This window comes from Platichthys flesus, chromosome 2, assembly GCF_949316205.1.
Source record: "Platichthys flesus chromosome 2, fPlaFle2.1, whole genome shotgun sequence".
Classification (NCBI taxonomy): Eukaryota; Metazoa; Chordata; class Actinopteri; order Pleuronectiformes; family Pleuronectidae; genus Platichthys; species Platichthys flesus.
Genome location: NC_084946.1, coordinates 16,071,168 through 16,351,589, shown reverse-complemented (window position 1 = coordinate 16,351,589; position 280,422 = coordinate 16,071,168). Strand labels below are relative to the sequence as shown.

Sequence of the window (280,422 nt, the reverse complement as noted above, 5' to 3'; positions counted from 1 at the left end):
GTCAATTTGGACGCTGACACCAAATGTAAAAACAAGCTCCCACTGTTACAGCAGGTACAACCAATTAAATTGACCCACTACAGATCAAACAGAGCCCCCCCCATTAGTAGTGTGTGAGGGGTCCGGAGGCTTGATCGTTGCCTGGGCAGCGACAGGTCCTCCGCTCATGTCTCAAACCTCCACTCCTCAGCTATTAAAGCAACGCACAGATGTGTTTTCATAAATTGCATTATACACAGAATTTGTTCTATCACACACCATTCACACCATGCAGGGTCAGCACAGCCTTCAGGGGAAGTTTGGGATTCAGTATCTTGCCCAACGATAGTTTGGAATGCAGACTTGAGGAGTCAGGGATTGAACCACAGACCTTCTACTTTGTGGACTACTCTCTCAAAAGCACAATGTATATCTGACAAACCTACACTATACACAATCAGCTATATATCTCTTTCAAAGATCCTCCAATTAAGATATTTGTGCTATATAAATAAAATTGACATTTGGCAGTTATGTGTTTTTAAAATGAGCTCAGCAAGGTTTCCCCATCCCTTTCAGCTAACAATTACCACTCAAACACAAACACACACACACACACACACACACACACATACAAAACACACACTTTAACAACACATGAACACATATTACATTTTTAAATTGCCAATCACTTTCAGTCTAATCCACAATATGTGATTAGGTCATTTTTGTGTTCATAGTTAATATCCCTGTCCACTGTTTAACTGAAATAATTGTGTTTCGAGAATGGGTTCAGGTCTAATTATATAAGAAAATATAATTGGGCTTCACCTGTAATTATCCTACATGTCTCACCTATGTCAAAAGACAAGTTGACAAATGACAAGTCATGAGGCTTCCATGTATGTTTACAGTCTACAGCCACTAGATGGCCCTATAAACTTCCAAATACTGAAACGAGGAACCCATTTTAAAACAGCTTTACATTTCCTTTTAATAACAAAAATCCATTGGAAACATCCCAGTGCAAATATATATTTAATAAAATCTTATTTTTGTCCATTTGATTTGGTTTGAGATTCATTTTTAAGATACAATCCTGATCAGAAATTCACAAGCACATAAAGATATCTACGAAGCAAAAAATATATGATTCACAAAACATATTCACTCTGTGTTCTGTGCTGCACAGAAACCTGATATGACTACAGAGATTAAGTCACTCTGATCTCAAGAGCTGATTGGATAAGAGACAAACAATCATTCCCAGCCTTTACAAACATCACCCCCTCCCTGCATTTGTATAATTGACTGTCAAATGGAAATTCATCTATCTCTGACTTATTTGCCTAATTTGCTGCTGAAAGTCACAGTAATGACGAATGGATCTTCTCCCCGTGTGTGTGTGGGATTTCTCCCAGGGATCCTCCCACAGTTCAAGAATATGAGTGTGAATGTTTTTTTGTCTCTGTATGTTGGTCCTTCGATACATTGGCAACCCATTTACCCCGCCTCTCTCCCAATGTCAGCTGGGCTTGGCTCCAGCTCCCCTACATGACTCTTACAAGATAGATAATGGATGGGTAAATAATCAATAATATCAAAAATCTAACTATGAATTCACTCAAAAGGCCACAGGCAGAAAATAACAAGCTGAAATATGGTCTTTATAGGATAATAAACACCAGCGTGACATTTCTCTGTTGGTCCATACACCATGGTTTGTTGTCTGCAGCCCATGGGCACAACTTTGTTACACCTACTCTTATTCTTTTCTCAAATCAACACTACATTCATCAGGATGAAGGATTATTTGTCTGAGCGAGTGTTGTGCTAACATGGTCCTAGTCCTGTGGCTTGGTATTCAAAGCTATAGGCTAATGTTAATCAATTGAATTTGCTTAACACTTCTAATGTAGAAATGTATTTGAGTTTGTTGACACAATGTTGTAAAAAGGACTTGAGGGTTAAGTTGACCTCTGAATTGATGCCTTTGGTTTTTTATTTTCCTTATTTTGACAATTTAAATGAATAAAGATGTGGATGTGATTATCAGGCCTCTGCAGCTTTGCAGGTTACGGTTCATTTCGGTCCTTTAAGTGCATTCGTTTTACTCTGCAACTGACAGGGACTTTTCATTCTGTTAATTTCTCATGTTGATCTTTATTTATAAACTCTATATAAACTATTGTCCCTCTTCAGATTCCACAGGGAAAACAGGAAGGTAAACAACAAGACAGCTACAATAATTTAACAGTTCATTTTAAGAGAAGGTTGGTATTATAATAGTAATGATAATAAATAATTACTGTGAGCAATAATAGTTCCTTATGTTGACGGTAATTACTGTCTATCTTCAGACTCTGCAGCTGTGGATGCTCCTGAATTAGTGAATAAATTAAATGTGTCTGGACGAAGTTGGAGATGTTTTTCTTTGCAGGACAAAGAAAGAATCAATTATGCTCTGTATTCACACAGACATTGTGAGGACACAGGGCCGGAGTGATGTGATGAAGTATTGGCTTAAAATACATGAATTCATCCATGTTTTTAGCTGCAATCTCTGGTTGTTAACCCCACTGGCTAGAAATCTATCAGAGAAACAGGAAATTAAACTACCTCCAGTGAACTAAAAAAAAGAAGCTAATGATAATACAGGGCTTCTATTTAACCTGTGTGCAATGCAGTGCAGCACAACCCGTCACCCAGGCCCGAGCTGTAGACCGGAGACACACACACTTGGCTGCCTGGGGAAAGGTGTGTGAGCCGCGTGGAATGAGAGCTGGGAGACAGGTAGATGGAGGAGACGGGGGACGCCTGGGAGTTTTTTCTCTCCCACTTGAGCCAGTAGCCCTTCAGGCCTTCCTGATGGGCCCTCCATGCTACCTGCACCTCCTGAGGCTGCACAGGGGTCAGCTGTAGGTCGGTCAGAGCGGGCGGAGCTGCTGCAGGAAAGAAAACAAGGAAACGTGTTCAGCCGTTAAGACAAGCGAAATAGATGTGCTTCGAAAGAAAGTAGGAATGAATTAGAAACGGAAATCTAAAACGGCACCTTTAAAAGGTCAACTTTCACAAAAGAGAGGTAGTCAGAACAAATGTGATGCTTTTAAGCAAAAAAGCCTGAAAGAAACAGACATATTTGTTGTTCACAGATAAAATCATTCTACAACTCAAAGCATACCCTCCTGAGTGCATGCCCTCACTGACATGGCTCTTTCTTTTCCATCCACATGCAGAGCGCTGACTGTGACCAGGTACTGGGTGTCCTGGTCGAGGCCTGTAAGCAAAGTAGAATTCTGCTGGCTATGAAACGTCACAGTCCGGACTTGACCACTCGGAATAGCTCCGTACTCCACCGTGTATCTCTGGACGCGGGCCGGCTGCAGAGGTCCCCAGCTCACGCGGATCTGATGAGGGCCGGAGTCTGACACGGAGACCACTGACGGGCTTACAACATCTGCAGCAGGCGCAGGGAGAAGGGACACAGGTGAGGTCACGGCAGCAAGCATCACATATAGATGAACTTTAATGAATTTAGATGAGACATCACAACAACATCCAGTGCTCAGCCAGTTGAATTATCCACAACGTAAATTCGAATATCTACAATTCAATGAGCAAAGTCCATATTCTGGGGAAAGCAGGGACAAAACATCAACAGCATTACAGAATTATAAAATAACCTTTCGACGGTAAAATTCCCTGTAAATCATCTTACCAGGAAGTGTGGTGAAGGTCACAGAGAGTGTGTCAAACAGCCTCTGATTGGACTCTGGGCGGAGATACGCTGTGTAGGTGGTATCAGGCTGGAGGTTTGTCAGCTCCACCCGGCTGGAGCCACCTGAGATGGTAAGTCTGGTCTCGAAGTCCGTTTTACCAGAGCTATACCAGAGCTCATAAATACCACTGTCTGCTGTCAGAATGGGACGCCACTGCAGCACAGCACTATGGGAGGTCAAGTGAACCACATAGAGTCGTTCTGCACGAATGATTTCTATAGATAAGACGAGAAGAGAGAGAGGGGGGTGGAAACATATAGAAAATTGGACCAACTGGAGCAAATAACTCTGTTGTTGAAATCCACTTTTTTCTGTTTTTAAATATATTTCCAACACCTTCCATGGAACTATTGTAAAGCTTCAACCGAGCACATGTTGTACTTCCTAAAGTGACGGATTGACATTATACATTCCAAAGCCCTTACCCTAACCCAGGGGTGTCCAAACTTTTTATCCCGAGGGCCACATAGTCCATTCCATTACATTACATTACATTACATTACATTACATTACATTACATTTCATTTAGCTGACGCTTTTATCCTAAGCGACTTACAATAACCGCATTCAACGCCGAGGGCACAAACCCAGAACAACAAGAATCAAGAAAGTACAATTTCGGCTAAAATAAAGAAAACTACAAAGTGCTAATAGTAAGTGCCGTTTAAGTGCAACTAAATTGTTAGTTTAATCATTTTTTTGTATTTTTATTTTTATTTATTTTTTTGATGCGGGCCAATTAAAAATGGATGGTGGGCCGCAGTTGGCCCGCGGGTCGTAGTTTGGACACCCCTGCCCTAACCCTAACAATTCAAACTATATTATCAGCCCTAACCCGAACCTAATTTCTAACCCTTACCCAAAAACCCAGTCGTATCCCTCAAACAGCCCATTGCAACGTCCTCAAAAATATATAAATACAGGAACACACACACACACACACACACACTTACTGATGATGGCCTTCCTCAGATCTTCTGTGATGATGGCGACGTTGTCGAATTCCACAAAGTACAGGTGGGACTCCAGCGGCGGTGTCACTGCACGCTGGAACACCTGGTAGTTGCCATGTACTGTGGACACGATCAGCACAGACACTCCCCTCTCCTTCAGCTCCATCAGAGGCTCGACCACGTCTCCAGGCTGCGCACCATCAGTCAGCCACAGCAGTATCTTTGGCAGGCTCTCCTCTGTCTCTGTCAGGAGCCGCTGGGCCACCTTAAGTGCTGCCACATTGTTGGTGTCTCCCTGCAGATGGCGGACATGTTGCAGGGCCGCCTGTAGACTTTCCTGACTGTCGTGGGCGTTCAGGTCGAACGCCAGTTTTGGGCTTGTGCCCACTTGCAGCAGCCCGACTTTCACATGTCCAGCGCCCAATGAGAAGGGCCGAAGCAGGTCGGCAGTGAAACGCAGCAGGCGTGAGAATTCGTAGTGTGCTACACTCCCTGAAGAATCCAGCAGGACGAGAATATCCCCTTCACAGCAGTTCAACACTGTCGACAACAGGAGGGAAACAGGTCAATTTAATATGTCAATGCTGTCAGAACATAAACAGGTGAACTAAAGATACATTTTTTAAATAATGCCTAACTTTTTAAATACCCTTTTTAATGAACTTATAAACTGCTGTTGTGAAGCCAAGTAGAAAGAACAGATGATTTACACATCCACCAGTTATGAAGCAAAACTCATTTAGAGTCGAGACCATAGACTGTTTACAAAGATGAACGACGTGTCTCCACTTCCTTCCATTGTACAAAAATGAAGCTGAGTCTGCACAGTATTGACTGTGGTGTGTGGCCAAGCTTATGAAATCCCACTCACTCAGTCCCTTGACCAAACGCATGTCCGTCTCAGCTGTCAATCATGATGCCATTCTTTTTATAGCATCAAATCAAACTTACTAGAACAGTTCTAACTTGAGCAAACATCAGTGTGATTAGAGCTACCTTGAATGACAGAGACAAACTATTTTTTTTTTTACTTTTTTGTTTGCCCATGTCTCATCCACCAACATGGAGGAGGTGGGGTATATGATCTATACTCCAGCCATCCTCCAGGGGGTGCTCAAGACTATAATACAGTCTATGATCTTGACACGGGATGAATGCAAGGCTAATATTCCCTCTCCTTTCTGCTCTTTTAGGGTCTCCACCACCTGGTCTGGTTCTGTGTGGGTTTCTGGTTCTGTTTTTGAGTGCTGAGCCTGTTGGTATTCTCCTGCCTGACTGGGCGTGCAATGATAAATCAAATCTCCGCATCCGGCAGTATATATGGACCGAATCAAGCACTCAAGACTCTGCCAAAACGTTGTTCAACCAATCATCTGCTACCTCCATCTGCTTGCAGCGCTCAGCCAGCACACCACTGCCTGTCTCAACCTTAGCAATCTCTGTCCCAACAGGTACACTGCCTCCATGTCCTTCGCTACCGGCACTAAACCGTCTGCTCTCATTAGCATCCCAGCCACGGCATCTCACAATCATTATCTTATCAGTATCTTCTTGATTTTGTAAATAAATTTCTATATTTGTACTTTGGAGGAAGGACCTATTTATCGAGTTTTGAACACATCACGTGTTTTGAAGTTGGAATGTGGAAAAACTCGGACACTGTAAATAAAATGTGTTGTATTATTGTGTTTAGGGAGTCAAACCGACACCTTGACACATCTTTACAATATTTACATATTAGTGAAGAAGGATCAGGTGTGACAGGCATACATAGGCTTTAAAATATATGCATACATGTTAATCATAAAAAGATCAGTAATGGTTAAACAGTAGTGTTAAGATGCTTTTGAGAGATGGACATACAGATTGCAACTAATCAAAATTAAACGTTTGTCAAGTTGATATTAGAAGCAAAGATGATTCTAAAGTTATATTAATTGGTCTATGAATTATGATATTTATACCAACTCTCATAGTTGTGGCTCCAACTTGAGATGGCATTCATGTGAATTTTCCCAGTCGGGAACACATCTTTCTGATTAAGAATGCATACTAATTGCAGAGACAAGTGAAAATTCTCTTGGGGTTTCTCACAAGGAGTGAAACCTTATACATTACACATTACCAACACAATTTAAAATATAACAATTTCAACGAGTTAATTTCCACCTCGTTAAACATTGGACCAAAGTACAGACTTTTATACAATTTCCACTACAGCAGCAGACAAGTGTTCGGGGAAAGGTTAAACGCTGGGGACTTATTAGTTTCCTCTGCTGCCTCCTCAGTTATACAAGATACAATGGACAGTGATGAATCATCCTGTCGTGACCACATTGTTATCTCAGGCACATAAAAAGGGCAGCACTGCTTTAGGATATCCAAGGTAAGACTGATCACATTAATGTTGCACAAGCAGTTAGTGCTCTTGGGAAAGCATTCATGTTCAGAATGAGAGGCAGTAGCAGGTGTAAGAACTCTCTTACTCCATGAAAAAAAAAACGTATTACACTGCAAAAACTTGGAACTGGGGGGGGGGGGATTGATGAGCGTGAGGAAGAAATTGGTCACGGGAGTCGATTTATCATATGAAACCAGAGGGAGATTTACTATGAGGATAAATCTGAATTTTTTTTTAAAAAAGATGCAGTGCAGGAAGAGAAAGCAAATCCCACATCTTGGTATCTCTCCACCTAAGTGAGCACATACTGGTTTCTCCATCTCACCCATTATCATTTATCAGAAGCAGTTTTGTGGACTTAAAATTCGTCTTAATAACCTTCAATGGAAAGAATCAATTCTACCTAGGAGCATCCCACACAATCAGATATGTGCATCTGGTCACTCACTCCTCTATTTCTGCTCGAGTGTTACTCAATTGGCCTGCTCTCTACACATGCATAAAAAACATGTGGCACCTGAGGTTCAGGAAAATATATGTCTAATAGCATAATCTATTATACATACATGATACAAACTGTGACAGTATAATAGTTTTTATAATAATTTGAATTGAGGACCAGATTCAATACTTTATAGGAATCAATTCACCCACTGTAGTCATGCTTAATTGTCCTCTATATAATGTGGACAACTGCTTTATCGCGTCTTCTTCCACTTGTTCACACTTCTCTTTCACATCTCCTATGCAGAACACACCAATTAGTTTTTTGCAGCAATGGTCAATGATCATTAAACTTTCATATGGAGGCAGCAAATTTTGCACTAGGAAAATAAAGAGGAAGGGAGGACATGAGCAAGATAGAGCGCAATCAGATGAGGAGGCGTCCGCAGTGAGAGGAAACCTCAATAAAATGAAAATCCTGTCGGAATCTACAAACACACACACACACAGCACAGACTGTAGGTGAAGATAGACACCCCATCTTCACCTCCTTCTATCCAGAAATGAAGCAAAAATAACCCATATATATATATATACACGTAAAAAGGTGCTGTGATAATGGCATAATTGGTGTGAATGAATTAATGATTGATTACATGTTATTGATTCATATATGATAATATCATATCAATTGATCAGAACCTCCTAAATCCTATCATATTTCTATTTTGAGTGTAATTCTCTAGCCAAAGAAGTGACAAAACAAATTCAATTGACTAGAGATGAATATGATAAGTATTTTCTACAAATATCATAGTAACATTTGTAGATTAGATTATCAAGATTATCATATTTTAGCCATGATAATCTTGTCTTGACAGGTTACCGTGGAAAAGAGGCAGAACACAGAATCGAGACAGAAAGCTGAGAACACATGGTTGGATTATAACCGTTGATGGAAATGAGAAGGAATTACTCCATGTTTGCATTCCTGTAAGACGTGCATGTGAATGTGCACTGCTTGTGTGTGTTTGTGTGCGTGTATGAGAGATAGAGGGAGAGAGAGAGAGGGAGAGAGAGAGAGAGTGGGATATTTGAGCATGTCATCTGTCATGTAATTGGTTTCAAGCTGTGCCAAGGCCACATGTTTTTTACATATAAACTGCATGTTACACATATCCGAATGAAAAATGAAACCACAAAGTAATAAAAAGAATTCCAGACATTCCTCATGTCATCCTTCTCCATTGCTCATGGCATCCCATTCCTTTTTTGGGATCTCTAACTTGGCTATTAGGTAAAACCATTTTCTTTTAATCAGCTGTGGCCCTCTCAATCCTCTCTAGGTCAAAGTTAGCTTCAAGGCCAAAGCTCCTCTTGAACTTAAAAATACAGTTATGCACTGGGCCTGGAGAAGAATAAAACATAAGCAATAAACAGTTTATCATTATTTCTAAGATTATGTCATACAAACAATGTATGAATCCCCATACATTGTTTTTTCTGTATGAAGACGCTTTATAGCACATGCACTTCGAGATCGAGTGATGGGGCTGGGGTAGTGAAGTCCTGTTGATATGTATCCTTGACCAGAGAGTCAGTCTCTGTTGTCCATTATGAAGTTTCATAAATCATTTAACTAACTCAGTCAAAGTTTTTGAAAAAATTAAAATTTTAACATCAGGTTGATAAGAACAAACTAAAATGACATGTCCATGTCCCGCCTATAGCATAAAGTAGGCATGGATTTGGACCTATACTGCAGCAAGCCACCAGGGGAGGATAGAGACACTTTTGCTTTGCTTTTAGCTGTCACATCACCCGTCTTTATAAACAGTCTATGATTTGTCATTCAATGTTCTCCTAACGTCTATCTCAGGTTAACAGCTTGACATTTTTGGGAAATATTCTTGATGTCTTTCTTACTGACATTTAGTGGGAGAAGATTGATTCTATTTTCACATCTGTATCGTAAATACGATGGTGGTATTTACGATACAGCTATGTGCTGGTCTACTTCTCGGCTGGAAGCTGTACCATCCTCTACTCTCTGCTGGTTGCCAGGCTGGTATGTGCATTGAAATATCGGTTTACCTGTTTGCTGTTAGAGAGCGCTGAGTTAAGCTAACCGGCTGTAGGCTCAAGCATGTGACAGACACGTGTCGGTTTAACTAGTTAACAGAGCCTCATTTGTTTATTTGATGGCTGCTTAACCAACAAGCATGTGTGGAGACAGTGTGCCAGTCAGGAACACATTGTCGTGATGTAACCATTCATTGGACAAATGGTAATACAGGGGTGCTTTGCGCGAAGTCTTCAGATTCTCGCTCCCTGGAGAGTTCAGATTGCAGGATCCTAAATCACATATGGACGCTTCCTCCGTATCCTTTTCATCCTTTTGGCCTGTAAAACAAAGACAAACGTGTCAAACTGCAGTGACCGTGTTGCATCTGTGAGTGTAACATTATATGAACATTAATGAGTTGTATGTGAGCATAGTACACGGTACGTACGTAATTGTCACCGGCTGACCAATCAGGGAAGGCCTGAGAGTGTCGGCGCTTCTCCCTCTCTGCATCTTCATAATACTTTGCCTGCTCATCTTTGGACAGCGACTTCCACTGTGGACACACAACAACACAAACAAGAGCATTAATCCACACAGATCCACGTGAAGTCAGGACATGGTTAGAGGAAAAATGTCACATTTTAGAAGTGTTGTCTTCAAAAGTGCTCGATGACAGAAAGCTTTTAGTTTCAAACATACAGCGCAAAAACACGTACTTTGTATCCAATATGTTTGTTGACAGCCGCACAGTCTGAGTTCTTGATCTCTACTACAACATTTGACCTCTGTTCCATGAGGAATAGCATGAAAGCGTTTGGGGGCTTCTTGACATAGGGCATCCTCTCGTCGTGTGGCTGTGTGGAACAAGTTCTCTTTCTATGGGAAAACAGTAAAACAGAGGGAGAGCATGAATTTCTGCCGTGTAAAACTCTGAGGAAAGAAATAAACCAAAACATTTGACGAGAATAATTATAAGGCATATGAGGTTACTGTGATTCAATTTTGAGTCTGGCTTTGTTGTGGTCAGCCACAGATGACGAAGCAGTCAGGTAGACTTACCTTGATCCAAGGGCGTTAGCTACAGGGACAGTAGACGCGACAGTAGAAGCGACAGGAGGAGCAATGGGAGGAGCGACAGGAGGAGCGAACGGAGGAGCTGAAAAGGGTGCAGCCCCATAAACGATCTGTCCATTTCTATAGAGACACGATCAGGCAGACACATTAGATGACAGAAGAAGTTTGAAGATACGCATAGAGGCTCTCAGTTGTGTGTTTGTTTGCATTTATGTGTGAGATACATACATGAATCCAACAGGAACCAGGTTTGTCCCAGGCAGGCCATGAGGACGACTCACAACTGGACTGTTGTTGACCTAGCGACACAAATACAAAGTTTCAGTAACTTCATGAATGAGCTGCTGTGGACTGAAAACACAGCCTGTACATACTTATACCTACCCAGATTTAATAATCCCTGTCCCGAAGCTAATATTGTAATCTCATCAAGGACAAACAAAAAATGAATACTCTGTCATATACGTGGCATATCCCAGAACTGAGTCAGGATCACTCCTGTCCATGAATTAATAGTTAATAAGTGATTAATGTTGGGACCTGGTATTTGTTAACTAAAGTTCGGCCTACATGTTTAGTAAAATACGGACCACATGTTTCTTTGTTCTGGAGAAAAAGGAGAGCCACTAGAACTCAGTCTCCTAGGGTGCTTCAACTTCACACTGAGGTGTTAAAACCGGCCCTGAACACAACTTTCAACCACTTTGGTAACTCTGGGCCCAATGACCCATGAGGTCACAAGGCCATTATAAGCCCAGTTCCCCCTGGCCTCCTGCCCTTTTCTATTCAACTCTCCGAGAGGAGAAGTGTGGCTCTCCAGCTCATCCCTCTTTCTGCTCAACTTCCATGGAGGAGAAGTGCAGTCCTCCCTTCCTTCAAAGGTGGTGCCCCGAGGTAACTTTAATGAATTAATTAAATTATCAATTAAAGTTATTATTTAATAATACCATTTTTTATATTAATATTCAATATTTTTTTCTGATAACCAAATTTATTGAATGCCCAAAGGCACTATGGTGGACCATACATGACTTAAGTATAAATAAATAAAAGTATAAATAAATACAGAAATAAATAAAAAAGGAAATTCATTAATACAGCAATAAATATGTTAATAACAACAGAAATGTCTAAATAAATGTCTTAAATGTATTTGCACATTTATTTATTCCCTGATTTATTTATTTTTCGATTTCAGTGTCCATATGCTAATGAGAAAGGCGGACCTAACCGCAGTCTCATCCAGGATTGGTCACAGGAGTCTAATGATCCATCCCTACTACTTCTGCCTCTCAATGCTGACTGGTGTCCAGTAGCTGTTTGCAGCGTTGAGCCAGTTCACACTTAAAATGAACTAGTTCAAGTTCAGAGGGTTAGTTAAGGTTCTTTTTTATTGGGATGATTTAGGTGTCAGTAGTCCTGACTGTGAGCGTCACATCTGGTGTTGTACTGAGCACAAGGAGACAGCCAAGAGGAGGAGGAGGAAACAGAAACTCCAGCTCGGTATAAACCACCTGCAGCTTCTGCTCTGATCATGAAGCAGCTGATCTCTGAGCAGATGTGACCAGAGAAACTCGTTTTTTTCACTGTTTCCACTGTTCTATAAAGTCACTGAGCGGCTGCTTCATGGTGACGAGCTCAAGTCTCAGTCACTGCCTGTGTCTCTCTTAAGTTACCATATGCACAACAATAAGAAGTATCAATATCTAACTTTACCTGGCTGTGGATGAAAGAAGCTGCCTGGAAGTAGTTTGGCTGAAAGGCACTTGGTGGCTGGTACCTGGGAAGAGCTGTTCCAGGTGCAGGCCTGACTGGCTGCTGCAGGCTGAGAGGTGACGCTCCCAGAGGCATGTGGCACTCTGTCCAAGGCTGCTGGGGGACACATTTTTCCTGAGCTGGAGCATCATACCAATCAAGGAGAGGAGGGTTGTTTTTTTCAGTAAGAAATCCAGACCCCAAAATGACTGGCTGCTTCAGTTTGAGCGGTGCTGCTCCCAGAAGCATGTGGCACTCTATCCAAGGCTGCTGGGGACCACGTTTTTCCTTAGCTGGGGCATCATACCAATCAAGAAGAGGAGGGTTGGTTTTTGCAGTAAGAAATCCAGGCGCAAAAATGACTGGCTGCTTCAGTTTGAGCGGTGCTGCTCCCAGAAGCATGTGGCACGCTGTCTGAGGTTTCTGGGGACACCTCTCGTCCTCAGTCGCAGGCATGACTGGTTGCTCTAGGCTTAGTGGTGCTGCTCCCTGAGGCATGCGGCTCTCTGTCTGAGGCTTCTGGGGGCCACACTCTTCCTCAGCAGGGGTATCATTAGGAAAAAGACAAGATTCTGTACTAAGTGATTCCAAAGCTTGCAATAACAAGTCAAAACCCGAGTTGCCGCAGCTGCAGGCCCTCAAGCACTCACTACACTGAACAATCTTTGCGTTTTGGTCCATCGCGTTACTTGCAAATGAAAATTAAGCCAGAATGTTGAGGCTCGCTCTGAACATGTTTCCCTGATTTGCATTGGTAAAGAAATAAGCCAAAATCAAAATTGTTTGCGATATATCCTTAGAACATGCCTATGATATAAAGCCTTTGAAGTCAATCACACAAGAACAAAGCGACTTCAATGCTCACTACTCCGTTACTCACTATTCAAAGGCACTGTCGGCATGGTGACACACATTAATATTTGTTCAATTGTGTTTACACTCAAATGAAAAATGCAATAATAAATTATATATAAAAAGATGATCTATTTATTTTGTATGTTTTCACACAGGTTGGTGTGCCTGAGTGGCACCATGGTTCAGCTTTGCTTTTCAGGGACGAATAGTGATCTCCCATCCGGATCATTCAAAATTCTCAGCTGCAAGGATTAGTGGTCCTGTTGAAAGCAGTTGCAATACTCTGTAATAATTTACATTTTTATTTGTTTTGCTAATATGAGAATGATTTACAGTGTTTGGATTCCACAAGAAAAAACAAAAAAACTACTTTACCCAGACATCTCCTGACTAATGTCTGCACGAATCCTGATGTGAATGGTGCAGGTGAGGAGGGCACCAATCCTCATCCTCTTGGGTCATCCTTGTTAAAATCCCAGTTTTCAACCATTCAATATCTTATGTACATATTAACAACTTTGAACAGTGACAGTCAATGCTCAAAGTATGTAAGTAATCAATTGCATCAAAGGAATCTTTGATATCTTAGACATTTGCAAGGTGAAATATTTCACCTTTTTACAGCTTTGCTTTTTAGGGAAGAATAGTGATCTCCCATCCGGATCATTAAAAATCCTCAGCTGCAAGGATAGTGGTCCTGTTGAAAGCAATTGCAATACTCTGTAATATTTTAAATTTTTATTTGATTTGCTAATATGAGTATGACATACAGGGTTTGGATTCCACAAGAAAGACAAGAAAAAAACTACTTTGCCCAGACATCTCCTGACTAATGTCTGCACGAATTCTGATGTGAATGGTGCAGGTGAGGAGGTCACCGATCCTCATCCTCTTGGGTCATCTGGATCAAGGTCTTCTGAAGCTAAAATCCAAGTTTTCAACCATTCAATATCTTACGTACATATTTGAACAGTGACTTTGTATGTAAGTAATCACTTGCAGATACAAGCTGTAGAAAACAAAGAAATAATATTATAATACTAAAGCATTTACAACTTTTTTTATAGATATGTTAAAATGGCAGTCAGAAATGGGCGAAAGTAATGAAGAATGGAAGAAAGAACAATTTGTGTTGATAATAAAACATTAGAGAAGCAACATGACAATTTTTCAATGCATTGACTTGCCTGTGTTCGAGTGCAAACTCCATTGCTAAACAAAGTTGGATATGAAAAGCTTTTCTTTCATTGGAGTTGATGTATCAGGGTCAGAAAGCTGTAAAAACAATGTAAGAAGATAAGTGATACATGACAATCTCCTGTAATAAATTATTTTATTATTATTTTTCCTGAGTTGGTGGGAAATTCACTAAACAACATAAATTCAGGACATCTCAACAATTACTACAATGATCTTAGGCACGAGTAATTAATAGTACAATCTATCTGTAACAATGTAAATGTTACTATAACAGCATCAGCCTGAATACACACATTATAATTCTGGTGCATATTAATAAAACTGATATACCAAAGAACAGATTGAATATATATATTGATGAGGTACATTACCTGTTCAACACTTAAGTGTCAGATACACTTTGTCTCGCAGTAGTTTTCCATCCTTTAAGCCTAAAAGTCGACAGGAAGTGGCTTACATAGCAGCCATAGCCTCACGATGATGCGTCCGAGGGGCCGTGAATAGGCCTTGTAGGAAGATGTCAGAGGACATTTAGGTTTTGAGCCCAATTTGAATGTCCCTTGGTTTTACTGTTGTTAATTGGTAAGTATTTTCCTCCATTCAACAACTTTTCTGTTCATAAACTTCATACAGACCTTTCCTAACAAACTCCCAGTCCCATTTCTTCTTCTAAATTTTTTACGGGTACAGTTATTATTGGTTTTAAGACCAGCTAGTGGCAGTAATGACCCAAATCATTCTCTGCCAACCGCCAATACAAGCCAGAAGAAGAAGTAAACACAGACGTTAGATATATGTCGATCCAAGGTGGGGATGGGGAAGATGTAAAAAATATATAAAAAAGACTTATTCTATTGAAATATAAAGAGAGAGATGATCCACTCCAGATTTGTGAAATATTTATTTTATATTCATGTTCTGCGCTTTGATGCCCCTCACCTAAATATTACCCACTGCAACATTAATGTGAGATGATGCTGAGATTTTACATGAAATATTGTCCCTATGAAATCTCTGCATCTTCCCTCTAAATCTCTGCATCATCACACATTAAGTCTTCAGGACAACACTGAGTAACAACTTGTTCAAACCTGATCCCAACATGTTGTGTTAGTCCGTGATGAGATTTTCACGCTTAACTGTGCTGTGATCTGACTCATCATTTAATATCTTAAAAGCAATGTTACTCACTCAGCAAAACCTGTGTATTTTGTAATACACAGGTTCCTTAAGACCAGATTCTATTTACAAAGCGTCTAATTTAAAAATTCTAACCCCAAAAGAGACAAAATAAAAAAATATTTCTACTTAATATGTATGTGTTAGGTCTGTCTGATGTTAATGTTTAATTCGGCTACAGATTAACGTCTCTTTTCCCTCATACCTGTGCTGTAGCTTGTGTGAACTCACCTGTGGCAGGTACAGCACTCTGCATGTCGCTCTGCGGTAACATTGCCCAGAGGAAAACGCAGCAAGGTAAAAAGATACGCATCCTCCCCGTTCAGCAGGAAAAACCAAGAGCGGGTAGAAAAAAAAGGCAGAACAAACAGGTGAAGTATTCTGATCTGGTTCTAACCAACACCGGCTCCCATCACCGACACCAATCAGCCAGTTGTACTATGCAGGTAAGTTTCTCTCCTGAAGATTCCTGAATCAGTCAGTCAGTCTTTTATCCACTCCAGTTTCTGCAGCTTCGTTTCCGCGATGCACTCACTTCATATAATGTGAAACTGCTTCTCTCCCAAACTATTTAATGACTGTGCCCTGTGCACGGTCCGGAACCCTCCTCCTCCTCCTCCTCCAGCTGCTGAGCCAGGAAGTAAAATCGCTCACCGTTTTTTGTAATGGGACTTTTAATCACAGATGATAACTGGAGGATCCTTGTATTATAACAATAACTGTATTATAACAATAATAATAACAATATACTTTTGTTCTATAGCACTTATCTAAACAAGGTTACAATGTGTTTTACAAAATACACAGGTTTAAAATAGCACCAGAACAAAAAGTGCTTAAACCAGCAACATCCAGTTAAAGATCAGAAATTAGGATTATTTCCAATAAAAAATATGTTTTAAGCAATGGTTTAAGATCAGGTAACATGCTGGCAAGTGTAGTCTCCTCTGATGATGCGTTCTGGAGTCTCTGGGCCATGGTGGCAAGAGCCTGTTCAACATCCTGGTTGGATATGAGAGACTTTTGACTGAGTTGGGTAATGTGTTTTTTATCTCTGGATGGCACTCGAGTGAGGGCTTTCTCTTCTCTTACCAGCCTTATTAGAAAGTGTTGGTTGGAAGATCATAGATTACAGTTTTGATCATAGGGAGTTAGTACCTCCTCAATATAACTGGGGGTCAGATTGTGCTGAGCTTTAATAGAAATTAAACAATCTTAAAATGAATCCTTAATTTAACTAGCAACCAATGAAGGGGGGAAGGCAACTACAGAGATATGAGCCCTTTATGCTTGGTGTTAGTTAACCTGTGTGCAGCACCGTTCTGCACAAGCTGAAGCCGAGACACTGGGGATTACATTACATTACATGTCATTTAGCTGACGCTTTTATCCAAAGCGACTTACATTTTAAGAACACTCAACATTTTTGAGGGGCCATTTAGGGGTTCAGTATCTTGCCAAGGACACTTAGGCATGCAGAAGGGACAGAGTGGGATTCGAACCGGCAACCTTCTTGTTGCAGAGCACCCGCTCTATCCCCTAGGCCACGCTCTCCCCGACTTGAACATGTAAATAGATGATTGCATCACACTTACATACATGCAAACATTGAGCCAAATGACCAAATGGACACTTGTTTCAAACTCTGTGTCCCAGAGGAGGGAAGAACACCTTGGTATGGCAGAAGTTAATGTCAAAATAACATCTGCAAGGACGGATTATGACTCAGTTGGTCTCTGAGCACAGACATGAACGAGGTCCTCCACCCTCCTCTCCTGTAGGAGCAGGACAGCTGCTCTGACACAGACACAGCATGATTACAATTGAAGCATCTGTGAATAGATGTTTTGCACCATTTTGTAGCCATTTTCTACCTTGAAATGTTTGTTTTGTGTCTCTTTAATGGACAATCTATGTTTCCTCATAGTTATTTGAAATCTATTGGTGGTTGTTTGATTTTTTTGTGTGGCCATTTTGTGCATTTTAGTGATTTTTTTGGTGGTTTAATGTCTTTTTGTGCTGATTGTGTTACCTTGCAGGGTCAGGTTATCTTTTGGTGTTAGTTTTGTAGCTCTCTAAGGTCATTCAGTACATTTTTTGTATGGTTTTATTTCATTTTGTTTCAGTGCTCAGTTTCTCTTTACGTGTTCCCTTTATGCCTCCTTCTGGTTCGTCTTGCATCTTTTGGAAGTTGTTTTGTGGCTCTTTGTGGTTATTTGGTATTTGTGCCTATTCTATGTCTCTCTGTTCCATCTTGGTCATCATTTGATGAATTTTGCCCATGCTGCAGGCCTGGCCATTTTGAAATCTCTGACCCAGGGCCTGCGCTCTGTGGACATGTTCAGTAATCAGTTGCATGGCGAGAGGATTTCACTGAAGACTCCCTGGAAGCCCCTCAAGCTGACCACAAACCTGAAGCCCGCTTTGGGAAACAGCAACAGGGCACGACATCCATTTGGATCAGGTGCAAAGACACACTTCAGCCAGTCCATTAGACATGATTACAGTTAATACAACAGCTGCCACTTATGAAAAAGACTAGTTAGATCAAGTGCAGTCTATTCACATGCATTCATTCCACAGATACTCCCTTCTCTTTCTTAACAGTACCCAAGATTAGGTTATTGATAAAGGGCCAGCCAGAAATGCATTGTAGCGTCTACACTGAGCGACTTTCATATCTAACCCCCGATCCGCCCAGACACAGAGGCACCAACTTCAACTCTAACGAACTTGAACTCTTTTTTTCCATATTTTATCAGTGGCAAGACGTGAGGGCACAATGTGATTAAGGAATGTAAACTGAGTCCACAAGACAAACCCTTCTGAGCTTCTCTAAAAAAAAAAGGGAACATTTGGAAATCCAGCCTGACTTTATGTCTCGTATGTCAAATTGAATCTGTGAAACACATTATTTCATAACTGGATATTGACTTGGTCGTTCTTTAGATATAATAAAAACTTGACAAAGGTTTAACATTTCTACAGACATCCATGTTTCCCAGATGATAAATGTTGCTTTTCTTTTCCCTTAACCATGCCAACAGGTTGAGACTTTCACTTTTCACATTATACTATATAGTCATGAAATGTGGTTCAGAGGTACTCTTGGATGGATCCTGAGATAATGGGCACAGACCAAAGATTGAATCTCTGATTTAAAGAGACAGTAATGTTTTGCATTCCTTTGTGGTTGTTTTGTCTGTTTTTTTATCATCATCTAGCATTTTGCAATCGGCTTCTCTTTTGGCAGACTCTGCAATAAGAAATGTCAGTTCACGCAGACACTGTGGCCCGGGGGCTCCCTGATCAGCCTGCCCTGATGCAGCGGGTCCTCAAGGCTGTGGATGAGGTACACACTTGTTAATATAGAGCCTTTATTGTTTTGGTGAATTATCTAATAATCCCAGAGATGTTTGTCTGACTATGGCTGGCATATCTCAAGAACCCCACAGCCCATTGGCTTCAAACTCGGCATGTTCAAAGTCAAATTTGGTTAGATTTGGACATGTGATACCTTCAATATTAATGCACTTTGAACATGCAGGTGAAATGCTAATTGTGCAGCAGCAGAATAAACAGTCCATTCCCAACCGGCGGGTTTAGAACAGCCACAATCTGCATAGGACAGACATATTTGTCTTACAGTTCATATATATCAGATACAGTCAGTCGGCCACACTCCGCCTCACACTGTTTCTACAGTGATCAGTCATCACAAGCTCATGGCTCTAACCCTCCCTCTGGTACATTGAATGAATTCTGATTGGTAATAAGCGAGACATTATCTCCTGCTGTAGCCACCCAGCTTGTATGTGTGTATCCATGTGTTCATGCTCCTAAAGCAATTAATCTGGAAATGAGCGCTGTGCAAGCAGAATAATAAATTCCCTCTGTGCATGTAGCACAACGTCGTGCTCGAATAAACTACCAGCAATTCTTCAATTCTTCAATGTGTAAAACAACAAAATCACTGTCTGATTGTGCACAAAGACGGAGGATGTGCTATTAAAAGGCCATTTTATTAACACCATGTAGATAAGCTCTGCCTCTGCTGCAGTCGTGCTGATTAACTTTCAGATGAATGTGCTGTCAGCTCTCTGCCTCTGCTACACAAATGATTAGGATTTGATGTCACAACAGCTCAGTGATACAATACGATTGACCACTAAGGACAGGAATTAAGCGGTGACCTATTTCCCTTGAAGTCTGAACAAGCTTTTTTAGGAGTTAAGTGAGGGTTTGTGCTGCGTCAGTGGTTTTCAGGCTGAACACTGGTGGCAGCAGATAAAGCCCTAAAGCCTTGTGAAAGCAGAGAAAACACATAGAGAGCTTACAGGTATTGATGAGAAGGAATTGATTTAAAGGAAAGATTAATAATGATTGAGGCTTTCTTCCTCCCATCTCTGTTTTCACCCGCATCTTGAATTTCCCATGAGGAAGAAAGACTCTTTCTCTTCATTTCATGGTCACAATATTCTATGGAAAGAACTTGTTCTTTGCCAACGCAGCCATGATGTTGTGCTGTTGCCGAAGTTAAAGCAGGTTCAACTTTTGTTTTGAGCACTTGTGTAAGAACCCTCAGATGCACCTGCTCCAGATAAATGATATGTGGGGCTGAACAAGAGTCCACAGCAGTGCAGGCAGCGGAGAGGCAGTATCAATGACAAATATCTATACGTTAAGATGGAAGACATGGCTGCCCCCACAAAAGTGAAACCGATTCAGCTCAATCGCCCTCTGGTTGCTGGCTGCTTCTGTCAGACGAGACTGTGCTGCCAGCATGGCTACATAGCTGATGACGCAATAATCTATCATGGAGGAGCTCAGGACAAACAGAAACATAAAAAACAGGGAATTTGAGAAAGAAGGACGTAATTTTACAACCTCAATCGAGAAGTGGTTATAAGTTATGATTGATGTGCAAAAATTGAAACAAATCCCCACCGCAAACAAACACAACACCATTATACTCAGGTTTAAATACCCAGCGTTTGAAATGACCCCACCCCCTAATGTTTATATATTTTTTGTATGTGTGTGTGAAAAAAAGGGTTGTCACAGAGCAACATCTAATCACCGGCTCCAGAGTGCCGTCAGGATATGAGACTGCTGGAATAAATAAAACTCTTCAGTGTTAGTCGAGAGAGCACTAACCTTCAGCTGCCTCATAAAACACAGGCGAGCACCTCATGAATGCAGGTTGGGCTCAAGCGAAGGCTGCAGGCATCTTGCCAGTGAGTTACTGTGACGATTAAACTCCAAGAGCATATACTCAAATCACATTCATCCATTCATCTGGAGGCTGACTTGTTTGAACAATGGCAGGTTTCTGATTCTAACACCATTTAGCTAATGGAGCATACTACATCCTGTAAGTTACTTTAAAGTGGCTTTCATAATCGGATAAAAGTATTAAAACAGTCATTATGAAGACAAATGCCGCACTTTTGGGGAAGGACACAGGGAAGAGAGCAAGGGAGGAGAGAGGGAGGAGAGAGGGAGGAGAGAGGGAGAACGAGCTCACATCAACAAAGAGAGAGAAAACAGAGACCGGAGCTGAAGCGAGCCCAACTCCAAGCAGATCTCCCCGAACGCAAGAACTGGAAAAAGAGCAGTGGGGGGTGAATGCTGCCAAATAGATATGTGTGAATGCAGTACAATAATGTGTTACTCTGCCTATTGTACTTTAAGACACAATAACAACACATCATAAATGTCTTCTAGAGATTTTCTGTTAAAACCTTCAGGCTGATGAAGGTTGGATAAAATGTTGAGGACCTCATTATTAATGACTGAGAGACTCAAGTGACGGTTCAGAAAATTGGGTCTGGAAATTTTTCTCAAGTGGAGAATGAGCAGGAGATTGTTTGCGTCAGACATGTTCACAACAAAAGGAAAATGTACAGAGCCTTCTGTACTGTACGAGTATGAAAATCAATTGACAGACTGTAAATATTCATAAGAATACTGTGAATTTGTAGTTTTTTTTATTTTGCACAAACTTGTGTGTTCTTTGACTGCTCTTACTGTGGAATCACTTTGAAAATGACAACAACACAGATGCTGATGTTCACTGTCGTGTACGAATCGTCTAATTCAATTAGTATTGAGTCCGTTTAATTGAAACTGTAGGTAAAACAAAAAAAAAATCTTCTGATCATTTTAAACATTAGTCGATAAAAATGCAAAATGTTGCAGCATTTTCTTTCCAGGTATCAAAAGGTTTTTATTCTCGTCAGACTCCCAGAGAAAAGAGACATTCATGTGCTTTCTGTTCCATTAACTGATTTAATGAGGGGCCGACTCTTTGCTGGATGTAAATGTCAGTGCTACTCCATTAAAGTCTCCAGCGGCCTGATCACAGAGTGGAAAGCGATCAGCAACCCCGCTGATGTAGCCGCGCATCACAGATATTTCTTATTGCAGTTTTAAGCATTTTAAAAAAAATACCAAATTGTTCCAGCATGTTTGAGCCATGCACACATACAGCACATTTCCCCATCGATACCTGGCAGGCTACAGTGAACCTCCATACGACCAATACTATGGTTACGCGTCACATTTCATGCACTGATTTGTCTTTGTTTGGAACATTGAGCACCAGATGAGTGTTTCCGACCATATGACCGATCAGTCAAACTCATTTCAGCTAATCACACAGTGTGTGTTTATCATCAGTCAACTCTTCTGTATTTCAGTATCCGGTTTTCATTTTAATAAATGTATTATATCTTCTTTGTCATTGTTTTAGCCAAACAATCATCCAAGTTTTAATCCCCTGTGGACCCATTTACCTTGAATACATTTTTTTTAAGTTTCCTCCGAAAATATCTACCATGTATCACTCATTTTGTAGTATTTACTGATACTAGCGATTGTGTGTGTGGTGAGTGGTTGTGTTGTGAGTGTGTTACGTGTGAATGGTACTTCTCACCTGTAGAGTCAGAGCAATCCTCATACATCTACCTGTCTTATCCATTTAAACACACACACACACTCACACACTTGTCTTAGTTGTGTGACATAAAGCATTCCCTGGCCCCTTACCCTAACCTTAACCATCACAACTAAATGCCTAACCCAAGCCTAAACCTTTGTGCTACAAACCCGAGTGTTTTCTTTAACCCTTGCTTGTTTTATATATACTGCACTTGATTTTAAGCACATGATATATTATATTATTTATTATAATTCAAGAGCCGATTTTTCTGAAGCCCTTCTATTTACCTTGATGTATACATGTCATGGGGCTATGTTTCTTACCGACTCGATTAAATCCCAAACACACAGACAGGTGTAGAGGGCGGGGGCGAGGATGAGAGGTGCACAGCAGTACATATGTACTTCTGTTGTTCTGTCTTATCTTTTGCCTGAGGCAGAGACACAGGAAGCAGTGAGCAGATCTACACTTCAGACGGATTACTCTCTGGAAATCTCTGCCTCCAGCTCCGGAATCTATCACCTCTTTTCACAGATGTTTTCATTTCTTTTCTTTTCATAACTCAGATAAGTGACTCTTAAATATTGCGGTTGTGTAAGTGTGGCAGTGGTGGGATACAACACATTACCAAATACAGCCAGACTGGATTTTCTTCACTGGCCCACACCACACCCTTCCAAAAAGTTTAAATATCCATCCAATAAACCATTTGTTCTCTAAGGGTCAAAGGGGGGGAGCTGGAGCTAATCACAGCGAACAATAGGGGCAAGGTGGTGTACATCCTGGGAAGATCAGCAACGCATCACAGGGTCAATATACAGAAACAAATACCAATCATCCTCATTGACACCCACGGCCGATTTAGAGTCTGCCATGAACCTAAACCCAATTTGCATGTTTGGACTGTGAGAGAAAACCTACTGACACATGGGGAGAGCATGCAAACTCCACTCCTCCCCTGACCAAACCAGGATTTGAACTGGGAACCTTTTCACTGAGAGGTAAGCCCACAGGTTGAGAACCTCTGCAGTGTGACGGCCCTCCCTCTGCACCTCCCCAGCGTCTAAGCAGCAGCCAGGTGTCTGCCTGTCACATTCTTTGTTATTCTGTTCCCCCATCAGCGGGTCCCAGGCTAATGCTACACCTGCTACACCAGCGTACTCTCATCAGCTGGGATTAACCAGGTGACCCCTGCGAGTGGGAGGATGGGCGCCATTACACGGGAAACCAGGCAAAATGTCCAGATCCTCACTTTGCAGATCATGTAAAACACATGTGTGACCATTGACAGTCTGAACTCTCTACATTACATTTCCTCCATAAATTATAGAGCCTGACCAATATTGTTGGGGGCTAATGGCAATACTGATGTCAGGGTGTAAAGTCAGAGAGATAGATAGACAGACAGACAGACAGACAGACAGACAGACAGACAGACAGACAGACAGAGCGATAGGCAGACAGAGAGACAGACAGAGAGATAGACAGAGAGACAGACAGAGAGATAGACAGAGAGATAGGCAGACAGAGATACACACACACACACACAGACAGACAGACAGACGGACAGACAGACAGACAGACGGACAGACGGACAAAGAGTCAGACAGAGAGACAGACACACACACACAGACAGACAGACAGACAGACAGACAGACAGACAGACAGACAGACAGACAGACAGAGAGATAGACAGAGAGACAGACAGAGAGATAGACAGAGAGATAGGCAGACAGAGAGACACACACACACACAGACAGACAGACAGACGGACAGACAGACAGACAGACGGACAGACGGACAAAGAGTCAGACAGAGAGACAGACACACACACAAACACACACACACAGACTAACAAACACACACACACACACACAGACAGACAGACAGACGGACAGACAGACAGACAGACGGACAGACGGACAAAGAGTCAGACAGAGAGACAGACACACACACACAGACAGACAGACAGACAGACAGACAGACAGACAGAGAGATAGACAGAGAGACAGACAGAGAGATAGACAGAGAGATAGGCAGACAGAGAGACACACACACACACACAGACAGACAGACAGACGGACAGACAGACAGACAGACGGACAGACGGACAAAGAGTCAGACAGAGAGACAGACACACACACACAGACAGACAGACAGACAGACAGACAGACAGACAGACAGACAGACAGACAGAGAGATAGACAGAGAGACAGACAGAGAGATAGACAGAGAGATAGGCAGACAGAGAGACACACACACACACACAGACAGACAGACAGACGGACAGACAGACAGACAGACGGACAGACGGACAAAGAGTCAGACAGAGAGACAGACACACACACAAACACACACACACAGACTAACAAACACACACACACACACACAGACAGACAGACAGACGGACAGACAGACAGACAGACGGACAGACGGACAAAGAGTCAGACAGAGAGACAGACACACACACACAGACAGACAGACAGACAGACAGACAGACAGACAGAGAGATAGACAGAGAGACAGACAGAGAGATAGACAGAGAGATAGGCAGACAGAGAGACACACACACACACACAGACAGACAGACAGACGGACAGACAGACAGACAGACGGACAGACGGACAAAGAGTCAGACAGAGAGACAGACACACACACAAACACACACACACAGACTAACAAACACACACACACAGACTAACAAACACACACACCCTCAGTCGGATTCCTGAAGGCGGGAAACACTGACGTGAGTGTAGACAACATCGTTTCTCTGGGAGCATACCTGAGGTTAATTGTAATCAAATCCGATTTTTCTTCAGATCGTGTTCCCGCACGTTAACATGTGTCTGGTCTTAGATTGTTTACACAGAGTCATGACTTAACTTGATTAGTTTTGCTTGTGGGCTGCACAACACACCAGAGCCACACAAACTTGAAAATGTTTGGTTTGATTTGATCAGTGTACCTTTTTACTAAACTGTGTCACCACCCAGCTGTCATGAGGATTTGAGCGGATACAAATGTTGATCATCTAGTTTGCCCTTAGTTGTCATCATGTGTTGACAGCAAGAAACTTTTAAAAATGTAATTATGTGTTTGTTGGCAGGTCGGCACTGCCAGTGGCCCCCATACTCTTATAAATTATAAATATTTTCACAAATGTTATTTATCTTTTGGATTGGAGAGGGTGTCAAGTTATTTCAAATTGCAAAGCCTAAATCGGAGATGACTCAGGAACAGTGTCGGCTATGTAAAGATTGACGAAATGAATGATAACCAAAAGTTAAACATCAACTGGAATAAAATGGCTTCATTTCTGGATAGTGAGAAGAAGTGGAGATTCATCGTTTGGGGTCGGGAATCAGTGTGGTCAAAGTCAAAGTCTAATTCATAGAATGATAAAGGGGTTCACATTTAGACAGCTGCATGTGAACTCTAAAAACATTTTTACAATGTGTTTTTCCAAATGTAAGAGAACTGCTGACCACACGACAGCAAGAGGAAAGAGATGTTTCCATCACAACCGCCGGCAAACTGAAGTCATTCCTTACTTTACAAATAACGTCAATCTTCCTGCAGTCGATTTAATGAGAAGAGATTCCACTTTTATTTATTTAAAAACAACAGTGACGAAAAGTAACCCCTTAAAAGCCGCATACAAAAATATATACAACATCCGAAAGAAAAATAGTAAACTGCTGTCTTTTGTCTTCATGTAAAAGTTTGTCCACTGTTTGATGACTCATCCACAGTCATCCTCATCGGACACTTTCTTGTATTTCTTCAGACTATAAATTTAGCTTTTTACCGACCGGCACGCTAGCTCTTGCCACCACTCTCGCCTATGCCTGCAGATTTAACCGATGAATCAGAGAGCCAGGTCCTCAACAGCAGAGAGCATCCTGTCGAGTTGAGCTGCAAGTTACTATCAACTCTGCCGTGGGAAAGTAACAAACATACATTCAGTGCTGTTGACTACAGTCAACAGCAATCAATATCAACTCTCTCCATAGATTTGTGTTTTAAACGGAACCACATACAGGCACAGAATCACATATCACTCTGACATCTGTTTCTCATGGACTTCAACCTCATATAATGTAAATCCCTAAATCTTGACGCATTCTTGTTCTTTAATCTGTAAGTAATGTGAATAACGATTTTCAATAACACAAGTAAACGTTGAAATTTGTTTTCTACCATTTAATGCTTTTTTCGATCCCTAAAATGTTTTCATGTAAATCAGAATGTACATTAACCTTTTCTTTTAACCTCAGATAAGTCTGTACTGTAATCCATTATTCACCGTTAGGCCAGGAACAGACAGGAGAGTGAGCGGATCCCTGAGGAACGTAATCGAACAGCAGCAGCTCTGTTCCTCTGCCGGTGCAGGAATGTGCCGGCATGTCTCAATGTGAAGCTGCACAAGAGACACCAGGGCCTGTCAGTCACAGCCTGTTCTGAACATTTCTATGGAAACAACGAGGAGCTGACTGTGTAACCAGCGATGACACATGATGCAGGAGCTCCAGCAAGTCTCTATATCAGTTTTAAATAAAATATCTGTGAATAGAATAAACTTCAGCTATAGTACTGAATGAAAACCCGTTAGGTTTTTGCTTGATTTGACAGATTCAAGGTGGAAATGTCCAGGACTCACATTATAGCTGCTTTCAGATATGCACTGAACTTTGGATACTCCACTGGCATTTTCCGGATTGGCTGTATATGTGAACACAATTGGCCATTTTATATATAGTAAAATGTCAGGAAAATGTCTGATTGAGCCCATGTGAGATTACAGGTTGTAAAATGTCTGGAGAATTCACAGGGACATTGAACGGTTATTTGAAGAACTGTAAATTGTAGGGGGATAATAGTTTCTTTATTATTATATATCTTTCTTAACTTTATATTTAAATCTCATCCATTATGTAACAATATCAGGTATGGTTTGATTCTCTCACCAAGACAGCAGCCTACCACACGTTCAGGAATATTTTACACCACTGTTCTGTTTCACCATATCCGACAGTGTGTGGTTTCCCTCTGGGTGGGTAACCCAAAAGAAACATCTTTCAGAAGAACACGTCTGACGTTTCCTTTGAGTCTACATGTCAATGACATGTCTGAACGAAATAAAACTATGACCTAGATTGAGTGGTGATGTCATGGTCTTCCATTGGTTCATGATTCTGTAGTTTAACTGGAGGTCTGCGACATGCGGCCCTGGGGGGACCAGCCTCTTGCCCACTGTCAGCTGAAACAAGCTCCAGCTCCCCACTTCATGACGGTTTAAAAGTCTTTCCTTTTGAATGGAGAAAATGAATGAACTTGTTTACGTTGTTATTTTAGTTGCCACTGTAATATCATTATGGTATTAAACCAGCAAAATGAAGGCATCAAACATTCATTCCTAGGAGGTGTAGGCTACAAGCAATCATATGTGTACCATGTTTCTTCAAGTCTACCAATTCTACTTTTTCTGGTTTAAAGACAGAAAAATTGGGTCATGCGACAGTTGCATGTTTCAATTGTTTAATCGTAGGTGTGGAGCTTACATTAAACACATCAGAATGCCATCTGCCATCCCATTCAAACACCAGGTGCACTGGAACACAAGGGAGGATTTGTGAAAGAGAGAACACTTCTCTGCAGAGGACCTGTTTCACTTTGTGTGTGATCATCAGACCATCAAGCACAGTCTATGTTCATCGGGCACCTGCTGAAGTAGATGCATATTACTATCTTGATAATGCGTCCCTATACTATGAAAGTGAACATTGCGGCTTCTTACGTCACACCAGGCTTTTGTTGGACAAATTCATAGATGTTATTCGTGCTTGAAGCGAGTATTCTATTCAGACACTGGAGGGGAAAAAGACCGTTGCATCCGTCTGAAACAGGCGGACACTCGCGTCACACTGGCACTGATGTACAATAAGCCTCTAAGGATTGGACTAAATTAGTTCTTTGAGACACAGTAGCACAGTGACGTCTACTTAAACTCCAGGTTTCCTTTACTTTGACAAACCAATCGTTTAATGAATCCTACGATCGGATCTCCTGTGGCAAACTGGCACTGCACAGCGGTTCTTGGGATGGGTGATGGGGTTAGGGTTATGTAATCACACCAGAATCTCCTCATCACTGCTGTCATCAGATTCATTATGTGGTTCTATAACTAAATCAAAGAACTCCAGGAAAAGTCCAGGGCAGCAGAAATTACATTTCACTTCTCCTCAACCCTTTCAGTCCGGAACAAATATATCCATCCATCCTTCCTTCCTAATACTGATGGTTAATTAAGGAGACATTTTCACCAGTGTCCGAACAGCATGAAGTAGGGGATAATCCAGTTGTACATTCAGTCCTGCAGAGATACATGCAGGTTTCACTATTTGCGACCAAACAGCACAGAGATTATTTTCCGTCTCTGTGTTATATGTGTTATGGCCTGAGTGACCCTGTGAGTTGAAATCCTGACTGATTCCGGTCTCCTGCAGAGGAGGGAATGAGTGTTTGTGAAAAGCCTTTGTCAACTCGTCTTTTCACCCTGCATCCACGGGAGATGGGGTGGACGCTGTGAAGAGACAAGAGCAAAAACGATGGAAAATGGATTTTTAATTTCCCCAAAATAGGAACAACGAGGGAGGACATGAGCAGCACTTGGGCAAAGACGTGAACTGAAAGGAGTGTAATGAGAGAAAAGCTGGAGGTGAGGAGGAGAGATAATGTGTAATAGTGGGAGCTATCTTCTGCTCCCAGGTGGGGGGGTAATTAGAGATGGATCGCGACTGACAAAGGGGCAGAACTACTGTGCACACGGATTAATTTGAAAAAATCTGGGGGAGAAGCATTAGTTGTGTTACTGACATGGTGGAACACTCTTAAATAAAAGAAAACAACAGCGAGAGACCTGCAGTCATTCAAACAAAACTTAAAGTCAGGATGTGCTGGAAAAGATCTAGTACATTCACGGTACCTCCTCCGAGGACAAGACTGTTTATAGATGTTCTGATGAACCACACTCGAAAGCAGTTGTGATAAGAGAGCCAACATTGATCTTTTAAAAATGGAAAATAACAGCAAACTAAATAACAAAATGAATCTCAACATATGGCTCTAGATGAAAATGTATACAGTATGCGCAAATTTCATCACAAGCCATCTAATAAATCTACAGATATTTCACTCTGAGCCACAAATGTTAAACTGGTGGTGTTGAAGAGGAAAATCCGTCCTCTTCTGTATTTTGGCAGTCGAGATGCTGACGCTGCACCTTTTCCAGTGTCCGGTGTTCAGTCACCGCTGAAATTGAAAGAGGGACTGAACTAAGATATATATAAATGTAACCACTGTAACATGGTCACTGGTCTCCATGGTGACTTCTTCTTTGTGTGTTGTGTTTCCCACTTCCAATTACGTTGGTTACTGCTAAATTGGTTTTGTGACACGTTTGATTGCAGTGGGTTGTTTTCGTGACGCCTAACATGAATCGCTGGATGAGTGAATGGCTTTTTCTTAAGGCGGATTCACCTGTGTTTAAAAAACCTGCATAAATCCACTAATTTAGGTGTAAAACCGGTACAGGCCACATGACAACCAACAATCATAATTTTGTGCTAATCCATTTGGCAGAGGTTACAGTTGAGATAATTCTCCGAATGTATTTAGTTCTAAATGGACATTTTTTGCAAGCTTCCCTGAAGGTAAATAAGGAAAAAATACATGCACCCAAAACACAGTATGAAATACATAAGTGACATCCAAGCTCTTTAAAAGAATAGAAAAATTAAAACCTAGTATTATTATTATTATTATTATTATTGAATAAATAAAACCCTAGAAAATACAAAGTATAGATAAACACTGCCGTCTATAGGGCGATATCCTGCAGTGATTATCTTATCTTAAATGTTAGAAACACTAGCGGTGTTTTTTAGCTGACATGTCTACGTTTAAAAAATAGAAAGTGATTGAAAAGATTTAGGAAAAACTGAGCTCAGTCAATAAAAGAAACAAATGTACACATGGACAAACAATAAAGACACAACATTTCTTCCCGAGGTAAGAGAAACAGAACGGCGCATGTGAAGGACAGGGAGGTACAGAAGGTGGAACAACAGAGTAAATGGTAGAAGGGATGGTGCGAGGGCGGTCGTTTTCTGAGAAAAAAACGAGAGCTTTCTTGCAACAATATCCTGAGTGCACCTGAGAGAGGCAGAGAGAGAGAGGCATGGGAAAGAGTACAAGAGTGCCAAATGGATTGAGGGAGTCTGATGTAAATGCCTCCCACGACAGATTCATTTTCACAAGAGAAAGAGAGATAGGAAACAGATGAGACAAATCTCTAAAAGGTGACAGGTCATCACGTTGATTCTATGTTTTCTTTGTCCCCTCTGATTGTGATATTCTGTGATACGGATTTAAAATGTTCGAGCTTCGTCCAAAACAATGTTCACATTTTCGGGCAGCCATTGTGAGGGTCACACATCAGACCGGCAGACAGACACAAAGCGGTGCTGTGAAAGCATTCTAATGATTGCCTCTGATTGTGGACACAATTTGTGAGACAGAATACACTGATCCTAAGCACTGAACATGATTACCATGATTACCTCTATAACCTAAAAAGAGATGGAGCTTTCATTCTAACCAGTCAGAGATTGTATTATACAACCTTTCAACTAGTAATCACACATGTTCAGCTCTCACACCCACTGTAGCTGTACGTAGACACATTCTCCATCTTAGTAAAGCGTAGCCTGTTATTCTGCATTTCCTAATTGGCAACCAGGGGCGTTTCTAGGATTGAAAGAAAGGGGGGGCTTAGCCCCTAAGGAAGCTGAATGTTTGGGGCTCATTGGGGCTGCGGATATCCATTGTTTCAGACAGTTCATAGATTGATTCAATCAGAAAGAGTGTGATTTTTCTCTGTATCTTTGCTTGCATTCATTCAGTATAAGATAACAGAAGAGACAGAATTTCAGGGTCATTGTGAAATTTGACTAGCCTTGATGCCAGACGAATTTAGCCCTGCCCACAACATTTTAGGTCAAGAAGTTCGGTCTGGAGTCGCTCCGTTGAGGAGAAATTATGCCTGACCGGGCCAATCAGATTGTCAGGGCGGGCTTTATACGATGATGGACAGATGATCAACGGTAACGTAATCAACCACGTCATCAAAGTGCCCTTGGGTTGAATTCGTTTTCAACAAACATGCCTGCGGCTGGAGAGCTGAGATGTGTAGATGCTGCCATTGAGTCTGTTTTAGAAGACATTGACAGTGCATTCATTTTGAAAGAGGAACAGAGAACGTGGAGGCGACGCCAAAGCACTGCACTGTTTGCTCCGTTAAATGTTGGGTGTCAGGGGTAAATTACGTATTCTCCACTCAAGCCTATATGGGGAACACGTAGCCCCCTCTCTCTCTCTTTTTATCGGTATCACTGCTTGTGTGGCTGTAGTGGATGGGCAGAGGGGGAAATTTAATAAACGTTTTTCAATGTGTTTCCTGGTTCGATACGCTCGCGTCAAGCGCAAAAAATAAACTCGACGCCGAAACGATCGCTGCACGGCGCGAGGCAGCCTTGGCACAGCGTGGTGCTTCAGCCTCCGGTGTGACCGGCACAAAGTTTTAACATGGGAGTGGATGGGAGCCAGCTGTTATTTAAGTCTTGGCGCTGCGCTGAAGTGTCTGGTGTGAACCCGGCGTTAGTGAATAAAATGCGTTGCTTAACATACGTCACATACTACGTTGCTCTGATTGGTTGTAGGTCTATCCAATTGAGCGAAGAGGAATATTATTTCCTGGTCAGTTGAAACACACGCCCCATAATCACAGCCCAATGGAGCGGTCTCAGACTCACATTCTGACTAGAATTGTTAGTCTGACATCAGGCTAAAATTTGACAACACAAATATGAACTTTTATATTAATATATTAATATATTATATTATTAACTGATTATAAACAACAGCATTCTATAGGCACTGATATTATTGTTTTAAAATACTAGAGATAGATATTAATGCAAAGAATAGAGAGCTGTCGATACTTATTTCTTACATTTCAAATTTGCTCATTCACACTCTTGCTCACTGGAGACATTTTCTAACAAAATAGCTAGCTAGCTAGCTTAGTGTTAACATAGCTCATTACAATATTCCCTTTCATTTGCCTCAAGTAAACCTAAATTTAATCAGGTAACAATCGTTAACAACTACCACATTCTGTAACTACCTGTGCTTACAATTTCACTCCGTGCATCATTTACTATGAGCTAAACTCCTTGGCTGTAATCCTGCTGTCTAGATGAGCGACGTGACTTGGCAGAGTGAGAAAGCCAGCGCAGCCGCGATGCAGACTCCCCAAGGTCCTAATGCCCGGTCTTTTATTGTGGTCTTTATTGTGGTCTTAAAGTATGATGAGAGGCCATTGGATTGTAATTTGAACGGGGAGAAAACATACAAACGAGAAACGCACTCACATATGTAGCATTTTATAGTTATAAATAACTTGTCCATGTGTTTAACAATAGTTTAATTTAAAAAAATAATTTAAAATAAAAAAAAAAAAAAAAAAAAAAATTCCTTGGGGGGGCTGAAGAACCTTTTAGGGGGCTTCAGCCCCCCTAAAACAGGCCTAACGGCGCCCCTGTTGGTAACGTAACATAAAGTGCAGCAAAGGGACACAGCAGAGAAAGAAGCAATGTGACTTGTTGAAGGTGTTTGACCTGTGATACGCTGGCGACCTGTCAAGGGTTTGTCATGTGTCGATGTCCGCTGGGATTTGATCCAGCCCTCCCAAGACCCTCAGAGGATACGGGTAAGGGAAAATAACAAATTTACAATTCCTTCCGAAGGGGAAAAGAACGTCCTTCTCCAATATCATCCAAGGTACTGTGACGGTCATACCCCGGTTTGATTAGATTTTTAAAAAGAAATTATGTATTTAAGATCATGCAGCATGCAGCAATATCACAAATCAATCCACAGCTGTAACAAAAAAAAGTGTTTTACCAACAAGGGCATTTGAGGGTCACATTCAGTTTGTTTGAATCAATAACTCATTTAACACACAAACCACAGCCACACAGGGAACCTGGGTCCTTTGGGACACATGTAAGTCTTGGGCTTTGTTATTATCACCTGTTGTCCCTAGTATGTGAAAGAGTACATGCTCTTAATTTGACCAGAAAGAGGATATGGAGGTGTTGGTTAACTTTAATTTGGTGGAAGGACATGGACTTAGTAATAATCCAGTACATTTTGGCATTAATCTGCGAAAAAGCGATGGATCTAGGATTTTTTTTTTTTCTTTAAAATTGTGAGGTGTTTTTCAAATTATTTGTAATTATTTTTTCACAGATTCTGTGGATTTAAATGTGAGATGGGATTTTTAAGCCACTATACAGTAAAACATTGGGTTACAAACCAGGGATCAAAACCAATTTGTGGTTAAGATCATGTGGATTCAGTGGGGAATCAACAGTTTGAATGTGTCTTCAATTGTTTTAGAGCTATGCCCAAATAACTTGACATTATTTATTTGGCCTTGACAGAGGTATGCGCTCTAGTACCATTCTAGTTCTTTGTGTACTACCTCAAACTTATAAACCATCGATACTATGACTATGACCTGAGATGTAGCCTTTTCCTGCCTCACTGAGCAGAGTTTAGAGAGTCTGTGTTGACTGAGCTGCCATCACCAGCTTGTGATTCCACCTAATATCCAGAGCCCCGGGGGATATCCACACCTTCTAACTTGGCAGCGGCTAATTCGATGTGTGCATACAGATCAACCCTATATGACAAAAAGTTCATTAAGCCAATTAAAAGCCTTCCCCTCTCTCCACACCCCCGCCTCGTCCTGGAAGTGGTGTGTGCTCGTCTAGGCAGCGCGCTTCACTGCCTGTTAGTAATTATCCCCCGGTACTCCCAAGCTTTATCACCTGCAGTTGCCCGCAACGGGATGTGCAGATAAAATGAGAAATCGGAAGTTGCTCGTTCATTCGTGCCGGTGAACATCTGTGAACTAACACGCTGGTTCTTTGCTCGGCCATTCGTGCCGATAAAGAAAAAAAAGCCAACACAGGGTGCAGTTCCAACACATATTCATATCATATTGGACACAGAGTGCAGGCACAAAAGCAAACAGCCACATACATCATAAGCAATGGGACGTCACTTACCATCACACATTAAACCCACTTGCCTGCTGCCATAGAGACAGATAAATGTTAAGTGCACAGTGTCCATTCTGCAGCAATAATATATTTCAACCTTCAGTGGCTTCACCTAGAAAACTGCATGCTTTTTATTTTGGCCTTAGATAGTGAAAATGACAGCTTAGTCTTGAAGTAGCATTCAGGTGGGAGGATATTGAGCAGAGAATTGCAGGATTTGAGGACACAGAGAAGCAGGGTCAAAACCTATTCAATGCTGCATCTATAAAAAAAACACTTAACTACAGCTGCAGCTCACACCACTGCTGGCAGCCAACACCATCATCAGCTAATCCTGCTGCGTGCTGCAAAAACCAGCTTGGTTTTCGTGTGTTGGTTGAAAAGATGGAGATCAGCATTTCTGGCTTCTGTAATCCTGCAGATTAATTTGTTGACTGTGTGTAATTGGCAATGTTCCTGTGTCAATTGACAAACCTACTTTTCTTGTTAACATTATCGGTAATGAAGTGGGTCTGATAAATGTTCCAACGATTTTTTTTAAAATGTGATTACATTTACCTGTGAATTAAAACATAACTCACTTAAACAGCAATTGTATCAATTAAGTTTTTGGTTTTTTTTCCGGCTGGGCCCTCTGTTTATAAATGGGTTTGTGTTAATGAGGGTCACCTAAAACTTTTCAAATCAGTCCAGCAGATATGATCCCCTGGAATCTGGACAAGGTGTCAGTGACTACAAAGAAATCCGATGGGGCAACCGTGACAGTCCACAAAATGTTCAGTAAAATATTTCACCAATAAAAGGGTCAAGTAGTTATTCTGCGTCACTGCTAAGTGTCTAGCGAAGTAGAGAATTTGTCTATTTAACAAAAGGTCAAAAAGCACTCTCAACTAACTGTGCAGCCACTGGTTGTCCTTCCTCTGCTTGTTGCCTCTCTCGCTCTCCTCATTCTTTTTTCAATTTGTAAGAGCTCTTTGTCAGTATACCCCAGGTAGTAGGGACAGCCATAAAAGACAAATACATCTACATCGGATTCAAACACAATAGTTTCTGGAAAATCCAAACTCCTCTCCCGGACTCTCACTCAAATTTCTGCCCCTGTCTTCCTGTAACAACCCAACTGTCATGAGACCAGAGGACGAGACTCTAATCAAAGACCAACACTAAACTTTTAGTCTTTTATTGGTTAAAAAGGAAACTTTTGGTGAAAAGTTTGTGGACTGTCAAAGTTGCCCTATATAATTACATTGTAGTCGTTGCGTTTAGAGGTGTTCTACTTGATCCATTCCAAAAGTTTCTGTTTGTTACATTCATATGCACACCCACATTTATTTTCACGGAGCCCAGGTGGAAAAGGATCGGATTTGCCCTTTATGACGCTGATGAGGTTTTCAATATTTTAGTGTGTGCTAAAATCTCAGCTAAATTAAGGGTGCTTACATGCACATTAAATATGGGAGCTCTGTCCATGGATTGGGTTACGTTTGCTATCCATAAATTCCTTATAAATTCAAACCAGTGCTTTACTTAATCAGGTTACACCATTTAAACGGAAAAGTGGTTTGCGTAAGTCAGCTCATATTTGAAATAGATATTACAGATAATAGTTCATGAATATGGATACCTTTGATAACCTCTCCAGTCAGCCCCTTACAGCATTTTCCTCGTTGATGCGACCAGTTGGACTGAGTGTCTAAATGACTTGTTTTAAGTGGCCCTCAGGCAGACAGAAGCATCCATTAAAGAGTCCACTTCAACAGCAGTGAAACCCACATTTCCATTGCTCTATTGAAAAGCGTGTGGACATGGTGAGGGCAGCTGGAAGAAGCTTCCCACTAATGGATTCAGGCTGTAAAGAGTCAGTGAGGTATTTCATCAAAAGGATATCATTATATTTCAAATTAGACTGGATTCGTATTTGTCACTCACTTCACTGCATTATTACACGAAAAAGGTTTTAAGACCTTAGCTTCACTAAAATGGTTCCACCGTTTTTGTCCAGAGTGCAATATCTCTAAAACCATTTAATGGATCACTATGACTTTTCATACCCACATTTGTGTTGATGTAACGATGAATTGAAATCACTTGGTTGGTCCTTGACATTTATATTTAATGCCATCATTTTCAGAATATATTAGATTGCAGAATGGTTTATGGCTAGTTTTTCAAAAGGCATTTCCATCCACTTCACACGCATCCTGTATCAATGCTAACTAACAGATATTAGCATGCTAACACGTCGAACTAGGATGGCACGTGATTAACATTAGCCTTTTGTATTGTCACTGTGACGATGCTAACATGCACAGTTACACCTAACAGAGCTGCTAGAATATCTCAGTCTCATTTACTAATATTTAACCATACACTGGTACGGATACATTGTAATGGTTAATGTACAACATTACTGAGTCGTAAAACATTGGTTGTTGTTTTTGTGGATTATGTGGAAACATTAAATGTTTAATTACTGAACATTAGACTAGACTAGACCATGCTCTCTAAACATGTTAATGACAGTGATGAACTGGCCACCTTAACAAACTGTGAATTTAAAGCATTTTCTACAATAATAGGAATCATCAATTATAGTCTCAGTATTTTCTATAATGTCTATGATTATGAATCTGGCTTCATGGTGGTGCCGTAAAGCACTCTGACCTCCGTGCTAGAAGGTTCTGGGTTTGCTCGGTGGAGACTAAATTGTCTGTTGGTGCGACGGCTTGCTCGTCTATATATGTCAGCCTTGTTATAGACTGACAACCTGTCCAGATTGTAGACATCTCGTCTAATATTACCTCCAGCCTTTGACCCTCACAGGAAGAGCAGTCAGGTAATAATTGTCATGTTGTTGTCAGGAGCATCAATAACTCTCACCCAGTTGTCACTCTGCCACTGGCTCAAGCTGTATATCTATATTTTGCATCTATTCTTATTGTCAACCACTCAACAACCGTGGTGCAAGGGATAGAAGGGATTCACATAAAAAGACAATGTTCCTTTTCAACAATAATAATAAATACATATCTGAGGTTAAGCTACATTTTACCTTCCTCACAATGCACAGTCGACAGACAGAGGAGGACATACCCAGAGTCACATGGTGAGGAGACAGGTAACAGCACAGCAGCATTGCATGTCTGAATGAAAGTAAATGATAGAGCCAGCCAGTACGATTTGTGCATCTGGCACTGAACTCTGGTTGTGAACATGTCTGAGCGGAGAGTCTCCTGCTGCATTGTGCCTGTGTGAAAGACAAACTCCGGAGATAATCTCTGACCCAGTTCTCTGGATATTATCATGTTTTAAAACAGTGTGAGCAGACACACCGACCCTTCAGGCTCTGTGGGCAGGACAGAGGTGATGTATCTGTAAGCATGAACACTTCTGAGCTGCTTTAATGGACTGCATTCATCACCAGCACAGACGGGACAAGTGCATAATCAGAGGTGGCATTTTCCTTTAAGAAGCTAATTGTACCAAACTAATGAAGGTTGAACAGTGGCTGAGGAAACTGGTTGAGTCTGGATCTTTCTCTGTAGAGTTTTATAAACCACTCAAAGCACTTAACACTAAATGTCACCTATTTATACAGAGCTTCTATATGCAGCATTGTATCAAACATCATTCACGCGTCATGGTGTCTTAAACGTCTTGACCAAGGCTGCTTCCAACTGCAGACCAATGCAGCTAGGGGATCAGAGCATCAACCGTCTGTTTAGTGGACAACCCACTTTACCCCCTGAGCAACTAACTCTGCTCTCATCATCAAACCCTCATTCACAGGTCACAACACTAAACAGACACTGACGGAAAAAGGTAATTTCTTTATTGATGGAGGTCTGAACACAGCAAAATGTTGCTGTTTTCATGACAACACTGAAAACAAAACAATCAATTGATATAAGCAGCTGTAATTTTTCCAAAACGCTATGTTATTTGTTGTATTTACGACCTGGCAAAAATAAAAATAAATAAATCAGTTTTTCCGTTACAATTCTCTTTCACAGTGGAAACAACAGCGATCCATTGCTTCAATTAAAACAACCAACTGAGGATCAACAACTTGACTTTCACAGATAACACAGATAAATAAATACATTTCATTTTGATAAGATTGTCACAGGACATTTAATGAGTGCTTCTCGTACAATATGATGCAAGGTTTTATTTTGGGTTAGATTTTTCTGTATTTACAAAGCGGGGGATACATTGATAAAAAGGATGAGCAGTTCTGGGCTGCTGATGAATTTAAATGACCTGAAAGCAAAGAGGCAGAGAACGAGCTCCTGGTCTGATAATTCAAATCCCTCTTCAACACCTGGTTCCCACTAGACAGCCATTACTGTTTCACACTGTCAGCCTCTGTCGTTTTTATGGTAAAGGTAAGGCTGGGTTTTTATGGCACAAAACGATCTAAAGAGAAAAACACACTTAAAATGTACATTCATATGCACCCGCCCCATTCCACAAGATGCTACATTCGATAAACGAGTTAGATTACAAACATCATGTCTATTTAATTTACCTCACAGACGATATTAAAGTCCTTGTATGCTGCTTTTTGTCAAACATCTTACATCATTGGTTTTGTTTTCAGAGTCTGGCGTAGCCCCACAGGAAATTATATTCTTTAAAAAACCTTCCATCTAACGTTCCTGGCAACCAAAAACTGATCACATGCTTCAGAAAGAATCTATTTTCTATAGACATTTTAAGACTTGACTGATTTGGGTCCGGACCTTCTCCAGAGGTTTTCTTCCACACGTGCACAACACAGCGGGAGATTCACTCAGACACAACAGCAACAAATCTCTGCAGGATTCAGGACAGGGGTGCAGACAGAGGCAGCCTATAACGTATTGATTCTGCTACAGAGATGTTTTTGTTTACAGCAAATCGATACCGGCGTCTGTCACCACAGACCCTCTTGTCTTTGTCAGTGTCCTCTACATCACACACTTTTCGTCATGTACACTTTTCATCATGTACACTTTTCTATACGCAGATGTTTTCTTTTGATGTTCTCTTGTGTGTTAGAAACATCATCACCCCCCCCCCCACACACACACACACACACACTCACAAACACACACACAAACACCGGCAGTGAATCCTGTGGAGGTTTTCCTGCTGTGTTCTCACTACTCCTGAGTTTCTGCGAACTTTATACAAGGGGAATGGCTGGATAAAGTCTGCAGAAACTCTGGTGGTTCTCACTCAGACATTCATCTACTGAATTCAGTCCCTCTCCGAAAGAAGCCTATGACTTATAACTGCAATTTATTCTAAGGTCTTTCTAGTTATGGTGCTCCCCCCCCCCAGTTTCTCTCTGGGTGACCGCACACTGCTCTTTTCTGACTGTTGGGTCCGAGCCTCAGACCCAGGCGTGGACGCTGCCTGCCCAGTCCACCAGGCGCCCTCTATACCGGGCACGTGTGATCGGCTGGATGAGGAGCAGGAGTCGAAACCTCCGGAGCAGACCGCAGAAGACCGCGGCTGCCACAACCACAAGAGGCGACATCATCACAAAGCCCAGGATGATGAGGGCGGAGCAGCTGTTGTCGTCAAGGTAACGGCAGATGGCGGAGGGGGCGTCAAGGATCTACAAAAACAAACAGAGGGGAACGTAAGAGAGATAGTTTCAGCAGGAGCTGTTCATCCTCTGTCAAAACGCAAATGGGTAGAATCTGTCACTGAGTGGATATAATTTGTAAGTGTGTGTGTGTGTGTGCCTGTATAGGTTTAACTCTGGGAAAGAAGTGGAACCGCGTGGTTAGTGGGGTGTGACAGAGTTTCTCCCATCCTCCCTCTGGTTCAGATAAAAAGTGGCTCAGAGCTGTCAGTATCCTGAGCTGTCAATCACCTGTGGCGGCGGGAAGAAGTGGGAACGGAAGAAGATGAGACAAAAAAGTCAAAAGAAGAGGCTGAAAGAGAAGAAGACGAGTTAGGGAAGATGGGAGAGTGTGAGGAGTGAGATCAGAGTGGTTAGCAAACATCCTTAAAAGTGCATGTTGCAAGGTTACACACACACACAGGCATAAGCACACAAACACACAGTCACATAAAGTAAAAGCAAATAATCCCTTTGTCAAACTCAATCACAATCACACTCAAAAGGATTTAGCTGCATTTGAAACTCTTTGGCTTCATGATGTTCCATTGTGCGCTTTTTCAAAAGGAACTTCACCGACTGAAAATGTACCCTAGCAACAGCAGTGTTTAACATACAAACACACACTTCCCTCAAGGCACTCACTGTGCTTCCATCAAGCCCATTACCCTCCTCATCGTGCTGTCAGTGTGTTTGTTCTCAGCTGGTGCAGGCAACAGATCCGACAGTCTCGTCTTCTCAGTGGGTCACCCGCTCCAGGCTCGGTCTGTCGCCGTCACAATAGGACAAACACAGACACCGTCTGCAAATGGTTGGCTCTGATGTGACACTTTGTCTGGCCTAATCACGCTGCTTTGTTTGTCTGCATATTTTCAATTTGTGATTTAATTTCACTGCTGCTCGCGTGACAGTAAAAAAACTGCTTCACCTCAATACTCACCCACACAGTCTGACACACAGCCTGACCGTATGCCTGACAAGCTTCAACATTTGAGGTTAGTCATCATCCTCTTGGACGGACTTGTTGTTCAGACTTTAAAATCACAAAAACAAGGAATAAGCCTGAACAGCTAAAAGGGGATGGTGCAATTATTGATGCAAGAATTTTGCTGCCAAGAACCCATTCCCCTGAAGGCTGTAATTGTCTTTTTTTCTTCATCGGAGGCTCAAGGTGCCAATATTAATAAGAGATTATCTCCCCATTCGCCACAAATGACATGGTATTACTTGCCTTAACCCTACAGTTAGGTTAAGGGAGGGACTGTGCAGATTCTTCCGTGTCAATGATTTGTTAATACTCTGTCGTGTTTGGGCAGAACACTGTCCTCCTAAACCTGCAGCAACTGATTTATGGGCCTTTTAGGGTCATTGATAAGAAATTGTAAACACAACATTATTATCCCCTTTTAACTGAAATGACAAACGTGTTAGAAAACAGCCGTCCGCTTACACATTTCAGCAGTTACATGGGAACTTTTAACATTTAGTCATGATGGTCTGATGGATGTGGGATCAAACTTCTCTCTCCTTGTAGCTCTGTGTTGGTCTCTACCAACTCCTGAAGGCCCTTAATAGCTCTTTAGCTGCTGAATGCTCTAGTTAGTGTCTAAGGGTACACATATGTTGATTGGTCCTGCCCTTTGGACTTATCAGTTTAGTCGCAGGATTTCCTTCAGTTTCGTCGCCTCTCTGATGAGATAATGTTTGAAAGATGAGGAGCTTCATTTGATTTGCATAAGTGCATTAGTATGTCAGAAATTGGTGATGCTGGTACCATAACGATATTACAGTGCGAACGTAACTGATGAAATTAAAAAGCTCATTCTTCTTCTCCAGTCAAACATTAAGACTACTACCTGCTTAATTGACAGCACGCTGACGTCAGATGTGCTCCCGTCCAGCAACCAATCGATGTCCAGTATACGTAGACACAGGCCACGTAGGTGATGACGACCTTTATGTTATACAAAATGACTCCCTCCGCTCCCTAAACTGCAACTTGAAACCAGAACTAATTGGACCAAATGTAAACAATGTAACAAAGACATGCACTGGAATGTGGTTCAGACTCTCAGGTGTAAGAACCATAAGTTTGTCTGCAGGTGATGAGCAGACAGAGAACAGTGAGGTTATCAGAGCAGTTTTGCTCTCTCCTGCAGGTGAAAATGAAACTATGAGAGAAACATTGAGGGTGTAAAATGACAACAATGAGCTGTAATACACTGACATGCTTTGTAGAATGAGGGGAGCCCATGGGTGACAATTCTCTGCGGGTTCATCAATGCAGGTTATTATAAAAAACATTTTATAAGCTGGAGCCTCCTCACGGCCCACACAATGTGCTGTTCAAAGAGGTGGAACTTTGGTCTGACATTATGAAATTAAAACAAGTAGAATGGGGAAGGAAACATGGGGAGAGGTAAAGATGGGGATTATATTCAACAATGGTGCCCTGCAGGACTCTGATTGGAGTCTGAGCAATTAGAATCTGTATGTTTTACAATTTCCCCTGCATAACAACAAGTTGATGTGTTCATTTTTTTTTACATTTTCTAATATGGTTTGTATTTTGCCTTGCCCTTGCCAGAAGAGACAGACTATAAAACATGGATAAGAGTCGAGCTGGAATTAAACCAAGGACGTTTCAGTAAAAGGGTTTATAGCTTTGACCTCTCATGTAAAGATGCCCCAATTAAAAAGCTCTAAGGGGAAATGTCCAGCATGGTGACTAGTGGTTTATGAATTAGAAATTGAATGTTGTTGTTTATTGGAAGTAATTAAAACAGGGAAGACATAGTTTGCTAATAATACAAAGAAGAACAGAGTAAAAGTATTTTACTCTCAATAATTAACTATTTTTTAGAAATTGTTCCAAATACCCACAGTCGTACAGTAGAGTAGAATAGTTTGTCACACACACACAATGATTTATGCTAACAAAATGGTTTGATTTGTCCACTCGGTCAACCTGACAATATCACAACACACATTTAGAAAAGTCGCAACACTAGTATTAACTTTTTTACCTCAAAACTGCAGCTTTAGAATTAGTTTGATCTGTTCACTGACTTGTGATATGGAGAATGTTGCTAGTTGATTAGTGAGCAGGTATAATCTCTGTTGACAAGTGTGGATCTGCCTGATAGTCCCAGCTTAAATTATCAGAATCAGGCCCAGCAAGTTCAAGAGTACTGAGGAACTGTAGATCAGGTAAAAAGACAGAGAAGTTATTAAAAACCAGCCTGGTTTACCTCTGTGATCTAGTGAAAAAACTTTTAAAATAAGAAGAATTCTTAGCAGAGTTTGGAGTGTTGTTTCAGTGGCAGCTCCTCTGATTCAGGAAGCCGGGGATCATGGGTAACATCAATTGTTCAGTTGTGTTTCAGTTCAGTGAGTGGGACTATGCAGTCATCGATTGATAGTCTTCTTTTTTTTCTACATGAAAACCCCCTAATTAATGCTCAACAGAATGATTCACCATGTATGGTTGCAGGGGGAGCTGTTACTCAGTAAAGGTTACATAGAGTTGATTTAAACTATCTTGTCCGATAAAATCAGTTCAAAATGTTCCCGAAAGCGAACTCAGCTATCCTGAGTCTCTATCCCTTTTTTGCTCTGAGAAAATACCGCACTCTGGGACTCGCTGTGCTACCTGCACTAGAAAACACTGCCCTGAGTGTAATATAATAATCTTGATCCTCTGCCAGTGAATCTGTCTCCCAGCATCCTCCAGTTCATCATCCAGGGACGACATCAGCTCAGATGCAACTTCACAAACAAGAATTTCAGAGCTCAAAGCACTGCAGCGAAGCAGCTGTCAACAACTTCAAGGACAGAAACAAAGCAAATCAAGAGAAATATCTGTAGAAATAGGATCACATTTGTGCTGACAACTCACCCTTGAGTGGCAGAGGAAGCCGGCGTAGAGCAGCAGGACAGCAGGCATCAGCACCACAGAGAAGACCACGGCGAGCAGCAGAGTGCTGGCTAAGACGACGCACAGGTTCCAGAGGACGAGGACGGCCCCGCAGGCCACGCAGCCAAACCTCCCCCTGCTGCTGCCCAGGGCACTGCCCCCGCTGTGGGCCACAGGAGGGGGCAGCATCTTCACCCCCTCCCCAACCCAGAACTCCTCCTCTTTCTCCTCCTCACCTGAAGCGCCATCGTCCACGTCAATGTCCATACCACACATCCTGAAAAACAGAGCTGTTTTTTTTTATAGCAGACTCTGGGTGAAGTGTGGTTATAAAACACATCTGTATCACAAGGGTGAGGTGCAAAGTGACAGACTTGTTCAGGTTACACCCTTCAGCCTGAAACATGCTTCTGCGTTTTCACGGAACCGTAAGCGCAAGAGCCCTTCCGGGTCCCTTACGTGCTTATGTATCCCTCCTTACGTGCTGACGGGCGTCGCCCCATTATTCTAAAATTTACGGCTAAGCTCTGCAAGCTCACTCAGCCCGCAAGGCTGTGATTGGTCTGCTCTACATCCCTTCTGGAGCTGCATTTCCGGTTTCATGCCCCATAATACAGGCAGAAACAACGGAAGATTTTAAAAAGAAGAATGGACAACCGCGAAGAACTCCTGTCGGAAGAGGTCTGAAAATATGAGAACCTTTATAACCCGTCGATGTCCGAGTACAAGGACACTGAGATGGCTTCCAATTCGTGGAAGGACCTCTCCAGTCGCTTTTCCTGATGACTAATTATAAGAAGTTGCTCTTCAATGTCCAGCAGCTCCATCTCAATCAATTGTTGGAATCGTGAATACACTCTCTGCCATGGTTCACCGTGTGTTTGTAATGGAGAACACGACTGGTAGAAGGTAAATAAACAGACAACAACGATTGCCACACCCACAAAGAAAGCATTACTTCGCCTAGTGTTCTGGTGCAGAATTGCTTTGTAAGACGTGCAAGGGTTGGGGAAGCATGAATAAAGGCCTCATTATACTCCTGCGACTGCAACTGCTGAAGGCCACGCAGCTGCATTGACGGACCCGTTTTGGTTTATACTCTTGCGCGTGTTGCAACGCAAGTCACCGCCAGAACGATAGGCGGAGTAACGTTTTTTTTCAAAGACAAAACACACAAAGAAGAGACGTCTTCTTCTTCGTCGACTGTTTATTTACATCGCCACTCCGGCTCCTCATAGCCTAATTCTGGTGGACAAATTGGCCAGTCAGGGACGGGTTATACAAGTGGTCATACTTTCGGATCTCTTCTGCCAAGTGCTCTTCTTTTTGGTCCATATTCGTTCTTCTAAATCTTCCGTGATTTCTGCGTATTGTTCGGCATGAAACCGGAAACTAAACTCCGGACGGGATGTAGTCAGCCGACCAATCACAAGCCTTGCGGGCTGCGTGAGGCTCACGTCGTTTTGTCGTATAGTTAGAAAAATCGACTGACGCACGCAAGACGCCAGAGGGCATGAAAGGGGCGTGTTGCGTGTCTTACGTGCATGCGTGCGTCCGTGCAACACAAGTATAATTCGGCCTTTAGGGGGTACCATAGACTGTAAATAAAGACAGAAGACACATCTCAACTTCCTCCCACAATCCAGAAATTAAGCAAAATATCTGGGATATGAGCGCCTACATCTTGTGGACGGGGAGCCAAAGTCTGAGCAGCAGCGGCTTGGATGGTACTGCAGTATTGAGGTCCTGCCGATACAAGCTATCGACCAATCGTAAGTCAGGCTCTGCTGTCAATCATGACATGTCACCATGTTCAAAAAAGCTTATTAAAGCCCAAATTCTGGAAAAGAATAGAGCTATCAGTGTGACAGAAACCATCTTTGAGGAAAAAAGATTTAAATTGTAAAATTACTTTTTAGTGACCTATACTGCAGCCAGCCACTAGGTGATGACCAAGATGAAGTCATGTCATCCATCCTGACATACCGTCTGTGATGCATACATTTAAGACATAACACTTACTTGTTCAGAATTGTGTATGAATCGAAAATATGTATTTAATTTAAATTTTATAAAAACCATTTCATCACCACTTTCATATTGACACACACCCTGTTTTGTGTATCTTCGTGTATCTTTTCTCTGCGGACCAGAGGACCTTTGCATCAGTTGCATCAGGCCAATTTTTAGAGAATATAGTGAGACACAGATAGAGCCCACCCCCCCACCCCCCCCACACACACACACACACTCCACACTCTGTCGTTTGCTGATTTCCATCCCTCATTACAATCTGTAAATGAGGAACATGCTTTGACTTTACATAAACACTACAGGCACACACGAACACACACACACACATACCGTACACACACACACACACACACACACACACACCCACACACACACTTGAGCTGTCGTCCCATCCCTCCTCCTATCAATCTCATCGATCAGGCCCTTGCCACTAGAGCCTGTGGGCCTGTACGGTATGTCAGTATGATCCGTTTTAAAGTGAATCTGTCCGGAACCTTTAACCTGATGGTGCGGAGCTGCAGACAAACACCACAGCTGCTCAACATCTGCATCATAATGGAACTGGACGCGGTTTCTATAATGAAGTGTGAGACGCCTTTCTTCTCTCGGCTCTGACACTGCCCGACATGATGCCTGTGTTATGCTTATGAATTCAGTTTATTTATTTTAGACTTCACAACTCGGATTTTGAAATCAAATCGCATCTGTTTACTCTCGCAACAGTTAAACAAAGAAAAGTCCTCGCACACAATGTGTTGACCTCACACCAGCTGTAACACAGTCTCAAAGCTCCCAGGGAGGTTCTCTTGTCTTACCTGCGGCTGCAGATCCCGTAACTCTCTCGCTGCTTGTTGGATTCTTCTCTCTCGCTCCGTTCGGATCGTTGAGTGTCAGCTCCGAGCACAATGAACAGTTTTCTGTGAGTAAACACAGAGAAGCTGCTGCTGAGTTCAACCTGCTGAGCTGCTGCTGCTGCGAGGAGCCGCGTGCGTGTGGCAGCCGCCGACTCCGGGCCGCGCGCACCGCCGGTCAGTGCGCGCTCTGGCGGCCGCACTGCATTTTAGTTTCCATTGTTAAAAAAAAAACAATAAACAATAAACCGAGTTTTTCATATTGCAAAACAATCATATGGTTTCAGATGTGTGAACACACGCGTCCACACAGCGCTCTATAGTAATCAAATCAACAATTAGCATGGGAAGAAATGTAGGTGTGGCTGCATTATACTTGACGGACATACATTTTTTGACCTTTCAATGGGTTTATCCATTCAGACAAATAGTTTAATTTACTAAAGATTTCCATTTCCATTGATAAAAGACTGTTTCCTGTCTGTTGGAAAACCTCGTCCACTCTGACACCTGCCTTTCTCTTTAAATGTTCTGTAGCTTACACACTATCTGACCTGGTCCAAAATCGAATTTCAAAAAGAAACAATTAAAAAATATATATTCAATGACATGCGGCTTTGCTCAAAGTTATAGAGTCCACATTAAACAAGGAATGACTTCAACCTTCACCTTATTGATTTAGGATTTGTGCATGGATATGTAATTGCCCCCTCTGTGTAGGTTGTGGCCCCATTTATGGCCCCTGATTTAGGAAAATCCAGGATCAGCAGTCAATACACAGTCTGACTAGATGTCAGGCTGTCAGGGGTCATCCTCGTTTAACCCTGTCCTAATGTACTGTGTAATGTAAAATGAGCTGCATGTGAGTCCTACTCTACCTGTCTGAGCAAATGGGTTTACTTCAGTAAATCATGTCAGTTTAGTCAGATAACCAGATAACATGACAGGAAGATTGGATCAGGATATGCTGCAATTCATGGAACTCACTCATTCTAAAATAAATAGACAATAATACACAAGGATTCCCTCTAAAACCAGCAGGCCATTATTAGGCTTATTAATCGTGCCTATTCTGTCCTATTAAACATCTGGTGAAATTGACAAAGGTGCCTATTGATCATCTCAGGGCCGGTCCAAGCCTTTAAGGGGCCCTAAGCAGAATTTGATTGGGGGGGCTCACTGCCTTCCCATTGCCAATTCTATATTGACAATCGTCGGTGCTTCCTTAATTAGACACCCTCTGTAAATGTAACACACATATAATTAGTTTTGAATTGATCAAACCAGTTATAATTGACATAATATTCCTGTGGGGAAAATGATTGCACTTACGCCTTTCGCTCGGCTCTGCATGTGTCTTATGGCACTTATTAAAAGCACGTATTCTCTCTTGCACAGAGCCATATATCAGTTACCGGCTTGACAGCAGTGTTAGATCGATGTTTATTGAATGCCTTGTGACGATTATCAAGACACTCATTAAACGTCTGGAGATTTATGATGCTGTTCTCTCGGAGTAAATTATCTCCTTATCAGATGAAATGTGAACCCGTATTATGATTATTATTATGGCTCTGCTTTGCTTTAAGAAGCATTGTTGCTGTAACTAAATATGAACAGCAGGGGGCAGCAGTATCAACTAAACGTCTAACATAATCTGTTTAATTGTATCTCCGATATTATTCCGTCCCCTTGCACACTCAGCTTCTAACTTTAAAAACAAACAAAGTTTTTCAGACATTCTGGTTAAACAGCCTCCAACCACAGATAGAACCCTCATAAGAGAAAAAACAAAAATACCTTTGATCCTGGTAAACATTGATGTGTGAGAAAATATAAAGTTTTAAGTAATATATAAATCAACTTGCTTGACAAACTACCAGATAATGACAATAGACTGTGATGCGTTGAGAAAAGTCCCTCTGAGTTTCTCCCCCTGCTGCCTGCCTCTCACGAACCTCAGAGCATCGTCGGCTGTGTGGCTGTGAGATAAGAGAATGATCGATTTGTTTTCCTGCGCAGACTGACAGTCAACCTTTGGCTGTTCAAATTAAATTACACAGAGCGAGAGAAAAAAGATGGGAGGATAAGGGAGGGCGATGACGAAGGAAACTGCCTGAATGTAGAGAAGCATTAATGGAATGACTGACGAAGAGGAGGAGGGTCGCTGCAGAGAGTCTGAGGGGAGAGATGTTTGGTTTTGAGAAATTGAGTTATAAATTACAAAGTAAACAGTTCATATAATATAACCTACTGCGCTGACATCTGCTGGACAATCTGTGAACTTGTTAAACTAAATCTATCTATCTATCAATCCATCAATCTATCTATCTATCTATCTATCTATCTATCTATCTATCTATCTATCTTTCTATCTATCTATCAATCCATCAATCTATCTATCTATCTATCTATCTATCTATCTATCTATCTATCTTTCTATCTATCTATCTATCTATCTATCTATCTATCTATCTATCTATCTATCTATCTATCTATCAATCAATCAATCTAATCTATCTATCATACAATTGCAATAATTTGTAATCGTAAATTATTGTCATCTTCCATGATAACATTAACACAATTGACATTATCCATACCGCAGGATATTTAATGTTATAAACATTATTTTATTAGAAATCTTTTAAACAAACCTGTTGTCTCCTCTGGTCTTACCTGCAATTAACATGCAATTTCACAACTTTAATGTAATGAGTTTGACAACTTTATTGTTTGTTATCAAACATGTATTATTATTATTGTTATTATCATTGTTGTTATTATTGTTGCTGTTATAATAATTATTTGCAGCCATTTAACAGTTTTCTGTCTTTAATAAAGAAACAAACTACACCTCTTCCACATAAACTAAACCATAAATGGAGACTAAATCAGATCTGCCTTTCTGTTTGCCAATAAGAAAACTGCAGTTTGGATTGTGTTTATTTTCTGATTACATATTTAAATGTATCTCTGATACAAGTCTAAATACAATTAATTGTCATACGAGTTTGATAACAACATTTTAGGAATCATTACCAATTTTTTAAGATGCCAATTTGCCACTATTGGAACGAGAACTAATTTACTCCACTATATCTGTATCAGCCCCCATATTACCGTTACCGTCACTCTGCAAGTAAACAATATCTGTAGATATTTTACACTAAAATGACCAGTGAACTGTTGAAATGCTTCCGTTCACATAGCGAGGACTGTGGATGTTGTCTCTGATCATCTAACTGTCAGTAGCAACTATTTTAACATACATATGGGAATGTGAGGATTGTTTCAGGATAGACTTGTAAACATTAAAGTAGACAAACAATGAACAAAATCCTTAACGAGTGAAAGTATCTGGGGAAGACTTTCTCTGTGGCGTCCCATCTCAGCATCTCATCAAACTCTTTGGCTCCATATCGTTCGATTCAGGCCAATGAAGCGGAGAGCAGCAGTTTCTCTTCCCATCATGCAGCTCTTCTGCGCTCCAGTAAGTGGAAACAACATCTATTAAAAGTCTGTTGTGACTCTGAGTTTTGTTGTTGGAAGAAAACAAAATCATGTGTCATGGCCTGAATTCACAAAGCATGGTCGTAAAGACGTCTTCACTTTGAGGAAATTAGAGAAAGGAATCTGTGTTTATTTTCCCTTTTTTTGTGTCCAACGACAATTCCTGTAGGAAACCAAGCTCAATAGTTGTGTAAATCCACAAAAGCACAAAAAGGCTGTTATCACAACAACAGAATTTATTGCATTCAAAGCAGATTAAAAGTAATAAGACTACAACTGATGAACATACTAAAGTCGTGTCTTGATGCACGAATGCACACGTGTTAATCAGCAAACAAAAAATTGCATAAGCTGGTGTGTTTGCATGAGTTTATATACAAGAGTGTGTAATCAGATAGTATGACTGTGTGAGCGTGTGCGTGTCATTTCCTTAACACAAAGTGAAGTCTTACTTTGAAAGTGCCTTTACAATACTACAAACTGGTACAAAGGATGCAGTGTGGAGGAAGGAAGGCGGAAGAGAGGAAGTGAGACGGACGACAGACCTACCCTCCATCTGAGGAGTGGGGTAGTGAGTGATGGTCTGTGTGTGGGTGAGCATGCTTATGAGAGTGTGTGTCTGAGTGGGGCAGAGGGTGAGGGTGAGGATGAGCCCCGCTGAGGGCGTCGGGTAAAGTTGGAGCGTCCAGGCCGTTGTCTGCTGGGTAGAGCTGCATCACTGCTCCCTCCTGGGCGCCCTCCTTACTGCAGGACTGGCAGCTGCAGTGGAAGATCCTCTCCACCAGCTTGTCCACATGAGGGGAGTCCTCACTGCCAGGGCACTCCAGAGTCACCTGTTCTCACACACACACACACACACACATACATACACACACACACACACACACACACACACAGAGAGAGCTGAATGCCTCTGTTCCCTGTCTTAAGGTTCCAAACCGTGGTCTACTGGGTTTTGTCAAACCAGTTTCCTCTCAGTGGCCTTGTTTATTCTGTATCTGCACTTTATCCGAGCACGAACTGAATTGAATTAATTGGCTCTTGGTCTTAATCTTCACTTTTTCCATACAGTTTTAATGATGTCCATTTGTTTTTGGTCCTCCTGCCATCACGTTTTTATTTCAGTTTGTGTTGTCTGATTGTGTTGATAGCACAACAGTCGATACACAATTAGGGTAAATTCAGGTGATCTGGGACATTGGGTGATGTGGGACACCTATATGCTCCAGTCTTTTTACTTCCTGTTCAAACAAAATCGCTGCAACAGGACTTTTACCACAGCTTTAGCATGGACATCATGTGACTGAAATCACATGACTTTAGCTTACTAGTGCTAACTCAGTTTGCTCTCTAGGACAGAGATGATCCAAACAGCACAGGAGAGTCTGTCCTGTGTTCTGCAGCCATTGTCTCACCAAACATGTGGAGGAGACAATGGGCCGATCAATGATGAGGATGATGGTCTCTCACCTGCAAGGACTGATTGTTCCCCAATGGAAATGATTGCATGAATAAAATGTTATTGTTTTTTTAGATTGTTGTTGAATTTTAAGGTTTAAAAAAAAAATGTGATTCACCTTTAATAGAATGTTTTGAAGGAATATTATAGTTCTTTTTATGTAAGATATGGTTCTTTATTAAATAAAATATGACTTTTACTTGTTAATATGAATTATTGACATTTATATGAATACTATACATTTTCTTATTCATTTGTCATAATGATTTTAATAAATTGGTTATATTGAGCTTGTCAGGCATTAGGCAAGCCGAACATAAGATTACAAAGTGACCTGTCCCAGAATGGCAATTATTTTTTTGGCACAAGGAACACTGTGAGCTGTTTCGTGTCTAATCTGAGTATGATATCTCCATTCTTTCTTCTGGTGCGGTGAGAAAACAATTTAAGGATCACAGAAAGGTATTTAATATGTTGATCCAATGTGTTAAACAGATTTCAGAATACGTAGTAGAAGTCAAAATTGCAGAAAATCTCCCAGATTAACCAAACTCACCCTATGATAAACAGATCATGAACAACCCGCTCTCTGTGTAAATCTCTGTGTTGTACAAGCTGAACTGTTTCTCCGGACCGCACACAACTCCACCTCACTGTGTTTTCCACAGAAAAGTATCATTCAGCAGTTTTATCAAGATCAAGTGCCAGAGCAGCACGAAGCGGAGTCCCCCTTCATGAGAGCTGGCTTTGTGTTGTTTCTAACTCCATTTTTGTTTAAAGTCCTGCAGCAGCAGTCACGACCAGGGAGATAAACATCCAGTTCCAGCTAATTAGAAGTAAGAGGAGACTGTGGATGCATTTTCTCGGGCCTCCTGCATGCAACAAAAATAGCAAGACAACTAATGAAGTAATGGCTGTGGGCTCTAGATACAATATTTAGCTCTGAAACAGGGGGAGGCCTCACCTGTGGTCCTGCCCACCCAGTCTACCTGTCAGCTTTCCAAACTACATACACTAGACCACAAAATTGTTGTTATCACAGGACTGGAATTCCTCTGGCTTAAAGGGACAATAAACCCATGTGATTCAGACTCCAACTAATGAAGAACCACAGACATCCTGGGTTTATGGTTTTTTTCCTCTGCTTTTTATTTGCTAGTGAACAGCACATGCTTGCCATTTTTCAGGCTGGAAACCTGCGGTTTATGTGTGAGTTTGACGAGTCAGTGTTGGTGTGCGCTTGCCACATGAGCTAATGTGCAATAACTCTTACCACTTCCCACTGGGTCTGGGCAGGCATGCAGGAGTCACAGTGCACCAGAGACTCCGTCGACTGAGGGAACGTGTTGGGAACACTGTAACTGAAGCACTGGCCCAGACAAGCTCTGCAACGAGGAGGAGAGAGAGCATCATTGTATTGGCCATACACACATGACATGTTTCACTCAACTGCATGGCCATAGAGATCATGTTTGTAGGTGAGCAAAAAAACAAACCCAAAAAATGTAAACCAACATAAATACACTGGGGTTAATGTTGATCTCCAAATGCAGTAGAGAGTAGAAATCAAACGATCACATACAAAGTCAGAAGAATAAGTCAGAAAGTCAAATAACCTGTAGTTAGGTTCTTTTCATGGGATTTGTTGATAAGAAACAATACTAACATCGCCAGCCTTGACCTTTAAAGCGACACTATGCCAACTTTCCATTATTGTTGTTCGGCAATTGAGTCGTTTTGAATGTAGAGAAATAACAAAGTGTATAGATTGTGTCATCCCACTCCCTGAACTGAAACACATGTGACCGTAGGGTATTATAACTCATGACCTGCATCTTCCTGAACAAGAAAAGCTGCTTCTGTTGAAAATACACTAAACTATATTTAGAATTCTTCATATTATAATATTATCCCAATAACTATCAGAGATAAACACTGTTTTTTTTAACTGATCTACAGTTGATCATTACGCCTGAACTTGCTGGATCGGATTCTGACTATTAAAGCTGTGACTACCAGTCAGTTCCATACTTCTCACAAAGAGAGACGCTGCTGTTTTAAGCTAAACAAGTTACAAAGGGTTTCTTTTATATAAATACCTGCAGTTTTCCTTCTTTACTTAGATTTTTTTTAATTGCAGTTTCCAACCTATAGAGGCTGCTAATGCTTCCATTAATTTAGCTGCATGTTTACAGTATGTGTTACTGTTAGTAATTTGTTTTTTATATATACATCAGTGGATCATCTGTCACACATAAGTATCACATCTCTGTCATTATTTAATACAGAGGCAGAGAGTGCTTACCAGTGCATGGAGGCAGCATGAAACAGACAGAGGCAGATATGAAAACAACATCAAAATACAATACAGCATCAAAAGACAGTTACTTATAAAATGCTTGTAATCAAGCTTTAAAAAACACAGAGCTGTTTTAAGCAGTCAACTACAGTTAATCTCAGACAAGAAGCTTAATCTATATAAATTAATTTAAAGACAGGATTTTAAAAACTGAGACAGAATCATTACACTGAATCCAAAGCCGAGGTGTCATTACAGCAAGAGCTCGATCCTCACTTGACCTCAACCTGAGCTCAGGCACAGCTAAACGATCTAAGCAGCAGATTTAAGAGGCATTTTGAGATAATACAACTTATCTGTGTAACTTTAAGGAAACCAGGGAAAATACAACAATCCACACCGTTACTGTAGCTACGGTTGTATGTGGGGGATTTCGGTTAATAACTCTTAATGTGTAAGATCACTTTTATGAGCTACTTGAAGTTAAGTACCTCGATATTTTTTTTTATCAGTGCCAATCTCCATTTAGTCCTTCAAACTGAACTGAATCCCTGAGAATAAAACTTATTGACATTTCCACATTAGTCTCCCTCTACTCTCCAGCTGCACTGACAGACAGAGACAGAGGGACAGAGAGGGAATTCATCCTGACCTGTTTTGAATAGAGCGAGGCTGACATCCCGTGTGCCCGACTATCTGTGTGATGTTCTTGGCTTCACACCAGGCGCTCTTGTCAGGGAACAATGCCAGGCGGTTGATGTGTGCAGGCGGTGCCGCTGAATACAGTGTAAACAGTGCGCAGCAAATCTGAATCCTCTCCCACATGACTGCACCTACAGGGGCAGAAAAACCCTCAGCGTTACCACCCTGTGAAACCCGGTACCAGACAATATCACACAATGTTTCTACACGTTCTCTGATGTGCTCAGACTTCTTCTGTTTGAATAGATAACATGACATGTGAACTTTAATATGCCTTCTTTAGTGGAGTGAAAATTTCTTGGTATTGAGCAGCTTGAAAAACCAGAGGCCCAATGGGATTCATATTGTGTCCGGTTATCAGGTTTGTCTCATTTGAATGATTAATAGAGACAATAAGATGAAGTAGGGAGAGGGGCTCCAAACACCTGAATGTAAAACCAAGGCATCCCAGTGCTCTCTTCCACATCATCTTTAAAAATGCCTTACCCAGTCACGTCATTTACAACCTCCTAAATTATTTTCTCCTGCTGCTTATGAAAAAAAAAGTGGCCAGTGGTCACCCAGGTTGACTTCTTTACGCACTTTTCAGCACTTCCATATGTGTTTGACACAAGTAACCTGACCTTGTCTGCAGAGAACCGGCAGAGCCATCTGGGCCATGCTGAAGATTTAAAACATGAAGGGGCTGCCGGGGCACACCGCTGTGAGGGGGCAGGACCTGCTTTCATGAATATACATACGACTTTTCTTCTTTCTTTCTCTTTTGGGCATGCTTCAATTGAACTCTAAAAAGTTCAGGCTAAGATTTCGGTCACAATTGTGAAAATTGTCATTTCTTTTCTTATAAATAAAGTGCCAGGGACCAGTTAAAATAGTTAGAGTAATGCATACAATAAAAAAAATGATATCTAAATCGTTGTTTAGTATTTCACATAAGTGTGGCGATAAATTGTTGAGCTGACTTCTAAAAATGTAAGATTTATTTTCAGAATTTTTAACCAATTCAGTTTTAATAGTGTAGTTTCTTGAATGGTCAATTTGTCATTAGCATTGAAATAAGATTTTGATGTGGGAGCAGCTGTAACCGTCATTTTAAGTTTACTACAGAAAAGGCTACAGAAAATGTTTTAGTCCATTACATGTTTACATAGTCTCTTATAATGGACCAGTCTCCACTAACATAATGTAAAGTAACATACTGTAGAAGTTCAACTGAATGTCTGTTTGGCTTAAAACGTGTTCTTCCTCTGGCCTTTTAGTCATTTTCATTAATCGACTTTATGAATGTTAAGAAAATATAATTCCCTTAATTCTTTCACAGTCGGAACTCAGTGTTTAGTTGACTATTGAAATTTGTTTCTAAAAAATGTATTTATCTAAATTTTTAGCCAAAACTATTTAATAGTGTAGAGTTGTATAGCTGACCAGGTTAAAGAAATGTAACGTAAAGTAAAAGTTACAGTGAACGTCTTTAAGTCTAAGCAAAAAGGGAAGATGTCTTCTTCTGCCTTTTTTCTTTTTCTTTAATCTATTTCAACGAAATATAATTTCTTTACAATTTAAAAATAAAGTCAAAACTTTATTTCCTCGAGGTTTCTTTCTTCATAGTGGGAGCAGCTCAAACAAACATTTAAAAAAAAAAATAAAGTTTTAACAGCTGCAAAAGGGAGAAAAGTACTTGATTTAACGCGTTAGATTGCAGATAGGGCAGTAATGGCGTTACTTTACAAAGTAAAACAGTATTTTCCGAGGCCCAACAGTGGTTAAGGTGGAGACACTTACCGGAGGAACAGCCGGTTGATCACTGCGCAACGTCCCGCTGAGCTGAGCCCTGACGCGGGGCTTGAGAAGGCAGGGGATGCGGCTGCCGGTCGGACAACCTCCGGATTCCGGGGATCACAGGAAACTCTGAGCACAAGTTAGCGGCTCCGTGTGTCATACGCAAGTTACATCATCCGGAAAAAGTAAAGAACTGTTCCTCCGTCCGAGTGCACGGCCGCGGGGAAGGATGGAGAGATGGGCTCGGCAATGAGCGCTATCTCATCTCCGGGTCCATCAGCTCTGAGCGTGAGCGTCCCTCTCCTTTGTTCCCCCCACACACACCTAAACTTCCATGTAAGAAGGAAGACGAAACAACACAAGTTTCCAGGTTGTTGTGTTTGGTGATGAAGCTCCGGGGGAGCAAGGGGTGAGGCAGCGGTGCAGCCCTCTGACACACCGGGGTCCTGCTGCGCCAGTTCTGGACGGAAGAAAAACGCGGAGGGAGGGATGAAGGCACGGAGGGAAGGAGGGAGGGAAAGTGTTGGGTCGGTTTCAAAAGTTTCCCCAAGTAGGAGCGAGGCAGACCACAGATCAGATTTACTGGACAAATATGCAAATCCAACGAGATGAGACAGATAGGGAGAGCACTCACGGACACATCTGGCCCAGCCTTGCCATGGTCGGTTTTCAGATTTTAAAAGTGAAACGTTAAAATAGCGGTGTAATAATCCGGTGCAAGTGGGAAACAGATGTGAATGCCTGCTCTGAGCCACACTGCTCTCTCCATGGGCACATGAAAAGCACCTTTAGTAGGGCTGCAGTAAAATGAAGAGCAGGTTACTCTGACCATATGCTGATGACACCTTGGTTTCATTAAGGCCCCGAAATATGTTTGACAGACTCTAGAGGAGCAGGAATCGCTGGAAGGCAGTGGGTTCCCTGCTCTCGCTGACATGTGAGCCGGATCCGTTTGTTAAATATGATTTGAATAGGAATTTGGGGGATAAACCTGCCTTTTGATGCGCAAATCATACATGTCAGTGTATTTTCATGGTTCAAAAGCTCTCAACTGTACCTCAAAGGATGAGTGAGTGCTTGAATCCTCCAGGGGGATAAAAATCCACACAGATTGGAGTCCAAAAGTCTTTAAAGAGGATAATCCCCTGCAGGACTTTTACCATGTATTAAAAATGTATAAGCTTCATATTATTTCTTTCTTATCCCTTATCTTAAAAGGGATGAAATGGTCCTTTCATCCAACACTGTACTCTTTACAATCTTTCCATGACTCACTTGTGTAAGCCATATTACATTATTTTATTTGCTCTTTTTACTCTTTTCTCGTTTCAAATTATATTTTATTTTTGTAGAGCTCTACTGCTGTGTGATCTTCAAAAGACTTTTGTTTCCTATTGTTCACCTTCGATTATATATTTTTAACTTGAAAAGCACCTTGTAATTCTAAAAAAGTTTATTATTATTGTATGAATGCTGCATGATGCTGAAGGGCCTCGTGATGTTTCATAGGTATAATGTAATCTGCAAAAAAAATGATTAAGTATGTTATTAACTCCAGCTTTGAATGTGCTGTAGTGGAACAGAGAGTAGTTTCATCTGAAAATCATATAGCTAAACACAATGAAATGTTAAGCGCCAGTGCCTGGAAATTGATGTCATGGAAAGTAATAAAGCACTAAATCTGCTTATTTGAATTCCATCCCCATTGGCCTCATTGTCTTTTCAAAGTAAATCAGCTGCAGCAGTTTGAGCCTGGAGTCGTGCAGCAGCACACATGCACGTCTCACCTTTTATTTCATGACATTCACCAGCACTGATTAACCAGTTCCTCCCCATTGGATAAATAAAAAAGGACTGGATAAAGTTATTCGATCGGTTATTGTGAATCATCATGGAGACATTTTTCAGACAGGCACAGACATGTACAGACGATGGGTTTAGCTGTCCTGATACAACTCACCTGTGTGACCAGTTCCCCTCTCATCCCCCATCACCCTCACACAAAGTTACACACACAGACAGACACACACATCCCATTCCTACACTTCATCCCGTCAGTGCTCCCTTGCTCACAGGTGTTCAGCCTGGATGGACTTCATAAGCCCCCCTATCTGTTTCACGCTTCACTTGCAAACAAATATTTTAATGGACAGGAGATGAGTGACACGGCTTAATTTCTGACAGGGCTACTCTGTGTCTAAAGCACCGCACTACACCCAGCGCTGAAGAAAACAGGCCTTTGAACACACTGAAGTGGGTTTAGATCTGTTGTGTGCAGGAATGTACTGTATGTGCTTATACTTAACATTGCTAAGAAAACCTTTCCTGCGACGGAGGGAGGGAAAATGTGAGTGTGTAGCAGAGTGGGCATGCAACGGTGGATTTATAACTTTGATGTGAACGCGTACAACATGCGTAATGTTCAGACATGCAAAGTGCAGAACTCACCTGTTAGTAATAACACCCGAGCTCCGGTCCAGAAATGGCATTCCTCTGCATTCCATGGATTTTGCTTCACCAGGGGGGCTGGATAAACATGTGCGCACGTATGCACGCACGCACGCACACTCGCACACAATCCCTCTCCTCTCCAAGCAGACCCATGAAATCATACATAAGTGATCAATCACACTCAAAACAAACTCAGCCAATGAACACACAGGATGTAAGAGATTCCTGCTGATATGAAGAAGCGATTTTCAAACTCCCAGGGACGAGAACAGTTGCGGTCACACAGAAACACACTCGTCTGAAAACAGGACCACATTACAAGACGTACACTGTCCTTATGGTCTAAGAGTTTTCCTATCTTGATATCAAAGATCTGAATCTATAAATCAGAAAGCTGTTTTTCATGTCACACTATTTGCAAAAAGTAAGTGTCTAAGTGTCCTTGAGCAAGACACTGTTCCCCTATTAAAACATGCATTACACAGACAAAGTGTTTTGACGAGTTAAGGCGCTTCATGTTTGTAATTTCCGATATTTCCTTCACCGACTGTCTTTTCTTTAATTCCATCTTTGTGTGCGAGTTTTCATCCTCCCACTCTCAGGGCTGCAGATGCTGAACCTGGCCCTCATTCCAAAACAGCAGGAGTTCAAGTCTCCCAGCTCATTAACACACAAAATGTACTCCCACCCCCAAAACCACATTTTTTTCCTTCTTAAACACGCACACAGAAAAACAGAGAGAGATGAAGACAGAGTTTTCCATAATGACTTTATTAAATACATCGACTACTCTTTTGTTACAAACACGTGCATCCTTGGACACCAGCGCCATGGCAGAAAGGAACAGCACAGAAAACAAAGACAACTGAAAAACAGATGAGCGACTCTGTGGTAAATCCTCATCTTCTTTAGTCCTTCATTACTGGTCCTGAGGATTAACATGCAAACACACACAGAAACCATATGTCATGACGGGTCAGAGTGTCATAAACCTCAAACAAAATGACTCATCTCACCCTCTGTGCTCACCTTAACCACCTGTCCGTGAATCAGGTAGGATGACCTGAACTCATGCTGGCAGTTGGCGTATCCCATGCCCAGTCCCAGACCCGAACCCAGTGACACGGGCCACGTCCGACCTACCAGAGGGGGGAAGAAAACATTGAATTGTAAAAAAGAAATCTTTAGAGAAAATAACATTGATTTACTGGGTTAACTTGATGAAGATCACTTACGTTTAAAGAAAAGGACGGAGAACACGATGCCCACACCAAGGCCAGTAACTGCAGGGAGGGAGGCACAAAGTATGAGTAACTAGATCAAAAATACACGTCCTAATGATTTGACTTCAGTACTCAGGTAATGGGATCACGTCTGAATCAGGATATAAACTGGCATCGATGTAAATCTGTTGTAATGAGGTCCGCAGGGGGGCCGCTATTACATTTTCGAGTTGGTAAATAGCAGCAAAGTTAGTATGACATTGCTCATTAGGAAAGGGAGGGAGAGAAAAAGCAGCAAGAGCTCAAACTTCCAAGAGAGGAAGAAACCGTTGAAGGGGTGCGAGAAAGGGGGAACGGAGTTAAAAGGAGCAAGGTCAGTATTCATGAGGCAGAGGGCAGGGGAGGTAATGGGTAAACACGTGCACATACACGCAGGTTAAGTGATGTCTTGACACCGTGGTCGAGTAAAAGGTTAATCGTAGGCCCAGAAGTTGCCTGGGTTGTCAGGAGTGCTGCGACCAGAGCGGGATCTCGAGGTGGAATGTGTTTGTGTGCTTAACTTCACCTCGCTGCAGGCCATACCGCACCCAACAGCACACCAGCCAGCACAGAAAACACATAAAAACAAGTATTTGGGCCCCTCCGAGTCTTAATTGGATTCAGAGCTATGCAGCATGACCTCTTTGCCTGAACCAGAACCTTCAAACTGTTTCCTATTACAAAATCGACACATGTCCGATGGGACCACAAAAGCTCCTGTGCGTCCTCGTTATCACGGCACGTCAACAAAATAAAGAAAATCACCGTCCTCTGCATCCTTGCCGAGAAAACATGAGGTTCAAGTTGAGTTTCTCATTGTGTTGCAGCCTCCCTCGGTCTTTGCTCTCCAGCCAGAGCATTTTTGAAACCTACGGTTTTTCCACTGAGAGAAATACAGTAAAAAGCACTGGCAAAATGTGAGGGTAGATCAACATCTCATTTTGGCATCATTTCTCTTCGTCTGGCCATCTCCAAGGGGGATGGATTATAACAAAAACATTTGTGCTGGAGTAGGATGATTGTATAACCCACAGGCCTGAGAACGCACAATACGTTGTGTGGACAGATCCAGAGCTGGTTAACGCATTGCTATTCTTCTCATTACCGACATTTTCTGCAAATGGCATCAATGACACATTCACTTGCGATCATCACGAGTTAGTGAATTATACTGCCGGCCTTGATTGTGAAAGCACATTACTTTGTAAAACTCTGCTCGGAGGGTTGGGTTAGGTTGTTGTTGAGCTGAGCTTTAATAAAAGAAACAATCTCACCAAACATTACTAAGACATTGCACTAAATCAACATGGTGGTTTTAATTGCAAGGCTCTCCTTACAAGTTACTTTTCATTTTTTGCATTTTCAGTCGACCGCTCGGCTGCAACCTGAAATGTCTCAACAACTTGAAGGTGCACTGCCATGATTTAGATTTTGATGTGTTGCGTCACAATGAGGTATTTGGGCTTTCTTTAAGTGAAATAATCCAAACAACTATTTACTTTAGGTTCTTATGACTGACTTGTAAAACTAACGGCCATTTACATCAAACTCAGCCTATGGTTGTGGTTAAAAAGCTAATGATAGCATGCTAATGTACTGTACTTGTTAACATGGTGAAAATGAAAGCTGCTACACATCAGCATGGTAACATTGTTTCAGTGAGCAAGTTAATATTGAGTTCAAAACAACAGTGCATCAAAGTACAGCCTCACAAAGTCTCCAATGTTGCTGTAGAGTCTTGGTCTGGTTAATACAAAGCATATACAGGGCGCAGGGATGAAAACGTGTATATGTAGGAAGAAAGACTGTACAGAATTATTTACAATATTATTTTTGAAGTGCAAACGTAAATACATACATAATTGTGAGTGACAGTTGGCTTGGCTGGTTCAGTTTTTACTGAGAAAAGGTGCTAAAGTTAAACGCAGACCTTTCAACATCACCATTATCAGCTCAAACAAATGAGACTGTGCTGAGTTGTACTACAATTATTACTGGCCTTCTCACCCTAGTTCCTCATATAAATACCATGTCTCCAATAAACACAGTTTTTTCCTCCTCTGAAGAGGATGTTGCTGATTGTTTCCCTCTGTAGCATCCATCCACATGAGATTTGGTTTCTCGTTCCCTTTACTAAAAGAAGTTGGATTTGACTTCCCTAGTGGTTTCTTCACTTTTATCATTGGCCAGTTGGCTACTGTGTAAAATCCTGAGCTTCCTTTATAAGCACAGCGCTTCTCCTCTGTAGGATATCCAAGAGTTTGACCACAAAATCTGTGCTGCTAAATTTATACAAGTAGGCTAAAGGCGTTGTTGATACACTCACACAATGCGACACAAAGTAGGCCAGAGATTATGTTCCTGAATTATCATATTAAGTTTTGACTAACCAAAAAAATGTACTTTTTAAACAAGCCAGGTTAGCATATGCAGCTGCAGAGTTTCTCTGACTAAGAGACACGTTGGTACAGCTGGCAATTCGCTACACTGAGCTCAAAGAGACGCCACCATGCAGATGTTTTTCCTTCCAGCAAGAACCATTTCATTGAGCCAGCGCTGACTTCACTTCTGGTAGAGACAGATTACCAGTCTGGGCATTTTGAGTACTTCACTACTGGACTGAACAAAATACTATTGATTAACTTGATCCCAAACAACACAGAGAGGGACCGATGATCTGCTTTGATATTGGTTAGGTTCTCCTCTCTCACTGCTTCTCTTTCTTGTGATAACTGGCCAAATTTAGCAACATTTGTCACAATATAATTGTAAATATATACTTTATTTGCTGAACAGAGTTGTGTGTTCAGTAACAAATGATAAATGTAAATAGAGCATTTGAAATGTAGTTTTTTTTTTAACAGTCTAGAAGGTGCATGTCTATTTTTGTTTTATGGCAATGATGTAACCGTCACAGAGTGTGTGGCAGTAAAGTTATGAAGACAACTACCTACCACCTCTAATTCTAGAAATAGCAGATGTATTTACATACTTTTTGACTGACATGATTTTGGAAGATCATTTGCTTGGTAAACAGGAATCCTTAAGAGGACAAGATAACTGTAAGTCACCATTTTATTCTCATTTTGTCAGTGGAGGAAACATATCTATATGTAAACAATAACAATATATTGTAGGATTGTTAGCTTTACTTGTTTCGTATACAGATATCACTTTCAGCTGATACATGCTCTACATTTACACCTGGTATAATGAGTGTCTCGCCCTGTGATCTGATCGCCCTGTCCAGCTCAGGTTAGATTCCTCTCTCATTTGCACGGGTCCAAAAACCAACTACAAAAAAAAAAAAAGATAGAAGAAGACAGAAGGAGATGGCAGCCATCAGTGATGCTGTGTTATTGTGTAGGCCTGAATGCATTAACAGGTGTCTTGAAACATGTAAGGATTGAGGAGCGGGCTGCATCATGTGTTCACAATTCCAAATCACAATTTACACCTGTACTTTCATGTGATCACGCTCTGTCTGATTGCACCTTTTATAGTAGGTGAAAAAATGGGGTGAAATTTGAGATTCAGAGACCAACCGCCCTCCTCATCATATGTTGGCTGATACCCATGTTTTTTAAGGTTTACAAGAGGCTTTTTTTGTACGTTGCATTGGATCACACCTGAAAACACTGATGTGGTGAAACCTGCTCAGTGATAACTAGTACTTTCAGTTTCATGTAGCTCTGCGTGGATGAAGCCCGAGTGGAGCTCTGACAGTCTCCGCCAAAACCACATGTTCCTGGGATTTTATTTTGACACCCCTGAGAAACCCACTGAGAGAGGCTTTAGTTTAGATGGGCTGAAACATTATGAACTCAGGAGCAGGACCGTTATACTCCCTGCTGCCTTTAAAATGTTAAATATTGATTTAGGCTTGTGGGTGATGTAGAGAGAGGAGTGACATAAGACAGACAGAGAGACTGACGCATGTGTTCACCCCCCGCTGCTCAAACACTGAGAGAGAGAGAGAGGATACTATCGCAATAATCCCGAGGACACGTGGTCTTTCAACATCATACATTTCCTCTGTAATAAACGAAACACGCAGTCGAATCCATTCAGCGGACATATTGACCTCAGTAAAGAGCCTCAGCTCGGTCACACGGATCTCCATCTGGGAATGACCTCTACTCCAGCCTGGACCTGACCCACAGTCTGTAACCCGGGGGTAAGGTGAGGTCAGACCCTGGTGACAGTGTTACATTATCACATGACATGCAGTGAAGGGAATTCACCTGTTTTCACAGCTGTATCTGCGAGGCAGCGATCCCATTTGCGTCCCTGTTCTCCTGCCATGTTTTCTACCGGGAACTCGGCTCCGTCAAATATCGCGAGAGCAGCGTGACGTGACGTGACCACTTCCTGCAGGCTTCTTCATCCTCAGATTATAAAACATCTTCTACACTGCTCAGTTTATACCCTTTCTCTAAATTCAGCTGATATATTAACATATTTCTGGAGAGAGTAAACGTCTCTTTCTGTTTTGTTTAGAGGGAATACAGTATATATACATGTATTACAACTAACTTATACTGCATTGTTCTGTTTTGAGTTCAACATATTCTAGATATAAATTATGTGTTTTGCCCACTACAAATCTCTCTCACTATATTGAATATAATAATAATAACAATCATCATCATCATCATCATCATCATCATCATCATCATCATCATCATCATCATCATCATCATCATCGAGAGGCAGTGGTCTAGTAGCAGAAACTTGGACTATGGGCAGAGAAGGTCTCTGGTTCGTCTTTAGTTCGACTCCATGGAGAGACAACAAAAGACGAACCTGGATTGATCTGTCCAAAAATCCAAGAGTCTCCCTACTCTGTGTCATGCCCCTGAGCAAGGCACCTTACTCCCCCAACATCTGCTCCCCGAGCGCCGTACATGGTCGCTCACTGCTCTGTGTGTCCTGCACCAGATGGGTCAAAAGCAGAGATTAAATTTCCCTACCTGCATGAGTGTGCCTTTGCATGTCTGTGCATGTGTTTGGGACTGATAAATGCATCTTAATCTTCATGATCATCTTCATCCTTTTTATTTCTACAGCAATTGTCAAAATTAAAAATACAAACTGTTTGATAAGACATCATTTGAAACGAATAACTCATGAATCATCAGAATTAAGGGTCAAAAGCCAATTTCATCCGAATCTAAATTCAAGTAAAATCGAGAAGAGCTCTCTATTACAAGTATGTGTTTGGATGGGACTTCTAAAAGCGTCAATCGGATTTCCTCAGGCAGATGTTGCAGAACCTCGGGATATTCATTGCAAAGGCTCTGGCACGTCAGGTTTTTTACAGATAGCAGGCCCCGTTATGTCGACCTCAAGCTACAAGCCAGTGAGTCAGGCAATAAAAGTTCACACATAACAGGGATGTATCGGTCACGAGGAGCCTTAATAGTTATCAGTAAAATCGTTAAATCAATCCTCAAACATACAGGGAACCAGCGCAAAGAGGCTAGACCAAGATTTATGTTTCTTGTCTGGCGTCTTATTCATCTGACAGAAGTTATTTACACAACAACTTCTCTACAGTTTTCACTGCTAGTGTTAATGTCCATTTACATAGAATATATGCTCAGGGAATAATGTGTACACTCAACATACTGAATAGAAAACTATGGGGTTCCCACATAATGTTACAGAGACAGTAACATCTGTTGAGAATATCTGCAACTGGGTTAATTCTCTCTCTAATATGTTTCAGCTGGAAGATCATCTAGATTTGGCATATTTTGGGATCGAAACGGAGCCACCCCGTCTTCTACTCAAAAATATGTGTCATGCATTCCTAATCCTGCTGATTGTTTTCAGGATTGTAGTTGGATTTGTCCTCTTCTTCTGAAATTCCAGCCGACTCCTGAAAGTCAGAGTGCTGCGCTGCCCAAACAGTCAATAATATGCAGATGTCAGGGGGGTTTACAGGCAGGTTTCCCATTTACAAACAATCTAGGATGCACAAACAGCTTCAGGGAGAAAAAAAACATTCACAAAATGTCATGATGGCTTTGATATGGAGATTTTTAGAAAAGCATTTATAAATCAGTCTCTCATGCTTTCGTTTTTACCCTGACACACCTCAATCTTTTACAGTCTGAATAAGATTACCCACAAGAGACTTTGTTCACTATACAAATATAAATCCGTAACTACGTCTGTCATTGTAAACTCATTCTAAGGGGGGCAGATTAACTTAATTCACGGAGGCAAACCCCAAAAGTGAAATATCTTTCTGATAATTATTACTCAACATACTTTTACATTTCAGGGAGTAATTAAATTCAGCTAATCAAAAAACAAAACTACTCTCAAAGATCATCAGTACAAGGGATATTCACCATCTTGTCCTATTGTAAGTTAGGAATGTCTCATTGTACCTTGCGATAATGTATGATGTGACTACTCAAAAAAATGAATGTAATAGAAACAGTCATATTACAATCAGCTGGGGGGGGGGGGGGGGGGGGAAGACTAAACTCCAAAAGGTGTTCCATATAAAAGGCACATTAATTCATTATAAAGATAAAATCCAAGGCAAAGGTAGTACTAAAATAATAATTTCAAAGTGTCAAAAACAAAAGCATGAGAGAACCCAATGTATTGGTAATAATAATAATATTTTATTTATGGGTGCCTTTCAAAAAATCAGTCATGAAGATACAATCAATACAGATATCAGGACATAAACGAAATACACAATAATATAGGTATAAAAATATATATATTAAGTATTATCAGCATATGATTTAACTGAGAAGAGGTTTTATAATAATTATCATCAGTGCCTTTTAAAAAAGGTCAACACACATCCATCAATTTTAACATTGAAAGACAATTTTTATAAAATTGAGACACAACCTCAATTACCAGAGCTTTACATTACCATCACAATCGGCGGTGTGACCTAAGGGCTCTACCCCATCTGCATGCTGAAGTGTCCTTGGCGAGATACTGAACCCCTCAAATTGGCAGGACTTCAACCGCCTTTTCATTGCACAATATCCTACACTATGTAAATTTAAAAAAAATTAAAAAATTATAAAATATATATATGTATTTTTTAATTAAATTAAAGGAATCCTGCGTAGTCCACTACTGCGCAGGAGATGCACAGTCCACTTCTGCAAAGGATGTGCGCAGTTCACTTCTGCGCAGGAAGTGAATACAAAATTGAATTAAATTAAACCCCCCCCCCCCAAAAAATTATACATAACAGAAAATAAATGAAAGATCATTTTTACCACTTTCTCATTTTCTGCAAATGCTGGTTAGAATCCGGGCATGTTAAAGCCCTCCAAAAGCCAATTAATTTGCCTGAAAATTATAATAATAATCCTTACAATTTCAATAGGTCCTCACTGTCTGTCAGTGCTCGGCCCCTCTTTATATATATATATATATATATCATAATTACATGATCAGAACTGTTAGTAAACGCATACATCAGAGGCTATGAAAGTAGAAAGTGATTCGATCAAATATGAATATTCATTAATAAATCTATCAATACCTGCATCTTACTACACATTCCTCATATTGCCACCATATATAAGATGAGAATAATTGTGCCATCTCTGTTGTAGTTTTACATGAACGTGAGATTGCAGTGGTAGAACTAGATGTTCGTGCAGCGGCCTGTGTGCAGCGCAGTGTTTACTGTACCACTCCGCCCTTTCCATACTTGGCAATGCATTTCTCGCTCCTCCGCGATTGGCTGCTGCGGAGAAAGCCCGGAGTGACCCGGACGTGGAACCGGGGCCCGTTTCTCTGCCTGCAGCCTCCTTCCTGTAGCCCGGTCGAGGAAGTGAATTTCGCTGACAGGGCTGGGTTCAGTGAGGGTGAGGCGAAAACAAAAAAAAAACATCTTCCGCTGGGGGGGTCAAAAACACAAGGCGACGAACAGCAAAACACCCGTGAGGAGCGAGGAGCGACTCGATAAACCTGCAGCGAAGCTAAGGCGTCCAGACGTCGGTGAATCCGTGCTCCCCTGCCCCGCTGAGACCGTCGCAGACATGGTAAGGGCCGCGGCAAAGGAGCTGGGAGAGACGGGGCCGTGAGGAAGAGGGCTGCGGCTGCTGCTGCTGCCTCCTGCTAACCGAGAGCTAACGGCGGCTAGCGCTCCTAAGCTAAGGCTGGGGCTGGCCGTGGAGGTAACCCGAGAGGAGCAGCGGCAGCCGGGGAGCCAAGTGTACAAAACCACCGACTCGCTCCGTTTGCAGAACTTCGCTGTACCGGATGCGAATGAGTTAGCTTCGCGGCTAGCGATACATTTAGGCTGCTTGTTAGCCAGGTAGCTAGTTAGCCGTTAGCCTCACGGGCTTAAAGTTAGCACAGGATGTTTTGGATTTGACACAAGTTCGTGAATAGTATTGGAGAAGAGTCCTAATATATCACACACTCACACAATCCTCCAGCCGTGCACACACACACACACACACCCACACAAACGCATACTCAAGCTAAAATAGCCAAGTGCCTGTAGCTAAAATAAGAACTGCTTGCTCCTCCTATTCCCAACCATGTCAAGCTGTCAGCCTCCTCTGCTGCTCAGCTTTTTACTGCCCTCCGAGTTACATCCAAAACTGTCTCAGGGAAAAGTTATGATCAGGCAGAGCGCTACAAATCACACCCTCAGTTATTGTTTACCTGCTGCTCGCCTTCTCCTGTATTTTAACCATATGTGGCAGTAACTCCTTCACAATTGTTCATGTGTCTATGCTTTACAAAAAAACTAATATTTAAGTTGAACTATTCTAGCATCGCACAGCACCAGCTTCTGCTTTCACACTGTTGACAGAACTGAGTTCAGAACCACCACAGTGCTGTTATCAGCCGCCCGAGCTGGGAAGGGCATATGGTTCTCCTCCACAGTCGCCCTACTCGGCCTCACCTCATCCATCCTGCTTGCTCTTCCTCACACCGCTCTCGCCCTGACCCCCTCAGGGTTGTAGGTCTGAGCGCGTGTTTACACGGAGATGGGATCACTGGTAAACACGGTGTCGAGGATCGCAGGTGTCCGCTGGAGCAGACTGATTCATCGGCTGCGAGAGACTTGAAGACAGGCAAAAAAGCTCACTCAGGGGAGAGAGGAATGGCACTGGAGACATTGGCTGGAAACTGTTAGGTTCAGGGTCACCCTTTTATAAAAATGTTTATGGAAAGAGGGCTTTCTCTGCTCAACACGTCACTGTCCTTTGACCAGCTGGCAGCTGCAGGAGTAGACCTTGTTAGGGTTACACACTTTAGAGGAGTTACTTCATAGAATAGTCAGCGTGGAGGGAGAGATAGGAGAATTCAAATGGTTTAACCACAGAGTATGTGGCAATGTAGACAAGAAGTGGTGTAGATGACAAACATTTAGTAATAACCAGAGTTGCGATAAAATCTGTATCTCTGTGGGATTTTGGCTGAATTAAGGTGATTTTTGTTGGCAGAGGTTGAGAATTCCCAGATGGAAACTACTGTAGTATGGCCAGTCACCTAAGGGTTAGCTGAAGAATGTTTCTTGTCCGTCTACTATTACACACCCACCTACATCTTCCTACACATTCCCCAGAGTTTCATGTTGTGGCTGGCCTGTCCTTCCCTTCTTGCTAATATCCTGTTGCTAACTGCATATTTAAGGGAGAGAAACCCTTGGGGGGAGGTTGTGTTATGCAGGCTATGTTTCTCTTGCCTAAAGAAAAGTTAAATATTTAACATTTCATTTATCCTGAAGCGTGTGAACAACAAAGAGACTTTTCAAAATAGAAGGACTTACTTCGTTTTTGAAGCACTGGTACATACGAGATACTGGAATGTTGATCTGCGAGAGTCAAAGGACTGAGCCTGCTGCTTGACAAAGTGTAGGTTTAATGGGAACTTTGATCATGTTATTTGACTTGTGTGGACTGAGTACACAACAAAACAAGCCAGAGTAAACAACTGTTAAGATGTCGTCAAAAGACAGAAACTGGCCTTTGATAGTGTCAAACTGTAGACTGTAGACTGTAATGGCGGTTTAATGGCGGTAAAACAAGGAAGGTCCTCTAAGACCTTCCTTGTTTTCCAATATTGGTCTTCTTGCAGTGTTTTGTAGTTGATTTGCTTCTTCTAACCCAGAAGAAAATGCATCAAAAGACGTTTGTGTCATATTTTATCCGTCATTATGTAAATACACTGATACCAGGATGAGATGTATTAAAATCTGCCTGATTCAGCTCAGCGGCTGATGGTTCCTTTTTGTTTTCCAATAATTCGTAACCACTTCATTCTTCACTGGCAATGAAAAGATAAAAAACTTTCAGAGCTTTGACCAATTGAGAAAAATAGAGACAAAGGCACAGTGAGGTGCTGATGTGTGAGTCGGGGCAGACTCCAGTAGGATTGAAAATCACCTAGTGGATTCATGTGTGAACTAATGTTCACAACTTCTAAAGCTGCTGTTTGTTCAGTTCATTTAACTAGACTGTGAATCTTCGAGCTTGTTCATGAGCTGTAGACTCAATTCACAGTGGTGGCTGAGTGGGAAGGCGATGAGTGATCATACCTTTGATACCCGCTGCTTGGTCGTGTTGTTTGTATGTCACACAGAACTGGCCAAATGAAAAGCATCCTTGGCCCGGTCAATATTTGCACTAGCCTCACTGTTTTGAATGTGATCAGGTGTAAAAGGTTTTACTCAAAGAATGGTTTCCTGCGCTTTATGAATGGGTTTGATCCTCTTTTTGTCTATTCTCCGCAAAAATATCCACATGACTAATCATGAGTGCTGTTCAGTCGACTGAGCTAATATTGTCTGTAATCTCACAGTTTGCCTGCAAGGGTGTGACTACTTCCTGCACAGCAACTCCTCTCATACCATCATACAGAATGTAGCAGGCTGTTATCATTTGACTCTGTTGGTGAAGCAAAGGAACTTAGTGTTTTTTTTTTTTAATAGAGTCCTGAGTCCTGATCCAATACTTTCTGACATAATACAGCTGCTTTAAAACTTGTATAGCCAGTTAGAAAGCTTGGTAACTTTATTTGCATGGCTGCTTTTCTTCAAAGTTTTGTCTTTCTTGTCTAAAATTAATGGTCCGATTCCAATAAGAACATTGAAACAGGTTTGGCTTAATGTAGTCATTCCTTTAGTTCATACTGTACGTTAATAGCTTTCTCATTGATTCACAGCAATCGCACACAAAATCCAACACATTCTGTTCCAAACTATAAGTTTATCTGAATATCATGGGAAGTCTCTTCCAAAGTCTTTTTAGTTTTCGTGGACAGTGTTTACTTGTTTACTTCAGTAGATGGCTTTAAACAAATATCACTTTTAGTATGAAAGTACTTTTCATTTAATTTGACTAACAGTCTGCTAAAGCCTCATATTAAGATTTAATAACAGAGTTTAGGAATACAGTGACGTTCCCCGCTTCAATATTTAGTGTCAGTAGAAATGTAGTGTTGAAGTGTTGCGACAGGAACATTTACACTTTGGATTGGAATATTTATTAGTCGTCAAATACCAATACACCAGGATTGATCAATTACATTATGCTTTCATTTGGTTTTATGTTGGAGACCAAAAATGTCCAATTCCACTCAAAAATTTTTATAATAATAATAAATAGTAATAAATGTAGCTGTGTCTCTTGGCCTTGTACGTCCGTTGTAGTGATCAACAGCAAAAACTCTAATAACACTGTTACTACTTTATGTTACAAGGTATTATTATGCCACCAAAAGTTAAACATTATGAATACAATTGTCAGTATTTGATCTTAGTTTGTGTATTTACACAAAACTACTAAGATGTATTAGTCTAGGTAACACGAATGGCCTGTATCCTGTATATTTAGTCTATACTATCCTCAAGACTTTTCCATGATCACGTCAGCATTTAGTAACGACAAAATCAATGTGGGATTGTTTACTTAGTCATTATCATTCTTTTCCCCCAAATGTTAATCTTTTATTTCAGTTATTTTACCTGATGCAGTGCTTATTGATTTGCTACAAAACTTCTATGAGAGGGCTGTGTTCGTTGTCTAAAAGATGTTTTTACTTTGCAACAATTTGTAATGTGTAAAGTTTCTGGGCTATCTTTGAAGTTGATAAACATTTCCTCACACTATTCAATTGTGACTTTTAGTTTTTTTTATAACATAGACTACTCAGGCTGATTAAAACTTGTTAATATGTTAAACCATAATCTGATACAGTGTAATAAGTTTTGGCTGTGCTGGTTATGTGTGTGGGAATTTACGTGTTTGCTCATTTGTTTGTTTTGTTTGTTTTGTTTGTTTCAGAGTGACCAGCAGCTAGACTGTGCTCTGGACCTGATGAGGCGTCTACCGCCTCAGCAGATCGAGAAGAACCTCAGTGACCTCATTGACCTGGTGAGTCTTTGCTTTTCCTGTCAGATTTCCTTACAGGCAAAACACACTGCCATGTCAGGGTATACGTAATGTTAACAAGGCCCAGTGTTATTCTTTCCAAAAGTAGCAGACCCTCTGTTGAAAGGATTACCCAACCTAAAAGGTTGGAGTCAGTGTTTGACCAGATAACTCAGTCAGTAGCAACTTTCAAACAGATAAAAGAAGAGGGAGAAAGTTCAACCTTTTCTGGAGCTCTGCTGCACATGTCAACACCAACACATATTACATGCTTACGTACACATGTACAAGTCCTGAAGATAACTTGACCAAGATGACTAAGAATCTTTATAGACACACATAAAAATGTACTGAGAACTGAGTATGAAAACAGACTGGATGTCAATACCCGTTAGCCTCCTCCGATTAGTTTGTTAATTGATTGTTTTAATCTCCAGAAAATGTATCAACATCTATTTTCAGTTGATCATTTCAAGCAATTATTTTTTGCAAAATCTCAAATCTTAATTATCTTGTTACTGTCAATGTGGAGAATTGGATTAGACATTTCAGACGACGATTATGTGATTATTCAAAGTAATTGGCAGGTAAATTGATAAAAAAGAATAATATGCAGGCCTAAATCATAGTCCAATAAATTGGGATTTATTCTTTGGACCATTACTAGGTAATTTGTCTGTTTATATGATACCATGACAGAACATTGAGATAATAAAATTACATTTACACAGAAAGTTACAATACATGTGATTGTGAGGAGGGCTACCATTTAGTTTTATTCTTGTTTCTTTGCCAACCTGAGATAAAAAGTTTACTGAACGTAAGAAAAAATACTTACAGGAAAACGTTTTTACTCTTCAATTTCAACCCAGCTCAAATTTATTGATGAATTTCTTGTGTTAAACCGCTCAGTATAATCGTTAGAATAGTCATGCCCTGCCCTCTGTCTTGGAATTTATAGTGTGGTTGTGAATGTTTGTTTTGTTTGTGGTGTTTAAATGTAACTTTATGAAGTGTTAAGTATGTGTCAGTGTTGCTGCAGATCACTGTGCCATCTGTGAAACTTAAGCTGTTTGATCTTAATATAGGTATCTGTAGTGTCAATGAAATTTTTTCATTAATTTTTCATTCTACACAGAAAAGATTCTACCTGTCAACAAATAATTTGGTTCCATCCTTCAAAATTCGTACTTTGAAATAATTGGACCTGAGTCTGACAAAGGAAGCAAAATCAGACACCAATCAAATCACACTTTCACATTTGTTTGCACGACACCTTGTATTTTGGGCATATCCATCCCTTTAATGGCGAGACCCCCACCTACTCACCTTCCTCTTCCCACACCTTTGACCTTAGCTCTCTCACTGTGTTGGGTTGTTAGTGATTATTATCACAGCTGTCAATCACCTCCACTGCCAGCCACATTTAAGCTCCACCATCTCTGCTCAAACACTTCCTTGCAATTTAGATTCACCTGAAATCACCTCTCTCTTTCCTGTTTGTCCCTGCTGTTCTCCATTGTCTTGGTTGTGTATGTGTGCGTCTGTGTATGTATTCAGGGCTTTGCTGGCTTTTTTAGGTGAAACAGGGCCTCCTTTGTGTCCATGCTCTGCAGCAGGAGGTCATAGTGAGCAGGGTCCATATCAGTCTGTGAGAAGTAATTTGTATGCCCTTATCCTCTTGATATTAGGTTTCCCACTGATGATTTATTCTGGCCTCAGTCTCTAACCTCTGTTTATCGAGCGAGGCAGGAATTTGAGAGAAAGACCAAAACTTTCACATCATTGTCTTTAAAAGGAGAAAATCAGATTCAATTTTTTTATTTTTTGCTGCCTCCTTTGTTTATCCACAGTCCTTGGAGGTTTCGTTTTGTTTGTCCTCTAATCAACATCTGTTTCAGAAATTCCTTAATTGAGAAAAACAGCTTGTAATCTCGTGGCTGAGAAGACCAGATGTGCTACAGTAGCTGGACTCTTGTATATGTGCTGTAGATAATGAGTGAATGTTTTGAACCTTTTTGTGTATGTTTGTTTCCAGGTGCCCAGTCTGTGTGAGGACCTCCTGTCCTCTGTGGACCAGCCCCTGAAGATCGCCCGGGACAAGGTGGTGGGGAAAGACTATCTGCTCTGTGATTACAACCGAGACGGCGACTCCTACAGGTCAAATATATCCCTGCACTGGAGTCACAGACATGGAACATGCACTACATTATGATCGGTTAATCAATCATGGGAACATAAGCCCCAGACTGGGACTGAATTTAAAGACTAGATAATAAAATCTTACATTTTGGCTTCTAGAACGAATATTCGTTTTTATTGAAATGTATTTAGTGTTATTTTTTCTAGGTATTTGTAGATCTTAAGAACTGCTTGGAACATATGGCAGAGATATTACTGCTATGTTTTGTGTGAGGTAAGCATGAGCCTGTGTGATACTGGGTCATGAGCAGTGAGGTAGTGAAAGGGGACAATTGTAAAGCTGTGGAATTCAAATTTCACGGCTTGTTAGTACAGTTGATCTTATTTAAGCAAGACTATGAAACTTCTTAAAGATATCTTTGGGGTTATTTGGCCTTTATTAATGGGACAGATTCAAAGCCTCAAAGAGTTTGAGGAAGTCATGCAGCAAAGGGCCGGGTCACTGCAGAGCACTCAAGCCAGCATAACCCAACACAACCTCTCTACTCTCGGATGCTGTATAGGCTAGACAATTAATTGCTCAGACGTAACATACTTGTCAGTCCTAATCCAACACATTCAGGGATTTTGCTGAAGTCTTAATTGGTCTCATATGACCAGTAGGGTGTGGTGGCTAATTATTGCAAATTTAAGATAGAATATATTGTGTAACTTTTGTCCCCTTCACAAAAATACATAGTGAATGTACCTCTGTCCTGTACCTGCCACTTATGACCACAAGGTCATTGCTTAGTGAAAGTTAGTGTCAATGATTTAGCTGCTAAAAGGAGACTTTTAGAGACATTCAGTGCTCATGTAAACCGCCACAGCAGCTGAACAAGTCAGATACATGTTAACACTGAATTCTGTTGTGCTCTTTCATACATTAGATCCCCATGGAGTAATAAGTATGAACCTCCCATTGAAGATGGTGCGATGCCTTCAGCTCGCCTGAGGAAACTCGAGGTCGAAGCCAATAACGCCTTTGACCAGTACAGAGACCTGTAAGTACCAGCCGAGCGGTCTCATGCTGAGTTTTTGAATAAGCAGTCCACATGGTCCTCCTGTGACTCCTGACATTTGTCTAAATTAAGGTACTTTGAGGGTGGAGTGTCCTCTGTTTACCTCTGGGACTTGGATCATGGCTTCGCTGGAGTTATTCTCATCAAGAAGGCTGGGGACGGATCCAAGAAAATCAAAGGGTGCTGGGACTCCATCCATGTGGTGGAGGTGCAGGTAGGAATCAGCTGATATGAAACCCTAAATTCAAAAAGTACACATCTATGTGTTAAGAACTTCAGAATTTTTTTGGGCCTGTAAAATTGCAAACTGCAATGAAAACCATCTCTTTGGCTGATGGAAATGCAAAATATATGAGACAAAGGGATATGTTCTAAGACACTAAAGAGACACAAACAGTTAATTGTAAATAAAAAACGAGGTTAATCTGCTCAGGTGAAATAATGATCCTGTTTGATATGCTGTAAGGCAAGAGGGGATTTTTTTTAATACAGCAATCATCCGTGATACAGTGCAAAACTTTCGAGTTCACTTTTAAGTCCCTTGTTTGAACTATACTCTGATTCCCTGCTCTGTCTGTGTTAACAGGAGAAGTCCAGCGGCCGCACTGCTCACTACAAACTCACCTCCACTGTCATGCTGTGGCTCCAGACAACCAAGACAGGCTCTGGCACCATGAACCTGGGCGGCAGCCTCACAAGACAGGTATGACCACAAAACCAGCTGTTGCTGCTTCCAGCTGTGTTCTCGTCTTCCATTAACTTCACGTGCTTTGTTGTTTCATAGATGGAAAAAGACGAAACGGTTGGAGAATCCTCACCCCACATCGCCAACATCGGCCGCCTCGTTGAAGTCAGTATAACTGCCACTATCCTGCTTGTTTTTGTTGATGACAGTAAAAAGACTTTATGTTGACATTTCACAGAACTTTAATAACTTTAATGTTCAGGACTATTTACAGCCTCCAAGTCTAGTCCAAAAATTTGGTGACAGACAGAAAATGGAGGCAGTAATTGACTGAGTAAAGATTGTTTCCTTTCCTGTTCAAGGATATGGAGAACAAGATCCGCTCCACACTGAATGAAATCTACTTTGGGAAGACCAAGGACATCGTCAACGGCTTAAGGTACCACTATATGAGTTGTCTGGATACTTCTTCTTTTTCAGCACTTCCAGTCATCAGGATCTGCAGAGTCTGTTTTTTTAACTGCAGCCAGAGTCAGTTTATCTGTGTGACTCCATCTGTTCACCTGATATTCTCTTACCTATTCTTCATTTGTCATTTCATGATTTTATTTAGACCTGTCCATACTGCCCTTCTTTTCAGCTGCATTTTCCCTATATCCACTTACCACCTCTCCTTCCTCTGCCCCTCTCCCCAAACCCTCCGAAAATAGATTTTTTTAGTATTCTTTTTTATTTTTTACCTTACCTCTCAGATTTCTGCTGTTGTTCTTTTCTTCTCTCTGTTTATCTTTTCTTGTCCCCTCTTTCAATCCCTCTATCTGCCTTCCTCCCTGTGCTCCAGATCTATTGAGTCTTTGCCTGATAACCAAAAGTACCGGCAGCTCCAGAAGGAGCTGTCGCAGGTCCTCACCCAGCGTCAGATCTTCATTGACTAGGGTCAGAGGTACAACCTGGCATGTAGAGCTGTGTGTGTTTGCGTGTTAATAGAAAACAAACGAGGGGAAATGCAGGACTGTATGATATCTGCATGCATTTCAACTGCTCAATCTACAGCAATGTCTGTAGGCATGTCAATGTGGGTTTAATCTAATGGACAGTCTGTGTGAAGAATCAACACTAACCATGTCAGAGGATTTACAGCAGTCACCTCGTATTTTGCAGGTGCAGGTTTTTTCTTAAATGGTGTTTTTATTCTGTGGAAAAGAAGAAAATCACTTTTGAAATTGGTTTGGAAGCACAGCATATACATTTAAAATGTTGGCTCAGTTTTATGGCCCATTTATGCTGCTGTTACATACAAAAAGAGTCAAACTATGTAACCATCTCTACCCACATACTTCCATGCTTCCTTTATGCTGGAGGTGTTATTGAGATATACATCCACTAGGGAGCAGCACAGAGCCAAGAGCTTGTCACAATCACAAACATGTTGATGGTGGAGCAGACCTGAGTGATGTACCTCTTACAAACAGCTGTTTGTCCCTGCACCTGGGTGTCTTCATTTTCATTTAATGTAGTAAGTCAGTTCTTATGAACTCTTAAAGTCTGAAAAGTTCCACCATTGTTGACATTTCTTCCTTATAGGTCGTCTCATTTGAACTATTGGCCAGTTTCTGTAATAAATGTGTGTTTAGAGGATTCAAAAAACAATTTTAGAAGAGTCTGATGTAAACAGGGTGATGACTTCTAGTGTTTGATTTTACAGTTGCTTATACAATTCAAAAATTTGCTCTGAGTTTACAGTGAATAAAAAATAGCTCAACAAAGTGCTAAATGTTGGTTGGTAAAACCACATGATGACTGCATGACAACAAATAACTCTAACCTTTGGTTTCCTTTGCCTGACCTTAATGCTTCATGTGTGCAGTGTGATTGAATTTATTATGTTATAACTCAATTTTTTTGCAGAAGTGTCTTTATTTCTATTTATTAACGATTTAGTACCTTTGCTCATTTTCCTTAACTCATAGATTGTGTGTTTCATCTCGTTGGAGAAACTTTTCCAGTCTCTCTTGCTGTTATTTTCTGATCTTACAGACACTGACTGACTCTCCTTTCTCTCTGTCTCCCCTGAACAGGAGTGTTCAGACTCTGGCTGACAAGTCAAAGCAGGAGGCTCTGAAGGTCGACTTGATGGTGGCACTCAAACGCAAACAACACAGCTAGAGATGCTACTGTCTATTTTTGGGTTTATCTTTCTTTCTGATTTCTCTCACTCTCTCCGCCTCATCTCTGCCATCTTTTCTTTGTTTCTTTACGTCTCTCCCTCCATGCCTGTTTCAGTGCTGCACTCTGGTTTATTTGTGGGAAAAACAAAAAAAGGAGAAAATGCTTAGCTTTTTATTTGTTTTTGTTATGTGATATTTTTTTTTTCTGTCTGGTTCTGTTTTCATGCATCTCATCTGCCATGAAGCCATTCACTCCCACTGTCCCCCTCTATTCTCTGTCTTTTCTCCCCCATGTTATGAATATAATGATAGTATTACCACGGTTAATGATAATCTTACAGTGTGAGGGTCATTGTTATAATAATCCCTGAAGTTTCACAGTTGATGTGTCCCTAGTCACTTGCGAAATAATCAACTTTGGCCCTGCTCTTCCTCCGTGGTGAGGAAATGGACATAGACGGTAGTTAAGAGGCTGCCATTATTATGTACATCAAATTTATCTCTTGCACCTATTTTGTCTATGACATCCCCCTGATATATTTGTATGAAATTATAACTGTCCATGTTTAACTGTCATGTTCTGGCCGTTGTAAACGGTGCCAACACGAGGGTGACCTTCAGTTTTGAAGGTGGTTGTCTTTTTTAATTTACCTTCCACTCTGTCCGCATGCACGAGAGCCTGTGTGGGAGCATGGGGCCGCAATCAGTGAAAATGTAGACGTACTAAACATGGGGATAGACTGTTCTAATCACCGGGTACACCCTCGTCGTCAACCCAATCCCCGACACTGTGTATAACATGACCATTTGCCTGTCCTCTGTTTGGCTTACTCAACTCTTCTCTCTCCTCACCTACTATGTCTTTGTTGGGGGTCACAGTTTGTCTTTGTGTCTCTGTGGAAACCTTTCACTGTTTCCATTTTGGAGGGGACTCTTTTGTTGTATTTTTGTTCTGTTTTTATTTTGTAAAGCTTATGATTCATATTGTATTAGAGCCTCCAGCAACAATAAAAATGGTAAAAAGCTCCTCATGTCCTTTATTTTCATTCTTTATTTCTTATTGATGTGCTACACTGTAGAGGCAGCGGGCAAAATAAAAGAAAAACCCCTGAACAGAGATTTGAAGTATTGCGACGGCAAAATCTGCTACCAGAGTGGTTTACTCACTTAAGTTAATTATGCATTTAAAAGTGAATGCAATTGGAGCATTAGTATAAACAATGACTTGAGGATAGCTGTTGCCAAGAACTGTGCATTAAACACTTAAATCTTAGATTAGCAGGTTAAAATGCTAATATAATGTTATATAAATAGCCATGTTAGTTTTAATTACCACAAAACTGATGAATGATACTCAAGTACAGAGCAAATACAAACTTTGACCAGGGTGTTTGAAGAAAAGTAAGGAGATCAACAAAACGATTACCCTACAATTTATGCTCTGGGCACCATGAATATCACTGCCCAAAGTTTTATGTCAATTCAACCAATAATTGTAAACATTTAACTACAAACAGACATTTTAACCCTCATTGTGTCTCAGGTAAAGTCAGCGTATGAAGGTACATTTTTTCAATTTTGTTCAGGAATCCAAAGGTCAAGTTAGGTGTGTTTTAAAAACAAAACTTAAATTCCATTTTTGTTCTTGGCGACTGATGTGTTTTGTATTCAAATCACATCACTATTTGGGCATCACATTTTTCCAAACTGTTTGGCTGGTAATATGTCTGATCAATATAGATTGTTAGTGCTCTCAGAACAACACAGAACAATTTGTGGATCACAGAGGACTTTCAGACTAAAAACACGGTGTAGATGACTGTTACATTTTGGAGATATGGACACTTGGATGACACCACATGGAGGCATTTTAGTTGTGCTCTTTAACGTTTAAAAAAGTGGTCACCGTTTTCTTCAATTGTATTGAATTTGGCTGCAACACTTTTTACCCCAGAAGTGTTCAGTTTACTCAAACATTTGACCCAACCTTCCATCGGCATAGTGGTGAGAAGTTAATGAGTGAATTTTCATTTTTGGGTGAACCATCCCTTTAAGACAAACCAGTATAAGTATCTCTTCAGGCGCTTCAAGAAGCTCCTCATTTACACAACACGAGGACGTCTTCGTTTCTTGAAATGTCGTCATAGGGACACTGAGGTGAGGCCTTGAGCAGGTTAATACATGACTGCACTGATGAAACGGTCTCTTCTACCTGTGTGACTGCAGTTTGTCCACTAGATGTCACTCACACCTCGCATCAGATGAGCTTCTCAGGAGCTTCGCAGTCTGTGTCACAGGTTTCACTGTTGTCACTTTTTACAAACCAGTAACAAAGTCATGTTGGCTCCTGTGGTTCCGTTGGGTTGTCATCAGGATCATGCAGAAAGTGCGACAAGGTCCAGGGACGAACATGTTTTGTTAAAGGGGCTGGTCTAGGTTTTTATTTAATCATTTTTCATAACGTTGGGTTATTACGCAGTTTTCAACATTTTCTATCACTTTCTATTGTCACAGAGTATGGATGTTAATGTAAACATATATCCATCTCACTCTTACCATGTTAACTGTAACTTAATTGTTATCTTAATGCTCTAAACTGTGGAGTTCCTATTGCTTGGCTGACATAAACTGATAAACCGTGATCCATTAAAAATCTACAGGCAAGCAGACCTCCAAATTAAAAGCATAACTCAAATTGTTAAAATAAAATATGTATTGTAAATTCGACAGATTCGTGTTTCTTGGATTCAAACAAGATCACTCACAAACTACATTTTGAGGAATTTCTTCCAGTAATTAAGTAAATGCTTTCTGGATGAGAGTGGCCTTGCGGATTTATCATGGTTGACATAATGAGTGGTTTCAGGTGGTTATGTGCCATCCCCACAAAACCACCAGGTTCTCTCTCTCTCTGTCTCTCTCTCTCTCTCTCTCTGCTGTTCCCATACACTCAGAGAAAGCCTATAATTAAAAAAAACTGATATAAAGATAAAACTGTCTGTAGCTTTAACTGAAGCACCACACGTATTATTGGTGGTTGTAAAGTAGAATTAAAACACGGAGAGGCCAAGTGAGACGAGTAAAGTTTGTTTATTGTTATTAATGAAGCTTCCAGGAAGTTTTCATTTATCACAAGTGGCAGAGTTTCTGTGAAGACCTCAGACCCCTGACAGAGCTGTTCTCTCGCTCGTTCTCACACTCACACACACACACACACACACACACACACATACACACACACACACACACACACACACACACACACACACATACACTCATATGATAATGAGGAGCCTCAAGGCGCAGTGGGAGCAGGAGCCATTTTTTTCACCATTCAAGCGGAGTTGCGCGGACGGAGCGGAGGTGCTGCTGCCGCTGTTGTTGAAGCTGCCACCGGCGTGTGTGTGAGTGTGTGTGTGTGTTTCCAGTCCACGTTAGCACCGGTTTACTTCTTCACACCCGCGGGACTGACCGGAGAGAAGTGCGCCCGCTGAGAGCATGGCTCCACCGCAACAAAGGGAAACTCACAGGCGGAAAGTTTGAGGAATACGCATCTATCGGAAACCAATCTGTGAGAGCCAGAGGAACACGCACGGAGGAGCGATGCGCTGCGTTAACTGGGATTTGTGGTTCATTTTGTGGAGTTTCAACCTGCTGCGGCCGGCGCGTCCGCTCACCGTCCACATCAGGGAGGATGCGGGAGCCGGGACGCTGGTGGCCGGCGGGGCGCGGGGCGCACGGTGCGTCCTGGATCAGGTTCTCGCTCCCAAGTTCTCGGAGCGGTTCCTGGAGACGGACCCAGCCGCGGGCGGTGTGTTTGTGTCGGACTCGATAAAGTGCTCCACGCTGCCCTCCAACCCCTTCACCGTGTACACCGTGGAGGACTGCACGGACTCCGGCTTCAGGCACCTCCTCACCAGCCTGTACGAGGTGCACGTTCACGGTAGGAACTGTTCAAACAAGCGTAGAAAGAAACCCCAGTGGGACATGGAGGTCCTGAGTTTGTTCACCCACAGCCACCACCGCTCAGACTGCCACCCAGCCGGCTCTGCTCTACTGCCAGTGGGAGGTCTGCTACCTGGTTCCCCAGCCCGCTGCAAAGTCACCCACAGCCGGGACTTCTACTTCTCTGAGGGGGGCTTGTTTTTGTCTGAGACTCTGTGCTGGAGGCAGGACACCCTCCTGGAGCTGGACCTGGTCTGTGACATTCTCACTGGTACATGGGTGAACGCTAAAGTCAACCCCATCATCACCCACTGGCGTGTGGGGCAGGGCCCCTTTAGGCAGGCCCACCTTGGGAAGCTGTTAGAAAAGGCAGCTCAGTCTGATTCAGGGATTGTGAGCAGGAGGAGGAGAAGCATCAACAGTAGCCCCCAGTTCCAGCCCCCCATGTACCAAGTGGCCGTGGCAGAGAACAGGCCTGCTGGGACTCCTGTTGTTGTTTTGAAAGCAGTGGATGTGGATGAGGGGGAGGCGGGCAGGCTGGAGTACTTCATAGAGGCTCTCTTTGATAGCCGGTCCAACAACCTCTTTGCCGTGGACCCGGCCAGCGGTACCGTGTCCACAGTGGAGGTGCTGGACCGGGAGACAAAAGACACCCATGTGTTTCGTGTGACCGCAGTCGACCACGGCACCCCCCGGCGTACCGCCATGGCCACGCTCACTGTGACAGTCAGTGACACAAACGATCATGACCCCGTGTTTGAGCAGCAGGACTATAAGGAAAGCATCCGAGAGAATTTAGAGATAGGTTATGAAGTGTTAACTGTGAGGGCCACGGACGGAGACGCACCTGTAAACGGCAACATCCTTTACCACTTCCTCAACAGCAACGGGTCCAATGACGTGTTTGAGATCGATTCGAGGTCTGGTGTAATCCGCACCAAAGGCCTGGTGGACAGGGAGCAGGTGGGCGCTTACATGCTGGTAGTTGATGCAAATGACCAAGGTCGCGACCCCGGGGCCCGCAATGCCACAGCTACAGTTTACATAGTGGTGGAGGATGATAACGATAACGCTCCCCAGTTCAGTGAAAAACGATACGTGGTCCAGGTGCCCGAGGACATGGCCCCCAACACGGAGATCCTGCAGGTCACCGCCACTGATCAGGACAGAGGGAGCAACGCGGTCGTTCACTTCAGCATCATGAGCGGAAACACCAGGGGCCAGTTTTACATCGATGCCCAGACGGGGAAAATCGACCTGGTGAGTCACTTGGATTATGAGGCGAACAAAGAATACACTCTGAGAATTCGAGCTCAGGACGGAGGACGCCCTCCTCTGTCCAACATCAGCGGCCTGGTGACGGTGCAGGTGCTGGACGTCAACGACAACGCCCCCATCTTTGTCAGCACCCCGTTCCAGGCCACCGTGCTGGAGAACGTGCCGCTGGGCTACTCCATCATCCACATCCAAGCGGTGGATGCAGACTCCGGAGAAAACTCCAGGCTGGAATATCGGCTCACTGATACCACACCAAACTTCCCCTTCAGCATCAACAACGGCACCGGGTGGATTGTAGTGGCAGCCGAGCTGGACAGGGAGAGCGTCGATTTTTACAACTTTGGCGTGGAGGCGAGGGATCAAGGCTACCCCGTCACGTCCTCGTCCGCCAGCATTAGCATGACTATTCTGGACGTCAATGACAACAACCCGGAGTTCACCCAAAAGGCCTATTACATGCGACTTAACGAGGACGCATCTGTGGGGACCAGTGTGGTGACAGTGTCAGCTGTGGACCAGGACATCAACAGTGTGGTGACCTATCAGATATCCAGCGGTAACACCCGCAACAGGTTCTCCATCACGAGTCAGAGCGGAGGGGGGCTCATCACCCTGGCGCTGCCTTTAGACTACAAACTGGAACGGCAATACGTCCTCACTGTCACCGCCAGCGATGGCACTCTCTATGACACCAGCAAAGTGTTTGTTAACGTCACAGATGCCAACACGCACAGGCCTGTGTTCCAGAGCTCGCATTACACTGTCAACATCAACGAGGACCGGCCGGTGGGCACCACTGTCGTCGTCATAAGTGCCACAGACGAGGACACCGGCGAGAACGCACGCATCACCTACTACATGGACGACAGCATCCCCCAGTTCGACATCGACGCGGACACGGGAGCTGTCACCACCCAGATGGAGCTGGACTACGAGGACCAGGTTTCCTACACTCTCGCCATCACCGCTCGGGACAACGGCATCCCACAGAAGTCGGACACCACCTACCTGGAGATCCTGGTGAACGACGTCAACGACAACTCTCCGCGCTTCCTCAGAGACCACTATGTGGGTTCTGTGATGGAGGACGTGCCGGTGTTCACCAGTGTGGTGCAGGTCTCCGCCATCGACCGAGACTCGGGGCTCAACGGCCGCGTCTTCTACACCTTCCAGGGCGGGGAGGACGGCGATGGAGACTTCATCATTGAGTCCACCTCTGGCATAGTTCGCACTCTGCGCAGACTGGATAGAGAGAATGTGCCTATTTACAGCCTGCAGGCGTTTGCTGTGGATAAAGGTGTTCCTGCTCTGAAAACCGCAGTAAACATTCAAGTAACAATCCTAGATGTGAACGACAACCCCCCTGTGTTTGAGAAAGATGAGTTTGACATCATGGTGGAAGAAAACAGCCCCATAGGCGTCGTGGTTGCACACATATCAGCCACAGATCCAGATGAAGGCAGCAATGCACAGATCATGTACCAGATAGTGGAGGGAAACATCCCAGAGATTTTCCAACTGGACATCTTCTCCGGGGAACTGACCGCATTGATAGACCTGGACTACGAGATCAGATCTGAGTATGTCATCGTGGTGCAGGCCACCTCCGCCCCTCTGGTGAGCCGCGCCACCATCCACATCAAGCTTGTGGACAAGAACGACAACATGCCCATGCTGAAAAACTTCCAGATAATCTTCAACAACTACGTGACGGACAAATCGAGCAGCTTCCCCACGGGGGTGATAGGCCGCATCCCCGCCCACGACCCCGACGTCTCGGATCAGCTCCACTACAGCTTCGAGGTGGGGAACGAGCTGAACCTGGTCCTGCTGAACCAAAGCACGGGGGAGATCCAGCTGAGCCAGGCCCTGGATAACAACCGGCCCCTGGAGGCCTCCATGAGGATCTCTGTGTCAGGTGAGACAGTTGGATAACTGTGTTTAATTTGCAGACTCCACCCGGGTCGTGAAACCTAATCCAGCGAGGGAAGACCTGTCCCACTGAGATGTGGTGCTGCTCTATTCACATTAACATGTCCTGTCTGTTCATTTACATTTACGCTTCACTGCACTAATAGAGGTGATTATGACGCAGGTTTTTCTGTCTTGGCTTCAGTAACCCAGAGTGATTTAAATATAATAGAAATATTCATGAAAGAAGATTATTATTCATTGCAGGGTATTTGTAATTCACACCACTTTGAAAATACACGCACACACGCACACGCAGTGCTGGATGACAAGGATGTACCCAATCATTTATATTCTGAAGTAAATTGTTTCTCTTGGCTCATGTCGGTGGAGGATTTATAATTACGGTATTTTTCTTGGTTACAAAAGCCTGATTTAGCTCCGGAGATTTAAACCGCTGTTTGTCTGAGCGTGTCCACGTCCTGTGGGATCCACACTCCAGCAGGCAGAGACATCATGCCCCATAAATGCCCATCTGATTCCCCCCCCACCCCACCCCGCCACAAACAATGAAAGACCTGATTTCAATTATGGTCGGTTTTTATAGCTCACTTAGAGTAAGAAAAAAGTGTTGATGTTCTTTAGGTGTCGTGTTGTCTGACAGGCTTGTTCTTAATTTGCCAGAAACGCTGACATTTAACAGCTGTCGGTGTTCCGTGCACACACACACACACACGGTGCAAAAGGCTTCAAAGACAACACAAGCAGGTTGAGATGTTTGTTCCCCTGTTTATTGTAGGAGAAGTAGGGTCACGTTAGGGCTGGGCGATAACACAATAGTAATTATAGTAATCCTAATAAATAGCAATACATATATTGACATAATGCCGATGCATTGTATAGTAACAGTTAGGAGGAATAACACATCGTTGATCGACCTCAGACAGTTAAAATGTTTCGCTGTTTATCAAGCATTTGTTGTTTTCTGCTCTCAGAAGAAGAGTTTAAAACCAAAACCTTCAGTCAGGAGCAAAAATATACAATTTTGACTTAAAATAAATAATATGAATGTGACATTGATCGTGGTAATGATCCGAATCGACTGATATCCTGATGTAACTTTGGCCCATATCGCCCAGCTCTAAAGTCCCGCAGGTCTGAAACGTTTCTCACAGGGGTTGGTTAGGTTACTCATGCTAATTGTTGGTGTTCTCTCTCTTTAAATGCAGGTCTTAAACCCTCTGAGTTCCCTGCACCTTTAATTTTGCATGCCAGCGCAAATGGCAGCTTTTTATTTGCCCCAGATATGTGACTGAACTTGAATTGCACTCACAGAGAGTGGAGGGGGGGTTGTGTTTGTGTGTGTTTGTGTAACTGGTGTACCCTCTGTTGGAGCTCATTTGTCGCAGTGTGAGCTGCCTTTTCTTTGACCTTGGCATAACCTACGTGAAAAGGAAACCGAACCCGGGACGGTTATTCAGATGTTGGACATGAAGGTTAAAGATGAAATCAGATACCGAACAGGGAGGATTAAGGCTGAGCCCTGGGATTCAGTTGATTTGCCTGCATGGGATGAACAAAACAGTGGAAGTGCAGATCAAGTGGTTTCCCATTGGTTGATGAGCTGATACTGACGAGCAGATACAGTATAGTTAATGTGGGTAGTCGTTATTATGGATCAGAGCGGTGCTTTGCCTCTCTGGAGAACAATAGTGAGCTGTCTATTCAGGGGCAGGCGCTCGAGCTCATACCAGGCTGTGGTTGGGGGCAACAGCTGTGACTCCACCAAGGACCAATTAGAGGCCGTGTCTCCCCAGCGCGTCCAGCACCTGCTGGGGTTTATGTGTCAGCACCCCTGCAGGAGACAGGGGGGGAGGCCGGAGGACAGGGGGAGGGCTGGTGGTGGTTCTATGTTGTGGTTGTGTAAAGTTGTGATATGTGGAAAATACAGTGGTAGTGTAAGAGGGAAGTGGGGAAGTCATTAGAGCGCTGGAGGAGGAGATGGGGCAGGCAGATGAGCTCCTCCTATAGATGCTGCTGACCCCAATTTTCCAAGGCTTCATCCTCCAGAGACCTCCCAAGTCTTCCCATTATCTTTGCCTTTATGCTGCCGGTTAAGAGGCCCCCTTATGATGGACGGTTTCTGATGGGCTCTTTTGTATGCTGTTGGACTGTGATTAACAGTGTTGCTGAGCACTGCTCTTCATAATGAAATGGATGCAATGTTTCAAACGTAGCCACACTCTCGGTTAAATGTTTCCTGCACAGTCTCTGAAAAGAATCCACAGATTCTGAGGATTTCAAATTGGAATTCCGTTTAATCCAATGTGATGGCTCGACCCAGTCTCACACAGATTTGGGATTAGATTAGCTATATGTAATATGTAATAATATATTTAGAATAAGAAGTACATGAGGGTTTTTCACTGTTTCTGCAGTGTGTACTTTATAAATGATCTCCAAGATTAAGTTTTTCATCAGTCCCCCCCCCCTCCTCTGATACAGGTATGATAACTAGTCAGGACTTTCATATTTTCTTCTAAAAAAGGGAAATGATTTTACGATCATCTGAACAGAGAATATTGGTCATAGATTATATATCAGACTCTTAAAAACACATCTGACACATAACCTGGGGATCTTGCTGCCTTATTGTATAGTGGCTGTGTACACTGGGCAGAAATTAGTGATTAGTAATCATTTAATCATGTTAAGGAGTTAAGGAGATTTACAGTGGTGGTATGTGGCTGCTGGTCCTGCCTCTGTACTCAATGGGAGAGAACAGAGCCTCATAAACTCATATCAGGATTATCTCTGGATTAATCGTTATCGGTGCGATAAAGCAGCTCATTTCAGGTTTCTTGTATTCTAACTAACATTCCTGCCACGTTGAGGACGGGACTGATATCCGATTCTACTCTTTGCGTGTGTCACCTCTGTATTGTGAGGAGAATTGCAGTCGCACTGCAGGGTGAGAGGCCGGGTGTCGTCTGTGGGATTAGATTTGCTGCGTCTATATCCTGGGTTCTGTCAGATCAGTGTTGACATACTCAGGGGCTGATCTACTGTTCCCAGGCAAGCGTGAGCCTGCATAAATAGCTGTTTGCATCTGACGGGAACGAGTTTTCCCCCCCTGCTTCTCATTCATCCTTAAAGCCATGTTAATTTGACTTTGGAAACTATAGCTTATCCATAATTATTCTTCATTTTGACCATGTTATTATGCTTGGTTGTTGGAATGTGAGGTGAATATGTGGTTTTCTGTGGTTTTTACTTTGATATTTACATCACTTCCTCTATGAAGTGACTCTGTAAGAGATAGTTTTGAGCTCTGTGTGACAAAATGTGCAGTTTTCACATTATTGCTCATTACAACTCTGCCATGAAGACACTTTGCCCTTGTTTTCATTGAATTCCGAGCCCCATTCCATTTCCAGTGCGTGTGCTCACTTTGAAAACACCAATGGAGAGAGGAAAAATCCCGCCTCCACAACTAATGATGGCACTTTGATTCAGCTCACATCACACAGCAGGTTACACACATGCTCAAATGACAGGGTGGACAGCAGTAATTTTGTCTCTTTGGACACTGTCCGCACGGGCGGCTTCAAAGTGTGAGTGGCTGTGGACGCTCCAAGGTTAAACTACTTTGCTCTTTAAGTTGTCTGAGCCAAGCCCTCTGGCATTCAGCCCAACTAACTGCAACACACAACAAATGTGCTTTTATCTTTCTAGTTTTCTATAAGATGCCGTGTTCCTATTGATATTTTTATTTAAATATATATATTTAGATGGGATGAGATTGTGAAATCTTTTTCTTCCACAATCTGATGGAATAGTTAGAATCGTGTGCGGCTGCATAAGTTTATATGTTATCTTAGACGCCCCGTCCTTCACCATCCTTGGATAAGATAAAGCTACAAGACTAGAATTTTAATGTTGGTGACTCTCTGCTCTGTTACATAGTGAAGTACAAGAATGAACCAAGGCGTCCACAGCCAGAGTAATTTAATATTAATCTATTAAGCCTCCAAACTGTCTCTGCAGGGACTTTCTCAGATGTTTGTTTCTGTAACACTAAACTATCAAGTTGCACAAATCTGCTGTGTGTCTGTGTGTGTGGGGCCTCCAACAGCTGGACAGCTCTGATTGCTTCTCTCCTTGCCATCATATAATTATTTCGCTCAAGCGGAGCTCATGTTGGATTTCTGCGTTCTTTATGGGTGATGCATTTTCTCTTTGCCTGGTGCTTGATTTCGCAGGATTCAAAGTCACAGCTTGCGAACGCTCGCCCGTGTTTTGTACAACTGGAGTCATCCCTAATTCTGTCCTGTTCATTCTTCCAGCCTCCCTCGCCCTCCCCGGACGGCGTTAGTCACACTTGCGAGCTTGCGTGGAATGTTTGTAGCGCAGTTTCTCTTCTTTTTATCCCCTTTAACGTCACCTATCACCTTGATCCTGTTTCTCTTCTCCCCTCTTTTTGTTTGCGTGTCACCGATGCCCATTTTTCTCCTCTCGCGCGGGGTCTATGGCTCTCACCCCTGCACCTTCCCCCCCCCCTTTTTACCCTCATCATCCACCACTCTCTCTGACCCCCCGCCCCTCCTCCTCCTCCTTTGACTGTTGTGTCCCCCCCCCTCCCCACCTCTTCGCTGTGAAAGGAAGAATGCCTAAGAGAAATGCTTTGTTAAGCGCCCAGTTGTCATGGAGAACCCAGCAATGCCTGAGAAATTCCTTGTGGGTGGGGACGAGGGGTAAGGTCCCTTTTGTGGAGCCAAGTTTGTGGGGGGAGGGAAAGGGGGAGTTGGGTTAAAGGGGTGGGCAGGGGGGGGGGGGGGTGGTGGCATAAAGTTCTAAAGAGCAAACTGTCCCCCTCTCCCTCTCTCTCCGTCAAAGAATGTACAGGCTTTCTTCTGACCTGCGGGGCTGACCTGTCCCGTCGGTGGCTTTTCCCTCCACTAATGTTTTTGCAACACCTGACCGCAGGCGCAAACTTTCCATGGGCTGTGTTTTTTGTTTCTTTAGAAGGATAGGGTCTGGCCCTATCCTTCTAGAGGGGATCCGATTTCTTGCTGCTGGCTTGTTTCTGGGCAGGAGAACATCTTCCTGTGGGCCTCACTCCTATACGCTTGGTTGCATTGAGGGTCCAGAGGAGATGTGTGTGTGCGTGTGTGTGTGTGTGTGTTTGCTGTCGGGTGTGTGCGTGTGTGGGGGTGGAATGACATCATCTATGTGTTAGTAGGGGAAATCGTGTTTAGGATTAGGGCCGGCGCATCGCTGGGGTGAGTCCTTGCCGTGCTTGCATCTATCTCGGCATTGTCCTCAATATCCCAGGAGACAATGGGAGCGGGCCCTGTCTGGAGTTGCCCCCCCCCCCCACCCCCCAGCCCTGTCTTTGTGTCCACTTGTTTGCACCAGTGCTGCTGTCTTCGGAAGAGTCTCACCAGACCTGTTATTCATCTGTGACTTACACGATGTACTGTACGGTCTGACGCTGACACTTTTTAAAGTGGCCCCCTTCACTGAATCACTGATTGAGAACGATTTGTAAAGCTCAAGCACATTGATAGGAATCAAAGTAGAGATTGAATAGTTGGCTTACTAAAACAGACAATAGATAAATTCTTAAAATCTACAAATATCGGATATATAGTTAAAATTGGTGAACAAATAGTGGATACTTGCTTGAACTGGCTGAATGTGATGGATAAATAGTTCATTAGTGAGGTAAAGTAAATGGGTATGAAGCTTTTTGGTTAAAGTAGTTTTTAACAGATGTTTATTCACTTTTTTGCATTTTAAAGTCTCTTAAAATGACTAGACCTATTTGTTGACTTGTGTAACTCCAAAATATAACAATGTTCAGACCCAGAGAAATCCACAATTTTATTCAAGGTAATGGGACGTGACATTTTTGTAGCTTTTTAACTGCATCATATTTTTTTTATTCATCTCTGCAAACAACGCATTATGAAGGAAAAACGCCCCCTTGGCTGTTTTCATCCTGACACTTTTTGTCTAGTTTGATGTGTAAATAAAATAATGAAACACCTCCACTGAGCACAGCATCGTTACAGCGCAGGCTTCTCACAGTGTGAGAGTGACAGTTTATGTTTATTTAACAGGCCATTACCTTTACGCTACATTGCGCTCATTTAGTCTCGATCCAGACTGAGATTTCACAGTGACCTGGTTTCATATGGTTTAACGCCGTTAATTCAATATGGCCGCATTAGACCGTCAGACACGACGGTGTGAGGTGTGACTGACTGGTGGAGGTGATGAACCTTAGCGTGCAGCAGTTTAAGATTTGTTTCGTCAGCGTCAGATTTTTATCAGTAGTGACAGGAGGGCATCGGGCTAACTAAACAGATGGTTTCCTCTTGAGCTAATACAGTGGTGTGGTCACAGACTGGTGGCTCTGAATGAAGGACTGACTGTTTATACTGTTCACTGATATGGCGGCAGTTTCACATTTCTACATTTATTGACTGTTTACCAATTTGTCTTTCTGCAAATAATTTAGTTGTGATAGTTTTCAAACACTAAAACTTTAAATGACGCCACCTCTCCACTTGTCAAATATCGGACTATTATCAGATTTGGTCTTCAATGGGAAGGGAGACACTTGGCATTCACTCCCAGGTCAAATGACTCTGCAGTTGACACCAGTTTTTATCGGCTCTGACTCCATTCGGTTGTGATGGAAACATGATGCTAATTTCTTCTCCCTCTTTATTTTGGCAGTCTAGACACTGACACTGCACCTTTTCAGGCACGGCCTTATGAAGTGCATTGAACATCTGGTCCCTGGGGCCTAAATAGCCATTAATGTTTGTGTACTTTTTATTGATTGCATCTTTGGGAACAACGTGCAACAGCAATGATTTTCTTAGAATCGTACAAGATGCAACACCGGCCAGACAACAAGTTTTCTGACAGTCGTGGTGACAAACATGAGTCATGGGAGGGAAATAAAAACAGAAAGGCCGACAACCTGCTCATATTGGTGTAAGAGATGTATCAGTTACAATGTCATGATTGTGCTTCTGGTTGCTCTGGATCTAATATCTATCTACTGACTATTGGTAGATTTGAATAAGGCCTCATGCTTGGTCACTTCTCTGCATGCTAATGTCTCTTTACCAATGCGCTGACAGCAGTTTTCCTTTTGATATGCAAATGCTCCGATTGGAAGAGTTCAGATCCTTTTCTGTGGCTCTAAAAGCTGCTTTACTATAGAGGAAGAATCCGTGGAATGCCCTCCTCTCATGGTCCTCACTTTCAGCAGGGAAGTGTCTTCAGGGGATGCTGTGGCAGGGTCCGCAAATGAGTACGAATGGCCTCCCTCCAGCGTGGTCAGCTTATCTCCTGAATGGAAGTATCAGGAGAGGGAGTGTGGGTTCGCTCCGAGTCCTCTGGATGGAAAATCCTTGGGTTGACATTGAGCTGCACCAGCAGTTTCCAGTACTGAGGGGCTGTAGGAACGAGGTGTTGTGCTTATGGTCACAGCTGATCTTTGTTCTCTTTATAACTTCTTAATCTGAATTGCTCTGCAGGAGAAGATGAAACAGTCAGTTAAACCAGCTGCTGAATTTATTTAAACCTTATTTCACAGACAAAAACTCAAAGACCAAATGTTTATTTTTTCAACCTGTATATCTTTTGTTCTAAAACAAAGCGACAATATGCACACATGAGTAATTGGTAATTGCACATTATGATGTTTGGTGTAATTTGGGTTGCTTGATGTTATGGCTCTAACACGGCTCAGATACAAATAACAGAAAATCTGCTGCGTAGGCGTTTGAGCATTCTGCCCGTTCCCTCCTCTGAGGGTGAGATTTCCACGTGGGTTTTCTGTTACATGAGCTGTTGGTGTTTTTATTTCCCGTTGTTCGGCTTCTCCCCAACAACGGATCCAACAAATGAGCTCTCGACCTGGTGGGGGCGACAAGCTTTTTATCCCGGCTGTCACTGTGGTCTGAAAATTCCCAGAGCTGCAATTGTGAAATGTTTTGGGTGATCACAGAAGCTTAAAAATGTCTCAGCCAGCCCCTCATTTTAATCTCCATACAACTCAGCTACCTTGACTGTAGGCAATGTAGAAGTTGGCAAATGTGCTTTCAATGTCTTTTAATTGAATGGCTAATGGTATAGAGAATTTTTCTATGAAAATCCCACTGCATCTCATTATGATAACATTCAAATATAGCTCAGGATTTATCTTTAATTTAAGGGCGTAAATCAGTTACCAATTGAATTTTTCTATTCCCATTTGCATGTTACAGATCCTAGTCTGATAAATAAGTGTAATTTGCGACCTACTACTTGTTTTCACTTGAATCCCGGTCATGTTACAGCAAGCAGTTGACAACTGCCATATGTTGATGTTTCTAAATCAGCCATCATCTGTAGATTAAGAAGCCACAGGATGTAGACAGTGGATTTCTGGGCCGAGACTCTGTGTTGTGTTCACCTCACACTGTGTACAGTCTATAAATTATATTAACAAACAAGTTAAATGTTCCTTCACTCAAAAGACAAACAGATACTTTTTGTAGTTGTTGTAGGTCAAGATTTTTTTTCCGCTTGCCTCTCTTAACAGCTACCCGAAAAAATAAAAAGCATTTTGGTTGATATGCTATGCTCCGCCTCTTTCGCTCTCCACACACACTGTGTACCTGCGGACAACCAAAACCTGCTCAAATGTGATTGGTCAAACTAGAAACCAGAAGACTTCTGGGCCCACTATCTTGTCCTTTGCTTACAGATTCTGTAAAAATCTGTTTATAAAGATCACTCATAACCTAACTGGTGTTTTTGAGCAGATTGTGATGTACATGTGACTCAGATTGGATTAAATAAAGTACAATTTCACAGCTTAAGGTCAAGGTTTAATCGATTCTTGTGACCAGGGGGTCTTCTGTACTCTACTGGGCTTGGTGATGGGAATTATATGATAATCTGAGTATTTTTAAATTCCTTGGGCAAACGCGTCTTAGTCTTGATTTCTGAAGGACAGATGGTGATCTTGATACATGAGCTGTATACGAGGAGCTGTAGGTGGATGCCGGCCCGGCAGGAGTCCTTACAGTATTTGAATGTAAAGGCGGTGGTAGTGGGGTGTCAGCCTCAGCCGTTGCCTGTCTAGTGGGGGGTCAGGAAGAGGGGAGATTGGGGGGGGTAAAGGGGTAATGAAATGAAAAACCAGTCCTTCCCTTTGAATGCATGCAGCCCCCTCCCCCAACCAGCAATCGGCCTCCATTCAAACGCAGTTTGGAGTGTTTCACCTTTCAGCCCCGGTTAATTCAAGCAGACCGCTCCCCCGGTCACATTTTACTGTGCCCCTTTTGATCAGCAGCACTTGAGATTCCAGCTTTTGAATTAAATCGACACCAGACAGAGAGCACTTAAGTTTTAATGAAGGAGACATCTGATAAGCTTGATGTAAGAGAGTTAAGACTGAGCCTCAGAGCTCCAGCATTGTGATAAACTTCTGCTCCCTCGGTCTTTAACCCACATCAGCGCTCATTATTTTCTGTCCAGGACAAATTTTTTCCCTTTCTACACTGGAGTGTTAATTGAAGCTCAGCGTGCTGGCCCCTAGGAAGGTGAGGATTAGGCCTGTTGTCCTGCTGAATGATCTCTCTGCCTGTACAGTGGGCTCCTTTCCCATTTGTCCAAATCAGATCCATTCCCATAAAAAATACAAAAAATAAGATTTGAGTAGGCTTCAATTTGGATTCATGCCATTTTGCTCAATGAAAGGACAACGGAAATTATCTGTATTCCTCAAACACTGCACAGGCTACACCATTCTTTTGGTTTTCAGAATATAATATGTATTAATTCTTCATTTAAATGTGTGTATTTACAATGCTCAAAATGTTCAGAAAATCTTTAAACACATACAGATCTTTACTTTCAATCAAAGTAATGGGACGCTTCCTTTTTGTTGCCCATTATCACATGCTGGTTCGAGAGAGACACCAAGAAGCACAACTCACATATTGTATGTTTCAGCTCCATCGTTTGATCGACCAGTTGTCTTCTGTGGTTTTAAACAAATATTTCAGAGCTGTCGGATTCATGTCTCCCCCCAGATTTACAGTTCAGTAACCTGTTGGGTTTAGTCTCAAACTGGCCATAAAAGTGTCAGGGTGATGGCACAACTGGGTTTCATGAAGAACGGGTGAAATGTAATACATTAGTCCGGGTCTCATACACACACATGCAACCGCAGAGTGTCAGTAATTAATGTATATGGTTGCAGGCTGCTTCAAGGACAAGTATTTGATTCTAATTAAATTAAACAGTGTCCCCTTGTTGGTCCCTTGGGGACTGTGCTCTCAGGTCGTAGCTCGGTGGTTTGTTTGGTCGGTGTGTGGTACGAATGCGGCGTCTCTCTGTGACCTTGTGTGGACTCACCAGTGTGGTGTTTGTCAGCAATATGCAAACATGACACTTGTGACAGTATTTCACACTGTAGCAGCTCATTAAAATTGTTTTTTACATGTCGTAGTGACTGTAGAAGCCTGACGGAGACGTCTGGTGTTCCTGTTTCAGAGCCCAGGCTCTTACTTATCACACTGAAGAAACTTTGGACTGAAGATAAAAATAAAATCCCTTCACTTTTTTCCTGTCAAAAACATAAGAAAGAAGGCAATCAATCTCATGTGTTATGACTATTACATTTCTTTTTGCAGAACAAACTGAGGTGAGCACAAACCAATTAAGACTAAAATAAGAAATACATTATATGAAGCAGTGTGCTGCTGTATTCCATAATAAAGTAGTTGAAGCCCATTTTGACATTTGTGTGCAAGCAATACAAATAAAGCTGCACTATTCTCTATTATCCACTATTATTCATCATCCACAATCAAGACATTGTAATTGCAAAAAATGCATTATTGTCTAATGTGTAGCACTATATATTCTCATAGGATTTACTTTGATGTACATTGTTGTTTCCGTTTCAGCCAATTTGCTGGTGTTCTATCCAAATGTATGACTTATGAATATATAAGACTGCTGTCATTGTCATGTATTACCTAACTGTAAAAATATTTTGGGAATAAGACTCAAGGAAGAGGAGATTCAAAGAAAATAAAATGCTGAAATGCTGAATCAATAACATATAAGGACTTTTTAAAGGAGGGACAATTTGTAAAAATAGTTTAACTCCTTATCTGACTCTTAGGATAATTTGTAAGTGTAATCTTAACAAGTGTGAATATCAGGTCTTTTACATCATGAAACAAATGTCCAAACAGGAATTTAAGTTCCACTTTTTTTTTTAAATCCTTAAAAAGCTGCAGATCTGTAAAGGCTCTGAACTGCAAAGGCATCTTCGGGCCTTACTGCTCCAGTGTGATTTTTAATTTATGATCTCCCTATTGATCTTGGAAACGGGACCCCGGCTCAGCGTTCTTTGATGTTGTGAGTCCTCCGTGCTTGCTGCGCTGCATACTGTAGTGTACTGATGCTGAGCAGCTAAGACAGCCTCTGCTGAACCTCATTACCTTCTTACCCTGGGTTCCCCCCCCCAACATGACACACTTCTGCGGTGAAACACGCGGCTTCCTCCGATGGACCATCAGCCGCTGCGCATCACAGAATCAATGTGGTTTTGTTCCAGTGTAGCCTTTCTTAACGCGGCACCATTAGACGTATGATGAATAAGGGCCTGAGAGAGCTGTTGGAGTGTGATTATCTATCAGCTCTCCAGTGTCATGATGATAAATGGTGTTGGTATAGTGGTGAGGCTCTAATGTTCCCCCCACCCGCACAACTACCAGGCTCTTTCATTGGCAAAGTGTTTAACCTGCACATTAGGAGGCGGAGAGGCCAAGATGGAGGCCTGCTGCTGTTGTTCCTCTGAGCAAGACACTGAGTCAATAACAACCATATGACTCATCTGAATTTATTGTCTGTGTGAACCATAGACTTCCTCCATCTGTCCATAAACAAAGGCAAAATATATCGGATATGAACGCTGCCATCTTGTGCATCTGGTGCAAGAGTCTGCACAGTGATGGAGCTGCAGCATCGAGCTCCGGCCTATAGACATTAAATTAAAACCAAATTGACAGACACCATCTTTGGGAAATATTTATTTTAAAGATGTACTGGGACTTTTTCCTTTTGGTCCGTGTCCCATCCAGTAACATTGAGGAGGGGGTGTGTAAACGTCACTGTTTATTCCTCTTCTTGTCTGGTGGTGTTATTTAGAACTATATAGGCTGTGACAGTCATTTACGCACACCATGAGGAATTGTAAGTTTTATGCATATCGTACATTTAACTGGTTCACAGTTTGCTAAATGTTCATCAATGTGTCACAACCTTTAAATTGGATTCCATGGAGCTTATAATTATTACAGCTTATTGCATTTCATTAGTTTTGTTCTCTGTGAGATGGCAGATTGTCTCGTCTTTAGAAGACGTGCAGCCCAATAACCTCGGTCCTCTGAAGGTGGCTCCTCTACGCTCTGTGTGCTCCTGGACAGGGACACAGCTCAATGTGCCCACATAGTCATGGCTTTACAACAGATGTGCAATATCTGCAACTTTTTGACTTAAGTAGAAAACCCACAAATATAATCTTAGCATACAGAGACAGATAAATAGTTATTGCTCCAGCGATGGGGACTCTGAGGGAGATTCCCTGAGAGGCCGGTGTTACCGTCGTGCTGCTGTGGCTGATGTCTCTGTCCTCAGCACTTGGTCACAGAGTCTTTCTGATCTTTATCCACCATGACTTTGTTGACATTTTCTGGGATTCAGCTGGGAGCTGGGATGGTCACTTTGTGCTCTAATTAGCCCGGTCTCAGCGCTTTGCTCTTTACGTCTTTGTCTCTTTCTCTCAGCTGAGAGAGACTTAACCCAGCCACTAAGACACAGAGTAGCCTTCAAAACAACATATATATCCTAGTTTTGTTATACGTTTATTTATAGCCAACATGTCATCTTAAAGGCCCTTTGTGTTTATATAACTTGTATAATCAGTGGAGTATTTGTTATTCATAACTTCCTGGAGGGTGAAACCGGACCTTATTAATATTTAAGCGATAAAGACCAGTACATCTCCTGTCCTTCTCCTGGCTGATCCTTTCAGCCGGTTGCCGGGGCCCGGCGGCCTCAACATACAACCAAACATGACCTGAGACTCTCGGTAATATAATCCATCTTGTTCACATGCCTCAGTTTTTCTGCAATGTCTATTACTCGACTCCGTGGATCTGGGTGGTTTTATATCAGGAAATTACATATGACCAATGGCAATCCAAATGTTTAGTTAACACATTGGATGATCTGAGTTTATAAGAGAGAGAAAGATGTTATCTTGGAAAGCCAATGAGCTCTTGGTGGTAAGGGCCGATGCCGGTGTTTATGTGCTGTGGTATGTGTGATGTGCAGAAACACGTGATTTCCACAGCCCAATTTATATGTCATGTGTGACACCACACCTGAACCATTGAGACATTTTCTATAGTTCGCTTTTCACATATTTAGAACGCAGCAGGAGATCGTTCATGTCTGAAAACGGCTTTTGAAGAAATTCAGGTGAAGACTTGTATTATGATGCACAACAGTTTATGTAATTTTAAAGCAAAAAAACTCACCTGAATCACTGACGTTTTAGGTTTTGAAATAACAACACTGATCTATATCTATATATATCTTTAATACAGACTCTTCTATTTTAATCGTGGTGTCATCAATTCCTGCTGTTTTCCTCAACTTCATGGATTCTGTTATGACTAAACCTCCACTGCTTCAATGTACTTTCTGTTTGTATTGACGTATGGATCACCACAACCACCCACACACGAATGCACACCCAAACACACACAATGTTGTACACAGCCTTGGCAGTCCTGTAGCCACAGTGTGTGTTTAATCTTTTCCCTGGCGCCACTTCCTAGCTGAAAGCATTCCTGGCACCAGAGGCCCAGAGGGGGTCAAGCTCTGGGTTTAAAGCAGTGTCACACTTCAGAGCTGGCACCTTGTCTCGTTACCAACTTAGCATCCCTCTTTATCTCCTTTTTGGCCCAAAGCGCCCCGCTTACCCTCCGTTCCTGAGCGGAGTATCCTTCCGTGGAGAAAGACCTCTTTGAAGGATGGTCTGGTCCCTTTCAGGGGAGATTCTCCTCGCGCTCAGTTTCCCAGCGCTGCGTCTAGATCGAGCTCGGCCCGAGCTCCCGAACAAGAATGTGAATTGGCAGAAGACGTAATTAAGGCGATGTCTGTCCTCATACGTGGCCTATGCTGTGAGAGCCTCTGTTCACTGAGAACTGTTTCTCTTGCCGTCGCTGTGGAGTATCACTTATAATGTGATTCGAAACAGATAACATGATATGAAACTGGCAGAGGTAGAGAGATAGAGTATTGTTCGATCAAAAAGGTTCTCAGTGTTAGATGTTGCTCCACCAAACCTGTGAACGTGTCAGAAACACTCCTGCTTCACTGGGCAGCAGCTGAGACTGGGTTTGTCTCCCAGGAGGCTCAGAGGTTCAAATGCTCCTCTGTCCAAAACCTGGAATCATAGGAAGTCGTAAACCCTCACAGTTTGACAGACAGATCGTGACTGCATGTAAAGCTCACCTTGATTTCAATAGGCCCCTTGTGTGTGAGTGCATGTGTGTGTAGATGTACTTCTATATTTGTGAGGACCAGTTTCAGTCACAGACATGACGTTTGGTCCGTCCACATACATTCAAAGGGCTGGTTTTAAGGACTCAATGTTTCAGGTTGGGATTATGGAAAGAGTTGGTGTGTAGCTGTAATGTTTGGGGGATGAGGGAATGTCCCCATGAAAACAGGAGTGAATGCATTTGTGTGTTTGTAGCTTGAAATGTCCTTTCTGTGAGGACTGCTTGGATCTTTTTGCAATTGAAATGTCATTTAACTAGGGTTAGGGTCATCTTGTTCAAATATAAATGCAAAGTGCAATTTTTCACAAATCCCTCCTGTTAATCAAGTAGTTGATATTTTATCATAAATACCCAATTTATATTTTTAGCTATTTAACTTCTGATAAGACATATACACATACATACATTTAAATATGGCAATGGGCAGTTTTTTTTTCACTTTTTACAGTTTTTTAACATTTCGACGCAAACCATGAATCAATCAATTGAGTTAATGAATCGGTGAGAGGGAGCAGGGAGGTGCAGTGGGTAACTGTCGCCTCACAAGCAGTTCTTGATTCGAATCCCGGTTCAGCCTGCGTGTTTCTGTTTTTCATTTTCTTTAAATGGTAGGCATGACTTTGAGAGCGACAGGTTGCTTGTCTCTGCATGTCGGCCCTGTGATACACTGGCGACCTGTCCAGGGTTTCCCCCCGCCTCTCACCCAATGTCCGCTGGGATTGGCTGCTCTCCGCCCCTCGGACCTCTAAGGAGAAGTTGTGTAGATAATTGATGGATGGGTGGAAAAGATGATGAAAGTAGTTGTTTGCTGAAGCACTACATGTATTTTAATCTAAGCATCAAATAGAGGTTTTCAAGGTAGAGTTTTAAAATTGGTTGTTGGACAGCAGTTCTGATAATCAATTAAACATGTATACGTTGCCTCCCTGGAAAATGTTTAACAGTGTTGTATATGTTGTAGTTTTAGTAAATCGCTTAAGTGTTTGGTCTTTGTGTTCTCCTCTCACGTGCAAGTGCTTTTCTTGTGTACACAGGTGTGTTTGCCTGTGTTTGTGTGTGTTTCTGTTGTTGTGTGTTTGCAGTAAAGTGTGAATTAGAGGAGCGACCCTGCCTGTGTCTCTGCTTTGATTTGTTTCTCCACTTCCTCTGCTAAGGCCCTGTATTATTACAGTGCTGGAAGCGCTTGACTGAAAGCAGTAGGATTAAAGCCGTGTCAAACATGCTTCTGTCTCACTTCCTCTATGACCCCCCCCCCCCCCCCTCGTCCTCCTTTTCCTCCTCCCCCCCTCAACCCCCCTGTTGGCACTCTGTGTTTAAACTCGCCCGGTGCCAAACAGGGATCTGGTAACTTTGGGCAGTGCTGTTTGTTTGTGTGAGTTCTGCGTGCAGGGTCTGCTCTCTGGCCGGCGTCCAGACATCGCAGTACAAAGCGGTCATTGATTGTTGCGGGGGGGAGAGACTGAGGCTTGTTTTCATCACACATTTGATTTGATTAATCCTGTTGTGTGTTTGCTCTCGAGGCTTCAGAACCTGCAGGCCGGCGCTGAGATAGACTAAAGGATGGTAGTATCTTTTTGTGACCTTGAGTAGGTCAGTGAGACCATGTAACCTTTTCAAAGACCAACTGACACAAAATTACTTGCAAACCAAACGTGTGATTCATAAGGAAACACACCATTGGTTCATTTAACAAACTCTGTTGAGTTTTTCTGAATTCTATCGACATTTTCTGGAGGGGCTGTTTGTGAGAGTGCACACGTCTGGGTCAGTCGCTGTGGACTTTTCCCAGAACATTTCCTGCCTGGAACCAATTCTTCAGACATTTTTCAGAGTTCATGTCTAAAAACTGATTAGTGGCTCCTCTCCACATGTGCTAAGGTTAGACTACATTGCAGGACACAAACTCAGATCCCTGAATCAATATGTCCGTCAGCCGACTCTAGGAAATCATGGCAATTTAAATAAAATCAGGCCGGTAATAACCAGTTACAAAAAAGTTGAATTGGTACACACAAACAAATGATACACATTTGAAATAAAAAAATGTTTGTCCGAACTTGGTTTAAAGAATGTATTCAGTTTTTTTAATGTATACTAGAACATTTTCCAGATATTTAAAACACCACAGATGAGGAGATGATATTACTTATGATGGGATAAGAGGAGAGGATCTGTCAGTGAAATAAAATATTAAAAGAATATTCAACCATTGGATTATGAGTATAAATAAACTGTGATATGTTGAAGAGGTTTTAATGAAGCTGTTTGTTGTTCCTTGTTTCTGTGCATAGTGATGAATTATACCTTTTGCTGTAGTGTTTCCTCTGGATTTGGAGCAGCAGTGGAGCTGTAACAGACCCAGATCTATAGAATTTGTGCTGGGTAGCAGTAAACTGAACTTCTCTGTGTTCTATGTGTTCCTTGTGATTGGAAGGTTTAGGACGGAGCCTGTTTATTTTAAATAAATTGACTCCTCAGTGAGCAGAGATCTGCTTCAGTCTGGGACATTTAGCTGAAACGAAATGATGAGCAGATCTCAATTTATTGTAAATGTGGTGAAAGTAGAATAACATGAAGGAAAATGAGCTCAGCAAAGTCATAATTCTATGTAAATGAAGATCGTAAGCTGTGGTATGTTTGTCATGCGAGGCCCAGTGAGATTCAACATGATGAAACAGAATCATTTACATCCGTCTACATTAGAAACCAGACGTGTTTAATAACAGCCAAACATGGAAATGAATGTGTTGAAAGATCTTGTGAAAAACAGCAGACTGCAAAACACCAGTCTCTTCACCACCGAAGAATAAACAGGATCTGGTTTCAAAACAACAAGACAAAAGAAAATTAGCTTGTCTGAGAAATGGAGATTTTCAGTATATAGTGAAGGAGCATCTCTACCCCAGAACAAAGAAAATAATAAGTGAGTTGTGAAATAGAGGATTATTGAAAGAACATCTTCCTCCTTCCTCTCGGCAAACACGTGTCTTCTGTTATTGCACCATGAATATTTTCACATAAACACAATGTGTATGCTTTACTCCGTAATTTAGAGTTGTTTTTAACCATGTTGTTAGTGTCTTTACACATGTGAGTCTACTGCACACTTCTGAACCTGTTGTAACAGAAGCAGCTCCAGCATCAGTCCTCCACCCTGCATGTACCAGCATCTGGCCTGTTGACTCAGCTGCTCCATGTGTGAATGCCACGACAGGCAGTGACTTAGATTCTTGTGAGGGTTGGATTTTATCAAAACATGTGAAAGACATTTTAGAGGAAGAAAACATCCTGTTATTTCAAGCATATAAAGAACTCTGGTGATATTTACATCAGAGTTCTGTGTTTGTTAGTCGGCAGGATTACACCAAAACTACCAGATGGATTACCATGAAACTAAGGATGTGGTGTGGGTGAGGGAGGAACCAGTAAAATGTTGGTGTGGATCCGGATGAGGGCGCAGATCCAAGATGTTTTTCACCTAGTTTCTTTAACAATGCAAGATTGCATTTTATGAGGTTTCCTTGATTGCTAGGACAATAATTGATATCCATTAAAATGACCTATTAATGTAAAATATCAGGTATGTTTAGGTGACGGATATTTATGAGTGAGTATGATATGGTGCAGATCTCCCAAAAAATCTGCATCAATCTGGGGACCAACCATTTATCTAAAGTAATGTGTTATCTGTGTTTATAAAGAAGCTTTTTCTGTGTACCATAGATCTTCAGTGTTGTCCAGCACTACACTGGGTGCCATCACAGACTCTTATGTCTCATGCTAACCGCCTGTTTTTCCTCTTGCGTCTGTCTTTTCCAGATGGTGTCCACTCAGTGTCGGCCCAGTGTCTTCTCCAAGTCACCATCATCACTGATGAGATGCTGTCCAACAGTATCACGCTCCGACTGGCCAACACCTCCCAGGAGCACTTCCTGTCCCTGCTGCTCGCCCAGTTTCTTGACGGTGTGGCCCGCGTCCTGTCCGCCGCCCCCGAAGACGTCGTCATCTTCAACATCCAGGACGACACGGACGTCAGCGCTCGCATCCTCAACGTCAGCCTGTCTGTGGCCGTGCCCGTGTTCGGTGAGGGACAGCAGCGGCCTGGAGGCCTGGGCCTCGGCGCCGACGGGCCTGGCAGAGGCGTCGAAAGCGGAGGTGGCGAGTTTTTCGGCTCGGAGGAGCTCCAGGAGAGGTTGTATTTGAACCGCAGCCTCCTCGCCCAGATCTCCTCCCAGGAGGTTCTCCCCTTCGACGACAACATCTGCCTGCGGGAGCCGTGCGAGAACTACATGAAGTGTGTGTCCGTGCTGAAGTTCGACAGCCTGGCCCCGTTTGTCGCCTCTGACACCATCCTGTTCAGACCCATCCACCCCATCGCCGGCCTGCGCTGCCGCTGCCCCACCGGCTTCACGGGAGACTACTGCGAGACGGAGATCGACCTCTGCTACTCGAAGCCCTGCGGAGCCCACGGAGGGTGTCGCAGCAGAGAGGGAGGCTACACCTGCGAGTGCTCTGAGGAGTACACAGGTGAGAACCCTCATTGTACACAAACTCACTGACCCCGCCCCTTAGGCTACATCCACACTGGTATGTTTTAAAACGGGTGCTTGAGCTTCGTTTGAGTCTGGCGTTCGTTAAAGTCCACACTTTAAAGTGTTCAAGCATTTAAACTTTGGAAAAGCTGCTGGTTCCTCTGAGCTGCTCTTTAGTCTGGACCAGCAGAAACTTAGACTTTTGGTAACAATGATGCAGTCATTTGTATTTACTCCCTGATTGGGAGCGAATCGCTTACACTCCAAGAAAAGAAAGAACTGTGCCTGTACTTTTCATGCGTTTGTGAAGGGATGGCGCTAAAACCAAATGGATGGAGATGCATTAGTTTAAAAAAAGAATTCAAAAACTAAAACCGATGGATGTAGCCCAAGTTACTGTTGCTTTGTGCTTCAAGCTGGAACAGTAAATATGCAGTTTACCGTTATAACAGTGACAGATTTCGGTGAGAGGTGGCAGTTTCTGCTTTCATCATGTTAATGTCTTCTCCTTCACAAAGTCTCACGGGAGCTCTTTACCTCGGGTCTTTACCGAAGCAGACTGTCCTGTACAATGGTCGCCGCAGCTCTGACAAAGGCTGAGTGATGACTTATTGATTGCTCGATTGATTCTAGCTGTTTCAGTCGGCCACACCGGAAGGAAACACAAACCTGTAAACGGTTGCTATGAATTTTCTGTTTGTGCTTTATTTTTGGTCAAAATCCCATCTTGCTTATGTGCCACTGAGCAACCCACATACCTACAGAGTTATTTACACCTACACTCCACGTCATCCTGAGCTGTAGGAGTGGACCTTGTCTCAAAGCAACATCTAAAATGCTGGATGATGCAACAACCTCTATTTCCTCACTAGAGCTTATTCTGGAGGCGAGTGAACTTCAGGTAGAGCTTTGCTGGTGTGGCGTGTTTCACAGAAAACAAATAAACATCAGTTTCTCTGTCCGCAGTCGTATCACTGGGTGGCTTAGAGGAAGGAAATTATTAATTTTAGATGGCTACGGCACAGATGGAAAGAGTCCCCTGGCTGTGAAAGGCCCTCTGGTTAGAAATACCTTTCAAAAATATATATATATTTCACAAAGCTCACAGTATGTAGAGACGGAGAGGACTTCACTTCTGTCTTCAGAGATAATGAAGGTTTAATTTATTACTGTTTGCAGCAGAATTGTGAACCAGTTGCAAGAATTAGGATCCAGATATTATTCACATCCTCACAGGGTTAAAGAGTGTCTGCACACTGAGTTTGTGGTTGAGGGGAAAAGGGGGAAGTTAAAAAAGAGTTTAAAGAGGAGGATGATTTAAAATGCTAATTTATACAGTATGAATATTAAGAGAGTAGCTCCATCTTTTTGTTGAGAGGTTAAGTGGGTCAAATCCTGATTTCTTTTTCTTTTTTTAAGCACAAAGCTGGTTGTGTGATAATAGGTCATAGTTATTTTGTTCCCTATTTATATAAAATGTATAACAGACTTAATGGCCACACTATATAGTACAATATAATGAAGCAATTGTAGTTTTGCAAATAAACAAAAAATAAATAGCACATGAAGCATTCTTAACTGTAAACAAATGATTGACACACATATTTAATGATAAATAATACATTAATTTGTTTATTAATTGTTTAAAGTTTCATCTTCACCTAAGAAAAAGTGGTTTGACCATAAAGTCCTTACTACTACTGATACTTGATTTCTGCAAGAGCTGCCAGCGCCTTCTTCACCCGTGGTCTTGTCAAACAGATAGTGCTACAGAGTCAAAAGACATTTTATCCACTTTCACCACTTTATATTTTGGTAAAAGATTAGATCTGAGAAATGATCACTTTAACTAAAACCACAAATCCGATTTGCAGCCAAAAGAAAAACTTCTCCCCGTTAAAAATGTGTTTAAGATTTAGCTAAACACAAACTGCATAATGTCCCATTGTCCTGTTTGTGCTCTCAGAAATGGCGTCGCTTCCATTATTCTTCATCAAACATTAACAGCTTTTGTTCTTTCACCTATTTATGCGGCTGTTTGTGAAGTCTGAAATAGTGTCAGTGTTTTGAGTGTGTGGGCTCCGTCCCTCAGCGTCCAGGTGGAGTGGCACTTTCATATTCTTCTGCACAGCTGTGGGTGTCGGAGCTGAACCATACCTGCTTTTAACGGGAGCCGGCGGGCGTGTGAGTGGGTGAAGTGGGCGTACTTTCATCCGGTCACACTGGGAACAGTAAAGACCACAATCAGTGACATTAATCTCCATCAGTTGGGGGGGTTGGACCCAGGTGCTGCTAGATGCAGTGTGCAGGACTTGCAGAGTTCTCAGAGTGTGCACGTGGCCGTGTAGTTGATAATTAAAGATGGTGGAAGCACACGGTTTGAGCGTCTGATCACACAAGGTCGTTCAGGCTGCTTCTGTTTGATGTGTTTTCTTCTCTGATCTACAACTCCCCTGTTTCTGCTTCAGGTTCTACAGCCTCCTCAGTGTGTGTGTTGGTGTGGGTGAGTGTGTGTTTGTGTGGGTGTGTGTGTGTGTGTGCGCACGAGTGTTTCGGGTGGTTAGCTAAGTGCTGAATAGCTGTGATTATGCGTGTGTAAGGAGTTTGGCATGTTTATGTGTTAATGGTGCATAGATGTCTGCGTGTGTATGTCTGTGTGTCTGTGTGTATGTATGTGTGTGTGTGTGTGGTGGGCAACTGTTGGACCGTAGGCGTTGCCAGATGGTAGCAAGAAAGAAAATGAAAAAATATGAACAGCCACCATCTTTGCTGTTCTTCCAAAGGACAGAGTGGAATGTTTGTCTCGGCTGAGTCGTTCTGAAGACGCTGAACGACAAGATGTTCTTCTCCTCAAGTTCTCACGCATTTCTTTTAAAACACAAATCAGAAGGTCTGTATGGCAACTGATCCTTTTTCCTTATGATGTATGAAAGTTATATTTTTTTTCTTCAGTAATTTGGAAAGAGATTGAAGGGTTCTAATGTGCAGACATGCGTGTGGAACAAAAGCTGGTGAATATTAACGCTCCTATTTGTCAAATCACCTCACACCAGTGTTGGAAAGGAACACCTGCCAAGCACTGAAAGCCTCTACAGTTTCCCTCTGAGTGATGGCATGAATACCGGAGTTGAAATGAAAGAGCATGTAAACGCTGTAGTTATGAGATGCTCCCTCATAAACTGAATTGTGCAGCACTTTGTAATAACTTGTAATTGGCATCAGTACAGATTATTTTTCAGGGGCTGGGGGAACCGTTGTCCTATCACGGGTCCTTCCAGCTTTTTTAAATATATATATAAATGTATAATGCAGGCCAAACAGAGCATAGCTTTGCAGAGGTTCTTTGAGATAACCCTAACCCTGTAGTCATGCTCCATGAGCTTGAATCATCCAAATGATTGGACACATTCTTTAGTGCCACACCCAAGTTACTGCGATGAGGAGACTCTGAATATCTGCACTAGATTTTATAACAACTGATTCAAAGAGTTAATTAAATGTATTTTTCAGGATGAAAGCTGTAGCTACATTGACAGTCAGACTAACAGACACCGCACAGTGACAGGGTTGATTTAGCTTTACACTGTTTTCATTGATGTTCTCTTTGAATCAGGTCTAATGAGACATGTTTCAGTGTGTTTGATCCCTAGCCTCTGGATTGTCTATAACCCAAGAATCAGATTTGATCATAATCAGTCATTGCGTCAGCTGAAGCTCTTTGACTGTGCTGACATCACCTCCTCATATCAGAGTTTGAACAAACCCAGTCTCTGCTGTTGTGGAGGCGAATCTCCCAGCGTCCCTGAGCTCCGAGTGCTGGTGTGTCGGGGGGGATCCAGCGGCTCCGTCTCACTCAGGAGGGAGAACTAATGCCCCTGTGTTGCCTGGCAGCAGTGGCACACCTGTTCAGGTATAAGATCTCCGAGGAAACCCAGTCAGTCTGCAAGAACAGTTTGTTCTGCACAGGTGCACTTCACCTGTTGAGAAGTCTCTTGTAGAGGCTAATTATCCAACAAACAAATGAGATGAAACAATAGATACATAGTCGAATAAATAAATAAGACCTAGTTTGGATTTCTCATATGAATTTCAGCTACTGTGGCTTTTAGGAAGCTGGCCAGTGATCAGTCCTATGTTTTCATTTTCTGTCTCTCGCTGAAAATCCTCCAGGATCAGTTTTTGGATCGACTTTTAAGAGCTATAAAATGCATCAAATTCATTGTGCAAATACTTTTTCTTGTTTCTGTCAAATAATATATTCCCACACTGTGATTTGTTTTAATGCAGTTTCTTTTAAATGGCTTTTTAAGGCAAGGTGATGTTTGCCTAGTTTAATACATCTTTTAATAAATCAAATGTATCTTTTGATCCATTCACTCACTTATTATTTCAAATATTAATATGCATTTCTGCAGAAATGCTTGTGTACAGTTTTAATACAATCTTTATGTTCAGTCAGGTATATAGATTTATTAAAAACAAATATTAAAGCACATAGCCGATGGTTGAGTAAACACAGGATCTCTGAGGTGTCTGTGCGATTGGCTGAGTTAATGATTCATGCTGGCAGCAGACAGTGTGTGGGCGCTGGGACCGGACGCAAATAGAGCAGAGGAGATGTGTTTGAATTATTGATCAGGATATTTAGTGGAATTGTGACTGAGCCCCCCCCCCCCCCCTGCTGAGATGCTTACCTGGCAACACAAAGCACCTGAACGTCCCGTAGGTATCAACCCCTGACGAGCCTTTAATATTAACAGTGAGGTAGAGCCACCAAAATGAACTGTTGAATATGCCTCTCAGTGAAATCCCACCACCTGAGTATCTATATGGTTAACACAGCTCTGGGCTGGTGCATTATTGGACCACAGCGGCGGTGGCTTAAATAAACAAGTCGTTTATTGCCTTCTGCGAGTTGCTGAATTAATAACGAGGCTGACAGCACTGTAACAGAATGTCTTTATCTTCCAGCCGGCTGGACAGCAGTGACTGTTTATCATCAGGAGGCTTCAGTGGGAACATGACAGGCTGACAGGGGACAGAGGCTCCGACACCATTCGGTTGTTTCCTGAACGACACACACATCCAGGAAAAGATTGTTTGATTGGCACTGGATGAACAAATCATCACAAACCATTTGAAAAAGAGAGGAAACCCTCACACCTACAGCTCCCGTTAAAGGGTTTATTATATACACAGTCGCTTTAGCTGTGCAGATTTTTTCTCTTCTTCACACTCATGACGTTGTATCTGATGGCTGAAGTAAATGTTAAAAACACATTTTCTGATGCTTTACAGATCAGTGATAATCTATTATAGAGCCTATAGATAAAAGAAACCTATTGGAAAGGCATAAAAGCCTTCACTAATAAAACCTAAAGTGCAGAAAGGTTTTTTTCTTCTTCTAACAGAGAAAATGTGAGTAAATCTTTAACCACTGGTTTTTCCCTTGACGCTCGGCTGCACTTTTCATAAAAGTGAGAGGTCAGAAGTTCATCTGAGGAGCTCTCCCTCAGGAGATGAAACAAACTGTTGGCTGAGGATCTGAACCAGCTTCACATGGGCCCACAACCTGTCAACGGGTTCTTCAAACTGCAAAGAGTTCATTAGTTTAACCCACAGTATAACAACTTAAATCGCTGTCTTGGGGATTCATTTTCCTTCTTTGTGTTTTAACCTCTTTATACCTGCCTTTCTCTCAGTCCCCTGCTCAACATAATACTAATAATTACAATATTACAGTTTTTGCCCAAAATCTCTAATTCAAAAAGAAACAAAATGAAACAAAGCTGGGACGAGGTTAGGTGGATTCTCCAACTGGCTGTTATGGCAGAATCCGTGAAACTCATTTCACCTCACTTGTCTGTCCCCATTAGTCCTATTTCCATGTAAATACAACTGTTTTATTTGTCTGTAAATAAATAAATCTATAATATTCCCATTCATTACCGTCCACTCCAACATCTCATCCAGCATCCTGTCAGTGTACTCTGACTGAAAGGACGTACAGAGGGACAACAGCAGCAGGACACTTGCTTTCAGTGGCCTGTGAATGGAGTGATTAATAGACACAGAGTAAATAAAAGGCCTGTGTGTGTGTGTCAGCGGTGTTGGATGGAGATGTGGGCTCTGTGTGTTTGTGCCAGTGGTACAGTAGTGCTGAACACTGCGGAAGTCTTCCACTCTGCCGGCTGTGTGGCGTTGACACAAATTCCAGCTCACGGATGGGAGAGCGAGCGGTCGCGCCCGAGCAGCTGCTGCAGCCTCCCAGTCCCAACGATCCAGACCAATGCCTCATGTGAGTTGGACTTCACAGGGTCCCAGTCTCACCGGGTGTCCCTCTCTCAAAGTACCAGTGTTGCGCTGACCCACGCCTTCGCAGTGTGATTGTTGCTTTGCTGGACTGATGTGACCGGAAGTCCAGTGTCTCAATCCACGTCCACACTTCAGCTCGGTGTTAATCTAGGCCTGCAGCTAAACTCACTTTTTTTCGTTGATAATTGCATCCAATTAATAATCTTCCAATTATAAGATCAACCAAGGAGGTTATGTTTTGATCTGAGTTCGTCTGTAGCAGGGTTACCCCCAAAACTATCATAGATTCCAAAGAAACTTCCATGAACTTCATTGTCCTTCTCATTGACAGAAAAAGATGTGGCTTTCTACGGGGGCTGATATTTACGCAGTTTTGAAATTTGGTGCTGATCCATAAAATCTGGTTCTAGTGAAATAAAATATGGTTTTATAAAGAGACTGTTTGTTATTGGTGGAGGTTTTTCACTGTTTTTAACGTTGTGGCAGTTTTCGACACAGTCACTGCTTTACCAGAGAACGATTCATGGATCTTGATAAAAAAAAAACATTTAGGGGAGTGATATTTATGGGTGAGTGATATTTGGTGATGCTTGACTGAATTAAAGGAGACTTTTGGGCCTTGGTGGAGGTATGGACTCTACTGAGGGCCATTAGTTATCAGCTAAATTATTTCATCCTCTATTTGCTTGCTTCAAACGAAATTTTATTAAAATACTGGAGCCTTGAGTGGTCAACAAACCAGTTTATTGCTGACCCCCCCCCCCCCCCCCCCATACAGCTAATGGGCTCTTAGTTCAAATCACTGACTGTCCCTGAAGCCCGCCATAAAAGCTGAGGTGGCCATGCTTTTAAAGGTATTGCACCCGGTTTGTTGAATGATCTCCTCTTTTCGTTGTGAATCCTTGATTCTTGTGACGTCTTTATGGAGCAGCTGCTTTTACTCTGACAGTCTTTTGGTTTGACTGTTTGAAAAGCTGCTCTATTTTATTCACTGCTTGTTATTTTGGCTCATTTCCTAGTCTCTTTGGAGCTTGTGGTTCCTGTTGGTGATTTTAACGTTTCTGTTTGCTGTCAATGCCAATAGTGTTTTAATTTATGTGTTTTTCCAAGAGTGTAATTTACATCAAAGCACTTTGTGAATTTGTAGTGGTAAATGAGCTATAAATAAACCTATGTACCTTCCTTTTATATCTCAAGTATCCAATTAAAGCAAAATACTAAGGCAAAAAAAAAAGAAATTTGCCGTGTTACAGCAACATAGATAGAAACACAAATAGAAGTAATAAATAAATAAATAAGCAATATAAACATGAGGAAATGTACAAATATAAATATGAAACACTGTGTAAACAGAATATACACAGTGTGGCAGGATTGCAAATATATGATATTGAAAATTGCACAAACAGAAATACATTTTGCACAGTTGATTTAGTCAAAACGTGAGGAAAAAAGGGAGATATATTTAGTGCTTGTGGTCGACTGTGAGCAGAGCTGATTGTACAGTGTGACGGCAGCAGGAAGGAGCGACACCTCTCCTTCACACACTTTGTGTGTATCAGTCTGTCGCTGTCGGAGCTGCCCAGTGCTGTGTGTGTGTAATCACGACCGGAGCTGAGAGTAATCATCATGGGCCGCTTCTGTCTGCATGAAACTGCAATCATCTTTGTTTTATGAATACAAAAACCACAGCGTTCAGCCATGAGGTTGAATGTCAATACAGCTCGAACTGCAGCTGAGGGAGGAGTGCGAGTCATGCTGCTGGGACTCACAGTTTCAATAAAATAATAGAGTCCATGATTGAAAGACAGATTTCCACTGATGCACTTTTTCAGCAATGTCACAACATATTTTTCCTCCAGTCCTGCATCTGTTTGACAGTGCATCTGTATTTCTCACTGACATGAGGCGGATAATGTCACTCTCTCTATTGGCACATATAGAACAGCTATAAAGATGGAATATAGCAGTGCGAATTCCCTGAGGTGGAAGCCACGGGGACGACTGAGGCGAACGCTGCTTGTCACAAACAATATTAATCCTTGTTTCTCTGCTCTTTTCTCCTCCTCCATCCATCTCCGTGTCCAGGAGAGCACTGCGAGCTGTCGTCCCGCTCCGGCCGCTGTGCCGCGGGAGTCTGCAAGAACGGCGGCTCCTGCGTCAACCTGCTCATCGGCGGGTTCAAGTGCGACTGTCCTCCGGGCGGCTTCGAGAAGCCCTACTGTGAGATGACCACGCGCAACTTCCCCCCGCACTCCTTCCTGACCTTCAAGGGCCTCCGCCAGCGCTTTCACTTCACCCTGTCGCTCACGTAAGCACCTCCAGCTCCCTGCAACAAGCCACAGCTCACCTGCATCAACTCCGATCTGTGATTCACTCCCTGTCCTCCCCCACATCCTGCCTCCGCACACCCACTGATGTGCTCTCCCCCCACTCACATTTATGTAGCCCTAATGGCGTTTAATAGCAATAATGGGATCATTGAACAACAGCCATCATCTGTAGAGCCACTTTGGTGTCAGTTCCTGGAATCTGTGCTAAAAATATAGAAGCGCTGCTGAAGCCTGGTGAACATCAGGCCGGCTGCACACAGAGCAGATTGTGTGGTAGGTGTTGGAACCAATGTGAGCTGTGTTTTTGAGTGTGATCTGATTACAGTCAGTGTCACTGGTCACTCCGAGCTGGGAGTCAGGGAGACTGTGGTAGAATTAGGCCAGACAATTCTACCACAGTCTCCCTGGAGCCTGAGAGAGGCCGACTGCAGGAGGGCATGCAGTCATGGTGAATGCAGACATGTTAGTTTGAGGAAATGCTTATCAAATAGTTTAGGCTTTTTATTTTCCTGTCAAACCGTAGAGAATATCAGATCTGTATTCTTTGAGAAGTTCATATTTTTTTAAATGCAAAGTCAAATTAATTTGATTTAATAGCCTAACATCCCATTAGGCCCTTTTCAGGGAGGACTATGTCCAAGTTAAACCTAACTTTTGAGCTTTAGAGGTGCAGGTAGGTAGAATTGATCTGAAGACGCACCCTGACTGTTGCTGTTTCCTTCATGTTATACTCAACTAAATGGCTGCTGGCTGGAGCTTTATATTAACCTGACAGACATGAGCGAGGTATCGTATCGATTTGCTAAAGTGAGTAACAGAATACGTCAAAATGTCGAATGTCAAGTGGCAGGAATAATATGACAGATTTATTTCACCTCAAGACTCCAAATAAACCTCAGTTCAGATTATTCTCAAACTGGAAAGATGATGGTCACAGGAAGTGAATAAAGCGATGTTATGCTAACGCCGGCACTTTCTGTGAGAGCTGGAGGTGCTGCAGCTCATGCCATAATTAGCATTTAGCAAAAGTAGATTTGAGCTCAACAGTTTTTCAACTTTGCTCCACAGCACAAAAAGAAAAAGCTGTCCCCTGCAGATTTCATTGCTTAAGTTTTAAAAGCATGACGTGACAGTTTTAAGTTAGTTTTTCCCTTTTTGCTTTTATTTCACATTACTGCAGTAGCTGTGAATATCATAGTTAGTGCTGCTGTTATTTCCCCCTTCAACAGGAAACCATCATTAGTTGTATAGAAGTGTTACTTCTTGAAGCCTTTTTTTCCAACATGTAATTGTCTTTGGGTCTCGCAGTCCCTCGAGTGTTAGAATCAGTTATTGTGATCCAGGTGCAGCAGTTTGTAATCGAAGCTTAAGCTTTAAACATGCTCGGTTGATCATTTGCCGGTTGTTTGTGAGTGTGTCTATGGGGGGTGGGTTTACAAATCAGCTGATGAGCTGTTAAATGAAGGAAAATATACTGAAAGCTTCGATCTGCATGATATGAAATCTAGTCAATGATAAAAGCTGTCCGTTGTGTTTGATATCTGTCACAACAAGGGACAACAAGTATCACCTCTCCAACGGTATCACAGGGAATGTGTCCGGCCATTTTGCTGTACTTATTGTAATCCATGTCACCTTAGACATGCTTGGCAGGGTTTGACACTCCCAATGGCCGCCAGTGGAAATCATATCCCCCTGGTGAGCTTTGTGGAGTCTTCTCAAAGCCTGGTTCGGATGACAGCTCTTTTTTTGATGGAGAACCGCTCAAACCAGTTTTGAAACGCGGCCCGTGTATCAGAGAGAAGCTGTGAAGTAGCTGTGTGTAAAAAGGTGCGGACACCAACAGCTCCAGGCTGGTGAGGTCAACAAGTGGCTCGGTCACCTGAGCCGGTGCTGATCGGGTTTCTCACAGAAAGAGCTTCTGTTATGAGAAACCACTCACGAGGTGCATCCTGTTCCCTCAGAGTGACGGCTAATTCGAGGTTTCTCTCCATCACGACCTTTGTCTCTGGAGCTTATCGATTTAAAAAGCTGTGATTTCACCAAAAAGCACAGTGTGTGATGGGATCAGTGAACAGAGGACGATCGTGTTTCTCCCACTGTGAATATTTCAATAGGCTCTTTTACACCTTAACAGCTCTAATGCTCACCTGCAATATTGTCGCTATTGTCACAAAAATAAAAAATGTGAGAAATTGAGGTCATTTTTGCAAACACCCAGCCGCAGAGCGCCGTACTTGACCCGACCTGTTGCCCCACAATTATCTCCAAGTCAAATCAAGACCCACCCAGAGCTGTTAACATGTGTCCTGTGACCCGGCCCCTTCACCTGTGACTAAACACACGTCACATCAAATGGGCCGTGGCCTTGTTTTAGTGGTTGAGTTGTGTTCTTGGAAAGCTATTTCCTTTCTGCAGTTTTTACAAGCAGCAAAGCCACTGAGAACCATCACTGGTGACCATTCTGAGGTACTAGATCGTTTGCTGTCAGTTGTGACGGTCATCTGAGAGGAAGTGAATGGGTCAAAGGCTTTCACAATAAAACATGTAAGCTGATTTAGATGTTAAAAAAAACCTCACACCACAAACATTTGAATTTCTGATTTCTCCCGGGCCTTGAATCCCTACAGCAACAAAAAAACACCATCTTGGAGTAATTGAGCAGCTAAAGATAAAGTACATATCTTTAAAGTATTATTGACAAGCTGCCTCTAGTCCTTTTCCAGCCCATCATGTGAAGAACATGATCAAACACAGATTTCTGTTTCCTGTATTTCACACTTAGGTTGGTTGTAAAATCAATAAATTGCTCATGTTTTTTTCCTCCCCAGTGCACACGTCTTGTGCATTGCAGCATGTCAGCATAGCGTGACACAGTCCCCTACATAAGGGCAGACTGGTTGTTATTTTTACTGATGGGTGCCTAATGTGAGACGCAGTGATGCCAGTTGAGTCAGTGTTTAGTTCCGGCTGATTACTCTCATAGTTCAGAGGGCTCGGGGGGGCAACTCGGAGCAGCCTTTTAAATCGATATGTCAAAGAGTGGCAGCCCGCTGAAGAGAAATAGACTGGATGGTGATTCCAGCTGACGCTGTGTTATTTTTACTGGATGTATAGTAGCTGTCTGAGCAGCGTCTCTTCAGTTACAGTGTTATCAGCTGCAGCATCGGCATCCTCTTTCCTAGGAGGTCATGATTATCGTTTTCCTCAGTAAGCAGGTCAGCGGTGCCGTGCCCCCCGGCTCCTCTCTAGTAAGAGAATACTGCACAAACAGCATTATGTTTACAGTTTACCCTCAAAGCCTGGAGACTGAAGCGGGGGGAGGCTTTCTCATGTTCTCTAGGAGGATGTATCTTATACATATCTGGACGTATGAATGATATCTTTCCGCTAACAAAGACTCTGACGGTGGCTGCAGCTCCGATTTGGCCTCAGAGAGAAGAGGAGAGTCAGATCGAGATTGACCTTTGTGAAACAGAGCTAATCAGCCCTTTGAGAAAAGATTAAGCCGCATGGTAATGGAGGAAGTGACCAGAGAGTACAGATGGCATGAAGCTTTGCACACCGCTCACTTGGCAGATGTGCACTGGAGGCTCGCTGATGGGTCCAGTGTGGGATGGATGAAGGATAAATCCCTGTTTCTTTGTTATAACACACTTTCACACACACGTATCCCAGTGACCCATTTCCACAGGATCACATTTACGACTGCAGAGCACAGCTGACAGGTAAAGAGCGATATTTTTAAACCAAAGTCCTCCAACACATACTTTGATCCCCGTTATAGAGTGAAGGCTCCGTGAGCACAGTTTGAACTCTGTGTATGCAGATAAGTAGCAGTCTTATATTAATATGCGAGGATCATGCAGCACGACGACCAGGGTATTTTTTATTTTTACCATCACAATGCAGATATGTCAATGTGAGGCTGATGTTAAATCCCCTTTTCCCCCCTGTGATATATATATAAAATGTTCTGAAGTTGCCTTTACTCTGAAATGTCTTTTCCTGCACGTTTCCTCTTCACTTACAGCACTGCTTCCTCCACCCTGCTGGTTTAACATTGCCCTACTTTCCTGTCTCTCGGTGTTGTAGTGTGACGTTTAATGCGGCTCAGGGAAATCAATTCACAGCACGCAGATTCTGATTTCCTTCACTCTGTCTGTGCTGCGAATATTACTTTTGTTTTTATCTAACTTGACTGACTCCTCACAATTAACCCTTACTTATCTTTGCAAAATTGAATCAGTGTTGATAAATCTTCATCTTCATATTAGTAAGTTAAACATCACACTTTTATTGTGGGAACAGCACTTCATGGAGAAAGGAACGTGTTTTAAACCGGACCATTGCCCTCTTTCTTTCCTGCCCTCTTTTCTCTGTGAACATAGGGGACAGGTACAGACATGGCACTGGTTACAAAGACACGCATTCCTTTTTTTAAATCTTGAGTAATGGGCACTGTAGTACTTCAACAGGAGAACATTGTTAGACACTATTTATTTTCTGTATGGGATAAATACACAATGTATTAGTGAGTTTGCAGCAGCAGGTTGAAAAATAAAGCACAATGACCAGGAAGAGTGAAGGAACATGTGTAACAGCTAATTTAGTTTCTTGGAACACAGTGGAGATCTACAGCATAACTTTGAATTTAAAATAAATAAGTTATTATCTTTCACATATCTATTATTGCATTTATTTTTTGATTATTGCTTTAATGGTGTTATTAATTTATTTTAAGCAAATTCAAAATTTCTAAATAAACTTTTGGTCTTTTAAAAGCATTTGTTTACTAAAAGGAAACGGTCAAATATCATTTCACTGAGATAATTAATATAGATTGAGTAATTACATAAGCAAAATATGGATCATATTTAACTTATTTTTTTTATTCTTTTTGCCCAGGTTTGCCACCAAGGAGCAAAACGGTTTGTTGCTCTACAACGGGCGCTTCAACGAGAAGCATGACTTCATCGCCATGGAGATCATCAATGAGCAGATTCAGCTCACCTTCTCTGCAGGTACATCACTCACTGGCTCATTCATTCTTTATCATTATGTTTCACTGCAAATGGTTTTTATTCGGCTTCATATTGATTTCAGCAGTGTTGTCATTCAGCTCTTTGATTGTCTCCCAGGTGAAACCAAGACTACAGTGTCCCCCCACATCCTGGGAGGCGTCAGTGACGGCCTGTGGCACGTGGTGGACGTCCACTACTACAACAAGGTACGAGGGAAGATCCATCAGCAGAGAAAACATATTCCTCAAGCTCATTATGAATATGCAGATTTGCCTCTTCTGGTTTGAAAATATATTTTTTGTTTAGTATTCACTGGTTCATTTGTCGAAAGCATAATCACGAATATCTGACTATATATAAATAATTAATTAAATAGAAAAATAACTCTGTGCACGGTTAGGCTCTTAACATAATCTTTCATTGTTGACTTTGTGGTCTAACATGTCAGTTAATAGAATAGATCAACATGTTGGGTGAGATGCTCTTTCATTGAGATTAATTGATGGATTAGACAGAGGCAGGCTAATGGTCTCTGTCTGTTTCCAAGCGCTTTGCTAAGTGAAGCTATCAGACCATAGCTTTTTATTTACAGATATGAGAGAGTATCAATCTTCTCATCTCACTCTCTGCAGGAAAGGCAGTGTTTGTTTGTTTTTGTTTAACAAAGTTGAGCTTGGTGAGCCATCTGTATATTAGAATATATTGCACTGGCAGCCCCGAAAATCCTTTCATATATATTATTTTTTTCAGAGGAGTCAGTGTGTTGAGAGGGAACCAGAGAGCACACAGTGTTAGTGTGTTGTTGTGCGTCTTTAGTGCTGCTGCTCTTTCAGAATAAAGAATCAGTGCTGACATGCTGATCTGGAAAAGAGCCAACGATCCAACCACAGCCGGACAGACGCAGAGACTCAGACGAGGGCTGTTGAATGAATCCGTGAATGAACGTGTGAAAACACCCAGAGCAAATAGTTTTCAACACATTCTCAGTTTAGGCTAAATATGTTCTGACTATAACACTTCACAACATCTCACCCGGTGAAGGAATGTATGGAGCGGTTTCCACTGCTCTCCCAGGACGCTCCCACTCAGGACCAACACAGCATGTGAGGTTTGAGTCCATTGAGGAAGTTACTTTGCATCATAAAGATGTTGCCAGGCAGCACCCCCGCTGCACAGATTGTCTCTGTGTCTGTGATGACATGGACGTGTCAGATTTTAGTGATGAAGGCGGAGAATCTTGTCAACTTGTTGAAGAAAACAAGCTGGTTCTTTGCCAACAGGATATTATTTTCTCATTAATCACTTTTAGACTAAATTTGATCGACGCTCTGGTTCTTCTGTTGTTTCACTGACCTGGAGAATGTACATCTGTAAGTAGGGCGTGTGTTTGAGGATATGATGATTCTGTTAAAGTGAGATATGCATATGCAGGACAGGTGGGACACACATATAGAAATGTACAGTGGGTCAAACAATAAGAATTGATTATTTTACTTATTAGTGTGTAAAATCAATCGAGCCTTTGTTTTTATAAAGTTCCATGTTGCCTGTGAGGGACCCACCCATGTGGAACCAGGGTAAACAGGCCGGCACCATGGTAACATTAACTGAGTGACAGGGCAACAAAAACACAGCTTCAGCTCATTTGAACCGGGTCAGGCTCGGATATACAAACAGAATGAGTGTTCAGTTCGGGTTTGGTCCCTGCTCTCTCTGAGTCAGGTCCTCACAGGAGTCTCTGATACCCGGTTCCATCTCTAGAAAAGGTTTACTGCAGTTACATGCGCATCATCATCATCACATTTTTGCATTTGAAATATCAGAATATCTGAACAAAACAGTGACATAACTTTTGAAGTTTGATGTGGGGACTTGCTATACATCCAGGAGATGGAGAAACATTGTTAGTCATTTGCACTAGTGCTAACGGCTGAGTGACATAAACAATTGAGATATTAGTTTTCTCTACAAAGTGCTCGATGAGCAGATTGCTGAGCAGTGGGAAGTGAGTCCTCTTCAACCTGCGGTGGCTGATTGAGCCACAACAGTTGGCGGTCAAACATGAGCAATGAGCTGAGACTTGGTATAAACCTGTTGAGGAGAATTGCAGATCCAGATGATAATTGGATCTGATAGGTGCTTAAGTTTCTGCTTTGCACCCATTTCATAAATCATTTGTTCTTGTATTTATCACGTGTTTATCTATATCACAGTGAATACAGAGCTTAGTCGTAGGTCCCAGAGGTGTCCCAGTCCAGCTGCAGTCTCACCGCTGGAGCTGAACTAATCCTCCCTTCCTCCCTCATGTTCCACATCCTGTGAGTCACTGAGGTAGAACCCTGGCTCCTCCCCCTCGAGGTATCCCACGGTGGCCCACTCTGGCCCGTCCCTGTCCACTGGGGGTGGGGCAGGGTGAGGCGGGGAGGGGGCAATTTAGATTGAAATGTGGCTTTCATGGATGGCGGGGGACTGTGGAGAATGGCAATGACCGCTGCCTTTGTGTCGGGCTCGGCCTCCTTTGGGAGCAGGGGCAGTGAATGATGCGGCCCCGGGGAAAGTGCCCCTCTCCCTCTGTTCCTCCAGCGAGGGACAGAGAAGTGGAGCAGGAGAGGAGCGAAAGGAGGGTAAAGAAATGCCCAGAGAAGTATTGACTCGGGCTTTGTACGGGGACGCCGCGCTTCAGGGCCGACCCCTCTTGTTGCTATGGTTTTCCCAGTCAATCTTAAACACCATATTTGTGCTGCGCTCTGCCGTGCTCGTCCTGCATGACCCCTGTCACTCTCTGTGACAGGGAACTCATATTCCCATAATCCCCTGTAGCGGTTGGCGAGGGCTGTGTTTAATGTGGTCCTGAGCAAATATGTGTGTTCCAATCAGGGTGACGGGGGGGGGGGGGGGGGGGGGGGGGGTTGTGTGGCAGAAAGACGTCCTGACAGACAGTCATTATTGGAGAGTCAACAGCCGTGACTGATGACAGCAGAGGTCAGCGGAGGGAGCGTCCAATCTGGAGCGCTGCCTGTTTCAGAGCTTTCACAGCGAAGGGAAAACCGTGGAAAAGAGCATGTCGGATGATTTCACCTTTGGCGGTTCACACGGCGTGTTTGCTTGTTTCATCGTCAACAAATTTGTAACAAATTGGCCTCGAGGAGCATCGAATGAAAAACAGAAAGCTACCTCCTGTCTCTGTTTCCGTCTACTTAACATTTCGGTGTTGAACAGCGAGTGTCACAGTCGAGAAGAGTAAGTGCTGTGACTTCTTGTGGGAACTGTGCTCCGGAACAGGGCCTCTGTTATCCGACGGGGAACTTGATGAAACGGGGGAACTTTTCAAATATCTGTCCACGGCTTGAGACTGTTACTGAGCTCCTGAGAAGACGCTAACCGTCTTTAAGAAGAGCGCACAACAGCTTGATCATCTCAGACAAACAAACACTCACACCGAGTTTTAACTTGACATCAAACTGACCATAATGATGAAACCCAAGCAACCCGTCAGATTACATCCTGTGTTTTCTCAGTCTGAACTCGGGGAGGCATCATGAGTGCACACCTCCACCGATGCAAACACCTTATCGCACCATGTTAAAGAAAGAGCAAGAAAATATCCTGGTTCTGCCCATTTTTTCTGATGCAAAAATTTAGCATGTATTTCGTTAAATCACAACCCCATCCCTCCACAAAACTGAAAATCCTGCAGGAAGACAGAAAACGGTGGAGGAAATAAACCGTTCAGTGCTTTTACTGAGCCACAAATCACAATTCATGCTATTTCAGTGTGTGTTTTGTTTGAATTTTGACCACACTGGAATGGAGCAAAAGAAATATGGGCAAACTCGTCACAATCCAGTAAGAAGACAGAGTCGAAGGTGTGCTGTGTCCAGAAACTTTAATCCCTCAACCCTGAATTATAATCCTTGGTACGGCAAATATTTTATATTTAGAATGAAACATCACAGCAGCTATAACGAGATTCTTCTCATCCGGGTCAGCACATATTTCAGTGAAACTGCCACAGCACAGGGGGGAGTCATCTTTCTGTTCTACTGTCTTTATCTGTGTCTTCTACGTCTGTGTCACCGCTTTCTCAACGGGAGCTATTTGTTTTCTCTTTGCTTTTTCATTTCTGCGTCTGTTGTGGTTTAGAAACATCATCAACCCCCCCACCCACTCGCCCGTGGTGAATCCCCTGCTGGGATCACACATTGAATTCGCCTGAATTTAGACTCATTTAGGAGGACAGATTGAGAAAATATGGAGGAACTGGGAATTCAGTGCATGTCTGAAAGCAGCTCAAGAGTGATGGTGTGATGTTGGTGAGGCGCTGCAAGAAAACAGATAAAGGGTTAATACTGGTGTCATTAAAATTAATATCACCTATCCTCCGAGATCCATGAGCACAAAGGGAGTATAAGGATGGAACTAACTGCAGCCTCTCAGTGACAGAGACAGAGGCCATGGACAAAATTACATTAGTCTATACTTCTGTGCTTTTTTGTAAATTTAATAAACTTACAATAACAGAGATGCTAAAGATGTCACACCAGCCTGGGAAACCTCCCGTCTATCTACCGCTGGGCGTCTTATCTGCAGGCTTTTAAATTAAGGGATCAGACGGCAAAGACAAAAGCAATCAGAACATCAGAGCAATCAGGAAATTATCATTCCTGAAGCTTATTAAACCAGTGGCGAAGGATCTAGTTCAGTTCAACCTCGCCGAAAAATGGCCCAACAATGAAAATGTAAAGCTCATGAGTGTTTACAATCCATCAGCAGTGAGCCACATCTCAGATTCATCCCTGCACATGAGACGAGCTAATTCCCAGTAAATCCTGCCCCGACCAGCTGACGGCCCAGCAGCGCGTCTCCCCGCCTGCAGGCCTCCCAGCCGCTCAGCCGCCGGCCAGGGTGCTCACCGCTCTGCTCCGAGCCCGCGACACCAGCTTGAACCTGCGCTCAGGGCTAATATGAGCCCTGCATGACCTCAGACAAACTGACCGGCTTGAAAAGAGGTTGCGACCTTTTATTGACAGGATCATCATTCTCTCCCCCGCAGACCCCGCCTCCTTTTGTCTCTCCCCCCCCCCCTATTGATTGCTCAGACAATGAAGAAGATCCTTTGTCGACAGGGACGGTGTCCTGCAGAGAGCAAGGCCTTCACTTGTGTGTGTGTGTGTGTGTGTGTGTGTGTGTGTGTGTGTGTGTGTGTGTGTGTGTGTGTGTGTGTGTGTGTGTGTGTGTGTGTGTGTGTGTGTGTGTGTGTGTGTGTGTGTGTGTGTGTGTGTGTGTGTGTGTGTGTGTGTGTGTGTGTGTGTGTGTGTGTGTGTGTGTTAGCTGTTATGATATGAATTATTAAGATGCTCATTTACAGAGAGCTGGAGCTGAATGGAGAACAACCTGAGGGTGATGCACAAATAATAATTTGTTTGTGCTCTGTTTTCCAGTTTCAGACCACCAGTATCATCTGGTATATTAAACCCTAAATACAGATTAGCTGCGGCTGAGAGTCCCTGGATTTTCTGCACTTCAGCAGAGTGATGAGACGTTTTCAGAGTGCTATTTATAAACAGCCAGCGACCCAAAATACTGAAGGGTTTTAAAAATAGGAGCATGATGATGATGTGTGATATTTTTCTGACACCTGGTTTGGGAGGTTTTGAATGATTGTGATACTATAAGGCCTAAAGCAGGACAACTCTCTTTACTCTTTTATCTGAACTGCACTCGTCCACGTCTGTGTGCATCTGTTTAAATATTATTCCGTGATCATTTTTCATTGGCTCCAGTCCCCCTGCACCCCTCAAACCAGTACAGATAATATACTGATTGTTTCAGTACAAAAGACAAAAGCACAAATACATAGATGCATTGTTACATCCTCAATTAGAAGGGAAAATTCAAGAAATATTAACAAAAGCCAAACCAAAGAGTGTTCTCTAGATTCTCAGCTGTAGATGTGCTTATACCGCGAGGCATTATAACGTTTCTTTTATGTATTATTATTTTGACAGAAGTCTCCTCAGAAACATAAGGAAGTGGAGTAAGTTTGTCTCTCTCTCTCTCTCTCTCTCTCTCTCTCTCTCTCTCTCTCTCTCTCTCTCTCTCTCTCTCTCTCTCTCTCTCTCCCTCCACACAGCCGATCTTAAACCAGGCCGGTCTCCCGCAGGGCCCCTCGGACCAGAAGGTCGTCATAGTGACGGTGGACAACTGCGACACCTCTGTGGCCCTGAGGTTCGGTCACATGATCGGAAACTACACCTGCTCGGCTCAGGGCAGCCAATCAGGATCCAAAAAGTGAGTGTACATCAGCAGAGGTATGAGGTGTTGGAGGATCAACATCTCTTCTGCAATATAATTCCATAAATAACCTTTAATCCTCGCTATAAATGTCCTCATTACTTCCATATTGACTTCAGTAATTCCCGTGATTGGTTTCTTTGCAGTCGGCTCATTAAATGAAAGCGTAAACTTGTTTTGAAATGAAGTTCCATATCTCCAGGGTGTTAGCAGAGCGGCGCCTCTTTCTTTTATCGGGATGTTTATCCTTTTTTCTGTTTTCATCCCGGGGGAGAAGAATAACACAGAAAAACTATCTCTGTGATAAATTTTTCATGTGTTTTTTTTTTTTAACTACATTAGAGCAGTTGATGTGTTTTGGTTGAGGTGTGAACATTTTTGGTGGCTCTGTGTTTGCATCAGATCTTTGGACCTGACCGGCCCCCTGCTCCTCGGAGGAGTCCCCAAACTTCCAGAAGATTTCCCCGTTCGCAACCATCAGTTCGTGGGCTGCATGAAGAACCTGCGGATCGACAGCCAGCACGTGGACATGGCCGGCTTCATCGCCAACAACGGCACTCTGCCAGGTACGCAGCGCTTCCACCAGCTGTTTTGTTGCAAATGCGTATCTTTTGGCTTTATCTGTTAAACCTGTGAATGTTTTTTAGTAAAACATTTATTCTATTTTAAAACAAGCCAAATGAGAGGAGATTGAACAATCCTGAGTATAATGGGCACAGCGGGGAAGCAGAGACAGTGGGAAATTACCATTGTACCTGCTATGAATAGTTTATTACCCACTGACTCTTTGCTACTGTGATGAAATAATGAGCTCAGACAGATCAAACAGAGAGATCAGCTTCCTCATTTCTCCCCCTCTCCCAGGATGCTCCGCCAAAAGACACTTCTGCAACAACAACCCGTGTCTCAACGGAGGAACCTGCGTGAACCTGTGGGGCTCCTTCAGCTGCGACTGCCCACTTGGATTCGGAGGACAAAACTGCGAACGAGGTGAACAAGCCGAGTAGAAAATCGTGGGCTGCTCTCGTGTATTTAACAAGAGCTGACGTGATCTGGTGTGTAGTTTTTGACCCGAGACTGTTCCTCAATCTTTGCAGCCTGAGGCGAATCCTCGTCAGATCTAAAATTAGGAAACAGTAGCAGAAACTGTCAAATATAGACGCTGGTGCATATGCATTTCAAAATAACAGGTGGAAAAACCCACTCTCTGCAGCTTGTGCAGTTCTCTGTGTGTGTCCAATCAGCGATAGCAGCTTTCTGGGAACAGCCATCTTCATTTTCGACCCACGGTCAGACGCAGCCTGGTGATCACATGACAGCAGATTTAACACCAGATTTCTGACAGTATCAGGATCAGTTTTGACAAGTTGTTGGCTCCAGGTTCAATCTGTCTACTTATTCCACAAACTTCTGTCTGTCCGTCTGTGTAATGCATATCTTGCAAACTGTTCATCTTATTGGCTTCACACTTTTACATTCAATATAAATAAAATGTAATAGCAGTCAGAGTGGGGGGGCAGTGTGCCTTCAGCGGTGATCTGCAAATGAGTAAAAACTGTGGCTCAAATCGTGGTGTCCTTGGTGCTGTCATGGCTACGACATTCCTAGAATCACTTGTTCTTTGGCATGTTTCATCAAAGTTTAAGCAGAGTGAACATTTCATTGCTTGCTTGATATTAAGCTGAATTATAGAGTTTTATTTAGTTTAGTTACATTTTCTTCTTGTTTGTTTGATGTGACATCACGTTTACAGTAATCACTCTCTGACTCCTGAAGACCTACAGTGCGTAGCTCATGTTTCTGTCCCTGTGTTCTCCAGTGTCTGTTTTTGTTCCACCTGATCCGCTGCAGCTGTTTCCTCTGCTGATTTATGGTTTGCAGCAATTTGAGAAGAGACAGAAGAAGGGAAACGAGCCATTAAACTCACTACAGCGACAACAAACACCACCTTTGTTTTCAGCTCAGAGTAAAAGATTTTTAGAAGTGAGTGTTTTCTCAAGCAGTGTTAAAGTGGGGGATTAGAAGTTTGCTGCGCGAGGGAGCGGAGATGGATAATATAAGAACAGGTGTGTTTCATTGAGCCTAGAAGTCTGAGGAAGGGGGGGAGGGTTAGAAGTAGGACAGCGCAGCATAATGCAGCGTGATCACGTTACTGATCTCCAAAGGTGATTTAATGAGCTTTGATAACTGTGAATACATTCTAACCAGCGATAGTCTGGAGAAATCAACGTCACCGTCAGAGGAGCCTGTGTATAATGCATTTATGAGAGAGAGGATGGTGTATGTCAAACATCTGTCTGACCCATATGTCCCATTTCTACAGGAACTTTAATTTTGTATGGGCAAATGATTTTATTCAGTCACAAAGAAATTACATAAGCACACCTATCTAAATATTCACAAATAATGGAAACACTCATTTACACACACGGTGCTTGCAGAATGCATATCAACGCAGAGGCTCGAGCTAAAGAAGTGGAATCCACCCATTTACCCAGATCTGCACTGAACCTTCATGGGTTCTTCCTTTGCCATGGCCACACCCTTTCAACTAATTTGGGGTGAAATGAGTGCGTCGTTTTTTGGAAAATCCTGCTAACTAACAAAACACTGATGAATATACAACATCCTTGGTGGAGATAATGAAACCAGAACAGCACAGTCCCCTGCAACTCAATCAAGGCACACATATACCAGTCACAGATATCAGTCTCCTAAATATGCCTGAATGATTCCCTTGGATAACGTAGTAAAAAAAACACACAATGATATATCTTTCCCCTTAAATCCTGGATCCATCCCCTTAATTGAATCAGCTCCAAAAGTGAATGGGTTCTAACTCAGAGCACATCCCTCCACAAAGTTTGAATAGAATTGCTATGGTAGTTTTTGCATAATCCTGCAAACAGACAGACAAACAGCCGCAGTGCGTCAGGTTGGTTTTCCGTCACTAATCAGTTGTTTCAGTCTGAGTGACTCAGGTGTTTTTCTTCACTTTGTCCAGAGACAGTTTAATGAGAGGGAGGCTGCTGCGCGTCAGGCACAGCCTCCTTCTGTGGCAGCGGGCTGATGTGTGAAAGAGCCTGAATGCACCTCCCAGAGAGCCGTCCATACACACACACACACACACCACGACTTTACAACTAGAACTACATTTGAACTGATGTGGTGAAACCTACTGTTGTACTCAAATATTTCAAGTACTCATTTGAGTTATTGTAGGAGCCCCAACCATTTCATTGATTCATGTTTTTCACAAAGAAAAGTCAGATTTACCTGTCAGTGGTTGTTTTAATTACATTTAGTTTCTTTCCATTATTAATCATTCCACAATCAATCCAATTTTTTGGGTTTGGGATTTGAAACTATGTTAACCAAACTAATATATATTTCTTACTTTACTTAAAGTTCATTCTCAGTGGAATGGATGTTTGTAGTTTCCACGTCACACTTTTCCTATTCTCTCTCAGACGAGTTTAAATCCTGTTGGTACGTTCAGGCCTTCGGTCAGAGTCGAGCTGAACTCAGAGAAACGTTCCCTCTCCAGCAGATTAGAGTGAAACAGCCTTTTAGTGTCAACCGCTGCACAGTCATCATTCTGCGCAGTGAAGCTCAAACAGCACAGTGAGTGACCATGAAGAGAAACATCTGTCTCACTGGAGGTCGACTTCAATCACATGCGTTTTTACATTTTTACCTCACTGGCCGTGTATCTTAACGACCTGTATTACGAATACTTATTTTAAAAGCTGTGTCCTTCATGAAGCCAATGAGAACCTGTGTTCGAGTAAAACGTCTTTATCTCTGAGAGGGATCAGAGATCGATCGTCTCACGTCACTTACTGTGAAACTCTCTGTTCTCTTTTATCGGCATCACTTCTCCCTCTGTCCGGCCTCCTCCTCTCTCCTCACATTTTTATCTGCTTTAAATCTTTCTTCTCTTTTTTTTTGCTGCAGTCATGGCCAGCCCTCAGCGTTTCCTGGGCAGCAGCCTGTTGCAGTGGAGCAACCTGGCGGCGGCGTCCGTCCCCTGGCATGTAGAGCTCATGTTCCGCACACGTCAGGCCAGCGCCACGCTGCTACACATCTCGGCTGGCCTGCAGCACAACCTCACGCTACAGGTGAGAGCAGCTTATAGTAAATACACACAGAAACACACACACGCACCCACACAAACACACACACACACACTGTCTGGGTGCACCCTGGTCTCTTCCTGCCTGTAGCCAAGTTGCATCATATATTATTTTGACTGTGGACAATTTTGCAATTTTAACTCTGAAATGTTGCAACACACAGCAATAATAATATGTCCTTCAGGGAATAAGGATATATTTACATCAAGGTTCTTGAATTACAGAAGCTGTGGGGGGGGAAATATGTTTTGTGTTTTTCTTACAGTTCATATTTGTTTTATAATTTAAGGTCACTTGGATCTAATTGTCAAAAATAATATTTAAGTCTAAATTCTGCGAGAGTGAAAATACATTCGCCATGGGTGTGACATCCAGGGAAATCATGTTAGCAGTCCATCCATCCATCTATTACCTATAGGGGTCACTTATCGTATACTTGTAACGGGGGGAGGTTGGAGCCAATTTCACCTGAGAAATGGACATTTTTGATTATGGCTCCTCTTGTTTATCCTTACATATCTATTAGTTTTCTCACTTGGGCTCACTAGGACATTATCCAGACTTGTTACTGGGGGACTGGCAGGAGAAACTCTGGAGAAAGTTTATCCAGAGATTCCAGAGTGGATGTCTGAAAACAGCTCTGCAGAGACAATAAACCATTCACACTCATATTTCCGCCTAAGGCCAATTTAGAGTCAAGACATCTGTCCTCACCTGAAAGCCCAGAGAGATTGAAGGTTTTAAGAATGCAGCTCCACCTGTTGGCCGCCTTAGATGCAGCACGTCCCTTTTGTCAGAGGACATTGAGACTAAACATGCAGAGTCATCACTCGCTCACTGAAACATCAGAAGAGTTTATATTTTCAATCCTGTGCTCGGCTACTGTTTCAGCTCGTCTAGCCTGAGTCTGTTTGAAGTTTCACATCTATCAGATATTCTATTTCCAGCTGAGCTCACCTGTGATGTGCAGCAGTTTCCAGTTTGAAATCTGACTGTCTCTGTTTCTCTTCATGTTGAGACGCACTGCTGACCTCTTGGTGGTCTTGTTTTTCTCCTCTCCTCTGTCCTCCTCTGCTTTTGAACATCGGTTCAATCTCCCTCCTGCTGTGTCTTCCCCTGTTCCTCCGTGCTCTCCCTGCCTGATGCAGCTGCGCGGGGGGAGTGTGTTGATGGGGCTGCACAGGGGCGAGGACTCCACTCTGTCCCGCGTGGAGGAGGTGCTGGTGAACGACGGGGACTGGCATCATCTGCAGCTGGACATCAGCAGTCTGGGCGGAGCGGCGAGTCACCACAAAGCCGTCTTGTCTTTAGACCACGGACTCTACCTGGTGAGATGTTGTGTCTGAGTCTAAATCCCTGTGAATGAAATCCCTCCGTCCTCACAACAGTCTCAACAATCACACGTGCTGCGTACATTTCAGGCGAGTATGCAGGTGGACGTGAAGCTGCAGGACTCCAAGCTGAAGACTGTGAGCGTCGGTGGTGTGGCAAGGCATGATGGGAAAGTTCAGCATGGCTTCAGGGGCTGTATACAGGTTGGTACCTTCTGTGGATCCTGTTTATATCCACATTCGTGATGATGTCTAAAAGTCGACCAAATCAAAAGGGTAACAGTGATTAGACCCCCGGGTGAACATGACTTTGTTTAGCAGCTCATAGAAAAAGATGGTTTGGTTTTATATTAACCAGCAGTTGTGAATATGTTTAGAGATAAATCAAAGCAACTACATGTTGAAATAAATTGGAATTGAAAGTTTTTTTTGTCAAATTGAATCCAGATTGACTTACCCTGCTTTCTAGACAGACTCAAAGCGTGTGTGTTTGTCACACATCCCACTCTTTTTCTTTCCTTTCATATGATGGTTTCTTGCCAAATCTGAACTCTGCTGCGCCTCCATGGTTTCATGCCTGCCATGTGTTTGTCTGGTTTCCCTGCAGGGCGTGCGTGTGGGCGGGGCTCTGAGTCTGTCTCAGGCCAGGAAGGTGAACGTGGAGCCGGGCTGCAGCGTGCCCGACCCCTGCAGCTCCAGCCCCTGTCCTGTCAACAGCTACTGCAGCGACGACTGGGACAGCCACTCCTGCACCTGCTCCAATGGTCAGTCTGGGATCACGTTCACACGGCAGGAGCAAGGATCCCAACACCGTCCGGCTCCAAAATGTTGCTTTAGAGATTTAAAACATTTCAGCTCGTTTCATATTCATTCATATTCATATTCCATGTTCTGTATATTTTGTTTCTGTTTTTAAAAATCAGAAGCTTGCCATTGACCAGGGTAGTAAATCAGATGCTTTGTGGCTCAGGAGGTAGAGTGCATTGTCCACTAGTCAGAGGATCAGTGGTTTGATTCCCAGCTCGTACAGTCTGCATGCTGCATGCATGGTGCCTACCAAGTATTGTTTCTGACATCTGGCAGCTTGTGAATGAGTTGCATGAATGATACATGACGAAGTGCTAAATATACTTAGATGCAATGTGTGAATGTGAACTGTACTGAAAAGTGCTTTGAGGGATATGAGAAAACGATTTTATAAACAAGCTCCATTTAAATCCAACAAATCACTTTACCATAGGTTTACCATAAATGTAACACGTTACAGTTTGTGCCTGAGTGTCACTGACGTCCTCTTCTCCGTCCATTCCACAGTTTACTGCCACTACCACTTATTTACCTTTGCGCCATTTTATTTTGACAGGCTTCTACGGCACCAACTGCACCGACGTGTGTTTGTTGAATCCCTGTGAACACCAGTCGAAGTGCACCAGGAAGCTGAGCTCCTCTCGGGGTTACACCTGTGACTGTCCCAGCAGCTACTTCGGCCACTACTGCGAGAAAAAGTACAGTCCTCCACATTGATGTTAAACTGTAGCCATGGTTACCACTGCAGATGAAATGAAGCTAACGGACAATGTGCGTCTCCACAGGACGGACCTACCGTGTCCAAGAGGCTGGTGGGGTCACAAGACCTGTGGTCCCTGCAACTGTCCCACAGACAAAGGGTTTGACTCCGACTGTAACAAGACCAGTGGAGAGTGTCGCTGTAAGGTGAGTTACTGAGCTGAAGCCCTGAGTCCTCACTCCACTACATAATATAAGATTACAACAGATAGAAGAAAAGTATTCATCGCACTGGGCTCTTTTGTCGTAAGTATTCAATAAATCCCATTGCTCCTTTTTACCTAACAGAATATTATTCATTATATTTAAGAACAGATCGACCAAATAAACTTTTGTAATTCAGTTTTTAATGGCCTTTAAAGACAGAGTACAGGTAAGATGAACAACAACAACAGGTTTAGAAGTGAAGGAAAACCACAACAAAAGTTATAGGATGGTTAAAAAAAACAAATATTTCACCATTAGGATTTAAAAAAACAACAAAGACAATTTCATATGTTTTGTTAATTTATGTTGGAACATTATCCCAAATATTACACGCGTCAGTGTTGAGTTTGTTCGCCTGAAGCTTTTAAAGCCACATTTTCAAACTATTAACTATTTCACATTACACATCTAGATCTCCTGGGAACAGATCTCCTTTAATGTGTTAACATGAAGGAAGTCTCTAGCTGTTGTTTGTGGCTTGTGAGATTTCATCCTTCTCCATTGATCGTTTTTGTGCAGTTATCAGCAGCACCAGCATTTGTACGTTGAATCATGGGACATAATTCTACTTGAACAATCAAGGACATTAAGTCAGCGTACATCGTTTTCCTGTGAAGTAAAAGTGCTGAATTTTAGTCTGAACACATTAATACCTGCTCACAGTCCGAATGGGACGTGGCATTGAGACGCAGCCCGAGTGTCACTAAGGAAAAGTAGGTGGGAAGATAATTGAGACAGTAGAAGTGCAATATATAAAAGAGGTGTGAGTGTGTGTGTGTGTGTGTGTGTGTGAGAGAATGAGTGAATGTGAATTCTAGCGTGAAGCACTCTGAGTGGAGCAGAAAAGTGTGATATAAACGGAGTCCATTTATCCTTCACCATCCATTTGGCTTGTCATGGCTGTCAGGTGGAAAGATTGCAGAAATGAAAAAATGTCAATCGTCCCTTCGCGTCTCGTTCCCTAGGACAACCACTACCGCCCAGCCGGCAGTGACACCTGCCTGCTGTGCGACTGCTACCCGGTCGGCTCCTTCTCCAGAGCCTGCGACCGGGAGAGCGGCCAGTGCCAGTGCAAACCCGGCGTGATCGGACGCCAGTGTGACCGCTGCGACAACCCCTTCGCCGAGGTTTCTCCCAACGGCTGTGAAGGTCAGCATACCTCAGATTAATGTCACATTACTGAAAAGCTCTGTTCCTAATCCTATTTTCATTATAGCGACAAATATATATTAAAATGAGTTTCTATTTTTATCCTCCTCATCTCGCTCGGTGTCTGTCCTCTGCTTCCTGCTCGACTCGCAGTGATCTATGACAGCTGCCCTCAGGCCATCGAGGCTGGGATCTGGTGGCCCAGGACCAAGTTTGGTCTCCCTGCCGCGGTGCCCTGTCCCAAGGGAACGCTCGGTGAGATGCCTTTTCAGCAGCTCATCAAATTAACATATAATAATGGCAATATGTGAAACTTGCCTCAAGCCCTCTCTCAGCGGGAGTCAATCCCTAACCTCCCATGTGATAACTCTCTACTCTCTCTCTCTCTCTCTCTCTCTCTCTCTCTCTCTCTCCCTCCTCCTCCTCCTCCTCCTCCTCCTCCTCCTCCTCCTCCTCCCCAGGCACCGCGATCCGACACTGTGATGAGCACAAGGGCTGGCTGCCTCCCAATCTCTTCAACTGCACCTCTGTTACCTTCAGCAAGCTGAAAACTCTGGTGTGTAGCTCCTCTCTCTGAACCCGGCCGTATGCACGGGATCCCTCTCACTCAGGAGGGTGTAGAGCTTTGTGAAGCTGCAGCAGCTGAATGCTGACGTCAGCATGATGACATGTTCAACACCATATTAATATTCTGATGCTTCCCATGTTATCATCACACTTTAGCATAGGAAGATCCAATATCTTCCTATGCGAAATAAAGTGAATAATAAAGTTCCTGGATCCGCCCCCTGATCTGGATCCCCACCAAACTGAAATGGAAATGCACCACCTGTCCAAGAAATTTCATGGAAATCTACTGAGTAGTTTTTTTGTGTAATCCGTCTCACAAACAAACGCTGATGAAAACTTGGCAGAGGGTAAAATAATAATCAAATTACGATTCATTGGTATTATGATTCGTCCTGAGGGGATCATGAAAGAACCTAAGGCCTCAGTGTGGTGTTAGAGGAAGCACCAGGGTCAAAGATGTATCCTCTGGGTACAATGAATTTCTGTATAACAGTTTGACACCAGTGCATCTTATAAATGTTCAGATATCTCACTGGAGAAGTGAAACCGTTGACCTGAACTATATATATTTTTTACTTGATTTAAAAAAGTTGTCAATCCGATTAAAATCAACGTGCCGAGTTTACAAAGGACACACAACCACTTCATTTACACACAAAAAGGAGGAAAAAACTACACACGTCAACCTCATGACGGCGCTGGAGGCAAAGCGATGTAACTTAATGTTTGTGTTTTCATCTTCCTCCTCCAGTCTGAGAAGTTTGCCCGTAACGCTTCGCTCCTGGACTCCGGACGCGTTCAGCAGACGGCAGCCATGTTGGCCAACGCCACGCTGCACACCGACAAGTACTACGGCAGCGACGTGAAAGTGGCGTATCGGCTCACGCAGAGTCTGCTGCAGCACGAGAGCAGCCAGCAGGGCTTCAACCTCACAGCCACACAGGACGTCCACTTCACCGAGGTGAGGAGCCACCCCCGTTCACGCAGAGCAGTTTTACAAAAAGTGAAATCAGTGGATTGTTGCAGTAAACACATTGGTGCACAAACAGAGGGCGAGTCCTGATGGGAGATAACAGCCGCTCATTCCGTATCTGCAGGGAATACCTCACACTTCATTTCCCTCTCCGCTGTGACATCCTGTCTCACTGAACTCTCGCTGCGTTTCTCTCAGAATCTGGTCCGTGTGGGCAGCGCCATCCTGTCTCCAGACACGCGGCCGCACTGGGAGCTGATCCAGCACTCGGAGGGCGGCACGGCGCTGCTGCTGCGGCAGTACGAGGAGTACGCAAACACGCTGGCACAGAACATGAGGAAGACGTACCTCAGCCCCTTCACCATCGTCACGCCGCACATCGGTGAGTGGAAACATCCTTTCTCGTGGCGCGTCATTCTCATTCATTTGTAAGTGCAGGTCGAAGTTTAATCATCTAATTGACTTTTCCAATATATATTCATAAACATACATATATTTATATTAAATCCATGATGAAGAAAAGCTGAGTCTCTACATATAAATGATATGTAGACAGAAAACGTAAATGTAGAACAAATCCGATTAGAAAGGATTAGATATTCTCCTGGTAATTAATTCTTCTGTTCAGATATTCAGAGGAAAGGTCCATCAACCATCATGTGCAGAGACTTAGACTCTTTCAATCTCTTGTGTCCAGAGCTGAGTGGTAAAATAATGTCATCATGAAACAGCATTAATCAAGAAAAAGGAAGCTCCCAACTTCCGTTGCTGTTATGACATGATGAGGTTTTGTTCAGGATCATTTAAAATTTGACTTTGTCCGGAAATAAAACTAAAGGAAAGTCAAATTTAAGCTCCAAGAGTTAGAGATGAATAATTAGTGTGCTCCGGCTAATTTCAATGAGACTCAGTATATTTCTACCGATCATTTTCCTGGCAGTGCAGAAAAGGCTTTGAAGCATTTAACCTGTAGGAGGTAAATTCAAATATTTAATAAGCAAATAATCCAAAAATGTATTTTGGACTCACAACCTCAGTATACTTTTATAATGTGTTTCCTTCCTGGTGAATGTCACAGTGTCTGTTCTCACACTGTGTGGTTGTCCTCAGTCATCTCTGTCGACCGTCTGAAGAAGATGAATTTCGCCGGGGCCAAACTCCCGCGGTACCAGAGCCTGAGGGGCCCTCGCCCCGCGGACCTGGAGACGGCCGTCACGCTGCCCGACTCCGTCTTCCTGCCGCCTGTGGACCCCAAGGGTCACAGAAACTTGGACATCTTCCCAGAGTCCTCGCTGAGTAACCGCTCAGCCAACAGGAAGAGACGCCACCCCGATGACAGCCAGCAGGACGCCATCGCCAGCGTGATCATCTTCCACAGCCTGGCCGCGCTGTTACCAGAGAACTACGACCCCGACAAGAGGAGCCTGCGGTGAGGACGACCAACAGAACCACAAACATTACACACTGTCAATACATGTGAGAAATGATGAGGTGTTTTGAGTTTGATTTATTTTTTTATGGCCAGCTTTCAATTTATTGAACAGTTGATATATGTCTTAAACACTCAAGCACCATGATGCGTCAACATTTTAAATTGTAACGTCTAAAAACACCAGTGAATATTCACGTTGATCACTTTACATTAGTCTAGTTGTTTGAGTTCATATTTTAATTTAATCAGAAAGTTGTATTTAAAATGAATTGTCCAGACAATATGAAAACTGCAGGTTGATTTTCAATGCTCATCTTTTGTGGTAAAATAAATTACCACATGCACTTCCTTACTTGTAAAATAAGTTACTTAAATATACATAAATATACTTTAAGTATTAAAAGTAAAAGTGAAGGTGGAGTAAAAGTGAAAAGTGCAGATTCATGAAATTGTAAAAACTGCAGTGTTCAGCTGTTTTTCAATCATTTCAAAGATTCATATTGTCAGAAGGAACAAACTGGTTCGGAGTTGAGTTCACAGACCAGGAGCGTGATGTTGATAGAAAACACCTTTTTAAAATCCTCTGCTTTCCCTTTTTTTTTAAATGTATTCCCCTCAGAGTTCCGAAGCGTCCGGTCATCAACACGCCGGTGGTGAGCATCACGGTGCACGACAACGACGAGCTGCTGCAGCACACGCTGGACAAACCCATCACCGTGCAGTTCCGCCTGGTCGCCACTGAGGAGCGCTCCAAACCCATCTGTGTCTTCTGGAACCACAGCATCCTGTGAGTACAAGACCACACACACACACACACACACACACACACACACACACACACACACACACACACACACACACACACACACACACACACACACACACACACACACACACACACACACACACACACACAGAGGTGGTGATGAACCTTGTCTCACGTTGTCCTCTGGTCTTTGTGTTTCATCCAGCGCTGGAAATGGCGGCTGGTCAGCGAAGGGCTGCGAGGTGGTTTTCAGGAACAACACCCACATCAGCTGTCAGTGTTATCACATGACCAGCTTTGCTGTGCTCATGGACGTCTCCAGGAGAGAAGTGAGTTTTTACCTGAACCGTCCGTATCGTCACTTTCTGTCTTCACTCTGCAAAAAAAACTCAACTTGTCTCCTGGTCGTGTCAGAACGGAGAAATCCTGCCAATCAAAATCCTGACGTGGAGCACAGTGGGCGTGACCCTGGGGTTCCTCTTCCTCACCAATGTCTTCCTCCTGTGTCTGAGAGCCATGCAGTGCAACAAGACGAGCATCATCAACAATGGGACCACCGCACTCTTCCTCTCTGAGCTGATCTTCATCCTGGGCATCAACCAGGCCGACAACCTGGTAACCGATCACGTTCTCCTCTGCACATACACTGTCCCCTGCCCTCGCCCCGTGTTCTAATCTCCCCTCCTCGTCTCTCGCTGCAGTTCATGTGCACAGTCATCGCCATCCTGCTGCACTTCTTCTACCTCTGCACGTTCTCCTGGCTCTTCCTGGAGGGGCTGCACGTCTACCGCATGATCAGCGAGGTGCGAGACATCAACTACGGACCCATGAGGTTTTACTACCTGATCGGATGGGGAGTCCCCGCCTTCGTCACAGGTCTGAGATCCTTTCATCACAGTTATCACAGCACAGGGAGGGTCCTCCACTTTATCTCCACTCTCTTATCCCTGCAGGCTTCACCTCCACAAACACTGTCTGACAAATTGTTGTAAAATTAAAACCTGTAGCGACTTGCTAAATGGATTTGGCTTTTTAACTTCATTTACAACCCAAAGCAACTGTCCTGCCATGAAATGGAGTTGTGTGATGCCCATGATGTTCAGTTTTTGGTTGTGGGGAGTCGTGGTTTTTTCACTGGACTGTATCTAACAGTGGCCACTAAGAGCAGTGCTTTATCAAACTTGCATTATGTTTCATCAGATATGTACAGCAGTGTTCTTCTGAAATCATCTCTGTAGCTTCTTCTGATCAGTACTCATAAACATGCAAGTTATTTTTAGCATGACACTCAAGCTGTTGATTCCTGTGGATACTCAAGAGTTTGGTCATCAATATTGGAGAACTACTGTAGAAGAATAGTGAAACGTCCTCCAGTTAAATGTAATCCAGACAGATCTCGGCAAATAATTTAAAAAAAAACGTTTTTATTTGTAATGTTTTATATCTTCTGACTGCAACAGATTCTTTTCCTCAGGATAGAAGAAGGTTGAGCATTAGCTAAAAATGAATCCAGATGAAAAACTGACACGTTACATCAGCAAAGAGAAAAGTGGCCACGCGTTCAGTTCTGACCCGACCCCCCCATTCTCTGTTTATTATGTGAATTATTTTTTCTAAAGAGAGAAAACGTGCTGCTCATTCACACACTTTGTTATTATTCTAAACCCGAGTGACAAACTGATTGCTGGAGTGTGTCTGGGTGTGTGTCTGCAGGCTTGGCGGTGGGACTGGACCCTGAAGGCTACGGGAACCCAGACTTCTGTTGGCTGTCGATGTACGACACTCTCATCTGGAGCTTAGCTGGACCCATCGCCATGGTGGTGTCGGTGAGTCCCTGCACACACCCACCGTCAACCTGTAGAGGGTGCTGTTTCTCTATTTACTGTACATGTGCTCCTATAAAAAAGGATAGGTAATAAATATATTAAAGGTTGTTGCAATGGAACAGATTGTAGTTTTTATATCATAGCACTGTTATTAAGTTGTTCCCACTTCGTATGACAGTGCAACAAGCTGACTCAGGATGATGAAGTGAACACAGCCGTCACTATTTACATGATTTACTGTCTGTCAACATATATATACATTTAAATTCAACCATAAATAATTGATAACCTGATGAACTTGATGATGATGTTCCCGTCCCCCTGCTCTGTAGTGACACAGTTTGGTGTTTTGTCCACAGATGAACATCTTCCTGTACATCCTGTCGTCCAGAGCCTCCTGCTCTCCGAGACACCACAGCATCGAGAAGAAGGAGCCTCGTGTGTGAGTGTCCCGATGCTTTCCTCAAACATAAACATCTGTCAGCAGCTGTCTGCTTCATTCAATCCTGTTTGTGTTGAGTACTCTCTCTCTGTCACAGTTGTTGTTGGTTGTTTTGGTTATTTACCTTATCAGTAACTTATTTAGCCCAGGAACACACAGTGAAATGTTGTTTACAGTAAATGAAATCTGTGTGTGGCTTGTGTACTTTCCAAGGTTTCAAGAGTGAAGTCTTAATGTGACAAGAACAAGTTATTATAAGAGAATAACCTTTTATTCTAAATTTATTTTCATAATATAACACCTTTAATCTGGAAATCACTAAATCATTATTTTGCTCTACACGGCCCAAATACTCCATCTTAGTGTTGAGTATGTGGGTTTGAAATATGAAGGGAAATAAGAGTGTAAAACTAAATGTTAACAGAGAAGCAATGGAACTGTTGCTGTTTGTCAACTGAATATTTTATTATAACTAAATAGATAATGTACGATTATGAGCTTGGTATGGAACACTGTTGTGCAGCAAGAGGGGAGAAGCTACTTTTAGATTTTAAAGAGTTTAAATTTAATGTTAATTATATTTAAAGTCATTAAAAGTATTTAAAATGCTGGACTCTGTAACTTCCCCCAGTTGCTTCCTGTTGATGTGTCCTCAGCTTCCCCACCACAGCTCCTCCTGGATCACACAATGTGCTGCTTTGTGTCTCTCCGCCTATTTTTACATTGTGACCTCGGTGTCGGTTCATTCTTATCACCTGCCTCCATCTTGAATGCATAGAAACCGTCCCGACAGCTCCGGGCTAACTGTCCTCTCTGTTCCCTCTCATGTGACAGCTCTGGCCTGAAGACGTCAGGTGGCGTCCTCCTCCTGGTGTCGGTCACGTGTTTCCTGGCTCTCCTGTCCGTCAACAGCGACATGATCATCTTCCACTACCTGTTCGCTGGGTTCAACTGTGTGCAGGTGAGGGCCCCCCCCCACACACACACTGAAAACAGCTGGAGACGATCGTCGTCTCTTTGTCCTGACCGCCTTCTCTCTCCTCTGTCGTCCAATCCCAGGGCCCCTTTGTGTTCTTCTTCCGCATCGTCTTCAACAAGGAGGCGAGGAATGCTATGAAATACTGCTGCAGCCGCAAGCGCCCGGATCACATGATGAAGTCGAAGGCCTCTGTGAGTCCACTGCTGCATGTTGAGAAAATGCTTTGTTCAGCGTAACACCTCTGGCACCTAGCGCTCAGTCACATGACAGGAGCTTCTCTAATGACACTGACGCTACTGTGAGAGGGACACACACACACACACACACACACACACACACACACTCACACACCACACATGCAATTATCTCACACCAGCATGTCAATGTTTTTATACGTTTTTATGACGTGTGTTTTCCAAACCTTTAACACTGTCAGCTGTTAATAACCTGTATCATTATATAACAGTATGAAATGGGTCACACTATATTAATCATCTTTTTACTGTGATAAATCACTAAAAAAGACTGAGAACAATAATTAAATATCACCAATCATTAACTAGCCTTCTATTAAAGAGTAGCCAAAGCCAGATACATCTTATTCCTCCATTCTTGTCCTGAAACTCTGTAAAACAAACCAATGAACAGAATCTCTGCAACTGAGAATAGTTACTATATATAGTCAATTATCTCTTTAAAAATAAATATTTTCTCAAATTAAGCTTTGTATTCCTAAACTGTTTATAAAGATTTATGTGTAAATGATGAACCAGTGGACTTAAGTATGGGAGCAAACCATGGAAAACGTAATTAGTGCTTTGATTTGTGACTAGAGTTCAGATTAGTGACTCAGAAAACATGCGCTCTTGAATTTTCAAATTTTATCTAAGTTATCAACTTGAAAATTAAATATATAATAAAGATTTACTTATTATTTTATGTTTTATTAATTAGTGATGCAGTTTCGGAATCAGTTGTTGATTTATTTTTAACATAAGAGGATTTTGGTCTTTTTGCCTCCACGACTAAAGTGTTTTCATGACAGTAAATATAGAACAACAGCATATTATCCTTAAAACCTCTTAATCAGTGCTTGTCTGTTACCTTTCGATCACAGAAACAATATGGGGCCTGTTGATCCTTCATCGGAGTGATTTCATGTAACACATTCCTGTCCTCCTCCCTCCATGCTCAGGGCTACAAATGCAACACCAACTACATGGACGGGAGGTTGTACCATCTTCCCTTCGGAGACTCCAGTGTGTCTCTGAACGGCACCATGCAGAGCGGCAAGAGTCAGCAGAGCTACGTGCCGTTTGTGCTCCGGTAAAGAAAATGATATTACATTTCAATATGCAGCGTTTCCCAGCAGGGTGACAGCAGCAGCTGGGAACTGAACTCTTGTGTCTTTTCAGGGACGACGGGTTGAGTAACAGTCAGGCGCACATCGCGCTCAACGACCACGGCTCACTGTTCCACGAAACCAAAGTGCATGATGGTACGTTCCTCCTCCATCGTCTCTGATTCACTTTCACCTGCGTCACCTGCCGCCGCTGGACTAACTCTCTGTTCGCTGTGTGCAGATCACGACAGCGACTCGGACAGCGACCTGTCCCTGGAGGACGATCAGAGCGGCTCCTACGCCTCCACGCACTCCTCCGACAGCGAGGACGAGGAGGGACCCCTCCCCCCAGATGAATGCTGGGAGAACCTGGCGTCCAATGGGACCAAGAGACCTCATCCAAACGGTACGGGAGATCACCTGAGTGCCTGCCTCTCATTTAGCCGAAAGAGAATCATGATCCATCGATCTTTAAAAAATCTGTGAACTTGAAACAGGTTGTGATTTTGGCTGAGCCTTTTCCTTGGTAAACTAGGAACGACTTAAATCTGCCCATTACTCCGGAACATGGAAATTGGACATAAAATTGGCCCCTAAGTGTAAATTGTGGCCCCTTCATGGCCCGAGTTGTAGTGCAAAACCTGACAATGTTATATCATTTTATTGATCTATTAATAACACTGGTGGGCAGTTATCCCATCTTAAGCATTTAAATGACATCAATATGTCACTGTTAGTTTTTCTTTTAAATATTCATATCATAGACTGTATGATATGAATACAGATTCATATTCATTCTCCAAGGCTTCCTCTGTTCTTTGTGTTTCCAGACAACAGTTTGAGTAAGATGTTGTGGCCTGGAGATTACCCAGCAGGGCCTGACGGCGAGCTCCCAGACAGACTGAAGACAGAAAACAATCACGATCCGGGGGCGTTAGCAGACGAGCGGACGCAGGAGAACATGACGATGTTTCTGCCCAGTCATCACAACTTCCACTCCCACCCACACAAAGGTGAAGTTCAACACACACACACCAGAAACTGGACATTATGTACACACTGTTGAGGTTGAAAATATTTCATTGTTGCGGAAAAATAAGTTTTTACCTGAGAACTGAAACCCAGTTCGAAAAAATTATACCTGGAACTACACAAGTTAATTATCCCATATTTGATTTTAGATTCATGGGTAACTGGCCATTTTTCAGATTACTGACCTGTTCTCATCCGTGTACCTTGTTTTTAATCCACTGCAGGGATCTTAAAGAAGAAGCAGCTCTCTCCTATCGTAGAGAGGAACAGTCTCCATCGCATCCACAACGAGCTGTGTGGAAACGGCCCCGGCACGGCGTCCCCCCCGGGCTCGGCCTCGGGGGACAGTCGGAGCGGCCTGTCCAAACCCAGCCGGCCTGAGCAGCTGAACGGTGTCGCCATGAGCATCAAGGCCGGGACGGTGGACGGAGACTCGTCGGGATCAGAGTGAGTAGTAATTCAATATGATTTCAAAACTAGTTGATAAGAATTCTCCATATGTTTGTGTTGTTGTTGTTGTGAGAACTGAAGTCACTGTGAGTGTAAACATGTCCTGAGTCGTCATTCTGTGTTTCCTTCAACTGTCTGCGTCACACTACGACTTGTGCCGCCGTCCTCACTGATTGTTGTTTCCATTGTTTGTAGTCAGGTGCGTTTCCACATATTTAATGTTAAATGTTAATGTTAAACTAAAAAAAGACAGCAGACATCCTGCCACTGCACACAGAGTCACGTGGAAACTGTTTGATAGGATTTAACTGGATCAGAAACAGTGAATCTAAACAAAGTCAAAGATGATAAAACAACAAAAGGTTTGATTTCTACAACAGCTGTTACATTGACCCTTTTAAAAGGGACAGTTTAGAAGCTTCTCTTTTTTCCACTCACTGCTAATGGAGCACAGAGTCGTCATCGTGGACATGCAGCTCCGGTTGAATCCACAATCCCTGTTCAGTGCAAATTACAGTTAGACATGGTGCTCAGGCAAAAACTGGTAATTTATTGTAACACTGAGTAGGAATGTGTCTATAAGGATAGGCAAAAATATGTTATACGATCCCAGACTCTATATTGGAAGGTTACATTGTTGATCCCTTCATTTTAGAAATAAGATCTTGTTTTTTGGGCTCCAGTCAAATATTATTTATCATCTTATATGGATCACTTTACAGGAAATAGTTAAAAAATGTATGTGAAATGTTTTCGTTTTTTTTCCGACTAATTGATGAATAAATTTGTCTTTATCGTATTCATGTAATAGAATAAGATAAAGTTTTCAAACATATTGTATTTTTTAAACACAAGCAGCTTTTAAATAAGAAAAGTCTAGACATGTATTTGTTACAAACACAAAATCCCTTTAAACTAAATTCACTAATCAAACTTCTTTGCCCCTTTTCTCTTTTCAAAAATCATAGATTTTTATACTTTAATTTTAACCCATGAAGCTCTGATCCTCATTCAAACTCAATCAGGATCACTGTCTTCACATTGGTGCATCATTTCATCATCTGTGTGTCTGTGTGCATATGTGTGTGTGCTTGTGTGCATATGTGTGTGTGATTGCCTCATATGTTTATTATTTTCTATTTGTGTTCTATCTTGTTTTGTGCTTCATTTGTTTCCTCTTCATCCATCCTGAACTCACCCTCCTCCTCCATGCTCCACCCTGTTTTTCCCAGCAGCCACTGCAACACCACCATGTGACCTCGCTGACGGAGGGGTGTGTCTTTGCAGGTCATAGAGCCGCCTTCCTCTGCGCTGACTGCAAACAGGGAGCACCGGACTTCCCCTTTAGAAACTATGTGGAAAAATGAAGTTTCCCCCATCGCGTCCTGATCCTCTGAAGGAGAGTGTGTGTGTGTGTGTGTGTGAGAGAGAGTGAGTGATGTACTGTATGTGTGTGTGAGAGAGTGATGTACTGTATGCATGTGTGTGTGCGTGTGTGTTCAGACATGTGTGCCAAACCTCAGGAGTCACTGCACTGGCCCAGGCTCACGCACACTGACACAAGTCTCACTCTCCCTTTAAAGAAATCATTTTGTTTACATACTTGAAGCAATGCACTTTTTTTATTTACTGCCCAGAGTTGTCGGCGGTTTACTTTTTCTTTTTGTTTGTAGTGTTTTTCTTTTATTGTACCAGGATATATATTTTTTGGGGGTGGGTCATTGTGTTGTAGACGTGCAAACATTCAGGGACATTCCTTTTTCACGCATCGCTACTCGGCCTTTGTGGTCTGCCAGTTTGTATGTTGCTGTACGGGCTGCTGGTGTTGGTGCCTGAGGTTTGAGGAGTTCAGGGTCTCGAGTTGTCTCAAAGCGTCCGAGAGGCACAGGACAGCGGAGCTCAGGCCGTTCAGACGCTGAGAACCTTCAAGTCACTGGATCGGCCCGTTTGTTGATACGTCGTAAAAGCTAGTTCTCGCTAACGGAGGTTTTTTTCCGTTAAGGGGCGGCTCAGCCTCCGAGGAGCTGAACCTGCATGTGGACTGATAAAGGGACTCAAAGGACTGATCGGGGCTTTTTTTCGTAAATCAATGAGAGGACATTTTTTATGGACATTAAAAGCTCTCTCGTTTTTCATGGTTTTATCTGAGGGATAAACACATTCACTGACTTAACAGCTGTTTTTTATAGATTAGCTACAGAGCGTTGTCTTTTGTAAAAATAATGAAATATGTGCAAATTTGTGATGTAATAATATTTGAGCTGTAATACATTTTTACTGTACAGTGGCCTGTAAAAATGGAGGACCTGAAGTGTCACAGTAATAAAGCATTTCATTAGTTTATCAATAATTGTACAATGTAAAGTAAGCATTAGAAGTTTATCCATCTATAAATAAAAAAGCTAAACAATATGTTCTAATTAAAAAAAGGGATCTTTAAAAACAACCGAACAGTCGATACGTAAATTATTTACAGATACAATTAATCATAAATACATTTTATTTAACCATCTACTTTGAAATATATTTCACTATTAATGAAGAATTCATAAATTGTAATGTTTTTCTACATAACATTATTTATGACTTATTTAATGTCTTTAAAAAGTCTATCTATTGACTTTTTATTATTTTTGTAAAATCCTCTTTAATTGGAACTATTTATTGGAGGTTGAATAATTATTTTTACTTTAATGATCAAAGTATGGATTACACAGTGATTTAGTCTTTTGATTCATAGATTAACAAAATTAGATGTAAACTAATTTATTAATGACTCTATTTATTGTATCATTTATTGATTGATGAAATGCTGTATTCCTCTCCCGTGACATTTCTTTACCTCCATATGTAAATGAACCGAGAACATATCTTTAAATGTCAGTAAATATGTAAACTTGCTTCTCACATTCAGACCTGGATTTTAACTGTTACATGAAGTCAAAACAATGTGATGCCATTTTTTTTACCAACCACGTGAATTACATGTATGAATTTCATGCCATAAGAATCAACATTACCAGATCAATCATTCATATCCAACCAACGGAGAATTGTTTATTTTACTCTGTCGCTCCTGTTTTTACTGATTAAACTGTTTTCTACCATTTACATCTCACCTCATTTTTTTTTTTAAATCAGTATCAAGTCAAATCATATCACTCTTTAAACCTTGATGTTTGGTTGGCCTGTATAAAGTGTTTTGCATTTGAACTGTTTGCTGGAAGGGAACAGATTACAAACTTTTACTATAAGAATCACAGCCTCTTTATTTCAACGTAAATCTTCACTTTACTTTCATCTGTTGACTTGTAGCCGCTTCTTAAAGCTAACAGAAGATCGATAGTTTAGCTGCACAAGTAGACAGGAAACAGGAAATTCACCTACACCTGAAAAGCTCATATATTCACATGTATGTCATTTTTGTATGTCAAAAATGACAGTTGTGGTTTTGTAGAGGATGTTGTGCACTGTAAAACAGACAGGAATTTAGTGAAATCAACTGGAATTGGAATTAACAAAAAAAAAATTGATTTGTTCATTTAAAAGTAATCCAACTTAATTTCTAGGCTTCATTGTCAAACAATGTATAAAAAGGAGTTGTTTTAACTTGAAGTCTTTAGACATGAAATGATGAACTGAATGGATGAATTGTTGAAGGTCACTAGCACAACTTAGAACTATCACCTCACGGTTGAATGCTTCCAGTTAAATAACAGGAAATATGGTCCCAATCTCCCCTCCAGTCTCTGACAGACCTGAATAATGGCAGTAACCAATGGTAATGTCAAAGGGAAGTTGACCCTTTGACCATTTAAATGTTGTCATAGATGAATTCTTGAGCTACAACCATGACGACCTTTGATCTTCAAACTTCTTCATTCGTAAATCAAAGTGAACGTTTGTGTTTGTGTTAAACTTTAATGATCTTTGCTGGAGACTGGGGAAAAAACGGTCTCCAGTCCAAACTATGTACAAGGAGAAAGAAAGGCTGATCTATACATTCATAAGACTAAATCTAATGCCATATATTCCTTGGCAATATCGTTTTGTTAAGTCGATGAATGAAATACACATTTTTGTTTTAAATACAGTAATATAAAAATATATATGTTAAATACATTTTTTTTTAAAGAAAAGCTTTTAAAATGTTTAAAATTGTACCCCCCTCCAACAAAAATGCTGATTTAACACACTGTTAAAGTGTTAGATAAAATTCTGACTTTTCCTTTTGCAGGACTCCAATCAAAGAGTTCAGTTAGAGCCAATTAAATGAATTAAAATTATTTTATAGCAAGAAGAGACATGTTTAACTGAGTCATTAAGTTAATTCCTCTGTTTTTCATTAAGTTTTAGAGGCTTGTCTTCTTACAGATCAAAGCAGTTTTATTCCTCATAAGATAACTTGTGTCGGTACTAAGACGCTTAAACAATCTGTGATTTAATAGGAATATTTTATGTTTTAAGAATAAACCATTAGGAATTCCTTAATTGTTTTTTTCTTACAAAAAAAGTGACTTTAAATTCAGGGAAATCCAGATTCTGTAAAGAGACTGACGGCCCAGACATTAAATATCCATGTAGTTAACATTTAAAAGTTTGCCTGAGCCTTCAGATCAGGGCACATTCTTTTAATTTTTTTTTTTTAATTCAGGACGTGCTCCACCCAGTTGGAATATGAGTCAGTGTCGATGTGTTTCTTCTCTGCAGTGAACTGGCAGACACATTTCTCATTGGTTATAGCCAAGGACAGGATTGAGGCCTACAAATCTCACTAGGTGGCACTGATGCTACTTCCCCGTGTCCTGTGGATCATTACCACATCATGTATCTATTCTGTTGAAGACATTTAAAAACACATAGTTCCCTCGATGACGCCTCAGTGCTAACGCTGCAAATATTTCACTTTCGTTACTGACTCAACAAATCCTTAATTGAATAATGAACTTTTATGTAAATGTAGAGAACATTTGATAATATCAATAAGTAAGTTTCAGCACTGGATATTACAGCAGAAAAATTAAAAGCTCTTATACTGTGGAGGGAACAATTTCTCCTGCCATCCCAATGTATTAGAGACGTATGATTGACTGAGATACACACGTTGCATTTCAAGGACATATGTTAATAATTTAACGTTCTTAAAGTTTTCATTCATTTCCAAGGCATTGTTAGAAAACAAAAATATAGAAAAGCAGGAGAAAACAACTAATTCAACACAAATGTTTACTTTATCTATTTACTCCGATCTAATGTTTGTCTTTTTTTTGGGGGGATTCCTCAAAATATTTTTTCTGTTCAGGTCTCTAAAGGTTACTGAGATAAAAACAAGGGAGGAAGAAGTCACTCACTGTCAAACGTCTCCCATCCAGGGACACTGTTTCGTTTTACATGATCCTGTTTAATGTTCCTAATAAGACGAACCCTGCAGTGAAAACTCAACAGTAGGTTGTGTAATTTGTTGTAACAGATCATTTTATTAAAAAAACGTATTTGTATAGATGCAGAAATGTTTAAATACAATCTAAAATTATTCTTTTATATATTTATAATTTTTTTTCACAACACTCGGACTTGAATACTTTTTAAAACAATTTGCATCTAGTTACAATTCTATGACCAAGTAGCAGTTAGCACGGAATGTATGACAAAAAGCATAGTGTAGAGTTTGTATACAAATACACACTGCACAAACAATAAAACACACATATCTTCAAACGTCTGGTTTGTACCACCTTCTCATAAATAATGTAAATTCAACAACAACGACGTGAACAAGGAGGATGTTTGTCATCGGTCACCTGCTCCACAGAAGTTCTCTGTTCAGGTCTTCATAAATACAACAAAAATACTTTTTTCTGAACAAAATCCCTATCACACACACGTTAGTTTGTCTTGAGTGTTTTCAGTTCGAGTCGTCCAGACTGCTGCTCTTCTGTTCCGAGCCGCAGCTGCAGAGGCGGACCATGATGCTTTGCAGGCTGGGCTCCACGATACCGAGCATTGGCCTCTGGGAGGGGTCCCCGTTCCAGCAGGCCTCCATCAGCTGCCAGCACTCCTCGTCGAAACTGGACAGCCGCTCTGGTCGAGCACCTGGAGAGGACACAGTCAACGTCAGGGCCTCACTTTGTAGGCAGACACGATTTCATATTTGTATGTACATGTCTGCCAACCTCCGGCCGATTGTGTCTGAGGCTGTGATATAACACTCATGTCTGTTATGAGGATTAATCCCCTGACCTGGTTTGGTTGTTTCAAATAAACCCTGGTGTGTACTCAATAACAGAAACACCTCTATTGAATGTGTCAGTTTAAAAGTTCAGTGGTTTTTCCACATTAACCAGAGAAAGAAAACCAGTTAAAACTACAGTTTCATTATAAGCTGGTCCGTTACTATTTCATTAGTGTTCATTACACAAGAGGCAGGTTTGAGAGTCATCCAGTGTGTATGATAACTATCTGAGACTCCAGAGAATATAAACAAACACATAAGAGGCATTTAAGTGTGCCTAGAAATCGATTCCTCAATTTGAGTCCACTGATGATGTAGAGTCATGTTTACAGCTTTTGATTCATTTGTCTGTTGAACATGAACCAGACCAGAACTGAAAGGCCACAATGTAAAGTGTGTTCCACAGGTGTGAATAAAACCTTAGTGTTGTTGCACTATACTGTGCTCTCCCTGGATACAGTACATTACAATACACCTTTTCTGTTATAGAGAAATAATTATCATGTCTGTTTACATCATATGTAAACAGACATGATACATCATACGTCTATTTACTGATTATGTGTAATTTCATTCACTTGAGTAATATCTGTTATACCTATGGTTAATACCCTACTAATTAATTCAGTGTTGCTTTTATACCTACTTAGCAAAATTCTAAAATACATTTGTGAGTGGATGCAAAGTAATTTTGTTCTCCTGTGCACCCGTCTCTCGTGTAAGGGCTGAATGACGATAAAACTAATCTAGTTTACCTTTTTTAACATTGGTCCAGAGCTGGTCCTTACTGGAGCACTTCTCAAAGGCTTCTGGGAGTTTTACTGAACCGGTGCAGAGGTACCAGAACAGGATCCCGAAGGCGTACACGTCCACAGAGTTATCATACTTTCCTGTCAGGAAAAGAACAATTGGGTGTAAAGATGTAAAGAGGACTACAGATTGTGTAACAGGGTTTCAATTCTTAAGTAAATAAAGACAGAATGGGATAGAAACCAGTTGAATGGTTTGTATTTATATAAATGGTTTGTATTTATATAGTGATTTTCTAGTCTTGATAACCACTCAAAGTACCTTACATTACAGTTTGCCATTCACCCAAACATTCATACAGTGCATCTATTAGTAGCACTTATTTTACTATTAAGGGCAATTTGGGGATGAGCATCTTGCCCAAGGACACTTCGGCATGCAGATGGGGAAGACTGGGATCTAACTGCCAACTTTCTGGATGGAAAGTCGGCCACAGCCAGTTAAACAGTTTGAAGTTGTCCCTCAGGAGCAGCTTCATGATGTGATTACGGACAGTGAGACTACTGATGGTACCTGTAAACAGCTCTGGAGCCATGTGGATGGGCGTTCCTACGATGCTCCCAGACATCATGGCCTCTGGTTTGCAGAAGCCAAGGTCTGTGATCTTTGCACGGTTTTGTTTGTCCAGCTAGAAGAAAGAGAGAGAAGAAGAAAAAAGTATCAAATCAGTGTATACAGTAAATTGAAAAGCGCTGTGAGAACTACATAGAGCAGTTCCAGCCTTACATAAACAAAGACAACACTACAGTATGTTTTCATGATACTGAACAGTTAATGGTTAGAACGGCATTAACTGTGTTTTACTTCTACTTTTCAGATAATGGAAACTATTAAATAATATATTATTTTATAAATGATCTACCAACTTTGATTTCTGATAAATTTTGGTAAGAAATAGAGGTGGCTGAAACCAAGCTATATTTAGGGGGTAGATCCAGGAATATTTTTTCATTTTCTGTATCATTGTGTGTTTAAGTTTTTCTATATTCTCATTGTTTTCTCAGTAAATAATTCATGGATCTTGTTTTTTCTAAATCTCGCATAGTTAGGGGACTGATATCTATGTGTGTGGACCTCATGAATTAAAATGTAGTATCTTCAGGGGACTGTTGGACAATCTAGTTAGACATTTGCAGTTTATTCACAAAAATACACAAATAAGAGCAAAACATTTTATACTGAACTAATAAACATTGTGTTTTTCTACAGCTTCTGATACGCCAGTGTATAGTCAATCCCTCCAATCACACATGAAGTATTGTGATGCGACCATTAAATCTGGGAAGCATTCAGAAACCCTCCACAGTGACACACTCCAATAGTGTGGTCCACTCTTAGTTACCTACCAGAACATTTTTTAGCTTTATGTCTCTGTGAAGGAGACCTTGACTGTGCAGGAAGCGGATCCCCTCCACCACATCCAGGGCGATCTGAAGTCTGTCCTTCATCGATAAACCCGCCTGACACATATGAACAGGGAAAACGTTAAACCAGAGTGGGAGATGGAAGATAATAAAACTTGAATGAAACATGAATAGATTTCCTTCCTATCTACTTGCAACCTTCCTATCAGCTCACCTTCAGGCCTGTGTAGAGGTCTCTGTGCAGCCGCTCCATGATGAGCAGCACAGCGATGCTGGAGCCGCCTCCGTAGGTGTAATCGATCACTGAGCCGTGCAGGTCGACGAGCCGCTCATGCTTCGGCAAAGTCCTGAAGCAACACACACACACCCAAGTCTTGTTTGTCCACATTGAGGCAGCCACAGTGTAGCTTTACAATGAGCTGCATTATGCCAGTTGGAACAGACAAGGTTTTATAAGACACATCTGATGTTGGCAGCTTCGAGGCTTTAATACTCAAACTGAATTTATAGCCTGCTTGGAGTTTGATCTTAATAAGAAAGCAATGTTCAGGTCCAATAAAAAGACGGCTCTTGAGAACTGCAGCCTCATCTAAACCTCTTTGAAGCTTTTGAAATCTTCCACCTTGACCTGGGAGGCAGAAAAAAGCTCCACCATCTTAGATGAGCTCTGAGCTTCACGCCCCGCAGCAGAGTGAGGATTTGCAGTGACTTTGATACACAGTATTTCAGCTGAGCAGCTATTGTTCCTCTTGGGTGTGATTATGTTTAAACTCACCTTGTGTAGTGAAATTCCAAAGCCAGGTCATTCCAGTGTTTATCGTCAGGTGGAACCACAGACTTTAAAGCACACGGGTAGCGTCCTCCCCAGCTGTCACAAAAGTAAACAACTCCGTACTGGCCCCGACCCAACTCTCGCCCAAGCTTAGGCTTACCTGTGAAAATTAATAACGTTTTAAACCTCAAAGTCATCTCTCAAGTTCTCTATAAATTATATTTTCTTACACAAATGCTTGTTGTTACTTCACTCTGCAGCATCATGTATCAACAGAGTTTGTCACTGTCAAAAGTTTCTCTGTGATCCCATCAAACATGAGTTTAATACTTTACAAAGAAAAAAGAGATATAATGATACCAGTGTCAGAAATATCCAAGTTCATGAGGTACACTTACAACAATGTTATTTTCTAGACTGTTAAGGATAATGCAATTGTTTTCATCTTGACAGAACATAATTCCCTATAGTTGCATTAGATGGAACTTGGAAGAATAGAATTATATCCAGCTATTTCCTTTGCTTTGTGACCTTACTTTTACATAGCAGGTTGGCCTCAGAACCTCTCCTTTTCACCGTTTGACAGGCGGTTACGTCTTTGCTCGTATGAATAGAATTTATTAGATGATAGGCTGTCACGTCTCTATAAACACTGACTATAGTTTTGTCTGTAGATGTTAACAAAGGGAGGATTTGGCGGTGACTCACCGTGCAGCAGAACATCCCGTAGGGAGCGGCTCTCCAGAGACAGGCGGGCCAACCGAGGGGCGTGGTCCTTCCTCACGCGCAGCCACAGGTCCTCGGTTCGCTCCAGACGCCCTGTATGACCCTCCTCCAGCTGCGGACATAAGACGTCACATGGTCAGTATAACGAGCTCTTTCTACATGACCAGTGTCGGTCGTAACATTCTTTTCCTCAAATTTAAATTAAAGAATTTTGTCCTGAGAATTGTATCCTGAGAACATCAAATACAGATAAATTAATATTATCCAACTACTTCTGCTACATAAATGACTAACAGCATATTTTTTATTCAGTTCTTGTTGAATCTACTTTTGTCGTCTCTTCTTTAAACTACATCATTCAAACTACAGGTCAGCTGACTCGACCTCTGGGTCAGTGTTGTCATATGTCAAGACGATATTCAAATGCACAGCTCTGGACACACTGTTTTTCCACAGAAAATTGATGACTGTCTTTGTCAATATTTTCATAAACTCCCTCCAAGAGGTGAACTCCTCTTTACTTTTGGCACAGCTTAACTGACAACATGAGAACAGACATTTTCTCATGTGACATTCACGCTGTACTTCAGGTTGCGTCACTGTGTACGCTGCCTTGATTGTACTTTATATATTAATCTACATGTAAACATTGTCTTTAAAAAAGATGCAAAACAGGGTCTGGGAATTTGACCTGAATTGGTTTGTGACCATCCAAAAACCATTAAAAGATTGGGTGCTCATGGTGCGATCATATAGTTTAAGTGCTGACTTTCTTCTTTATGTTTGCATGTGAGCAGAAAGGCTTTTAATTCCACTGATAATTCAGTTCATGCATTTACACCTCATCATTTACAACAGCTCCTCCACGTCATCCTGCACACTGACATAATACCGGCCAAAGTTTTCATCTCTTACAGAACATTGGTTATTCCGGTATTTCATCATGATAGACAGAAAATCCTTTTGTTTTTAGGATACAAATTTTAGAATTTGTGGGCGTGAAGACGTAGTGAGTGATGTGATCCACACAATCATGTGATGATTATCATCAGAGCAATTTAACTGAATCTGATTTGTTAGGGACTTCATGGACGGAGCAACAGCTATTTGAACATTGGTGAAGCAAGTGAAGTGAAATGAATTAAACTGAACCACGAGATGTGCCGGGCCCGAAGCGACAGCCACACTACGTTAACGCCTGACGTACCAACTTCTCCAGAGTTCTCAAACAGCCACGTCGCCTTCTAATTGGATCATATCATTCCAGAGTCCACCTCATCGTCGATCAAAGCAATCATATTAGTTTGGAACGGAGCCGTAGTGAATTTAGTTGTTAGGAAAACTGATTATTAAAAAGACTCGATTCTCATACTGATCCAGATTTGCATACTGCATCCCGACATCAAGTTTTTTGTTCATCTATCCAGTAGTGTTTGCATAATCTTGCTTAAAAACAAACAATAACGAAAAGGTACATCTAAAACATATAAATTATCTATTATATAATATAAGTATTTTTGTTTTTCTTTGATTAAAACACCAAGAAGGGTTACTACTGGACACTCTTCACTGAGCCATCTCTACTTTGTGGATCATCTCATTAAAGGGTTTTATGGCAGTGGATTCAATACAACCATCACTTCTTTCATTTGTCATTATAATAGTAATAGTTAATCTGTAAACACGGATAGTGTACCAAAATGGAACATTTGACCACAATATGATCGTGTTTATTTCCCCTTTGATTGATCATGATGGATTCTCATCCATTGTAACCTTGATCATGCTCTATCCTGTACCAATAAATTAATCTTGACCTGATTGCTTTAACTAAGGCATTGTTGTTTTCATGTCATCAGAAGATCCCAACCTTTGACTTTGTAACAACCCCAACCAGAGTGGGAGGGGTGAGCCAAATGTATAAAGACAAAGAACTGCTTCCCATCGGGGTGCATATTACAAACTAACCCTTGTCGTATGCACCATGCTCTGAGCATTAAAGTGTGACAAAACTGTAAGAGAATTGTGTTTCGTGTCCTTGTTGTTAAGGTGGGATCGTAGAAATTGCCACGGGAATAGTTTGTGGAAAGAGAGGAGGAATTTAAACCTGGCGCAGTGATGCTGCAAAGGCCTCATGGGAACTGTTGAGGCGAGTTCTGAACTGGGAGCAGATGCTTCGGGCCAGTTTGGCGGCACTGAGGCTTTCTATGGCGTCCTGAGCCACTTTCCGCTTCCACTCTGGAGTGATGGCTGGAGGGTTCACAAATGTTATCCTGTGGATTATCTGAGAGGGAGACACAAGGTTAAACGATAAAACACATTCTTTAGAAAGTCTCCATTCAGCAAACATTTAAAAACTCCTACAGAATGTAAGACCTGTTTGATTTGCTCCCAGACGAATCGTGTGACAGACGATCCTGAGTGAAAGGTGACCTCCACATGATAGGCAGCATTTAATAACTGTGACAGATAAGAAACACAACACTGTAAATATGGAGATGTAAGTACATTTTATATCTTAGTCTACAAGCCAGGTGAAATGTTCAACACATAATCTTGTTTCTAACTCAACTCTGGTCCCTGGGTTTTCCCTGTAAATATCTAAATGCTGTGTTTGCCGACACGAGTCAAAATTTCCTTCTGTCTCCAGCTTCCTCTCCTTCGAATCACCAGTATTTTAAAATAAAACCCTTACTGCAGTGATTAACATAAAACAAAAGATTTCAGGGAAACTGCTCACACCTGCACAACACATAAGCTTCCAGTTTGTCTGCCCACCTGGTTGAGTTGATTGGAGGTGACATTGTGGACATAGGAGTCCATGTTTGACTTTTCAAGACTGTTGAGGCATCGTTCCAGAGTTCCTACGAAGCTCTCCCTCAGATAATCCACGGAGCTGATCAGCTTATTCGCCACAGCCTGATTCAAACGGACCACTATCAGCTCCTGGATCTGGTGGATGCAAGATTTGATCTCCTTGGACGTAACAGGCTCTCCATTCGTTGTTACAATGATGTCTGCAGTTCAAAGGAATTTGTCAATTATTGTGGTAATGATTGCAACAGAAATTATTGATGACGACTGTAACAACATTTTTAGATTTGTAGTAATAAAGCTTATTTAGCTTATAACAAGTTTGTTCTTATTCAATATATTTCATGAAATGTGTGAATTTCAACTATGTAAATCGTACAATTCAAGAGAAATTATTATTTTCCATTAAAAAAGGTTCCCTATGGTAACCAAAGTTATACAGAACAGAAGATGTGTGTTGTACAGGTACAGGTTGTAAAGACCCTTGATACAGATTTGTGACTTGTGGTTTTCAGCAATATAAACGTATTTGTCTTGCCTTTAAATTTTGGGCTGGTAATAATGGAAAAGCTAGCCTTGACTCGCTTACTAACTTCAAGCTTTTCATTAGGTCCAGATAAAATGATTGCGGGGCCACAGACACTGGCCTTTTTCTTAATAAAAGCTCTGACTCTGAATAGTCTTGAGTCCGGGTACCAAGCCTCAGCCATCTTTTTCAATAGACATATAATAAAGAAGGAACCCTTTCTAAAAAAATTTAAGATGTAAGGGCAATATAAATCAGCCACATGTGGTCATCGTTTAGCCATCAAATATGGAACCAATTCATCAAATTTAATGGATTCTATACAGTTTAAGGGAAATTACATTTCCAAATATGTAAAACATGCAACTTGATGACATGTTTCCAGTTCCAATACACACTATTGTGAAGAAAACATAGTTTAGTATATCTCGAAAGTAGAAATTATGATACGTAAAACTGCTATATATATATATTAAACAGGAACTATTTACGTGAAGCCAAATCAAAATCATGTTTTTAACTAAACAAGTCCTCACTAACCTGTAAACTCCAGGTTGGCAGCATCCTCCAGTAGCTGCTCCTTCATGCTGCCGAGTGTCTCCACAATCATCTCCTTCATCTCTTCCTGTTTGCGGTTAGCAATGGCCATAAGTGAGGTGAACAGTTCAGCCTCTTTCTCACGAGTGTACTCCAGCCTGCGTGGTGTTATCTGCAGGTCCCTCTGCATGTCAAAGGCCTGCAAGGAAGCGGAGCAGAAAGGACACATGGTCTCAAGAGCCATTTTCATGACCTGTGGCTAAAATCAGGAGAATTGGCTACAGAGTTTTGCAGCAGTTTGCCTTTCACACATGCACAACACAGCGGGGGGGGGGGGGTTCTCTCCACAGATGTGTTCACAACAGAGAAAAATCCTCTGCATGGTACAGGCGAGAGGTGGTGCAGCCAGCAGAGGCAGGAAGTGACATATTAACTCCACTGTGGAGATCATGTGATTTAATTTACAACACACAGAGAAAGGCGTCAGCTTTTATCACCAAAAACTGTCTTGACATCTTCATTGTTTTTTTCTATGTGTATGGTTCCTCTTATTCATTAGGAGATATTATTTATTTTTTTGCATCTGTTGCACATAAGAAGCCCCATCAACCTCCCACTAGCTCACAGGGAATCTAGCAGGGGATCCCCTGCTTCTCCTGAATTTCCTGAAACTTTGCAGTCTCTCACTCTGACATTTGTGCACACATGCACCACCTCTGGAAAAAAACGGAGGATCTGCGAAGTTCAGTGCATGTCTGAAAGCAGCTTTGGTGATTTGTTTGTGGGAGGGGAAGCAGCCTGAGACAAGTGGCAGTGGTAGTAATAACTGTCACATGACTCCAAAACAGTAAAACAATCACATTATACAGATTAACAGAGCTAGGAGGCATCATCCTCTGACCTGATTGATGAAAAGGTCGAGACATCGACAATGTAACCCGTTAAGCAGACTGGCAGCCTCCACTTGCTGGTTTTGAAGCACTTGGCGAGTGAACGGCACCACCAACCGATGCAGTCTTTCGAAAGCCTCACCCAGCGTGCTCTGGGGCTTGGCACCTGGGGTGGACACCTGTGTAGGGGCACCACAGGTGCAGTTTCCTGACGGGCTATTGAGGAACCCGAGGGACAGCAGCTGCTTGTGGAGGGCGCTCTTCTCTCTCTCTTTCTCCTTCTCCTTCTCTGCATGGCGGCCAGGTTCTGGGGAGGCTACTGGAATGGTGTGAGGGATACGAATAAAACAGATGGGAAAGGAGAGCAGCTCTTTGACCTTCCAGAGCTCAGCCACTTGCTCTGTGGTAAGGGAGTCCTGGTTGATGGCGTAGAGTATGATGGGGATCACACTGTGAGTGCAGTCTTCCAGGGCCTCTTCAATGGGCTGGACACTTGGACAAGGCACCACCATGACCTTTGCTTCCTGTAGACAAACCACAAAAGGTAAAAAAAAGAAATTACAGGTGATTATTAGGAAATGCAGTTCCATAAACAAATCTATCCTCCCAAATAATTCACACCGAGTGAAATCTAAGAAAGATAATACTTGATTTATTTGAGTTCTGCTCAGATTTCACTGAATCAAAAGTAATTAAGTTAAATGGAATTTTAACAGTTATACTCCTTATTTTTGTAGTAAAAATGAATGATGACTGTGCAATTTAAAAAGGTATCACTTGTTGTGAGAAAAGAATCAGCCCACTCATGAGCTGCCCCCAGGTCTGAAACAGGAATTAAGAAACAAAACTTAAAACAAACTTTTCATATTGATTCTTAACTGCAAAGATAAACATCTGCTGTTGAAAGGCTCATATCGGCTCTTTTTCATCAGACAACCGATATATTGGTTGCTAAGTTTGCTGCACAATAGAGGAAAACATGTGGATGTTGCGTTCAGAGCTCGTTTCAGATCAGAAAATCTGTTGAAATTATCAGATTTACACATCACATGTATTTTTAGATTTAGCAATTTTGAAATTACTCTTTTATGTCTTGACAAAAACGACAATGTGCAAGAGGAAAACATCTTAACAGCAAAATTATGACTCCAATTATATGAAGTGTTCAGGCAATTGGGAGCACAGTTTTCAAACCCATTTATGCCAGTGCAGGAGGGAAGAAAAACAAATACACACATATCACATGCTCCTTCTATTTCTGCCCGCATACTGACACATAAATATTTTTGGTGGTCTTGGGAATGCCTGTGACAGGGCAGAAAAATAACAGAAGTAAAAAAAGCTTTGCTCTATTCCCTGATAAATAACAACTTTAACTAAAACAGACTCTCATAGGGCTTGGGAGAGAGACCATGACAGGGAAAAAGTCAGCCAGAGAAATGACCAGCAGCTGCACAAAGGAGACAGACAGTCCTGTCTCCAAGAAACAAGAGCAGAGCCCATCTGAGCAGTGTCGTTGGAACAAAGATACCCTGCTAACGTTTGTTCACACCAAGTCAAAATCAATGCAATGTTTGAATTGCCCTACTGACCATTGGAAACAATCACCCTAAGGAGAATATCCGTTGGCTATTTTGATGTTACTATTTTGTTTTTCATCCGGCTGTAAAACGTGTCACTATGAGCTAGCATTACGCTATCGTCTGACCCAGTTAGGTTCCAGTATTCTTCTATTAGCATATTTATAGGGTGGCTGCTGACAGAAATCCTGTTGTTAGCCAAATCAATTTATCTCAGTGAAATAGTCTGCAATCTGGGAGCCCTTTCAAACTAAATTAAGACAGGGGCAAGAAAGAATGATGCGAGTGATTCTGGCCTTTGTTTTGATAACAAAGTAAAGACGGTTGTTCGCTCCTGCTACTTCCAACTTTCCGATGCCCACAGCTGATTTATTGAGGCTTCCCTACGTCACCTTCAACTGGTCCAAAGACCTGCTGCAAGGATTATCACTGAAAATATAAAATTACACTAATTGTGGCCTACGTTCTCATATTCTTATTTAAATTTCCTTATTGACTTTTAAGGCTTTACACAACCAGCCCCATACTAATCAAGGATTTACAATTTTAACAGAGATTAATATATTTCTATTGCTGTTAAATTGGATAGGGGAATAAATCGATATCAATAATTATCTCAATACATTTTCATTAATGGCAATATATCAATCGATATATTGCTTATACATTGTGTAAGCAAAGTGAGGACTACACGTAATTGGTCAACCTCAGATTAGTAAAATATTTTGCTGTTTATCATTTGATTGTCATTCTTTGCTCATAAAGAGGAGATTAAAACTACAACCTTCATCAGGAGAAAAGACTTAAAAGAAATAAAAATGTGGCATTTATTGTGTAATAAACTTGTAATAAATATGTTTTCCTGGTGTATTTTAGGCCATATTGTCCAACCCTATCTCTTCTTAAAACTTCCTATTGAAGAAACAAACAAATATCTGTGTTATTTTAATTGATTTTATTTAAATGTTGTTCTTAATCCTTTTGTGAAACATGCTATAATTTTGTCAAGAGCTGTGCTTCACAAATATAGCTCATCCATACCTCTATAGCTATAACATCACAGCTCTTTGTTAACATGCAGACTGTCGTGAATTCTCGGAGCCCTGGCAATGAACGGAACAGAATACCTCAAAGAATTTTAGAAACGTGGCGATAGATTAGCACCCTATAGTCCCTCGTGGTCACAACGAGGTTAAGTGGGTGAAGTCTGGGATGAAGAGAAGCTAATTGGTTCTCATCTGCTGGCCCCTAAAGCAGGGGCCTGTGATTATAGCAGAAGAGTGTGAATACCACAGTGAGAAGAGAGATTCTGTGGCTTCATCTGCTCTTACCTAGACACCCTAATCCCTTCTCCCTTCAGCAAAGAAAAGAGGCTTTAGTTTATTAATTAGCTGATAAAAATGTTCAGATCCACAACCATAAACATTAGGAGAAAATTATCACTTGAACTATGGATTGTAGAGCATGGACATATAAATATGTGATATTACAAACATTCATCTCTGAGGTCCCCTGAAGTTTCACAAACCTTTTACCTCAATTAGGATACAACAGGTCCACAACTTTCAGTCACACATGAAAACTAGAATGTCACTCAGTAGAGCACATTCCTACTCATTGATATCAGTCCCCTTAAAGTGCATGTTGGTTTCATCATTATCCATGAAGTATTCCCGGGCAAAACTGTGACAATGTTGAAAAACACAATATCTCACAATGGTAAGGAATAAGAAGAAGACCCACAATGAAGTTTAATGATTTCTCTCCCTGACCCACCCCCCACCCCTGCATCCTTCCATTAAGTTTCGTGGAAAAATGGGTGTATTTGTCTCACAAACAAGTAAACACACAGACAGGGGAGAAAACATAACCTCCTTGGCGGAGGTAATGAACGAGAGTAATAACTGTGTTTAATACCACTGTTGGTACAGATTACTTTTTCAGTTTTTTTCTATTAACCTTTAAATTTCATGAGATAAGACTTAAGTTAAATATTTAAACCTACTATTTGGCAATATGAAGAAACTAATGCAAAATCCATACCAAACAATGTTAAAATGTAGTAACACAATGAAATATGACAATAATCAATGTATTTTATGAACACTGATTTCATTACATATCATAACTAAATCTATAACATAGATCAAACGTTTATAAGCATGATGAGAGCAAAATATCTGTTAAAAAATTTATGAGCAGGCTTTTTCTATTAGCACAGCTTACCGCTGCTATTCAAAAATAAAAAGATAAAAATGTTGTGACAGATGGAACAACCCAGTGTCCCAGAATTCCAATGAAACTATTGCAACTTCATCACAAAAATGGTTTGGGATTTTATATACATGTCCCAGTCATGTGATTGCACCAGACCAGTGGCATTACGTAAGAGGGCTTGGCGGATGGGCTGCCCTGAGGCAGATCTAGGCCTAGTTTCTGGGGCTGTGTGATGATCTCTGAGGGGCCTTGGTCTAAAGGATTAGGGACTAATTTCCACGTGTTGCACATGATAAGGAATGACTACAATCCTTACACCATGTTAAATCAATTCCCTCCCACAAGACTTTCAGGTCGCACTGGCTAAAAACCAACATGACTGAAACACTGTGTCAAAAAAATCTTTCAATAATAATTTTTCTATGGAACTTTCTACAAAAATTGCTTTGCTGAAGTGAAGTAAATCACTGACAACACAGGAAATAATCAGCTCTGCACAGTAATCTGTTAGTGAGCTCAGGCACTTGTGAATGCAAAAGGCTGGTTCAAGCCAGAGACAATGATGAAATTCATCTTTCCGTTTGTGCGGGGGCTACAAGAGGAAATACCAACACCAGAAAATAAACACACTCCTAGGGCCGGGCCATGTGATGGAAATCAGTGTCGTAAATAAAAGGAAAACATTTCCATTCTGTTGTCAAGCACCAGCACAACATGACTTTCACATGTAATCTGCAAAACTTACATAATGATAGACTTTTTTCAAGTATACTATTATAACTGTTCCAAATTATTTTAATTTATCTATAGGAAATGACCTGCTAATTTCAGTAAGTGATACCATGGGTAACACACACGTCACATTTGAGCAGGAAAACCAACTACAAATGAGTTGATACCAACATATAAATTCACCAACTGGATTGTGTTGATGTTTTTAATGGATTTCTGCCTAAAAACTACAACACCAAGCTTCTGCCTAGTTTCACCTTCATTTTAAATCTTCTTCCAAAACTACTGCAGTGAGCAACATGATCGTATCATCCACCTCTAGACAGTCTGAGTAAATGTATCAATGCTCCAATACAACAGAGTAAATGGCTGAAAGTCGACTCCTTTTTTAAACCATGATGGTTTTGTGAGAGAAGATCTACACTGATTACTTTGTATCTGAGGCGTACCTGTAGCAGTGGGTGATGCAGGGTGATCTCTAGCTCTGCCAGCCTGTGTGCTGGATCCTCACACTCCTCATGGATCTCCAGGTCCTCCCTTGGAACTGTATCCCAGCGGCCACAGTTAGCCGCCAACTGGTGCACCAGTTCATACTGGCCGGGCAGAGCCAAGCTGAGCCGTGTCTGTCTCCCATGGGTAAAACACAGCTTTCGCCTCTTGCAGACAGTGCCCTGGACTCCTTCACAAGCCTCCCCTGCCTCGGGGCCCAGCGGTAGCAGCCTCTCCCCCAGAAGGCAATTGAGCAGCTGGTAGCGGGCGGTACAGTCCTGGCCCAGTACCAGGATGTACGGGGTAGCGCCGACTGTGTTGCGTAAAAACTCTTCCTCATGGCTCGGGAAGGAGATGCAGCTAAACTGGCCTGAATAAAATAAGGTACAGGATGTTAAGATGGAGACTGTGGTTATTTAGAATTGAAACAGTAACCCTCAAGAAAGGTTATTCACCCCTGGAATTCTTAGTCAGCAGAAATATTGCTTTGAAAGAAGAAACATCATCCTTTGTATCTGAACCTGACTCTCAAAATACACAGTGGCCCACTGTTCAAAAATAGCAGCATTAAAACATAATAAATGTGATATTCCATTGGTTATCATTTCCTGATCTGGCTCTGAGATATGGAACAAACACAGAACAACCAATTCCCCCTGACTGTGGCAGGGTATCAGACACACTGCTCAGTGATGCTGAGTCACCGTCTCAAACAGTTATAAAACAAGAGGAGAAAGCATCGATGACCTACTTCATATTCACACACCAGTGTCTTTCTTTCTGACATACATTTGGTTTTACTGTAACTCTAATCTAATCCACCTACTGACCTTACATGACACGTTACAGCACATTGTTTCGGACCAACCTGTGCCGAGCGTTGGACTGCATGTCAGTGGACAGACTGTGCTGAACAGGTGGTCAGTGGAGACCTGTGCATACTCTCTACAAAAATACACATCCAGCCATATACTGAGATGCAGCAGTAAATTGTCTTGTGTGTGAAACCAAGATATTGCAAAACATATATCTAGTTAGCAGGTGAAGACATGCGTTCGACTTAGCCTATGAAAGGAAGCATTATGGTCCCATTTTTTTCTTAACTATGACTAATCTTCGGCTTAACATTGTTCATTCAACGTCGGGGGAAATCATTTTGACCTCTGTGAGTAGGACACCAGCCCTGGTGGCTTTAGCCACTCCTGGGGATGTGACGCATTACCAATTCATCTGCATACCATCGGTGCTGTGCACTTAATCAATGTTTCATAGAATTGAGCATTTAAATCATATGGTGAAAAAAAAAAAGATGAAAGAGCTGATTCAATGTTTTGAAGAGGAGATGAAAACACAAACATTTTTAGAAATGAGGTGTTTGCAATGCACAAATGTGATCAAGAAATATGCTCATTTTAAAGTTGCCCTAAGCAGTCCAGTACACACTAACCCCCATACATACAATTGGTGTGAAAGACAAGAATGAGTGCCTGACAGCCCCGGCCCTCAGCCAGTTAGAGAGCGCAGAAATCTCAGCATATTTGGAGCACTTAGTCAGCTCATGCTTTTGAAAGGGGGCTTAATCTCTTTCGTTTTCCCTAACCCTAATTAATGCATTTTTCTCAGTCTGGGTGTTGGTGGAGAAACCACTTGCCGATGGGCCGCCTGTCAGATCTTTCATTATGGGTCACCAGAGAATAAAACATTTATATTGTAACCGCAGGGCTGATGGTGCCGAGTAGGTGCAGTGGCATGCAGGTGGATCCAGATGTGGCTGCTGCGGCTGCAGGTGTTGTGTCAGACCCACCTGCCTCCAGAGAAGCTGAATCCGAGCTCATGGTGGATGCACAGACATTGCTGTAGTTTTGTCTGATCTCCCGGAAGAACGCGTTGGTCTCCTTCAGGTTCTTCTTCAGCTGGATGGAGTGCTTGTTGTAGCTGTTGAATATCCTCGTCAGCTCCCGGGATAGAGGGGTCGCTTTCTGCTGCTGCACGTTCCCCTCCATGGTCGACAGGTCGGGCTGTTGTTGTGATACACGGGCTGGGGGGGGGGGGGGGGGGGCAGGTGGCAGGAACCGAAAGTCTGAAGTTGTGAGGCTGGAATCAGACCTGGTATCACACCTTCTCTTATCTCCCTGCTGATTAGTTCGTAGCCATGTTCGTCCCCCTGCTAGGCTAAGCTACACCAAATCACAACCCAGCCACTTGGTCTGAACATGTCGTGGACGTTAGCTCGCCCCTGCAGTCGGTTGTGTCGGTGAACACGGGCTCTGGGCATTCAGCTTTATGTTGTTGTGCTGCACAGCTAGCCTAGCCTCGCGTCAAGCCGCGACTCGAGGATAAACAAGTTTGTTTTATATGAACAATGAGCGAGGCAAGTTATCGCTTCGTCTTCATCGCGTGTCTGTTGTTGTTGTTTCTGGTTCGCACCGACGGTCCCACTGACAACAACGACCGAGCGAAGTGCTACAAACAAAACTAAAGATGGTGCTTCGGCGCTGGACTGACGTGTTAAGTAATCCGTGTTTAGTGGTCCAGATGACTTTAGCGCTGCTAGCCCGAAGACATCCCCGCTCCGTCCTCGCCCTGGCCTGGCACGGCACGCATTTCCTCTTAACTCGGCACCGACAGCCCCGAGCTCGCTTTCACATCCATACAGCTCCGCGTTGAGAAGAAGGGGGCCCGACTTTGACAGCTGCGTCTTCCCTGACAACTACGGACGGCCAGAAAAAACGTCGGAGTTTCCCCGATGAGGCTCCGGCGGAAAAGAGACTCTGGCCCCGAGCTGCCAGCGGTCCAGCCCCAGAGAGAGAGAGAGAGAGAGAGAGAGAGAGTGACGGCCGCCCCGCTGAACTGAGCCCGGCTGAGCCGCTTGTTTCTGGGAGGATGAAGATGAAGAGGACGGTCGTTAGTGGGGCTGCAGGGCGAGGTGTGTCCGAGCCAAATCACATCTCTGAGGCCGAGCAATCAAATCACTGCACAACTCAAGAATCCGACCACACAAAAGTTCGGGAGAGGAAAAGGCGGGGTCCGCGCGCACAGCAATCTGGGAAATGTAGGACTTCCCATGTAGTTGGTGGAGCTGCAGCCACAGGGCCATGTGGGGGGACGACCATCACCTGGTAATAGATGTTTACAATGAGTTTAAAAAGTAATGATGCATGAACGGAAAGAATTGTCTGGTCATACCTAGATTTAACAGAACTTACAATTAGCACATGATGTGACAACACATGATCTCCTCAGGACAAAAGCCTGTTCTCCAGCACATATTTATTACATGAAATATCTATCAATATCACAACAGCACCGTCAATAAGCAGTTAGGATTTCTTTTTGATTAACCCATTAAAAATTGGATCGCAAAATCACAGGCAAAAAATTAATAAATTATTGTTGTTTATAATCAAATTTAATGATAATAATTTTGGAGCAAGAAAGAATCGCTGGTATCAGATTCCCTGGCGAGAATATCCACAAGATTCTGAACATTCATAGCAGCCACCAACTGGGCCTATTTTCTGAATACATGTCATTCTGAGCAGACAAAGTCAAACTCCCTTTGTTTTGGTGACTGGTCCGGCTACTAGTTCAGGTAACTACATTCGCTGCCTTCACAAAAAGACTCAATTTTAAATGGAAGCAATAACTATCCCAAATATTTATACTTATATAGACTATTTTTGTAGTGGACCGTCTCAATAATCAGGAACCGATTGGAGTAACTCAGAACACAAACCCACATTCTAGTGTTTTCCCCACATGGAAAACATTAGAAGATATGTTTCGAAAACTACAATATATGAAGTTTAAGTTGAAACACGTGAGTTCTGTTCTAATAAATACACACTCATTGTTCATATTAAAATGACTTCAGCATGAATACACTCAAATGATCATCACAGGTTGTGACTAACAAATGGTCTACTCTAGTAAATTTATTTTATATAACTAAATTAAATAATATTCTCCTCTCACGCCTCTCTAAAGTCCCCCCCCCCCCCCCTTACTCGTGTCATTTTCTCCTCAGGATATATCTTCAAGAACGGCCTGCTTTGTGAATTACTTTTATCTTCACAAGGATCTAACCTTAACTGCACTGGGTATTTAAGGAAAACGTCTTATTCCTAAAAATATGATGAGAAAAATAAGTAATTTCTAAGAATTTTCATAGAGTTAGGGGAGACATGAGAGACGCTGTCTGTGCTAGGAAGTTTTATGAATATGATACCTAAGAGTGGAGGAGTGGTTGTTTGAGGGAAAGCCCTGTGTGTTGACGTGCTTGTAGTTCCTATTTGACAAAACTGCCAATAATTGGTCAGCTGCTGCAGGTATTGGGTCATGCTGCGTCAACGTTATGCAGAAATTCAGCAATAAAACCATTATCTTAATGGTGCATGTGTTACAGACCTAGAGAGCTCACATACAAATGTGACAACACATTGCTCATACACTGTACTTTATTCAGTTGCATCATTGAATAATAAAGGATTTAATTTTGGAGCATGTATTGTTTGAACCTCATTAAAGACTAAAACTCAGGATATGCCCATTTTAAGATTTTGAATTCCTTCACTTTTGTTGGCTGTTTCATCATTTTGAGATCACAATTTTTATTTGATTTGTAACTTTTCATTGTTTTCCTATTGAGGTAGCTCCCAAGAAGATTCCAAGAAAACTCAGGCAGGGTTCAATGAAAGTACTTAATAATTATGTGCTTAAATTACCATTACTTCATAAATTCATATGCTCATAATATTGAATCCAGTTTACGAGCAAGTTTGGACAAGGATCAAGATACATCTTTATTGTGGGTTGTACATCAGTGGAAACATAATTGCTGTTCCTAAATGTCCATGTGCAAGGGAAGAGATCTTATTTTCTGTGTTTGCCCTCTCTCTCTCTCTGCGGTCCAGCCCCAGAGAGAGAGAGAGAGAGTGACAGCCGCCCCGCTGAACTGAGCCCGGCTGAGCCGCTTGTTTCTGGGAGGATGAAGAGGAAGAGGAAAGTCATTGGTGGGGCTGCAGGGCGAGGTGTGTCCGAGCCAAATCACATCTCTGAGGCCGAGCAATCAAATCACTGCACAACTCAAGAATTCCGACCACACAAAAGTTCGGGAGAGGAAAAGGCAGGGTCCACGCGCACAGCAATCTGGGAAATGTAGGACTTCCCATGTAGTTGGTGGAGCTGCAGCCACAGGGCCATGTGGGGGGAGGACCATCACCTGGTAATAGATGTTTACAGTGAGTTTAAAAAGTAATGATGCATGAACGGAAAGAATTGTCTGGTCATACCTAGATTTAACAGAACTTACAATTAGCACATGATGTGACAACACATGATCTCCTCAGGACAAAAGCCTGTTCTCCAGCACATATTTATTACATGAAATATCTATCAATATAACAACAGCACCGTCAATAAGCAGTTAGGATTTATTTTTGATTAACCCATTAGAAATTGGATCCCAAAATCACATGCAAAAAATTAATAAATTATTGTTGTTTATAATCAAATTTAATGATAATAATTTTGGAGCAAGAAAGAATCGCTGGTGTCAGATTCCCTGGCGATAATATCCACAAGATTCTGAACATTCATAGCAGCCAACAACTGGGCCTATTTTCTGAATACATGTCATTCTGAGCAGACTGAGTCAAACTCCCTTTGTTTTGGTGACTGGTCCGGCTACTAGTTCAGGTAACTACATTCGCTGCCTTCAAATGTGGTCGTGTTCACGGTGTTCACCAAAAGACTAAATTTTAAATGGAAGCAATAACTATCCCAAATATTTATACTTATATAGAATATTTTTATAGTGGACCGTCTCAATAATCAGGAACCAATTGTTGTAACTCAGAACACAAACACACATTCTACTGTTTTCCTCACATGGCAAACATTAGAAGATATGTTTAGAAAATTACAATATATGAAGTTTAAGTTGTAACACATGAGTTCTGTTCTAATAAATACACACTCATTGTTCATATTAAAATGACTTCAGCATTAATACACTCAACTGATCACATGTTGTGACACACAAATGGTCTACTCTAGTAAATTTTGTTTTATATAACTAAATAAAATAATATTCTCCTCTCACTCCTCTCTAAAGTCACCCCCCCCCCACCCCCCCTCACTCGTGTCACTTTTCTCCTCAGGATATATCTTCAAGAACGGCCTTCTTTGTGAATTACTTTTATCTTCACCAGGATCTAACCTTAACTGCACTGGGTATTTAAGGAAAACGTCTTATTCCTAAAAATATGATGAGAAAGACAAGACATTTCTAAGAATTTTCATAGAGTTAGAGGAGACATGAGAGACTCTGTCTGCGCTAGGATGTTTTATGAATATGATCCCTAAGAGTGGAGGAGTGGTTGTTTGAGGGAAAGCCCTGTGTGTTGACGTGCTTGTAGTTCCTATTTGACAAAACTGCCAATAATTGATCAGCTGCTGCAGGTATTGGGTCATGCTGCGTCAACGTTATGCAGAAATTCAGCAATAAAACCATTATCTTAATGGTGCATGTGTTACAGACCTAGAGAGCTCACATACAAATGTGACAACACACTGCTCTTACACTGCACTTTACTCAGTTGCAACATTGGAATATATAGGATTTATTTTTGGAGTATGTATTGTTTGAACCTCATTAAGGACTAAAACTCAGGATATGCCTATTTTAAGATTTTGAATCCCTTAACTTTATTAAGCTGTTTCATCATTAATTTTGAAGGAAGGGTTCAATGAAAATACATATCATTAATGTGCTTAATTCCCATCACTTCATAAATTCATATGCTCATAATATTGATTCCGGTTTACTAGCAAGTGTGGACAAGGATAAAGATACATCTTTATCTTGGGTTGTACATCAGTGGGAACATAATTGCTGTTCCTAACTGACCATGTGCAAGGGAAGATATCTTATTTGCCTGTGTTTGCCCTCAGACTATTCAGTTTATAGTTTGTTTTGTCTAATGCACTTTCCCAAACCATTCATATCTCATACATTTATGTTACTCTTGAATCCAGATAAAATAATGTGTTTGAATAAATGTCAAAGACAATCTTTTGTCCCATAGATAAATTACTGTGGTTTGTAGAAAAAGAAATCCCCATGTCTCTGGTCTTCATGCAGCTAATGTGCCCCCTCTTCTGGCAGACACACAGCATTACATAAACACATTGGCTGTGAATGGCAACAGTCTATAACCGAGTAGAACTAAAAAAATTAAAATGATTACATAACTTTGCATGAGTGTCATTCTGTTAACGGTTTACATTACAACGTGGATCACTTTCAGGTCTGCTCCAAACACACTTTCATTGTTATTCATTTATTTGTTCCGCTCATCTTGTCCTTACTGACAATCACCTGCGGTGTCTGGATTAATATGACATACTTTAATCATGTGCACTGAAAATTGAATTTAAGAACACAGTGGAATGATGAAATTAAGAAACACTGAACCTAGTGAAAATGTTTGCAATATGAAGAAAGAGACACTTTCTCTTTCACATTGTCTATCAGTGAAACCTACTGGTTAAGGTCAGTTCAGCCACTTTCTTGCAGCTGCTGAATTCATGCTAAAACTCTAGTGGCCTGCAACTTTATAGACACAGCAAATCCACACTGTCATATTCTTTAAAAAAAAAAAATTCTCTCAGGTCACTACAGATGGCCTATTTAGGTCATGGTGATTGAGCAGTATCATAGCCAACATATTTTAAAACTAACACATCTCTACAGATGAGGGAATAAAGGAGGGGGAAGTGATTATTCTTCTGCAAATTGCCTCTTGAAAGGTTGAAACTCAGGACAAAATGATTTGACATGATCAGTGTGTGTATAAGTCATAATTATATAAACAAATTATCAATGAGTTAATATTATTAGTCTTGGCAGTTATTGAGCTTTTCCCCTTATCTCAACTCATCTATCTTTTCTTTAGATATATCATTTTCTGTTTTCTGTTTGTATTAGTATTGGAGAACAATACTGAAAGAATACTTACTTACTTACTGAAACATAAGAAATAACACAAGAAAAAGACCTGTGTCTAAAATCTCACTAAAAGTCAAGTATTTTAGCAAGGGTATCGATAGTAAAATAAACTACTCACAATAGCTCCTGTGGATGTTTTTACAAGTATACACAATTTTATTTGAATATGATTAGTCGCACATAGGTGACATTTCAATGGTGTCAGTCAAGGTCTATGATCAAGGTAGAAGTAAGATGTATAAAGTAGACTGAAGTATGCTCAATGTAGTTGCAACACACGTATGTACTTATCGATGTAAATCATATATTAGATGATTATATTAAATATTGTTGTTTTTTTGTGTATTCAGTTTGGCTTAATGGTGCCGCAAATCTACTGGTACTGCATCTACTTGCTGTATGCCACTGCTGCAACTTATATTGTAATAAAATTATGTTAGTAAATAAATACTTTGATATACTATATACTATACTATACTATACTATACTATATCATATTATACTATACTATACTAAACTATACTATACTATACTATACAGTGCTATACTATACTAAACTATGCTATGCTATACTGTGCTAAACTATACACTACATGAATATGTATTTTATTATATATTTCAAGGCACATTCAAAATTCACATATATACTATTTCATTGACATAAAATGAAGTGTAAGTGTAAGTAATGACTTTGACAAAGGTGTTTTCCTATTGAGGTAGCTCCCAAGAAGATTCCAAGAAAAGGTGATTCCTTTTTCCTGTGGATACTATACAAAACATGGCGAAAAAAATATTTCTTCAAATAGATCCCTTCCCCCGGAATCGTACACCCTGGACCTTTAATAAACACGCTTTGGCAGACGATCACTTGTTGGCACCGTGCACCGGCGCCGCTCGGTATTAGAAATCAACCGTACCTGAGCTCCCCCCCTGTCCTCCTCTCTCCTGCTCTCTCTCTCCTCCCACTCAGACTATTAGACGTGTCGGTTGGCTCCGTGTCTGAGCCCCGCTCCTCTCCGCGTGTCATACCCGCACTCAGCACCTCTCAGCACGGACAACACAACAGACCGTCCCGGTCCGTCTCCTGCACTCAGTCCGTAGTTAACTACCCAACTTCCGCCAACAGCAGCTCCTGACGCACCGGGCTGTGGGCGACGGACGGAGGGGATGCTGCTCAACCACGAAACCTGCGATATAAACTAAGTACAGAGAGTTCTGCTCGGACGGAGGGTGTCAGGATGGAAGTCTCCACCGCTGCCCGTCCTCCCTCAACCTGCAGGCCGACCTCTGGCGGAGTTTCAGCGGATGAGAACACCTCCGCCGCCGGCCGAGCTCCGAGCCAGGTGCCGGGGAAGAAGCAGGCGGTGAAGCGGCACCACCACAAACACAACCTGAAGCACAGGTACGAGTTCCTGGAGACGCTCGGCAAAGGGACCTACGGCAAGGTGAAGAAAGCCAAGGAGAGATCCGGCAGACTGGTGAGCTTATAGAACAACACACAGTTATATAGTCGTTAACCTTTATCCACTAAGCCACATCTGCACTGGTGTATTAAGGTCTGTTTGCTGTTCGGTGCTGGCGGCCACCTGTTGGTCATAGATAGAGAGCTATTTTTAGAGAACAGTCTGCTCTCAGGTAGATTTCAGTTTATAAAACCATCGACCACACAGCTTTGCATTCAGGTGCCTCGCTGTCAAAGGGACCAGTCATATTATAGAACGATCAAATCATAAAACTATGCTTTGCTCCGATGTTGATCAGCTGACAGCACACAGTGAGTTTGCCCCGAGAGTTCAATGTGTGTGTGTGTTTTTTGAGAGGGTGCTCTCAGGTTTCTACTGTGTGTTTATGAGTTCTGTGAGTTTCTACCCACATGCTAATAATGTAGGCATGCTCGTTTCTGTCATCTGTGCTGCTGGGTTACAACGTGTGTGACACCCTCTGTATTCACAGGTTTTCAAACACTTGAAGTCTTCATTCTCCATTTTAACCTCATATTAGACCTGTGCAGGTAGAGTCCACACAACTGTCCCCATGTTTTAGGCAAATATCTAAATCTTCAAACTTTCATATGTTGTGCATTTAATGTAAACGCCATTATCAAACTAGTTATGATCAAATCAGGTTTCAGAGTTTAAAACTATATTTCACATTAAGTTTACCCATAAACCTCAATATGTTTGTTAATCCAAAAATCTTTGAAAATAAATTGTTTTGGTGGATTTTTTGAAAGAGCAGTTGACAAAATAATTAATTAATTTATTTGAGGTCATCATACAGAGTAAACAATTCCTGTAAATCTATCAGAATGCAGGGAGTTTTTATGAAATCACCTCCCGTGGTGAGAGGAAGTTCAAAGGAAAGGCGTTGCGGTGGAACGTTTGGACGGGGAAGTTTGGTGAATTTCTCTCTGAGCTCTTGATGAATGGAGACTTAAGGGAAATGGCCACTGGCTTTTCAGGTGGATTCCAGTTCACTGTGACCTGAGGGGGAGCGGGAGGTATGTAAAACAGACAGGAAAGAGATAAGCCTTTAAAAGGGATGTGGAGAAGCTGGTAAACAAACGAGAATGTCCGAAACAATGACTTGTATAAGACTTTAGGCTTTTAAATATGTTTAAATAGTGTAAGGCCGGGTGCTCCTCCTGGCTTTAGCTATTACTTACTGTTGGGCTGTGAACGTGGGGACAGTGACACTTTTTAATGTCTGAATCCACAGCTTGGGACGCCTGAACTCCTCACAACCAACATCATATGACTCCACCAATGTAAAACATCACTCACATTACATGCCAACAAGGTGCGCCTCATTATTTAATTCCACATCTAAACCAGAATGGCACCCAGGCCCAACATTCCCCTAATGTAACCACACTTAAATTCACTAGATCCAGATTTTTTATTTGGATCTTCACCAAATTGCACACACTCGGAAACATCAGTCCCATGAATATACCGGAGTTTTTTCCCTTCAAGATCCGCGTTTTATTCTCTCGTAAATGAGCAAAAAAGTTTGAAAAACAACCGATCTCACAATGGATCCACTTCAACATGTTTCTTTCCTGACGATTATCGCATCCTTCCACCAAGTTGCATTGTGGTCTGTCCACTAATTCTTTCGTAATCCTGTTTACAAATAAACAAACCAGCAGCCAAATGGAAAGGGGTGAGAACATCACCTTCTTGGCAGAGATAATTAGGGGCAGAATACTAATACAATGTATACTGTATATAAATACTGTTAAATCGCAAAAACAAATGTCACTTAACGTTATCTATGTACTGATGTGTCAGTTTATATAAATATTAATAGGCCACAGTGCATATGAGAAACACCTCAGTGTGACACAGGAGAGTTCAAACAGCATCGCAGACTTTGGAAATGAATTATAACCTCCATGATGGCAGGGTGTTGTTATTTAATTTATACTGGGTGAAACCTCAAAAGATGACCTTCTGCTTCCATCCCGAAATGCCAAGTGAAAATCTTGAGCACAACTAGAGTAGAGAAACTAGAGAATGGCTGAGTTTCAGGTTTAGTCACAGCTGAGATCAAAAAAATACTAGATACTTGGCCCGGTGTGAGCGGCTGCAGTCACGTAATCAGGATGGCTCTTTGTTAACGGGTCGTGTTTGTTGTGAGGGAAAGTGCGTAGAAGTGAAAGAGGAAAGATCCAGGAATCCCCCCCCCCCCACCGTACCTGCTGTAAACAGGTTGTGATTCATGTCCAGCCTTGTCTGAGCACCTTCCACTGTCTGACATGACTTGGTGCTGCTGCAGCGCTCTGTTTTTATAGGATATGAGTTGGCGTCTGAGATTCATCCCCCGCGGAAGGAGTCCCGATCCCAACGCTCCCCAACACCCGTGTTACAATGTCAAAATGAGCTCAAGTGTAAGTTTTGAGTTTACACCAAACAAACGGCAGCTGGCGTGGAGCGGTAACAGGAGAGACGCTCGTTCGCTTTGTTTTCATCGGCCTACCTCACTAATGACAGCATAATCCACAAAGAGGTGTAATTTGACTCGGGGCGTGACACAACGGATGGCTTCATCTCGCGTGCGCTGTGGCAATACAGCTGTTCTAATTGTCTGCGTGCAAATATTTGATTGCATAACCCCTTTTAGATGTGGGGGTTAGGGGGGGGGGTCCTTCAGCATATACTCTATGGTTGACCTCACTCTCACACTGTGCGTGACATGAACGCTCTGTGTTCCTTCATGTATGTGACATGACGCCTCAATAAAACGCCCACACTGTACTGCAGCTATTAGTAAATAATGACTAAGTTTGTTTGTTACATCCTTTCTGAGATCGTATTGACAACCGGCTGATTTTTAAGTTAAAATAATTATCTCGTAAATGAGTTTGTCTTCGTTATTGAGTTCACTTTTCCGACCACCACAATAAACAGAGAATTTGCTTCTGTTCACTCACAGTGCAACAGGAGACACAACCACACTGAACACATCTCACAAATAATGACATCATACATACAAAAACTTAATAATAATAATACAAGGTACCTGAGATTTAAAACGATGTTTTTTAAAGCTAGGCCTTTTACAGTAAGATGTCTGAAATTTAAAGGGTTAAATAACTTAATCATTTAAAACTATGCAAACTAGAAATAACTATAAAGCCACTTGGAGAGCGCATAACTCCAACAAGGCTAACGCCATATCTGACCATGTTAAAGATCTGTTTCAAAATTGAACGGGTTCAGTAAACTGGAGGATGGGGGAGAATCATGTCAAGGCTTTTTGTCGAACTTAAGAAGTTGGAGAGAATGAGAGAGAGAGTGGCATTAGATGCAATCTCAACTATTTTCTCTTGTGCATTCGTTTTAACAGTGGTCAGACTACCAAACCAAACTGTGATAGAGAAAGTTATTGAATAATTTGGTCTATATTAAATACACACACACAAATGAATGTCTCTCACTACTTCTCGGCTTGTTGTATTCAGCCAACTTTGAATGAAATATCTGATTAAACAAATACATCAATTAAGTTATTTGCTTATTCAGGCTTCATAGGGTTTTGTTTTCACCATGTTTATTTGTTGGTCGGTTTGTACATGTTTTTGTTGTAAACCGGATTACACATAAACAACTGAAAGGATTTCCACTAAACCTAGTGTAAGTATGGGTCAGAGAAGAACCCTTTTTGGTGCATTTTGGACGGGTCCAGGAATGTTTCTTTATTTAAAATAGCAAGAAATGGACTTTCAACACTTTCACCATTTTCCCAGTTAATAATTCCTGGATCTTGTTAAAAAATGAAATCTCCCTGATGAATTTAATCTAGTTTAAAATGTATCGGTTAGACGTGAAAGTGACTGGATGTTAATATTGAGTTACTATTGTTATGAAGGAACCAGTTTAGGTGTTGAAACAGGATTTCATTAAATGATGTGTAACGGCTCACTTGCTAAATGTTATAACGAGTTGAAGTTTGAACTTAGGAAGAGCTGCTGCAGAGATATGGTTCTAGTGTGTTTGTACATGAGCCCTGTGTGAAATTTTCCAAGATATCAACCTCTCAGTGCTTAGTGCGTAGGACAGACTGACGGTGACAAGGAATGCACACACACACAGATAACCTCACAGCAGTGTGAACTCCTCATGAGTCTGGGTCCAGTCCATCTGACAGCTATGCAAACAAAAGCAGGAAACCTCGGTTCCCAGAAATCAGGAAAAAGGTCTGTGTGGTGCGAAAACTGTGACTTGGAGGAGCCAGCGGCGCAGACGGTGACTCATGACAGGAGACAGTCGAGTGTTGAAGCTGATATGACAAGTGAACGCTTTGCTCATGTCCCTGTGTCTGCAGCGTTGAGGGTTAGAGAGGAGAGGAAACAAGGATACCCCACCACCAGAGCCATCCGGTGCCTCGTGACACCCCTTTGACCTTGGGGTAGACTGATGACGCACTCGGTGCACAGAGGAATCCCAGGCATCTGAGCCTCAATTGGACAAACGCAACATAAAGACATGCGCTGAGACCCTGTATGCGACAGGTCCACGAATACAGACCCCAGCAGATACCATTCAGATTTAAATTTCCTTATTGTATGATCCTTGCAGACTCAACAGCAGACAATAGATTTCTTTACAGCAGACAATACTTGACCCAGCTTTCACTCTGCCTTGTTAGAGACAACACAGCAGAGTTTACAGTTCACTGCACATGGATCCTCTCACAAGAGGATGAGATGGAATGTTTTTTTTAACTTGTTCTAATCAATACACAGGCCTCATCTTAATTCACTGACCCCCACGGAGGCAGCATTGTAATGGCTGGCCATTGTTTTATAGTTGTGTTGGTTGTTGTTCCAGTGAGGCTGTGTAACTTTTGAAAGAAAACGAATGCTATTATACTCGTAGAGAAGCCAAGTTCAATTTGTTGGCATTGAAATGCACCTCTGCTCGTTTCTCACGGTCGATGAGCACTGATGTGTAACTGACATTGCAGAGTCTGTTGACTCATTGATGACTAGTACTTTTGATGTCGTAATGGCTTAATATTTTCCTGCAAAGTCACTTGTGACCATAGACTGCATATAAAAGATGGACGACGCTTCTCCACTTCACCCCACTATCCAGAAATGAAGCCAAGTTACGAATGTGGCCATCTTGTGACATGAAGTCGTGCTACAGTCTGAGCAGCAGCGATCTGGGGATTGAGCCACGGTCTTGAGGTCTCGCTGATACACATGCTTGAACCAATCGCTAGTCAGTCTCAGCTGTCAATCATGATGGCTCAGCTTGTTTCTATTGCATCAGATAACTTCAAACCAAACTCATCAGAGACATGGACATCAGAGAGATTCGAACTACCTAAACTGACTATCTACACTAACAGAAATCTTTGAAATTGTTTTACATGATGTGTAATTTGAGTTTGGTTCATGTCCCATCTGCTAACATAGAGGAGGCGGCCTCTTATGTCCTGTATTGCAGCTAGCCACTAGGGGGCGATCGAGACGATTTGGCTTCACTTTTAGGAGCCGTCATGCCGTCCATCTTTATTTACAGTCTATGGTTGTGAAGGGTCTTTTTGAAGTATCTCTTTGATGCTTCTAACAACAGTTAAGCTGTTATTGTGTGTACTGATTAATACCTGGTCTTTGTCTCAATTGGATTTTACATTTCAATTACATGAAATAAAAATGTTATGGATTTTCCTATTTCATGAGTCAAATATTATATTTCTTTAAAGGTGGCCATAAAGTCCATCAGAAAGGAGAAGATCAAAGATGAGCAAGACCTGGTTCATATCCGCAGAGAAATAGAGATCATGTCCTCGCTGTGCCACCCGCACATCATCACCATATATGAAGGTACAGTATTGAAAACTGTGATGACTGTGTATTTGTTTGTGTGTTTACGTGCATGTTTGGGGGGTTTGTGTCATTGTTTACCTTTCGGAGGTGACTGGATCTCTGAGGCACATGTGGAGTGAAATGCAATACCTGGAAAAAGATGGATCTCAATCAGCCTCTGTTTCAGAGTCAGAGTTTGGTCACGAACAGTCTTTGTGCTGAGGGCCGACAATTGGTTACATAAACGTGGGCACCCCGTCGACCCTAGCGAGCGCTGCAGGATATTGTGTAGGGCCTTGTGTCTTCCACTGTCCCTCACGCCTGATGAGATGGTCATCGCTGAGTGTTTCTCCTGCTCTGTGTGTTTGTTTGCAGTGCATTTATCACGGGGCCCAATTTATCCTAATCAATGTGAACAATGGGTTGTCCAGGAAGATCTGCCATCTGTGGACACATCCCTAACTACAGCGATAGTGCTGCAAAAGGATCTGCACAGTCCAGATTCCTCCCTACATTGCAGCTTTAAAGATACAACAAAATCCCAGAAGATTTTGTTTAGTTTGAATTGGCTAATTTAAAACATTATTGAATGAAGTGTTCCGTTGTTTTTTTGTCTTTCAGTGTTTGAAAACAAGGACAAGATAGTGATTGTGATGGAGTACGCCAGCAGAGGGGACCTGTACGACTTCATCTGTGACAAGAAACGCATCACGGAGCGGGAGGCCAAACACTTCTTCAGACAAATAGTATCGGCTGTACACTACTGTCATCAGGTAATAAAAACATACAGAGTTGAAAACAGAAAGTAGCATCTACGTGGAATCTTTAATTGGTAGAGTTCCATGTATCAGCCTTGTCAAATCCTCCCTCTTGGCTTCTACGTCAAACCTAATGACGCAGAGAGCTCCACTAGCTGCCCGCCCCCTTTTTCTTTTTCCTCCCGAGGGCACTCGCACCCCCAAAGTTATATAATGGGCATTATTCAGCGTCAGCCCGCTGGTCTGAACAGGGAGGCTGTGAGAACGATGCAGGGCTAAATGAACAGTTGGGTCTGTGGAGAGCTGGCATCGGGGGTAAAGGCCAGCCGTCCCACCACACACATGCATGGGCTCACTGTTTAATGAGAGTGTGATGGAACAGAAGGGCCATGCATGTGCACACACACACACACACTGACACACACACACACTCAGTTGTTCCCGCCGTCCAGAGCTGTCTGATAACCAACGTTTATATTGCAGCTCCTCAGCACTGCGCGGCATCCATGTTTGTTAAGGAACAATATTTACAGAGTGATCTGCCCTGTCATTATCTGTGTGAACCAACTGTCTCGTTTCACTCTTACTGATGTCTTGACAAATATTTAATTTTCCCTTTGTAAAGCCGTTGGGGAAAAGGCCATATAAACGCCCTCTATCTTATCTGCTAAAAAAATAGGCCAATGTGTTTCATAACGTCTACATCTTAGCAATTAATGTTACATGACACAAAAGAATGTGTCCGTTGCTTTAACCAGTGCCCAAAAGGCGAGAAGTAGCTGACCTGCATTTTTTCAGAGCAAAACAAATGCAAAAACAGTGGCTGAGTCAAAGGTATTCCCCCCCGCAGAGTGCAGGACAATGGAGCATAGCTGACGCACTAGAAAAAAAATCTTCACTCTGTTCTGAAGAATGTACTCTGACCCAGTAAAGACTAATCCTTTTTCTGTAAGATACACAACTCTGAGAAAACCGATGTGTAAGGCCCGGGTGGAACATTTATCATTGTAAAAAAAAAATATATATTGTAATGAATATATAATTTTTCTCTTCCCCTTTCAGAATGGAATAGTACACCGGGACCTGAAACTGGAGAATATTTTACTAGATGGCAACGGCAATGTTAAGGTATGTATGAGTAACAAGCCCCTGCTCATGTAGAAATTAGGGTTTTACACACAGACACACATACACACACACACACATTCACTCTTATTGTCATTAAATATCATCTTTCTTGCTTTTGTTTTTTAGTTTTTTCGGGGGTATGTAATTCATTGTGTAAGGGTAAAGTTATAAATGTGTTGTGTTTATTAAAAAGGTAAAATAAAGAAACTTTCAATACTTTTTCCACAAATTCTTGTGCATAGAAGATGACTTTCTATTAAATCGTTAAAGAGGGCATTTGAAAATGTTACTTTTCAGTGTTATGGAACATTTATTTTAGTCTCTGGAGTGGGTACTGATTCAGAAATCAATGAAGGGAAGTGATGCCAATGGAAACCTGTTAAGATATTATCTTTATTAATCTGATAACAGATCCAACTTGGCTCTTGTTTCTTGTTCTCGGCAGATCGCAGACTTCGGCCTGTCAAACCTTTACAGAGGCGACGAGTATCTTCAGACTTTCTGTGGCAGTCCTCTCTATGCCTCCCCAGAGATTGTCAATGGCCGGCCGTACCATGGGCCAGAGGTGGACACTTGGTCTCTTGGTGTGTTGTTGTATACCATGGTTCATGGCACCATGCCATTTGATGGAAACAACCACAAGATGTTGGTTCAGCAGATCAGCACAGGAAACTACCGGAAACCCATTAGGCCCTCAGGTGAGTTTTTCAAGGGGTTAGACATTCTTTTGTTGGGTCTATTTTGCTTTGCACTTTATTTTGTGACATTTCTGATCTTACTTTAATTTCTAATTTCTCTCAGATGCATGTGGGCTTATCCGTTGGATGCTGATGGTGAATCCTGAGCGCAGAGCCACAATAGAGGAGATTGCCGGACACTGGTGGCTAAACTGGGGTTACCAGCAGCCTTTACTGGTAGAGACAAAGAGCAGCACAGCAGAGCAGACCTCCTCGCCGGTCTCTCCATCCACATCCCACCCCGCGGGGCTGGCCGGCGTCGCTAGTTGGCTGCGTCGCACGTCCAGGCCTTTGCTCGAGAACGGCTCCAAGATGCGCTGCCTGCTCCGCCCGCAGGCCGGTGGAGGAGGGGACGTGGTGCGTCAGCGCTCCCTGCGGAGGTCGCGAAAGGAAAACAACATCTCCCAGACCGTTCAAGAAGGCGGCGCAGACAGTCGTCCCTCAAAGGGAATTCTAAAGAGACGCAACAGTGTGAAACAGAAAGCGATGAGCGAGACCCCAGTCACAGGTCCAGTGGAGCAGCCGAATATTTTGGGCTTGTCCGCACCACCTACTGCGCCTTCAGCCGAGTTAATGCCTCGCAAAGGTATCCTGAAAAAGCCCACCGAGCAAGAGTCAGGATACTACTCGTCCTCTCCTGAGAACAGTGACTCTGGCTTGGTACCAAAAACCAAACAGTGTCCTTCAGCGCCAACCTACAGGAAGGGCATCCTCAAGCGAAATGGAAAGTTCTCCACAGGCGGGCTGCAGGAGTTCGGCTCTCTGGACCAGCTGGCAGCCTCTCTACCGCATGGGGGCGGCAGGTCGAGACCAAGTGGGGCCATCAGCGAGGATAGCATTCTGTCCTCAGAGTCCTTTGACCAGCTGGATCTGCCGGACCGGGTGGGACCGTCCGCACAGATGGACAAACCAGCCAAGGCCAGCATGAGAGGGAGCGTGTCTGCGAACAACCTGCTGGATATCCAGGAAGACGGGATTCCTGGGGATGGGCTGCGGAGGCCCTGGAACTGCTACTATGAGCCCGGAGTGGCCGACAGCGCCTTCTCCATCACTGACTGCGATAATGTAACGGAGGCATACAAGCAGGCCATGGTGATACGAGGCTCTGCAGCAAGCTGAAGAGCCACCATGAGTAAAGGACACTGACTAAAGAATTGTCTTTTCGTTCAGTATTTTTATTACATGACTCGACTACTGAAGACATGGAAGCCAAAGTGCAACACGCTAAATCGTTTTTTTGGCTAACTTGAGGAATTGCACAGCACCAAAGTTGGAGGAGGCTTATAATTAAACACCAGATTGTATTTAAGATGGTGGACGTTAAATGATGCTTTTGAAAATAACCAGATGGATCAGTATTTTTTAACAAAGCTGGCAGTTGTAAAAAAAAAAAAGTCCATTTCAAAGATTCTCAGGAGAATGAGAGACATCTGCATTGAAACCAAAACACTGGTCTGAATTTTCAGAACTTTTACTTAGTAAATTAGAAAACTGTCTTTGGACAGAGTCACTGTAGAACTTGGGTTTAATATCGCTTTTATTGCTTAGATGGCAGAATACTAAGTCTGTGTCGGTTTATGGTGAACAGGTCAGTTTGACTACCTTCTTACGGTTTCATCGCTCTTTTGGATTCAAAATTTCTGGTCATTGATCACCTGTCAACTTTATGTTTCTCTAGGATCACAGGTTTAATGTTAGGACGGCTTCATGCACTATGTACAACAGATTTCACTAAGTTTTAAATGACATTTCATGGAAACCAAAGAAGTCTTGTTATTATATTGTTTTGTTTGTCTTTATTTAAGGCGCTGGAAAAAAGTGCCAAGTGGAGGTTTGTTTGTTTGTTGCAGCTCTCAGAGGTTTTTTTAATAAGCTTTTTCAAATAATTTGTTTGGATAATGACTTGAATAATTATCATGGCACAATTGAGTCATGACAAGTGTAACCTGCAGAACCTGCTTTTAGCTCCACAGCCTGTGATTTTATTATGTGCACAGGTGGCCTCTGGCTCTGTGTACGTGCAGGTGGCAGTTTTCACATGAGAGGTGGGGCAGACTAAGATGAATCCCATGGGCAGAAACTGGAATTTGAAAACAGCAACTTGCATTTAAAAGTAAACCATGAGCCGCAGGAAATTAGTGCATGCTGTGTGCAGTGTGGCGCAGACAAAATGTGTCACCTTTCAACTGAGCTCTGAGGATCAGTTTAGCTCAGGTAAAATTTGATAGCCACCGTGGGAGGTTAAGCCTTTCGGAGACGGATCAAAAGTTAACTTAGCTGCATCCTGATGCATCAAACCATTACAACCTAGATTCCAAATTCGACATCATGCAGACTGATGATTAACATTATGATTGACAAGATTGTGTAATTCATCTTTTACAGTTTTCTGGTTCCTGCTTTCTGAAATAACCCCTGGTGGTCAGAGATGGGTACATCAGTACTCTGCTGTTGTGCCTGAACTTTATATTGATATAATTAAAACCCTCGAGACCTGGTAACCATACAATTCATTTACCGGCTGTCATTTGAATATGAAGCAATATAACAGGAGTTGTCCAACATGCCTTGTTACAAATTTTAATGTTGAGATTTTTTGGCTCGCCATGAGGCTCATCAGTGTAAAGTACATAAGCACAAGTCACAGAGGAAGTGCCTAATCCCAACTGGACTCTGGAGGATTGTATGAGAAAGGAGCTTTTCGTATTATCACTGAAAACTGGTTTATTTAAAAGTGATGTGTGACACAGGGAAAGCATGGAGTCATATGTCTAATTTAATGTGCATCTGGCTCTGCTTGTTTTTTTGTTTTTTTCTTTGACTGCAACGAAACCTTGTTTGCCAAAGTGAACTGGCTTATCATTTCTAAGAGCATGTGATCTGCCATGTTATTGTGCCCGGGATGAGGAATCAATAAAAAAAAAAAAGACGGAACTCTATTGCTGGTGTATGTTGTTACTGATCTTCTGCACATGCGCACTTTTATATAAAATAATTTCTTTATAGTCATGAGGGAATTCAAGACTGCGAAACATCCATTCAAACAGAAACAAGTGTATATATAAAACTAAATATTACAACTTCAGCAAAACACAAACAAATGTCATGTGGAGAAAAATACATATTTACAGCAAAAACTGCTGTAAGGATTTAGTGCAATTAAAGTCATTAGCCGAAAACTGTTGAAAAAGTTAAATCACAATCATGTTTTTCAAAGTTGCTTGAGTAAATACAGAACACAGCAACAGGATGAACATTTAAAACAGATCTCATTTCCGATCTGTCTGGCTGTTAGGCCTCTCGTTCTCTGCTGCACTTTTAATAAGTATCTGGTCTGTTCGGGGCAGTGAGGAGTGTGTTCGCGAGATTTCCTTGGGTGATGTCAGCGGGGTCAATGCATAGTCCTGGATGTCAGCAGCGTGGGAGCTGATCTCTGAGCTGCCTGATCTCTATCCGCAAACACCGTCCTGAGAGAGCGAGGGCAGGCTCAGCACGTCCAGCACACTCCCCAGCTGATCGTAGCAGAGACGGAGCGAGTTCTGTTCGGGGTCAGATTTAAAAAACACAAGCAGACGTTCATCATTGTGTCACAAACAGACTTGTCCTTATGTTTGGACCGATAACAGCTTGTTTGTACTTCGCCGACTGTTTGATCAAAGCTCTTGCTAAATGATCCAAAGCAAGCCGCTGACTTCAGACAACAGGTCAAAGTCAGAAGAGATAATATCTGAAAATTTCGGTTAAACATTAAACTCACCAGATCAATGGCCAAAAGGTTGGCCAAAAGCTTCATGACCGAGTCAGAGGAAACGGCAGCGGCCTCCAACTCTTCCCTCTGCATGGTGACGCTCACACAGGCACAGGCAACAGTGGAGGGCAGGAAGGTGGAGAACCTGTGGTCTGAAGATACACCCAATGTACACAGTAACTGTCGGACTAATTAGCAGTGATAACAGTGAGAATGTCAGTAAAAGTTGGAGGTTTGACATACAGACAGATGGATGCCTCCATTGTAGACACACCCTGACAGACAAAAGGAAGAACCCAAACCCAGGCATTTCCAAAAACCTGATAAACTGACACAATATCCTAATTGCTTGAGGCAGGAGAAACACGGAGACAACAAGTCCGCCATTCAATCCCTCCTCAGACACCTTTGAATGGGTTTACACTGTCGGGAGCCGGGAATCGTCTTCATTTTATGGGTTGTAATGTCATTGTGCGTCTAAACCAGCCCTTACTGACTGGGATCTGTTGCCTCGGGCAGCATCACAGAGATTTGTGGGAAATCAGCCAGCTGAAAGGTCGGGGACGCAGGTCTTTCACAGCAGACAATACAGGATAACACAAACTCAGCTCTCTGTCTCCGAAATGAACTGCTGACTCATCGTAATCAAAGCTTTGTGCCCATTGTTCACCAGGTGGAAAGTCATTTAATTTCACCAGTCACCTTCGGGGCTCACTAACAATAAAAGGTTCTCATTCTTTCTATCTTTTAATAAAAGGGTGTTAGATTGATCTTATTGCACTGGGATAATTTAATGCTGTTAAAAATTAGGCATTTTGCCAACCTTTGAATTTTACTTGTGAAAACCATCTAAAGTGTTGGTAACTGACTTACATAACTCACCAGTGGCAGCCAGAGCAACGTAGGAGTGAAAACGCCTGCGCACGTTTGGGAAGTGGAGCGGCCGAACAAAGGGGAGAGCGTGGAGAATCGGCTCCAGGAAGTCAGAGGGAACCACGGAGGCCAGACACCAGTCCAACCTGGACACCACCGCCATCTCCCACTGCTGCAACACACACACATTCCTCTCAACCAAAATCCCACTGCAAGAACACTTGCACAAGAGACGTAGTGATACCAATTTCTCCTGCCTGAATCCGATACCTGGACTTTGGCCAATTCTGAGTGCCAGTGCATTTAAAAATCAAAACAATTTGTATAACAGTTTAACAGTTGTATGCTACTAACCCCGTTTGGAAGTGATGATTCATAAAATTGTTGATTGGGCTTTGAAAAACTAATTTAGAGAATGAATACCATAGAACCTTTGTTATTACAGTATCTAGTTTGGCAGTCATACCTGAAAATGAATAGATACATCTACAAATACACAAGAATGAACTCCACATATCTTTTTAGCTTTGAAGAGAATTTATTGGATAATTCAAATTCAGCTTCCAAAGTTTGCTGCTGCCATTCTTTGATGATTTTTCAAAAGCTTAATGAGATCGTTAGTGATGTTATTTTTGCATATGGTCCACTTTGCTGTTCTAATAGTGGGAATTGTGAAATATTGCCAAACTGATGACATTTTAGCTAGATCCGAATAATGCTACACTACAGGACTTCACTTCTTTACCTGCAGTTTTTAGGCGGCAAAGAAGAAGTAATATGCTGGAATATACTTTTAAGACGTGGGCTCGGACCAGTACATAGATTTGCAAACTCGCCAATACAGAATCCTGCATTTTCGGCAGCATAGGAAGCATTTACTATGTTAAGTATCGGTACAAGAACATCTCTCAACTAACACATGATGCAGGCGTCGTTCACACACATAGATATTTCACAGAATGACTGACAGAACTGATGAGACAGTGTTTCCCAGCGGCTCTGGTTGGTCAATCCTTAAAAAGAAGTTGTGTTCAATCAAAAATAAAGGGCTTATTATTCCTCCTCAGGACATTTTAGTTTAATATTTTCAGAGTTCCTTTGAGAAGCAAATTGATGCAGTAAGTATTCAACTTTTCTATCCAGTGACGTCTTGGGGACAGGACTCATCAGACTTGTGTTATGACCCCCTGGGTTGGGAAACACTGAACAGTCTAAAACTAGACCAGGACTTTGAGATATCGGGTCCTAGAGGTCGCTTGAATTTGTTGTGTGTTGTCTAATGGTTCTCAAATGGGGGTCCACTACTGCAAGGGGGTGAAAAGTTACAGAATTCCTCCATTAAAGTGTATCATTGTATATGGGTATTCTGTGTTGAGTCTTATATCTTTCTATGGGATTCTTCTTAGGTTCTCCTTCGTGTAAAAAAATCAAATATATCAAATTATTTCAGGGGACAGACATTCGGAGGTTCTCCCGGTGAGCCTCTGGTCTAGAGTGTTTTATGATGAGATGCAGCAAAGACGGAACTACTATCAAACCCCCTTTTAAAGAAAGTGGTATAGGCCTCTTTGCACTTTCATACCCTGCATGTAACTGTAGTGGAGGTGAGCTCTTTACCAGGATGTCCAACTCTGATAGTGAGTTTTCTGCGTAGATGCAAAGCGTGCTGGCAGTCAGGGGGACGGTCTCCCTCATCTTGGAGGCCAGGGACATGCAGGCGCTGCCTAAAGGCTGCAGGTGGCGCTTTTCGACGGCGCACGCGCTCAGGTACGAGTCCAGGTAGTGCGTGGCCAGCGGAAACACCTCGTGCTCACACAGCTGCTCCTCACACACCTGTCTGACACAAACACACTTTACAAGAATCACATAAATGGCGCTGGATTAGAGTTTGGTGACATCGTGGCAGAGTGGAGCACCTGTAACATCCACACCGCCAGAGTCCTCCTCATGCTCGGCTTTAAGTCCGCGTGCACTCGGTCCGAGTCGAGGGGCGCGTGGCCGGGCCTCTCCAGGGCCGCCAGGGTGCGCAGTGCCCGGGGGTCGTCGGTCACCGCGGGGTCGCTGTGCGCCCGGGTGATCCAGCCACGGTCCGTTTCACCGGGGACATCCGAGGAGCCATTTTGGAGCTTTGGATCAATTTGCAAAGAAACATTCAAATGTGTAATCAAAGTGACAACGATCCGAGGACCTGGCAGCTAACGAATCTACTTTGAGTAGCAGGCCTAGCTAAGGGCCGTAAGAGTTCACTCACCGCCGCCATCTTTAAAAGGGTCCGAATGGGACAGATTGTTTTTTTAATTGAATAACACAACTTTATTTCTGCTCTTAGGAAAAAATGAACAGTAAACTACTTTGTTTGCGCCTTAACTATTAAATGTAAACAGATCAACACAACTTTTAATAAAGCAGGAATCCTCTTTTTTAAGCTGAATTTTAGTTGTTTTTTTCAGGTATTGACTAAGGCTTTTTCTACATGCCTTACAGAAAAAGTATTAATTATTATTGACTGGTGCTGTGATCATTAATAACAGCATTACATCTAAGAATATCTTATTGTTTTTATTAGAATAACCAGACTGGCAGAGTACAAACATGACAGCTACACAACTGTTCCTGGTCTTTTTCTCCTGTAAGCACCACCGGTGGAGGCAGATATCCGCCCACACCTCTTCAGCCTGAGGGTTCTTCCTGTTAAAGAGGAGTTTTGTTTCTGTGTGGGAACTGTTTGGTTTCTCTATAATTTTGTAAGGTCTTAACTTTACTCTGAAAAGTGCCTTAAGATAATGTGTGTTGTGATTTGGCACCATACAAATAAAAGAATGCACATAAATGTTGCGTAACTTAACTGCAAATTTAAAACAAATGATCCCTGACCAACTGTGAAGGTTTCAGTTTGGTTTTTAATCCAAATATTTTCAACACACTTCATTAAATGTACACAAATACCAGTCTTTGTATTTCCAGGCAACGACTTCACTGGAACAGATTCCTGAAAATACGCCACTGCTGACGTGCATCTTTAGCTGAGTGATCTCATCCGAGTAGAGGAACCTTACTATAGCTCTGATACAAAGTAATGAATCACACTTAAGAAAAACTGTCCTTTCACAAAACAGAATGATCAATGAAGTCTGATTAAATAAATCTGTCTCCGTGCTGAAGAAAACATGACTCATTTGCATCAGAGGAGCAGGAGGAGTATGCATCAGACTGGGCTGAATCCTCAATCCATTTCCACTGTAACAGGAAGCCCGATCTCGACATCCCTCGACTCTGAGTTTTGCAGTTCTCTGCGAATCTCTGTGGTGACCTGAGGGTGTATTTGTATCTTAAGCAGCTCCAGCAGTGCTGTCTTCTGTTCATAGGCCAGGTCAGCCTTGTAGCGCTGAGCCATCGTGAGTAAACTCTGATGCCACAGAACAGGAAGCAAACGTTTTTCATTGCGGAAGGACAGGAAGTGGGCCACCAAGGCGTCTAGGACACGGAAAGGCAGGGCGTATTTCTTGTCAAGCAACAGACGCAGGAAAATGCTGTTGGCGCCGTTATACTCCATCTCTGCCAATTTAAGCATTGCAGCGCTGAAACACAAAGATTGTTCATGTTATGCAACTTTGACTTTGCTTTAACTTGCCAAAAAAAGCAATACAAGGAACGCGGTTTAACCCAACATCTAACGATGCCAACATCTGTCCGCTTTGCGTCAGGGGAAGGAAACCTCACCTGGAGTGGAGCACAGGGACGGAGCACTTTGTGAGTATGCTGCCGATGATGATGGCTTCCCTGAGAGTACATGTCCCAGATTCACACAGAGGAATCAGAATACCTGTGTGACAGAAGCGGTAAAAAGTATTAAAGAGTATTCCTGCAGTACTGCACTTCCATAAGGTGCTGGATAGATCTTGTGAAAATATCAAAAGATTGATGCAGGACAAGCCACAATTTGGGTAAACAGTAACAGTGACAGTATTATAACAGTAACATAAGCACATAAGAACATCTTTCATGCTATGTTTGTGTCATAGCGTGTGAATTGCTGAGATGGGAGAGATTCTCACGTTAATGACTTGCAAGTGTTCAGATGATTGGAAAACCCATGAAAGCTGCGTGACTGACGGAGCTGGCCAGTAACACTATATCCATTATGGAGCGCCACACTGAAGCCTACGTCAAACATTCATGCGAGTTTAGTTTTCAGGCCTGTCCGTATTGTTATGCAACACATCGGATACTGTATATTGTTACAGTAAACACAGAGAGCTTGGTATTACACCCTCCCTGCACTGTTTGGTATACTGACTTTCTGTTTCATGTTTCTTGATATCTGGTTATATTGCTTGGGGAATTTCCTCTTTGAGCCAAAGAGCTCATTACACAACTGTTTTTACAACGGCTGTTCGCCCGTAATATATTTGCATGCAACAAAATACAAGATAGACTTTGATGTAAAGGCAAAGGGTAACAAAATGGTAAAAAAAATGTGCTTTTGTCATATTTGCACAAAACAACAAAACCAATCTTGTAGAAGGAAAGCATTTTGGGGTATAACTATAGCATTGTAACAGAACTTCTATTGTGTGTTTATCATGAAAAACATCAAATGAACTGTTTTACCTCGAAATCATTCAACAAATATTTATTTAGTTATATCTAAATTATCCTTAAAAACTATATTTAATGGGAAGTGCACCCCTCTAGTGGTCAATTCGCTCCATTATTCATTCTGGGAGTGGTATTTGTGAGCGACACTGCCACTTAGTGGTGTTATCTCACACTGGTGGATTTCAAAATATGGGTCACTGGATGTTTGGGGAAAACAGCTCTATCAAACTGGGACAAATTGTGTGAACGCACGGGATGGATGGGATTAAAGACAGGAAAAAAAGCTCTTCAGCGACTATTGGCCAAATTAGATTCTGGGAATGTGAAGAATGAGTTGACCCAAATTTAGAGTTTGTTAATTACTGTGCTTCCAGAACCAATGGTGCTATTTACCCTGTGGACACCAGATAATCCTCTGTAACTGCCCTCAGAATAAAAAGTCTAAATTTAGTGCAGAGATGAGAAACATGGTCGGTCCCAGAAAGCTCATATTTTCTTCCTCTGTCAAATCCTCTTATTCGTTCACTGTCCCCACTTATTTTGAAATGTCGAGTGTGAGTGGAGCTTAGCCCGGCATTCACTGAGCATTCTATGACACACGATGACTGTCCACACGCCCACAAGGCAAATCAGGATTTTAGCTCCACAGAAAGCTTCAGCTCATCATTTATTTTCAACAATACTAAGGACAGTCAGAGGAATAGGACTGATGGTGATCGACAATCAGACAGTAATGATCAATTCAGATTCAGATTTTAATCTAAGCTTGTCCTCTACAACTTCAGAGGACACAGGAAATCAGTTTCCATCTCACTGGGAGAACCATTGGAAAATTTGAATCAGTCCTCAACAATTAAGTACAAATACCGAAGTTGCACTGGGAATTAATTTTGAAAGCACAAGGCCCAACAGTGCCCTCATGGAGCCACATTTATATTCACTAGATATAGATGTTCGGGGGTCTGCACCAAATTGCAATAGCCAAATTGCAATAGCTCGAAAATATCAGTCCCCTAAACATGAATTATTTCCTGAGAAATCAACAAAAATTTAACAAAAACTAAAAATTAATCCTGGATCCTCTTCATTTCCCTTTCCCCTGTGGAAAACCATGGGGCATTTTTCTCAGTGTTTTGTTTGTCTAATGCATGCACATGATGATGCACATGGTCAGCATGATAAATGGTCCTGCCCTTGGTCTCACACCATTCTACAGATCCACGGCAACGTGGCAACAAAGTCAAAGGAACAGTAAACATGGATGGAAAGCTCTGTTGTCTCACCTTTGAACCAGGCACCTGGTTTGAACAGGGCTTTCTTCAGGGCACTGTACAGATGGAAGTTGAGTTTCTTATACTCTGCGATATCATCTCGTACTCGGGGCAGCAGCACCAAGTTAAAAAATCTCTGGGCCATTCGTTCTTTCAGATTCGAGGAGAAGATTCTATGAGAAAAGCAGGGAAAGGGTGTTTCACTGCACTGTTTTCAAATCTCATCATTTGATGTTTATTTAAAGTAATGCTCTGGGGGCTCACCTTGTTGCCTGATACATGGCAGCAGCTGTCCAGGTTTCAGGCTCAGTCAAATATAGAACCTGCTCCCAGTTGGCCAGCGCGGGGATTATTTTAAAAGCCTTTGGTAATTTACCGCTGCGATATTTTGACAGAACCTGAAGCAAAACAAAAAATGTTCTTTTAATGTAATACTTCACATTTACACAAAAGCACTAAAAAAGGAATAATGGTCATTGGTTCATGCAAAACAATACAATTCAATTTACCTATGAACATTACTATTATTACATGTCATTTAGCTGACACTTTTGTCCAAAGCGACTTACATTTTTAGTACACAGAGGATCATACAAGAGCTGAGCAATGTACTAATATCAGTTTGTCCAAGTATATCAGGCAGAAATCACATTCTCATGTGAGCTAGTTAGGAATGGGATAAATAATGATTGTTGGGGGCCATGTCTCATGTGAACCTCTGAAATCTCCTATATATGTTGAATTAAGATGATCCTGTGACTGTGGGAGCCATGATAAAGTGATTTCATTCAGTGACTATCATGCGCCCTGTATATTATCATCTGACTTTATGTTCCGCTACATATTCATACATTCTTTCCTTAAATTCTCACGTCAGTACAAATTTGAATGTTTGCTGTGTTCACCTGTGCAGGTAAAGCTCTTTTATATATTTTAGGACGACTCACCTTACTGACACCTTTGTACACTTCTACTACCTTCGGGTCCAACTGGGGCATCGGACAGCCCGACACCTCTGACATCAGGGTTCCCACCTCGGTCTGCTTCTCTGTGATCTTCTCCATGATGATATCAGCTAGGGTCCGTCTGCAAGAGGCACGGACATAACGCAGAAGCATTTAAAGAGGAAACTCATCATCTACTTTGAATCAAACCAAGTGCACAGACACTTTGGAGGTAAAGTCAGGCTTGTGTCGCGTCTTGCCTCACTGGCGGGTTCTTATTCATGAACATCTCCATGGCCTTCTCGTCATCGGGGTCAATGACGACCTCTGTGTCACCCTCGGCATCGCTGTCTCCAGCACCTGCTTGTCCCAGTGCTGGCCACTCCTCATCTGAATCTGCATCCTGAGAGCCAGACCCTAAAATATGACGACAAGACATAGTTACACATACGTTTACTGAACACACCTCATTGTTGAGTGACGTTTGTTCAGACTTAAGCGGGGGATTTCATGGCACCTTACAAACAAAATCAATTTGTTCACATGGAGGATAGAGATACTCATCTCTCTATGAAGCTTATAGGTAAAATCTCTTGTGATGAAACTAGCAGTAAAATGCAAATAATAGTAATGACAGTGGCCAAATGTGCATAGTTAATCCTGAATATTCCAATCCTGAACCACGGGCATTAATGTGATGCTACAAGGGCCTCAACTCTTCTGGAAAGGTTTCTCACAAGACTTTACAGCAGCAGGAACATCAAGCAGTTGGCCACTGATGTTGGGAGATAAAACCTTGCTCTCACTTGTCCTTCTAGTAATAGATGGGGAGTGGGTCAGTATTTGTACAGCACACTCATCTTCTGCCACTCAAACGTAGAATTAATCTATTTCTTTAGTGGCTGTGGCTCAGGAGATAGAGCAACATGTCACTGAGGGTCTGTGGTTCGATCCCTGCCTCCTCCAGTCTGCATGCTGAAGTGTCACTGGGCAAGACACTGAACCCTAAATGGCCTCGGAGGGAGAGATTACATTAGAGAGTGACTGACAAGCGGAGCAGTAAGAAGCGCTGTATGAAAGTCTGAATGAATGTGACTTGTAGTATTAAGTGCTTTCAGTTGTCGATCAGACTAGAAAAGAGTAATATAAAAGAGCCCATTAACTATTACTGTGCTGAAACAGGAAGAAGCCATGGTACTACTACCAACCATGGCAATCTATCTACAGAGCACCAGATTAAGTAAAAATGTGTCATACAATATACTGTCCTCAAGCACAATACATGATATGATAGATGCTTCTATGAACATCTTCATTGTTTAAGTGTTTCTATCATTCGTGTCCTATGGGAGAAAGGAGAGATCACTAGGGATTATTCAAGTGGTTTTGTTTTGAAGCCCCTTGGGAGATGAGTAGTCATTAGTATAAAATCAAGGTGTCTCTTAGAAGGAACCAAGTGGATGAGTGTGTCCAAAATCTGAAGATCCGTAGAACTAAGTGTCCACAAAATGTTTGACCATAGAATTAATTAAACTCTGATCAATACAAACATATAATGAGTTGTTATATTTAACGATTGTTATATAGGAAACAGTTCCAGTGTCTCTACATAGGTTTAAAAGCCACATGTTCCACGCAGCAGCAGATAGTTGGTGGTTGTATTTACCGAGGACAGTGACCGGGATCTTCTTCTTCTCCGGCGCCACACCATACTCGCTCTGCAGCTCCTCTTGCTGGATCCGGGCCTGCAGCAAGATCTTCCTCGACAGCTTCTCGTCCACGTACTTGTCCTCGCTTTCTTCCCGACTGTCCCTGATCTTCACTCGGCCCCGGGCTCGAAACGTGTCGGCCTGTAGGATCTGGTCCGCCAGCGCCACGGCTGGTACTACTCCTTTTCCTCCTCCTGCTCCAGCACCACCATCTCCGCCTCCTCCTCTGGATCTCTTCACTTTCGGCATCTCTGCAGGTTGACAGCTACAATCTTGCTGTTATGTGTTAGCATGTGCTAGCTAAGGTCTAAAAGGAACAAGTTCTGTAAACAGTCGCCGTTCAACACGTGCAGGTTGCCATCGCAGGAAGTGACGTGAGCTGAGTCGCGTAAAGTGACGTCCGTCACCTAGCAAAAATAACACGTTAGCATTTTTGTCAGTATTAAATAACCTTATTGTAGGAAATACCAAACTATAACTGGCAGTGGGGTTTGTTAAATATATAAGGGCCTTTTCAAAATAAATCAAATACAATTATTTTAATTTACCGGAAGTTTGGCGTATAACCCGGAAGTAGTTATAGAAAAGACTCGACTACAACTGGAGGCAAAATATCAATGGGAGTCACTTGGTGAGATTATTACTCAATGGTTTTAGCTTTATTGAAATTAAACTGTAAAAAATTTGATTTTGAACATTACATTACACACGACTCCGAAATCCTCTGTCCCTCACCTCAGACACTGTACATGTTTTATAGTTGTTTTCACTCGATGCTCTGGAGCAGCACTGATAACGTTACATGGCGATGCTGATGATGTTCAAGTGTGTGTGACGGTGTGTGTGTCTGCCTCACAGTGTGTGTCAGGTGCCCGTGGCGGAGGGGAAAAGTGTGCAGCAGTCAGTGGACATCGTGCAGCAGAAACTGGAGCAGCTTGGTGCAGTGAAGCAGGGCAGCTTCTGTGTGGACTGTGAGACCTACCATGCCACAGGAAATGTCAGCGGTAATATTGAATAACTCAAAACTCTCATGTGTCTAGATGAGCAAAGACAAGTGGATACAAATGCACGTGTTGAATGGTCAATGTCAGACAGGGAACATGGCAGTTTTCGTCAAATCAGCACATCACCTTATAATCTATCAATTGATTTGTTTACTACCGTTCCTCGTGCAGCTGCACTGTGTCAACAGTGGTGTTAATGTTGTAGGTAGAGCCCAAAAGATAAGAGTTTTTGACTGGAATATGTCACTAGAAAACCATCATGAAAAATATGTTATTAAGGCTTCATAATTTATAGGTAACCATAAACCTTTCTTATAAATAACTATACATTTAAATAAAATACAAATATCCAAAGGTATAGAACTTTATTATGGAAATGCAAATGGAAAGTCATCTTTTCTGCATTGTGAACATATTTGCATGGATCGCTGAAAACAATATTTAGTATTTAACACTACAATCTCCATGTGTGGCTGGTTCCCACAGTAACAGTGCTTCATTTTTGACTAAAGTTTGTGTTATGTCTGCATCCAGAACATCTAAATATCTCTCAGATGTGAAATAAATGTTCTTACAAAGCGGAAGTATTCAGCAATGTGACAATGTGAGTAAATAAACCTTTAACAATCCGTGCTTCTGTCCTCTGTCGGTTCTGTCAGGTCAACCCACCAAGCTCTTATACGTGATGCACAACACTGAAACTCCCCTGAGCTGCTTGGCTCTGTTTGAAGGTGGACCCTGCCTGGTGGCGGATGCAAACTTTGATGTCCTCATGGTGAAACTAAAAAGCCACTTCCAGAATGCCAAGGGGCACAAGGTGGAGTGTCGTGGTTCCAGATACCGATACTGTGACTTTTTGATAAAAGTGGGCGTCGTGACAATGGGCTCCAGTGCCAGAGGAATATCAGTAGAGGTAAATGCTTTCATAGTTTGATCCTAATAGAGAGAGGCGACATCCCATCTTATCACAGTGACTGTATTGACTTGCTGTGTCTCCTCAGGTGGAGTACTGTCCCTGTGTGGTTCCAGGGGACTGCTGGAATCTCATTAAGGAGTTCATGCAGTCCTTTCTTGGTCCCAGCGTTCCTGAACTGCCGTCTGTGTTTGTCGCCAAGCCTGAAGGCCTCTTCGCACCATCTGACAGCGTCGACACCATGACTCAATACCTGGAGTTGTTTAACAAACTTCGTAAAATGCAAATGCCAGGAAGTAATCAACGCTGAAGTGTCACGTGTTCATGGAGAGATCTAGTTTTTTTAATGTTTGTATTAATGTTGCTTTAATTCTGGTCCTATGGATATAAATATCTAGGTATTTTTGAAAGCTTAGGGTTCTCTATTTCTATGTCTTGAGCATCAATTGTGTTACACCCCCATTTGAGGAAAAGATTTTGTATTAAAGAGACCAAGTGGAGTAAAGGAGCCAGAATCTGTGTTTCTGACTGTTTACACTGTGATAATCCATGTACATATGAATATTTTAAATGTCCTAGTGGCAGCTTTAAGAGTTAATTTTCCAGGGCTGTTACTTAAGGTGCATTTTTAGCAAAAGGGGTGATTATTATTTTTGTTTCGTATATCTCATTTGTTTACCTGAAGCAGGTAGTAGCTAAGACTTATGTCAAATAATAAGAGTTTTAAAGAGGAAAAACATTGAAGTACATACAAGGGGCCTGTGTCAGTATCTGCACAGAGACACATGATAACTGTGACAGTCAGTGGATTTTTAATGGCAGAGATTTTAAGTTTGAGCAAATCAAAAATATAGGTAAGGTAAAAAAATCTGTTTGATCTGTTATACCTAAAAAAATTAGTTATAATAATCACACACAATGTTACTGGGCACAGTTACAATGGCTCTGATATTTCCAGATGAATAATAAGACATTTATGTTATTTTAAAGGGACCATTTTTCTGCTTAATGAATATTCAGGAAAGAATCTGAATATTTAGGCACACATTTTTCATGTTAGAAAGCTTTATTTGAAAGTGAGACATGTTAATAAATAAAACAACAGTCACAAGCATTGGTCTACAAGAGTTGATGTGCATTAGTGCTGAATAACAACTCTGAGTGTTCGTTCTCTTTATTTGGTAAAATGCGACACAACAGGTGTGTGTGTGAGTGTGTGCCACGTGTTGAGATAAAAGAGACTTAAAATTAACAGTCAAAACATTTATCAAGAAAATGTCACTAACATTAATAATAATAAGAAACAGGAACAGGAAATTAAAAGTAGAATATCTAAATAGGTGACGGGTAATTTTCTGTTGCTCGACTAATCAATTAATTTATTAAAAGCTAATTTCCCATGCTACTTAGTCTACAGGGTTTTTATATTGTGTTTTATTTACATTGTATATATTGGTTTATTTTTGTCGTGCACTGGTTGCTGGTTGTACATCAAATTGCCCTTGAAGGATAATAACGATTTTCTTTTATGGACAACGTTAGTTTATCACAAGCTGCACAAACCAAACAAGAGCAGCAGAGGAACCCAGAATCCAGCAGGGGGCAGCCTCAGGACATCACATAGAAGATGATTAAGATGCATTTATTAGTTCCAAACACATGCACAGACATGCAAAGGCACACTCATGCAGGTAGGGAAATTTAATCTCTGCTTTTGACCCATCTGGTGCAGGACACACAGAGCAGTGAGCGACGTACGGCGCTCGGGGAGCAGATGTTGGGGGAGTAAGGTGCCTTGCTCAGGGGCACTAGACAGGGTAGGGAGACTCTTGGATTTTTGGACAGATCAATCCAGGTTCGTCTTTTGTTGTCTCTCCGTGGAGTCGAACCAGAGACGAACCAGAGACCTTCTCTGCCCATAGTCCAACTAGACCACCGCCTCTCTCCCAGTTTTCTCTAACAATAGGTTTTAAAGCATGTTAAATCATCCAGTATCTAAAATCATCCAGTATCTAAAAATCCAAAAATATAAAAGTAAGGCTGTCAAATATATGTATTAAAGTAGAAAATATTTTATTTTTATCAAAAGCAGCATATAGAATGACAAGGAGGACACAGACAGGATAATTTGTCCATCCACTTAGAGCGCTCGGTTCTTACAGGAGGTAACAGGCAGTGTGTTTAGTCGGTAAAGTGATCGTTCTTCGATAAGAAGGTCCCGGGTTCGAAATCCACTCTTGCTCATGTTTATGCTGGCAATATACTGAATTCTAAAATTGGCAGGACTTCTTCACCTATCACTTGCTAAATATATGACACTATGTCAATTTAAATTACCTTAATACAAATAAAGAAAAAAATTAAACTAATAAAAAAATAAAAATAAAATAAAAACTGTGGGCGCAACTCCTGCGCAGTTTGCTTCTGCGCAGGATGTGCACAATGGGCTTCTGCGCAGGATGTGCACAGTGGGCTTATGTGCAGGAAGTGCGCAGTGGGCTTCTGCGCATGTGCGCTTTTTTTTTTATTGATTTAATTAAATTAAATTTTGTTTAATTTAATTTAATTAAATTTTGTTAAATTTCTTATATATTAAATTTGATTTAGTAAAACGTTTTATATTTATTTAATTTATTTTTTATATTTAATTTTAAATGGTTATGGTTCATCTTTGTTCTTAAATTGACATAGTATTAGATATTGTGCAATGAATAGGTGGTGGAAGTCCTGCCAACACGACAGCCTGACCTAGCTCCACTGTCCACTGGAGTCCTGGTTCCCCCCATGGCAGCGTAGTGGCGTGGGGCTGGCTCATCCCTGTGGCCCATGGAGCGCATTTCTCCGCGCTGGTTCGGGGGTAAATTACGCTGGTCTTCACAAACTACTGACCTACGCAAGCCTGCAGCCGCCCCCCCCCCCCCCCCCCGTTAATATATCCTCCTTTTTACTTTGTTGTATTTTCTTAACTTTCTTGAAACAGATCAAATCACTACAAATCACTTTAGTGCTTCAATTGTATTTTTTAATCCAAAGATCAACAAATTTATTTCAATTTGCTAACATTGTGGATCACTTATATAACACAATATACTGAGCGGAGAGTGGGATCAATTGAATATTTCTCCTCTCAGCAGCCACCGGTTGGATTAATACGTTGCACAAATGTCCCTCTGTGTTTACTGGATAACAGTATTTGCAGTAATGGAGGCCTCGAACATGTCCCTTCCATAAAACAGCATGGACACCACAGACCATCAATGCTCTGCTGTTAAACGCTCCTAATCCACAGATGCATTAACCAGATTAGCACCAAGCAGCTGACTCTTTCTAACGCGGGGGATTTCGGGGACACCGGGGTCAGAGGCTCGGGGGCAGCTGTCCTGTGCGCCCGGGGTGTCAAGGTCCTGCCTCGGATACTGCTCCATGTGGCCGCGGTGGGTGGACGGTGGGTCGGACGGTCCATCCTGCTGCCTGTTGTTCAGCCGCTCCGCCAATGAGAGGCCGGCTGCCGCTCAGTCCCGGTCCAATGAGAGCGGCCGGGTCTGGAGTCGGATCGGGAGTTGGGTTGTTCAATCTGAGCGGAGGACAACAAGCTGCTCGCCCCGAGTGAACCGGATGGATGTTAGCGATGGTAACGTTATCCAGCTGTTTTATTTTTATTTTATAACATTATCAGATTTCAGAAATGTACCCGTGCTGCACACGGGGGCCCAGAGGCGACGTGACGTTACACTCCGCTACCCGGCTTTCTGCGGTGAATGTCACCGGGGAGTTTGAGAACGATTAACGGCGCAGCCAGCTAGCGAGCTAAGCCGCGCATCGGTAGTCAACGTTAGGTACCGACAACCAGGTTAACTTCGATTGTCCTCGGCGAAGGCAATAGCCGCGCCGCTAACGCTAACCACTAGCTTACAACATAAATATAGGCTGCTTGGTTCCGAAGAACCGTGTGAGTTTGAACAAAGTGCGGTATTCGGTGACTAGCGGCAGGAGGCTCGGTGGACCCTATGCCCGAGCGGCTGGAGCTAGCGGCTAGTGGCGGTAGCTAAGTTATCTGCTGCTGCTGAGCCTCGGACCAACAAAGTTGTCGGGTGTTCGTGGAGAGTGGCTCCGTGTCTGCTCTTTGTTCTGTGGTTACATGGTGCTGGGAGAGAAGCTTAGCATGGCGACTGGAGCCAGGCAGCCCCAGACACACAGCAGGCTTTAACACACTCAGAGAGGAGGTTCGAACAGTGAACAACATGTTTACACGCGTTAACGCACCGTTAACACGCAGCGGCAGCAGCACAACACAGCGTGACGAGATTCAGATGCGCGACTGGCCACAAACCAGTTGCGTCGACTTCCTGGGGAACTGTGTGTGTTGTAGTCATGGTGTTAGTTTTGAAAGTCGTGGAGGATTCACACAAAGGAGAAAACAATAAACAGGAGGACGGAAGTGTGCAGCACAGCGCTGGTTCTGGTGAGGGAGACAATTACACGAATTAACCACATCAGTTAAATGGACAGGCAGCCATTCTCCTTCATGTCAATGTCTCTGCGTCTACACATTGTGTTTCAGTTACTATGTTATACTATAGCAAAGCAATACTCTTCCAATGGATGTTTTGATTAGGATGTTTACACGATCTGTAGGAGTTATACATGTGTACATATTCAACTGGACTTGTGTCCCAGTAAAGAGGCTTCTTCAGATCCAAAAGGCCAGTGTGAGGTTTCAGGTATTTCACCTCTGGTTTTCTTTTATTATGTCATCAGAGTGGAAACCTCCCACCAGTCAGTTAGAGCTGATTAAGCCTCTTGGCTGAGACGCAACAAGGAAATCCAGTTACCTCAGTACGCATGTTCCTCTCCTCTAGATACCGTGACCTGAGTATCATCACAGATATGATGTTTTCATCATATGCTAATAGATTTCATTCATATTCCTTTTTACATATATACAGAGCATAGTGTCATTATCACATCAGCCACTATCGCTGTGTAATTTGCATCAATGGAAATATAACGAATGTCCAATGTATATCCAGGATTTCACTCAAATCAGAATACTCAACAGTCCACGTGTTTTCATTTGGTTGTTGCTTATACAGCGTAAGACCTTATCACAGGGATCTGTTTACATGGCAGTGTTTGATTCAGACTCTTGTCTCAGTCAGGTTAGTATCAGATTGTTGTGAGAGGGCCATGTTATCAACGAACATAACTTTATTATAACCAGTCTATGTATGAATAATGTTCTTAATAACCAGTGCACCAGAGCAACCACATTTTTGTTTAATTTCTACTTTTGCTTATGATTTACCACTATTTATCCTGCCAAATAGTAAGTGGGGGATGTAGATTTGTGAAGCTCAATATTGCATACAGCAGTCCACAATGCCAATGATGTGCCACCCACCTCAAACTCGCTGAGGAGGAGTAACTACTTAAACACTTAGACACATAATGGAAGAAAAGCCTTGTATGAGACCAAGGACTCAAAGTCTCAGTTTCATCAAGTTCTTTTTAATAATGCTTTTCTCGAGTAGCCAAATTACAAACCGTGACACCTCATCTTGTTAAGATGTTTTACAGCCATATTCAGTTTTCAGGGTCTTGAAATGTATTAATAACTGTAGACATTGCTATTATGTTGGTGAATATTAAAATGTTAGGTGAAGTTGGTATTGGGTAATGCCTTTATGTAAAATGTGTTTTCATAAACTTCATAATGTTAGATATCCTTCAAATGGAGGAATGAAAAATCAATAATTGTCTCCTAATTTGGTTAAAAAAGAGTTTGTAAAATAGTTGTGATACAACTTTGCTTAATTTATTTGATTTTGTCCTAATTTTGCAGAACCTTCCCGTCGTGGCTGGTGGTGACTGTGGTCATGGGTGATGAAGCAGGATAATGCTGTTGAGCTTTCTACAGAAACCTGATCAAGCAAGCTACATTTACAGTAAGTAAAGTTGTCTTTTTTTCACTTTCAATGTCATCATTCCCTCTAGAATTTTAGAGCTAATCTTTCTATTAACCTTGTGAATTAATATTTTTGTGTCCCTGGATAAACGCCCCGTTGCTTCTTCTGCAACAATGAAGTTAAAAATAACACAACGCTGTGTGATACCTCTCTCCTGTCTGCAGACTGTGCACGCTTGTGTAAGTCTGATCGTCTCTTTCGTTCCTCAGACGCAAACTGACAATCACATATTGTGAGTTAATATTTGAATTGTTCTGGTCCACTTTAAGCCCAATGTCCTGGATGTGTTGAAGGTGAACTGTGGGCTCCGATGCTGCAAAATGTACATAGCAGTTCAGACTGATAACAATTTTCAGAACACCTTATTAACCGTATGTCTTGAATTTCTCCCTTGTTTTCTCCTTGTTGTAACTCTTTTCATAGAATGAGTGGCTGCTTGGCTTCAGGACGTGTGTCCTATCACTGAGGCCACATGTGCATCTGGAGAGATGGATCGGTGTAAGCACGTGGGACGCCTTCGTCTGGGCCAGGACCACTCTGTCCTCAATCCACAGAAATGGCACTGTGTGGACTGCAGCACCACAGATTCCGTGTGGGCCTGCCTCAAGTGCCCCCACGTGGCCTGTGGACGTTTCATGGAGGAGCACTCGCTCAAACACTTTCAGGAGTCACAACACCCACTGGCTATGGAGGTACGTGAGCTGGATGTCTTCTGCTTTGCGTGTGGAGACTATGTACTCAATGATAACGCAGAAGGAGACCTCAAGCTCCTCAGAGGGGCACTCTCCACTGTCCGGAGCCCAGGCAGACGCTCGCTCCGTTCCTCGACTGGTAGGGAGTGCACCACCTGGGTTAGGGATGGTGGGCCACAGCCTGCCATGCAGCTGGCCCTGCGTCACAGGAGGAAAGCTCTGCTTGGAAAGATGTTCCGAATGTGGATCAGCAAAAATCATGAGCTGCAGAATCAACGCCAGAAGACACTGGAAGAAGCTAGGAGACAAAAGCAAGAGGTCAAAAGGAGACTCATGGAAGAGCTTGGCAATGTACCTCCCAGAAAGAGTGCTAGGCTTCTTACTCAGGTGCCACGCTCAATGATCACACTCATTCCAAGCAAATTCCGCGACCCTCCGGAACGCCTACCTCCCCCCCCAAAGAAGCCTTCCATTCTAACCCTGTCCCGCAAGGCTCCTCGGAATGGCAGAGCTGCCAAACTGAGGAGGTACTACTCCACACATGCGGTAACCCGTCGGAGACCTGCTCCAGGAGTCACTGGTCTGCGCAACTTGGGGAACACATGCTATATGAACTCAATATTGCAAGTGCTGAGCCACCTGCAGAAATTCAGGGAGTGTTTTCTTACTTTGGACCTGTGTGAGACTGAGGAGTTGCTGGCAAAGACAAATAGCTCCCAGGGGATGAAGGGGGTCACAGGAGGAGGGGTAGTCAGCAGTGTGAACACAGAGCTGCCAGGAGCCCCCCCTGGACACATGGGGAAGGCAGACAGTTTGAATTTGCCTGTGGGCGAAAAAGAAAGCGCTCCACCTTCAGCGCCGGCCGCAGAGTTGGTCCAGCCCAAAGAGCCTCGGTGCTCCACCCGCCAGCAGATGTCTCTGTGCCATGAGTTGCATACACTTTTCAGGGTCATGTGGTCCGGCCGGTGGTCTTTGGTATCTCCCTTCGCCATGCTGCACTCCGTGTGGAACCTCATCCCAGCTTTCCGGGGGTATGACCAGCAGGACGCCCAGGAGTTCCTGTGTGAGCTGCTGGACAAGGTGCAGCAGGAGCTGGACACAGACGGGTCCAAACGCAGGATAGTTATTCCCATCAACAAGAGGAAACTGTCCAAGCAAGTGCTGAAGGTCCTGAACACCATCTTTCATGGACAGCTACTCAGCCAGGTGAGACTGCCAACATGCCGGACACTTCCACAAACAATGATGATTTTACCGCTTGTCACAAAATGCAATATTAACAAAACATGGATAGAATAGTCATTGTGATAACTATTGATACTGTGGTCGTAAAGGCTAAAGACCTTTTTATAGCTTTATTTGTTCTTCCCAACCTGATTTAAGTTTCTACTAAAATGGATTTTTATCCACCATAACAGCTATAATAAACTGCACTTGGATTTCCGAGCAATATTTCCAATCCATTGATTCATCAACAAACTTCCCGATCTGATTTCTTGGCTTCTTACGGTGTCTTTTTGGATTTCAGGTGACGTGTCTGTCCTGTAAGCACAAGTCCAACACAGTTGAGCCATTCTGGGATCTGTCTTTGGAATTTCCAGAGCGATATCACAGCGTAGACAAAGGCTCAGGCTCGACAGCTTACCAGCGCAGCTGCACCCTCACAGAGATGCTGTCCAAGTTTACAGAGATGGAGGCTCTTGAAGGCAGCATCTACGCCTGCAACCACTGCAACAGTCAGTACAATGTTTCACACACTGCAACACAAATAACAGCAGGTTCTGGAAACAGGTTGTTACTTCTGTTGGCATTTTGACCTACAGCCAGAAGTAAAAAATGATCTGAAGTAGTTGTCTGTTTGCTGGCTGTTCGCAGTTGAAAGCTAGAAATGTATTCCATAGAAAACATATTTCCTCCAAGACCCAACAGTCTTTAAATTCAGTTCAAAATTGAATGGGTTCTCTGTTGCTCCATTTACTGGTTTATGCAGAATCCTGCTGACAAACCAACAACCAATGACAGGGGCGAAAAAACAGATTTTTATTATTCAAACTGATAGGGCTTCATGTTTTAAATCATGTCTGAGAACAGCTTTCTTAATAATGGGATTTGTCTAAATTTTGCATACCTGAGCAAATGAACCGTTAACTGCAAAAATCTTCTTCCTCTTCCTCCCATTTCTTCATCCAGCAGCAGCTGAGGATAATAAGTTGTTGAAAGCCTCAGAGGAGGCAGTGAGTTGAAAACAAAGCTGGGAGCCTTTGTGAAACATGTCTCTTTTAATTGTTTGCCTGATAATTCGTGAGGGTGTGTCACCTCAACACAAAAACACAGCCTCTCATAAATGATGTGGATTTGAAGTCTTCTTTGGATTAATTCATCACCTTGTTGTTTCTTGGTTTGCCAGAAAGAAGAAGGAAATCATCCCGCAAACCCTTAGTACTGTCAGAGGCACGTAAGCAGCTTCTGATCTACCGCTTACCTCAGGTTCTACGGCTGCACCTCAAACGCTTCAGGCGAGTTTTCCTACCTGTGGTTTTCTTATAATCAAATAGCGTCATTATTTAAAACAATTTGAAAAACTCAGTGTTGTTAATTGTTTTTGTTTCTAGCAGATTAGGTTTTATTGGAGCCAGGCTGGTGGTTAAGATGTCTTTATCAACCTTTATGACAAAGACATGTTCTTGAGATTTGATATTCTACAGTTAAACAATGATCTTTATTATAAATAAAACGAAAGCACAAATGCATAGAACTTACAGATAAATGTTTATTCAGATATGTCTGTTAAAGCTGTAGTTATTAACTGTAGTTAGGAACTTTCATTTTTTTCCACGAGGCTTTATGAATCCATGTGATGCTAACTCGTCCCTGTTGTACGGCAGATGGTCAGGGCGGAACCATAGGGAGAAAATCGGCGTCCATGTGGCCTTCGACCAGGTTCTGAACATCAAACCTTACTGCTGCACCGGCTCAGGTCACTCCGTCCACAGAGGAGGTTACACCTACGATCTGTCTGCTGTAGTCATGCATCATGGTAAAGGCTTCGGCTCAGGGCACTACACCGCGTACTGCTACAACACAGAAGGAGGTGAGGAATGAACAAAAGACCTGTGTCACATCAGTGTCGGAGGTGCAGGTTTTCTGTTGAAGTTGAAACCTGTTTTTTCTTGTTTTCCTCCGCAGGTTTTTGGGTCCACTGTAATGACTCTGAGATGAAGGTTTGCAGTGTGGAGGAGGTGTGCAACACTCAGGCCTATATTCTCTTCTATACCCAGAGGTCTGCCTAGGTACCTCTCGCTGTGATGTCGACCTGCACGTGGTAACTTAGGGCTGCATTTATGAAAATGTCGTCCTACTCATCCCTACCTTCCCAGATGTCATTTAACAATCACCTGAAAACGACTTACTAAAAAAAGATAGCAATGAGGGCAGTAGGACAAACACAATCATGAGCCGAGGTGAAAATGTTAGCAGCATAATCCACAGGAGGAATAATGGTACATACGATGAAATATGACATTTCCCTGGAAAGATTTGGATACTGTTTTCATTCCTAAAAAAGACAAGAAAATAAATCAAAACCTTTTCATAAATGCAGCGATGGGTTTCTCCAACTGTGGGACCAGCATATTGGTTTATGGCCTGAAGACTGTGGGAGCAGGTCCGACTCTGTCCTGCTGAACACCAAGTTGTGTGTCCGTGTTTTTAAAAACGATCAGGCTCATGTCTGTTGAGTCTGGGAACAACCAGGCGCTCTCCTGAGACAGCATTTTACATCCAGAGGCAACACACATTCTGGGGTTTAGAGCATTTTCTCACTATAATGTCAACAACGTGCATTTTAATTTCAACTGAACATTTGATCTTGATGCACCAAAAATGATGGGATACATCTTTCAACATCATTGCATAGTGCCACTTGAATAGAGGGAAACTAAAGTCCAGACTCTGTGCTGCCTCATGTTCAGCTTTTTTAATTAATGTGAAATGTCAGTTAGGAAAATGTTTTAATACTCATCATGTCATTTGTCTTTCACCGTGTCCGCTCCTCACTCGTACTGCTGTGACTGGATACTGTGTCTAGGGCCAGAGGCCTCGTTTTTTTTTTTTTTTTTAGTTTGTTTCGTAGTCATTCTATGTTTCGCTTCCACGGAAAATAAAATGTATGAGCTTCAGACACTTGATTGAATTGATTGGAGATGAGCGATGGAAAGCTGCACTTTTGAGGAGGGGCTATCACTGTTGGTCCTATCTCTGTGATTGTTCATGTTTTAGCTCCTGTAACTTCTTTACAAACGGCAGCTCCCCCCTGTGGTTTGACGGTTAGACGAGTCTGAGCCCAGGTCGGAGAGTCTTTTAACGGCAGGACCTGGAAAATGAGATGAGGGCGTGGGCTGATACTGAAGAATGTGTTTCTGGGAGATTTGGGGGGGTATCCTCTTTTTGAGTTGAGCACCTGAAAGCAATATATTGTACATCTTGCATCTTGATAGGAAATTAAGATCAAATCAGGAATTCTTCTGCTTGTTATACAATGTTTTTTTTCTACTCTGCTGTTTCTATCAAGGTCTTTAGAATTTGCTAGGTAATCAAGAAAAACTGTTGTGTTTGATACGAGTCAAATGCAAATGACGTTTGTGAACTCTATGTAAAAGTTGGAACAATCTAATGACGATGAATGTCTTACTTTTTAGCGGTCAGTGAGGCCATGCCACTGGCTCTGATCCCCTTGAGTTCTGTCTTGTACTGTAAGAATACCTGTCATAAATGTAATGGTCATATGGGTTTTGCCTGACAGTAATTATTAAAAAAGACAAAACAATTTTGGATCCTTTGTCATGTGTTCATTTTAGAGGGAAAGGTTTTCTCTAAAGCATTGAAGATTACAATCAAACCATTCAAGCAGCATTTTGTCTGTAGCGTCATTCAATCATCCAAGTGTGCACTAGGTAACATTGATGATCCATGTCTGTGGAGTCAGGAAAAATGTGTCCTCTTTTCACGTGTTGAGCTCTATAACCGAGACAGATAAAGTACATCTGAAGTAATCCACAGGATTAGTAGACGGATCTACATCTGATCTGAGGTCTCCTATAGACTATGCTTCTCTAATGCTTTCTTAAAAAGTTGAAAACCTAGAATAAATATAATCTGCTCCAGACAAAGAAGCTTCTGATGATGGTGGGTATTAAAAGCAAATCCTCTGTGGATTATTTCCTTTCTCTGAACTGGCGTCTTATTCCCATTTAGTGACGTTAGGAAGATTTTATTAATCACGTGTGGGTCTGTTATTGCATTAAAATTCCGACTATGTACATTTTGAGAAAAGAGATAACTCAAGAATTATTCTTTTGAATGGAAAATCGTCTTCATAAACCCTATAACCCTATTCAGTTCAAAAACGACAGCCTTATTTCCTGTTGGGCTAAGCTTCCGAATTTTCAAAGCGCAGTTGCTGAAGGACTGATGACATCATGTAACGGTTTCCTGCAGATTCATTCTCATGTTCTGTTAATCATCAGTGAGCCCCTCTTCCATTATGTTTTCATCTGCCTCTGTTCTTTAATTAGCTTAAAAACTATGATTTCAGCACCACTTTCTAACAGGGCACTCTTTATAAGGTTCAAGTTTTCAAGTGCTTTATTACAAATTAAATAAACTCTTACAAATTTCGACCAGGTAACCCAGATGTTGGTCTTATTAAAGCTTATAAATGGTCTCCAGAGAACATGTTATGAACTATCGATAAAACCTTATTTACAGTCTTTATATAATATACATTATTAAGTCCAACTCTCTTACCCTGAAATAATTCAAATAAAAAGGTCCAATCTCAGTTAAGAATGATAAGTCGATATATTCACGATCTGCCTAATATAAGAAATCATTTATTTCTTAAAGAGTTTAATAAAACAGCAATAATAGTTTTTTGCAAACTGGATATAAACTCTAATACAATGAGGCATGCCAGTTAGTTTGACACTGTGGAGAGAAGCCATTCTACAATAGTGGTAATGAAACAGCATCTATGGACATAGGTTTTTACCTAATTTAATTATTGTGCTGAATTCCTGTAGATACCATTGGTTATTGTCATTTTTTTTTTCAAAACTGCGCATTCAAGAAAAAGATAAAAAGAAAGAAATACACCAGACCAGGAAGTGACACAGAATACAAAATATCTGCACTGTCTTCTGACGACAAAATGTTCAGTGTTATAGAAGATTAATTTAGTCGTCTATGAACTGTTAACTCATGCCAGCTAAATGCATTTCAGTGCACATACGACAACATGCATGAGCACATGACATTCATGAAAAACAACCTGTTCCTCTCAAATATACCAGCTTCAACATGAAGGTTACATGATTTTACAGTCATCAGAAGTTGCTCTATAGTCTTATTAATTCATGTATCATAAATAATCAGAAAAGACGATCCAAAGATGTCCTGCAAGAGTTTTTTGGTGACAGCAATGCAATCGATGACGGATCATCAACAGCAGTCGATTAGGACGAGATGAGATGATGTCTTCAGTCTTTTGACAGTGTGTCCCCACCTGTCCTCACCCTGTCCTCATCTGTAAAAGTGCCTTGTTTTGTCCTCAGATGCTCCCACTTTAAAAGTCAAAGGGGACGAGTGCAGCGGCTCTTATTCTATTTCAGTCTCTGAATCCTTAAGTGGTGGTGACAGAGCTGGAACCAGCATGCGACTCTGGATGCTCGGGTCCCCTCTGTGAGTCTCTGGCAGGACGCTCAGCTGGGCAGCAGCCACGGCTCCACAAAGTCCCACTGCTTCCACAGGACGAACAGCAGCAGCGTCAGCAGCACGGTGGTGGCAACCCGGGTGCGGGTCTTCATCAGCGGGGTGATGAAGTTGGCCAGCGTGGAGACGAAGACCAGCAGCACGGCCATGAGCGCCAGGATGACGTTGATGAGCTTGCCCAGCAGTGCTCGGGCGTTGGCGTTCTCCACTCCCTCCAGCTGGACCACCTGCTGCTGCTGCTGCTGCAGCTCCAGCTTGGTGATGCGGGTCAGGCACGACTCCACGGCCTCCTGTGCAAAGAGTCAACACAGCATGAGGGTTCATTCCTCATGAGCCTGCAAACACAATTTTTTTCTTAATATTTCTGCTGAGAAAGGGTAACAATCGGTCGATTGTTTGGTAAGTTCCAAGTCCTTATACAGCAGATTGGCTCAGGAGGTAGAGAGGGTCATCCCCAAGATACCTGGTTCGATCCCAGTGTGGCTTCCCCAGTCTGTATTCCAAAGTGCCACTGGGTAAGACACTGAATCACAAAGTTACCCCTGATGGCTGTGTTGTACGAAGTATAGAAAAAGCACTGCTATAGGAGTGCTGTGTGAATATGTGTCAATATGTGGTTTGAACTGTTAAACACTTGGTTGGTAAGACTAGAAAAGTTCTGTATTAATTCACAAGTAAGAAGGGAAATAGTTCAGATTTGAAGCCAAGTTATAAGCATCAACAAGTCCTTCAACCTACAGTGGGGTCCATTGGTCTTTGAATACTCTCAGGTACTTTGTCAAGGACCTTCATACATCATGGTTATAAAGATAAAATCATGTTAAAGGTCGGGGACAGGGCCATGAATCGATTTCAAACAGGAAAATTAAAGGTTCTCCATGTCAACAGTCATTTACTCAACCTGTCCATCCTGACCATGGCTGTTTACAGAAACACCTGATTACTACAACCACTAGAGGTCACCTGACCATAAAACATCAGTCCTGACAATGGGTTAAAATCATAGACTGTATATAAACATGAAAGTGAAGCCAATGCAGTTGCCACCTAGTGGTAGGCTGCAGTATGGGCCGTCAACCCCACCTCCTCCATGTTAGTGGATGGGACATTGACGAAAAACAAAAAATGTCAAATGAATCTATCTCAAAGATGATTTCTGTCGTTTAACACTGACGATTTCACACTGATGTTTGTCCAAGTGCACATTTTGTGGGAAAGTTAAGTTTTATTTAGTTATTTAATACTACAAATAAAAGGGTGGATAATGGGAGGAAGCAGAGACCATAGAGTCCATCTATACAGACAGTTTATTGTCGTAGTCACCTGCTTGTACAGTCAATCTATGACATCATTTTCTCTGGGAGGAAAGTCTCCTTGAAGTTCCTGTTTTTTCTGATAGTCATCTACCTCCTCACCTTGATGCAGTGACACTCCCGGACTCTGTGTCATCAGCTTTGGGTGCGGTTACAGGTGCAACGTAAAACAAGTCCTACCACACCCAAACATCCCCCCACACAGTGATGCTGGATGTGGTCCGAGGTGAAACAGATTTGTACCTGGATGTCTCTCGCTCTCTCGTACGACTGGTAGGCCACTTTCTCCTCCATGCTGGCGAGCTCCTGTTTGAGGTTGGTCATCTCATTCTGGTGCAGCTCTGTCAAGTCATTCAGCTGCTCCTCAAGTCGCTCGTACCTGAGTTCATAGAGCAAATAGAGAGAGGATCATGGGAAAATCAAAAGTTGACTCTTCTCATAAGTCATATGTCTCCTGTGTAACCAAAGCCTGAGACTATATATTCCTTTTCCTAGAAGTCCAAAATCCCTTTATGTTGCTGTTTGTCCGTAATTACCCCAAATAGAGGAACCCATTAAGTATCATTGTGGAACTGGGAGCGGATCCAGAATTTCTTTGGGCTTTTGTGGACATTTTACCTTTTCTAAGATTCATGGATCTTGATGAAGAAAATGTGATTGGACAGATTTGATGTGCTCTACTGAGTGCCGAATGAGTTCATTTTTTATTCATTCTATATCTCCTGCTGCAACATCACCAGATGTGTTTGCTCTGGTTTGAGAAACACTATAATGCTCAGGATTGAACACATATTCAAACAGGGGTTGGATGCAACAAAGTGCATTTACTGTGAACCTGTACTTAAACACATTTTTCCTGCATCTGACGTTACATCGTAACAAATTTTTGGATTTTCTAACAGTAATCAACAATGAGAGGGGAATTCATCCAATGATCCAATCAGAGTGGGCAGGTAACATTAGAGCAGGCCTCCTGCAGCAGAAGCATCACTGGTGAGAAGAAGCATCCCGGAGACTCAGATGTAATGATGTAGTAAACTGTAGCATTAGGGAAGAGGCAACTCTGTGTAAGTGCTTTTACTCTTAATACTTACAGTATATTTAAAAGCAAGTACTCACTTGTACTTAAGTAGAACTGTGATGTGACACGTGTACTACTTTCGTCTGTTTATTGACCTGTTACATAATAAGATGTTTGTGTACTTCCTCCTTCATTACAGACAAAGTGACTCGTCTAAAAGCTGCAGACTATGGACGTCCTGTGAGATTGAGTGATGCACCGCTGGTTGCAGTCTTTGCTTAGGAAACATTTAGCGTATCACAAATATAGTACATTGTTTGGCTTGTCCTTGAAGTGAACCACACTGAGAGGACTGACTAAACCAGAGGTCATGTTGTGATTCTCTGCCAGTGTTTTGAGACTCTCTACCTGTATCTCTCCTCTTGCAGGCACTGGGTCATGTAGGAGTAGTCGCTCTGCAGCTGGCCCTTCATGTCCTCGATGGTGTCCTCCATGTGCGCCTGGCCGGCTTTGATTTCCTGCAGGCCCTCGAGCAGAGAGTCCCAGGAGCTGTGCATGTGATGGTGGTGGTGGTGCCCGTCCAGCCTGGGACTCCCCATGGTTGGTCCTAACAGGCCGCCTCCCCCTCCTCCCCCGGCTCCACCAGAATTACTGCACACACCCGAGCCGGACGTGGCGCTGGAGCACTCGTCGTCACTTCCGTACTTGGGGCTGGAGACCAGGGTGGCACTCCCACTCAGCGCCCGGGGGGTTGGGGTGTCTTCGGAATGGCCCCCGTCCTCGAGACTGTCCTTGAGGTGAGCGATGTTATCCGCGCTGCCAAACTTGTTCCTTATAAGACTGGCAAACTCTCGGGGCTTGGAGACCACGGCTGTGTGACTGAAGGCAGAAACGCCACCTTTGACTCCTTCTACGACACCCCCTCCGAAACCACTGATCCCAGCACGAACGTTGGCCCCCACGTCCTTCAGTCCCTGTTGCATGTCCCGCAGGACATCCTTAGGCTGCCGGGCTGGTCCGTTCTGTAGAGAAGGGAGAGAAATGAGGAAGCGGAGAAGAGGAGGATCTCAAACGTGGGAGAAGGGTGATTAGGTTTAAGGGAGAGAACTGTAGGAAGAAAGATGAGGAGAGCAGGGCCTGTAGGTCAGGGAGATGAAATCCACCAGTCTACATCCGGACACATCTGTCCTGACAAATATAGAACACTTGTTTGTGTCAGGCATGAGATAATTATTACGAAACACAAAGAGTAGAGAAAGAGCACACACACACACACACCCACACACACACTTACTTGTTCTATCTCCTTGAGCTTCTTGTGATAGTGCTCTAGTTTCTTGTGCAAGTGTGCGATGGTCTGTGCCGACTTCTGGTTCTTCTTCTCAAACACCTGTTTGATCCTGGACGCCTGCTGTTTGTCAGCGTTGTGGGCCAACTTCAGGTACTCGGCCACGTTGTCGTCGCGGGCCTCCTGCTCCACGCGGATCTGCTCGGTGACCTTTAGGACCTTCTGCTGCAGGTGCTCCAGAGCGGCGCGCGTCCGCTGCGGCTCGGCGGCGACTGAACCCTCTGCTCCTCCTGCCGCGACCCCAGACGCTGACACCCCGGCTCCGTCCGCACTGATGTTGCTGTCTGAGCCCCCATGGCTTGTGGTAGAGGGTAGGCCGAGTGTTGCCACGTCACTCTTGTCCAGCTGTGGGGATGAGAGGGCAGTGGGGTTTAATGAAGGGGGAGTAGAGAGTAGTCATCCAGGTCATGGTATCTTCAGAAGTTTTACATGTGTAAATAGGCAGCCGAACTTTCTTGTGTTCCCTGAGGATGTTTCACCTCACAGGGGACCCTGGGGACCCCAACCAGCCAATAGTTGGCCGGAGGGGTTTATCACATCAACTCTCAAGATAGGTGTAAATCTATCTATCTGCTTATCCTCTGAGGATCATGGGGGAGGGGTCCAATCCCGGCTGACATTGACCTTGGACAGGTTGCCAGTCTAACACAGGGACCAACTTACAAACAGCCATTTGTAACACTCACACTTTAAAGTCTCCAATCAACCTAACCTCCATCTAAATGTCTTTGGACTGTTAGAGGAAGCCGGAGTAAATAGAGAAAAACCCAATCTCGTATGTGGGGAACATGCAAACTCCATACAGGGAGACCCCCCCCCCCCCCACCAAAATGGGAACCTTCTTTGATTTACCAGTGCACCACTGTGCTGAACCGGGGAACAACCCACTGTTCAGTTAGAACTGAAAGAACCTCTTGGATGAGACACAAGCAAGTTCTGTTGCCTGCAAGTGTAACTCCTAAAGTACTCCTAAAGTACTACAACTAAAGCCACTACCACAGGTAACACAATGACACAAGGCTAACCCTTGCCTGTACTGATTCACGTATTACACTATACTCAATACACAATTTTAAGATTTTGAGTGGCTATAAATATTTGTTTGAAAATCCTCACAGATTGGACTGTATGTATGTTCCTCCAACCTTTGAAGGATTATCACGTGATGATGCTGTGACAGATAAACTCCTGTCACCAAGTGAACACGTTTGAAATTCATTAGTATCTATTAACTTTACCTAAAGATGTATTTAAAAATATTAAAAATAGGGAATTATTTAAAATAAACTGGGAGCCACATATCTAAGCTCAGAATACAACCACAAGTATGTAATGAGCGTATTTTAAAGTTTCTTGTTTAAAGTCTCTGTTTGTGGTGGTAAGTGATTCGGTGGAGGCATCAGAGAGTCAACAGAGAGGCCAACATGCATTGTGCACAGAACAAAAAAGCAACAACACATTCCTTTGGAAAAATACATGAGATGTTTATGAGGCCTGGGATGCTAAAATCATACAACTCGGGCACGTAACGAGTGACATTTATGACGATGATGAGATGCTGACCACGTTGACCCGGCTCTCTGTATATGTGTTGCACGGCAGATGGTGGGACAGTTAATGACCCTCTGCCTGACGTCAAAACACTGTCATCAGACCCTGCGAACATGAGCTCAGGCCGACAGCGCTGCTCTAATTTCTCTGGACAGGAACTTTGCGAGGATTCGTCTGTTCTTTATTTGCTTGACGGTGTGAGATGAGCACAAGCTCCCTGTGCGGTTACAAATCAAGCAGAGTGGAGCATCGTTTGTGTGTGTGTGTGTTTAACATAGTAGGTTTCAGTCGCAGTGTAATGGTGAGGAGAAGCAGACGACTGCAGTCCCCGCTGGCTAAACGTTTCCTGATCCGGTCGGTGAAAGTGAGATGCTGATGCGGTAGCTAGGCGATGGCTGGTACCGGGAGGGGAAGCTGTGTCCGGCGATGGTGAAAAACAGACCAACAAAAACCACACACACAGAGGAGCGGACATCAATAGCTGCAGTGATGCTCACATCTACTCCTATCTTTTAATAATCAGAATGATGAGAAGCAAAGTAAGCAGGGTGATGTCCTGTGAGGATTGAGAGCTCCTGGAGGCTGGGAGGGATGCAGGGCTGTGATGAGGAGGATGGAGATGGCAGACTGTCTATGGCATGAAAACAGGAGGACGGGAGCGTGCCGTGCCTTCCTGGGGCGGCAGGAGACACACACTGTGACGTGAGGGATGGCCGATGGACGTCAACAAGCGTGGATGTGAACACACGAGGATGAGACACAAGAAGCACAGCGATAGATTAAATTGGGAACGTTACCATTACTGCTTTAATCCAATTTTTGCAGTGCCATTGCAAGTCTGTGTTCGAGGCCCATCCTCCTCCACCTCCTCCTCCTCCTCCTCCTCCTCCTCCTCCCCCTGTGCTCACTGAGGAGGAGCTCCCCCCTCCTCAAATATCTTCACCCTCAGCCGTTGTCAGGCTGACTATCACCTCTCTGGATCCTAACACTCCATTGTTAGTGCCATCGATAGCCGCAGCCTCCCCTCTCCCGCTCTCTAACGCTCTGATCTCTTTCTCCCCCTCTCTCTCTCTCCCTCTTTTGTGTCATATGCTCCCTCCGCCTCTCTCCGCTCTACTCTCTCTCTCTCTCTCTCTCTGTCTCTCTCTCCCTCTCTCTCGCTCTATACCTCTCTCGTTCTCTCTCTCTCTCTCTCTCTGCCTCTCTCTCTCTCTTTTAGTCTAAATACGAATGCTGAATGTCCTGCCCTACAATGGATGTGGGAGCTGAGGGACAGAGGATGGAGGGAAATGGGCGGGGGGATGGGAGAGCTTGGCGCAGGCGTGCAGGTGCCTCCGTGCCGCTGAGGCCACCAGAGGAGAGAGAGAGAGGGAGAGAGAGAGAGAGAGAGAGAGAGAGAGAGAGAGATGAGGGAGGAGGGTGGAGCAGGGCATGTGGCAGGGCCTGCTCCGGGCCCGTCATCCCCAACGAACACACGCAACCTGATGTGCCGCTGCAGTCATGTGCGGCTAATGTGCACAGTGTGTGTCTGAGCAGTTACTCACTCTCTTCAATTTCTGTCACAGCTCCCCACAAAGAGGGAAAGTTTGTGTCAATGAGAAACGCTAACAGTCGGTCTTTTTTATTCATATCTGAAATCTTAATATATAAATGACGGGGTTCATACACATTTTGCCCAATGGATTTCCATGACTTTTCAATAACTTTCCATGAACGAATACCTTAAATGACACAAACCCAAGTATGCCTGCTTATATTTTGAGCGTATTTCTTTAAAACCATATGAATTATTTTTAGCGTAAATGAACGACATGAAATATGGATATATAACATATTTCCATGACTTTTCCAACACTTTGGGGGATTACATTTCAGCATTCAGCATTCGTGTGTAATTACATTTAAAATTCCATGACTTTTCAAGGTTTTCCATGACCGTAGGAACCCTGAAATGAGCTCCTACCTGTATGTGTGTCAAATTCAAGGGGGGCTGAGCAAGGCAGCAGATCAGATTCGTTTGACATTCTGACATAGGCCTTCTTAGTACATGCTCTAGGAAAACGTTACTCTCACATTTTGTATCAGGAGAACTTTCACACACAATGACCCATTTTTTCAGTTTTTATATGTGAAAGAAAAAGAAGCTGAAAGACTCTTTGTTGCTTTCCGGTATCTTTATCCATCATATGCCTCATTCTCACACAAACCAACACACAAAGATGACAAGGCAGAAAAGACAGTCACGAGAAATTTTACTTCAGGCCTTTTTATTGGAATTTGGGATTCTCATAAAAATTCAAAACAAAAACCAAAATAACTCAAAGGCAAAGTACTGTATCTCACAATAAATAAGGATAGATCTTTTTCATTTGAAGCAATAAACATAAAAAAATACTTAGGACCTGTGGGAAAGTGTCTAAGAACGGAAGTGCGTTCATTGTTCGGGGTAAAGCAGATTTTTGTGTGGCCTTTTCTTCCTCTTTTTTTTTTGTGGCAAACATTTGAAAGCCGTCAATTTGTGTTACAGTGACCTTGTATGACACCCTATTCAGATCACCCATAGCAGCAGGGTCTTTCAAACATCTGACATAAAAGTTATGCAGAAAAGAAAAACCATAGTATTTGTTTTTGAGGCAGATAATATATTGTCTGTAAAATTGCACTGAGCTTCCAAATGGAAAAGAATAGAGCTTTAGCTTAGTAAAATAATATACCTACTTCTGAGAACACTTTCTTCTGATTGGTTCTTATGGAGGTTTAAATACCAAATCAAACAGAGAAGAGGCATTCGTCTCTGGGGGCTGTGGACACGCCACCTATCAGATGTTGTGCAATACTGCAGTGTTTATGATTCAGTGCTGTATTAAACTCTACTTAAAAATATCTGATATATATATATATATATATATATATATAACTAAATAAAACCTAAATATAAGTGTTATTTTACGTGCTCTAATGAATGGTGTTACCGAAGATGACCTACATTGATCTGGTGCTGTACACATGTCAGAGTCTGGACTGGGACCTACAAATACAACTTGAAAATCAATCAACATACAGTGGATGGAAGAGGAAGTGATGGACCTTCTGTCTTTGTATCATCTCAGCAAAGCGACGTTCAGGATATCATTATTCTTCAAGCATTTTCCTCGGAATGCATGATGGAAGAAAAGCAAATCAGGATTGAACACTTAGATATATAAAGTCAAATACACTTTGGACAGAATGTTCTTGTAAAAAGAAGAATAGAAGACTCCTTGGTCCCCATAATACACATCAGGAAATTGTAGAAAAACAGTGGATTCAAAATATGGAGCTGGAGGGCTTCATCCATTCTCTACAGTTCTCAACCACTCCTTATGACACTAAATGAGGTTCACCCACATAACATCCTTTTCAAGTGCGTACAGTGATATGCTCAGTCGTCACAGCTCCGCGGTTCCAGAGGCTCACATTTCCTCTGAAACTGAGAAGTGACTGCGTTTCACAGCCCTGTGGAATGTACAGTAGGAAACGTCAGTCTGCACTTTGGCATCCCCTTGATCCAAATGAGGATAAATCCACTGATTCGAGAGATTACGGTTAATCTTCTCCACTCAAATGTCCCATTCCTCCTACTGGGAAAAACACCAACCACCCCAGAGAATACAGTGCCCTAATTTAATCTGATAGTGATCATGTGTAGCTGAGGTCCCTTCTGTTTTCTTGGCGATTCACTGAGTTCAAGACCTCCCAGTGAGCAACTGTGCAGAGTCGGTGCAGAACGTAGTATTCCTGAGACTGGTACTGTCTGTGTAGTTCTCCTGGAATAATACACCGCATTGAAATTCACTCGCCAGATTTGCGCGGCATCCAAACCATCCTTCGTTTGGCCTGATAGAAATCTGTTGAAATGAAGAAACAGGGAATTCAGCTCATGACAAAAACCACCAGAAAGGAAACATATACACATTCACTGTTTGAGTATTTATAAATGTACCTGTGAGGTTGGTCTGTTTCCTCTTAGCCCCGGCGTTCTCTCCTATCTCTGGTGTTTTCTCAAAGTTCTGCAGGTTGAGTTCACACGTGCTTGGCGAATCCGGGATGTTCTCCTTCTCCTCATTCTGGGGTGGCTCCACCCTCGCTCTCTTGGTGGCTACTTTCACCCCCGCTGACCACTGACCTTCTGTTTGACCCAGGCCGAGCGTACAGGACCTGTAGAACAGTGGCATCTCGGTACCTGGGATGCCCTCCCACTGGAAACCGCTGCTCTCCAGGGGCTGGTTGGAAATGAAGTCGAACCCCCAGCGGCCTGAGGCCTCCTCCAGGCCTCTCCTCAACGCTGCCTGGTAATCCCTCTGCAGCTGCTCTCGGTCCACAGGGCCGAACAGGTTCCGTCGAGCGGGGCCCTTCCCCACGGAGCTCAGGATGCACTTGTGAGCATCCATGATTCTACACTGCAGGACACAGAGGAAAGAGAAGACGACTGGTTAGGGGAGTGAGCTGTTTCAATCACAACTAACTTTTGCTTTCATTATCCTGATGGTCATTTTCTACATTCTGATTAATTCAGACTAAACATAATTGCTTTAAAAAAAGGACCAGACTGTCCCAACTGAAGAGCTGGGAGAAGCCAATGTATCATATTTTTGCATTTAAAATAATGAAGGTAATTCATCAAATATCAAATTAATCGCAAATTATTTTCATATCACAGTTGCTGTAAGTCATAGACCTTTAATGTAAGAATAGTTTGGCACAAATAAAAGATTCAAGGATTCCAAATATATTATCTCAAATAAGTAAATTAATACTAACATTAGTAAGTATTTAAATTAAATTAAGTTAAGCTCACCATGATTCCAGTTCAAGTAAGTGTCCTCAGTGAAGTTTAAAGATCTGTGTCTCACACTGGTGTTACCTACGAGCTCTTTATAAGCACGGAGAGGGCAGCACCCTCTAACGTGACTCACTGGTAACATGCCTGAACATAATCTCTCACAGACATGTAGGGACAAGTCCTGAGGACGGAACACTCCCTGCAGGCACACAGAGCCAACACTGGGGGGCAGTGTCAAACCATCCAAGAACAGAACAAGTTCACTAAACAGCTGATCGGGAATTTTTGATCACAAAACAAATTCAAATGACAGATTTTGTAAATCTATCGATCTGATCAGTGTTTTAAATGTTCGGGACACTTCCCTGTGAGAAGAGAACTACATGAAGGAATCGGCAAAATCGGTCATTGTGTGTGTGCTGGAAGGGCTGGGAACCATCAACAGAAACCAGTGCACCCTATTCATCCTGCTGCAGCAGTACAGTGAGGGCAGGAGAGGTCACTTTAATTAGAGTAATGACATAAAGGACACTACTGAAGGCTTGCTCACCCGGATTCAATATATTTTTTATTATTATTTGCAGTGAAACAGATGGTAGTGACCATTGAGTTCAATTAGATGTTCCCATATATAAGATGTTAACCATCTCCATTAGAAACCAGGCTCATGAACTTCAGTGTGTCCTTTAGGCTCGACGTTGATTTAAAGTCTGTGTGACATTTTAATCAAAGCTTTACAGTAAATGTCAAAGTTTGACTTTAAGTTCAGCAGAGTGAAGCAGGTGAGACGGGATCATGTGATGTGCTCAACAAAGTAAGATGACACTAATCTCAGCTCTGAAAACACACCTTCATTTCTTAAAACTTCCTCATAGACCTCAACTTAGAAATATTTTAATTTAAATGATAGGACTGATAGATGCTGAGGCACTGCTACACTATTTAGAATGTATCCTTTTTTAATTTCAGAATGAAACTGATTTCAGACTCTGATGTCAAAATTGACATTTTAATTAGAAAAACACAACTTCCATTTTGTTCATCACTATACTGACAAAGTGGCTGAGGTCAAAGGTTGGATCTGAGGACAAACTGTGTATTATGAAAATTGCATATTATGTATAATATTGGTTTATAGGAATGCTAATTTCATGAAAGGAATTAAGAAATTAGCTCAGTATGGTTCAGTAAAATGTTTTAGTAACTTTTTAATAGTCAGGCACCAGCAGCACCACTGGATGAAAGGGTTTTGCTCTGGAGGCCTTCCGGGGATGTTTGTCGAAAACTATGTATATAAAACGTTAATTGAATTTCTTGTGAGAAAAAAAGCCGAGTGAATAATCAAGATCGACTTGCCCTATTCAAAGATGAAGGGGGTAAAGGGACCGGTTTTGGGGGCCCCCTATTCATGACACAGTAATACCCCCCCCCCCTGCATTACTGTGTCATGAATACACCCTTTCCATACGACCCCTCAATTCCCACCAACCCTCTCTTCCTTTCTATCACTCTCCCTTTACGGGATGGGACGTCAGAAGGAAAGAGGGAGGAGGAGGAGGAGGAGATGGTGCTGGGCGGTGCCGGGAGGTGTGACTCAAGGCTTGTGGCGGGAGAGCGAGTCATGCACGAGGGGAGCAGGCATCGACTCCGCGGCTCAGGAGGAGGAGGAGGAAGAGGATGAGAACCAGACCCTGCCCAGTTTACTACGAGGCTCCACGTGAGGCTCCAGCAGTCAAACTGGGGCTGTCACTGTCTGCAGCCTGCACCGTAGAATGTGTTTAAATGTGTGTTTGTGTGTCTTTCTCTCACACAAATATAAAAATAGCTCAGCAAGAAATCTACATGAGATGTTTGACTGATTTTTAAAGTCTGATTAATACACCAGAGGCTGGATAAGAAATTAAAAGTAGAAATGATCCAATGGGGTTTCAGGTTATTTCGGTTCTGGAAGTTATGAGTTATGAACACATGTCATCTATAAGACTGGAAATAAACCAGGCTCACATACACTGTGTATATGCATTCATCTCTTTATAAGAGTTATATATATATATTATTATATATACACTGATAAGGTAACAAACACATTATAAACTCATTACATGATAAAAACAGTAAGTTAATAAGTACGATTTCATAATTGTACTCACATTACAAGGTGTCTTTAGCCAGGTTGAAGTTCTTCTTGTGTCAGATTGTTTTTAAACCTGCTCTCTGAAGTTTTCAAATCCACACTTTAACAACAGCTTTGTTATAAATATAAAAACAAACTTCGTCCTGAGTCTGATGTAATTCAATCCCGTGTCCTCTCGATTATCGAAGCTCACACAAACTGAACTTCCAACACTGAGCCTCCTCCGTGATCACTTCTCCAAGTGTTTTTCACAGGCACGGATCACAGGCTAAACTTTTATAAACTCCGGTGGGCGGGGACCAGGACGTCCTGTGCAGGGGCGGAGTCTAAAAGGCCTCTCACACACACGTGGATTGTTTCCCGGTAAACACATGAGCGCACGTGACGGTCGCCTCCCAAGTCTGTAGTAGTCAGGAGGAGTAAATTCCTGCGTCGCGTCGACCCGGCGCTGCCGAGGCTCCGTGCGTCTCCGTGCGCGTGGCAGAAGACCCCACCTCCACGAGCAGCTTCTTCTCTCTCCAGACAGTGTTGCACTGGCCTGGTCTGAACTGAGCTGCTCTTCTTGTCCGGTGTTAATGCTCCGGGGCCACCTCTGAATCACTCCTTGTCTTTAGCGGATCCTCCTCAGACAGATGCTCCCTCACTGCGAGCTAAACACTCATCAAAATCACGACTGGCTGTTGTGCTCAGGGCCTGTCTTTCCTACAGGCGACATAGTGCGCCACTCAGAGGGGTGCTCAAAAAACTGCGCCGAGCCAAAAAAAAGAGAAGAAAAAAAGGCAGAGTTCTATATGTGGTATGGCCTAAAATATTGACAGTAATTTAGATCATTAGAGAGATCAGTAAATGACAGCAGCACTAAAGTGGAACGTTTGGCACGGGAGCGAGTTGCACCCCTTCCTGTCTCTTTGGGGATACCGTCCGCCCCACTTGCCAGATAGAGGTGAAGGCTCCGTGTCGTTACTGCTGCTGCATTCAAGTTGTATTCTACAGATATACTTTGTTGCTGTGGTATCAATTTTGGGACCCATAACATATATCTCCAACCAATATTTTGACATTAAAAAAATGTATCTAACAAATGAGGCAAAAATCGAGGTACGAACCTCCTTGGTGTTGTCAGAACATGCTAGCACATTGAGGCTTTGGTTAGAGTGTGTGTGTGGGGGGGGGGGGGGGGGTGCCAGGAGTGGAGCTTGCCTAGAGAGCCAAATGTGCTAGGGCCGGCCCTGGCTGTGCTGGCTCCTAAATGGTGGAATGAGCTCCAATCGACATCCGGACATCAGAAAGTTCACGCATCTTCCACCACAAAATAAAATCACACCTCTTCCCGACTATACCTTGAACGAAACTAACAATTTAGTAGCACTTATATGGCACTTACTTTTTTAGAAGAAATTGTACTTTCTGGATTCTTGTTGTTCATGGTTGAATGCACTTATTGTAAGTCGCTTTGGATAAAAGACTCAGCTAAAGGAAATGTAATGTAATGTAATGTACAACATACCGTCACTTTTCATTGTTTGAGTGCTGGACGCTGTGTGCAGAGCTGCACAGTCTATGGTGCGGGGTGAAGTGTGTTCATCCTGCCTGGTTTATCAGCAAAGCAGATTTTACAATCATTGTTTTTCACAAAATGATGATGAATAAGGTGTGTGGTTTGTGTTATTTACTTAACCGCTGTTTTTTTTTCTCTCCAGCAATTGCATGTTCGGCTATTTCAGAGGTCATTTAGAAATTGCCACATTATCATTGATATCGGACGGATTGCGTGTCCAGATTTCACCAAACTCGACACTGCACTTTCTCGCAATTTACAACACACTTGACAAATGTGTAGCTGATTAGATAAACGGCTCACAAGATATGAGCACCACATGCAGACAAACAGTTACAGACTTTATCTTTATAGCACATAAAGTTTTCCAAAAAAATGTACATGGTAATAAAACAACGCAGAACAAAACAGAACAAAGAAAAGATAACGTGGAAAATTTCAAAATCAAACAATATCCATTCAAACTAGTGATAAATCAGAGTCGTTTTTATAGCATAAGCAGTATGAGTATCAGTAGTTTAGGAACAAAATTATCAGAAAAAGTGTACGCAATTTAGCAAAAGTAATATTATATATCCTGTCCTCTTACATGGAGTTATATCATGATAATATACTTTATTATAATACTTTGGCAGGCATGCTTATCCAGCAGTTAAATGTTGCAGCAGTTGGAGGTGGAGGTCCATTTTAACTATATGTACTAATATTAGTTAAATGTCCTAATCCCAAGCAATCTAGAAGATCATCAGGATAAAGCACAATTCAAATTGAATAACTGTAAGAGTCTTTAAAATAAAGTTTGATAACGTTAAGGTCAAGTTGAGGTTATGCAGCTCCACTCACTGATTTGGAAGGAAAAATACTGACTGTACATGATATGATGGTAATACCACAGATTTGCACCATTTGATGTAGAGATTCAAGAGAATTAGCCTGTAGTGCTCATAATTAATCTCATAATCCTGTATCAATAACCCAGCTCTCTGGATTTGTAATGATGCTAAAATCTCCACATGCATGTTACAAGCTTCTCTAACAAGCCGCTTAAAAAGCTTGAACCTTCACACATATTGTTCTCCTGACAATGCTCCGCCTGCTCATCTTGCCGTTGGTGCCAGGGTTTGATAATCTCGCCGCTACGTCAGCCGAGAGACAACCCATGCTTCCCAACCCCATCAGGCGGCCCTTCAGCCTATAGCTCCCAGCACAACAACAGCCAAGTCCCAACTGTAGGACGCAGCGTATAAAGGCCCAACAGATAGGACGCCACAGTGAGTCCTTTGTTCAGCAGCTACTGACGGGACACAAGAGAAACACACAAGTCTGCTTTAGAGAGCTGTTTACATCTACAGTACAACTGTATTCAAGTGGTGGAGATGTGAAGTTAACGAAGTTGAAACAAAACGAGTGCATAAACTGTATGTGGCAGCTGTGTGACTACAGCCAAAAGCTCCACATTTGTACAGCACTTTATTATCCGTCAGCTCTCGGGCAGCTGCACAGTGCAGAGCGTCTGCTAGCCCCTCACATATTCTTATTCAGGCCTTTATTCTGCGTGCATTATGAAAAGTCTCATATCAGAGGTGGCGCCAAATGAGCCCCAACCAGACACCCCTTACTTAACCATTTATTGAGTGGATTATCAAGAGAGTTCTCCTCTTTGAAAATGATGTGGTTAAGTAACTTGATTGTCACCTGAACACTTGACGTTTTATCTCATGGGTCAGCTCAGGTAAACTGATGCCTCTATGTATTGGCAGACCTTGTTTGTAATTGTGTCGGCTTCACACAGTCAGACCCTCTGTGTAAATCAGAAAATTCCGTTAATAAAATGTTTCATATTCACAATAAAGAATTTAGCAAGTAAAGGAATAGAAATATTACCATGTAACCATGGCAACTATAGTGAAATTGATCAGCAAAAGTCTGTAGTTTACAGAACAAACACAATTCCATAATATTCTAGTATTTGTCACTTCCCTGACTGTATATATGAACAACAGGGGTGTGACGGGGAACAATGTATGAAGTGGTCACAGTACACAGTACTTGATGTCCAAAGGACACTTTGTTATTCAAGCTGGAACCTTGCTTGGCTGCTAGATTTCACACGAGTAAGAATCCAATCATCTGTCACCACACTCATCATCATCATCATCATTAAAAATCTAAAAAGAATTAGATTGAGTGAAAGGTCAAATCAGAAGGAGCATCAGGTTTGTATTAAAGCTTTGAACTATATTAATGTTTATAATACTTGTCTTGCCAATGTCTTGGCATGTGCATCTTAGGGATTTTATTGTGGCAGTTGACATGTTACCTTAGTAATGAATATATAATATTATATATATAAACTAATATAGTCAGTTCTCAACACTGAACACTGATCATTTTACAGTAAGGGAAAATGTTCTAAAATTGGTTCAGAGGAGAGCGCCTTAGAATTTGTTCCTGCTTCGTCATCCCTCTTGTCCTGAGCTCCGTGGGCGACAGACACAACACACGAAACATAACAGTGGGTGAAAAGTTGAAAACAGGTTTCTCGGTGGATTTCCCGCGAGTTTCTGGAAAGTGTGGGCCGTCTCCAGGGAGACCGTGACGTAACTCATGGGAAACATCCTCCTGCAGAGCCGGAGAACGGCGGGGGGTGGGACAGGGGGCGGGGCCTCCCCGTTAGTGACTGATCGTTGCAATGACGTCGCACGGGCTTGAGACGCTCGTAGAAAAGCGCGCGCAGATTTGAGCCCGGCGTTCTCGTGTTGTGCCGGTTCACGTGGACCTCGACGTGAAGGCGGGCAGCTCGTGGGCTTGATCGGGTCAGGACCATAGACAGTAGGTGGGACGGGCTTCTTCTTCTCCTCCTCCTCGGGACAAGCCCACGAGCTGCATCGGTTCACCCAGACAATCCACGTGACAACGAGATGAACAGCAGGGTGCACCATACATTCCCAGAGTGTCAGTACCGCTGCTCTACATTTATACAGTCACCTCAGAACCACAATTTAATTTGTGTGAGCTTTATTCAGTCTGTGTCAATAATATCTAGAGTGTAAAACTATAGATGAATGGTATTACCGCAATATTTTATTCTATTGTATTGTATTTTTTTTGTATTCAATTGTACCGGCTGCTATGATGACTTCATTTCCCTTCGGGGATGAATAGAGTAATCTATCTATCTATCTATCTATCTATCTATCAACCTCCAGGTGTTGAACCGAATTAATATCTGCAGATCTGTAGAAAATGTTCTAACTCTTCACTTCATTCTTTCAGTGACTTTACCACCAGCACAAATACTCTATTGTGTGATTGTCTTATCTCTTATCTGGCCTGAAAGGGTTAAAGTCTCAGTCAACTGGTGAGCATGGCGACTACATAGCGAACACTGTGTACAAGAAAAAGGAAGGTGCAGGGACAGATGAGGGCAAGAACTCCTTCTCAGCTTTTGTCTCATCTTATAACTACTTCATAACATGTTTAACAACGGGACACAACCTCTACCTCCATACCTGTTAAGTGTAAGTATATAGAATTGCTCAAAACTGTAACACACTTTTACTTAGATGCAAGTTACTTGCATTCTAAGTATTAAGATGTTTTTTTTTTGCTTTTTGGCCTGTGTGCTGTATTTCATCTGCACCCTAAATCTGACAAGGTCAAGGTCCTCATCACAGTTTTATGGATACTGACTGCATTTTTGAGTTTACAATTTCACTGAGAAGTCATTTTTAAATCAGGGTTGACTACGAAATCAGAAAGTCTGAATAAAAAAAAAATCTTTATTTTGGGTACAACACAAAATGTATGTTATCTAGACCTGGTATTGAGTTCTTTCTAATAAATTACCATAATCACCACAGTGAGTAATTTCAACTGTTTTATTAAGTTATTCCCGTATATCTGGAAAAATCTCAACTCACCCTCCCAGTGCCTTACAATGAACTAAGGAGACAAAAGGAATTTCCGTTACCATTTGTAAATAAAGAGGCAAACAGCACTACTGAAACCCAGCAGACCCCAACATATGGCAATAACATAAATCGAAGTTGTTAGTTTTAAGTTACACTGACCTAGACTAATAGTCCTTGGTAGATACTTAGGTGATGCTATGGGCATGCTCTCTTGTGGAAATTAAACTGGATAGATGTCAGAGTAAAACGATAGACTTGTATATAAATCATACGAGTTAAAAAGGAAAAGCAATCTTTAACAACCAGGTTTTTATTATTTAGACCGTTTCACTGAGTATGAAACAATAAAATAATGGAAAACGGCATTAACCAAAAGTAGACGTGTTAATAACACCTGTTTTTAATAAACCGATGCCATCATTTTACATCTCCATTCACAGATGAAAACCTTCAGTATGAGGAAAGTCTCAGGCTGATAATAAATTGGCTTTAGAGACAAACAAACAGGGACGCAATTACACATCGTCCCAGTCCTTCCTTGAAAAAATAAAAAAATGCTGGTGTTTACACAATGAAAAATGAAGAACTACTAACACTATGTCAAACTACACAGTACATTCAAAAACCCAAAAGGTATCAAGAGTTACTGATAAAGTGGAATGCTAGGTGGTACAGCTGTTTTGGGACAAGGAGACAAACAATTTCTGTGAGGGGTCACTCCCGTCCACACCCACTAAAAAGTATTTGAAAACACAATAACAGCAAAACAGTAGGGATACTAAAATGCTTGATTGTTTTTAAAAAACCCAACAAAAATGAACAAAGTTGAAGTCTATTAAGAAACGGCATAGTCTATACAACCGTTCATTTTTAGCTCCCTTTACACCTTCACATGTTCCTTTATTTCCGGTCATTGGACCTGGAGCGGCTGCAGAGAAGGAGAAGGAAAACAATGTCAAAGCCGGGAAGAGAACGGACCAAATTATCACTCACATTCTAAGCAATACAATCAAATGAGCTTTGATTAAATACATCCAAAGGGTGCCTGTGTGCGGAGCATTCTTTATCAGTGATGAAATGTCCTCTAGAAACCATATTGGATGTGCAGTAGTTAATTTAGATTAGTCCTATGACAATTCTCACATCATGCAATCAAATACGTAGGCCTGAAATAATCTTTAGATATATCAAGAGCATGCCAGTACCTCCGTGATCGGGAGAAAGATCTTGAGGGCTTGTGGTTCCTGTCCCTGGAGGGGGACCTCTCCCTCCTCCTGTCTCTGGAGAAAGACCTGAAAAACATAAACAATCCCATTAGCTTAACATCATGATTTCAGTTTAATTGAATCCTAAGTTTATTCTTAATTAGAGATTTTCCCCTTCATTATTCTAGTCTTTTACAAATCTGCAGATACAGAGTACCAGTCAAACTGAACTAAAAGGGTATGCAAATTATTTTAACAGTTTTATTTGACCTGGTTAGAGGTGATGATTACCATCATTGTGGCCTATTTGTATTGTTTTAACTTGGCAACAACATCCACCTCCTCAAAACTCGATCTTGTATATGGTCAAGTCGCTTTTTTAATTGTGGGACTCTACAACGTAAAATATAATAAAATCTGTGATTTTTTGCTAAATGTGGTTAAATATAACTGCCAGAAGGGCCTTAGTCTTTACCGCCCTAGAAAAGTTCTTGCCAGTAGCTGTGAAGCACGATTGCTGTTTTAGTAGTTTTCATCTGGGTGAAACTAATATACTTTAAAAATGAGGCGTCACAATGGTACATAGATTTGCTCCATAGTAAATGCCTGACCTGGCATTTGAGGCAGTATACAGTACGCATCTAAGATGCTGGTATCAAAACATCTCAACTTATGAATTTCCTTCAATGCAGAAGTTAAATTTAATCATACTCGGAAGAAGTTTATTATCATTTTAAGATATAAAAATTGTATGATGTCCAATTATCAAAAAACATCTTGTTCCTGTTTATAGAACAGTAAAGCTTTGAGGATGAACTCATTTGTGTCTGTCAAGTGAAAACAATGTGAAAGCTTAAATACCTGCTACGACTGCGGCTGAAGCTCCTCCTACGTGGGGATCTGCATAGGAAAAACAAAAAACTGTTAAAAACAAAGAGACGCACTGAACAGCTTGTAAAGCTCCATGCCATTTTAATCCTTTCTTATATGGGCCTCCTTCAACACAGCTGTTTGTTATCTTGGAAACTCAAAATGAAAATCAGGCTTTTTTTCCCCTCAAAAGCAATGATATCATTAGAAACTGTAAATCACTGGCAATGGACCGAGCACATAAAGATGGCAGATGCTTAACAATCACCTGTCTATCCCATGGAATCAAATTGATGCTTAGATAAAGTCAGCAGTGGAAATGTTACTCTAATTGGATGTTTGTAAGGGCACCTGAGCTTCAAACCCCTTAAAAAATAATAGGCAAGCTTATCAGCACTATAGGCCCCTTTCAAAAGGTTTGACACCACACTGTGGACTTGCTCTGCGTGGAAACAAAATACACACACAGAGGCCACCATCTGTATGAAACTGGTCCACTGCAGTTTAAGGATCATAAGAAAATGGAGGCTAGTTTCAGAGTCCAATGCGATCTGCTAAAACCAACCACACAGCATTACAAATGTTCTGATATTCATTGGGGGGTTGAGAAGATTTTTGACTTATGAGACTTCATAATTCTGCTCAGAGCCCCAAAACATACCAGATGATTATCTATAATCGAATATCTCTGGTAATGTCAAGTTCCAAACTTTTGGTGTTGGACCCTTCCCATTTGAAATAAGGAATTACAGAAATAGTGGACAAACTAACAAATTCAGATTATAAGAAAAATAACTACCTTTACAAACCAGCTGTCTCTTCACTTTCAAAAACTTATCAGCAGTGTACTGAATGAAGCAGGAAAACTTACTAGTATTTTTGGTTTTCAACAAGCTAGATATGACGATAGGGAGGCAGACTGTCGGCCGGGTAGGTAGAATTGGCTGAATAGGCCAGATGCTGCAAGGTGATTAGGTGGCAGGCAGATGGGGGCTGGCTGTGGCTTTTTTCCTGCTTTAATTGGTAAGCCGAAGGCTGCTGCTGGTAGGTTGTAGACATTTGGAAACGTAATACGCTGATTGGTCGGGAATGTGAGGTGGGCCGCTGCCGTTTGGGTTAAGGTTGAAGGAGGAGGAGGTTGAAAACGGCATGCTGAGGAACCAATGGGCTGGTGCAACCTGACGACTGGCCATGCCCGGGTCATGGGACAGCACCAGCCAGGTTGATTTGGGCACGATGGTCAGCAGTCACATGATGCTGAAAGAGGACTAGTTGATTGACTCAGAGGGTGGTGAGAAGAGGCATGGTGGTGGCTCTGCAACGGGTTTCATTCTTATTAATATAGATGAAAAATAAAGAGCATCCTCAAACAAAAGGAAATAAAAGCATCACATTTGGCACCCCCCTCCACCCAAAAAACTCAATACAGACTAAACTTTTTTTGACAAAGGAATTATCGAATTTTCTAATCCTGTTTCATTTATGCAATTTATCAATTTAATGCAGCGAAACTGCAGAAACTACCTGAAAGTGCACAGAAAATGTAACAGTTTTAAGATGCACTTTGTGATTGAAAGACTTTACTGCCTAACTTATTACAAAGAAATATACCCATCTCTTAATTAAGTCGTTTTTTGAAAGTCTATCTGTCTAACGCGGTACACTAAATGATAAATAATGTAAATGATGATGAAACTGCAAGCCTTAGACATTGCAACAGTCACAAATGTAAAATCTGAACTGTGGGTAAGAGGGTGGATTCATTAAGCATTATCGATGTGTTTATGAAGAGCTGTCTCTGGTGGAAGCTGACAAACAAAATATGTAGGTCACCTTCGCCTCTGTTGTGGACTGCGACGCCGGTGGTCATCTCGTTCTCCTCTGGGACGTCTGCTCCAAGAAGGGGGGGCACCACGGGTACGGCTACGTTTCTCACCATTTGACAGCTCGACTCGAACACGGCACCCACACAACGTCCTACAAGACAACCAATCAGCATTAACCATTGTGGCTGCTCCTCTTATTCCAACCATTGTTTTCCTAGATTAGATTGGCTCCTACCTTCCATCCAGCTCACGCACTGCATCAGTGGCATCTCTAGGATCTTCAAACTCTACAAATGCAAAGCCTGGGGGGTTCCTGGCCACCCAAACACTACGGAGAGGGCCATAGTAGCCAAACGACCTCTCTAGCTCCGTCTTGTTTCCATTGTTGCCCAAATTACCGACATAGACTTTGCAGTCCAGAGGACAGTCACGGTGCATGGCGGAATCTGGAAAGTAAAACAAAGACGAAATGAATAACTGATGCAAAACATAGTTCAGACTTGACAGAGAACAAAGACAATGAACAGCTACAGGTCCACATTGAACAGGACTCTGCAGCTTGAGCATCATACAACCGTTTCTGAATTGTGGAAAATGATTAAGCACGTAAATAACCACAAGTCAATCAAGCGTAAGGGGCGAAAGGGAACCCTATTGTTAATATTTCGTAGAATTCTATTAACTTATTTCTGAACCTACTAAATGCAGACTGTGAGTTAAAGTGTCATTTAATAAGTTTACATTGCATTTACATTCATAAAATTTACCAATGAACTACCGTTTTAATCTATTTTTCACGAGCTTGGCCTACTTTTCTAACGGTCGAGCAGGCTAAGCTAATGCTAGCCTGAGCAGACATACCAAGCAAGGGATCCCATTCGGACTACAAAGTCTGTTGAAGAAGCATTTAACTAATGTCAGTGGCTGGTTTGTACATGCGACCGTTATTGCACGTTTCACATTCGGCTAAAGATTATATTTCGACCCTATGGAGCCAACAGTGTTAGCTGGCTAAGGATAGCTAAAATGGCTGTCGCCTTTCCGGGGCCTACACAGCATCATTCGAGGAAAAACGACCGAAACCTAAAGGAGCGGATGGAACGACACAGCGCTGCGGTTAAAGGCTTCATGGCGACGGATTGCGAACGAAAATACATTCAGACTTTACCCGTGGTTGCGACTAATGTGGAGCTCAGGCTTTCTGTGCTCCTCCGTCTGGGCTGCTCGTCAGTGGTCGAAGGAAAATGGCGTGTTCGGAAAATACATTGGTGGAGTTCGGCGAGCGACAGGCTGCTCCCGGAAAGGCGGGGCTAGTCCGGGGCATTCACAGCCCTGTTTTAGAGTGAGGAAAAAGGAAACGTTTCTCTGTGTGTCCTTCAAGTGAGGAAAAAGTGGGGAAAATGTGTTACTAAGAGGGAATTTATTATATTAGCAGAAAATATGTCATCATTCAAGTTTGGGTGCTGTTAAAAAAAAGACAAAGAGGGAAATACATATTATGGAAACCGTATCGTAAATATTAAGTGCAAACATTAGGGGGAAAAATGTCATCGACAACTGTCTAATAACCATCATCGACTCTGGTGTTTATATTTAAAGAAAATTGTTGCACTTATAAGGAGCACTTGTAGTTTGGCTTTTTTGAAGACTAATTGCACTTACATGACTGTTGCTGTTCTCGGGTTTTTACTATCATGGTTGATTGCACTTATTGTAAGTCACTTTGGATAAAAGAGTCTGCTAAATCTAATGTAACTGTATTTATAGATTGATAGGTGGATATATATTTTTATAGATAGATAGATAGATAGATCTTTTATTGATCCCCAGGGAAATGCAGGAAATAGGTGTAGGATTGGCATGTTATGTATGTATTTTTTTAATTATCAGAAGAATCCAGTTACGGTCCCTTAGACAAAAAAAGGTGGTAAAATACGATATACTGGAGCCCCTACCGGATAAGGGAAAAAAAAAACTCGTACGTATAAATAAATAAACACCTTTTGTCTATTTATATCTCTTTCTATACGTTTGTCCTTTTTATGTCCGTAGTAATCTTTTGCCGCTGTCAGTGACGTCATCTGCCGTGACAACCAACGCGTCTTCCGTGGTGCCACGCCCCCCCCCCCCCCTACGTGTGTTGGTTACCGCCCACAAACTACCTCAGCCCGGTGACAGCTGAGCCCGCGGGGACTCATCACAGCTCGACGCGACTTTACGCTACGAAACAGACGCATCAACGACATTCTTCAACTCCTCCACACAGCTACGCACACAGCCGCCGTGTTCATCCTCCGTGTCTTCCTCCCTCGTCGTCTTGAACCCTGCTCTCGTCCTCTCTCCACCGATCCCACCGAGGAGCGCAGCCTGCTAGCGGCGCTAAGCTTCAGCCGATTCCAACCCGACTGTCAGCCGGTTGTTTCTTATTTTTAGTCCCGGTAGCGTCACACGCACACACACGCAGGCAGCATGGCAGAGCCGGCCGCGGAGGCGAAGCTGGAGGTGAAGCAGGCGAGCAAGGAGGTGAAGGAGAGCGAGAACGTAGCGGAGAAGTACTCAGCCATGACCGTGAGCAAGAACAGCGAGATGAACATGGGAGAGCTGTCGTCCGCGTTCAGCGCCGTGCCCACACACAAGCCCGTGAAGAAGGTAAGGGTCCCGGTTAAAGCCTTGCTCAAAGGCACTGTGCTGGACATTTAAACCGATCAGAGGACGTTATATAATCTGGCAAAGTTCTGCACTATATTATTACCTATAACGTATCTGGTGTTCCGCTTTAACTCTGCAGCCGGTGCATCAGGGTCCCCCCGCCCCCCCCCCCCCGGATATTATAATATTCAAAGTACCTCACAGTGACATAACAGCCCATAGTAAATTTAGTGATGAGAATAGAGTAATGACAACCTGTTATTCTAACTCTACACGTTTCAGTCAAAGAAATGTTACTTTGGTTAACATTTCCAAAGCCTAATTAATAAAGCCTAACCTAGTTAGTTAGTTAGTTATTTCTTTATTTCAGACTCGTAGGTCCATATCAGTAGAAAATGAAAACAAATACATTTACACTTCAAAGTACACTTGGATTTAAATCTCACTTCCTTTTTTAAACCCATTTAAATGTATATTTGAAGTACAATGCACGATGTAGCTACAGCAATACACATACATACAGGTTTTATTCAATGCAGAGACACTGGCCTGTGTTGTCTCTCAGTAGTTTACGCCTCAGCTCAACACTTTAACCTCTCAATCTATACAATGGAGCTGGTCTTGATTCCTTTCTCACGGTCATCCCTCCAGCGGACAATATTTCAAATCATTCACGTATACTTGGTTGATTTTGAAACTTTCAACAACTTGGTTAATATTTTTGTGCCTGCCTCCTTCAGGATTAGATTCTGACTGCTGCCTCGACGAAAACATACACTGTCAAATGATTGTCACAACACAGAGAAACCAACATGGAGTGTCTCTTGACCGGTACTGCCAAATCAAGTCTGTACGTGTTGACCAGCTTTAAGAATCTAACTTGTATCCCTGACGTCATCCTCCTTAAGGAAACAAGACTTTTCCATGAACCAAATACAAAAGAGCAACTCATTGTTCAACAAACCAGGAATAGTTCCACTTTTAATTCTTTGGCTGAGATAGCAAGGTAAACTGGTGTGAACAATTGAATACCTCTTTCGGACTAAACACACTCTTTCACATTGTGCAAACCTGTTGTTCAGTTGTGATAAGGATTCTGTTGACCCGCTCTACCCGAGACGTATTAGTCAGCCTGCAGCCCCATTGTAGACCAAGTGTTTCACATCCTCATTGTCTCTTTGGGAGGGACTTACTGTGACCACAACCATTAGCTTGCATTATATGGATCCTTTTTATTTTATTTTGGTCAAACAGTGTAATGTTGTACTGTTGGAACGAAGTTAGCAGAATTCCACTGGACTTTTGGGGAAGCGTTGACAGATGTGTTCCAAATAATCAAACATATCACATCATGGTGAAGAGCTATGACTTCATTAGTTGTTATGTTTGGAAGAAATAGCAAGAAAAACAATTACTGACAGTGTGTCTGCCATGTGAGGTCAAAGTTAGCTCCAGCCCATAGTGTGTAGAAAGAGAACTGTTTGCTGTCAGTGTGGTTTGTTATACATATGTTACACATGTTCAGTTCATTCAATGGGTATGTCCTTTAGTTAATATTTAGTTATTGATGGTTAAGTTTCAAGCAAATGATTATAGATGGGAACTAGGTTGAAGGTCAGAGTCAAGTATGGGTTTGATGAGGCTGTTTTTTAGTACTTCTACATAAAATAAAACAAAGTAAAATGCACTCATTCCCCTTTAAACACATTTGTTATATCTTTATACCCTTTAAAACAACAGTAAGGTCTGTAACAAACAGTGTAGGCAAGAAAAATAGAGACAAATATGTATTTTTTTTAGTTTTATCCAACACTGTTTAAGAAGTGCATATTCTTTTCAGATTATGTGAACAAGTAATCTAAATGTGGCATTTTTTTCCCAGTGAGGTTATTTGTCCTGATGTCCGGTGGCCTTAAACACAAAATATGAATACAACATATTATACAAACATGTAAAACAAATGTTACAACCAACCACACTAGCTCATATCAAACGATGTACCTCAAGTGACAGAATAATAAAAACCTTGAGTACTAGCAGTCATCAGTGGATAGAACAACCCCTCAGCGTTGGAGTCTAAGAAGCACTGGCAGTGGATAAATGAAGCCTCGCAAAACCAAAACCTGAGTGTCCGGCGTTGGGACCCTGCAGCCCACACTGTCTTGTCCCGGAGAAAATATGTGGTGTCTTATCACCTTAAACTCAGGAAAACAGCTTCATATTGTCCCTGGTTGCTGTGTTATTTTCACTGGTATGTGGAGGGTTTTCCAGCACCAGCCCTCAACCTAGAAAGTAGAGACTGACCCAGCGTCTTTTCAAGAATGTGGAGAATGAGCCTGAGCGGCTTTAATGACAGGATTGACATCTCACTTACATTGTAGAGTGAATTATTAAGGTCTAAAACTAATCTCCAAATGCTCTGATTCTTTAAATCTAGATTTGTTTTTGCTGAGACAAACAGTGCATGGTAAAGAAAATGAAAAACATGTTTAGAAACTTCTGAGGTTTACAGGTCTGCCTGCGTCCTCTTCATTGTACCTGGACTCACCACATTATGTGAGAGGATAATGTTACAGCACCCAGAGGATTTTTTCTCAGCTGTCTCATGTTGCTTCGACGTATGCATAAACCCCGTCAGCACCTCTTTTTCTAGTTTAACCACTTGGACAAAAAGTTAGCTGAGCCGACATAAAGCCAGGTACACACACCTGAATCACAAGTTACTTCCTCTTACACACAGACACTTTAATTCCCCTTTACAAGAATCAAGGAGTTGCACATTTGGTGCAGAAAAAAGTAGCAGATGAGAAGGATATGAAACTGCAGCAGAGGCATCTAGAATGGCACTTAGTACAATGCATTCCTCCTACAAATCCCGATATAGTCTCCTTATATGCAGCTGCACCAAGTTTCACACACTAGCAGTTCGCTAAATGTGCCTGATTCTTTTTCCACATCGTTATCCATGAATTATTTCCAGGGAATTCGTTGCACTATGTCACAATGTTATAGAAAGTGCATTTTATTTTTCTTCACTTTCCTTCATCCAAATCTAGACTCACCTCAAACCAAACCAAATCAAAAACCGTCTGGTTCTAGATTCCAGTTCTGGTGCTGAAACAATGATTTTAGATGTTCTTTCTCTCGAACTGCTCACAGTTCCCAACCTCTGGCTGCACCATAACGTGAGCTTTTAAATATCTTATACCGTCTGCATCCATTTAAAATTACTTTGGTTCAACCCTGGTATGAAAGAAGCAAATGTTTACAGTGTTGACATTTACATTTACTCAGTGGGCAGACGCTTTAATCCAAACCTACTTATAACTGAGGGAACAACACCAAAGCTTCAGTTCAGTAGGAGACTTTGAAATAAGCACTAACTGCTAAATCTGTTCAAAGTGTTGGACCACAGGCAAAAACAGTTTGAGTTTTTTTCACAAGCCTTTTATTTGTTTTAGCAAATCCAGTTTGTGGAGGATAAGCAGGAGTTCAGCAGGTTCCCCACCAAGGCAGGACGTCGCTCCCTGTCCCGCTCCATCTCTCAGTCATCCACAGACAGCTGCGGCTCCGGTAAGCAGGAGACGCGGCCTGACACCTGTGCACCAGAGTTACATCTACTTACATTATGATATATTTTATTGTAATATGTCAATATACGGTCGTCACCACATTTCTGTTCCTCAAAGTAAGAAGCTGTCGTTCCACTTGTTCTGGTGCTGGTATAGTGTTGAGTATTGGGTCGTCTGTCGGTGTCTTTGAATGTGATGAGTCCTTTGAAAAACGCGTTTCCCTCACAGCTGCGTCGTACACGGACAGCTCTGACGATGAGACGTCCCCACGAGACAAAACACAGGTCAACTCCAAGGGCAACAGCGACTTCTGTGTCAAGAACATCAAACAGGCGGAATTCGGCAGACGTGAGATTGAGATCGCAGAGCAAGGTGAGACACAGAGAAGATGCAGTTACAGCACAGTCTCACGCGCACCTGTTAAACGCAACACTGCTGCGAAATGTAGTTGTGATCAAGAACTGGAAAATATATCTTCTTCAAGATTGCTTTTATCTAGCTTTATATTAGAAGTCTGGTCGTCTTTCTATTTGGTTTCAGTCTATAAAGCTGCCGTGATGGAGTGAATAATATTTTGTGAGTTTCTTGTGCATCATCTGCTTTCCTCATCCCTTTTTATATGTTCTCTTGTTTTCAGATATGTCTGCGCTGATCTCTCTCAGGAAGCGAGCACAGAGTGAGAAACCATTGGCAGGTGCCAAAATAGTGGGCTGCACTCACATCACTGCCCAGACTGCAGTAAGAGTTCTCTCTGATCTTCACACTTTTTTCTCTGAGTAGGACTTAAGGTCAGGTTTATTCACAGTTTCTGCACCACTTAATGAACAGACATCAGAAGTAGCTCATAACTTTACACCCACCCTCATATTATCTCTTTAAATCTTTAAGAACACCAGGTTCCTTTTAACATTCTATGTTATTGAATATTACAATTTAGAAATGATTGATATGTGGTATTCAGGATGAGAGAAAAAGCTTTTTATGACCATTTTCCTCTTCACCTTCAGGTGCTGATTGAGACTCTGGTGGCCCTTGGGGCTCAGTGCCGCTGGACCGCCTGCAACATTTACTCTACACAGAATGAAGTGGCTGCTGCTCTGTCAGAGACAGGTTAGCAGTACAGATGGTAGAGAACATTTATTTATGGAGCTCAAACACCACCACTCATATAACCTGCATTCCCTTTATGGGCACATCATAAACTACATCGAATTCCGTGAAGTCGTGGACACTGGTATCGTTGTTATGTAGTACCACTGGAGTCTGAAAATCCCCTGTATTATAGTTGCACTTGATCATGACATAAAATATGTTTGTGAGAGACCATCTTATAAGTATGTGGTGTTATTTGTTTTTCATAAATCACATGTGAGCAGCTTGTTTCCTTCAGAACCAGGGATACTGTTTGGAAATGTTTAATAAACTCTTGAGAAATCAGCCCTGCACAGATAATGGGATCACATAAGATGGACCATTTAGTGAAAGAACAGCACCACTAGAGCTTTTGTCCGTGGTTGCTATGTGACGGTTTAAGTATGTGCTAAATACCCACTGTAGATCTTAAGTGATCTGACAAGCTGAGCGGGCTACAACAGATTTAAGAGCAACTCAGTGAATTATGCATTTTAATACGGTCTAGTATGTGCCCACTCTCTAATGTGGCCAGTAAATTATTGCTGTGCATAGTTTACTGCATGATAAGTTGTGCTATGAGGAAAAAAATATACATTTTTAAGTTAAGTGGGTTTCTTACTTCCAACTGTTGTGTCTCAGGTGTGGCTGTGTTTGCCTGGAAGGGGGAGTCTGAGGACGACTTTTGGTGGTGCATTGACCGCTGTGTCAACAATGAGGGTTGGCAACCTAACATGGTTTGTAAACGTTTTTCATTAGTCTAAGTGTGTGTTTGTGTGGGGAGAGGGGGGGGGGGGGGGGGGGGGGACTCAACACTCCACTGTAGAGTTCCTCGGCAGCAAGGGACTCGGACTTGTGAATACTATAATGCGTATGCTGACAAATGTCCATACAGACTTAAACATGTCACAGTACAAGGCAGTCCACGTACCAGTGCCAGGCTGCGCAATATTCATTATTCTCTCACAGTGCTGTCTCTTGACTTATGTTCATAAATAAAAATATGAACTGTTTCTTGTGACCTGTTAGATCCTTGATGATGGAGGAGACTTGACACACTGGATGTACAAGAAATACCCTAATGTTTTCAAGAAGATCAGGGGCATCGTAGAGGAGAGTGTCACTGGGGTTCACAGGTAGTTTAATGCGTAACAGATTTCCTGTAGATATTTACCTATGCTCAAATCCGAAGTGACATGTTTCCTCCTTCTTCACCCTAGGTTATATCAGCTGTCTAAAGCTGGGAAACTGTGTGTGCCAGCGATGAATGTAAATGACTCTGTGACAAAGCAGAAGTTTGACAACCTGTACTGCTGCAGAGAGTCTATCCTGGACGGGTGAGTACCTTTGCCTGTGGAGGTGTTCGATTGTTGGGAACCTGAACAACAAAATAGCAGAACTTGCATTTAAGCATGAGTTTGTGTATTGGACGGCTTTACATAGACTTAAAAGGTTTTAAAGAGATACACCATTGACCAAAGGTGCTTCCTACTTATTTTGTAGAGTTAAATACACAGAGACAGTGTTTACATGTCGGTCGATGTTTTACAGTAGAGAGCGGTCATCTCATGAAACACTGCTCTCATTGCTGTTCCCTGCGTTCATGCAGATCAAACTCATGCACCAGCTTAATCGTTTTTTTATTGTAGCTTTCTGTGTGATGCTCCTCTGTACATGGCGAGCCCTCTCTGCAGTACACTCACGTAAACAGCCTGAGAAGGAGTTACTGTTGCATCTATTATCCTGCTGTTAATTATCACCATGCTGCACACGGACAGTCTGTACTATTTAACAGTGTCTCCACAGGTCTGCATTGGTTCAGTGCTTTCTACTGCCCTGACTCTTTTTTGCTGCTCCTTTTGATTAATTATCTGCAGGGTACACTGATTGCCTTGATGCACGTGTTCCATTATGAGCCATGGCTCTAAATGTCATCATTAAATGTATTATAGTTGGACATTCAAGGAAACAGATCATCTGTTTTGTACAGATGGAAATATTTTATAACACAAACTTGTCATATTATGTAGAAGTGTAAAAATGTTATATGATAACATGTCAGTGGACATGAAATGAAATGAGCCAAACAACATTCTGCTGCTCGATCTTAAGCTGCTTTCAGAAATGGATTGAACTCCCGGTAATGTCATGTAATTATCCAAAGGGGCTGAATGAGAGAACATAAATCTGATTTGAAAGGCTAAATCAGTACACGTTGTCCAAACATTTCCCAGAGTTCATGTCTGAAAACAGCCATATAAATATCCAAGCTTTTGACACATGAAGTGGAATATGAGGTTTTTCATTTTTTCAATTTGATGTCTCAACCCTCTGCAGCTTGAAGAGAACCACAGACGTGATGTTCGGAGGCAAACAGGTGGTCGTTCTTGGGTATGGAGAGGTGAGAAACGTTAACATAAACTACTGTTGAACACATATCTGTGAAAACACTCCTGATGCCATGGCCCCATGGCAGAGAATGCTGTCATCACATTTCATCCGTTTAGATTTACAGACCACTGATTGTATCTTTGTCTGAATGATGACTTCGGGGGATGTTAATGGATCTGCCTTCCACTGACATTCATCTGTTTATAATCAATAGCCAAAGCCTTTATGGGTTTGTTTTAAGGCGGTTTACTTTACATATAAATAATTTCTTTATCAAGATTGGGCTTGTCTGAATATGTAAACGTTGTGAGACACACAGTGTATTATTATGTTTTTGCAGGTTGGAAAAGGTTGTTGTGCTGCCCTGAAAGCTCTGGGATCCATCGTCTCTATTACAGAGATCGATCCCATCTGTGCCCTGCAGGCCTGGTGAGGAAAACAGCAACTGGGATGATCTCCATCCTGAATACATTGACACATACTGTAGGAAGAGGGGAGACAGGATGTACTGTATAGCTGCTGAAGCTGGCTAGAATTAATTTGTTTGCTAATTCTCTGAGAGAATACCGTCAGATAACTAAGTAACACAAAGTAGCCCATTGGGTTTAGTTGCTTGTCAATAAATAATCAATCGCTCACTCAGATTGAACGTTGAACCTCTCCTTTCTCTCGTGTGTGAACAGCATGGATGGATTCAGGGTGGTCAAGCTGAACGAGGTCATTCGCCAGGTTGATGTCATCATCACATGCACTGGTAACTTGTCTTTAAGCCGGGTTTGTGTCACTTCACTTCTCAGTGCGATGTATAATATCCTCTATTTCACTTTGCTTTGCATTATTTCTGAGGGGTGTTTGCTAATTGTGTCCTTAGTGGTAGATGATAGACTCTTAAAGTAGCTGAATGATTTTGACCAATTGTAGGGAACAAGAATGTGGTGACCAGAGACCAGCTGGACCGAATGAAAAATGGCTCCATTGTCTGCAACATGGGACATTCCAACACTGAGATTGATGTGGTACGTCAGTGTTTGTAATGGAAACAATCCAACTTATATATAAGCTCCAGGAAGTTTGTCCTCAAAGACAAAGTGCCATCAGTCACATTGTGTTGTGTCGATCATAAAACACACGATGGAGACTGATTCCCTCGTCTCTTCCAGGCAAGTCTCCGGACCCCTGAGCTGACCTGGGAGAGAGTGCGCTCTCAGGTGGACCACGTCATCTGGCCTGATGGGAAGAGAGTTATACTTCTAGCTGAGGTGAGTAGGTCTATCTAGCTTGCAATCAAATGTAATACATAGAGATAATCTAAATGATTTGCTCTCAGGCAGTGGATAATAGAAATTGGATATAATTGATTGTTTACCCCACTCCATAATAATACCACCTTAACCTTATTTTATCAGTTTCAGATTGTTTGGTAAAACTTGGTCTATTTATAGAAAATGTTGCTCATTCAAATCTAGCAAAACCTTCCTTAATACCTAAACTGGTCCTTCAAGTAAATGACTAGTCTTGAATTCTGGCTTGGGAAGACATGAGTAGCAGGCTGATTTTTAAGGTAGACTAAAGCTGGACGACATGTTGGCTCCACACAAATTAAGCCAAAGCGTCTCTATCGTCACTGGGTGGCGGAATAGGTCCTAAGTCCCACGTCCTCCATGTTAGTGGATGGGACGTGGTCCAAACTAAAATGTCAAAGTACTCGTCAAACACCTCAGTTTCCGCCATTTTATATGGTTCTTATCACACTGATGTTTGTTCAAGTGTTATTTATTCTGATAAGTTTAGTTTAAATTTTCAATGTTGTTACGTGAACTGGGTTGAAACGTCCTGATTGACAGCCTCGACTGACTTGTGTTCTGTGAGCGTGTGTGTCAGTGGGACCTCACTACTGACGCTTCACACAATGATCACCACTGCAAAGACTTGGGCTCCAAATGTGCAGGACGGCAGAGTTCATATCTGGATAGTGGGAGGAAGTGGAGACATGTTGTTCATCGGAATCAAGCTTTGTTTTTTTATGTTCCTGACAACGTGTTTTCTTCCACAGGGACGTCTGCTTAACCTAAGCTGCTCCACTGTCCCCACCTTTGTCTTGTCCATCACAGCCACCACTCAGGTAACGGGTTGGTCAATGTTAATATAGCAGTAGAGGACAGAGTAGTTACTGTAAGTTCACTGCAGATAGCGGAGTATACAGGGATTATCATTTGCTTGCTCCTTTGGCCATCCCTGCAGAGAAGCTCATACCCTGACCTGGAAATGTCATCAGTAATAATAAAACACACGAGCAGAACAGAATGTATCTGACCTGAGTTTGTTTCAGTAACAAAGCAGATCCCTGCATGTAGAGGAGATAAGAGCACGGCAGCGTGTACAGTACATGTGCAGCTACATGCTGCTTCTGTCCTTCATTGCTCCTTCGAGGTTCACAGTTTCATTAATGCTTGTTTGTTTTCAGGCTCTGGCACTTATAGAATTGTACAATGCTCCTGAGGGACGATACAAGCAGGATGTTTACTTGCTTCCAAAGAAGATGGGTAAGGATATAGATAACTAACTATAACCTGTAGTGTCTCAAGACCCCGAGAAACGGTCAGAGTTGTGGAGTTAAATGTCACGGGTATTTGTCGACGTTGACCGGGGCTAATAGGAGTTTGAGGTAGAAGCAGCTTCCAGCTTAATATGGAATTTAAATTGCAGATAACTCACCACCACCCTATTCCTGTGGATTGTACCAATGCTAGTCCATGTATGGCCATAATTCGAGAAAGCATTATCATTGGATGGTAAATTAGTAAACGCCTCTGACTGCTGGATGAGTCATAACAATGTTGAAACAGGAAGAGGAAAGACAGAGATTTTGATTAAAAAATACTAAACAGTTTATCCCTCATGTATATATATGTTGCATTTTCACTGTGAATAAATGAACAGCATTGGGATACATGATTAAAAAAGGCCGAATAAGTTTTAATTTCTCAGAGGCCCTTAAACAATTCAAGCTCCAATGAGCAACATTTGAATATGTCAGCAGCACTGACATATTAATTTATCTTGGGCCACTCATGGTAGTGGTACAAGTTTAAAACATGGGATAAAAATTGGAAGTGCAAAATCTCCCTATTTAATTACACCTGCTCTCCGGGGATGGTGTGGCTGTAACTGTCCAACTGTCAAGGGGAGACCGACCAGAGGTTGATATCTTGAGTATGTTTCTCTTTCTTATCAAACCATATCTGTGTAATTTCAGATGAATATGTGGCCAGTCTCCACCTGACGACGTTTGATGCTCACCTGACAGAGCTTTCTGATGACCAGGCAAAATACCTGGGCCTCAACAAGAACGGCCCTTTTAAACCCAACTACTACAGGTACAGGTTGACCTGTTTTCTATATTTTAGAGATTTTTTGATGGTTAAATAACTATTGTGAAGAGAACAGGGTCAATGAAGAGGAACAATGCGGTTTTCGCCCCGGACGTGGAACTACAGACCAGCTCTTCACTCTCGCAAGGATCCTGGAGGGGGCCTGGGAGTATGCCCATCCGGTCTACATGTGTTTTGTGGATCTGGAGAAGGCGTATGACCGGGTCCCCCGGGAGAAACTGTGGGAGGTGCTGCGGGAGTATGGGGTAAGGGGGTCTATCCTCAGGGCCATCCAATCCCTGTACTCCCAAAGCGAGAGCTGTGTTCGCGTCCTCGGCAGCCAGTCAGTTTCGTTCTCAGTGGATGCTGGTCTCCGCCAGGGCTGCGCCTTGTCACCAATCCTGTTTGTGATATACATGGACAGGATATCGAGGCGTAGTCGGGGTGGGGAGGGGTTGCAGTTCGGTGGTCTGAGGATCTCGTCACTGCTTTTTGCAGATGACGTGGTCCTCATTGGATCATCGGCCTGTGACCTTCAGCACTCACTGGATCGGCTGGTGGCCGAGTGTGAAGCGGCTGGGATGAGGATCAGCACCTCTAAATCTGAGGCCATGACTCTTAGCAGGAAACCGATGGATTGCTTACTCCGGGTAGGAAATGAGTCCTTAGCCCAAGTGAAGGAGTTCAAGTACCTTGGGGTCTTGTTCGCGAGTGAGGGTACTATGGAGCGTGAGATTGGCCGGAGAATCGGAGCAGCGGGGGCGGTATTGCGTTCGCTTTACTGCACCGTTGTAACGAAAAGAGAGCTGAGCCGCAAGGCAAAGCTCTCGATCTACCGGTCGATCTTCGTTCCTATCCTCACCTATGGTCATGAGGGCTGGGTGATGACCGAAAGGACGAGATCACGGGTACAAGCGGCCGAGATGAGTTTTCTCAGAAGGGTGGCTGGCGTCTCCCTTAGGGATAGGGTGAGAAGCTCAGCCATCCGTGAGGAACTCGGATTAGAGCCGCTGCTCCTTCACTTAGAAAGGAGTCAGCTGAGGTGGTTCGGGCATCTGGTAAGGATGCCCACTGGGCGCCTTCCTTGGGAGGTGTTTCAGGCACGTCCAGTGGGGAGGAGACCTCGGGGAAGACCCAGGACTAGGTGGAGAGATTATATCTCAACACTGGCCTGGGAACGCCTCGGGATCCCCCCGTCAGAGTTGGTCAATGTGGCCCGGGAAAGGGAAGTCTGGGGCCCCCTGCTTGAGCTGCTCCCCCCGCGACCCGACCCCGGATAAGCGGATGAAAATGAGATGAGATGAGAATAACTATTGTACATCGGTCACATTTCAAATTTAAAGATGTGCACCACAAATGATTTAGAGTTGAAATCTCGACATAGCATATAGTGTGTCTTAGAACACTATCATAGGTTAACTAACAAACCTTAACTCTTTAGTAATTGGTGTGTGTGCATGCAGGCATTAATTTGTATCCATATGCTCACATGCCATCTGCCAAAGCTGAATAAGGGCTGGGATCCTCAAATCAAATCACCCCATGTTTGTTGTTCACAGGTATTAGACTGCGGAGGAACCACCAGCACAGATGAATGTGGACGGTACCGGTCATTAACAATCCCATAGAATGAAAAAAAAACAATTATATGTATTGTATTTTATACTGATCACAGGATGCACAGCTTAGATTTAGATGTATTCCACTGATCACAGTAGAATTTAACTTCACCTGCAGCTTCCTACAGACGATGGCACCCAACAACAGCCCTAATACCTGCTGTTTTTAATACATCTGTTTCCGTTGATGACTCCCAGGATATTTGGAGTTCAGATAGACACTGATCAATATCCTGTGCCAAATGACAGAGAAGGATTGCAGCTGTGAAATGTAAACGGTCTGTTATGGAAACGGTTCAACCCTCATCAAGTAACATTTTTGATATAAGCAATGATTCCTCCGCATGATACTAAAGGCTCACTTGAAATGCAAAACCCTCAAAGCTTTTTTAGACACTTTTAGCTACTTGTTTTGGCTCTTTATCAACCTCCTGTATGAAAATATGGCAGCCATGTCAAGATAAGAAACTTAGACAATCTAGTAGAAAACCACAGAGAGCCGGTGTTAACTCCTCATGAACAAAGTCAAATGTTTTGCTCTTTTGTTGTTGGATCAAGTCAGTGCTAAAAGTCCTGGGAAAACTGGACTTTAATGGATCAGGTGACAGAAATATGACTAATCCGATGTCACTGTGTCTGCTGGTTGGAAATGTTTGCTTACAAAAGAGCCATAGCTACGTGATAAGCTGATTGTAAATCAATGCTGTGCATCTGTGAGTCTTGTTTTGCAAAAATCGCTCATTGCAGCTTTAAAGTTTTCTTTATATAGTTGATGTATATGCACTTATTTACATGATACATTCCATCCACAAGATGCAGAAAACATGCAGCAGATGTGGGCAAATAAGAACTATAGCAAACATAAGAGGAGAGCTTGGCTTTTATTTTCTTGAAAAGATGTTTCCATTTTTTGAGGTTTTGGTATCTGGTAAGAAAAGTATCTGCACCTCAGGGTATTCAAATATCTCAAATTATCTGTAAATATATTTGTATCATGTCTGCACTGTCTCACTGACTCTAATCCCACTGTCATTCTCATAGAAGGTTTAAACTAAGTTTAGATATTTTGATACTCTATAAACTATGTCATCTGTGAATTTCACCTGTCGGGAGTAGGTTGACTATTCCAGCTTTGTATATTCTGTGTAATGCACGTTGAACAGTGTTGCAGACAGTAGGTCTATTTACTGTATGTGTAACAGTGTTTGATGAGCCACTCAAAAAATGGTATTTTGCTGAAATGCAACACTGATTTTGTTGTAAGATTTGTCACAGGACTCTGAACCTAGAACTAGAGCAGTGGTTCCCAAACTTGGTGTCAGGACCTCCTGGGGGCTAGTGAGACAAAGAAGGAGTGTTGTGAGATGATTTCCAGAAATCAAATGCAATATAAAAGAAATTCTTAGTATCCTATTTAGCCATAATTGTTCCAAAAATGTACCTTCTGATTTTTTTTGTCTCACTGGTACCCCTTGTGGTTACATCACTTGCAGCAGGTTAATTTAATGCACCACAAGAACCATCACATGTTCATAAAAGTGACATTTTCTGTGAACTTTCTCAAATAAATAGCCTTTATGATATCGGTGGGTCACACTTCTGTGGCTCGGTTATTTGGGGGGTTGCAGGCTGAGAAGTTTGGGAACCCCTGAACTAGAAGGATGTCTGTTTTTTCTATTTTATCAACTGTAAAGTTAACTTAAATCCTGACAAGCTCTGTGACTGGACATGGACGAGCTTTGTAGTCAACACATTTGTTTGTCTTTAAAGATGTGTTAACTTTACTTCTACGTTCTCTTCCTCTGTTGCACCATTATTATAGTTTCTCTAATAATTCTAAGGCTACCTAATTTTGTTTCCTGAATATCTGCATTGTTTAAGAGGCCTAAGCTCTGTTTCGTGGAGCTTGTTAAAAACGTCATCATGCCACATCTACTTATCTAGAGTCACATATTCAAAAAACTATTTTTAATTAGTGTTCAAACTCTTAAACTCAGTGATAAGTTTTTTTTAAAATTCAGAGTATATATGTGCTAGTTGTAGATCTTTCTGAATATGAAGCTCTTCAACACTATTCAACATGCTGTATTTTTACACTGAACAGTTTACAGTGTTTCTGTCCCTGCTCAGCACCTTGTTATCTTGTTAAGGTGTTACTCCACGTTCAGAATCTTTTACACTGGCGCGGCTTATTCCAGTATTTCTTTTTGCAGTAATTTAATATTTTCTGGGTTAATAGGTACATTTTTGTCACTCACTGACGTTTATTGAATAGTCTCCCTCTGTGTGCAACGAGGAGGTTCCCTCCTCTTTGCACCACAGCAGCTTTAAGGGCATTATACTCCTAGACTCTTAGTGAGGACGTTATTGTTGGCAAGATGGGCACCGTAACCATGGTTACTGGTCATTTGACAGTGACTTGCTAGTGACTCACTTAGTAATTTATACTCACATTATTAAGTGAGTCCCTTTTTTCCCCCCCAGGTGTGGTAATGATTGGTATTCTGCAATATACAGTAATAGCTATGCAGCAAAACATACTCCTTTCAGTTCAGTGTTTTTAAATGAGCAGTGTTTGAGAGTTTGTCACATTCTTTGATATGCATAACTGTAAGATCAGTTTAGGCAATTTTAGATTGCAGCATTTTACATTATGGTGTTCTAATGTATGCTTTACCTTTATTTTTATAGTGCACTGCCTGTAAAAGCTAGAATCTGATGTTTTGATTGTGTCTCAATCCTCCGACTAGCACTTGGAGAATTCTCAGTCTTTCCATTTTTTTCTTTCTCTACAACTGCTGATTTGGTCGACATTAAACTTGTTGGGTGTGTTTCTGCGATCCTGGGAAGTGCAGCATTGAATACAAAGTGTTTTGGATGAATAGTTGTCGAGAACCTGACCCAAATCCTGCCCAGTCATTTGACAGCATCTTGTATTGTGAGTCTGATAATAGAGCCAGTACCCTCACCAGGCTATCTTTGTAAAAACGCGTGAAATACATAATTCGTTCATAAGAAACCGTGATTATGCTGTAAACAGGAAGTGGAGTTTACTGTTTAGAATTAAAGAAGGAATCAGTGGTGATTTCTTCATCAGAGAAAAGCTCTACAAACTGTAATTCATGGGATCCTCAGCAACGCACACCCGCCAACTTTGAAGTCATTCGGAGGATAACTCAAAGTACAGACAGACACATAGAATGTGTTGTTTCTGGAGCAGACAGCTGACTTTTAAGTCAATGAGCATGGTCGCTATGATTTGACAGGTATTGATGTCCACACCAAGTTCTGCGAATGGTATATTAGCTGTAAGCCTGTATTTTCATCATAGTAACTGTGTTTAAGTTTGACACGATACATGCTGTTAAATTCTTTGTGCACAATTCCCTTTAATAAACTGCTGTTGAAATTTAAGAATGGGCTCAGATATACGTAATTTCACTGACATGACTAGCTGCATTAGACTGAGTACCCACTACTCACTGCATTTCATTATTCACCTGCCTAAATAAAGCAAGAGTTGTTTTTCTACACCCGGTTCCAAATTCAGCAGCAAGACGTCTCCTCACTCCAGTTCAGATTCTCCAAATTCTGTTAATCACTTTAAAAACACTAAGGTCTGGCCCTGATTTATATTTTAGAACTTTTAACCCCTTTCTATGAGAGAATCCAATGTTGCTAGAGATCAAATCAAATCAAATCAAAGTTTATTGTCACATGCACAAATTAATTTAATAATTGCATTGAATATATACATTTATACATTTTCCCTTTCTTCGAGCTATATTTATAACCACATCATACGGTGGTCGACAGAGCTAAACTCACTGCAAATGAAGAAAACTACTTTTCTGCGCTTTTCTGCATTTGCAGGTGTTGTGACATTCTGCAGCGCACGTGTTTTTCTATATGCATGTGTTTTCTTCAGTTGCACGTGTTTTTCTTTTTGCGTATGTTTTCTACATTGGCACGTGTTTCTTCTATTTGCATGTGTTTTCCTCATTTGCACGTGTTTTTCTATTTGCATGTGTTTTTCTATTTGCATGTGTTTTTCTTAATGTCCAGTGCGTGGGGCTCTCGGGCCATCCTACCAAAATGATAAAGTGAAAACAGAATTTAGTTGAATTTAAAAAATACATCCAGAAGGGAAACTGAAACTTGACATTAACATAAATATTTATCTCGGGAGAACTTGGTTGACGATCTCCCTGCACCTCTCGCGAGAGGACACCGCGCCCCACAGTAATGGACGTCGGGGGGAACCACAGTGGGAACGGTGGTGGGCTCCCAGTAAACAACAGACAGAGAGCCATGCTGCCCAACAAGAGCAGAGGCGAGTTCACCCGCAACCCGAGGAAAGACTCCGAGGTAACGTGGACACGAGTCTGTGATTTGTTGTCAGTGAGCCGCAAACAGACGAGGCCTTTTGTTTCTGCTGCTGTGAAACATAACGTTAGCTAAGTTAGCTCGGACAGGCTAACACTTCTAAAATGACCGGACAACGTCGATTAACAGCCCCATTTAACCTGGTTATTGAAACAATTGCTTTGCTGTACACACAGTTGTGTAGTGTTTTATCTGTTGTGTGTCTGTGGTTCATTAATAAGACATGTAACAGCTGTGTAGCGTTAGAGAGCGGCTAGCTGATGCTAGCTGGTGACAGCAGGCCAGCTGCTCAGTGATCAACCTGAAGACAACTCAATCTGTAGCTCCTGTTTAAAAAGTGTATGTCTCATCAGGTGTTGTCCTGGTGTGCTTTTACAATCTCACTATAGATGCGTGTTCACCATAGACTGTATATAAAAGGTGTTAACACGTGTGAAATGTTTCTTTAAATCCCTTTAAGACTCAGAGCTGTTCTCATGGTTTAAAAATCATCAGACAACACGAAGGAAACACACAAACTGAATCTACAGCTGAACCCACTGTGTCACTTAAACTAAAATACGAACTGTCATGTCATCAGCAGTCAGTTCTTAAAAACATCAACTGCCTCACTGCACATAGGTTTTATTAGCAGAATGCACTGTGAAGAATGACAAGTTACCATAACACAGCAGTATTACCTCTTATGTGTTTGTTTCACTTTTGATTACAGTCTGTTTTCATTTTAATATTATTATTATTATTACTGACACTGAGAGTGGGAACTGATCCAAGTGGAAGTTAATCTTAATATGTCATCCATGGTAGTTCAATTGTAGAAAGTTTGAATTGACAGATATAGAAAACAAACGTATAGATTTAACTGATCATTTGTTTTGTGTGCACCATTTGAATCTGTGAAGAAGTTCTTAGCACTGCTGCCCTTTTTAAATTAGTTTAAAAAGTAGCATATATCATACTCATGAACTACTTGTCCTATGTTTGTACATTAAGAAAAAAAGTTCCAACAAGTTGTCTTATAGATAATGAGCCAATCAAAATGTTCCTGCAGAAGCCTCAGTGATATCTAATTATACAGTTTTTTTTTGCTTTCCAAGACATTATAAAATACATATTTAAAAAAAAAAGGAACAGCTGGACATCTTTCCAGAAACATCTTCTGCTTCCTCTTGATAACTCACACGTTTTCATTGGGACTATTTATTCGACATATATTTATTCGACATTAACAATTCAAAAGGGGGGGTGCGCGCGCGCATTATATATAGCTTATGGCTTTTTGTCTTATGTAATACTTAATGCATGATTCATCATATTGCTATGCAACGTGCCACAGGGGATGTCTGAGTCTCCGGACCTGGAGTTTGAATATGCGGACACAGACAAGTGGGCTGCTGAGCTCTCAGGTATGTGGTTTGTTGTTTAACATTTTTCCTGACTTATTTTTGTTCCCTTGAACCCATCATTCTTTTAAAACTTGTAACCTGGACTAAATTAAGATTGTATATATTAATTAATTATATGTCCCCTAATTAAATGTTCCCTATGATCCAGAGCTGTACAGTTATACTGAAGGACCAGAGTTTGCTCTAAACAGGAAGTGCTTTGAGGAGGAGTTCAGATCACATGGTATGTAGCTAAACTTATATACGATCAAAAATTTATGAATTAAACAGAAACATTTTATTACATCTAGATGAAGAAAACACACTCAGTTTATAAGGAAGAATTAGCCAAAACAAATGCAGTGAAATCCAACAGTCATGCAATAAATCGTCCATTCATGAAGTTTATGATCTTCACTCTTTTTTTTTTTACTTATTATCTCCACCTCTGATGCGCCTCAGTGTCTGATAGAAAGTGGGCCGAGCTCGATGAAGCTCATCACAGAGCTCACGCTATGCGCCTGTTAGACGGTCTGGAGATGATCGCCCGGGAGAAGAGGCTGAAGGTCGCGAGGGCCATTCTCTACATGGCTCAGGGTCAGTCCACATCACTTGATGTTAAATAGGAAATGATGGTGGAAGTGGCTTTGAACAGGGAGGTATTTACATTTAGTTTCTCTCCAGGAACCTTCTCAGAGTGCAGCTCCGAGGCTGAGGTGCAGCACTGGATGAGATACAACGTCTATCTGCTATTGGACGTGGGGACCTTCTCTGCTCTAGTGGAGTTGCTCAACATGGAGATCGAGTAAGTTCTCCATAATTTTTATAACAATGCAGGAGTTAACCTGAAATCTAAAAACACTAGTTTTCACCACAAGACATAAACATTTATTGAAATACAGTGCTAAAGTTGAATCATGTAAGCCGTTTTTATGTAGATTTTAACAGACAGAAATGTTTGGTTTCACCTCTTTCAACTTATTCATTGATATTTTTTGAATCGTTTACAAAATAAAATTGGTGGATGCTGGTTGGCTTGGCAATATTAGAACATTATTATACATTAATTAAACAAATAATGTTTCTTATTGAATTGTGTGGTGAAACTAATGTATTGTATAAAATCCATTTCCTGTCTTTCAGTAACAGCGCTGCCTGTAGTAGCGCCGTGAGAAAACCAGCCATTTCCCTCGCGGACAGCACAGACCTCAGAGTGCTGCTCAACATAATGTATCTCATGGTGGAGACCATCCAACAGGATGACCCGACTGACAGACCTGAATGGAAAGTCATCCGGGAAACCTTCAGAGCCGAGCTGGGTACATTTGATCAGAATATTAAAAGCTGTAGTGGTGTTATGGACCTAAACAAAAATCTTCCATATAACTGAATTCCACTCTTTTTCTCTAATATAGGATCTTCTCTTTTCAACAACGAACCCATTTCTGTCATGCTCTTTGGAATGGTTACCAAGTTCTGCAGTGGACACGCCCCCCACTTCCCAATGAAGAAAGTGTTGCTACTGTTGTGGAAGAGCGTACTGGTAGGAGACGGGAATCTGCCTCTCATGACTGCTAACTCTAATTAATCTGATTTATACATTTACTTATACATTTAATAACCTCCTGTGCTCTCCTCCAGTTCACACTCGGAGGGTTTGAGCAGCTCCAGAGCATAAAGGTGCATAAGCGCGGGGAGCTGGGTCTACCGCCTCTTCCGGAGGACTGCATACGAGTTATACGCAGCATGAGAGCTGCTTCTCCTCCCGCATCTGCGTCTGACCTTATCGAGCAGCAACAGAAGCGGGCACGCCGTGAACACAAGGTAGTGATCACTGCTGCTCGCTGCTCTGAGATCAGATGTTCTGTGGGTTAGAGCTACCTACAAGTCAAATGTGTTGTTTGTCTGATTCAAGATATTCAAGTTATTCAGTGAAGGGTTTGTAAAGACCATCTTTCAATCTCCTCACCGCTCATAACTTCTCAGATAAAAAAAACATTGGAATTTTGACAGTATTTAAGACATTTATAAGACACAGAGATTTTACACATACTGCTTTAATTATTGAGCGCTCAATGTCCCATACTGAGACACATACAAGAGATGCACTGCTTCGACAAAATAGTGTGAATCCTTTTGCTTGCACATATAATTTAAACATTTAAAATTACCCCCCCCCCCCCCCCCACATGTAAATGTTTGGAAAGCAACATGACACAAAGATTGAACGGTTCTGTAGACAGTTGTGTTAACAGTCTTGCTTGTTGTGCAGTCTCTGATCAAACAGGACAATCTGGATGCTTTCAATGAAAAGGACCCTTACAAGGCCGACGACTCTCGCGAGGATGAGGATGACAGCGACGACAACGACAACTCTTTAGAAGCAGAGACTTTCCCGATCGAGAGGGACGAGGTGATGCCTCCCCCGATACCTCTCCCTCCCTCAGAGAGGGTCTCCTTCCCCAAAGGTCTGCCGTGGGCACCGAAAGTCAGGTACCCTTCACTGTGACTGAAAAATAATCCTGCCTTTGTAAAAACTTTGAGTTAGGGAGACATTTAGGAAGATGGTTTCTTTAACCTAAATCTAGAAAAACCTTTGAAGATTATCAGATTAGATCCTGTTCTGGTTTGACACTGTCGTCTTTTCTCCCACAGGGAAAAGGACATTGAAAATTTCCTGGAGTCTAGTAGAAGTAAATTCATTGGTTACACCCTCGGGAGGTAAGTAAGCTCTAAACTACAGCAGGTACTTCTCTGTACGCTGAACAGAAAAAGACTCTTACTGTATTCTCTTTGTCCTGAATAATGTATGAAAACGTATAACTCGTTATTATTGTGTCCTGCAGTGACACAGATACGGTTGTTGGCTTACCCAGGCCAATTCATGAGAGCATCAGGACATTAAAGCAGGTACTTCATTTCATTAATTATACTTTCCCGAGAGAATATTATAAGTATATTTCATAGCTGTAGTAATCAAGGACATCAATTTACCAAGTTTTTTTTATTTCAGCACAAGTACGTGTCCATTGCTGAGATACAGATTGCAAAGGAGGAGGAGTTTCAGAAAACACCTCTGTCTGGTGTAAGTGGAAACCAAAATCATTCACTTTCATAATACAGTTCATTAATTTGATGTGACTGACACTACTTTGTAGTAAGCATGTGTTTCTGAATAAATGATAGAATACACAGACTTGGTCAATGTAACCCTTGACCATTTGTTTCGTAAAATGTTTTTTTGTGTTTCAAGTTTCTTGTTTTGTGTCTTTTTCTCCAGGGTGAAGAGGATGTGGAGATGTGCGCCACAGAGCTCCTCTATCAGGGAATCCTACCCAGTTTGCCTCAGTACATGGTCAGTGTGTCTTAGGCTCTGTGCTTTTCTAAGACTTTAATTTTTGATATTATTCATGCTAATATGGATCACTCACCATCACTAAAAACTGTTCATTGTACTGTTTGGTACTAGTTTAAATACTTCTAATTACTAACTCCGAATTTAAATAAAACAAAGTGTTTTACTTGTATACATCTATATAACTACTCACAGTGATATATACTGTATATCAATCATGATATATAATTATCTCTCACTGGAGTATTGAATGGTAACTGACACATCTCTCCCTGAATATCAGATCGCTCTGCTGAAGATCCTGCTCGCAGCAGCTCCAACCTCCAAAGCCAAAACTGACTCCATTAACATCCTGGCGGACGTGCTGCCAGAGGAGATGCCGTAAGTGATGATGTGTCTTTTAACAGGTTCAACAGCTATTTCAGTAGTTTAGATTCTCACCTGACCTTTTACTTCCCTCCTCTATCGGACTCTGCAGAACCACCGTGTTGCAAAGCATGAAACTTGGTGTTGACGTCAATCGACACAAAGAGATCATTGTAAAGGCCATCTCTGCAATCCTGCTGCTGCTTCTCAAGCACTTCAAACTCAACCACATCTACCAGGTACGGGCGACACACACATCCTAACCATCGGTTTGGAGTAGTTTGGCTCTAATAAATATTTACCTAACTGTTCAAAAATATTACAGAAATGCTTAATATTGTATGTCTGTGTCTGTGTGTTGTTCTCATAGTTTGAATACATGGCTCAACACCTGGTGTTCGCCAACTGCATCCCTCTCATTCTGAAGTTCTTCAACCAGAACATCATGTCTTATATCACTGCTAAGAACAGGTAATTCAAACATCATGTACAGTATTGATAAGTAATGGCAGTGAAATGTGCTTGAATTCAAATGTATTAACATTGACTGTGTTCCCTTGACAGCATTTCAGTACTTGACTTTCCACACTGTGTTGTGCATGAGCTGCCGGAGTTAACAGCAGAGAGTCTGGTAAGTTTTTGTATTTCTGATGTTGTGCAGTTGTCACCATCTAGTTAAACACGATGCTGCGTTTACTGCTTGTGTCAAACTTGTAAATCGTAATGTGGATCCTTTCTCAGGAAGCGGGAGACAACACTCAGTTTTGCTGGAGGAATTTGTTTTCCTGTATCAACCTCCTGAGGATTCTCAACAAACTGACAAAGTGGAAACACTCCAGAACAATGGTGACGGCACTTCATCACAGTTTCACCTTGACAGATGAATCATGTTTACACTTGTTACCGGTGTATTTCTCAACTTCCTTCATTTCACTCCCAGATGTTGGTGGTGTTCAAGTCGGCTCCCATCCTGAAGAGGGCGCTAAAGGTCAAGCAAGCCATGATGCAGCTCTATGTCCTCAAACTGCTCAAAGTGCAGACCAAGTACCTGGGACGTCAGTGGAGAAAGAGCAACATGAAGACCATGTCCGCCATCTATCAGAAGGTCCGCCATCGCCTCAATGATGACTGGGCGTACGGAAACGGTGAGTGTGAACAATACATCACGGTTTAAATGCTAGTGTGTTAAATTCAATGATGATGAAGCCTCGGCTGGACCTGCAGAACATTTCCAACTGTATTTTGTCAATTGGGAACTATTCTGATAATCAAATCTTTGTTAAGGTATTTAAATGTATTCTGTCAAATAAATCTGGGTTTTCATATGGACAAACACAAACACTGGCACCTTTACGCCTGTGAAAGCCTTGTATCAACTGATAACACAAAGTGGTCGGGCTCCATAGACCAAACTGTTTAATGATTTGTCTGGCTCAGTATTGTTGTTCTATGATGATTGCTGTCTCTCAGATCTGGACGCTCGTCCCTGGGACTTCCAGGCCGAGGAGTGCGCCCTGCGCGCCAACATCGAGCGCTTCAACAGTCGCCGCTACGAAAAAACCCATAACAACCCAGACTTCCTACCTGTGGACAACTGTCTGCAAAGTGTCCTGGGACAGCGCCTGGACCTGCCGGAGGACTTCCAAATGAACTATGACCTCTGGCTGGAGCGGGAGGTCTTCTCCAAACCTATTTCCTGGGAAGAACTGCTACAATGAAAATCGACCACTGTCAAGATCAGGATGGTTTTAAGAACAGTTTCAATCAGGAGTTCAGAGAAATCACCAACGTGCTCTCGTTGATCAAATGTTGATGAAAGCGTTTTGTTACTTATTCTGTACAGACTGAAGATCACAGCTGGATTTCACTCTCATTCATCTTCACATTGGACCAGTGTGATTTCTGCCGTTTGACCAGGGCTCCAACCAAATGCTTTTTGTGATGAATTTAGCATACATGTAATTTCAGTCCCTCAGACTTTTCCCAAATGAAATGGCTGAAAACCAGTGCAGTGCTTAATCCTGCTTCATTTGTGGCTGTAACTCAACTCCTAACTTACATTTCCAGGTGTCTGTGTCCCTCCTACAGCAGATCACTGACCTCCACCCGGAAGCACCACATGACACTATGATCTCTCTGAAATTATAACAAGTTTATTTAGATTATATTTTATGTTTTAAATGTGATAAGGCTTTAGGAAGTAAATGTCACATTCCTTGATCTCTTACACCTCTTTAAGTCTATTTTCTTAAGAGATATGAAAAGGAACAAGGCTTTGTAGTCATAATGTGCATTAAAAACGAGTTATTTTCTAATAATCATTTCCTGAAGGGGACTTCTGATTTCCACAGGGGATTCTGTGGCTGAGGGTACAGCAGTTGAACATTAACCAGAAGGTTGGCGGTACAATTCCAGTGTTCCCTCTATACATGACAATGTGTCCTTGGGCAAGACACTGATCCCCTGCCCTTCTTTGAATAAGTGCTGTCCATAGCTGCATCGTCTGTGTGGGTGGGTAAATGGGAATAACCTGTACTGTTAAGTGCTTTGAGTGGTAATCAAGTCTAGAAGAGCGCTTTTATAAACATTCTGTTTTCATTCTGTTGCATTTACAAGTTATTTCAATTTAATCAGTATTTTTCTGCGCCTCACCTGAAGGCTGCCTACACATCTTCTCCCTGGGACCATTTAGACATTAATGTACAGGCTTGAATCTTTGCGTTTTAGAGTATTTTTGATGAACTTTGTTAAAAGCGTTTGTATGTTGCCATAATTTGATTCTGTGAAAGAAAAATAATCATCAGAGCTCTGGTTTGAGATGAGTGTTACCTGAAGTGAAAAACTCAATTGGGGGAGAAAAAAGGTTGGCAGTTAACCATTTTTTTCTCTGTATTACATTTTTCTACTTTTTGGAATTTTGTTTGTTTATATAGATTAAGGAGAAGACAATACATGTATATTGGGAGACTTATTTATCATGGCTTTGTCAGGTTTATGACTTCAAATACTGTAATAAAAGTAAACTGTCGTTCATGTTGCATTTATTTTTCTTGTTAGGGCCTGAGCAGGGAACCATCTTTTCCAAACTTCAGTAGTTGAAAACATTCATAGTGTTTCATTGCATTCACTAACAATACAAACTATGCTTCTTGACATAAACATATGATAAGATAAAATAATTGACTGTTTTGCAATATATAGTATGAGGAAGGATGAACTTCACACCTTCATCTCAAATTGCCCAGCCTCGTCTCTGCTTGTGCCCTTTCAGCCAATCAGGAGCTTCCTCCACCTACTTTCTGGTTCAAACTATCTGCTCTGTCATAGTGGTGTCATAATGCTTAAAAAAATGTGTACATTTATTCTATACTGGATATAATTGCAACAAGGATCTGTCTGGTGTGGGCCTAACCCCTGCTTGTCATCAATTAGTGTACCACATCATCAATTCAACATGAATATGGCTGACTGTGTGCATTTACTTTCGAGAGGGGCTGTCCTACTGCCTGTTTTTAAACACAGAGTGAGATTGTTTACAGACACACCCACTCACTTCCTGTCTACAGATTGAGGAAGTGAAAGTAAACTTCTCTTGCCACTTTCGGTGTCGACCACCTCACTTCTGCAGACACTGGTACCGGGAGTAGAGGAACATCTGTCCCGAGTCATGACCTCCTCTCCGTCCGAGCTGCTGAGAGACGCACCGAGGAGGCAGCTGCAGCAGCAGGATGGACCGGGACCCGCCCTGCTGAGACCCCACCAGGGGCGCGCTGACCCCGGGACAGAGGGGAGCGCTCAGTGCGGCAGACACAACTGCCCGCTGAACATTTACTGCTGCACCGACGGGGAGATCATCTGTGTGAAGTGCGCTTCACACGAACACCGGGGACACCGGATCGGCTGCGTGGAAGAGGAGCGGAGGAGGAAACAGGTACATAAAACAAACAACCCTTTTTCCCCCTAAAGTAAGCAAATCAGTGGAGAGACTTTACCTGCTGCACTCACACGAGCGAGGAAAAGAGTTTCATATAATAACAAAACGTTGTACAGCACATTTCTAAACACAGTTACAATGAGCTTTGAGGGAGAAACCTAATAAATAACTGAAGGCAAACAACCAGAAACAATTGAAATAAATTTGAAGATCTTAAAGCAACAGATAAACAAATAAACAATGTTAGGCTACACATGAGAAAAGGGTCAAATAGATCTAGTATAAGTACTAGACTTTTACTTAAAAGACAGTATAAGTAAAAGTCCCCGTCACGTCTGCTCCTCAGCCTCAACATTAGATTGTAGATGTTTTTTCTTTCTTATTCAAAAAGCAGAAGTTGCAGTGATTTTTGCACAAAGTATGTCTGAATCAGTGAAGTTCATCCTGTGCAGCAGCTTCATGGAGGAAAAAAAAACCTGCAGTTTCTGGAAACACCAGTTGTTGTGACTTGAACTCATCTTCAGTGATGAACCTAGGGTCAGACAGTGCCTGTAATAACATTATGTCTATTTACTTTATTCACATTATAATGTACTTTCTAGTTATTCATTGTGAAATATATGGTAAACTGTAGAATATCGAGCCTCAGTTACATTTCCTGGTATAGGGGCAACCACATCTGTGGGAACCACATCTTAGGAAGTGTGAAGGAATCTTTGGCTTTAGTTCTGATGTGTTAAGGTTTGTCTTTACACGACACACTGAGGCCTGCGTATCCCCAGTGGAGCAAGGTTGAAGATCAGATATCCTTACACAATACAGCTGCTATTTCTTTACTGTTAAGACATAATGATATACTCAACATACATATACAAACGTATTATATATATATATATATGTTTTTAGTAAAGTAATTGAAACCAATTTTGAGGATCAGAGCAAAAACCAAATGAAAACAATGTTCAGAGCAAACCAAACTACGACAACTTAACACATATGTCAGAGCTTTGAAAAAAAAAAAGTTGCATTGCTGTACCGACGGGATTCAAACGACTGATGTGTCCACGTGTCCGTTTAACACACGTTACAGGAGGAGCTGAAGAAGATCCAGACCAAGTCCAAACTGATTCTGCTAAACCGAAAGAGGAAATTCAGAAACCTGAAGAAAATCCTGGAACAGATTCCGGTGAGGAGCACGTGTGACAGTGTGATCTTTATACTGTTTGTATGAATGGACCCAGATACAGTTACATGGATCCCACTCACCTGTGTGTGTATAAAACAGGAGGAGGCGGTACAAACGGCGGACTACTGTGAAGCTGTGCTGGCCAGTGTCATTGACTCGCTGCAGAAACATTACTTCTCAGTGAGGCAACTGATTGGAGCCCAGGGGGAGGAGGCGGCGGCTCGGGTTCACGGCTCCATGCAGACCCTGGAGGCCGAGATGGAGGAGATGGGAAAGCGGGATGAAGAGCTGAAACGTCTTGCGCGGACGGACACAGATGTCTGTTTCCTGCAGGTACTGTGATCACACCTGTGTCTGAAAGATGTCCCCATGCCTGTGCCTCTTCCTAACTTGTTTCCCTTCGCAGAAATGGTCCCCACTGCAGCGTCTCATTGAAGATGACCACCTCCAGCCTCTGGACGAGGCCTCAGAGGACCCACTCCTCCCCTTCCAGTTCACAAGAAGAGCTGTCGAGCGGATCGGGAGGCAGATGAAGAAGTTTTGCAACAATGAGTTTTCCTTGCTTTCTGACAATGGTTGGTGTCTTTGTCGATATGTGGAAATAATGTCTCCAATCGCAAATTTATTTTAAAGAATATTTGTGCCTGTGTTGATTGTAGTTGACAGAGGAGAGCAACAGGAATCAGCAGAGGAGACAGAGGAGGCAGAGGAGGCAGAGGAGACTGAGGAGACTGAGGAGATTGACATGGAGCAAGAACATGAAGCCAGTGTCTCACAGTTCCACGGTGTGTATTCAACTTTGACCAAATGTTTATGTTTGAAATGAAGAAGAATGAATTCTGTGGATTAATGCAATTCTGCCATCTTGTGAAAAGTCCTGATACACATTTAAAGCCCAGTTTCTACACAAAACACTCACACACACACACACATTCATTCACGTCTCTCTATAGTTGTGAGGACACTCATTGGCATAATGCATCCTCTAACCCCTTACCTAATGCAACTAAATGCCGAACCCTAACCTAATTCTAACCCAAACCCTAAAACCAAGTCTTAACCGTTAAACAGCCCATTGAATTTGTGAGGACCAGCCCAAATATCCTCGAGTCAAAATGTCCTCACAATGATGGGGGTTGGCCAAATTCGCCCTCATAGCTATAGACATGGCAGCACCCACACACACACAAACACACACACACACACACACACACACACGTGTATGGCTAAAACCGTAGCTCATTATAAACAGCACAATTAATCACAAGACCTTGCACCATGTGTTGTTGCACTTATGTCACAGTTTATAGTGGTATACATTATTAGGAATAATGATCAGCAACTTTTCGGACCCTCGTTGTCATTGTTGTGCATTTGATGCTGTGATTTTTCAGGGGTGACACTTCCTGATGCGTTGATGTCGTCCTACAGGTTCCTCAGGAGGTGACAGCTCTCTGACAGAACCGGCTGAGGAGCCGACCACCAGAGCAGAGTTTCTCCACTGTGAGTTTATCGTCTCATTCAGTCCACTTATCTGCACTGGGCTCCACCATCGCGCACCACACCTGTGCTGTTTCTATCCTCACTTCTTTCTCTTCCGTGACCCCAGACGCATGTGACCTCACCCTGGACCCCAACACAGCTCATGAGGAACTGGTCGTGTCTGTGGGAGGCAAAGAGGTAAAGCGGAACACTCAGATATCGACCAGCTCTTATCAACCGATCCGTCACCCAGAGAGGTTTATCCACCGGCGGCAGGTGCTGTGCAGGGAGGGACTGCAGGCCGAGCGCTGCTACTATGAAATCGAGGTGGAAGGCGACAAGCTGGAGATCGCCCTCGTCTACAAAGGCATGGAAAGAAAGTCCCGCACCAAGCTGTCGGCCTTTGGGGGCACTGCCTCCTCCTGGAGCCTCGATCGATGGGCATACTACTCAGTGAGTCACAACAATGACAGCGTTCAGCTCACAAGGTGCCCCGGTCACCACAGGATCGGGGTTTATCTGAAGGTCAAGGAGGGGACTCTGTCGTTCTACGAGGTGTCGGACAGTATGATCTTTCTTTACAAGGTGGAGGCCAAATTCACCGAGCCGCTGTATCCAGGCTTCTGGCTCGGTAAGGAATGTTCCATCAGGATCTGCGATTTGACACAGGATAGATGATGAAGGATTTAGAGGTTTATAAACACCCAGTTCATATCTCAGTTTCCTTTTGTACAACTAGTATAGATTATTTATTTTTTGTTTTATTCCTTTTGTTACAACTATGTACTTTTCATCACATTGTATTTAAGTCGTCTGTTGCTGGTAGTTTAATATTTCTCTGTGAGCTTAAATATAAACATATGAATTTATTATCTTTTATTCTTTTGAATTTTATTTACATTTCACAATGTTAAAGAAAGTGAAAAGAAAAAATACTGAATCTGAACCCAAATTGAATGGGTTGCTTAGGTCATGCCCCACCCCTTACTGAAATGTCATGTTTCATGTAATCCTGCAAACAAACAAACAAATAAAAAATAAAAATCTAACCTTGTTGGTGACAGTTACCAAAAAAATTCACATATGCAACAGCATGTCCTTTCTTTACATTTAATATTTTAAATGATGTTCACAATTGTTTTTATTTTTTTTCAGTAACTGTATCATACAATCATATCGTGACTGAGGAAGGAGATAGACGGAAGCTGTAAAGGGACATTTCTAAATGTGACTCCTATACAGACAGTGCTTGAGATCAATTAGGCCCTGCACCTTTAAGAAGGAGTTTACTACACAGTAAAATACAGTGCAAGCGCAGTCACGCACGCACACACACACAGACACACACACACACACACACACACACACATGGACTTGTCAGGAAGGGCCATTACATCCCTTTGGATTTGAGGGATGATCCCTAATCATTGCTTTAAACTGAAACTCAGGTGTTAACCTTTCCTTCAATTATTCTGTTGATATTGCTTTTATACCGACCTTAAATGAACATGACATGTGCCAAATGCCATGACAAAACTTTTTTATTGCAGTCCTACTAACAAAAAAAAAAAATCAATCACATTCATTATTACGTCATGTAACATTTAATGCTAAAACAGTTACAGACTACTTTTTAAGACATTGATATATGTCACATGAATAAAATCCATCTTCGGAATTATTTGGTTAAACAAGACTATTATTTACAGACTTAAACAACAGAGAGATCTACATGATACACCCTCATCAGGAAGTACCTGTAATACACAAACTAAAACAGCACAAGAAACAAATCAAGACTTAAGGTTTGTAGCCACACTAGTGTCGCGCAATGTTTCTGAATGGATGAATAAATTAAACGTTTTTTATATTGTCAGATTAACCACTGCTTCTACCACAAACAGAAGGTTTGACCTGAGGGCAGCACAGGGACAGAGGTCATGTTGTCAGATTGTCAAACTCTGATCTGTAGGTTGTATACATGTGTCCAGGATAAGGTTTCTCACAGGAATTTAGATGAAGACACTTCCATGCAATTTGAAAATATACACACCTGAGCTCCTGTGAAAATGTTCCTTGTTATTGAATGTTATTATTTCACAGGTATCGTGTCATGAACAAGAGTAATTTGTGCTTAACTGCTAGTGTGGCTACAAACAAGTAGACCAGTAAACCAAAAATGAAAACAGGTGAGCGGACATCACTGAACATGAGGTGCAACCAGAACACACAGCTCCCATTAACACAACCAGCTGCTGCACACACACACACGTCACTTCCAACCGCCCGCAGTGTTTTCACGTCAAACGTACACAAACTACAAAATAGATCAATATTAAAATATACAACCTCATTGAGCTTTAGGCTATACAAGATGAAAATATACCGTTATTTTTATACTGGTCACTTGTAAAAGATAAATCTTTGTTATTCATTACAACTACATACACTTGAAATATACAGGAATATAAACACAGTCTGTTTTTTAACACCATGGCTTTGAACATCTGACAAAAATAAAAGTGCTCTCTTGTGTGTCTTATATGTGCTTCATTTGACTGTCCAAACCAGTTCAGACTGTGTCAGGAGTCAAAGAGGAAACCTGGTGCTGCTCGCCAGTAATATATCACAAATATACAGAAAATATGCACATTTGAGTTATCTTCATGTATTTATTGTTTGCCTGTGTACGTTCCTGAATATGTGAGGAGTCTAAGGCATAGAGAAGTTCAAACTATCAAAATATCAGAGTTTAATATTAATTCAACTGATTTAATTTGAATATTTGTCCCATAACTTCATATATATTTTAGTCCATTGCAGATTTTTGTTCAACGTGTTTGCTTTGTTTTTGCTCCATGAAGAATTTAGTTTGTGCATTCTAGTTTGTGGTATATATTGCTTCATCAATGTGCCTGACCTATTTAAAGAATGTGAATACATTTTTTTAATAATAGGTCAATTCGCTTGTGCATTATAATTGTGTAAAATCTTTTTTGTGCTTTTGTAGCATTGTAGTCATTTTGTCAGAAAAGACGCAAAACTAAGCTGTGCTTCCTGTCAGTGGAACTTCAAGTATTTTTATTATGTACTTCTTGCTCTTTACTCTTTGGCGGACAAACTGAAATGATCGATTCCCTACACAGACACACACATCACACACATACATATATATGTATATATATGTATGTGTGTGTGTGACATGTGATGTGTGTGTGTTTGTGTGATGCACAATGAGACCGACGGTGGCTTTGATCTCCTCCACAAAATAAAAACTATATTATCCTATATTATAATAATATACTGTACACTGTTGTTTACAGAATGAACAAGAACACTAATGGCTACAAACAAAACAGAGCAGGAGGTCGTCATTTTGTCACTGCAGTTTGATCTGTGGAGACAAATCAACATGACGTGTTCTGTATTTCAGAGCAGCCAAACAGAGCTCAATGTAGACAAAGGAAAAATCACTGCATATTCATTTATAGAAAATAACATTATCTGTGTTTAGCTGTATGGCTTGGCGAACAGTATCTCTACAACATTAAACTTTATATGCACATTCATTTTGGCCTCTCAGTGCCACCGTGCTGCAGTGAAACCCTGTTCACCACACCAGCTCCCCTACATTCGTTCTTCCAGATCCCCTGCACAAGGGAGTGCATTATACTGTGAGGGGGGCTAGGTCTGCTGAGGGTCCTTATACTAAGGCAAAGAAAAGCAGATCACAGACCTTCAGCTCAAGCACATAAATACCGTGATTTCAAATACAGAACAGAATAGAGGTGTATTCAGTGTCTCACTGTTAAGAGTGAATTTGGTCTTTTGACATATATCTCCACACTGCCTACCTCAATTTTTGGTTTTTGGGACATGTGGGCTCAGATAAATTAGGCGACTACAGTTTCGTGGCTTGAGCAGGGCATTGGTGGGGACTCTCGGAGCTGCAGTGATCCCTGGTGGAGAATTTGGGGTTGAAAGGTAAACTGTGCTACAGGACTGGATGTTTGGACGGCAATCAAGAGTCAGACTCTGGCGTGACAGGCGTGACAATTGTGACAGGTGTGACAGGCGTGTCAGGTGTTGTTGGCGTGGTGGGACTGATGGCAGCGTTTTGGTAGCTTGTGCCGTAGCTGATGTTTGGAGACAAGGAGTTCGGGTCCAGGGGTTTGATCTCTCCAGGAGTGAGGTATGCTTTGTGTGCAGGGGCTGATGACGGTGCCTCGCCGGGTTTGGCTCCGAGGATGGATCTGGCCTCATCCTGCTCCTCCAGGTTAGAGATGTCCTTCATCATGGTTTTACGGTAGGAGACGGACAGCTTGTTGGAGCCATCGGACATCAGGTTAAAGTGACGAGCGATGAAGACGACGGGGACAGGGAGCATGGCCACTACGATCAGAGAGAAGCACATGGCAAGTGCCCAGGGAGGGTAACTCTCGAAACGTTCTTGAGCCTGCAAACATTGAAAGACAATCAAGTGAGAGTGAGGAACTTCTAAAGTAATAGAATATTTGACTTCAGCAGTCATTAAGTACAATATGTGGGTTATTTATCATTTTTATTATTTACGACACTACATTTATTAGTCACTAGCTCCTTAAGTTAAAATAATTTACACGTAAAACATTTTTAATAGGTTTCTCATCTTCCTAATATAAGTAAAGTTGTGTTTTTCTCAACATGTTCAGATCTTACTGCATTAGTATATAATAATATATAATACAGTGTGAGTATTTTTGATAGTTGTGATAGAAATTTTACTATTAGGGCAATGATTGATATGAGGAACTACTTTGATGTTTAGAAAGATAAGAAATGTCTCCCTGAGAAGTCAGGGTTGCACTCAAACAAATGTTATATGACTTCCTCACTGACAGGGTCACCTAACAAAGACTTAACAGCACGGGGGATTTGTGGTTGTAAAGATTGGGAAAGGGATCTTGAAAAACAGATGTTACATTCCAGGGTTCTGCGAAAGAGTAGGTGACAGTATATTGATCACCTATTACTTCACATCAAAGAGGTTGATGGATAACATTTGTTTCCTCTCTAGGAGGGGCCTGGAGATGTATAAAGTGCTGCTTTTTCTTGTATGTCATTGATCATTGTATGAAATCTATGCCATGGTTTTGTACGGTGATGCCCATCTGTAGATGTAGAATAAACTTCCAGAAAGACATTGTAATGACTTGTGCTTGACTAAGAAACTCCCATAACATAGTTAAATACTACTAGATTATTCTCCTGTTCCTTCACTTGTATACATTTTGAATGCAGGACTCTTTACTTGTAATGCAGTATTTTTAAATTGAGCTACTGCTATTTTTGTAAAGAATCTGAATTCTTGCTCCACCATTTCTGCTGTCAACACACAAACACAGTAAGACAGACACACACACACACACACACACACACACACACACACACACACACACACACACACACACACACTGACTGACCAGCTCTTCGACCCAGGCGTTGTATCCTGGTGGGCTGATTGCCATCTCTATGACAGTGGCTGAGATGAGAACGATGAGGCAGAATGGGGAGACGTATTTCCACAGGTAGAAGTAGATAATGCACGGTCGGAATCCCAACATGTCCTCCAGGTCCTGCATGAACCTGAGACAGAAGAACAAAACAATATTACAGTAATGTCCCTTCATATAATTCTTATTTAACACCTGTCAGATAAATACTTCATGACTCAGGTTTACCTTTTAGTACCATAAATCCAAGCGACAGACACATTTTCAAGGATGACAACGACAGTCAGAGGCAGACCAGCAGAATAATCATCGAACATGGTGACAAAGTAATTCCCTGAGCGCTGAACGAACAGCAGGCCACACAGGAAGGCCACAACGCAGCAACACACTGAAACAAACACAAAGAAGAACAACAGTTTGGTAATTCATCGGAAAACGGTTTTATTTTCAATGGGTTTATTTGGTTTCTGTTATTGTTTTGCTGTTGATACGCTCAGAGCAATTTTACATAGCGTAATGCATCACAATCACAAATGTGGTTTAATCCTTTTTAACTGCTAAATAAGGAGTTTGAGTTTATAATATAAAATGGCCTGTCTTGACGGGTCGGGATGTTTACCTGTGAAAAGCTCCTTCTGGACCTTGTAGGAGTCGAGAACGGGTGTAGTGATGCCAGTCATGGTGCCGATCATGCTGCCCAGGCCGAGGTTAATGAGCATGAAGAAGAACATGACCGACCAGAATGGAGATGCTGGGAAATGAGTCATGGCCTCTGTGAAGGCGATGAAAGCCAGGCCGGTGCCCTGGACAGACTGAAGAGAGACGGTCATAGGAATCAAGAGTCATGAATATGGAACATGGAAATAGATATGTCTGCAGACAGAGACTTTCTAAGACTCACCTTGTTGAGCTCGTCCTCAAGGAGACACGGCTCCAGACCCAGCTGGGCGAAGCCGTCCTCTTTGACCGTCTTGATGACTCCGTATATCTCAGCATAGTCTGATGTGCTGAGCTGGGAGAAGTTCATGTGTGGAGGGATGAGGTCGTGACTCAGGACGTTGGAGTTGAGGAACCCCAGGATCTTCTCAGAATTCCTTGAAACACAGCAAATGTAAAAAATGTAAAAAGCCAAAGATAGTGTTGGGATATAAAGTGATGGAATTACACTGGAGCTGCAAATTTCCCTATAAGCTCAAAGAACTATTTACTCAAGACAAAAGTATAATGTAGGGCTCTGTTTTTATTATGTAAAACATATGAATTCCTCTCAGATCATTCATTAAGCTATCACATACTTCCTCCAGTTCTCTCTTGTTTTGATTCAGGGTTACCGGTTTTATCGGTTTCATGCTGATAAAATTATTCTTTTGATTTTCTTGCTTTACTATCTAGATTTACGATTGGTTCTTTGATTGGTCAATATGGTCCAAAAATGTCTTAATAATTAAGTGATGAATCACAAAAATTGCAGAGTATATTCAGACGTTTTTTACAGTTTTGTCCTATCGTTTTCTTTTTCACTGCAGCCATTTTGTTTTGTGGTTGGTAAACACAGGTGTTTCTCACCACGCTAAGGAATGTTCCGTTCAGTCCTTATAAACGTGATGAGTAACAGCTGCGTTAACCTACTAGCATAAGTCACGACAAAATGGCTGCTGTTAAAAAGCTCTGTTCTTTTGTTTATGACTAAGTACTCACTCAACTAACGTTCCCTTTAGCTTCGTGTGCACTTTTTGATAATTATCGAATGATAGCATGTGAATGTAAATAACAGGGACAGTCAGCAGGGAGGGCATTACATCTGCTAAACAGCTGATGTTGGATTTAGCATGTCTGTACATTTGTGTAAGTCTGGTTGAAATGTCATGTTGTCACGTGCACAGAGAAGATCCACTTTAATCTGGGAGCAGGCAAACATTTAAGAGCTAAGCATGATCTCCGCTGGAAGGGGTTGACCAATCACAACAGAGCAGCCCAGCTGACCAGTCAGAGCAGACTGGGCTTTTAGACAGAGACTGAAAAGAGGAGCTATAGAAGAGGACAGACTGAGAAGAGTGAAGTGTTTCCTGAACATTAGAGAATGTAAACATTATCAAGTCATAACCCAAATGAAAATTAAGAACCTGAATATGAGCATGATATGTTTCCTTTGATTCCTGCCTCATTGTACTCACTCTGCGATACACTTTTCGTTCATGATGTTCGCCTTGAAGCCCAGCACAGCAAACACCACCAGTGTGGCTAGAATGGAGGTCAAGAAGTTGATCACCGAGACGAGCACGGCGTCAAAATGACAGTTGTTGTCTATCTTATTGTAACTGGAGAAAGCTATCACTCCTCCAAAGCCCAGACCCAGGGCGAAAAACACCTGGGTGGCTGCTTCCCTCCAAACCTGGGGCTCCAACATCTTCTCCAGCTGTGAGATACAAGGTGTAAGCATTGTGCGTATTATATATTGGTACATATACACTTAATATATATTATTTAATATTCAGATAGAGAAAAACAAACCTTGGGAGTAAACATGTGAGCGATACCATCCACCGATCCCTTCAGCATTAACCCCCTGACCAGGAAACAAAGGAGCACCACGTAGGGGAAAAGAGAGCTGAAGTACATCACCTGTAAACCACGAGAGAAAAAAATGATTTAGAAAAAGTAGACCAGTGCTGCTCTTTCATGTTTTTCTCTCATCATACCATCACTCCACTACCTTCCCAGAGGAGGCGATTCCTTTAATGACGGCGAGGCAGACGATGATCCAGGCCACAAACAGAGACAGGGTCATTTTGACGTTGAGGCCGCCGCTCTCCGCGATCGTGCTGGTCGTGTTCAGGGTTTGTCGGTACCAGAAATACGTCGTGGCGGAACTTTTGTCGCACTCGGGCTCCACAACTGTGAGTTTTACAGTCAGACAGAGAGAGAGAGAGAGAGGTTTAGTTCGGGTGATAATGAGTATCGAAGGGAGAAGAAGCGGAGGTGTGAAGATGCAGCAGGAAGATGACAAGGGCCGTAGAGGAACGAGATCCACAACGTTTGCTCTGGGTCAATATCTCAATTATCGGCTGGTTTACACCCGTCAGACAAAAGTGAGCTGAACAAGGTCATCTGCTCGCTTGCTATGGAAAGAGCGAACCTGCAACTCACAACACCTGAGATCTTTTTCAGTGCACACATAATATATTCTGCTGTTACCTTGTAGAAATGATATATAGTGTGTGGCTGAGTGTGATTCTCAACATTATTCTCCAGGATGGTGCAGATTTATCTACGTAGATGCACATAGACACAGCCTGCAGGGACACACATGCTACAGCTTCTCATGCAGGAAAACCCTCTTTCTAGATGTACAACAAACTAAATCTTCTGAATTCAATAAGTCCTTTCACATAATTCGTTGTTTATTATTTACTGTCAGGTCCAATCATGATGCTTTCCCCGTTACACTGGTCATACATCTATGATACTCAAAGAGCCTCTGTCCTTCCTGTGAAATGTTTTACATTCTGCTGTTGTCCTCCAACATTACGGTCCTCCAGTCTCAGAGGCTGAATCATCACTCCCTCTCTTTCTACCAGCTTTGTGGAAAACCTAACCTCTCTGTTGGGAGGTCGATCGACATGTGGTGGTTGGCTGCAGTATACGTTATGAATCTAGCCTCGTCCACGTAAATAGATGAGTCAGTTGCCACTTGTGATGTATGTGAGTGCTTGTGTCAACAGGACCTCGCTACAGCGCAAACTGTGGCTTCAAATGCTCAAGATGGCAGCGTTCGTATCCCGGATATTTTAGCGTCATTTCGGGATAGTGAGAGGAAGTGGAGACGCCCCGTCCACTTTCATATACAGTACTTTGCACAATTGATATTGAATAAAACCCTTCATGACCTGTAGTGGAATCTAATTCCATGGACATAAGGTCCTGTAGAGCAAAACAAATATTTGTTGTCATAATCGTTAATCTAAGCTGCATCTGTATTTAAAAGGTAACACACAAATAAACTTGCATTGCCTATTCTTCAGTAATTAAAGTCACTTACTGGCAAGTGTGCCGTTCCTTCTGATTGGACACTCGCTCCATGGCAGAGGATACTGGAAGGACTGGAAGAAGTAGAAGATGCTCCAGCCAATGATCACGTTATAGTAGAGACCCACAAAGCCACACACCTAGATAGATAGAATAGAAAAGAAAGATAGATTTATGGTCTTCTTGTTATCTTTCCCATTTAAATTTTACAGCAGCCTAAACTTTCTGTTATGTGACATTAAGTGACAGCCACATTAACATGAATTGCATAATATCAGGTTTTCTGCCAACATTTCATCTCAAAGGGAAAGAAGTGTGCTAATAAGGCGGCAGGCTTTCTGCACGTCTTGTTGCCGTCAGTCTTCCGAGCAGTCCTGGCAGCCAGGACATTCAGGAGCTAAATATGGTTGAGGGAAGCATGAATAATTAAAGTGCTCTCTTTTCAACACTGATCTTCCATGAGATATTTATAGATACTTCTGTGCGAGTCTCACAACTCCGAAGAAAGGCTACCCTTCACTCCCCGACACGCCAATACCTGCCACACGGCCCAAGAGGATATGTGATGGTTGTTGTGGCGACCAAAGCTGTAACTTGATCCTGTCTTTACCGTAAAAAATTAATTGTTAAGTTTCTACATATAATACTAAATATACAGTAACATACGTATATATGTAATATATAAGATGGATGGATAGATAGATAGATAGATAGATAGATAGATAGATAGATAGATAGATAGATAGATAGACAGTTAGTTAGTTAGAAAGATAGATAGATAGATAGATAGATAGATAGATAGATAGATAGATAGATAGAGAGATAGAAAGATAGATAGAGAGATAGATAGATAGATAGATAGATAGATAGATAGATAGATAGATAGATAGATAGATACATACATACATACATACGTACATACATACATACATACATACATACATACATACATACATACATACATACATACATACATACATACATACATAGATAGATAGATAGATAGATAGATAGATAGATAGATAGATAGATAGATAGATAGATAGAAAGAAGGAAAGTTGGACAGATAGATAGACAGAGAGACAGATAGATAGATAGATAGATAGATAGATAGATAGATAGATAGATAGATAGATAGATAGATAGATAGAAAGATAGACAGATACTTTATTTTTTCCACCACACTGCTGTCAAATTGCTTTTCTATTACAGTGTTGTATATTGCAGTCTTCAGGCAATGGTTACAGTGATGATGGATTAAACAATTTCATAAAAATCAATGTTTGATCCTTTACCATTAGACTTGACATCCCTATTCCGCCCAGACTGGGACAGACGTAGTTCCACACACCAATGCTCCCGCGGCGTATCTTCTGACCCACCGCCAGCTCCAAGAAGAAGAGCGGGATGCCGATGAGGAGGAGGAGGATAAAGTAGGGAACCAGGTAGGCACCTGGAAAACATAAGGACTTATTACTCTGCTTGCCATAGTACACTCACAACATGAGGTATGTGATGTAAAATATGTCCCTTCCAAATGTAAAATTAAGTGAGGACACTGGTCTCCGAGCTAAAGGGAAATGTTTGGTTGAAAAACCAACACAGCAGCAGGGATATCTGTTTTTAACTGTGATGTCTTTTTTTTGTCTCATATTTGTCAACTCAAATATATTCTGTTCTTGAAGTGTTTACCCAATTTCTTGGAAATAATATGGACATAAATTGCTACTAACTATTGTATTCAAATGTACCGGCTGCTATGACGACTTAATTTCCCTTCGGGATGAATAAAGTAATCTATCTATCTATCTATCTACTCGTCATTTTTCATTTTCCAACCAACTAACCAACAAACCAAAGTTTCCTACAACATGTTAATATTAATAGCTGCAGAACAAGTGCAGTGATTAAACAGTTTTAGTCAGAATCTATTGAGCCATCCAGCTCACACCACCGCCCAGCTCCTCAATGATGTAACTACCCAAACTAAACTGATGAATAATCTTTAAATTACATCCAAATGCGTCTCTTTGCAGCTTAATCCATTTCCTCTGTAAAGGGTGAGTCATCATCCGGGATATAAAGACTTATAGCGGGCAAACATGCACTACTACTATTAATACATCAGAAGAAGGAATTACATTCAGTGGCACACACATCCCATAGTGGGACGAGTAATGAGGCAGAGAGGTGAACGGATGAATCAAGAAGGAAATGACAGTGAGGAGTTAAAGACCTCGGGTGACAAACAACTCACTCACTCACAAATCCACTTCATCATAGGATATAAAAATTGGAGCCTGTGATAAAAACCATGAATAACAGAGTCTCTGGCATAGACATGAAGCGGGGGGTGAAATGATGGAGGGTGATAAAACAGAAAAGAGAAAGGCATGATGAGGGAAGGTGACGAAGGCAAGCAGAGAGGAGCCCACACAGCGATAACTCCTCATCACACAGACCTTTTAATGTGTCTGTAATTGGCTGCCAGACAGCAAATTAAACAGTGAAAAATGGCTGCTCGCCAGGCAGCACAACCTGACCGGTCCGAGAGTGATTCTACTGTCACCGACGCCCCCCCCCCCCCCCCCCCCCCCCCGCAGACAGTAAATCCGGCACATAAGTCAGACATGGGCCGTAAAGCTGAAAACAATCAGACTGATGGAGGCTTCATCACGTCTGTCGTGACATGATGTTCTTCAGCCACTGTGAACACATGGCTGACACCGTGCACGCCTCAGATTACATGCATCTCAAACAAAAACAAAACCCTGTCTGCGTGCAGCTACACTCACTTTTGTATCGAGCTCTTCTTCTCTGGTCATTAGAGTATCAGTTCAGCTGGGCCTGGCCCTGTCGCCAGTAATAATCAATGGTGAAGCTATTTTGGGATTCATTTCTACACTGCAGCGCTTTACTGTTAATTCTGTGCCGAGTGGAAACCCAATGCTTGTGATGGTCGGGCCTGTCTGACGCTCTAGTTCGAGAGAGAGAAGAGAAACAAGATGCTGACTTCATTTTACGTTCACATCACTCTGTCTGATTCTGAGAGAAAGTTGAAATCACTCATGTTGACTAGGAGGGAGCAGCACGTTCAAAGTCAATAACAATAAGCAGACTCACCATATTAACTTGTGAAAAAGGAATTTATCTCACTTATTTTGATTTTGTACTTATAATTTGTTTTGAATAATAAATCTAGATAAAAACAACAACACTGATGACACGCCCCACCTCTTGCCCACTGTCAGCTGGGATTGGCTCCCACCCCATCACGCCCTTCAACAGGATAAGCTGTATAGATAATGGATGTTGAATGAATGCATGGATAAAAGAAACAATTACACAGCTCTATTTTTCGATAACAATATATTTCCACTGATTTAATAAGTCATAATGTTTAAATATATGTATTGTTCAGGCTAACTTTAGTCGTAGGAAGACTGTTATGTGTCATTCAAAGGGCATACAGTTACTCTTGGGTAAAACAGCCTTAAAAAACTGTTATGTTATAAATTATAGTACTAACATATTGTATCTATATTAATATTATTATTGTAATCATTGTATCGCCCCTGCTCTAATTGTATAAAGCTAATTTGGGTCTACATACAAACGGACCAATGACCTCAACTAATGTCACATGGGTAAAAGTCCAAAGAATAAGTTCAAAAGAGATGCGTTTAGGAAACCTCTGAAGCCAGATGATCATCTCTGCTTGTGTCTAGTGGCTGAATTAACTGCAAGGAGCATAGAACACCTACATTCTAATCTCTGACTGAAGTGCGAGCGCTCAGGTTGTATTGTGGGTAATGTATAGTAGGTGCCGTATCTTTCAAGCAGCAGTGTCTTGTCGAAGTCGGTGTTTGAAGAGAGGAGACGCGGACCCAGAACTTGCAGCATAATAGAATTTATTACACAGAAGTTTCACAGGTCAGACGGGCTCCATGGTATGCCCGGAGAAATCACAAAGGCCAGATAGTGAAAATCTGGCTCGCCTCTGCAAGGCAAGACCTTTTAAAGAGGAGGTGTTACAAACAAAACTATAGATCAAATGACGTAGCACATAGGGTCTATGCCTAAATTTGCACATGTTTTTTTAGTAACTTTAAGTTGAAGTCACCCGCTAGATCTTTGCTCCTCCCTTAGCAGGTCAAATACTATCCCATAGGTCAAAGATCATTCCAAGGAGGGGGAGAAATAACCCAAACACATAAAATAGCACTTACGAAGCCTGAAACTTCAGAATCAAGTAACTTAAGAGGGTAGTATGCCGTCATGGTATATGACCATGTTAGAATTTATGACATGGGTACCAGACGTGATTGAGGGAGAGTAAAGGCGACTGTATATCTGGTTCTTCTACATCACCTCTGATAGTTTTTGTTGTTGTGAAGCTGTCTTCAACAATGTTGTAGAGGTACAAGGCTGAGTAAATGGCACCATATTCTTTTAACTTTTATATGTGGTTATCTATAGTCAAATTTTCCATGAAAACAGACAGTTCCCCTTTACATGAGCATATGCAGCTCACAGTGAGATTTACTGTGATATTTGTTTCCAACTCACCTCCTCCATTCTTTTGGCACAGGTAAGGGAAGCGCCACACGTTGCCCAGTCCCACAGAGAAGCCCACCTGGGCCAAGATGTACTGGAGCTTGCTGTTCCAGGCGGGGCGCCCATCGTTCTCGGGCACCTCAAGCTGTGGGGGCTTCTTCCCAGCGGCCCCTCCGACGTTCAGGGAGCTGTTCTGGTAGTCCAGCGGCTCCTCGTGGGCGAGCAGGTCGGCCACCGACTCAGTGACGAGCTCATTGCTCTGCTGTAGCTGGGTCACCTTGCTGTTCTTAGGCATCAGGGAGGCTGAGGGTCGGGAGGGGGGTGGGGGTGGAAAGAGAGATGGAAGAAAGAGACTGGTGGGAACAGAGAGTAGAGATGCAAAGAGTGGAGAAGAGATGGATGGATGGAGCTGTAAGGCAGAGACTAAGAAGTGACAGCTGGATTTGAGGTGTTGGCCTCAGTCCTGCATCAGAAAAACAGAAAGGTTGGATAGTACATTTTATTTCAAGGACATCATCCAAATTCAAGGTCTTATCTTTCTCCATTATTAGACCAAAAAATCCATAAATATCCTTCTTTAGGAATAATAGAAAAAACTAACGTCAGCTCCTTGACAAGGCTCATTTGATGTAATTTTAAGCTCCGTTTATTCAGCTCTGATCTTTAAATAACAATTCTCGCAATCACTGACACAATTATTCGGCCATTTAGTGCTTTGTTAGGCTTGTAATGACCACCATGCTAATACATATGTCCCTGCAGAACCATGGGGCACGTCAACGTGAAGACAGGAGACCATTTATCACACCTATCAGCTCAGTTAACCTCGATACTTCAACAACAAAACGCAGCAGGGACTTCACAAGCACACACACACACATACACGCACGCCGGCACACACACACATACACACGCACATGCAAACATTCACATACAAAAACCAGCACATGCATGCACTAATCCCAAAATACCGCAACTGTTTTATTCAACCCCACTCATACACACACACACAACCACACACACGCACACACACACTCTTCCTCTTTCTCACACACACACACACAACATCTCAAACACTCAAAAGACCCACATGATGTTTCCGGTTCCCAAAAAAATTCCCAATCCTGCAAATTGTTCTATTTAATTTCCCTGTTCTGCAAAGCTTAACTTCAGTGAAGCTTTTCCCCTGCAAATCCTCTAATCCCCTGAAACCTCACAGCAGCATCCATCCTCACCCCTCTCTCAAAGAGTGGTTGGTTCAACCCAAACTTAATGGAGGAAGTGAACATGATGCTTTGAATGAAGTGCCATGGCGCGTTCTCTTGATCCACATCACGAGCCACTGTGTAGGCTCATTACTTATTGAGCGAAAGCTTTCTCCATTTCAAAAAAACTGCCATGCACTGGAATGCAGAAGTGCAAAGCTTGTAGATTATTTGAAGACACTGTTCTAGGTGAGGAAGAGAAAAAAACTAAAGGTCAAAGATCACCAGGGCCTTGTGAAAAGCGAAGGAAACAGCAGACAAGAAGAGCTGGATGAAGATGCTGCACCTTGAATGTGATGCATTCATCGTCACAACACCGGCTGCTTGCATCAGCCGAAAACAAACTCAGCAGATTCTCCCCAAGAACCATAAACTCTGGGCTCCTATTACAGCAAAGCTTCAACACAAACAGAAAACACTGTTCTTCTTGCTTAGGATGTTCGTTGGCTTTCCTTGTTTATTCCTCTTTCATCCCACAACAGATTCCCTCCTCTGTGCATGTCAAGATGAGCTTGTGATGCAATAATCCGTGCACGGCCATTGACAAATCGTCATAATCCTGCGTGCATTAACGGTAAAGCCCCGGGATCTCTGCTTTTTTTTTCTGTCTCGTCATTCAATCCCACAAGACACGTAATATCAATCAGCCAACTCCTAGACACGAAAAAAAACCAACAACATCCGCTCACCCAACCAGTAATCCTGCTGGAAAAAAATCCAACACACAGTTGAGCACATTTCACAGCACGACAGAGGCATGTTTTACTATGGAAGGGAAAAGCCTCTAGATCTCCTGTTATACATATAATATACATATAACAAGATCTGCCTGACCTCTTTGTATTTCAGGATCATTCAGGGATCCTGTATCCATCTGCCTCAGGGATAATACACACAGAGTTAGGGTTTCACTAAACTGTGCATCAGCTCCAGTAAAACCACACAAATGACTGTCTCATCTTCAGTCTATACATAGGTCACATCAACAGTAGAGGCTGCATTATGGAGTCATTTGCTGTACGCACAAAAATAAGAGATTGTGTGGTTTCTACTGCATCACTTGTCACTTAAATTACAGTTCTATGGTCTTCTTCGTGAGCTTTCCCATCCAGAAATGCGCAACATTGCTAAATGACTGACAATACGACAATACAAGCATTTCTCTAAGCAACAAAATACAGAGAGAGATATTTCCCATCAGCACTAACAAGGTCACACGCTCAACCACGAACACACGGCCTCACACATCAGTTTTCATCGTCAGACACAACATGCAATCACGGACATCCAGGTAAAAGTTGTGCCCTCGTGCGGACGTGGGCGGCAGTGATAAAAAGGCAAATGTGTATGAATGTTTCTTTGAGTTGTGTCTGCACAGATGATAGTGAGGCCCCTCCGGTAACACAATTTAACTACAAACAAACTGGGGTAAACGGGAGCAGGTGTCAGCTGCATTGATCAGTCTTGTCCACACTCATCAGCGCTTCTACAATGGAATTCACAAAGTATTGAAAGACAGAGCGAATTCCAGCAAAGGTTTACCCCCCCCCCCCCAGCACACACACACACACACACTGCCACAAGGCCTCTGAACCCTGTGCCACATGTCATGATGTTCATGCACTGTTATGTCACCGTGTAAGTAATATTGTCTGGTATCATGTTGTAGTGTCACCACTGTCTAGGTCTTTGTTATTATTCATGTTGACAGGAGCTTTTCCATGTTCTACCGAAAAATAATATTTCCCCCCAGAATTTACGATATCAATTAACTATAAAAGCATGAAAACATCAACTTTACAGGTTATTTTTGTTGTTAAAGCATTTCTTTAAGTCTAGAATTCAGTTGAATGGCGCATTTGCAGGCTGTGAAATATTCTCAGTAACATCACACATTGGGAACACCACGGGGACACTTCTGGTGCTGATGCTGTTGGTCCAGTGTTCTTCCATCTATGATTTGTCTGCTCACTGCGAGAGCTGCTGCGTCTTTTTTTGATCACACAATCAAGGTCACGCAGGATTATTTCCTGACCGCTGAGCGCAAATTTAACAAACAACTTCAAAAGCATGCATTGACGTCAAACTGGGCTATTCAAACTTTTTTTTTAACAACTTATGCAGAAATAAAAAAAGGGTTACACCTTTCCAAAAACCCACGTGATAACACTGAGGAAGAGCTGCACATGTGGAGGGATGAAAAAAACAGTCCTCACCGTGAGTCTTTAATGGCGATGAGCAATATCCAGGGTTTTAATCTGAGTGTATCCGTCATGGAATCTGTGGAGAGAGTCGTTAAAACATCCGCCGGGCTGCTCCTGCTTCACTGACTGAGGCGCTCACAGGACACTGGAGGACGGAGCATCATCACATGCAGCCCTGCCTCCAGCTCTGACACGCAGGGTGGAGGGTCCGGAGCGCACCGTGACGCACGGACCGCTTCTCATTATTAACAGGGACAAATCATCACCACTGCCACACACACACACGTGCGCACACACACACACACGCTGGTGTTTGACACTAGTGCACCTCTGAGGGAGAAGCAGGGAAGCTGCGAGAAAACAGAGAGAAACGGGGCGAAAACTGTGCGCGCATTTGTCAAGGTTATCCACTCCTACCTGAGGAAGTGGCTCTCTGACGCAGCTGTCGTCATTCGCTGCTCAATTCATGAAAATTTGAAGCGGTTCGTCACGGCTCCATCAGGACAGTGGAGCAGGATGAGCAGGATGAGGTGCTGGTGATGATGGTGTCATCTGGACTGTGTGAGAACCAGAACAACTGGTTCTCACACCAGTTGTTCTGGTTCACAAGGTTCTCACATAGGAACCTTGTGAGAACCAGAAAAACTGGTTCTCACAAGGTTCCTATTTTAAAGTCTGTCTGTTTACAAAAGTTTCCAGATGCTCAAAATGAT

The 280,422-nt window shown here is 42.2% G+C and overlaps 20 protein-coding genes and 1 long non-coding RNA gene across 34 annotated transcripts; 9 read left to right on the top strand and 12 right to left on the bottom strand.

Annotated features, from left to right (window-relative positions):
- Positions 1 to 1,425: 1,425 nt before the first annotated feature.
- On the bottom strand, positions 1,426 to 16,240 carry LOC133966632 (von Willebrand factor A domain-containing protein 1-like). Of its 6 annotated transcripts, none has more exons than XM_062401659.1 (7): positions 15,919 to 16,239; positions 12,415 to 13,025; positions 10,927 to 10,997; positions 10,684 to 10,818; positions 10,341 to 10,500; positions 10,070 to 10,177; positions 7,357 to 9,959 (listed from the first exon to the last, which is right to left on the bottom strand). In XM_062401659.1, exons 1-7 carry the CDS (start codon positions 15,998 to 16,000, stop codon positions 9,912 to 9,914), a joined length of 1,215 nt encoding a protein of 404 aa, XP_062257643.1. In that variant the 5' UTR covers positions 16,001 to 16,239; the 3' UTR covers positions 7,357 to 9,911. The 6 variants fall into 6 exon arrangements, with proteins under 6 accessions (XP_062257609.1, XP_062257618.1, XP_062257626.1 ...); XM_062401667.1 differs by having other exon boundaries at positions 12,415 to 12,986; XM_062401651.1 differs by lacking the exon at positions 15,919 to 16,239 and adding an exon at positions 13,923 to 14,311 and having other exon boundaries at positions 12,415 to 13,771.
- Positions 16,241 to 38,641: 22,401 nt separating this feature from the next.
- LOC133966616 (transmembrane protein 88) lies at positions 38,642 to 47,409 on the bottom strand. Of its 2 annotated transcripts, none has more exons than XM_062401614.1 (3): positions 47,207 to 47,409; positions 44,340 to 44,634; positions 38,642 to 40,432 (listed from the first exon to the last, which is right to left on the bottom strand). In XM_062401614.1, the coding sequence occupies exons 2-3, from the start codon at positions 44,631 to 44,633 to the stop codon at positions 40,205 to 40,207; spliced, it is 522 nt and encodes a 173-aa protein (XP_062257598.1). In that variant the 5' UTR covers position 44,634; positions 47,207 to 47,409; the 3' UTR covers positions 38,642 to 40,204. The 2 variants fall into 2 exon arrangements, with proteins under 2 accessions (XP_062257598.1, XP_062257590.1); XM_062401606.1 differs by having other exon boundaries at positions 44,340 to 44,647; positions 47,207 to 47,408.
- A 3,495-nt stretch (positions 47,410 to 50,904) lies between these two features.
- Positions 50,905 to 57,450, bottom strand: nbl1 (NBL1, DAN family BMP antagonist). 2 transcript variants are annotated; one of them, XM_062401586.1, is made up of 4 exons: positions 56,998 to 57,450; positions 55,166 to 55,346; positions 53,488 to 53,599; positions 50,908 to 51,588 (listed from the first exon to the last, which is right to left on the bottom strand). In XM_062401586.1, exons 2-4 carry the CDS (start codon positions 55,336 to 55,338, stop codon positions 51,301 to 51,303), a joined length of 573 nt encoding a protein of 190 aa, XP_062257570.1. In that variant the 5' UTR covers positions 55,339 to 55,346; positions 56,998 to 57,450; the 3' UTR covers positions 50,908 to 51,300. The 2 variants fall into 2 exon arrangements, with proteins under 2 accessions (XP_062257578.1, XP_062257570.1); XM_062401594.1 differs by lacking the exon at positions 56,998 to 57,450 and having other exon boundaries at positions 50,905 to 51,588; positions 55,166 to 55,341.
- A 2,747-nt stretch (positions 57,451 to 60,197) lies between these two features.
- On the bottom strand, positions 60,198 to 65,093 carry LOC133966590 (MICOS complex subunit Mic10-like). Its single transcript, XM_062401568.1, has 4 exons — positions 64,952 to 65,093; positions 60,681 to 60,728; positions 60,475 to 60,584; positions 60,198 to 60,373 (listed from the first exon to the last, which is right to left on the bottom strand). Exons 1-4 carry the CDS (start codon positions 65,010 to 65,012, stop codon positions 60,365 to 60,367), a joined length of 228 nt encoding a protein of 75 aa, XP_062257552.1. The 5' UTR covers positions 65,013 to 65,093; the 3' UTR covers positions 60,198 to 60,364.
- Positions 65,094 to 68,480: 3,387 nt separating this feature from the next.
- Positions 68,481 to 80,175, top strand: capzb (capping actin protein of muscle Z-line subunit beta). Of its 2 annotated transcripts, XM_062401553.1 has the most exons (10): positions 68,481 to 68,746; positions 73,007 to 73,096; positions 75,132 to 75,253; positions 76,165 to 76,278; positions 76,369 to 76,510; positions 76,883 to 76,999; positions 77,081 to 77,146; positions 77,344 to 77,420; positions 77,823 to 77,924; positions 79,060 to 80,175. In XM_062401553.1, the coding sequence occupies exons 1-9, from the start codon at positions 68,744 to 68,746 to the stop codon at positions 77,914 to 77,916; spliced, it is 825 nt and encodes a 274-aa protein (XP_062257537.1). In that variant the 5' UTR covers positions 68,481 to 68,743; the 3' UTR covers positions 77,917 to 77,924; positions 79,060 to 80,175. The 2 variants fall into 2 exon arrangements, with proteins under 2 accessions (XP_062257537.1, XP_062257544.1); XM_062401560.1 differs by lacking the exon at positions 77,823 to 77,924 and having other exon boundaries at positions 68,483 to 68,746.
- LOC133966598 (uncharacterized) lies at positions 68,574 to 70,558 on the bottom strand. The gene is made up of 2 exons (XR_009923958.1): positions 70,492 to 70,558; positions 68,574 to 69,782 (listed from the first exon to the last, which is right to left on the bottom strand). It is a non-coding gene; the product is annotated as an uncharacterized LOC133966598 (long non-coding RNA).
- Positions 80,176 to 82,391: 2,216 nt separating the features above from the next.
- Positions 82,392 to 107,482, top strand: LOC133961289 (cadherin EGF LAG seven-pass G-type receptor 2-like). The gene is made up of 3 exons (XM_062396380.1): positions 82,392 to 86,290; positions 104,766 to 105,473; positions 107,445 to 107,482. Exons 1-3 carry the CDS (start codon positions 82,753 to 82,755, stop codon positions 107,480 to 107,482), a joined length of 4,284 nt encoding a protein of 1,427 aa, XP_062252364.1. The 5' UTR covers positions 82,392 to 82,752.
- Positions 107,483 to 112,610: 5,128 nt separating this feature from the next.
- On the top strand, positions 112,611 to 146,162 carry LOC133966939 (cadherin EGF LAG seven-pass G-type receptor 2-like). 2 transcript variants are annotated; one of them, XM_062402065.1, is made up of 32 exons: positions 112,611 to 114,104; positions 119,035 to 119,150; positions 119,268 to 119,356; positions 125,284 to 125,441; positions 125,847 to 126,010; positions 126,309 to 126,434; positions 129,402 to 129,565; positions 130,729 to 130,908; positions 131,002 to 131,115; positions 131,519 to 131,675; positions 132,275 to 132,416; positions 132,504 to 132,624; positions 133,650 to 133,833; positions 133,987 to 134,088; positions 134,295 to 134,389; positions 135,155 to 135,364; positions 135,575 to 135,758; positions 136,487 to 136,805; positions 137,428 to 137,595; positions 137,780 to 137,903; positions 137,989 to 138,189; positions 138,276 to 138,450; positions 139,288 to 139,400; positions 139,760 to 139,842; positions 140,677 to 140,803; positions 140,902 to 141,012; positions 142,017 to 142,147; positions 142,237 to 142,319; positions 142,405 to 142,569; positions 142,994 to 143,176; positions 143,420 to 143,642; positions 144,881 to 146,162. In XM_062402065.1, exons 1-32 carry the CDS (start codon positions 114,022 to 114,024, stop codon positions 144,900 to 144,902), a joined length of 4,617 nt encoding a protein of 1,538 aa, XP_062258049.1. In that variant the 5' UTR covers positions 112,611 to 114,021; the 3' UTR covers positions 144,903 to 146,162. The 2 variants fall into 2 exon arrangements, with proteins under 2 accessions (XP_062258049.1, XP_062258043.1); XM_062402059.1 differs by having other exon boundaries at positions 144,878 to 146,162.
- Positions 146,163 to 149,094: 2,932 nt separating this feature from the next.
- Positions 149,095 to 166,340, bottom strand: dstyk (dual serine/threonine and tyrosine protein kinase). The gene is made up of 14 exons (XM_062401542.1): positions 165,139 to 166,340; positions 163,295 to 163,704; positions 158,328 to 158,840; positions 157,430 to 157,625; positions 156,328 to 156,566; positions 155,926 to 156,009; positions 155,657 to 155,833; positions 153,532 to 153,661; positions 152,827 to 152,983; positions 152,266 to 152,398; positions 152,034 to 152,147; positions 151,201 to 151,315; positions 150,633 to 150,767; positions 149,095 to 149,738 (listed from the first exon to the last, which is right to left on the bottom strand). The coding sequence occupies exons 1-14, from the start codon at positions 165,335 to 165,337 to the stop codon at positions 149,551 to 149,553; spliced, it is 2,790 nt and encodes a 929-aa protein (XP_062257526.1). The 5' UTR covers positions 165,338 to 166,340; the 3' UTR covers positions 149,095 to 149,550.
- Positions 166,341 to 172,346: 6,006 nt separating this feature from the next.
- Positions 172,347 to 184,228, top strand: nuak2 (NUAK family, SNF1-like kinase, 2). The gene is made up of 6 exons (XM_062401536.1): positions 172,347 to 172,823; positions 178,564 to 178,684; positions 179,288 to 179,439; positions 180,487 to 180,552; positions 180,998 to 181,250; positions 181,354 to 184,228. Exons 1-6 carry the CDS (start codon positions 172,584 to 172,586, stop codon positions 182,406 to 182,408), a joined length of 1,887 nt encoding a protein of 628 aa, XP_062257520.1. The 5' UTR covers positions 172,347 to 172,583; the 3' UTR covers positions 182,409 to 184,228.
- Positions 184,222 to 188,170, bottom strand: ccnd3 (cyclin D3). Its single transcript, XM_062396171.1, is given in 6 exon segments — positions 184,222 to 184,828; positions 185,047 to 185,189; positions 185,920 to 186,082; positions 187,528 to 187,743; positions 187,827 to 188,105; positions 188,162 to 188,170. Coding segments are annotated over 6 exon segments (1,080 nt in total). The 3' UTR covers positions 184,222 to 184,558.
- Positions 188,171 to 188,790: 620 nt separating this feature from the next.
- On the bottom strand, positions 188,791 to 194,807 carry bysl (bystin-like). The gene is made up of 7 exons (XM_062401527.1): positions 194,391 to 194,807; positions 192,985 to 193,141; positions 192,728 to 192,866; positions 192,045 to 192,178; positions 191,793 to 191,953; positions 189,631 to 189,733; positions 188,791 to 189,488 (listed from the first exon to the last, which is right to left on the bottom strand). The coding sequence occupies exons 1-7, from the start codon at positions 194,680 to 194,682 to the stop codon at positions 189,134 to 189,136; spliced, it is 1,341 nt and encodes a 446-aa protein (XP_062257511.1). The 5' UTR covers positions 194,683 to 194,807; the 3' UTR covers positions 188,791 to 189,133.
- Positions 194,808 to 194,990: 183 nt separating this feature from the next.
- med20 (mediator complex subunit 20) lies at positions 194,991 to 196,858 on the top strand. The gene is made up of 4 exons (XM_062401519.1): positions 194,991 to 195,064; positions 195,292 to 195,437; positions 196,097 to 196,350; positions 196,439 to 196,858. The coding sequence occupies exons 1-4, from the start codon at positions 195,051 to 195,053 to the stop codon at positions 196,658 to 196,660; spliced, it is 636 nt and encodes a 211-aa protein (XP_062257503.1). The 5' UTR covers positions 194,991 to 195,050; the 3' UTR covers positions 196,661 to 196,858.
- Positions 196,859 to 199,692: 2,834 nt separating this feature from the next.
- On the top strand, positions 199,693 to 207,838 carry usp49 (ubiquitin specific peptidase 49). Of its 3 annotated transcripts, XM_062401498.1 has the most exons (8): positions 199,693 to 199,981; positions 202,193 to 202,295; positions 202,481 to 202,548; positions 202,740 to 204,214; positions 204,537 to 204,744; positions 205,416 to 205,524; positions 205,894 to 206,099; positions 206,195 to 207,838. In XM_062401498.1, the coding sequence occupies exons 4-8, from the start codon at positions 202,805 to 202,807 to the stop codon at positions 206,296 to 206,298; spliced, it is 2,037 nt and encodes a 678-aa protein (XP_062257482.1). In that variant the 5' UTR covers positions 199,693 to 199,981; positions 202,193 to 202,295; positions 202,481 to 202,548; positions 202,740 to 202,804; the 3' UTR covers positions 206,299 to 207,838. The 3 variants fall into 3 exon arrangements, with proteins under 3 accessions (XP_062257482.1, XP_062257472.1, XP_062257490.1); XM_062401488.1 differs by lacking the exon at positions 202,481 to 202,548; XM_062401506.1 differs by lacking the exons at positions 199,693 to 199,981; positions 202,193 to 202,295; positions 202,481 to 202,548 and having other exon boundaries at positions 202,557 to 204,214.
- A 761-nt stretch (positions 207,839 to 208,599) lies between these two features.
- tmcc2 (transmembrane and coiled-coil domain family 2) lies at positions 208,600 to 215,884 on the bottom strand. Of its 2 annotated transcripts, XM_062402108.1 has the most exons (5): positions 215,807 to 215,884; positions 213,405 to 213,803; positions 212,519 to 213,132; positions 211,333 to 211,468; positions 208,600 to 210,066 (listed from the first exon to the last, which is right to left on the bottom strand). In XM_062402108.1, the coding sequence occupies exons 1-5, from the start codon at positions 215,807 to 215,809 to the stop codon at positions 209,767 to 209,769; spliced, it is 1,452 nt and encodes a 483-aa protein (XP_062258092.1). In that variant the 5' UTR covers positions 215,810 to 215,884; the 3' UTR covers positions 208,600 to 209,766. The 2 variants fall into 2 exon arrangements, with proteins under 2 accessions (XP_062258092.1, XP_062258100.1); XM_062402116.1 differs by lacking the exon at positions 215,807 to 215,884 and having other exon boundaries at positions 208,608 to 210,066; positions 212,519 to 213,217; positions 213,405 to 213,503.
- Positions 215,885 to 217,259: 1,375 nt separating this feature from the next.
- On the bottom strand, positions 217,260 to 222,195 carry cdkn1a (cyclin dependent kinase inhibitor 1A). 2 transcript variants are annotated; one of them, XM_062402137.1, is made up of 3 exons: positions 221,982 to 222,195; positions 218,992 to 219,448; positions 217,260 to 218,896 (listed from the first exon to the last, which is right to left on the bottom strand). In XM_062402137.1, exons 2-3 carry the CDS (start codon positions 219,437 to 219,439, stop codon positions 218,841 to 218,843), a joined length of 504 nt encoding a protein of 167 aa, XP_062258121.1. In that variant the 5' UTR covers positions 219,440 to 219,448; positions 221,982 to 222,195; the 3' UTR covers positions 217,260 to 218,840. The 2 variants fall into 2 exon arrangements, with proteins under 2 accessions (XP_062258121.1, XP_062258113.1); XM_062402129.1 differs by lacking the exon at positions 221,982 to 222,195 and adding an exon at positions 219,847 to 220,094.
- Positions 222,196 to 227,731: 5,536 nt separating this feature from the next.
- srsf3b (serine and arginine rich splicing factor 3b) lies at positions 227,732 to 232,660 on the bottom strand. Its single transcript, XM_062402048.1, has 6 exons — positions 232,507 to 232,660; positions 231,574 to 231,784; positions 231,346 to 231,489; positions 229,504 to 229,542; positions 228,643 to 228,729; positions 227,732 to 228,365 (listed from the first exon to the last, which is right to left on the bottom strand). Exons 2-6 carry the CDS (start codon positions 231,774 to 231,776, stop codon positions 228,338 to 228,340), a joined length of 501 nt encoding a protein of 166 aa, XP_062258032.1. The 5' UTR covers positions 231,777 to 231,784; positions 232,507 to 232,660; the 3' UTR covers positions 227,732 to 228,337.
- Positions 232,661 to 233,506: 846 nt separating this feature from the next.
- On the top strand, positions 233,507 to 249,483 carry LOC133966925 (S-adenosylhomocysteine hydrolase-like protein 1). Its single transcript, XM_062402035.1, has 17 exons — positions 233,507 to 233,987; positions 237,449 to 237,560; positions 237,788 to 237,931; positions 238,197 to 238,297; positions 238,567 to 238,669; positions 239,333 to 239,427; positions 239,720 to 239,826; positions 239,911 to 240,027; positions 241,028 to 241,091; positions 241,422 to 241,510; positions 241,765 to 241,835; positions 242,003 to 242,097; positions 242,242 to 242,340; positions 243,135 to 243,203; positions 243,546 to 243,624; positions 244,338 to 244,458; positions 246,012 to 249,483. The coding sequence occupies exons 1-17, from the start codon at positions 233,808 to 233,810 to the stop codon at positions 246,016 to 246,018; spliced, it is 1,653 nt and encodes a 550-aa protein (XP_062258019.1). The 5' UTR covers positions 233,507 to 233,807; the 3' UTR covers positions 246,019 to 249,483.
- Positions 249,484 to 250,282: 799 nt separating this feature from the next.
- Positions 250,283 to 258,591, top strand: strip1 (striatin interacting protein 1). The gene is made up of 20 exons (XM_062401475.1): positions 250,283 to 250,439; positions 251,794 to 251,863; positions 252,012 to 252,086; positions 252,305 to 252,439; positions 252,527 to 252,647; positions 252,986 to 253,161; positions 253,258 to 253,385; positions 253,484 to 253,666; positions 254,115 to 254,335; positions 254,498 to 254,563; positions 254,689 to 254,752; positions 254,856 to 254,927; positions 255,123 to 255,197; positions 255,481 to 255,578; positions 255,676 to 255,802; positions 255,934 to 256,034; positions 256,128 to 256,194; positions 256,305 to 256,409; positions 256,504 to 256,708; positions 257,034 to 258,591. The coding sequence occupies exons 1-20, from the start codon at positions 250,317 to 250,319 to the stop codon at positions 257,279 to 257,281; spliced, it is 2,460 nt and encodes an 819-aa protein (XP_062257459.1). The 5' UTR covers positions 250,283 to 250,316; the 3' UTR covers positions 257,282 to 258,591.
- Positions 258,592 to 259,137: 546 nt separating this feature from the next.
- On the top strand, positions 259,138 to 263,245 carry LOC133966499 (tripartite motif-containing protein 16-like). The gene is made up of 7 exons (XM_062401463.1): positions 259,138 to 259,494; positions 260,588 to 260,683; positions 260,783 to 261,016; positions 261,090 to 261,258; positions 261,343 to 261,468; positions 262,115 to 262,186; positions 262,293 to 263,245. The coding sequence occupies exons 1-7, from the start codon at positions 259,231 to 259,233 to the stop codon at positions 262,841 to 262,843; spliced, it is 1,512 nt and encodes a 503-aa protein (XP_062257447.1). The 5' UTR covers positions 259,138 to 259,230; the 3' UTR covers positions 262,844 to 263,245.
- A 1,476-nt stretch (positions 263,246 to 264,721) lies between these two features.
- Positions 264,722 to 279,822, bottom strand: LOC133966491 (sodium-dependent neutral amino acid transporter SLC6A17-like). Its single transcript, XM_062401451.1, has 12 exons — positions 279,722 to 279,822; positions 276,253 to 276,703; positions 272,979 to 273,136; positions 271,697 to 271,823; positions 270,371 to 270,552; positions 270,169 to 270,279; positions 269,832 to 270,073; positions 268,559 to 268,751; positions 268,277 to 268,469; positions 267,886 to 268,045; positions 267,628 to 267,790; positions 264,722 to 266,621 (listed from the first exon to the last, which is right to left on the bottom strand). Exons 2-12 carry the CDS (start codon positions 276,533 to 276,535, stop codon positions 266,187 to 266,189), a joined length of 2,247 nt encoding a protein of 748 aa, XP_062257435.1. The 5' UTR covers positions 276,536 to 276,703; positions 279,722 to 279,822; the 3' UTR covers positions 264,722 to 266,186.
- Positions 279,823 to 280,422: the final 600 nt, after the last annotated feature.

Bases quoted from the DNA above. Each gene is read 5' to 3' on its own strand.
- med20 (XM_062401519.1), top strand. The intron at 195,438-196,096 runs GTAATATTGAAT...CGGTTCTGTCAG, and splicing joins TGCCACAGGAAATGTCAGCG to GTCAACCCACCAAGCTCTTA. The intron at 196,351-196,438 runs GTAAATGCTTTC...GTGTCTCCTCAG, and splicing joins CCAGAGGAATATCAGTAGAG to GTGGAGTACTGTCCCTGTGT.
- LOC133966939 (XM_062402059.1), top strand. From the start codon at position 114,022: ATGACCACGCGCAACTTCCCCCCGCACTCCTTCCTGACCTTCAAGGGC. The intron at 119,357-125,283 runs GTACGAGGGAAG...CCCTCCACACAG, and splicing joins ACGTCCACTACTACAACAAG to CCGATCTTAAACCAGGCCGG. The intron at 126,435-129,401 runs GTGAACAAGCCG...TTTTTGCTGCAG, and splicing joins AGGACAAAACTGCGAACGAG to TCATGGCCAGCCCTCAGCGT.
- nuak2 (XM_062401536.1), top strand. From the start codon at position 172,584: ATGGAAGTCTCCACCGCTGCCCGTCCTCCCTCAACCTGCAGGCCGACC. The intron at 179,440-180,486 runs GTAATAAAAACA...TTCCCCTTTCAG, and splicing joins CTGTACACTACTGTCATCAG to AATGGAATAGTACACCGGGA. The intron at 180,553-180,997 runs GTATGTATGAGT...TGTTCTCGGCAG, and splicing joins ATGGCAACGGCAATGTTAAG to ATCGCAGACTTCGGCCTGTC.
- LOC133966491 (XM_062401451.1), bottom strand. From the start codon at position 276,535: ATGCCTAAGAACAGCAAGGTGACCCAGCTACAGCAGAGCAATGAGCTC. The intron at 270,280-270,370 runs GTAGTGGAGTGA...CGTGGTTTACAG, and splicing joins GAATCGCCTCCTCTGGGAAG to GTGATGTACTTCAGCTCTCT. The intron at 266,622-267,627 runs GTCAGTCAGTGT...CAATGTTTGCAG, and splicing joins ACGCCTGGGTCGAAGAGCTG to GCTCAAGAACGTTTCGAGAG.
- capzb (XM_062401553.1), top strand. The intron at 77,147-77,343 runs GTCAGTATAACT...TTCCTGTTCAAG, and splicing joins ACATCGGCCGCCTCGTTGAA to GATATGGAGAACAAGATCCG. The intron at 77,421-77,822 runs GTACCACTATAT...CCTGTGCTCCAG, and splicing joins GACATCGTCAACGGCTTAAG to ATCTATTGAGTCTTTGCCTG.
- LOC133966616 (XM_062401614.1), bottom strand. From the start codon at position 44,633: ATGTGTGGTATGGACATTGACGTGGACGATGGCGCTTCAGGTGAGGAG. The intron at 40,433-44,339 runs GTGAGTTGTCAG...TTGTTTTTGTAG, and splicing joins GCTTCCTCTGCCACTCAAGG to ATCCTTGACGCCCCCTCCGC.
- LOC133966590 (XM_062401568.1), bottom strand. From the start codon at position 65,012: ATGGCAGGAGAACAGGGACGCAAATGGGATCGCTGCCTCGCAGATACA. The intron at 60,729-64,951 runs GTGAATTCCCTT...CCCTCCCTGCAG, and splicing joins AGATACAGCTGTGAAAACAG to TTACTGGCCTTGGTGTGGGC. The intron at 60,585-60,680 runs GTAAGTGATCTT...CCCCTCTGGTAG, and splicing joins CTCCGTCCTTTTCTTTAAAC to GTCGGACGTGGCCCGTGTCA.
- dstyk (XM_062401542.1), bottom strand. From the start codon at position 165,337: ATGGAGGGGAACGTGCAGCAGCAGAAAGCGACCCCTCTATCCCGGGAG. The intron at 153,662-155,656 runs GTTTAAATTCCT...TTATGTCCGCAG, and splicing joins TTGCAGCATCACTGCGCCAG to CTGGAGGAGGGTCATACAGG. The intron at 151,316-152,033 runs GTAGGTAACTAA...TCTTTCTTCTAG, and splicing joins TAAAGCTAAAAAATGTTCTG to CTGGACAAACAAAACCGTGC.
- LOC133966499 (XM_062401463.1), top strand. From the start codon at position 259,231: ATGACCTCCTCTCCGTCCGAGCTGCTGAGAGACGCACCGAGGAGGCAG. The intron at 261,017-261,089 runs GTACTGTGATCA...TTCCCTTCGCAG, and splicing joins CAGATGTCTGTTTCCTGCAG to AAATGGTCCCCACTGCAGCG. The intron at 261,469-262,114 runs GTGTGTATTCAA...GTCGTCCTACAG, and splicing joins CAGTGTCTCACAGTTCCACG to GTTCCTCAGGAGGTGACAGC.
- strip1 (XM_062401475.1), top strand. From the start codon at position 250,317: ATGGACGTCGGGGGGAACCACAGTGGGAACGGTGGTGGGCTCCCAGTA. The intron at 252,648-252,985 runs GTAAGTTCTCCA...CCTGTCTTTCAG, and splicing joins TTGCTCAACATGGAGATCGA to TAACAGCGCTGCCTGTAGTA. The intron at 254,928-255,122 runs GTAAGTGGAAAC...CTTTTTCTCCAG, and splicing joins AGAAAACACCTCTGTCTGGT to GGTGAAGAGGATGTGGAGAT.
- nbl1 (XM_062401586.1), bottom strand. From the start codon at position 55,338: ATGTGGGAGAGGATTCAGATTTGCTGCGCACTGTTTACACTGTATTCA. The intron at 53,600-55,165 runs GTCAGGATGAAT...TCCTCGTTGCAG, and splicing joins CCTCGCTCTATTCAAAACAG to AGCTTGTCTGGGCCAGTGCT. The intron at 51,589-53,487 runs GTAAGAGTTATT...GTGTGAGAACAG, and splicing joins CCCAGACCCAGTGGGAAGTG to GTGACTCTGGAGTGCCCTGG.
- srsf3b (XM_062402048.1), bottom strand. From the start codon at position 231,776: ATGCACCGTGACTGTCCTCTGGACTGCAAAGTCTATGTCGGTAATTTG. The intron at 229,543-231,345 runs GTGACCTACATA...TTTCCTATGCAG, and splicing joins AGTCCACAACAGAGGCGAAG to ATCCCCACGTAGGAGGAGCT. The intron at 228,366-228,642 runs GTACTGGCATGC...CCTTCTCTGCAG, and splicing joins TCTTTCTCCCGATCACGGAG to CCGCTCCAGGTCCAATGACC.
- bysl (XM_062401527.1), bottom strand. From the start codon at position 194,682: ATGCCGAAAGTGAAGAGATCCAGAGGAGGAGGCGGAGATGGTGGTGCT. The intron at 192,867-192,984 runs GCAAGACGCGAC...TGCCTCTTGCAG, and splicing joins AATAAGAACCCGCCAGTGAG to ACGGACCCTAGCTGATATCA. The intron at 191,954-192,044 runs GTGAGCCCCCAG...CTTTTCTCATAG, and splicing joins GCCATGTATCAGGCAACAAG to AATCTTCTCCTCGAATCTGA.
- LOC133961289 (XM_062396380.1), top strand. From the start codon at position 82,753: ATGCGCTGCGTTAACTGGGATTTGTGGTTCATTTTGTGGAGTTTCAAC. The intron at 86,291-104,765 runs GTGAGACAGTTG...TGTCTTTTCCAG, and splicing joins CATGAGGATCTCTGTGTCAG to ATGGTGTCCACTCAGTGTCG. The intron at 105,474-107,444 runs GTGAGAACCCTC...TTGTGCTCTCAG, and splicing joins GTGCTCTGAGGAGTACACAG to AAATGGCGTCGCTTCCATTA.
- tmcc2 (XM_062402108.1), bottom strand. The intron at 213,133-213,404 runs GTAAGTGTGTGT...CCTTCTCTACAG, and splicing joins AGCTCAAGGAGATAGAACAA to AACGGACCAGCCCGGCAGCC. The intron at 210,067-211,332 runs GTACAAATCTGT...CTCTTTGCACAG, and splicing joins AGAGAGCGAGAGACATCCAG to GAGGCCGTGGAGTCGTGCCT.
- LOC133966925 (XM_062402035.1), top strand. From the start codon at position 233,808: ATGGCAGAGCCGGCCGCGGAGGCGAAGCTGGAGGTGAAGCAGGCGAGC. The intron at 237,561-237,787 runs GTAAGCAGGAGA...TTTCCCTCACAG, and splicing joins CACAGACAGCTGCGGCTCCG to CTGCGTCGTACACGGACAGC. The intron at 243,625-244,337 runs GTAAGGATATAG...GTGTAATTTCAG, and splicing joins CTTGCTTCCAAAGAAGATGG to ATGAATATGTGGCCAGTCTC.
- LOC133966632 (XM_062401625.1), bottom strand. From the start codon at position 16,000: ATGCGTATCTTTTTACCTTGCTGCGTTTTCCTCTGGGCAATGTTACCG. The intron at 5,252-15,918 runs GTGAGTTCACAC...TGTTGTCGACAG, and splicing joins GAGTGCTGTACCTGCCACAG to TGTTGAACTGCTGTGAAGGG. The intron at 3,437-3,697 runs GTAAGATGATTT...CGCCTGCTGCAG, and splicing joins GACCTTCACCACACTTCCTG to ATGTTGTAAGCCCGTCAGTG.
- cdkn1a (XM_062402129.1), bottom strand. The intron at 218,897-218,991 runs GTACATTTATAA...TCATTTCAACAG, and splicing joins GAAACAGACCAACCTCACAG to ATTTCTATCAGGCCAAACGA.
- usp49 (XM_062401488.1), top strand. From the start codon at position 202,805: ATGGATCGGTGTAAGCACGTGGGACGCCTTCGTCTGGGCCAGGACCAC. The intron at 205,525-205,893 runs GCGAGTTTTCCT...GTTGTACGGCAG, and splicing joins CTGCACCTCAAACGCTTCAG to ATGGTCAGGGCGGAACCATA. The intron at 206,100-206,194 runs GTGAGGAATGAA...TTTCCTCCGCAG, and splicing joins CTGCTACAACACAGAAGGAG to GTTTTTGGGTCCACTGTAAT.